Genomic DNA, 254517 nt, shown 5'->3' on the forward strand with positions numbered 1-254517 from the left:
TTTTTATTCTATTGGCAAGGTTCCATCCATCAATACACATTAGACCAGTGATACTCAACCTCAGGCCCGCGGGCCACATCAGGCCCGCGGGACCATTATGACTGGCCCACCAATGAAAATCTAAAAAAAGAAGAAAAAAAAATCTGGAAAATGAAATAAAAATAAATAAATCTGAATGAAGTTATCTTTAATTACATTATTATAAGTAATACTATTAGAGTTGTACTATTACTCGAACGAAAATAAGATGGGGGGAGATGCAATGCAAATGAAAGACATATACTGTGTATCCCTATTCCCTGACATAATTTTATAGCTAAATGGACAGAATTCTATTTTATTTGAATGATGAAACCCAGCTGCCATTAATAGTTGGAAATGGAAATTGCGGAAATTGCGGAAATTGTAATTGCGGAAATTGCTGAAATGGTGGAAATGGAAATTGCGGAAATTGCGGAAATGCGGAAATGGAAATTGCGGAAATGGTAATTGCGGAAATTGCGGAAATGGTGGAAATGGAAATTGAGGAAATTGCAGACAGCTACTCATGGACAATTAGGCAGGCAGGCAGACAGCTACTCAGACAGGCAGACAGACAGCTACTCATGGACAATTGGACAGGCAGGCAGGCAGACAGACAGCTACTCATAGACAGGCAGACAGTAAGACAGCTACTCATTGACAGACAGACAAATAACTACTCATGGACAGACAGACAGACAGGCAGGCAGGCAGGCAGGCAAAGAGCTACTCATGTTATGTTATTATGTTATTATAACAGCTACTCATGTTATGTGCAATAATTTGTGCAGTTATGGAAACAGCTCTTTGTGTTTATGCAAGAAAATGTAACACATTTATTTATTTACATATTGTGTGCATGCACATTGTACTTTGATACATTTTGCGAAAATAAAGCAATTGAAAGAGAGAAGTTATCAAGTATCATTAATGTCGTAATTTTATCTACTGGCCCCTGGCCCCTTGCCATTTTTGTAATGTGGCCCACAGGTAAATCTATTTGAGTATCCCTGCATTAGACACATTGTAGACATAATACACAAAGTACAACAGTGGTGCTAGTTATAACAGCATGGCAGTACGTCAGTCATTCAACATCTACTTGATTCATGGGGACATTTCTTTCATCATTTGGTACGGGAAGAGTAGCATTGACTACAAAGTCCTGAATAAATGATGGGAGGTAAGCGAGAGGGATCCAGAACAACTTTGCGTCCCAGCCTGCTCCGTAACGTGTGCGAGGGTGCTGAGCCGTTAGGGCATGTTCCATACAATTGGTCACTTTGGTGAGATCTGAACTGACCAACAGACCCATGTTGTAGTCCTGAGCTTTCAAGTCTGAGATTCACAGTATATATAAAAGGAGGGGGACACAAAAAGGGACAGACATTCAATGATTGTAAATTGAATATATATATATATATATATATATATATATATATATATATATATATATATATATATATATATATATATATATATATATATATATATATATATAATTGATAGTATGTGATTGTAGAGTATCTGAAGATGCTGATCAGTGTATTGCAAATTACATCCACTCACATTCGTCAAAGTAGCTGGGTCCATAGGAGTCTTTGACTTCCTGAGGGAGGCGGTCCCAAAGTCTCTTCAGGTCTGCTTCAATGAGATCTATACTAGTCACTGAGGTCTTGAAGAATCCCGGCTCAATGATGATCACTTTGATCCCAAAGTATATCATTTCCCTCCTGAACAGAAGGAAGATGCTGCTATATAATATATAAATATAATTTCTGTGACATTTGATTATTTTTATGCGGGAATTATATTGGCAGAAATAAACAGAATTTTTCAGGGTTAATAACCCTACCTGCTGATGGAGGTTTTATGCTTTGCAAGGATACGATTGATTGTACTGTTCACATGATTGGATATGTTGACAGTGCAATCACAAACAGCGATCATTTTACCATTTTTACATCTTTTCATCTACTAATATCTCACTTGCATGCCCAATCTAGAATAATGTATAGTTTAGTCTAGTATAGTCTTTGATAAAAGTGATACCTGAGGCTGTCAGAGAAGCCCTCGATCGCCCATTTGGACACGCAGTAGCCTCCACCACAAAGGGAAAGCCTCCCCAAGACACTGGACACATTTACCACCCTGCCTTGGGCCTTCTTCACCAGTGGGAGAAACTGGAGGGTCACCTGAATGACACCCAGTAGATTAACATCCAAAACCTTTGTGAAGTCCTCTAACTGCATCCACTCTGATGGGCCAATGGGTATGGCCCTCCCAGCATTATTCACCAATCCCCACAGACCTGATAAAGACAAAGAAGAAACAGCTGTCTTGGCTAACAGAAAGTGTTTGGCTATAAAAGTTATAAAACATAATTATGTTTACATTATGTTTTTGCTGTTCCATTTGTCTATCTGTATGAAGAACAAACTTCAGTGAGAAGAACGATATTGTCTTTGGCCTCGCCGAACATATATTAACTTTTGGGTCAAAACATTCAAAGGTCAAGTTCAAAATCAATAATGGATGGGTGTAAGTCCACTCCTTCCTAAACCTTTTCATGAAGCCTGGTAGGAATGATCATTATAGGCTGTCCCAAAGAGATGATCAACCACTTATTCATAATTAATATTTGCCTCTGAGATGTAGTGGAGTAGAAGTGTAAAATATCGAAAACTTTATACTCCAGTAAAGTAAAACCACCACAAACATATACTTAAATAGGCTACAATACTTTAGCAGTTACTTTTCACTACTGATAATAATTCACCTCAGTAACCCGTTTCAGAAAAAATGGGCTGGGAAACATGTAGATCTGCATGAATCACAGTAGGAGGATTGTGGGTTTGTCAAGTAATTCCTTTATCTCTCCTAGTGCTTATCACTGACTGGCACCCTATCTGTCTCTACTCTCTACCCCCTACTGTCCGCCCGGCTCACCTCGATCTCCGACCTCTGTGCTTACAAACTCCACCGCCTTTCTGATGCTTGTACTGTCGGTAACATTGATCAGAACAGTCTTGAGTCTGGAAGATGCTGTAGATGCCAAATCTGAAGCACCTTTTTCTGTGAGACAAGCAGCTATTACATTAAAACCTTTAAAATCCAGTTGTCTGGCCAGTAGATTTCCAAAGCCACTATCGCAGCCTGTAATGAGCACGTGCTTCTCATTGATGGCATTAATCTCGTAGGACTCTCTGATGTGCCGGAAAATGACAAAGGCTATGGTCAAGATAAAACAGGCTGTGGCCCAGATAAAATAGACTGAGGGCAGGTGTGTCAGGATTGCCTGCAAGATAGAAGTAAAACAATGTTGTAAATAAGCAGGGAATTACATGTAATAATTGTGAGAACGTAAATATAAATTACATTTTATTTGACAGGCCTGTTAATGAACATGGTCTTGTCTTTAAAATACAAAGACATACTCATTGAAAGAAATGAAAGCAAATGTGATATCAGTTTTCATATATTTTCAAAATATCAGAAATATAAATGTATCTTACGTCAATAAGAAGATAACTGGTAGACACCTGAGGGTGGAAACTTGTGATTAATTTCTGTATTTATGCCGTATATAAGCCACATGAACACATGCTAGATGTAATTCTACTTACACAGGGGACTGCAACGTCTTCCTCCATTTCGTAGTTACCATAAGTCACTCTGAATGTTTCAAGATTTATTATTATAATGCAATATGAATATATACCCCATAGAATATCTACATAAAGTGCCAGTGTCTGCTTCTCCCGTTCCTCATTAATCCTTGTCCATCTAGCTGACTGCTAATAGAACTGTATGTGCACAGCTAAAGGATTATAATATTGACATAAGCAGCTAGACACAAACACTAGTAAGCATGCGTGGGACCCAGAAGCTTGAGACTAGATTGAAAGTATAGACTTTGACACTGTCCACTTTTATTTACTCATCTACTTTTTTTTCTTTTTTTCCCCCCAGTTATGACAAAACACCACCAGGTGGCATCTGGATACATAGAGAGGTGGAGGGGATTCAAATGTTTTTGTAAATGTATTCCATTGCCCAACCCATTATTTCTTACTTAACCATTAACATTTCCATTAAATGTTCACATTGCTGATTTACAAATATCAGAGATTGAATGTTAACTGGGTTCACACAAATCCATTAATTATTTTAGTTCATCGCTGGAAGAACAGAAGAACTAAACCCATGGACTGAAGTCATGCGGCAGAATGAACGAGATCAAAGCGTGTCGCCAGTCTCTTACTATTCCACTCGGGTGTGGGCCACAAGAACAACTTTACCGCAGCACATCACTACACATTTGTAGTGTTTGGGATTCCTAACATCCCTTTCTGGGCACATCATAATAGCCAACCATTCAGCAAAAATAGATCTAGCGCTGTTGTGCACTTGTTTATATATGCCATTTCTGGATAATAGACTTTGTATAGAGCAAAAGAAACGTATGGGACCAAGTCTAGACACCTGAAGTATAGTGTTTAAGAGGTTAATAAACTAGAATATAAACTAATACCATCAAATATATTTGTGCGAAAGTGGGTGGAGGAACTATATATATATATACACCAACGAGTACAGTACTGTATACTCGACTCGACAGACACTTCAATCACTTATTATAATCATCTTGCTGTCATAATGCATGAAGAGAAGTGAAGAGTGTATGTCTTTTCTCATAAAAGATGTTTATTTTATTATCAAAGGTGAATTAAAGACACTGGTACAAATTCTGGTTCATAAAATTGAAATAACATTCCTATTGTGTTCAAGTGGTAATGCGTTATCATTTTCATCAAGGCTGTTGGTTTAAACCGGACCTGGCAGAGCACCTATAGCACAGATACTTTTGGCCTGAGTGAATCCATGAGGAAAAGTCTGTCCACAATGCATGTCGGCATGTAGGACAACGGCAACCAGACAAACTTGGCATCCCATCCAGGAGAGTAGCGAGTGCGAGGGTGGACTGCAGAAATGGCGTGCTCCATACAGTGGACTACCTTCATCAGGTCCCCATCCGTTAGCTGGGAAAATCTTCCCTCAACCTTATCAAATGCTAGAAGATAAGCATGAGCATCAGCAATACGATATGGTTGTATGATATATGCATTTTTAAGTACATGGAAAAACAACTAGCCAAAAGTGCAATTATATATATTTTTATCCAGTGTATATTTTCTTAACACTTTGTTCCCCGTCTGAGTGAATCATTATTAGTATTGTGAACTCTTGTACTGCATTTACAATAATATAGTATTTTTATTTAACCAGGGTGACAGCCCGAGCCAAACTGACCTGCAGTTTGCTTTTTCTGAAAGGAGCCCATCCCCAGTTTCCTTAGCGTGAGGCAGCTTGATGAACACTCCCTGGACGTGACGCTTATTTCCTTGAATTCATGTTGATTTTTAAGTTGTCGCATTCCTTAGCCAATAATTTGATGATGACTGTGTCATTGGTCAATAGGAGACTCAGCTACTCTCCTACCGGAGACTCCGGCAGTCATCAATTCAAGGCTTCATAGGGTGTGTAATAGAAAATACGTATTTTTTTGGGAGGGTGAACTACTCCTTGGATCCCAGACTTGCTTATTCAGAAAGAATGCCTTGTGTGTTGGAGAATAAATGACAGAAGGAGCGGGCCACTGACAGTATGGGCCTTTAGCAGGGAAGTGGCTCACCCAGGTGTGCACATCAAAGTCATCAATATTGTCCATATTAAACTGCTAGTCAGTTAAACAAATGTAAACTTTAAGCCAATGACTGACACAATGTTCCTCCAGACCTCCATTCGAAGTGGACGACCGAGATTAGAAGGCTGGCCATGCGAGGCTAGCCTTTTCATAGCAGCCATACTGACAAATATTTGTGTACCATCATTTCCTTCACAGGCATTACCAATTGTAATTCCCATAATAGCAGCACTCTGACCTGAATGGAACATGCTCTTAGTAAGTATTTAATTGGTAACACGAAGTAAGAACACAACTATTTGTCAATATGTCTGCCATGGAATGGCCAATATGTTCATGGTCTGCAGCTGGCTACATGCCTTTTTAAGAAGGCAAAGGCTGTGGCTCTTGTTCACGCCTCCGGGCAGGGCACCCATTTTGTTTTGCTGTTTTTAACCACACTACAACAACCTCCTTACCCATCCACTTATGACCCATACACTCTGACTCTCCAATGTTTCTACACGTCATGTATTTGTCATGGTTAATTTTCTCAAGTAGAACATTCACAAAAACTCACCAAGTTGCAAGTAATCCTCTCCATAGTCATCTTTTGTATCCTGGGGTAATTTGTCCCACATCTTCTGTAGGCTATTTTTCATTAGTGGTATGTTTGTCACATTTGTTTTGAAGAAACCAGGTTCAATGCATAGGACTTTGACTCCAAAATGGTACATGTAAATCCTGAAACGAGAGAGAGAAAGAAAAACAAGGTTTCACACACATGAACCCTTCATGGGACAAGATGCTTGAGATAACATTCAGCTACAGCACAAGACAGTTACAGCCACTCTCACCTTAAACTGTCATTGAAGGCTTCCACCCCATACTTGGTCACACAGTAGGGTCCACCAAATGGACTGATTCTCCCAAACACACTGGCAACATTCACCACCCTGCCTTTGGCCTTCTTAATGAGTGGCAGGATGCTCAGTGTTACACTTATGACCCCGTTCAGATTTACTTCTAGCATGCCCTTGTAGTCCTCTATGGTGAGCCAGTCAGAGGGACCAGTTGGAACAGAGATGCCTGCATTGTTCACGACAGCCCACAGCCCTGGAGGAGAAGCATTACAGTCAGTCAAATCAAACCTGTCAGGGACATGCAGAGAGTGTTACAGAAGCAGGGTCTGAAATTCCGTAAGAGGGCACTTTTGGAAGAAAATAGCCTCAGATTTTGTAGATCTGCCATTTTCCGTGCACGACCCCACACTCGTTGGCTACTGGAGATGCGGCGATGATATGGAACACAAAAATGCTGCGTTCAAGATCAGGAGAGTTCTGAAAAAAGCAATTCTCGAATGAAAAGGAGGGGAGGGCATTTGCATTTCTTTCACTATAGTAAATGCTGCATTCATTGTCTGGATGAGAAGTTGTTTTACAGACAGGTAAAAGGGGCGGGGCTGAAGCCCCCTTTGATGTCTGTGTGTGCAAATTTTACTGGGGTTAAGTTTAGAATAGGGTTAGGCATAGTTTTACCGAGGTTAAGGTTAGGAATAAGGTTAGGTTTAACCGTTTAAGCATAATTTATTTAGATTACTTTAGGAATACCAGGCCGGGCTGTTCCACCGGCTGTACGCCCGGGGCAAGTTGGTAAAGGGGCGAGTTGTTTTGTATTCCTGGAAACCTGTATAGTGTTTGGGCTCATGAGCAAACATTTGTCATCAACAAGACATTCCTGAAACAGTGAAACCGCCTGAACCCACCCATCTCTGGTGGTTTACATGTGAAGTAACATGCCAATCATACAGACCATGGCTGCTAGACCGGTTTACAGTATCATGCAAGGTTTATTTTAACAATTAACTAACTGAATCAATAATCCTATCATGTCCACACACACACACACACACACACACACACACACACACACAGGGGGGGGGGGCGTACTTTTACTTACCCTTCTCGCCAACTAAAGTCTTAATATCAGCTGTTGCCTTGCGGACACTTTCGGGTTTGGTGACGTCCAGGTGGATAGTGGTCAGCCTGTCTGAGCAGATCTTCTTCAACTCATCTTCTCCCTTCTCAGTGTAACAGCCCGCAATCACACGGTAACCCAGCTGGTCCAGATGTCTTGCGAGGAGATTACCAAACCCAGAGTCACAACCAGTAATGTAGACATGTCTCTCCGAGATGTTGGCTATTCTTCGTGTCTCTTTGCACCAGCGATACAGGAACCAAAGAGGCACCAGCCCAAGGATATACAGGAACATTTCTAAAGTACACAAGACAGATTGATTAATGGGAAGTTGCAACCCCATAATTGACATTGACCAACAGGGTTTTGAAAAATAAGAATACACATTCTGACACGGTAGAAGTAGAGCAATTTAAAACATAAAACGCAACAAAACAGCCATGTGCATAAGAAACAGTAAATACATGGATGGCACAGGACTAGATAAGCTTATTTGATCTAAAAATCACATTCGTAATTCAAATCCTGACCTAGTATTTCCCCCAGCAAAGATGATACAGACAGACAAGTAAAGCTGCACTAACCTGGACGGTCGAAACTTTAAACTATGTGTCAAAAGCAAAACACCTTAAATTGGAAGTTGCACCGGAGATGGATTACTTCCACTTTCAAAATAAAAGCTTGATTGAAGCGGGACGCGCAGTGTAGTCCACTACCACTACCAGAAGACTACCACTACCAGAAGATTTCTATTTTGGTTCTATATGTACTCGCTCCTCGCGTCACCTACGCGTCACCAGGCTTTCCCCCGCACAGTAAAAGCCTACCTGTCCTGGTGCCTGACTACACTTTTGCTTCTCTACATCACTCTTTCTCTGGACAATTACACTAAAGTTCCAGCAGATGGAGATGACTGCACATTATTGTCCAGTGGACGGAAGTTCAGAGGAGAGGAGGTGAGTAGGACACTTTCAAAACACTGATCTGTTTTGATTGAGGACAGGTGCTGCTGTATTGTATTAGTGATATATTTGGGTAAAAACAAAATGTGTTTTGTTAAAAAGTTAAAGCTCCATATTCCCATTAACTCATTATGATAGTAATCATGTTTGTTCAGATTTACAGCTTCCCGCCTCTCCTGCTCTTTAGCCTATAAACAGAAAATACATTCACAGCAGGTGGGCCGCCAATTTGCGAAATAATAACTCATTTAGGATATAAGCTTCACTTTTATAGTGTTCCAGTTCTGATTTTGTTTCGTTCGTTCAATTTATTTATTACCAATATTATGTTTCATCATTGTCAATACCAATTTCACTTGTTTATCTTGAATCCTGTTAAGGTATAGTTCCACACCAGTGAGCTGAGATGGACCTGTTTACTGAACATAATTGATTGATTGAAATTTGTATTAACAATTTGTAGAATGGGTACAGACAGTTCAACGGAAGCACAGATTAAAAAAAGACTTGCTGGTTACATCAGGGTCCTCCATTTTCAATTCATCCGAACATTTAAAGACATACAGATAGGCATATACACTTCTAGCAGTATGGGTGTTGGCTCCCACCCTGCTCTTGCCCCAGGCCTAGGGCCGATTCATACTCCTATTTTAGAGCCGAATAAAAGTCGTTTCGGCGCTGTAGAGCCTACAATTTGACGTCATTTGAGGTTCGGGGGGGCGGGTACCGTCCTAAAGTCGGCTCTTCGGTGCTACTGAAAATTTCTGACGAGCCGAAATCATTTCGGCACTACAGCGCCGAAATGGGAGTATGTATCGGCCACTAGTAATCAGTGGACTGATTGCCTGCCATATTTAAGCAGCACACTCTAGTCTAAACGGGCAATTTAGGTGTTGTCTGGCTGGGTGTGCGTCCCTCAAGCTGGCCCGTGGGGCTGCAGTTTATAGCCACGCTTGTCATGTCAACGGCGTGTGCTTCAAGTAATTCCTCAACCAAGTTTGCCTGTTGGGCGTCAGCTGTGTTGTGTTGTGCATCAGTGCAGGTATGTCCATTGTGGTGTTCTTTAGTAAGTGGCTGCAGTCTATTATATTGTGGCCAGACAAACTGGTCAAACTTTGACATTATAGCCACTTGTGCTGCCACAGTCATTCCATCTGGAGTGTTTGTCCCTGGGCAGCTGGGCTGCTTTCCTACTACCTGGTTCCTGCCACTCAGAGCATCGAACGATGTGTGCTGCCCTATAGCAAATGTGGAATGTTCCTTTTTGTCTGTTATTTGATCTTTGTATTTTAGTATTACATTAAATGGCAAGCAACTCGGGCCAATTGTCATTTCAGGGCCAGTATAGTGACGCCCTGCTTCTTTGCCTGGATCAAATTCACCAGTATCCACCACTGAACAACCGCCCTTGTTTCAATGGGCCATTTTAAGGATCACGTTTATGTTGTGTTTTAATCTGGAATGTGTGAGTTCTCTAAATTGTATACTTTCCCTTTTCAGGCCTGCGGTGCTGGGGATCCATGTTGGGATCAGGTGATGCCCAGTGGTTGTGGTAATCTCCCCCTCCCCTCTTATGTTTGCTATTGTTTTAATTGTTTTCTGTTTATTTGGCTTCAGCTTGCTGTGACTTTTTGGGTTACCACTACCCTGGGTCAGTCAGCCTGCCTATGTCCCCCTTCCCCCCCAGCACTAGCCATGGGGGTACATTTTATTGCATCACTATCACTAATACTTGGATAAAATCCCCTTGGATGATGAGAAATTCTATAAATGAAATGCACTGCTACTTGAATAAAGTGAGATTTGTATTCGGGTTAACCGGTTTCTGCCTTTATTAATTTAATGTACAACGAATCTGAGTCATGAGTAACTCGGGTTTTAATCAGATCTTTAATGAATAACCCCTAGTTTGACATATCGCATGTTACTTAAAAGCATAATTCAAATTAGAATGTTTTGCCTTATAGGTTTTCAATGGTACCCCAACGTTCAACCCCTGAATTGACCATGATCCAAAATGTATATAATTTCAGTTTTTTGAGTGGTCCCTTACGGAGCTGTGTGGGTGGGTGGGTGGGTGTGTATGAGCATGAAAATGGACAGTTTTTTTCACCACCTGTGCGCAACCTAACACACGCGATGATCTGGCCCGGTCCCCTGGGTGTGTTCCTGGGGGTCAGAGTTGCACCACTCACTTCACACGGGTGTGATTTTTTTTTTTTAGATATATTTTTTGCGGCTTATGCCTTTTATTGTTTTTTTTTTTTTTTTAAGGCACAGACAGAGGCTGAGAGGAAACGGGAGAGAGATGGGGGAAGACATGCAGTAAAGGCCGTGTCAGGCTCGGGAGTCGAACCCGCGGCACACTGTGACTGGATTACCAGTCGGGTGCCCAGACGGTTACGCCACCGCCTGGGCCCACACGGGTGTGATTTAAAAAAAATATATATATATATATATCCCAAGGATCATTAAAAAACCTTGAATGATTGCAATATCTTTTGGGTCAAATCTTTGACTGGCCTATACATGAGTCAGGCAGGTTGGTCTATATATCATAAACTCGCAACAAAACATCCTGTTTTTGAGTGGTGCAACCACTCTCTTACGGAGCTGTGTGGGTGGCTGGCTGGGTGTCTGGGTATGAGCATGAAAACAGCATGGTTGTTTTTCACCACCTGTGTGCAACCGCATGCACATAAACTGTATATATGATTTTGGGTGTGCCAGTAGCCACACGGTAACTTTGTCATTTTTCAACCGTTTCGGATATGGGTGGCACGCCGGTCCCGGCCCCCTGGGCACATTCCTGGGTGACTGGAACTCCCCCACCCCTGGGGAACCCCACATGGTAACTTTGTAATTTCTCTACCGTTTCGGACGCGGCACGGCTAGCCGGAACCGGGCCGGCACCCTGGGTGCGTTCCTGTGGTTCTGGGACCCCCCTCCCCTCGGGAACCCCACTTACTTCACACGTGTGTTTTTAAAAATGTCTAAAGACCCCGCCTTTGCTGTGGTTTTATCAGTTGTGGGCTGACTAATAACCTGCTGTAAAATGGAACAAATTCCTAATCTACAACTTACTTGGCCTAGCGGGCATTGACCCTCCTACTCCTAGCATCCTCTACTGTTGTTAAATCAAAGCCATATTATTGATTATAACTCATTCATTAAGTTTTTGTCTCATTACACATTACATTTGTCATAGGTGTACAGTATCTGCCTATCTTATTAGGGGAAAGGTTTAACTTAAAATATAGTTTAAAGAAATCCCTAGTGTATTGTAATGCATTACATATTTATTTTTAACCATGAAGCTAATTATCAGTTTGGGTTACAGATAACTAGAATTATACAAGTCATTCATTAGGTTAGGAAAGTCATCTTATGACCACAAGGTCATTACCCCATTTTACTATCCATGACACAGACTATAATTTGATAATGAGATGTCTGACTAATCCATTTTTAGGCCTATAGTAGGTAGCCAGTACAATAAAAGTAGGCCATCTACTTGTACTGGCCAATAGCCATGCTATTGGACTTGTAGTCATTATCACTAGTAATTATGATAACATGATAGCATGCCTATACTAGCACAATTACCATGTAAATAATATCATTTAATTTACGCACTGTATGTTGCCAGCCTGCTAATTTAAATACAATTTAGTGAACATTAACTTGGTTCAATGAATGCACCTTGACTTATGAAGGAATGTCAGAATGCTGACAACCCTTATCAGTCTAATGGTGTCAGAGATAATGGGAGAGCAGAGGCATAGATTACTTCAGAATAATTCTCTCTGTTGACTCTCAGAGGTGTCTGTGGACACCCAACGTTAAGGAGATCTGTGACTCCCCAACAAGTGTCCCAGAAAGGTAGGCTACAGATGATAAGTATTTTTTATTGGAATGACAAAATATTTGTATTGCCTGGTTAGTTAGACTTGCAAACAATAATTATCTATAAATGCACCAAGTCTCTGTCTGTATAATCCACGTAATTCGAGAACCGTTCGCACCACTGACTAAAAATTACACATGCGCATTCCACACCTCCACGGGGAGTGCAGTGCCCGGTGTCGAGTCGGTCGGACTCACAGTTGTCGAGAACTGCCACAAAAGGTCCCTGCCCGGGCTCTGGTCAGGGCCCCTGGCCAGGCTCCATATATGGAGCTGTACCCAGTACAATGACAATCTTCAGTGTTAAGTTATGGGTCCATTTCTTTCATTTGTACACTCTCAAATACAAAATGAGGACTTTATTGTGAATGTCTAAATATATATATACAATTTATTTTCTTATCTTTTTGTAAAATGAGATGTGAATGCTTTCACTTAATCACTTAACTAAAGCTCATACAACATGAGGTCATTATCAGTTGTTTGTAACTTTAGATCCCGGCAGAGCGGCTACTTTTTAATCCAAGAGTTAAAATTCCCTGCCACTGTATGGTAGAAAAGAAAAGAAAATAAGGTTGGTTCTATACATTTGACAGTGTTTCAATATTAAAGGAAGAACCATCATGTATTTTGATTATATAAAATACTAAATGTTCACCTTTTTGCCTTGTCACCAAGTGAGAATATCCCAAGCGCAGAACATAAAGGAATCTCGTACATCCGAGATGGATAAAGGAGGTGAGTGAACAATTGTCCATACAGTGACAATGTCCATACAGTACAGCCACAAGCTGTGTAATTAACCCTAGTATGTTTGTTTTTTGTTTTCCAGACAATAAAATTCGGTAAGTTTGTTCTGTAAACTTTTCACTGATATTTTAACTATAAGGCAGTGGCTAATATACAAATTATAATTTATGTATTTGTGATATTCCTTTCCCGTTATCTTCATTAATTTTGCAGAGATGAGAAAAAGAATGAGAATGCGCTCAGCATTGGCTTTTTTCAATTGGTAAATATTTACTTACTTAATATATAAAAAGATTAATGAAGTAATTTCTCAACTTTTTGTTAAGACATATGTATGATAATTTGGCAATAAAACCCCAAAAGAATATTCTATATTTAACAACAATTCCCTCAAGCACAGTAAAATGTTTTCTCTTTTTCACCAGTTCCGCTTTGCCACCTGGAAAGACACTGTAATGATGGTAATGGGAGGCTTCTGTGCACTATTACATGGTGCAGCGACCCCTCTCACGCTCCTGGTCTATGGTCAGATGACAAACACTTTTGTGGCTTATGAGTTTGAGGTCCAAGAACTGTCAGACCCCAATAAAACGTGCATCAACAACACCATCTCCTGGATCAATGGCTCTTCATATGACAACAACACCATCCTCTGTGGGTGAGTTAACTAGCTGCATTGATGTAATGTTTGATTACAGTGACTATTAAGTGCATTCTTATCTGTCCTTCTTGTTCTTTTGGCAGGGTGGATGTTGAGGCTCAGATGACTATGTTTGCATATTACTATGTTGGAATCGGAGTAGGGATGCTGATCGTAAGTTATTTTCAAGTAAGTATGGAATGTGTTGTCAACTTATAGACTCATAGTCGGTGCCACTCAACACTGCAATCAACCAAACTGCGACCATGGTTTCTGATGACAATCATGTTTAGTAAAGATGGTTGAACTTTTATCAATGTAAATGTCTGTGATATAGATTGCCCTTTGGGTGACGGCAGCGGCAAGACAAATTCAGAGAATCCGAAAGACTTACTTCCGGAAAGTAATGCGAATGGAGATTGGCTGGTTTGACTGCAACTCAGTTGGTGAATTAAACACACGGATATCTGAGTGAGTTGTGAATTTATCTTGATATACCGCAAGGGCCGATTCATACTCCTATTTTAGAGCCGAATAAAAGTCGGTTCGGCTCTGTAGAGCCTACAATGTGACGTCATTTGAGGTTTGGGGGGGGGGGTACCGTCCTAAAGTCGACTCTTCGGTGCTACTGAGAATTTCTGACGAGCCGAAATCCTGACGAGCCTGTTTCGGCACTACAGCACCGAAACAGCGGTAAAAAAAGAGTATGAATCGGCCCTTAGTGTGCTGGAGTTGGAGAGCTTTTTATAAGTGTTTAATTTGTCTTTTGAATGTGTATTTACTTTATTAATCTTCAAATGCTTACATTGAATAACAGTGTATAGAGAGTTACAGTCATAGAATGCCATCTACTGTAGTTACTACTGTTACCACTGTCATGTGCCTGTAATGATTTTAACTGCACTGTATTGTTTAATGTCATTTTTGCACATAAAACATTTACACAATTTAATTGACTAAAGGTGGTTGCACACTGGATGCGTTTTTCGGAAAACCGAACTAGAAAAAGGCACTCTGTGTGTGGGGACCTTTACACTGTACACCCGACCACTTGTTTTGTAAAGTAAACTCTGTAAAGTGGATTATTATATTTCATCCCAGTGACATCAACAAGATCAACAATGCCATCGCTGACCAGGTGTCTATCTTCATTGAGAGGATCTCCACGTTCGTCTTTGGTTTCATGGTGGGATTCATTGGGGGGTGGAAGCTGACCTTGGTGGTCATTGCAGTGAGCCCACTCATTGGTCTAGGTGCTGGGCTGATGGCTACGGTGAGTGTCAACTTGTGAACCATCTTGCCTTGTTGTTGTTTGTGACAGCAACTCTTTTGAGTGTTCATTTAACTCTGAGAGTGTACAAATGTAACCAATGTGTAGCCTACATTTGTACATCTGAGTTACAAATGATACCTGATATACTACCTGCAGAGTCATCTTCGTTTACTTTATTAGACTTTTTACCCCGGATAAGTTATCTCAAAATCAAATGGGTAAGATTGGCATGAAACTTGCTGAGTGCATTCATGTGTCCCCATGACATTCCCTCACATTGTAGGGTGAACTGTACTGATTTTGGTGACCTCATCACCCTTTGATCAACATTCCCATTGGGTGTAAGGAGTAACAAGGCTGCTAGCGGAGCTTTAAAACTCTTCGGGTGGTTGCACACTGGACGCGTTTTTCGGAAAACCGGCGGTGAAACGCAGCTAAATATCTGAAAAACACAGCCAGTGAGCAGGGACCTTTAATCTTGTTTTTTGTGAATGTGGGGCGTTGTTTTTTAACACATTTTTCACACACAAAGACTATAGATACCGGTAGTCACAACAATTAGAATAAAAAAATTCCAAAAACAAAAATACTTCTCCGAAGTACCAGCATACAATAAGGTCAGACTAAAGAGGTCCTTTGTCCACCAGTCGACCTTGAGGCTTAATCAGGAGTTGTAGTAGCCGCAGGATAATCTAAGAGATGGATATTGCTCTTGTCTTCATGTCTTTATGTATGTAAATTGTCTTGTTCTTTGTTTTATGTCAAATGTGTGTATATTTGTTCTGCATACTTGGCTGCTGTGTCGCAAGACACATTTCAGTGTGAACTGACAATATAGTACTATATCATATCATATCATATCAGTACTTCTCCAATATCAATTTTCATCATGTGGGGCACATTTTATTTTAATGTTAATGTTACTTATGCCTTAAATTTGTCCTTAAAGGCTGTGTCCAGACTGACGGGAAGGGAGCTGCTGTCCTACGCGAAAGCGGGCGCAGTGGCTGATGAGGTCCTGTCCTCCATTAGAACTGTGGCAGCCTTCGGGGGAGAAGAGAAGGAGGCAGAAAGGCACTGTATATTTCTTCTCAAATTTGGAGGCAGTCTGCCCTAAAAAAGACTAGGCACCCATTTTCTTTTGCCACGTGTCAGACTCCTTTGCTCAAAAGCTCAATTGATTCTCTCATCAAAAATAAATTACTCATTCAAAGGTCGTGCAACAAAGCGTTGAATAATATGAATGAATATGAAGTTTCAATTGTCATTATCAGGTATGACAAAAACCTTGAGGAGGCTCAGAACTGGGGTGTGAAAAAGGGTGCCATCATTGGACTGTTTCAAGGCTATATGTGGTGCATCATCTTCCTTTGTTATGCTTTGGCGTTCTGGTATGGATCTAAAATGGTCATTGACACTAAGGAGCTCTCTCCTGGTACTCTTATTCAGGTACACACGGCTTCTTCAGTGCATCCTCAGTGTTCATTTAGCTCTGTGTACAAATATAACCTAATGGACCTGTATGCATTCATTTGGTTACATAATAAATGATGCGTTACAAATGGATACATTTTACTTTGTATGATCCCATTTGATCAAATCAATGTCTTTTGAAAGTTGCAGGCCCTCAAATGACGAGTAGCTTGTGTTTTTGTCGGCAGGTGTTTTTTGGAGTACTCATGGCAGCTATGAACCTGGGTCAGGCTTCCCCCTGCCTGGAAGCCTTTGCTTCTGGACGAGCTGCTGCAAAGTCAATCTTTGACACCATTGACCGGGTAGAACACTACATTTCTTTTAACATACTGTAGCTCACATGCTAAAGATACCGGTAAGTACCATAAAACATTAAAGCAAATTTGTTTGTATACTTTTACAGGAACCAGAAATCGACTGTCTCTCAGAAGAGGGCCACAAACTGGACAATGTCAATGGTGACATTGAATTCCACAATGTCACTTTCCATTATCCGTCTAGACCAGACGTTAAGGTAACTCATTTTTGTTGATCCATATTTATTTTGTTAACGGTTTTGTAAAAGAGCAAAACGTATGGATGAGCTGCTCTTTCCAGATTTTAGATGACATGAGCATGCAGATCAAAGCAGGACAAACCACCGCTTTTGTTGGACCAAGCGGGTCAGGAAAGAGCACCACCATCCAGCTTTTCCAAAGGTTCTACAACCCAAAGGAGGGAAAGGTGACAGTCAGACCGTGTGAAAAGCTACCCTGAATGCTCCAAACTTTGATGAAACGGCCTATTCAAATTTGTGTCGTTCTGGTCTTCAGGTGACGTTGGATGGTCATGACATCCGCAGTCTGAACATCCAGTGGCTTCGCTCTCTCATTGGCATCGTGGAGCAGGAGCCAGTTCTGTTTTCTACCACCATAGCAGAGAACATCTGCTATGGCCGACCTGGTGTCTCCACAGAGGACATCGTCCAGGCCGCAAAAGAAGCAAATGCCTTTGACTTCATAATGGATCTTCCCCAGGTGCTCACCAAATATTAGCTCATGACAAATGATAGTCTAATTCAGTGGTTCTCAAAGATTTTTTATATTTTCTTTTTTACATTTTAACAACACACATGTATGGGTTTGTGCGTCCCCTGGCACAAACTATTTTCAGATGAGGGTCAAATACATTTACAATGTTGGGGTCCTTGACATTCTCATAAAACCTAGTATAACTGGTGTTGTCTACTCTTAACATATTTTAGAGATTTGATACTTTGGTGGGAGAAGGTGGTGGTCAGATGAGCGGAGGACAGAAGCAGAGGATTGCTATCGCCAGGGCACTGATCCGCAACCCTAAGATCTTGCTCCTGGACATGGCCACCTCTGCTTTGGACAATCAGAGTGAAGCTGTTGTCCAGCAGGCCCTGGATAAGGTGAAGCACCCTCCCCTTCATCTATCTGTATAGTACCTCAGCATCACCTAAAGTGGTCCTAAACCAATGGTTTTCAACCTTTTTCATATCAAGGTTTTCGTTCGATCTTTCTAAATACACTGTTTGGGGATTTAGCAGTGGGGAAGGGGTGTTCCCCCATTAAAGTTGGTATTTTGGTTACACCTCCGTTACCCGTTATATTATGCATAGGTGTGGTTTGGGCGTTACAATAATTAAACCAATCACAGGTCCATGTGCCATTGCCTTTAAGAGATCCCATAGCCGTTGCCCGTTATGCCCAGTTCTATATTGCTTCATAGCCTTACGGTCTATAGCCCATGGAAGAGTGATGTGCTGCTGCCTTGACTTGTGATGCACTCCACTATCGCCTTCCCAAATGTATGTGACCAAAATAGCAATTCAGGGGAAAGCGTGCCAACACGCCCATGACCACACCTCTAGGCGCAAATACTGGCGTCTGCAAAATAGATAGCGGGTGACGCTGGACCAAATACCATTAAGGGACAGAGAAGCTCCTAGCGGCTGAATTGCGGGCTGCGTCGCGGAAAACGACAGCGACATAAATGGAGCCCTTAGCCCTATATCTTGCACCACCCCTTACCCCTTATCCCTAAACTTATTTGCCATTTTTTACTATTTTAAAACATTTTAAAATGGTACAAATAGCCGATCTACAAGCTAACAACGTGTCGCTGTAGATTGGCTAGTTGAACTATTTCTAAATGTTTTAAAATAGTAAAAAATGGCAAATAAGTTTAGGGATATGGGGTGGCGCACGATGGAGCCCTAGCCTCTCAGACCCAAAACTTAGTTTTTAACTTAATTTTGTTGTTATTGTCCACAATTGCATGATGTATTGATGTGGTACCATTATGAGGCCAAACCAAAATAACAGTTATTCTACATTCTCTAACTGTGTTTAGACTTCTTGTAAATTAACTGATGCAAATGTTTAACAATAATTTTGCTCTTGAGGGCGTAAAATAAAACCAAATTGACCAAATGGTTTCATTTTATGCTCTCAAGAGTTAAAGATCTATAAGGGTCTATTTAGTTACCAACTCCATCATTTAGCTGGGGACCACTGCACTGGTAGAAAACCACTGACTAAACACAAACTACTTTGAGCACCTACTCCAATAATACAATACAGGTGTAGTGACACTGTAATGTCTATCTGCAGGCACATATGGGCAGGACGACCATTTCCATTGCCCACAGACTCTCTACGATTAGGAACGCAGATGTCATCATTGGATTTGAGCATGGACAGGCTGTAGAGAGAGGAACACACAGTGAGCTTTTGGAAAGGCAAGGTGTCTACTTTACCTTAGTCACCCTTCAGAGTCAAGGAAGTGATACATCCAAAGCAAACAAAGGTAGGTCTGGTATAAAGAGTACTGTCACATTCTTGGTGGCAGTCATCACATGGGAGAATCAATTTTTATTGATTCTCTTTTATTCAGAGAATGAGGCCATTGAAGAGGAATTTGCCCCAAAAGTGAGGAGTTTCAGTCAAGTGAGCTATAGTTCTGGTATGAGGTAAGTTCATCAGTAGTTTTGAAAGTGTTGGGGTTATGCTCTGCTATTAAAAAAACATCTAATATGAACAATATAATAATTATTTTAATATATAATCATTTATTTTCTGTAGGAGATCGCTTCGTCTGCGATCTCAAAGCCAGTTGAGTGAGAGTGTCCCTGACGCGATATCCGGCAGTTTCAAACTCCATTCAGACTGTGGGATGACAATAGCAAAGGTATACAGCGCCATCTCAATGAATTAGAATATTGTGTAAAAGTTCCTTTTCTTCCATAATATAATTCAAAAAGTGAAACTTTAATATATTCTCAATTCATTGTGCATAAAGTGAAGTATTTCAAACCTTTTTTTTGTTTTAATATTGATGCGTACAGCTCATGAAAATAAAAAAATCATATCTCAACAAATTAGAATATTTTACGAGATCACTAAAAAAAAGATTTTTTTTTAAACGAGAAATGTCGACCATCTGAAAAGCAATGTATGCAGTCAATACTTTGTCTGGGCTATTTTTAACAAATTATTTCATCAATGGGCCCATGGCATGGAGGTGATCAGCCTTTGTCACTATTGAGGTGTTATAAAGCCTAACAGGTTTGCTTTGATAACAGCCGTAAATGCATTTGTATTGTTGAGTCATGTCTCACACCTTCGTCTTGACAATACAACCTAGATTCTCTGTGGGGTTCAGGTCAGGCCAGTTCGCTGGTCAGTTAAGCAGTAATACCATGGTCAGTACACCAGTACACCACTAGTAGTTTTGGCACTGTGGGCAGGCGCCAAATCGAGCTGGAAAGGAAAATTAGCATCTCCATGAAGCTTGTCAACATACTGAAGGAAGAAAATTAACTTTTACACAATATTCTAATTCATTGAGATGGAGCTGTATGTATACATATGATATGATATAGTACTTTATTGACACACTGAAATTTGTCTTGCGACACAGCAGCCAAGTATGCAGAACACGTATACAAACTTTTTTTTTCCACAGTTCTGTTTATTCAAGATTCAGGGTATACAGTAAATCAAATAATGACAGTATATGTGACACACCCACACATATACAAACATTTGACATAACCTAAAGAACAAGACAATTTACATACATAAAAGATATGAAGACAAGAGCAATATCCACCACTTAAATTACCCTGTGGCTACTACAACTCCTGATTAAGCCTCAAGGTCGACTGGTGGACAAAGGACCTCTTTAGTCTAACCTTATTGTATGCTGGTACACCATATCTCCTTCCTGAAGGTAGCAACCTATATGTAATCAAGGATCTCTAAGAGCCTGATCACGTGGTATTTGGGGCCAAAGGCCAACTATGTTGGAACTTTATGGGCAGATTCTCTCTGAGGATGAGGCTATTGCTTCTGACCTTGGTCGCTCCTATATACTTTATTATCCCACTCACTCAAGTTTTTATCTGAACAATTACTCTACTTTTACCCCATTTACACAACACTGCTAAACACACACATTGTTCACACACTCATTCCTCTTTGAGTATAGTATTCCTCTCTGAGACAATCCCTACTACTATCGCCCAGGGGAGATACTGCACTCATGAGCGTCACTACAGTCAGTACTAATGAGTGTCGCGCTTGTCGCAGACATGCGCAGAGCAAATTCAGTCAGAAAAGTCAGTGCCGTTGCCCGTGGCCGTTCATTGGGCTGCCTCAGCATAACGTTCTCATTCACATGATTCACTCATCCAATCACACACTCATTCCATCTTCATACCGGCTATTTAAACTGGACGTTTGCACTGCTCATCCTGTTTGCTTGCTGCTGCACACTGATACTGCTGCGCTGCTGTCACCCATTTTGGACTGAGGCCGATTCTTAAAAACGCCTTCTAAATCCTCACCTAAGTTTTCTTAAAAACATCAATTTTATTTATTTATTTTTGAATACTGTACATACTGTACAGAACCCCAAAAGGGATTCCCGTCCAGAAGTGTTAGAACACTAAAAGAACACCAGAATGGGTTAAAGTTTTGCTGCTCACCCTCCTCTACCCCACGACTCGTTTTGGATCTGCTTTTATGTATGGGGGATTCGGAATCCCTATGGTTGGGACAAAAAATGCAGGCCAGACGTTTTTCCTTGGGCTATAGGGAGTGTGCTTACAACGTTTGACGCAGATCTGTGCAGTTATATGTAAAGACGCGACTCGGCCTGTTATAGTGCCACCATCAGGCTGAGTTGAAAGTTTTCAAGTGGAATTAATTCAGCGTAGTTAATTCAGCATCACTGCAACCTGCACTTTAACCATTATTGCATACTCTGGCTATTCAAAAATAGCCGATATACAAGTTCACAGCCTGGCACAAAGTGATATTCTTTGGGAAATGGTGAAATCTTTCCTTCTGGTGGTCCCTGGAACAAAACATTTTGAGACTAAATATAATTTTGGGGGTCCTTGTACAGCAACATAGGTGTTTTCATTTTCAGAGAACTGTTAGAATCGGCCTCAGGTCTTAATAAATTAATAGTGAAAGCTGTTTTCAACAGGAATGTAAGGCTGATCTAGAGGAAGACGATGTACAGGTGGCCGCAGTGAGCCGGATCCTGAAGTACAATCAGCCAGAGTGGCCCTACATGGTGCTGGGCTCTCTGGGAGCTGGGGTCAACGGCTCTGTCAACCCCATCTATGCCATCCTGTTCAGCCAGATTCTTGGGGTGAGAGACACTGCATTTTGTTGCCTCATTATACTTTATGGTAATTTATCATATCTTTTTAGCTGTGCCAATGCGCAATGACTGGCCGTGAGTGTCCCTATATGTGTCTGTTTGGGGTAAAAACTGCAGCTGTCACAAACTCACCCATTGACCACTGCAGCACACACACACACACACACACACACACACACACACACACATTTGAAATGTTTATTTATGTCCACATAATGAGAAGTACAGGAATACCTTGTACAAAGGACATAAACACTGCCAGTGCAGTTTGACAGTGGGAGAGCAGCCAGTTACAACGTGCATGGACGGCAAAGCATCGTTACATACAGTACAGCTGACATGTCGGACACAGGGCAGCAGACATAAATCATGGATAAAGGAAACAACGCCTCCTCCAAATTGAGCGGCTTCCTATAATGGCTGAAATACCTCTGAGCAATACCTCGCTAACTGCTTGGCTCTCCTTTTGGAAAGGCCGGCCATTTGCAAGCCCCTCACAACCAATTTATGCACATGCCCTAGGCTGCCAAAGATAAAAGTTTAGTAGCCTAGCTGTGAGATGGTCTGCATTAGCTGCTGATAGGTACAGCCGACCTCGAGAATGAACACCTCTATGGTTTTCATTTACAACAATGACATCAGGGGTGTTAGCTGAAATGTTAGAGAACACAGAATCATCATTACACAGGTTAAACATCCTCTGCTTCACAGTAGAATGCTTATAAAGCATGATGGAGGACCTGAAAATGGAAGAGATGTCTTTCGATATCAAATCCACTATTCTGTCATGCCTACATATTATGTAAAGGTCCCTGTAAACATGGCAACCATTTAAGATGTGGGACATGGTTTCAGCTATTTGTTCATGGCCATGATGGATACAGTGAGGAGCATGATTGCCTGGAAACCAGATGGAGAGATTAAGTTTAGAAGGTAGAACCTGTAATCTCGCTTTCAAAGTAAAAACAACAATGCACTCATCAATGGCAACATTTTTGAACACAGAGTGAGAGACAGAATGGTCCGCAGCAGGAAGACATGCAGTCTTTCCTTGTAATCTCAACTCAGTCCAATGTTGTCGCTGTCTTTGACACACACACACACACACACACACACACACACACACACACACACACACACACACACACTGCACCGTTCAGTTCACACGTTTTTTTATTTTTTCAATTGCATTTGGAATGTTTTCTCTGCAGTCCCGTTCCTCTTTATACCTTTATAACTTTTTTGCCCCCCACCTGTATTGTATTTGTGTACTGGTGGGATTCATGCACTATTCGTGCATTATTAATCCCATAATATTGTGTTCATTTAACTCTGACAGTGTACCCACAGACCTGTCGTCCATTTTGTTACATTTCAATGAACACTGAGGCAGAGGGTACGGGTCAAGTTGTACACTCTCTCTGGGTTGACCCATTTTGGGCAGGAACCCCTTTTTGTATTTTAAGCATTGTTATACTTTAGCCATTGAAAAATAGCAGATCTACAAGCTCATAGTGCGGCACCGAGTGCCGCGCTACGAGGTTGTAGGTCTGCTATTTTTGAAAAATCGTGAAAATGTGGAGCAAATCTATCTAATATATATTCTTTCAGAGTGTTTAACTTTGCTTCTGGGGAGGTCCCTGGAACAACATATTTTCAGATGGGGGTCTGCGGCCAATTAAATATATTTTTGGGGGTCCTTGACATGAAAATGTTTGAGATTTTTTTTAATTTCGACGTCGGGTCTAAATGGGTTAAATAAACAGTCAGGGTTTTACGGTCATGTCTACATTGTTATGTGCCACTGCCACATGTAATTTCTTTTTATCATATTTGCAATTGCAGACTTTTGGCATTCGTGACTTGGACGAACAGAGAGAGCAGATTAATGGGATTTGTGTTCTGTTTTGTATTGTCGCTGTGGCTAGTTTCTTCTGCCAGTTCTTACAGGTTGGTATTTTCTTAGTGCCATGTGGTTGAATTTAGGGCTGCAGGTATTGATTACTTTCTTAGCGATTATTCTATCAAGTACTTTTTTGATTGATCAAATCGGTTAGTCTGCATAACTTACTTTGTCAAACAACAGTGGAATACAAATAGCTAATACTGTATAGCCAATCAACATGCTCACAATAAAAAGCTTGAGAATCCTTATCTAAGACACCAATGTGATACAGAGTATAATTAAATTATACTACAAAGAATAGTGACCTGAATGATTGACATTGTTGTGAGGTGAAATAACTCACAGTTGTGTTCCAGGGATATGCGTTTGCTAAATCTGGTGAGCTGCTGACCCGCCGACTCAGGAAGATGGGCTTCCAGGCAATGCTAAAACAGGAAGTGGGCTGGTTTGATGACCCCAATAACAGCCCTGGAGCTCTGACCACCAGACTGGCCACTGACGCCGCCATGGTCCAAGGGGTGAGAGGCTGCAGCTAGACTGGAAAAGCCTTATATTAGCGTTATATTAATCTAACTGTGTACAAGTGTAACCAGATGGACATGTAAGGGTCCATTATTTGATTACAATTGTACACTCTCTGAGTTACAAACGAATACAAAAGGATATTACTGTGTAAAACCTGCAGGTCTGAAAATAATAAGTCTGCATCGTCCTATAGAGATAGCACTGCATTGTTTTGGATGACCGTGTGTATGCTGTTGTACGTTGAAAATGATATTGTCTCTGCAGGCAACGGGATCTCAGATTGGCATGATTGTGAATTCCTTGACGAACATTGGAGCAGCTTTTATCATAGCCTTCTACTTCAGCTGGAAGTTGACTTTGGTGGTGATGTGTTTCCTGCCCCTCATTGGACTGTCTGGGGCCGTTCAAGCCAAAATGCTGACGGGCTTTGCAAATGACGATCAGAAGGCCATGGAGGCAGCAGGTCAGGTATGTTCCCACTGTCAGTGTCAACATCATGCTTCAAGCCACTGCCTTAACACTACACTGCCTTGATCAATCCTGTATGTGCTGGTTTCACCTGGGTCTTTGATTTTTACTGCATCACGCCTCATTTATACAGAGTGGCTCGACAAGAGTCACAGATTTGTGTGACTATAGAGATACTGTGTACCAATTTGACAATCTGTAGGTGAAATGTGTTTTGCTAAAAACCGTCCTCCTGGTGGCGCTAACAGGCTGATCGACTGATGGACATGGGGCAAAACATAGTCTCGGCCTGGTGGAGACAATAAATAAAAAGCATAAAACAAGATACGATGGATATAATATTTTTGTCTGACTATTACTGATATTGACAATGAATGTACTTTTACAACCATGTTGTTTTTAAGAATTGTCAATACATTCTCGAATCAAAAACACTACACCGGGTCACTCTGAGAATGTACTAAATTGACCCAAAAGAGTCCACTTGGTTACATTTGTATACTCTCTTGAGTTAAATTAACAATGAGGACATTACCGTGTACTTACAGAATACCATATGTGCGTGTGCGCTCTTCCACAGGTGTCCAGTGAAGCTCTCACCAACATCAGGACTATTGCAGGCCTGGCTAAGGAGAGAGTGTTTGTGGAAGCGTATGAGAAACAGCTTGAGGCTCCATATAAATCTGCCAAGAAGAAAGCCAACATCTACGGCATCTGTTTTGCCTTTGCTCAATGTGTTATCTCTATGGCGTATGCAGCATCATTTAGATATGGAGGATATCTGGTTAGTGCCGAAGGACTGCATTATATGATGGTTTTCAGGTTTGTTTTTATTACAGGATTCACTGAAAAGACCTCAGTCTGTTGAAGCTGCAATCCATAATACAATCTCTGCTTGGCCAGGGGGTATTGATTGCCCTTATTGCTACAGTACTGACAGGAAATGGGGGAGAGAGATGGGGGGGTGACATGCAGTAAAGGCTGTCTGGATCGGGAGTCGAGCCCGCAGCACACTGCCAGGCTTGGGCTACTGGCCAAGGTGCCTGGACCACTGAGCCACGGCCCAGGCCGCAGATGTTCATTTCTATTCAATAAAATAACTTCCGGATTGCAGCTTTAAGTAGCACTGCGTATTAGTGCTTATCAGTATTCAAGAATCATGTTCAGCTACAGTATGTGGTTAAAAAGCATCCATGTATTTTATTCATTTTTTCAGAGTGATTTCCTCCATTGTTATCAGTGGGACTGCTCTGGGAAAAGCTTCCTCCTTCACCCCAGATTATGCCAAAGCCAGGATCGCTGCCGCCCAGCTCTTCAAACTCCTGGACCGCATTCCTAAAATCAGCTCAAACCACACAGATGGAGAGACATGGGTGAGGAAAAATGAGTAAGATGGAATGTCAAATGTGTATTACTGAGGAACAATGAGTAAGATGAATGTCAAATGCAAATTGCCAGGACCTTAAAATGGAACCAAATGGAACTGAAAGTGTCTTTAACAGTGTAGCTAGCTTCCCCTGTGTGCTCATCTGAACTATCTGAGCAGCGATCTGCTGGTTAAATGCAGAAAAGTAATGTCCTACCTCCCCACCATGTCTTAGGATAACTTCAAAGGAGAGATAGAGTTCAACAACTGTAAATTCACCTACCCTACAAGGCCAGATGTCCAGGTCTTGAATGGGCTGCTGGTGTCGGTGAAGCCTGGTCAGACGTTGGCCTTCGTGGGGAGTAGTGGTTGTGGGAAGAGCACGAGTGTCCAACTGCTGGAGAGGTTTTATGACCCAGATGAGGGAAAAGTGGTACGTTGATGCTCTGTCATTACCATTATAATTCCTGCACACTAAACTCCTGAGTGTTGACATGTATCACTGAAAGTGTAAAAGTTCAACTATAAATTTAAATTTGAATTTGGGTGCTTTTGCCCCTCTCCACTTTTAAAGTTGCATTAATTAAATTAACATTTGTTACTGCGCAGGCCTATATGTCATCGTCATTTGCAGTCAGTATGTCACTGTTGTAATTGTTAGAAATGCATTGCATTTAAATACTGTTAATTCGATTTTTGCTGATTATAAAAGGCTAATCCAAACCAAAGTTGCTAAACTCATACTGTATACTATGTCCTATCATCTTCAGGTGATTGATGGCCGCTCGTCACAAAATGTCAACGTGCCCTTCATTAGGGCACAAATAGGCATTGTGTCCCAAGAGCCAGTGCTGTTTGACTGCAGCATCGCTGAAAATATACAATATGGAGATAACACACAATGCGTTAGCATGGAGGATGTTATCGAGGCAGCTAAGAAAGCATATCTCCATGACTTTGTGATGAGTCTACCAGATGTAAGTAGTCATTCAAGCCTGAATTGCTGGAATGTTGTAAGTCTCAAATACAACTTATTTTGTAACGTAATGTATTATTATGTTTTAAGGAAACACATTTCGATTTAGTTTATTATTTAAATTAATTCATTTCTGAAATTCCCACAATACTTATATATTCTTCAATACTTCTACATGCAGAAATATGACACTCAGGTTGGTGCCCAGGGATCCCAGTTGTCTAGGGGACAGAAGCAACGTATTGCCATCGCTCGAGCAATCGTCAGAAACCCAAAGATTCTGCTGCTGGATGAGGCCACCTCTGCCCTGGACACAGAAAGTGAAAAGGTGGGAGGCACCCCCACTACATTTAACTATATCAAACATTTCTTTACCTACGGTGCAAGCCATGTAGGGCATAATGATCCACAAATCACCATTGTGTTACATATTAACATCCGTGGAAGATGCTCTTGTAGTCCCAGTTCACGATACAGGCTCTGTTCTCTCAACAGACTGTCCAGGTAGCTCTGGATGAGGCTAGAAAAGGACGTACCTGTATTGTCATCGCCCATCGACTGTCTACTATCCAAACTGCTGACATTATAGCTGTGATGTCCCAGGGTGTTGTCATAGAGAAGGGCACACATGATGAACTCATGGCCAAGAAGACTGCCTATTATCAATTGGTCACAACAGGGGCTCCCATAAGCTAAAGCCTGGTTTGTGCTTATTTGCACATTCTATCTCACACCGAAAATAGTAGATCTTCAAGCGCACTACGCGTTGCAGAGACTCTGGCCCGCAACTAACTTTAAATCAGGTGTAAGTCACAGCATGAGGCAAGGACTTTTTATAGAGATTTGAATGAACTGAACTTTTTATAGAGATTTGAATGAACTGCTTTTTTTATGGAATTATTGAGAACAGCATTTTTGCTGAAGTTTGTTCCCATTTTCATGAGCATGATTGCTGATAAGCAGAAAGAAAATTGCCATTTGGCGCTCAGGTGGTGCAGTGGTAAAATCCCTGCCCTGGTTGAGGGTTCCAATCCACCAGGGTGCAACTGGCTTTGTCAGGCGTCTACAGACACAATTGGCCTGTGTTCAGGGGAGGGAAGTTGGGTGGGGAGGGTGATGTTGACCACTGCGATAATTGTCACTGCACGTAATCCTATGGGCTGGGGCAGCACCTGTCAGCAGGGAATGATGGGTGGGAGGAGTAGGACGAAGTCTCTACACTATGTCCTCACTAGTGGCGAAAAATAAAACTTCTGGGAACTCAGATTACGTCCTCACTGGCAGGTGGGAAAAAAAGCCATTTGAGTGGACCGCTATAGAAAGTGCTCTCAAATTAAATTTACTGAAGAAGACATTGTGATAACCATTTTGCTCATTGTGTCTATCTGACATAGGCAGATATTGACATGACACACAGCACACAAATAATAATAATGCATTATTTAAAAATAATATATATATATATATATCTCATGTATTATTATTTGTGTGTGTCATGTCTATACCTGCCTATGACAGATAGATTAACAATGTTATCAGTCCAACAAAGCAAAAATGGTGAGATTCACAATTTTCACCATTACCTTTTTTCCATATCCAAGAAATGGGGGAATAGTTTCTCTGTGTTAAATACCTGGACCCTCCTGGGATTATGTTGACATAAAATGTTATTAAAAACATTTATCTATATTTTTCTTATTCATACACAAGCCTACATAAGCCTAACATACAGACATGCACACACAGAGCCTATGGAAATGAAATGGAATGACGGCGAGCACTTCATCAGCACCCAGGAGAGGTTAGGGTTCCGGATTCTGGTGGCTTGCTCAAAGGCACCTCGGCACTGTCCAAGAGGTGAACTGGCACCTCTATGCCAGCCCACACTCTGTGGACTGTGGTCTGTGCTGGACTTGGCGCCCACCCTCCAGTTCCCAAGACAAGTTGCAATGGACTGCTTTTTATTTATTTTATTATTTTTTGGACATCTTAATGACAAATCTTGTATAGGGGTCTTTAGCAAAACATATTTTCAGATATGGGCTGTCCAGGCACCTTGGCTGGTAGTCCAGCATGACAGCGTGTCGTGGGTTCGAGACTTTGAGTCCCGATCCCGACGAATCTTTTTGCTGTGTGTCTTCCCCGCATCTCTCTCCCCACAAAAAGCCCCACAAACAAATATATCTTTAAAAAAAAGATATGGGCCCACATAGAGCTAGGGCCCACAGCCAAATCCTGCTACCCTAATAGACAGGGGTGCATGAGCACCTGGCCGTTCATTCGTGCTCTATCTCCGACCAAGCCACACTTCCACCACACATCTCTCTATGCAAAATAAAACCTGCACACTCCCACAAAAGACATAGACTACATTGCATTCGCCAAAAATGTCTTCTTTACTGTTTAAATATTACTTTTCGGAAACACGCTATTCTTGCTCAACCTCAACAGCCTACGTCAGAATCGTCATGTTGGCGTCTACTACGCCAACTACGTTCACTTAATGGGGCCAGTCCTTCACAGTGACACACGCGTTAGATCAACCACGCGACCGGGATGGTTTCTACCCCTCAATGTCGTGCCTACTCTACACTGCCATCCCAAGTCCCCTCCCCCTTTCACTGCTCCTGTGTGTGACCTGTGAACTACTCTCTGACTGCACTGTGGCTTGATTTATATGTGCGAGGTTGAAATGTAATGCACATAAATTAATTATAGGTCCAGCAAGCAAATCATGATTGTCTGTTTGTGCTCAATAGGTCACCATCACATTCCGATTTTAGGTGTTGTGTTTTCTATGACATTTATTTGGGCCAGTACTTTCATATCTATCCTTTTTCCGACCAACACAGAACATGCTAACGGTGTTAGCGCGTTAGCATCCATCTTGCTTTTGATTTATATGTGCGAGGTGGAAATGTAATGCACATAAATTAATTATAGGTCCAGCAAGCAAATCATGATTGTCTGTTTGTGCTCAATAGGTCACCATCACATTCCGATTTTAGGTGTTGTGTTTTGTATGACACTTTGGCCAGTAGTTTCATATCTATCCTTTTTCCTTTGACCAACACAGACCATGCTAACGGTGTTAGCGCGTTAGCATCACACAGCTTACAGCGTCAGTGTTGCATGAATACTTTCAACCATGACAATGCCGACTACTTTTGCTACACACACTTCCCAAGGATTATGGAGATGTCTTTATTTTATTTTTAAGGTTGAGAAATGAAATAATTATGGTCGTTTCTAATCTCAGCATTTCACAAGAGAAAGACGTGGATGCCTTTCGCTGCGCTGTTGGCGTTGCCATGTCTCATAGAAACAAGTAAATAGGTCTTTAAAAATAATCCCAAAACAAGCGCATATAACAGGGGTCTGTAACCTATTTTAAATGAAGTGCCATGTTTTTATTTTCTAGATAGTGAGTCAGCCACAAGCTCACATCACAACAATAATCCATGTAATAATCACAATAACAATACTAATAATAATAATCATAATAATCCTGCTACCCTAATAGACAGGGGTACATAAGCACATGGCCGTTTATCCAACAGCTTTCTCCGACCCAACCACACTTTCACCACACATCTCTATATGCAAAATAAATTCGGCACACTCCCAGAATACATATAGGCTACATTTCATTGAAAGAAATGTCTTAATTACTGAATAAATATTACTTTTGTCAACCACGCCATTGTTGCTCAACATCACCAGCCTACGACAGAATCGTCATGTTGGCGTCTACTACGCCAACTACGTTCACTTATTGGGGCCAGTCCTTCACAGTGACACACGCGTTAGATGAACCACGCGACCGGGATGGTTTCTACCCCTCAATGTCGTGCATTTGCTGCGCCCTTCTAATGCTGCGCCACGCCTACTCTATACTGCTCCATGCGACTCGAACAGCGTCAGCAGCAGCAGCTCCGAGCCTCCGTCAGAAAGGCTGCCCACAGCACTGCACAGCCCCACACCCAAATGAATGGAATGAATGAATAAGGCGCTTATATCGCTATTGCTCAGTGGATGGGACATTTACATTAAAAGCAATCGGATGGACGCGTGGATAACGGCATGGTTGTGTGCAATCGGAGGGAAAGCTTCCATAATCCATATAGCTTCCATGCTAGCTGCTTCAGACACAGGGGAGGGGAGGGAGAAATAGTGCGAAATAGCGCTTATGCAACAATTACCCTAAAACACAAACACCTCAACTCGATGTCATTGTGAATAAGAATTTCGAGCGAAATAATAATTTTTGGAAGGACACTTTCACCCAGTATGAAGCTAAATGTGGAAGCCGTGTGTGTCACACCAAAACGGCTGACCTATAGAATCCTGTAACCAGCCTCTCGCACTGCCTGCGAGTTGGCTCCGTCTAAGGCTCCGTCTTATGAGCAAATTTAGAACTTCCGGTCTGACAGCTAGCAGATTTAAGACATCCGGTTGCTTTCAGAATAAAATAAGATTATTTAATTCGTTAATTAAATAATTTTTACATTACATTATTAGTATTATTATTACATTACAGTTATTGTAAAGACACACATTATGTTTCTGTGTAAAAATAAGTAATTAAATAACATAAAAAAGTTATCTAAATGGATAAATGCTATTCACTGGAGTGCATGGACTTTATAAAGTGGACACTGGACAAAAGACGGCTCCGCCAGGCAACTATCTGGACATACCCACGCGTTTGGGAAGATGTCCTCTACCACCCCACAGTCTCCGCTAAGCGGGAGAGGTGTAAAATTCACAGCAGCAGAGCTTCTACTGGGGTCAATGCAAAAAAATGTACCGTTTCCGGACCCAGAATGGACACTGGACAAAGAGGCCTCCGCGAGGCAACTATCTGGACATACCCACGCGTCCGGGGAGATGTCCTCTACCACCCCACAGTCTCCGCTAAGCGGGAGAGGTGTAAAATTCAGAGCAGCAGACCTTCTATTGGGGTCAACACTCAAAAAAGTGCCGTTTCCAGACCCAGAATGGACACTGGACAAAGAGGCCTCCGCGAGGCAACTATCTGGACATACCCACGCGTCCGGGGAGATGTCCTCTACCACCCCACAGTCTCCGCTAAGCGAGAGAGGTGTAAAATTCAGAGCAGCAGAGCTTCTACTGGGGTCAATGCAAAATAAATTACCGTTTCCGGACCCAGACTGGACACTGGACAAAAGACGGCTCCGCGAGGCAACTATCTGGACATACCCACGCGTCCGGGGAGATGTCCTCTACCACCCCACAGTCTCCGCTAAGCGGGAGAGGTGTAAAATTCAGAGCAGCAGACCTTCTATTGGGGTCAACACTCAAAAAAGTGCCGTTTCCAGACCCAGAATGGACACTGGACAAAGAGGCCTCCGCGAGGCAACTATCTGGACATACCCACGCGTCCGGGGAGATGTCCTCTACCACCCCACAGTCTCCGCTAAGCGAGTAAATGGGTGCTTATATTTCTATGTGAAATGTGGTGATGCTGGCATCACAATAGATGCCAGCATCACGCTGCCTCCGTCTAATAAGCACATTTACAACTTCCTGTTTGGAAACCGAAACAGATGCTTCTGACATTTGCCTGTGCGTGCTTAATCGTTGTACTTCTGAACACATTTCCCAAATCTCAGTGATTTATCCACACATCGCTCTGTGTGTGTGTGTGTGTGTGTGTGTGTGTGTCGCGTCGCCCTCCAGCTGCAATTGCGAGTGTGCGTTGTGTGCAGGGCACACTACTGAGTTTAAAACCACAGCTGAAACATGAAGTGGAGTCTGTCAATTCCCGCAATTTCCTTCTTCCCATATTGCGCTGCAACGACACTAGGATTGAGCCCCCCGAAGGGGGGCGAAATTCTAGTATCATTAATTTGGGGATCCCTAATTACATTAAGCTTAAGGTGAGTGAGACTGAGACCACAGGACAGGATACTAGTAGTGGGCACTACATCTGATAATGGGCAGTACCTAACACCAACAGTGGGTGGCAGCAGCAATACACCGACGGGCGTCTGTCTAGTTTGACGAAAAAGAAGAAGAGACCGCGAGCTGTAGTACAGAACATTGTAGGAAGTACAGTAGTGAAGAATCAGTTATATAGGTTGTTGGAAAAGGTTAATCATCAAGATTTTACACTGTCAGGTCTTCTAGGAAAAACAGCAAGGAAAGTCTACCATAATATTATACAAGCACTACCCACTTGGTTTTATTTTATTGGTTTGCTGTGCAATCCCTAGTACTACACTGTCCAGTTGGTGGCGGTAATGCACCTTGAAAGGTATGCTAACCGCCAAAAAAAACCTGAAAGAAGAAGAGACCGCGGTTTTTCGAAAACAAGCTCAAACAACAATCTTCGCGCTCAGCAGCAGGCAGCTCCATATGTCAACTGTACGTATTTGTATGTACTAAATGTAACTAAATGTAACAAATGTTTCGTTAACCGGCGAATCTAAATTGCCTGGAATGCTATGGCTAAACCGACATGTAACGTTAAGATATCGACGTATGCTAACTATTATTAGCACACCCATGACGGTTAACCAAAGGTAGTCAATAAAAATACGTAGTCAGACTGAGAGACTCGCTATTTAAGTATTTAGTGTATACATTTAGATGCTTTCTGCACATGCAGACCGATTTGATTTAACAGAAAAGTCGTATCTGATTGTATTGAACGACGATAAACTCAAAATAGTGCCTTTGTCTCTGTCAAGTCTTTGTTTCATAAACATCCACCGTTGTCATTATGAGCAATTACATGCGTTACTGTTAGAAACAGAGTGTGTTCGAGGGAGGAAGCGCTTGTTGTATATCAGTGAAGGTCGTGCGTGCACCATCTGTTTAGAAATTGCACAAATGCGGGAGGCAGCAGAACGTCCAGTAAGTGAAAACGAGCACCTCCAACTCGACACAGGAAACGATATACTGCATAGAGTTTATTTACAAAAGGTTGGCCTAGATGTGGATTTTTATGAAACAAAGACTCGACAGAGACAAAGATGCATAAAATAGTCAAGCTGTCCATACAGCTGCAATATTGGGGATCTTTGGAGACTACATAGAAGTGTCTATTTGTATGTCTCTAAATGTTTTGATGAATTGAACAATGTGGACCCTGTTGTAAACAAGTGTAATGCTTAATTGGGTCGTCCACTCACAGTTGACAGTCTCTGTATTGAGTTTGTGCTTAAAATGTACTGTAATTCTACAAACTGTTAATAAATATTTCAATCAATCAATCAATCAATCAATCAATCTTCGTTTAATATGACTTGTCAATGTTGCTCTTAGTGTTTTATTGCTAGTGCGGATGTCTAGGATATAGTATTCTTATTGTATGTCTAAATGTCTCTGAATTGAATACACAGGGACAGGGTTATCATTTTAGACCGTGTATGACTGACTCGTACTGGTTGTATTTCTGCGTCAATCAATGGAGGCTATTGCAACCTAATGTAGGTACAGATTAATTGAACAAGGTGGACCCTCTTGTAAACAAGTGTAATGCTTAATTGGGTCGTCCACTCACAGTTAACAGTCTTTGTATTGAGTTTGTGCAATGCACTGTTTAATTACAGGTCGTATCATGGCTTCTATTAAAGATCCAAACACTGGTGAGTGGTTTGGAGGTGCAATGACAGACATCCGTAACAAGCTCCTCACCCGGGGTTCTGAAGACTTGGAGGCGGTCGGGGAGCTGTGTCAGGACACTTCACAGTTCATGCAATCTGCCATTGGTATGAGTAATATTCAGTATACAACTATTATTCATACGTGGTAAATTCCTTTTATTTGAACTTTGAGAGAGCACACTTTAAATTATCTATCACATGCACCTGTCTCCTACATTGATTTCATTATTTTGTGTGTGTTTGCTGTTGTATAGGTAGACAAACCGCTTTTCAACCGGTTACATTTTTTCTTCATCTACGACTTAAAATAAATCTTCCCCCTAATCATGTCTACTATTGCCCTTTTGCAGCAGGATATTAGTCATTAAAGAATCAATAATCATATTCATTCCTCCATGATTTCAGCAGTTGACAATGAATGATACCTGCTTCCATTCTAGTTTGCAGGACACATTGTACCCGTATATATTCAGAATATTTGGTCAACATTAGCCTCTGTTTTTTTATGATATTGTTGTGATGTGATATGTGTCATATTTAGAACAGAAGTCATATTTAAAGCTCTGCTGCTGTGCTGTCTGGGTACGACTGCTGCTCTGAGAGAGTACCTTAGAGCAGTCTGGGTACGACTGCTGCTGAGTCCTAGAGCTCTCTGCTATTCTAAATCCTTTAGACCCGTTATTGACCTTATATCATTACCAACCTTGAAACGTACCATAGTTACGTCACCAAGAATGGCGGTCCCTTATTGGCTGTTGGAGGACACCGACATACATACCCGACATCCATACATACCCAGGCGATCGCAGTACTTGCGTGCGCAAGTAATTAAGAATGTATGATATTCAGCCTCGTTGTACTTACTAATACGTTTCTCCCTCCGCTTTCTTACTCTTTACAGATCAATGTTCAAAGAAATGTAAGGCTGATCAGGCACTGTTTGTGAAGTTACAGACATACGCAAGAGGTGAGCTACTTTGTGCCAAGCAGTAGGCTGACAGGAAATGGGGAGAGAGATGGGGGGTAACATGCAGCAAAGGTCGTCGGGATTACCAGCCTAGGTTCCCAGACGGCTATGCCAGCCGTCAGGCCCACTGCAATGCATTGTATGTGCATTTCAAAATGAGCTTCACCACTCGACAGTTTATTCTTGACGTGTATTGGCAATATTAGTTTTGGTTCCACCACTAAAACTCTTTTGGGTGCTTTATTGTATGAAAACCACAAATTCAAAATATCCTAAATCCCTTTTCTTTTTTTCCATGAGAAAGGGGAATAATGGTATCTAGTCCATACCCGTTCGGGGATATGACATACCCAAAGTATGTGCAGAGTTTCTCTCTCTCTCCCTCTCCCATCACAGCACAGAATGACACACCTTCCAGCCAATCACATCACGCAATATCTGAGGACGCATTCCGTCCACACGTTTTGTCCTTGCATTTTGAGGACGCAATCTCTCAAATTATTAGTTGTGTTGAAGTAACGACACCTTTGCTCAACAAAGATGATAATTTGTTGACTGCAGAATGAATACAAAGGAATCATTGCAATATCTTCTCCCCAGACACGAAAGTAATTGCTAAATCAATAAAGGGGAACGGTAATGACATTTCTGAGATGACATCTGAGATTCAGCACAAAGACGCACGGAAAGAAGACATTAGCCAGAAGATGCAGAGACTGACCGAGGATCATTCTAAGAGGAGAGAGTGTAAGTCGTTTGTTTTAAACTTGGACTTTTGCCATATAATATCAGAATAGACACAATTGATGGCCCTAATTATAATATGATTTACTCTATGTTCTATTGCTGGCGCATAACCTTTGTTTTCTTGTGTCCCCAGTGAGTCTGTCTCAACACAAGGCATACAAAGACAAAATGAGAAATCTCAACAAAGCCAAACAAGTGTTTCAGGATAATCTGGGTTTGGAAATCAGAAAAATACATGGTAAAGATATTTCACATTAAATGACGACTTCACCATTTTTCAACATATGTTTGTATAATTGGTCCTCACTAATGTTCATGATAAAATAGCACAATTCTTTTCTACTCGGTCTGTGTCTCATAGGATGGCTGTGGGCAGTTCAGAAACCTGTCTTCCAGTGACATCATCGATGGGGAATCCAAGCTAATAGAAACTGCAGGCTTTCTATTCCTGAAAAGTTGGAATGCAATAATGGAAGCCATTGTTCTCGTGATAATAAAAATCTAAATGTAAAAAAAAAAGAATATAATAAAAATCCACCTAATGATGTCACTGGAAGACGGGTTTCTGAACTGCCCACAGCACTCCTATGAGACAAAGTAAAAATAATACACACTACAAATTATTGCATACAGCAGGGGGATTGGAAATGATTAGAATTGGGTGACAATTGACAACAAAAGCAGGTTGTGTGTTACCATAAGCGAATTACAGCAAACATTTACAGTGCCCACATTGGTGGTCCCCTGAAGAATATTTAATTTTAAACCTATAAACAGTAATTTACAAGATTAAGAGTTTTAAGTTTTCTTTCTTTTTTTTAAAGGTGGAAAGTTGCAGTTTGTCTTCCGCAATATCAGCCCCTCTGACCCAAAGAGGGTATACACCTTCTTATTGGGGTTCAAAGAAGACGGGACTTATGATGGTAAGTTAAGTCAAGTGTAATAATACTTATGCATGCACATTTTCCATAAATTACATGTTACAATCATAGATTAAAGTTCCATTCGCTTGGACTTGGCCTAAGATTTCAGCAGTGAGATTATTTATTTTGCATTAATAATACATATATGCTATTTCTGAGTCTTGTAACATTTAAAGCAAAGCCAGTGTTCTGGTGAAATTATGACTTGTAAGTGACCTATAGTTCAAATCTAATGAGTATATAATATTCTCTCCCTGCCTCTCTATTTGTTCTTATCCACAGTTGTGTCAAACAATCCACATCTTGAATTTTTGTCTGATCTGGAAAGCCGATTGCAGGAGACGAATAACTTCTCAGCATTCATTGCAAACGTCAGGAAGGAGTTTGTTTCTCTAGCACATTTGGAGGAGTTGAGCTCTCAGAAGGCCTTGTCTTAATATGAATCTGTTATTGCGACTGCAGTTAACAATTCCATTCCCTTTGGGGCGAGGTCGCTTCTCGCCCTCAGGTTTACTGGTATACTATGAAACGCAGAACCCTATTCTCTCCGAAGCCCACAGGTGATTAATTACTTTTTAAACTGTGATTAATCTAAACTAATAAATGAAGAAATATATATCTGTGTGTGTGTGTGTGTGTGTGTGTGTGTGTGTGTGTGTTTTTGTATGCCCCTGTACTGCGCATGCGTGGTTGCCATTTTAGATCACGTCACATGCGAGTAAGTGGTTCTGATCAAGTGTGTTGGGAAGAAGTGATGCTGTTGAGACTGTGTGCACGCGTGTGCGTGTGTCCCCCTTTTTGAAACCAGCTTCTCGCAACTCACCCTACACACTTCCACTAGGTATGAGCATAGAGTTATAAATAATAGAGACGGCACCGGAATACCCCTCCCATCCACTTGCATCGAGTGTTGATTGGAAACGCGCTGATCTACTGAGAGGATGCTTAATCAGCACGACACTCAACACTGAGCAACACTCGATGCAAGTGGATGGGAGGGTACTTCCGGTGTCTGATGTACACTTACACAGTAGATTTGATACATCAAGCAACTGCTTTCAGTAGGTAATTAATTCTTTTTTCATTTTTAACATAATTTTGCATAAATTAGGTGTCTTTGCTGTGTGTTGTTGACCTCTGAATGATCGAGTAATACGGCATAAGTGCAATGCAGAGCATTGTACAAGGAAGATGAAAGCCTTTGAAAAAGCTGTTCTCGCAATTATTTTTTATAATGGACCGTTTATGTATCATGAACTGCTTGAACCATGAAACAATTACCCATGCAGACTCGATACCCTTTTTGACAATAAATCAATTCCATTAAGGTTTTTGTGTATTGCATTATTTGTATGCAATACACAGACTTGATGGCTTCTTGGTGTCCCTGCTGTTCCATCCTCCCGTTCCTTCTTAGTACCTCACCAGTTGTGTAAAGATGCAACAGAATCAACAAACTCAATGTGGGAAATTATAAAGTTACGGTAGTTTAAAAAAACACCATAAACTAAAGCATCAACAGCATTTAGTGATCCCAGGAAAATATCGTTCCCATCAGAAAGTAGGCTATACATTACTTTTCTCTAATTACCTACAGCAGTGGTTCTCAAACCTTTCAGCCCCCCCACCACCAAATGATGATAAAACTAATATAATTCGTTGCTGTCGGGAAGAAACTACCCAACTCCAGACTGCCTAGCAGTCTGCTGTCACCCAGGTGGATGCGTGCACACTTCTCGCCCTCAGTCTTACTGGTGCAGGCTACATACTCAGTTATGTCATGCTGCAACTATAAACTATAGATATTTAAAACAAAATAGAAGAAAGGTGGAAAATAACCCCAGAAGCCTTTTCCCCCCAAACAGTCTACCGGTAGTTTCTTTAGTCTAACCCCTTCCTAGTGACAACATAAATGGATCTGTAAGAATTCTTAAGAAATTAGCATTTATTTTCAAATACAGAAAGTTACAGTACTGCACACTAGGGCTTTCACTTCTAGTGATTTTTACTACTTGACTAGTTGTTTAACTACCTATTATGTAAAAAACGTATTTGTACATATAAAAACGGTGTACATTGGTGACTATAATGTAGCATTCTAGCTGTTCTTGAGGCCTACAAAAACGGGGAAAAATACGCTTTTTTTCTTATCAACTAGTCAACTACTACCAACAAGGTCAACTAGTGGATTTACTAGTTGAGTAGTCGACTAGTTGCTTAAAGTACACTACATAGTTCTCTTTTGTTTTTGGACACAAGATCAAAATTTGTGTCCTCATTACAGTATCAGTGTATGGAAGTCAGGTATGTCACACATCAGATGATTTCACAATGCTTAACATGGGCAGCTCCTCAACATAGGTTGATGGGAAGTGGCCTGTCTGCCCGTTGAGTGTGCCAAACCACCAACCACTGTCATCCTTCCCATAGATCGCCAGAAGATCCCCTGAAAATGGTTTTTGTCATTTTACTAGTTCATTAACCATTAATCATACTATTTGAACTGATGTGCAATGTATTGCACATAATGTCAGTCTTACCTTCTTTCATATTCAATTCATCGTCTTGATTGGATGTGAAATCATATAAAGCTTTACATTTTCCTATGCTGCCCCATTCTGCAACCTTTTGACCTGTTAAATGTTGATATTTGTAGTTTGTGTATATTTATATGATGGAATTAGAATTGTGATGATAAATAATACAACCATATAATAGGGTATTTATCAACCCCTCACCTTGAGCTGTGTCATCTGTTTCAGATTGGGCGACATTATTAACAGTGCTGCTACAATCTATAGCTGCAGTCTCTTGGCTCCGTGTTGTGGTAGTGACATTCTCAATGGGACCAGATGAAGAGTCCACAGACTCCCGTTTCACAACATGTCCCTTGTAAATGATGGAAGCCCGAAGTGATTGACGGGATCTGAATGGCGTTTTTCTTATTTTGACTGGGCGGGTCAGTTGGACAACACTGTGTTCACAATCCTTGGACAGAGGAAATTAGTTATTATGCTGAGCGTTTATGCCTTTGCTTAAAACATGTCAATACTGGGGATAGAAACTTGCCATTATGTACTTGAGACAGTGTGTGTATGCCAGTACCTTGTCTTTCCATTTGGTGATGCTCTCACTGAATCGGTGCGAAGCCTTAGGTCTTCCTTCTAATTCAGTCAGTGATATGGACAACTTGTATTGAGTAGCCTCGAGAAGATCCAACTTCAGAGTGGTCTAGAGGCACCAATATTAAACATATCGTACATTAGCTGACATCTATATTTGGTACATCTGGCTTTTCCTTTATTTTGGAAGTTTGATATAATCCAGCAGAAGTACGGTAAAGTACCTCATCATGCAGCTGTTCAGTTTCCTCAAGGTTTTTTTGGTTTGAAAATGATGGATTTTCAGAGTATGTCTTCATCAGTTTGTCAAGCCCTACACATGATATGAGAATATAAAAACATATTTACAGATGATTAATTAAATGGCATTCCCTGTGTACAGTGATTGCTGCTTAATGTAGCCTAATACAGAGTTATGACAAGGTTAATGAACTCGGAGTCAATAACGGTACCCTCGCAGTCTTTCTTTGACTTTGTGATACTATCTTCCAGTCGCTGGAGTTTGATTTTGATGGCTTCTCGTCTTCTATTTTTCCCCATCAGTGACTTTCTATCCTCTTCCTGATAGAAGGCAGATGGATCACTTTAAGGACAGGCTACAGAATCACATGTAAAACAATGGGAGCTGCAGTTCTCTTTGTTTTCATCATTGATTGGGTATAATGGCAATGATACATCTAATTCATTTGAATTTATTGCACTGTATGTTTATTGTAGAATTTGTGTAGATTTGTGTTCTTACAAAATAATCAGTCATCAAAAACTCTGCTTTGTTCTCCTCAGCCATGATACTGGTCTCCTCTACCAGGGTTTGAATGTCTTTCTCCACATCGACCCTTTGAACGGCCTGCTCGATCTGTCGCTGGCTCTAAAGGTGACGTGACAGAACAAGTGTTACTTGTATCGATGAATGGTGGCATCAATCAGCCCTGCAGCTGCAGGTTAGAAATCAAGAAAGCTCACATGTTTGAGAGTCTGCCCAAAGCTAGACATTTGGAGATTGTATCTGTTCAGAATGTTGAACAGAATTTCGATCCGCTGTTTCTCCAGCTCCTGGATGACCTGAAACAGACAGAGTATCTCAGGAAACACCTTTACAGCCATTTCTAATCCTAAATAAGGCTACCTCACTGAAGATACATAGTCTATTCTAGACTTTATGTATTATTTATTATGGTTGATTGGATAGTTGTATATTTGTTTACCTGGTAGCAGTGTTTCAGTGTATTTTCCCACTTTAGTCTGATTTGATGGCCTTCCATGTTGATATTGAAGTATTCTTCATCAACCCGTGTCTGTGCCTCTGCTGACTTAGTCAGTCTGTTAAGCATCTATAGTGTAGCAGATGTTATTTAGCAAGCATTTGAATAGTTAATGCTACAACTGTGTACAACATACTTTCTCAGAGTGAGTATACTGTTAAATGTGTACTGATGGTCAAATCATACTTGTCAGTACTCTACCTTTTGTTTTTCTTTTTCTGTGCATATGTGCTTGTTGTTCTCAACAAAATTGAATAGAGACTCATGCTCTCTTGTCATTCCAACCAATTTCTTCTTCATCTGTCATGGTAAAGAGAAAACACAAGCAGTATGGTGAAGTACTTTAGCTGCATTTCATTGTTGTGTGTCAGGGTTGACATAATGTTCAGAAGATGCTAAACATTTGGTGACATTGTTGTAGCAATTTATTGGAAGCCATCATTTGATTGTTGTTTGTTGGGTTTCTTTGTCACTTAAAAAAATATTTTTTTGAACAATAGCAAAAGAAAGAAAAACACGTTTCTTTTTACAAGCAAATTTAATTGTTAAATGTATTTAACAGTTTTGGGGATAAGTTTCAAGAAATGCAATCAAGCAAGTGGTCGAGAAAAACTGTAATAATAAGTAAGCTGTTCCTACCTTAAGCTGCTCGCTCCAGTTAGCAGCAACAAGTTTTCCAGTTTTCTCAACAACATTATCAAGCTATGAAAAAATACCCCCGACAGCATCAGTGATTTAGCAGTACAGAAATGGCTGAATGGTATGAAAGACATTGATAAGATAGATGACAGACAGAGGCTAAATGGGATGGACAGACAGACAGACAGACAGACAGACAGAGGCTAAATGGGATGGACACATTGGACAGACATATAGACAGACAGACAGAGGCTAAATGGGATGGATGGATGGACAGACAGACAGACAGACAGACAGACAGACAGACAGACAGAAGCTAAATGGGATAGACAGACAGACAGATGGATGGATAGACAGAGTCAGAGAGAATACATTAGCCTTACATACAGGCCTCTTCCTCTTGTTCTGTTCGTCTATGGTTTGTCGTAGTTCGAGGATTGCTTCTTGCTGAAAGGCATTTCCTAATGTTCTAAAATAAGAACATCACATTTTCATGTCTGCACTGAAGATGGTGGCCTGACAAAAAACGGAATGCACTTTGCTTACCACAATCTAGATTATTTTCTGATACATAGTAGATACCTGGTAACATTTCATTAGTTTGAAAAAGTACGGCACCTGTGGATGTCTGCTGTTGAATACATCTCATTTGACACATGACACCATGCATTGTAGATGGAACTGAGAAGGAAGCAATCGTGAAAAGGGTTATGGAGTTTATGGCTTCATTAATGTGACATCTCAGTAACTAGCAGATCTAACTTCTAGATCTGCTAGTTTTTCCACTTCACTAGTTTGAGTGCTGGGCAAACTTCTAATCTCTCTTTTGGATCTTGAGCTGAAACGTTTGGAAGCCTTCAAGCCACTGTTATAGAGTAGTCATGTGAATTGCTTACTTGTTTGTCATTCCTTTAGAGGCCCTGATGATTTTGCCAGCAACCTTTTGCAGTCCTTTGGCATAAGAATGCTCCAGCTCAGCCCTGAAGTTATATAGCAAAGGTCTCATGAAGGTCAAAGAGTAACTACAATGGTTGAACTCATTGTGGGAGACTAACAAGTTATACTGCATTGTAAAACTCCAAATAAAGTGGTATAATGAATGTGGTGAAAAGCCAAGGCTTCACGTTAATTATAATATTATTCTTAAGCATTGTAAAAAGGTTTCTTATTGTATGCATACTTTGGTGCAGTACCTATAGCAATTATCTAATGTATTCACTGTGGCTATTTGAACAGGATATGTAATTACTGTATTTATATAAATAATTCAAATTTGGCAAACACTTTAAGGTTCTGTTGGAACCTCTTAATAACACTAGCATGACTGAAGTAAAATGTGACAGAAGTAGCATGTGCTTAAATTAATATTTAGAAAATGTTTCAGATGTCAAACATGTCTGAGATATTGGAATGATGATGGATGATGATGGTCATGGAAGGGGAACCTTCTGAAAGCTTCATGGGCAAAAATAATTAACTTCAAAATCTCAGAAAATAGGTCAAAATGACCTCGGTCAAGCTGGACAATAAATATAGCCAGCTTCTGGAGTTAGGGAATCAGTCATCTATTGAGCTTACCTCTGCTGAAAGACTGTCATGAGTTCTTTGAAGAAGGACTCGCCATTTTTTGAGAAGCACTTCACATTTTGGTACAAGAGATTATACTGAAACACAATTCAAAAGCCTTCATGATAATTACAATTTAGGCATTTAGCATCAAATATCAAATACATAAGAATAGTCATCAAGAATCATTACACTATAGAGTGCTATGTCTATACATAAAATATCTAAATCATATAAGTTGAGCCTTTGCATGTGAATTCTGCCACATGCTGCAATAGCTAAGGTAAAACAGAGTAAAAGTTCATAATTAAAATGTCTTGACTGAAACTTTATTTTGCAAAAGAAAATGTAAGAGATTGTTCCTATACCACAGGATTTCAAATAAATTGTATATAGCTGTAGTTTATGAAAGGAAATATAAGTACTTACAGAGCAGGTGCTCATGGGTTCCTTCATTTTAAAACGGCACACAGTAAAATCCAGAGTGTTGATTTAAATTTGTGGGTGTGAAGGTTGATCCGTTAAGGTCGGTTCTCACACTTTCAAAGATACATTAACATCCAGGATTTTGTTGCGTAGCCTATAGCTGTTTATTGACTTTGTACCTGGAACTTTGACCACTCTCCTCCCAAAGTCACTCATGCGGAAATTACCTGGGCTTTGCCAGTGGGGACGGCACAAGGGGAAAATTCCATTGACAGATTAAACACATTGGCTTGTACTGAACCTTCAGTCAATAACAGCTACCATTAAGCTATGACAAAGCTGAATGTATGATCAAGCATTATGTGTGGTAAATTGTGCAGGTATACCAAAACAATTATTTGATATTATGACTGACAATTATGACTGACTGTAGTCATGCTATACTATGAACTAGGTAATTCATAGTGGGTGTATAAAGCTTTACTACTAATACAAATGTATTCCGCTTTGTGTATAGATTAGTTGTGAAAGAGGACAGGTCCTGTTGATGAAATGATTTGTATTTATGAATCATGCTCATTGTTTATTTTCTCAAATAAACGAGTGGTTGTCAAATTGGGAGACTTTTGTACTTTGTAATTTTGAACTATAACAGTGCCCGTTGGGGGATGAACAGGTGTGATCTTGATCAATTGGCTAATAAAGGGTGATGTCAGAACAGCTCCATATTATGGAGATGTAGGGGTGATCTGGATTTGGGCCCTGTCCGGTGCCATGGCAGTCTTTTGTGCTGGTTCTGGATAGTGGAATGTATGTGTCTGGGCAGAGGCCTTTTGTGGTGGTTCTGGATAGTGGAATGTATGTGTCTGGGCAGAGGCCTTTTGTGGTGGTTCTGGATAGTGGAATGTATGTGTCTGGGCAGAGGCCTTTTGTGGTGGTTCTGGATAGTGGAATGTATGTGTCTGGGCAGAGGCCTTTTGTGGTGGTTCTGGACAACTGTGGGTCCGACCGACTCAAGGCCGGGCACTGCACTCCCTGTGGTGGTGTGGACTGCGTATGTCGAATTTGAAGTCGGTGGGGCAAACGGTTCTCGATATATATAGTATCGGTACATTGCAGTACAGATACTTTTGTGAGTACTTCTTCAACCACCGAGTAGAATCAAAGGGTTGCAGCCGCCATAATGCATTGTGATGTCATTCATTTAAATTAACTAATGATAAACTACATTATATTTCAACATCTCTCAAAAGGTTACTTTCAAAGTTACGTAGGCCTGAGCTCATTTGCAACCTTCGATTAAGTTCTTTTTTTAATAATCCAAACACTTCTTGTCTGCCTCCCAGGAGGGCAAAGAACATTTAATGAAATTATTACCAGAAATGTATCAGAATACTTAACAAAATGCTTCAACTGGAAATACAGCATCTAGCCATATCTTTTTCACACACATAATACTGTTGACATCTCATTTACAGTTTATGTTGAATGTTTGTATTTTCCATTACAATGAGCTGTGAGTAAAGTACACACATTACATTTTGTGAGTGAGTGGGAAAAATAAATATTCGATTACATTTTGGCATTTGGGGCCAGGGTGTATAGCATCACACAGTTAAAACCTCAGTTTTAATCTGTACACTCTCGGATTTCAATTAATACTTAGATTTATACTGTGCACAGCACAAACAAACCCAGTTTTTCCAGCATTCTGCCAGCACAAACTAATAAACTATTATGGAGTACCAAATGAGTCTGCAGTGTATGGAATGAACTTAAACAGCTGAATTGTCCAAGGTCATACAGCCATTAACACTGACATGAAAGCAGGTAAGACATCTGACCGTAATCTGCCAACATACCTACAGTATAACAAATAAATAACAGAATGACATCAACACAATATATCACCCCCAGTATGCCAAACTACTGTATGTTTAAATAGCATGCTTACACAATAATAGAGTGGAATGTTTTCATTCATTGGCTAAACAGAAAGTGGGTTGTACCAACAGGAGTGCTTTGATATTTTGTCGAGTGCATTTTGATGCAAATATATAAAGAGAATAAATTTGCGCAAGGAAAAATGAATATTGAATCCAACTCATAGCAAAACTGCATTCACGTAATTCAAGAACTTCCAGTACCAAACAGGCAATGTTGTTCATGTCTTTATCGCACACTCAAATACACACGCGCACACATATTTCTGAATGGTGTATTGGGTCCAGTGTTGAAATATTTGAATGTGTTAGTCAGTGTTCATCTGGACATGGGGTCCCTGTCAGGTAGCCATTGGTCCCATGAGTTTTGTTGGTCCCATTAGTGGCATTGCTGTGGTGCTTCTGATTGGCTGGAGAACTGTCGTCCTCATCGGAGCTGGACTCTATGTCACTGCTGTCATCTTTAGACACCTACAGACATGAAAGGGTGGTTAACCTAGTTAGGCAGTGTGCCAGCTGGACTATAGAGATAGTTCTTCCATCAGTTTATTACTTTCTTGCACTACCTTTTTAAGGTCTACTCTGACACTTCACATGTTCTTTAAGTGGCTTGATTCAATATTTAGATACCGGTATTTGATATTTACATTGATCCGACACGTCCCCTCCTACATAAGCCCCTTCAATTTCAAACTGGGTGTTAAGTTGCGACGGATATTGTCCTAATGCATGAGGGGACATTCATTTTTCAACTACTTTCTTATTTAAAAAAAATCTATTTCTAATTTCTAACTTACGCAGTACGCACACCTTATCAGCTAAGACGGGTGTGTATGTAGCATTCAGACGTATAGACAACTTCGTTCATAGACCTTCTACAAAATAGATAATAAATGCACAAAAAAACAATTTCACCCTCTTTTTTTACTTTAACTGATGTGACAAAGATGATTCTGAAGAAAAACACCTAATTTTGTCTCATTTTCTATTTATGATTGAATGCTATTAACAGTGTTGTCAACATTAAGGAACATGCTGCTGGATTCTGAACTATGGGAAACCATCTGCCAAATATTGTAAAGAAGAGGCCAGCCATTTTCAAACTCTGGGGTTACCAAATATTGGGAAATTTGACATGCAGTAAATTAAAGTGTCACATTAACCTGCATTCATCAAAGTCTTAATGAAACCGTCTATCAAAGCATCTAATCAAATCATTGTCTCTCATGCTTAGAGTTTAGTTTTTGCAAGTTCAAATTTGCATTATGAAGCAGTAAAAGATAGCAATAATTAACATCAAAGTCAGGGGAGCCATTCCAAAAAATTGTGCAATTTTATTTATGGTTGATTACTAGCATTCAGGCCATAAAACATGCAAAAGAGGAACTGACAGGCAAGTGAAATAAATATAACTGATCAAACCAGACATGCAGTGTACAGTTTGAAGGACTACTTACGTGTAAAGGATTCCATTTTCCTGCCTTCAGAGTTGGCCAAATACAAAAACAGAGAATATGGAAAAGGAAAAGTCAGAAATGCCAGAAAGATACAGTAATACATAGTGCAGGTGCTTTCATGGTACTTCCAGCACTTATGAATTAAATAAGAGACATCGCCTGGAGGGATAATATCAAGTAATAAAGGGTTTATGTTTTGTAAAGGAATCCTTCAGTACCTTTCCTCTTGAGATGGCTCGACACGCTGTCTTCACTATGAGGTAGGACCAGAAGGAGTGAAGTAACTGCAGCAGGATCAACAGTAGGTTGAACACCCACCAGGATGGGTAGGGCCCTACGATCTCCCAGCTCTCAAACAACGTTGTGTTTAGAATCCTACAGTGGGACGATAGAGGGAGGCAGGTACATATTGCATTTGTTTAGCAAAACTCAACGCAACTTTTTCCCCCCCAATATTTCAGTTTCAAAGTTGTAAAAGAGAAAAACAATGAAATAAGTTGAGTGGTTAAAATAGAAGATGTAATAACCGTATTGTCATACTGTATATACCTGTACATATAAATAATCCTGTGAGGTAGCCTGTGTCGTTAGGACAGCTTCGAGACAGGTGGTCTGCTTTAAGGTTAATTAATAGCACTAGCCAAAGGGGGATAATGGGATTTTGTTGCATTAGAAATACAAATACAGACAGTGTTAAATCTAAATCCCTAACAATGATCATGGTTAATGGGATTTCATAAATTGGGAGATTATAAAGCTATAATTTGACAAAACATGCAATCAGAATGGCAATGATCCAGGTTAAATTTGTCCGTGGACCAATTATTGCATACTGTCTGTGAATCATCTTGCAGTTAATGATGCCATAGCAACAGCGTTACAATGATGATAACCTTTCTTGCTGCTGTGGTGGAGGGCAGACTACAATGACAGTGCTACGGTATAATAGTGTTGCAGTCATGCAGTGTGAGAACAAAAATACTATACATTTCACTTTATATCCATATAGTAGCCAAAGTCACAGTAGTAGTATACACACATTCCTTATAATAACTATTTAAGTTTGGACTGCTACAACCACAGGTAAAGTCTATTTAAGTTTTCAGTGCCTGTCTGAAATGTTGTCCCCTTTAGCCCTTCCTATAAAATCTACATTTATTTTAATGAATAAAACATTAATTTAAACAATCTGTATATATGTATGGTAGAGCAGGGATACTCAAATAGATTTACCTGTGGGCCACATTACAAAAATGGCAAGGGGCCAGGGGCCAGTAGATAAAATTACGACATTAATGATACTTGATAACTTCTCTCTTTCAATTGCTTTATTTTCGCAAAATGTATCAAAGTACAATGTGCATGCACACAATATGTAAATAAATAAATGTGTTACATTTTCTTGCATAAACACAAAGAGCTGTTTCCATAACTGCACAAATTATTGCACATAACATGAGTAGCTGTTATAATAACATAACATAACATGAGTAGCTCTTTGCCTGCCTGCCTGTCTGTCTGTCCATGAGTAGTTATTTGTCTGTCTGTCAATGAGTAGCTGTCTTACTGTCTGCCTGTCTATGAGTAGCTGTCTGCCTGCCTGTCTATGAGTAGCTGTCTGTCTGTCTGCCTGCCTGCCTGTCCAATTGTCCATGAGTAGCTGTCTGTCTGCCTGTCTGAGTAGCTGTCTGCCTGCCTGCCTAATTGTCCATGAGTAGCTGTCTGTCTGCCTGTCTATGAGTAGCTGTCTGCCTGCCTGCCTAATTGTCCATGAGTAGCTGTCTGTCTGCCTGTCTATGAGTAGCTGTCTGCCTTCCTGCCTGTCCAATTGTCCATGAGTAGCTGTCTGTCTGTCTATGAGTAGCTGTCTGCCTGCCTGCCCAATTGTCTATGAGTAGCTGTCTGTCTGTCTATGAGTAGCTGTCTGCCTTCCTGCCTGTCCAATTGTCCATGAGTAGCTGTCTGTCTGTCTATGAGTAGCTGTCTGCCTTCCTGCCTGTCCAATTGTCCATGAGTAGCTGTCTGCCTGCCTGTCCAATTCTCCATGAGTAGCTGTTTGTCTGCCTGTCTATGAGTAGCTGTCTGACTGCCTGCCTGTCCAATTCTCCATGAGTAGCTGTCTGTCTGTCTGCCTGTCTATGAGTAGCTGTCTGCCTGCCTGCCAGCCAGCAAGTTGGTTAACGGAAAATAAATTGTTATGGCTGAGTAAAATAAAATACAATAAACACAATTTGCCTGAAAATAGATTACCCAGCTATGACCTTTTTCATGAAAGTAAAACTTCACTGAGTAAAATAAAACAATCTACCTGAAAATAGATAGCTATAAGTGAAGAGCAATTTCCGCAATTACCATTTCCGCAATTTCCGCAATTACCATTTCCGCAATTTCCGCAATTTCCATTTCCGCATTTCTGCAATTTCCGCAATTTCCATTTCCACCATTTTCGCAATTACAATTTCCGCAATTTCCATTTCCAACTATTAATGGCAGCTGGGTTTCATCATTCAAATAAAATAGAATTCTGTCCGTTTAGCTATAAAATTATGTCAGGGAATAGGGATACACAGTATATGTCTTTCATTTGCATTGCATCTCCCCCCCCCCCCCCCCCAAGCTTTTATTTTCGTTCGAGTAATAGTACAACTCTAATAGTATTACTTATAATAATGTAATTAAAGATAACTTCATTCAGATTTATTTATTTTTATTTCATTTTCCAGATTTTTTTTTCTTCTTTTTTTTAGATTTTCATTGGTGGGCCAGTCATAATGGTCCCGCGGGCCTGATGTGGCCCGCGGGCCTGAGGTTGAGTATCACTGTGGTAGAGTATAATAATAATACAATTTAACTAGTGTATTGGTTGGAGGTGGACTCCCAATATTGGACTCCCAGATTGGACACAATGGGCTATATCTTGCGCCACCCCTTAACCCTTATCCCTAAACTTAATTGCCATTACTATTTAAAAAAAAACGTTTAAAATAGTTAAAATAGCTGATCTACAAGCTCACAATGTGTAGATGTAGATCAGCTAGTTGAACAATTTTAAAATGATTTTCAAAATAGTAAGAAATGGCAAATAAGATTAGGGATGGCGATAAGGGTGGCGCAAGATGGAGCCCTATCTGTGCCACCATCTCTTTATTGTAGTTTGGACATCGTTACAATTACTCCTCTCCGTCTGGAGAGGGAGACAGCATAAGCTTTAATGACTTTGGCCCATTTTTTTATTTTCAGATATCTTTTGGGGCTTTTTGCCTTTATTGATAGATATACAGTAGCTTGACAAGAAACAGGGAGAAATATGGGGGGGACACGCAGCAAAGGTCGTCGGGATCGGGACTCGATACTGCGACAGTGTCAGGCTAAATTAACAGCCTAGGTGCCCGGACCGCTATGCCGACCCAGGCCTCCCAAAGCCAATTTAGGTTGCCCGTAGCTTATGCATGTGCATAAGAGCCTACTAAGTTAGTGCGTAGCAGCAGTTTCCCGAACGCCTTCGTTGACTACGCAGTACCTTCATTAGCAGCAGCTGGTTCTCAAGAGCACAGCGTTACATGTAACCTAACTGGCTTCGGAAACACTACTTAAGTTGGTTCTCAAGAGCACGACGTTAAGCGTCTTCTTAACCGAGTTCGGGAAATACTACCGGTACTTAACTTAGAAGTAACGTCTTAGAAGCAAACTCGTTTCGTGAAAGCCTTCTTAGCTATATAGCAGGGGTTCCCAAACTTTTTTGGATCAGGTACCCCTTGGGTGCCACATTTTTTTCCAGGTGCGCCCTTAACACCCTTCTTAGCGGTCAGATAAACCCAGATACTGTATATAGCTTTCAATGCATGTGCCACGCCTCCACAAAAAAAGGATCATTCACCATCTAGTGGCTTTTCAAAATGGTAATGCATGAGCAACAACAACAAAAAAACCTGACTTACTCTATAAGAGTAATGCAGATTTTAAAATGGTCAAAGTAATAATGTGTAATGACCAGTAAGACGCGCAAACGCGGGAAGCGAACGCAGCTCGTACATATTTGGGTTTTGGAAGTATAGCTGCTTTGGGGACTCCTTATATGGTTATGGCTGAGTCATGGTGACGTAATCACTCAGCTCCATATATGGGCACAAAAGCGGGACAGACAGACAGACACACACACAGACAGACATGATCTGCTAGGTCTCATAGTAAGTTCTCACTGGTTCGCAATCACTGCGTTCGCAACAAAGGGATCATTTATGGAGGTTCCTTGGATGTTACAACCACCCAAGCTCAAATCAAATTACCGGTAAATAATAAATCAATAAAACAATATATTTCGTTTCATCTGTTCTTCCCTTTATTGCTGAGGATAAAGCTGCCGTATCCATAGTAACTATTACTTAGCAACAAAACATTAATAGAGATCTAGTACTGAGGTCTCACTGGATCTGGCATACACTTTCAGAGAGGGATTACTGAAATCCGCAAGGAAATTTACAAATGTCCTGTACAGAACATATAGTTGTCATAATAACACATGTGCAAATGACAAAGACAACATTTCAACCTAAGAAGCTGACAATCAGATTGATACAACTAGGCTACATCGACAACAATTGAATGAGACTTACCAGACAGGATAAACTCCCAACCTGGAACTTATGAATAGAATTGCAAACATTGCAAACAAGAGGTTGCAGAGTGTCTGGCACTTCGCATAATTGGCCATCTTTGCAGCCTGACAAAAGATAGAATGGACAGAAAGTCACTTGTTTGACAATTCATTCAAAGATGCATTGGCTTGAAATGTTATCCATCTAAACACTGGGGATTCCTTCATGAAATACAAAACAGCAGTTTTAGTTTTTACTCAGTTTGTGTTGGGATTTGTGTTACTTTGAAATGTGTATGGTGTTTGATGATGTGGTTGTGTCTCAGCCTGGGTTCCAGCCTGATTCGCTGTGTTCCGTGAATTTGACAAAACAAATTCACGGAACGCAGCGAATCAGGCTGGAACCCAACCTAGTTGTGCCGTGTCTTTCTTAAACATTTTTTAATACATTTATAAAAATAAATTAATAAAGAAATGAATCACATTATATCGCAACATAAAGAAATTCACCGTGATATAGGTCAGATTGTTCAAACCTTTTCAAGCCGCGACCCCCCCCAAATATTCATATTTGAACTGGAGACCCCCCAAAATGATCATATTTGAACTGAGGACCTCACACTCAACAAGCACTTGGAATTGTATGAGTTGAGGCATTACATTTAATTTGACTTGTTCCACAGATTAAAAATTGTGAAAATAGCCAATCTACGTACAAAGTTGTTTGCAGCCTCTTTCTTATATTATTTGACAATTTGGCCAATGTTTTACCAGTTTCTATAGCATAGTTTGTTGATTACTTTTGATGATCATTGGCACACAACCTTCTCACCCGCCTGCCCACCAGTCCAGTCACACCCACCCACCCACCCAACAATCTTTGCACCTACTCATTCCATCCTCACCTCCATCAGCACATCGGCGGCATCGTGGAGACACAGAACCAGTGTTCCCACCCGCGCCATGTTGTTCACATAGGAAAACGTGATGAGGGATATGGTTGCCAGGTGGTGCAGGAACATGATCAGAAAGTCCTGTAGACACAGTTGCCACAGCAATGTCACACAAACACACACCTTACAGAGAATATTTTCATAAGCTACCTTACGGTAAAGCCCAATTATTAATCTGTTATTTTCAGCGAGCAATATCATTACGTACTGTATATCCATAAGTATGGATTATACCCAGGCCAGTACCTTCAGTGACAGATACGTGTGACAGGTGCAATCATGAATACAAGGTGGAGGACACAAGCACTGCTGTGCTTATGTTATGTTGATAGTGACAATAACAGCATTTGTAGCAATGCATAATAGTAATAAGTAATACTAATACTATACAGTAGTAATAGCTCCCACTACTAGAACACTATCACAAGGAATACGTGAATAATATACTGAACTATAATAGAGGTGCAACAGTTAGGCCTAATCAAACCAACTGATTATATAAAGTAATCGATTTTCAAAAATAGTGGATCTACAAGCTCACAAATCATTACAATGCGACAACTTGTGAGCTTGTAAATCGGCAAATTGACAAAGCATAAAATAGGGCTAAAGAAGTCAATCAGTCTACTCTACGGTAATCATAACCATTTATTTGTGTTTATTAGTTATTAGATAACAAATCAATATATTTGATTATTTTATTTATGCCACAAATGCACTTCTCGATTATTCGATGAAAATAAATAAATGTATACTTTGACAGAATAACGGCTAAACTGCAGTCCTACTGAACTATAATTCAAAGAGAGGAAAATACATCCCTCACGTGATTGCTGCAAAGAAGGTACTCAAAACAGAATCAACTCAATTCAACATGAGCTCAAAACACAAGTCCAGTCTAAAGCCTGATTTAAGCTTTAGTCGTGTTGTGTGATGTACCCTGTGTTAAAAAAATATAGTATTGTTGTTGAGCGACACGTTCAACAATCAACACTTTGTCACTGAAGCATAAATGGGGCTGAGGGCTGAGGAACTCTGTTCAGGCCAGCTTTGGGCCAGCTCTGGCTGAACAAGGATGGGTGACATGGGTGGCGAGGAGCCTTCTTCTGGCACCCTGGATATTAAAATGTCTAACATTAGGACAGCAGCAGCAAGCAGCCAGAGCAGTAGGAGTACAAGGACGAGGTCTACAAAGCCAAAGTGCAGATGAAATAGAGGCATATACAGTAAATTATATTACACTAATTGTATATCTGTTCTTGAAGTAATTGTTTATCCCCCAATAAACACAAGGGCTAATTTGACCTTTGGGATACACAAACAAGTCAGTGTGTCCAAAAATATAGTTACTGCACTTTGGCTTTGTAGGTAAGTGTAACTGTATGCGAAGGAAGAGCAATGCTGTGTAAAACATAAGAAGGAACGGAAGCGAGGCAGCAGTGTGCAGGGAGAACATACTGGAATAGTCAGGGGATGCAGGGGACCTCCTCAGTGTGGTAGATGTGCATGAAAAAACTGAAAAGGAGAAACAAAACACAGACAACATGCCGACAGTCACAAAAAAAAAGAATGACAGGATGAATGCATACGATACAGAGCATGGCATTGAGACAAACAGTGCTTATGGGTGTGAGTGACTTGGCAAGGAGGCATGCAAAAACACACTGAAAACACCATGACCATGGTTTATGAGTATAACCATTCACCGAAGAACCAGCATGGAAGTTAAAATGCGCTGAAGAGTGCTGAATGATTGCATACTCAGTGAAGCTTGAATCCAAGTCCAAACGCTAAGCAGTTTGATCATGGAATCTCTATTATTGGCTATCACAGATACACAGGTACAACACCTGTGTGACATGTCCAATATGCGCCATTTGGGGTAATTTAGAAATTGTTCTATCTGTGTGTTTTTATATGTGTGTGTGTGTGTCTGCAGATGTTGACGCCTTTCCCAAATGGCCCTCGTTGCCAATGACGCCTTTTAATTTTATATATATATATATATATTATTTTTTTGCTCTAATCCGGTGTGTATGTGACGACATGCACATGTGTGCACAATGTGCACAATGGATTTGGAACTGTAATATGTCGGGGCGCGATGCGATCAAAAATCACAATTCACATGTGAACCTCAGATGGATTGGACAAAAACAAGGACTTTGGAGCATTTTTCAGAGAGAAAAGGCAACAAAGATTCTGCTTTGAATGGGTCTCTATGGCATTCTCTATGGCGTGCATGCGCACTCGTCCTTGTGCTGGGGATGACGAAGGCGTTGCATAGCAACCTGGAGAGTACTACAGATTTGTTTTTATCTTTAGCAGGTTGATATGGATATAAAGCTTATAACCGCAATATCGCAGGTTTGCCATCCTACAGGTACAAATTATAACCTGCGATATCGCTGGTTTGGCTCTAAGGGAGTTAAGCAAGAATAGGTCACAAAACTAGGTGACAGTATAGTTGTCTGTCACTCAATTGGTATGGTTCCTCATAATTCTGCATGTGTTAAGAGAGAGATCATTGATTAGGAAGGTGGTAAACCCTGTGCTTGGTGTGATTCGTTATAAGTTTGTAGATAGGAAAAATTCACTACTTTTGCACAACACTGACATACAACAAAGTATAACATAGGGACGTAATTCATCAATAAATAGTAAAAGAGGCAGTATGGAGATACAAGATTTGTGCCGGGCAGCGACGATATGTGCTAATCAAGAGTGGCCTCTGATCTGTTCTCTTGTAATTCTTACCTTCCTCCTGATGTCTGTGAATTGGGAGAAGAGTAGGGACAGGTAGAATGATAGCTCCAGAGTATAGTAATAATGGATGTCCACAGTCAGTGGCTATACAAACACAGAAAGAAACAAAGTTAACCATTAAGCCAAAATTTCTAAAATAGCCGATCTACAAGCTCAGAACTTTGTACAATGATTTTTTTGATTTGATATTTTTTTGTCTACAGTGAAATAAAGTGGATAAAGTGGTATAAAGTATAAGGCAAGACATTTAATGAAGTCATAATATTAAACACCTTGTTGGATAGTGTTAATTTAACATTTGTACACTCTCAGAGTTAAATTAACATGATTTAACATGTGACGATGGTCAATAATACAGAAAGCATTACCTGGTAAGGATAGTTGTACCAACACTCTTTTGTGTTCCATAGCCATGGCATCTACAGAGAAAGCAATAGGAATCAATACAATGGAAATAAGCTCTCGCACTTTTTAGCTTTATCCTTTTGACAGATATTTACAAATATATCTCTGCTGTCGGGAAGAAACCATATGACTCCAAAATGTTAATTGTTCAGGAAATGAAAAACAAAGCAATACTGCCTCATCAAAGTTGGTATTGTGACTTTATATATTGTCAATTACTTGACATGGAAAAGAAAATCTAAAACCTCAAAAATAGAGTTAGGTGGTTTCCTCCTGACGAATGATGCACAATTGTGCATAATTCGAGACTATTATTCCAAAGTATCATCAAAGGTGCGCATGACGTGTTTGAATCTCCTGTACTACTGCTATTAATAAAAAGCCCAGGAGACTTGGCCCTGCAGCAGGGATTGCCAGAGAATGTACTCATTTTACAAAGTGCTTGGTCATGCAACTTGTTTCAGTAAAGACATTTTTTTCCCCACTGTGCTATCTCACCTATTGCTACCTTGATCGTGATTACTTTAATCAATCTCAACCAAAATGCTTTCGTGAGACACTGCAGTCAGTAGACACAGTGCATTACACAACATCAGTGATAGAGAAGCATAAATAAGATGAACCGAATCCAAAGAACGTACAATAAGAATCCAATGTGACTTTCTTTTCCCTTCATTGACCAAACTGACATTAACAACATATTATGTTAGCTGAGACTGAGGCTCAACAGTTGCCTCAATGGTGATACATTTGTTCAGTGACAGTAATATCTTAAATGTTTATATTGTGCTAAGAGCAACCGATCAATTATTTAACATTGCTCCCTGGTTGGAGTATGTGAAAGAGATGTATTATTTATCAGCTTTTATTCCTTGCCCTATCACATCCATCTAAACTATCTAAACCTCCAAGTAATCGCACAAGGTCCCATTCCAAACTTTGACAGTTACATCTAGAGCCTGCTCAATATTGTAATTTTGGGGCTGGTGCACATACCGATAATGGGGAGTAAAATAATCTGATAGATAGGCCTATATGCCATGCTTATAAATAGGAATTCATTCTTAAAATAAATACAAATTGCAGTTGATCTTTCCACAGATGTGGTAATAGTAGCCTAATGATAAGGATTAGAACCTGACCTGCTTGAAAATATTGACTTGCCAATAAATGCTAAACAGAGGAACCAAAAACATACCTTTTTAAGGAAACGTACACCATAGGTAAAGATGTATAAATAGAATGTAAATCTCCACCTGTAAAAAGAATGAAAGGCACAGTGAGTGCAGGTTATTTTTTTATCTCCTTTCATCTTCATATTTTTCACTGCTTTGGGATTCACAGGGGAGTGATGAAGTTACAGTTAGTCACATCTATTATAATAAAGAACAAAGAATGCTGCAATGCATCCTAAATATGTAATGTAATAAGGCCAAACATAATACACAGCTATATAGTGTGTGTGTGTGTGTGTGTGTGTGTGTGTGTGTGTATATATTGAGAAAATGAGTTTGTCTTATAAGATTTTTTATAATGCGTTATAAACATGGAATACATAGCAAGTTATACTTGATTAATACTTGATATTATAAGTCATTATAATAAAGTTTATAATGTGCTATGATTAAGCTTATAAAGTATAATGAGTATTTATCAGTGCCAATAAATATAATTATACATGTTTATGAGAAGATTATAATATCTTATAAGTGTGTTCATAATGCGTTATAAACGTTATAAACGTGGGAAGTGTTACCCCTGAGCTGACAGTTGAGAGATCAGCATTTGCTGAGCAAGAAAATGCATAGAAACCCAGCTCACAACAGAAATCAACTGGAGAGTTGGAAAGGATATTAAATATTGGCTGCTGGGTGTTTGAAACAATATTCCTCGCAATGAGACATTTTCTTCAGTGGTTATTCAGTTGTCACAGCATATCAAATTGACTCAAATGGCTTCTCCCAAAAGTTACTATTGCAATGTGATACAGGTTATTTTCCAAGGCAATTTGTAACACGTCATCCCAGCTTCATGAACCTGGCCACAGAGAGGAAGAACAAAGTAAAGCTAGCATGCTATGACATGGATGCTAACATTCTGTGACATGTGAGAGACAGTGAGAGACAGTCGGTTTTACATTACTTCTGTGCTGCGGTTAGTTCCAGCTTCACTGGCATCTTTATATGGCGCTAGACTAGATAGACAGATTAGGGTAACTCTTAACTGAGAAAAGATATCTACTTAAACAAAGATGTGTAACTTTCTGAAGGGACTTGCTGAGGTAGTCATTTTCATGGATGACTGTTCAAGAGTCTATTGTTACATGTTTAATGTGCATGACAGAAATCTTCAGCACATAAAATATGATGTGAAATTACTGCCGTTATCTACAGTTCTCTCTGTGCTTGATTAATAGGGGGGTTTAAACCAAATACTGGACTGGTCTACCTGGCGTTAAGACTGTTGCATGGCAACTGGATCTTCAAACACCATAAGAGCCTGTTTCTAGTGATGCTGAATGTACAATTATGATGACTCACAACTACTTTCTCTGCATAGAATTTAGACAGTGGCAAAATTTTGACCATATCTGTTATATTATTTTTCTCAATACAATGCTGGTATATATAGGCTGTGGGAAAAGATAATCTATGTAGGTAGTGGTTTGAAGCTAGCTGTTTAATTGTTGCAAATAAGTAGTAGCGAACATAGGTATCTTATCAATTGTACAAAGTGGTGGCAGTGATCATTCTTAAAATATCAATTGTACAAAGTGGTGGGCAGTGATACAGTACTTACAATTATGTGACCGTGTTATGATCTTAATGTAAACTACACTTCTTAAGGTGCTTAAATTCCCCATTCATGGTAGGATTGCTGCATGTTCATCTCATGAAGACTGTAGTAACATGACTGGAGAGCATTTAAATGAGATCCTAGGCTGGTTTTGTTTATGAATGTGTTCTGCACGCATTCTGAATCATGCACCTGCAGGTCCTGCAGGCCATGCTTATGGTCGATTCTGTTCAACTTTGTCACCTATCTAAATGAGCAGACTGTACACAATTTACTCATTGAACTGAAATAATTTAGCTAACAACATAAGTAAGGACTAAGTATGTCTTCAATTCAATTTCACAATTATTTCAAACTTGAGCCTCAATTATGATTAACGAATGATTTTTTTATCACTAAAATAACAGATCTACAAGCTCACAACCGTATAAAGTATGGGCATAAAAGTGTCACAGATAGACGGACAGAAACACATAAACAGAGATCTCCATATATGGACATAAAAGGGACACAGGCAGACGGATACAACAGATGCTCTAATCGGGCAGGCCATGCATTCCCAACTTAAATCAGTACTAACAGAGCTAATGACTGTCTGTTTTCTTGTCTAAGGAATACTTTGAAGAGAAAGAGCAAAAGCTCAAATAAAACAAGACGCTGCAATATCTGCAATGTCTCCTCATTGGCCATTATACTGAATGATTGACTTATCTGTTCTAAAAGCACTACATGGTTTGGGCACCACTTCATATTTCAGACCTCCTCTGCCTCCATGCCACGACCAGGCCGCTAAGATGCTCTGACCATTGATGAATTATTCTGGTCTATTCCACAGTCCTGATTAAAGATTAAGGTGATTGCATCCTTCGCTTTGCAATATAGTATACCCCTTAGCATCAAGTCTTCCCCTTTTATCGGCACTTTTAAATCTCATATTACAAATGTCGTTTTTTTCCACAGCTCAGGAGTCCAAAAAAAATGCTGTTTTTATTTTTGGATACTTCTTTTATGCAGCTCATTTTAGTTAGTCTTATAGTTATATTGATATATTGATTTTCCTTCATCGTACCTTTTCAGAATTTGTTGTTTGTAAGTGCTGTATAAATAAATAGAATTTGAAAAGATTTTAAAAAAAAAACAGTTACAATGTGAGAGGCTTTTCTATTTCAATACTTCGGTTGGCTGCCACTCTTTGTTGACATTATGAAAATAATAGACAGCTGATCAACCATCCTGAAGTCTGTGAAACAAAGGACCCTATCAAAAACAGCAATATATGACAGGCTAATTAGAATAGGATTACTGCTGCAAGGTCTGGGCTGGATCTGGCTGGTGCATTGTAAGCATAGCCAATTCAACTTACAATTTTAAGTTGAATCTATTATGCAGCCACTCATATTGCATGCAGACAACAGCTGTGGTGATAGTTGCAGTAAAATAACAAATTGTATGGGACTTATGAAACACTAACGTCTCTGCAAAAAGTGTTTTGGCTTTGAGGTCTGAAATCTGTAATACAAACCCTGCAGTGGTTTAATCAACCAACAGTGTGCTGCTGAATGTACAGCAGCCTCAGGGGCCTCACAGACTGTGTGGCTTAGTCTCCTACTGCCAGCTTGGCTCTATTGGTGTCAGACATGACTCTGCGCTGACAGTCACACTCCCTTGTTGGCCTCCTCTGTCACACCACTAAATAACCACAATCTTCCTGATGGGATCCAATCTACTGCAGATCAGTCAGGCCTTTTGGCCAGTGGGTCAAAGTTTGGTGGGCTCTCTCTCAGCGACAAATTCTACATACCCTTGGGATATTGAAGTGTGTATTTAATTATTGCTTTGTCGTAGTGCTGGAATTCACATTACTCTCATGAAAATGACATTGTATGTTTGTGGCACTGTGGTGTGGTGTTTTTAGCTCATGCTTCTTACATGCTTTCGCAGAAGCGGGCTAGAGTGCTGGGCTTCTCCTGGTTGCGGCGCTGTCTGAACCAACGCTGGATAGTACGCACATCCCAGTCGAGCTGCTTGGACAGGCCTTCCAGCCTCTTCTCATCTGGGTGCTGGTAGCACAAGATAAAATATATGTTATAGTCATGGTGGTGCTCCTATTAATATAACAACAAAATTGTTGTGAACTTTATAGAAAACAAAGGAGGTCACCTTAGTAATAGCAGTGAAAACTTTCTCTAAGATAGCATTCGGTTGGGCTTTCTGTGGGCCACTGGTTTGGATCTTCAGGCCCATAGCGCAGGGTCTCGCGATAAACCTGTAAGTAAACATGTATGACTTCTTGATTAATATAGACACACCTGCACAATACTGTAAACCATAATAGAAGATGGGGAGAGAGTAATTCAGTCAAGAGTCAGTGATTACAATTACAAATCACAATTTTACATCTATAATCAAATCCCATCTGCTTTAAAAAAAGAAAGAAAAAAAAAAGACAGCTGAATGCTGCTGCTGTGGGTAGTCAAGGGTAGTCAAGAGTTACGCAAACTCTGTTCACTTCATGGGGCCAGTCCAATGGCTCTTCTACATAGACTTAGTTCAATTGAGCATGGGGATAACCGGAAGTTTACGGAATGCATTGGAGTCTATGGGCTCGCGCGAGTACATAACCACGTGACTGGGCTGTTTTCTGCCTGGCCCCCTCAATATCGCAACTCTTCTATTAGATGGCTCTAGAATAGACCACGCTTTTTTTTTTAAGTGGGGTCTGATGTGAGTTGTGACACACTCATAGATAGCTATTTTCTCAATTTTTAAATGTTTATTTTAGTTTGTACTAAATCTAATCCAACAACTAAGTTCTTCTCTTATGGGGGTTCCTGGCAACACGTTTTTATTTTTCAAATGGGGGTCCACTCAGCCTAATACAGTAACAGTATGTTACAATTTGGGGGTCCCTGATATGAAAATGTCTGAGAAACATTTGGCTAGACTGTAAATAAAAGGGATTCATTCATTCAAGTTACTATATTCAGAGTGCATCAAGTATAAAGACACATTTAAAACATGTTGATTTGAGGGGCGCTATAGCCCCTCCTATGTCCAGCTTTGAGGGTTTGTGTACAAAAACATTGAATGCCATTGGCATATTGAATGGACATTTTTTAGTGTTTGTGTAAACACAAACATTGAATACAAAAGTGAGGACGCAAATTGTGATTGGCCAGAATGAGATTATGTATGAAAGAGCGCCCCTCACTTCAGTGGTTTTAGTCTACTATGACGAACTTTTTTAACTACTGATAATAAGTCAATATTAGTATTAAACAATGTTAGGCTACTATCGGCCAAGTATTGGCCATTCATGATGACGAGCATGTGTGAGGGGGGCGTCAATAATAGCCTGTTCTGCTGCCAAAAACTGTTGACCCACATTTGCATGACAGCGAGGCATAGACGCAGACAACCATTAGGACTCTGGTATTATTGGACAAATTGGGGCACAGATAGAGGCAATGTGTATGGTTTATGTACAGTACATCCTATGAATTTGTTTACGGGAGTTTACCAGTAGCCTTATTAGCCTGTAATTACATTTGTATGGCATGACAAATCCGAAAAAAATACAATTGGAAGGTTGAGCAAGTAGCCTATTGCTTGAATCCTGCAACTTGCTTGGTTGCACTCGCAACGTTGTGGGCTACTGTACAACGTTGCGACATGTACACTAAGAATGGCTATGCAATGATATAGGCCTGCAGAAAATAGGATGATCATCCTTGATCATTGTGGGGTGCCATTGTTAACTGACAGACAAATCAACACACAAGCTCAGTGGTCAATGAGAAAATATCCCTGGATTATCAAATCGACCCAACAAAGACTCGCTATGTCTGAAATAGTAAAGTCAGTAACTGAACAGCTAGACCCACCTTTCGAAAACCAGACGTATCATAAAGATGCAGAAGGCTAAAGGACACGCCAGATAAAGATCCTCAGCTTGCGGGAATGTTGCCTCATCTGTGTTTTTTAAATCAGCCCATGTTACATTATGAGGGAGCCAAAATCTCTCATTCCAAAACCACGCCAAAATACCGGCCATCTCTTTGAAGCAGACACTTTGACCGGATAGAATAAGGTATCAATGGCCCAATGCGTTGTAATGTTCTTTCACCGGCGATCTATGCAGGTTTTGGTGATGAAATCTGTGCTATAAGGTGCTATATCGCTGTCCGTCTATTTCCCCTTTGCTAGCCCAGTGTAGGGAAGTAGACTCAATATGCTCCTCCGCAAGTGATTGGTGCACTGAAATGTCACGCATGATGCAGCCACCATAGGTTAAACCCACTGGATCACAGCACAATCAAGGTGAAGATGTTTTGCTCAACCTGTCTTGTTGAGGAGGATTACATTTACAGCAGTATGAGTTTAAAATAATCAGCCAAAAAAACCCCATTAAAGGAAGGAATATATTTGTTCACTTGATTAATAATAATGATCACGATTTATTGGACCCACACAAACAAACTCGCCCTCTCTGCCCACAGCATTTCTATCATTTAAGTCGAGGAAATTAACGAAAAAGACAATGAAATATGAAAGGTAGACACAACTACTATAGGCCAGGGAAACACTTTTGTTTCACATTGGCTCCGAGGAAAAAACCCTTATGACGCGACCACGTATTAGTAAACCACGCCATCTACTGGCCATTTTGCAGTTGCCACGGTGCAAGGCAAACACATTTAAAATTCTTTGCACATTGGCATTGCACACTTTGCACATAGAGCGCGTTTTTTCGTGTATGATACGTATTTAAATGTTTTCAGAACGCAGAACGAAATTGAGAGCGAAATGGAGTCGAGCAGCAGGGTGATTTTTTGGTCCACTCCCAAGAGAAAAAGACAATACGATGCGTATTATTTAAATGTTTTCGTTTTAATTATCTTAAATTCATTTATTTTAGTTAGATTGTTTTTACTTAGTCACTGTGCAATACTTTAAAATAGTTGTCATGTTGCACACATGCCTAAAATTGCCCCTTTTTAATCTTTGCCAAAAATAGCCACTATACACATGTCGCGTGAGCTTGCACATTTTTAGCCGAACGCCACCTGCTGGTGCAAACCTGAATTACCTGACTTCCACCAGCTAGTTACACTGCGCATGTCCAAAGTGCAGAAATGCATTGACGTGACGACGTCCACAATCGCGCCATCTTTGGAAAACAGTACTGTCTGTGAACTGAATGAAACTTGCTTTCATCGTCATTCAAGAACTAGCTTGTTGTGATAACTAATAAGCCATTGGCCAGGTAAGCCATTTGATTAATTTAGACGGTAAATCGATATGTTTTGAGTGTGTGTGTGTGAACGTGGAAGTGGTGTTGCTAAAGAATACATGTTATTAGAACCCGAGAATCCATTGCTAAGTTGCTAACAGAAGGCCGAGGAGGTGTTCGTGGGAACGGTGCTGTTACGCTGAATCCCGGTTTGGCGGTGCTGCTGTGATGTGTGCTTGCTAAATGCGCTAACTCCGCCCCACCGGCTTAACCGGAGCCGCATAACTTTGCACGCCTTGCTGATTTGCTAACGTTAGCTTCAGAGGCTCAGGCTACCACTACGAGTACGAGCGAACTAGCTAACTATTAGCTGTTGGCGGTTCGAAAACATTGCAACCTAGCTCTCGTTATTGTATTACAACAATTGCAATACAACTTTTTAACTGTAACCTCTGCAAGAAGAGTTTATTTATAAATATATTGTTCAAAGTTATTTCTTTGCGATTCCTGTCAGAGTTGACCATAGTTTACTGATAAATCGCACATTTAATGTCCCACCGACCTGGTTCGAGTGTAGTAAGTGCTCACATTTTTGTTTGGTATTTAGTTTGAGGAGGTCAACAATGGGAATCAAGGCTCAACGTCCGCGATGCTTTCTTGACATTGGAATCGGCAACGTGCTTGGTAAGAAACCATTGCTCATCTCCCTGCATGGCTAACTAACTTATTTCAAATTAACTTGACCATGATGTACATATTTTCACAGTGGGCCGAGTTGTGGTGGAGTTGTTTTCAGATGTTTGCCCCAAAACCTGTGAGAACTTCAGGTGCCTCTGCACAGGTAAATTATATCGACTGTGACTGTCTAGTTACAAAAAAAAAACATATTAAAGTATACAACTACTATAACCTGCTTTAATAATACAAAAAGGGCTTGTTCTTTAATGGCATTTACCGTGTCTTCCAGGTGAGAAAGGTATTGGCAAAGGAACACAAAAGCCATTGCATTACAAAGGATGTCTGTTCCATAGAGTTGTGAAGGACTTCATGATTCAAGGAGGAGACTTCAGTGAAGGTAAGCATTAATTTTGACCATTTCACAGACTAGTTACAGAAACAAATGTTGGTTGTTCATGCAACTGACATCAGGAAATGCTACAAAAATGTGTTATTTTTAGATTATGTTTTATACTGTAGTTTCCCTTGTGACAATGGCTGCAATTAACCATTTGTTTTCACATTCATCTGTATATTGTTTTAGAAGTTTCTCTGTGGCTTATTTAGACTAGATCATATTGGTCAAATTAAATTACCAATCTGGTGTGTGTGTGTGTGTCAAATGTACTGTGACTTTTTTAACATTTATTTTCCAAATTGTTAGAACACTGCTTATCATAATGCTTCTCTGTAACAGGCAATGGAAGAGGTGGTGAATCCATCCATGGAGGCTTTTTTGAAGGTAAAAACACTTCTCTCTCTTATGGATGGCATTTATTTTACTCTATTTCATAAAGAAAATATTGTACTTCATGGCCATACGCTTTCCCCCCAGATGAAAGCTTTTCTGTCAAACATAACAAGCCATACTTGATGTCCATGGCAAACAGGGGTAAAGATACCAATGGATCCCAGTTTTTCATGTAAGTGCCATGTTAAGTCTCTTTTTCTTTCATTTTATTAGTTGGTCCCATCATTCTTAAACGTTAAAATGTCATCTTTGTCTTCAATCCTTCATCTCAATGCCAATCCCCAGAACAACGAAACCGGCGCCACATCTAGATGGGTAAGTATTCATCAACATTTATGAATCTGCTATTATGGTTCAACTTCTGTCAATATATTTTGCGTAACTAACATGAATTGTATTTTTGCAGTGTCCATGTCGTTTTTGGCCATGTGATCGCAGGCCAAGAAGTTGTACAGACCATGGAGAGCCAGAAAACCGATGCTAACAGCAGACCATATGCCGAGATGAAGGTTTTGAACTGTGGAGAGCTCATCCCTAAACTGAAAGGTATGCGTGATTGAGTGTTTTTAGCTTTTCGAGTCGAACCAGTTGGTGCTACAGTTGGTGGGACTTGAATACTGCTTTAAATTATTTGCAGCAAAAAAAGATGAGAAGGAAAAAGCATCCTCAAACAGCAGCACCTCTAGTGACTCTGACACCTCTTCTGAATCCTCCGAGTCGGAAGACTCTGGTAAAGACGCCAAGAAACGGAAAAAGAAGGCAAAGACTCAAAAGAAAAAACAAAAAAAGAAACATAAAAAAAGGTATGTATAAAATGTATTATGCTTTCATTATTAGCAGTATGAAAAAAATGTTATTGGTGCTGTTGGTGCATTTTCAACGACAGCCAAAACAAACAAGTAATTAACTGATTTGCCCTGTCGCTAATATAATTGGCATCATGTGCAATGGAACGGAAAGTATGGGAGCAGTCCAGAGTAGCTTTTTTCTTACTAAATTCTGATGATGTTATATCCATTATATCCAGGCGGGAAAAACCATGCCAAGCGCTCCTCGGCTCCGACCATGCACGGCAGGTCTATCTCTAAATCACTTATATTGATCACTCAACAACCTTTTATTGTCTTATGTCGGAAAAGTTTTGTCCCAAATGGGCTTCCTTCTAAGGCAAGCAGCCGATAGACCCCTCCTTCCTGCGCAGACCTATAGCGCGCTAGACTTTATTTGCCTGTTAAATGCATACCAGACCGGTGCCCGGCTGTAGAGCACTGAGTCGGTAGCGATGGAAGTTGGAGATCCATGCCCCAACCGGCTATGCAATGCCCTTTGTACCCATGTCTGACATTGTGATGTCAGAACAGGCCAGCTCCATATATGGAGATCTAGGGTGATCAATTTGCTCATTTGGGCCCCTGGGCATCGGCCCTGTCCAGAGCCTGGGCACAGGCCTTTTGTGGTGTTTTTGGACAACCATGGGTCCGACCGAGTTGAGGCCGGGCACTGCACTAACCCTGTGGTGGTGTGTCGAATTTGAGGTCGTGGGGCTAACGGTTCGACATGGTGCATTTATAGATAGATTATCATCGTCAGATTACGGTAAGAAAACGGCTACTCTGGAATTCTCCTTTAAGGAAGCGAACGGAAGTGGCAGGACAAAGCAAAACGTGATGCACAGGTAGCTGACAATGGTACAATCGGTACATCAGATAATGGGAGGGTATGTTTCCGACTTAGATCGTTCCCGACTTTCATGTCCCCAGTAGGTAGTTACAATAAAGGATAAATAAAGACTATACAGCTCTGAATTTTCTTTCTAGATCTGAGCCTGACAGCGCTGAGGAGAAAGATGAAGAGGTTCTTTTATCTTCAGTGCGACCGGAAGAAATCCCTGCTATCCCAGAGAACCGATTTCTTATGAGGCGAAGTCCCCAAGCAGTTCAGAACGAGAAAGAGGAAACTGGAAAGGACCGTAGAAGAGAGGAAAGGCCCAGAGACAGGTTGGTCTCATTGGCCGCGTTTATATGAAGGGTGATCATTCCGAATAAATACTTCGGGAGTAATGTTTTTTGCTTCGAGTTTCCATGAGAAATGGTCATTCCGAATGAGTGTTTATATGGAGAAGTGCTATAAGACATGATACACGTTAATTCACGTGAAACGCCATCTGTTGGACACATGAAATATAGGCAGTTCATTCATTGTGACTGTCTCAACAATACAAACATTAGAGACGAAAAACGATACTTTGAAATCCCATCATTTCATTCCGCAGTAGCTTTGAGGCTGCTGGTTGGATAGGGGCGGGCATATATTTACCGTCTTTTTTTTCCCACCCGCTGCGGCTCCCCTTCTCCGCTGGGAAGGTGATCATCTCATTTTTATTTGTACTTTATTATCTACAGCACGGCCAGGGCACGCAACACACTGATTATTATTGTATCGGGTCGCTCGTTATTTTTGAGAGGGAGAGAGAGGGAGACCGTTGAACACACACACACACACACAGATCAGGGGTATCATCATCATCTGCTGCTGCTCCCTGTTTTTGGTGTGGATTTCGGATCTGCAAAATGCACGAAATAACGCGCTCTATGTGCAAACTCCTCGGCGCGCCTTGGATATGAGAGCCTTGGAGCATGCTCAGAAAGAACTTACATCCGAAGCAGTGTATACATGAGTCCAATCTTCTTTCAATCGCATTGAACATTGGAATAATCGGCCAGTGACATCGGAATGGTTTTTAGATCGCATCGAGCATTTTCATTCGGATTTAAGTTTTTGTAGGTGTTTATATGACAACGTTTAATAGGATTTTACTTCTATTCGGAATGAAAATGGGATTTAACTGTCCATGTAAACGTAGCCATTGACTTAATCCAGGATGTGCTTTCTTTCCTGTATACTTTGGTGTTCTAATATGTGATAATTTACATGCTGTTTTTTCCTCTGATTGGCAGAATGTTTAACTCTCAGTCGACATACAACAGAAGACTTGTGATGACACGCTCTGGCAGGAAGATTAAAGGCAGGGGACCAAGGGTAGGTACAAGGAGACAACTATATGACAAAAAACTATGATTCAAAAGTATGACTTGGTCCATCTCTTTTCAGCCATTTTAACCCTGGTGTCCCTATTTTGGGCATGTCTGGTGAACATTTTTTAAAATGGCAGATCCGCAGTCTCACTCGATTGTGAGCTTGTAGATGGGATATTTTCAAATAGAAAAATAGGGTTACTTGGTTAATTATACTTTTTTTATAGACTGTGCATCATTTCCAGTAATGGGATTACAGTCTTTTTTTATACACAGGAATGAACATTGACTTTTCTATATTGCCCGTCTCTTCTAGCGGTATCGGACTCCATCTCGCTCGAGGTCAAGGGATCGCTTCCGGCGTAGTGAAACTCCTCCCCACTGGCGACAGGAGATGCAGCGGCAGAGGATGAGAGCAACCAGTGGCGAGCGTTGGATTAAGGGCGACAAGTAATAAACTAATCCTCTTAATTATTTTAGTTTTTCATTTCCTGAAACTCTGCATGTTGCTTTTTGGGTAAAATTGTCATTAAATCGTCGTTAAATAGTCTATAAAACCAATGCATCTCACGTGAATAATGTTGAAAACGCTACACTACGCTGCCATGCAAACATTTGGATGTTGTGTGTGTGTGACGCAGAGAGACAATGATTTAATGAAAATTAAGATTTAGCGTCCTGACTCCTTTCTCGCTCTTTCACCCTGTGTATTTCCTGTGCTTAGATCATGACCAGTGATATGGCTTATAACGAATCTCTGTACTATCTAGGTCAATTGCAATACAAAATGAAAGGCCACAAGTATTTATTGGAATGGTGGTATTATATGTAAACGCATAGATGAATACATGGTTGACATGTGTTTAATTGTTTATGCCTACATAAATACAAAAGCAATAAATTCAGACTTTCTAGCAATACAAAACCACAACAATGCATTGACATACTGTTTGTCACATTGATACAAATTTGACAACTTACAGCCTTTGCACACAACAGCACAAACTTGATGATTTGCTAATTAGCACGCTATTGGAATAATCTCACCAAGTTTTTTTCTTTTTGAGATTCCACTATTGCTTCGGCTGTTTTTATTCACATTCTGATATTCTTCACTTTTTCTTTTGCAGAGGTGACATGGTCGATGCCAAGGAGGAAGCTGCTAAAGCTTTGAAAGGTGACGAAACAAAGCATGAACATGCCACTGAGGGTAAGAAAGACAAGAAGGGCCGCTCTCACCGATCTAGAAGCAAAGAAAAGGACACTTCAAAGAAGAAGGCAGAGGAAAAAGGTGACAAACACAAGGCAAAGAAACATGCCACATCTCAAAGTCGCAGTAAGAGCAGGGAAAAGGGTGGAAGATCAAACAGCAAGGAGAGGGATCATAAACAAAAGGGTAAGGACAGAAGAGGCCGCTCCAGAAGCAAAGGGAAAGAAAAGGAGTCTGAATCCAATCGCAGCAAAGAAAGAAACAAGCATTCAGAATCTGATAAGCATGGGGACATTGCTAAAGGAAAAAATGGAGAACGAGTGCCACAAAGCAAGGAAACCAACACTGTAAAAGACGGACAACGGTCAAAAAGTAGGAGCAGGGACAGGGGAAGACGTGCTTCATCAAGAGACAAACAGGACCATCGGGAGAAAGGGAGAGAGAGGGCAAGGGAGCGTAGTAGGAGTCAGGAACGACGGCGCCATAACGAGAGGGACAATGATAAAAGGGGAGAGACATCCAAGAACAGGGAGCGAAGCTCGGACAGAAATAAGGCCAGAGACTCGCATAGAGGCAGACGCTCCAGAAGCAAGAGTGACCACAGTAATAACCGCTCATCTCATAGAAAAAATAAAGACTCTGAGTCCACCCACCGAAAGAGGTCTAAGAGCAGATGTAGCAGCAGTTCCGAGCATGACGGGGATGAGAAAAGGAAGAGTCGAAAGAGCCCGGATTCCAAGAAGAAACTGGAAGGTAGTCCGCAGAGGAAATCCCCTTCCAAATCCAAAAACGACACCAGAATTGTGACCGTCATCTCCTCAAGAGGGAGTCGTGACACAAAGGGCAAGGACAGAAACCGCAGCAGGAAGACGAGCTCAAGTTCAAGTTCTGATGACTAGGTGTGTGATTCTTAACATGGCTAGACATTTTATCTGAACTTGTTTAATACCCATGGAAGTGAGTTTTTTTTTTTTTTTTAATGCATCTGTAAATTACATGTTGGCTTTATGATATATCCAATTATATGGTTTAAAATTATACAGTTTCTAGAAAGAAATTGATCAAATTGGGGGGGGGGGGGGGGAGAGATTTTGAATGATTAAGTGGAACAGAAAACCTTTTTAAATCTTTTTTCTTTTTTTTTCCTAGCATTTTTTTTTACTGTAATTTTGTAAGTGTTATTTAATGCCATTGGTTTTGGGCTAAGAATGTAGTTAATTGACTGCTTACACTAATACTGCCCTACAAAGCCAAAGTGCAGTAACCATGCAAAGAATCAAACTGTTTCAACTGACCAGCCACATGGTGGGGTATCAGTCTGTAAGTGATATTGCACTAATTGATACGCTAATGGTCTCCACACACCGGGCGTGAATTTGGATTTTTAAGAGCGTTTCGCCGAAATCATGAAGCCTGATTTGACCATTGAGAGAAATTAGGCTATGCCCAAAACTAGTTACTGTACTGGCTTTATAGGGCAGAATAGCCACATGGCATACTTTCACCGGGCAAGTTATTTTACTGTAGCAAGTGATGATGTGGAAGAGTCGGTCTCCTGTTATTTCTTGCATGCTTATCCCTGATTCACTGTGGATTATCTGTATTGATAACTATTATTGTTGTCTTCATTTTTTACTGATTTTGAGATGTCTACGGTGTGCTGTTCAAATGGAAAAATACGTCTCTGAAATGCTGTAGGAAAAAAAATACATAAAATGAATTTGTACAAAACATTGGATTTTTTTTCTTTTTTCCCCACAAATATGGACGAGTGGAAAATAAACTGTCACTCTATTTTAGTTAAACTTGCCTTCCTGTAAACTGTTGACTTTTTGTGTAGAGTACAATACTCTTATATGTTACGGTAAATTACTAGTGTTGAGTGATTGGTTTGTGCAAGTGGTTCCCCAGTATTGATGTTCCATGTCAAAGACAAAATAGAGGTCGGAATGACTGCGTCACACTGGTGTCCTGGTACATTTATGTTTCATGGTACAGTACCCTCTTTGATGTTGACATGTAAGCAAAGGGAGATGTTGGTGCATTTATTTGAAGACACTTTTTGGCACATTTAGGTACACTAGGAAATTCAAGTAATTTATCTTAGAGGCGTAATCGTATTGACACAAATCCACATTGGTGATCATTTATTAATTTTTCACATTTGACCGCTATGGTCACAATTTAGTGTCAAAATGCTAACCCGTTACCACGTGAAACCAAGACGTTTCTTTGCCTCGTGAATATCGGAGGTCTCATGAAGATCTTTGATGTTTTGGGTTGTACCACAGATATATGTTGGCATCTCAACACCAGTAACATCATGAACCAGGTAGCTAGGTCTAACTCCACCAAAGATGGGTCCAAGACCACCTCCAATTCCTTCCCTGGCTGCTTTGCGTAGTGGAAGGACATTTCGCTTGGCCTCTGCTGCAGTTTTGATCACATGTATTGCATATTGTCGGAATTGTTTCTCCTCTTCAACGACAACGTCTGTATTCTTTGCTTCAAACTCCTGTTGCTCTGTTCTCAGTTTCCGGCCCATGGCACATTTTTCAGCCTACAAATGAAAGAATGAAAATGGTTACTTGGAAGCTTGAAAGTTCATACTTGTCTCTGGAGCCCGTTTTCTGGCAGTTAAAGTTAGGTTATGTGATACATTGAGCATTTTCCGGTTGGGATACCAATTTTATCCAAGAGAACTCAGACAGAATACAGATTAAACAATCAAGAAATGAGCAGACAATATTGGAACTTGGAACATTAAAATTTAAGCTGATAAATGGGTGGTCTCCTTATTGGCTGAAATTTTGCAACCACCTGAAAATGTATTTTCTGTTTATTGAAGGTCTGGAGAGATGGGGAAGACTTTGTTACTTAATAAATAAACTAGCAATGATTACTATCAGAAAATAGGGCTTTAACCTTTTAAAAAAGGTTTTGTTTTAACCCCAAAATATCTTTAATTAAAGAAAAATAATGACAATAATGCTACTGGTATTTAAGTGCAATTTTAACCGCCTAAATTTCAATATGATGAAACAACTCAGAGGCTCCAGCATCCTCTTGGCACAGGATATGTTTTGCTAAATTGAATTAAAGTTCATGGTTGAGTTGACAAACTGCATCATTAGTACTATTAGTACGTATTAATTCATTCGAATAAATATAAAAATGGTAATGCATTACTAAGTTTACTAACCCCTTATTAGTTTGTTACTCATGGAAGTATATGCACTGTTTGATATAGTGACAGTCACCCTTCTGGGCATTACCATTTGATTGACGTAGTGGCCTTGCAAAATTCTTTCACCCTCTATCCTTTTTTGAGCCTTCAATTGTTGCTTCTCAAAGAATAGACGATCAGCCTCTTTTCTGGCATGTAGAATGTCCAGTGAATTCTGTTGTTCTGCCAGATTCTTCTTCTCCTTTTCCTGCCTCTGATGTAGATGAAAAGTGCCATGTACACATTTAGTTCACATAAGTGAAAAATGGAAAATCAACTTGTACTTTGGAATATTCATCAAAATGCAATGTGACTAAATTATTTACCATCAGTTCCCTATGTGCAGTAATTGACTTCAACATTGAAGCCTTAGTGTCATCTCCCTCCTTCTGTTTCTGTGCCTGTTTAGCTTCTCGCTCAGCGATGGCCTTAGCGATCAGTTGTTCTTCGTCAACGACCTGCTCCTGTTTTGTGGCTGTTAGTTTGTCGATGATCTTATCCCTGAGCATCTGAGCCTCTCTGAAGGATAAAATCAGCATGTGGTGAAGCTATATTACATAATTGTAAAAAAGAAAGTAAGTTATCCTTGCCGAGCAATGAGGCCCATAGCTCAGGAGCCTATCTCCTGTTTCTGTAGCGTGAGGCAACTTGATGTACAAGTACATGACAGTACAGGACATGACACTAGTATGTCGCAGGGACATCCAATCCAACCCTTTATGCTGAGTTCCAAGCAGGGAGGCATTAGGTCCCATTTTTCAGAGTCTTTGGTATTGTATGACCCGGCCAGGGATCAAACCCCGACCTCCCAGTCTCAGGGTGGACACTCAAATCACAAGGCCACTGAGCTGGTACATCATAGGTACTTGCATAATATTGAATGAATTTGGCTCATATAGCTATTATCCAGGGTGAATCAGAATAAGTGAAACTGTAACAAGGTTCTCTATCTGCATCACCACATTATAGGTAGCTGAGCAATTGTGATTTGGGTTTTCTGTGGATGTCCTGTTGTAGTCATGCTCTAAAAACCTTACGTGAAGCCCTTCACTTGTACTTACCTAAACAACTCTGCCTCTTTGTTTCTCCTTAACTGCATTATTTTTTGTTTTGCAGCAACAAAACATTTCCTTTGCTCATCTTCCATCTCCTGTTTTTGTACGTCTATTGCTTTTATGATATCTTTGCTGGAGAGGTGCTCCTGTAAGTACATCATGTGTATTTTATAATATTAGTACATAGTGTATATTAAAATCTCAAATTTATATAGCGCTTTTCTAAATACCCAATGCTTAAATGCATTAAGATGCATATAACATGTCAACATTTAAACAATAACACTTGCTCAAACCTCACCAAATGAGACTGCATGATGTTTCTCTTCTGCTGTAATTGGCTTTGCTTCTCCATGCTTTGCTCCCATAGATAAAGTTCCCGAAATTGATGGATTTCCTCTCCCTCTTTCTTGTCCTCTAGTTTTTCTCTCTCTCTCACCAGCTCATGTTCCTTCATCCTTAGGATTAAAAGAAAAATAATAAGAATAACCTTTATTTAACCAAGCAAAGTTATTAAGAACAAATTATTATTTACAATCTTGAGGGAGAGGGGAATAAAATAAAATCAACATTCAGGTTAAAAGCAGATAAAACAAAGAAGGAATAATAAAAATAAATAATAAACTCTCCGATGGACAGCCGCCTTCCAGAAGAAACCCAACTCAGCCAGGCTCTTGAAAGGTACCAGGAAGAGGGACCATATTACTCAGGTTCTAGCTGTCCCATGGGTTAAAGGGGCCTTTGCTGTTGCAGTCTAGAGTCTAAGCCTAAGGCACATAGACTGTGTGACAGCCTACCGCAATTTAATTATTTAAATCCAGGCTCAAGACTGTTTTATACACTAGCTTTTGATTCCCCCAATGTTACCGATATTTGATTATTTGTCATTGGTTGTTTTCATTACTTTCTTTTACTGTTTTACTGATTGCTTATTTGCGCTTCTTGAGTCCATATACAGTACTTTGTTCTTTATGAATGCATTTAATTGAACTTGAATATTTTCCATAAATTTCAATCATGAACAATAGACTAGTGGTGGGTTTGCACTTTCTTGGAAGTTTTGTTTAAGTAAGACTTACTGATGTTTCAAATCTTCTGCAACAGCCTGCCTCTCAAGCCTGTTCTGAAGTGTTTTCTGCTGCTCCACTTTCAAAGCTTCGTCCTCTTGGGATTTGATTCTGGCCATGAATTCTTTATCTACATCCTTAGAATTGTTCTGAATTCTTTGCTTCAGTTCGACCTGTGCATCCCTCTCCTTCAAAACTTCAGTCAGCAAGAGTGCACTCTGCAAAAGTAGTACAAGTACATAATGGTTGAATTGCCCCTTAACATTAGACTCCAGTAACATTTTAAAAGGTTGTTCCAGTTATTGTACAAACATGAAATCTTTTGACGCGGTCAGTTTGATAATATTGCTGAGCCTTGGCTTTTGCAATAGCCTCCTTCCTCTTCTGTGCTTGATATTTGGCCTCTTCTATATCAGTTAATTTTCTCTGTTCTTCCTCGATGGCCTCCCGAATCTTCTTTGCCTCAAGTTTCTTTTGTCTTTGACCCTATAACAAATTTATGTTTTATACACAGTGATGGAAGAAGTGCTCAAATTCGGTGTAAAAATGCTTATCACACAGAATGGCTATTCAGAAAAATATACTATATTACTGAATTATAATTATTGATTCATTACTTCACTTAAATATCACAGCAAATGTCATTAATCTGACACACACACGCACGCAAACACACACACACACACACACACACACACGCACGCACGCACGCACGCACGCACGCACGCACACGCGCGCGCGCGTAGTGGAGATGTAGTGGAATGCAAAAGTAACTTTCCACTTCGGCATCAGTCAATCTGTTTTCAGTGCAACACTCACGGTGCTAAGTGCAGTCAAGCCAATAAAGTAAATAACTTACAGAAATGGTGTTGGACCAAAATTTCACCATCTCTTTGGAGCACAGATGCATGGCCTCTCGTTGTTGTGCTGCATCTCTGGTGCTTTCCTTTTGATTATTGTATTGGTTTGAAGTTGAACTACCTCGAATTCGAAGCCATTCGGCTTTGGGCAAAACAGTGACGTGACGAAGATCTGGTAGTTGCATTTCCCCATTGTCTACCTCACCTGAGGACATCACAAATAAACAAAATGTAAAAATACATAGGCCTACAGTTTCAGACGAAATAATCTGTGGCATAAAACAATACAATATCAAGGATGATGATGATGGCAACAAACAGGAGTTAACAAGACTAAATAATAACAAATAGGCCTACCAACACCAAGCACAATTTAAAATTGTTCAGAATTGTGTTGTTGACAGAATTGATTACAAATGACATTGATAACAAATCCATATTATCTTCACTTTCCTCTCACCTTTCATGCTGAAACCTCTCCTTTGACCTCGCTGTAGCAATGCTGCCATAATTATAGGCTGCACTACAGGGTATTTATACAAAATGATCTACAGCATTTGAAAATCTTGATGTATCATGACAGTTGTGGATAGCTTAATGTCCTCAATAGTACACTTCTATTTTAAACAAAGAGGTTTCCTCAAAGTACCCAGTATCAGGGGGGAAATTGCTACTTTGTTAGCGTTTCTAAGCAACGGTTAAACCAATGACAAAGCAGGCTGCTGGTCAACAGCAGACTCTCTTTGCAGATGAGTAACGCTGGGACAGAGGATAACCAGCAGATGGCGTCATTAGTTCTGCTTCATTCATTACCAACCACACATACCATTCATTAATTCATCCCACCTACCAAATCACAGAGGCAGAAGTCTAATTACCTAACTGAGTCTGATCCATAGCTCTAATGCGTTGCATTAACCCATTAGAGCTATGGATCAGAGCGACTAAATGCTAAATACCTAAGCCTGGCATGTCATGTGAGAGTCAATGTCAGGTGATGTAGGCCTGTATACGTGTGTTGAACTTTCACATAATTTGGTGTGAATGGCTCGATCTGAATTAGGCTGCTTTGCGATGGCTACTTCTACTTGTGCAAATAGCAAAATTTGCCATTTACCTCTTTGTTTAACATTGCATTTGCCTAGCAACTGCAAATGCAATGTTAAACAAAGAGGTAAATGGCACATTTTTAAACAAAGAGGTAGGACTCGGGGAGTAGGCACCTCAATGGTAGCACCCGGACCTTATCTGATCATATAGATGACTAACGTTTCGGCCAACAAACTGCCTTCTTCAGGGTAAAAAAATAAAATCATTAGGCCTATTTGCTTTCTTGGGGACGAAATCTGCTACGTATGCAACAGACATCCTAGATAAAAAACTGGATTTGCGAGTTGTAGACTGACTGGTTTATACAGGCCTTTTTACAAAGGATGAAGAGGCGGGTTTACTAAAGGGGCAGTCTTTCCCTGTGTAACTAACCATTCAAAACGTTCACGGGAGCTGTGTCCATCAATAAGACTCCTACCCATTCAACAGAAGTTGTGCAGTGTTGTGCACCAAGCTGAAGCTACTGAGAACGAGAAAATTGCAAAATGGCCCCGATAATCATCAAAAGTATCTTAATTAGCGAAAGTGTGGATCCTTGCTGCAAGAAGATTTTGGAAGAGAATGGAATCCAAGTAACGGAAAAGCAAAATATGAGCAAGGATGACTTGATGGCAGAGATAAAGGTAAAGTTGTATTCGGTCTCTGATGACTGCGTTCACACGTACTTACTTTTCCACTACAGCGTGCGTGACATGCATGCATATGAACAGCAATTACAGTTTTTTTGTCCTTTTTAGTTTTTAGTCGAGACTATAGTAGCATTAGCATCAACAGTTATTCTAAAGGGGGGAAATAGAATAAAAGTGTGAACATATGCACAAATAAGCGACAAAGGCCACCCACGGCCACACCACAAAGCTTACATTATTAGGCTACGGTATACATGTTTTCTACTTTTGTTTGAAGGATGCACTTTAACCTTAGGATATACGTTTACATTTTGCGCTCAGTACCTTTCTTTTTTTTTGGCAACGAAAGAACAAAAATGGATTACTCGGCTAGGACCGCCCTCGTGTACCATTTATCTGATGCAACTGCATCCAAGGCTTGCTGCCACAGCCACACACACCCTTCCTCATCACTTGTAGCCTATGCCTGTCCCGATGCAGTGACCGGTCCTAAATCAGTTGGGCATGTTCGGTTACAAATGCTGTGATTTATTGTAATAAATGCAATAGTGCATAACCAATTAGAAAAGACTAAACTAGACTAGACCAACACCCTTGTCACATGCCACGTTGTCGTTGTGCATAGATTTTTCATACTGTAGCTAATTTACATAACTCTCTAGGAATATGATGGCCTTGTCGTCAGATCTGCAACAAAAGTAACAGCTGAAGTCATCAGTTTTGCTGACAACCTCAAAATCATTGGAAGGGCAGGGACTGGTGTGGACAATGTGGATGTTGATGCTGCCACCAAGAAGGGCATTATTGTCATGAAGTAAGTTTGAAATATAGACTATATACCCGAGGTCTGAAACACTTGTATGTTCTTGATAACTTGCATTATGTTCCTTATTGTCAACTGAATAATGTTTGTTTCCCACAGCACTCCAAGTGGCAACACGATCAGTGCTGCAGAGCTGACATGTACCCTCTTGATGAGCCTCTCAAGGCAAGATTAATAACTGATTTCATGAAATAATTTGCATTTCGCAAGGTATTTTTGTTCTGCAGGGTGAGAGGTAGTATTCCTTGCAGTAGTCCAATGTAGGAAGTAGGCTACAGTATGTGCAATGTAGTCAGTATTCAATGGTGGAAAAAGTACTCAAATGTTTTACTGAAGTAAAAGTATCGATACAAAAATACTTGTGAGCTTGTAGTTCGGCTATTTTCAAATAGCCGATTCATAGACTCTTTTTTTTCCAGGGGCATAAGGCCAAACTGAGAGGGCACTGACATGTCTGATCTTCATGGTCTCTGTTAACTTCCTGCCCTTATCTCTTATCTTGATATTTCAGTACAATCATAAATGAGGGCCTGTTCCCTCATTGTGTTTTCTGAGTAACAAATAAAGGTTGAATTAATTAATACATACATTTTCTGTCCTGGACAATAATTCTGCGCATTGTATGTGCATATCTGAATATAGGGCATACTTTTCCACACTGTACAACATACGTTATACTTTTTCCTCTCCACACATAACATTTTGATATGTTTTCAGACATGTTCCCCAAGCTGCCATGTCAATGAAAGCAGGGAAGTGGGATCGCAAGAAGGTATATATTTTTTGGTTGCAGATACATGATACGGCATGCATGGAAATGTTGGCACATACTGTCTGTAAGCAATTACTGTCGCATGGTCTGCCCCATTGTTCATTCAGTCATCACTAATTAAATGTGATAACTTGAGTCTGCGCCGTTTTCAAGCTTCTGGACCAGGGACAATGTTTTGTTAATTATTTTGCAGTTCATGGGTGCAGAGCTGTATGGAAAAACCCTTGGAATACTTGGACTGGGAAGAATAGGAAAGGAAGTTGCAACTAGAATGCAGTCGTTTGGCATGAAGGTAGGTCATGAGATGACAGTGTTGTACTTGTGTCCTTATATTTCTGTGACATTTAAATTATTTTGTTAAAATTTCTTTATGACAGACTATTGGCTATGATCCAATCACTCCATATGAAGTGTCAGCCACCTGGGGTGTAGAGCAGATGTCGCTCGAACATCTGTGGCCTCAGTGTGACTATATCACTGTCCATACTCCCCTAATGCCCGCCACAGCTGGTAAGTTTTGATAAGACTGTGCTATGTGGGGAAAAACATTATTATTTTTAGGGCCAACTCAAATGCTGGTTCTACATTAAATATCCAATTACAATCTTTTCTCCAAGGTTTACTTAATGATACCACATTTGCCAAGTGCAAGAAAGGAGTGAAGGTTGTGAACTGTGCACGAGGGGGCATCATTGATGAGGCTGCTCTCCTTAGAGCTTTGGAGTCTGGACAGTGTGGAGGAGCAGGCCTCGATGTCTTTGTTGAGGCAAGGATATTCAGTACAATGTTTATAAACGGGTTAAAGATACTGTAATCTTACCACATCTTACTTCATGCATATATCATTTGGCCACAGGAACCACCAAAGGACCGTACACTGGTGGATCACCCCAATGTTATCAGCTGTCCTCACCTGGGAGCCAGCACCACGGAGGCACAGGCTCGTTGTGGACAAGACATTGCCCTACAGATTGTGGACATGGTGAAGGGCAAGAGCCTTGTTGGAGCTGTGAGTTATTTTGCAACAAAGCAGGGTAGAAGTCTTAAAGTAGCTAAAAGTAATAATATATCAATATATTTTCTATATATATATTTTTTTTCAGACAGCCAGCAATGGATTAAAATAATAATAATAATAGCTCAGATTTATATAGCGCTTTTCTAAGTACCCAAAGCGCTTGACACAAAACAGTAAGAACAACTTTAATTCAAGAAACAAAAATAAAAACAAAAAGGCAAGTAAAATGTCAGTGCTAGGTTAAAAACATGAAAGGCTAAGCAAGGGATGGGGGGGCATCTTAACCAGACCTCAGCTGGGGAAGGCTATCTTGAAGAGGTGGGTTTTGAGTGAGGCTTTGAAGGAGAGCAGGGAGGGGGCAACTCTGAGATGATTGGGGAGTTCATTCCAGATGTTGGGGCCAGAGACATAGAAGGCCCTGTCCCCCCAGGTGCGGTACTTGGCCTTGCAGACCCTCAGGGGGTTGGCTTCACTGGACCTGAGGGGGCGGGAGGGGGCGTAGGGTTCGAGAAGATCGGAGAGGTAGGGGGAGCCAGGTTATTGAGAGCTTTGTAGGTGGTGAGCAGGATTTTGTAGTGAATTCTTTGTTTGACTGGGAGCCAGTTTAGGCCAAATAAAGAAAATTTTGTCTCTAGGTAGTAGCTGAGCACAGGTGCTCAACGCCCTGCACATAGAAACACACACACACACACACACACACACACACACACACACACACACACATTAGGAGATGAGGAATAATGCAATTCAATTTCAATTCAAAGGGCTTTATTGGCATGAGAAAACATACGTTTACATTGCCAAAGCAGAAAGAACAATACAGCAATACAATCAAAACAAAAATTATGTACTTTGAAGGTCAGAATCTTCAATAGATCAACTTCTGTGTACCAAGATAACTCGATGCAGGTATAGTGCAGGTATAATGCATTGAATTTGTCTGACCACTTCCTGATTGGCTAGTCATTTGCCGACAGAAAACGTTGGACCAATGACAAAGGTTCTAGGAAAATCTTTGAATGCAGACTGCGGGTACATTTGGTTCCACTGCCAAGTTAAATTCTGTAGGTGTCTTATCTACAGCCAGCGAGCGAACAGGCTTTTATTGTATCAACGCTGTTACGCTGTTGTCCTGCGTGTCCAAAATGAAGCGATTGGAAAAACTGGAAACAATCTCCGGGTACTTCGAACGCATTTTGTTTACACCTCATCTTCACAGAGTGAGCATCCCGATGGCGATAATGTGTGAAAAACTCCTGATAATGGAGCATTGGTCATTGCTTGCAACGTAACCTGAACCAATCAAAATAACCAATAAATAATGGCGTGTAGATCTCTCAACTGTTTGGGGGCCACGAAAGCTCGCTCAAATAGACTATGCAAGCGAATATAGGAGTTGTGACGACGTAGAGATCCAAAATATTCCACTTTATCCCTGAAAGAGTCGACATGTACAGTCAGTGACTGAATGAATTATCTATCGTCTCTGTGAGGTTGAAATGAAGTATGGTAGTACTAGTATGAATGATTATACAGACTAGGCTATATATATCTATACACAATTAATATGAATTAATGCAAATAATTAATAATTTGTCCATTTGCTTTGACATTTACACTTATATTTATTTATTAGACTATTTGTTAACTCAGTCTGAGCAAGTAGGCAAGGCAATTGTATTTATATAGCACCTTTCATACACATTAAAAGTACAAAGTACAGCTCATTTAAAGCCCAGGCAAGACCTAGTTGATAGATAGACATCATTGTGAGTAAGCAATGTTTAATAAATGTTTTTAAATTCAACTTAAAAAACGCTATAGTTGGGAATTTCCTAATTGTCTGGAATATTGATCCAGGTTTGTGGTGCATAGTAGTGAAATGCTGTTTCACCATAATATGGGGGGGGGGGGGGGGGGGGAGAGACACACGACATAAGAAAGGGACAACTTTATTAGAAAAAACAAGTAAAATAAATAAAACCGTGCATGTAACAAGGAAATGCAATTCTGAACAGGTGGGTTTTCAGTGCGGTTTTGAGAGAGGGGAGTGAGTGGGCATCTCGGATGTGTTTGGGGAGAGCATTCCAGAGGGTAGGGGCGGCCACAGAGAAGGCCCTGTCGCCCCAGGTTTTGAGCCTGATCTTTTTGGGGATCAAGAGTAAAGACCATGTTTTGTATAAACTATGGGGTGAACAATTAGTAGGTCAGCCCTGGATTTGCCGCGCTGCACATGGTGGTACTCATGTCAATATCCCAAGGTTGGCAGGTCTGCACTACACTAGTGTCGTTTCCGGTCTGAAGAATCAGGCAGCATTTGAGCAGAACAGTTCGAGGAAGAAAAGGAGTTAACAATCTCATAACGTTTTCTTATTATTTTATAATGACAAATAGGTGTTGGGGGCCATTTTATTTAAAAAAGTTAAATAGAGAATGTTTAAGTGAACAAGAATAATAGTGGTAATTAACTTATCATCTTATACTTCAGCCAGGGCTGTTTTAAGCTTACAAAGATCACCACGTTTTACCATCTGGTTCCCAAAGGCTGTAAAACACACTAAATTTTTAGTGTAAGACTAGCAGTCCATGCAGACACTCTGTCGCACTGACTTCCCTGTGTCTTCCCTGTAGGACGAGCTTCAAAGGCTCAGGGCAATGGGATTGCAATTGACATGTCCCTGCATAACTGAGGTGTTGCTAGCTTAGACCTGAATGGGTGCTTATCCGTTCATCTAAAGAAGTTTGGGGTTTTTAGAGAAACAATTTAAACACTGACTAACTTAACATTACTGATTTAGTGAAAATAGCAAATCTATGGTTCATTTATATAGAAAATACACAACACTAGGTAGGTAGCCTGAAGACGTTTTTTGGTCCACAACAAAACCTTCTTGGAAGAAGTGGCATTCTGTGGTTTCCACTTGCCAGGTTGCCTCAGGGACAGCAATGCACAATACGCTGTCGCCAAGTAGTAGAGAAACTGCACCTGGGCATCTGAATCAAGCTACTATGAAAGATGCTATTTTCTAAAAAATATAATAAATTATTTATTAAGAGACTTTCAATGGCCAGTCTTTGTATACCTTTTCCATTTAATAATGTATCTGAGCTATTTTCTTGTTTTTATGTTTATATTATGTATGTGTGTTGATTAAAAATCAATACACAAAGTACACATACTTTGTAAATAAAATAAATGATACTGTGAAAGAGGTGGTGGCAATTTGAACTTAACATTGCATTCTAGGTGGCACAAAGGAACACTGGAATGTGGGCCGAAATCAGTGGATTAATGTCACAGACATTTAATTTATTTAAACTGTCTTGAAATAATGTGTCTACATTTTATAAATAATAATTTTCTGCATGTGATCTTGTCCCAATACAGGTGAATGCACAGGTTTTGGCAAGCACATTCTCCCAAGAATCACATCAGTGGATTACACTTGGAAAATCCATCGGAGCTGTGCTGCAATCATGCAGTACTTCCAAACATCCGTTCAGCAATGTGCAAATCACCACTCGTGGTAGGAACTTCAATGTCATAAAGTTGTACACTTACACTACTTATTCTGACCAACTGTACGTTAGATCAGAAGATATACATTTAATACAAGACTAGTTTCATTTTTGAACATTGAATGAGGAAATAAAACGAGAATATCCTGTCATTGGTGGATGGCCCTCTAATCTTCAACTCCCTCTGGTGGTTAAAATGTAGGTCTACTAACAATGGAATTTTACATGAACACGTTCTCTACTATAAGAGCCTTTTAACACTTTAACAATACAGCAACTATAATCCCCTAATTTTCTAATTAGTCCATTCCATGGCTGAGCCTTTGAACTTTTGATTCAATTGTATCTAAAATTATAATTAATTTGTAATAACAAATGCATTTTTTTAAGTAGACCAGTTTTAAAATGTATTTAACTGATAGTTACTATGCTACAGAAACATACTTAAATTCATCATTCAGTTGTTTTCTGTTGCCCTTAATCTGATGTTGTTATATCCTAGAACGAGTGGTACATGCAACAAAACATGTACAAAATTTGATAACTCCGTCCCGAGCCAACCGCAGCTCCGAGTGGAGTTTTGCGGTAAAACGCTTATTTTGATCACTCGAAAATGTAGGTATACATTTGTGGACCTGTTGTCTTTCATACAACTGCATAACTCTCCACAGTGTTTTCCCCAAATGGGCAGCCGTAGTTGGCTACTTTGGATGACATGACATCTCATTTTCCAAGACTCCCGGAATTACAAATACTGGACAGTATCTAGTCATAATGAACGACATATAAACAAATTGAGCGATCAAAATAAGCAATTTCCTGCTAAACCCCATTTGGCCTTTGTGCCCTCGGCTAAATTCGTTTTTGACAACACTTAATGCCAAGTTATACCTTGTACCTAAAGTTACGAAATGGTCAAGTGTCAGTATATTGATTTCACCTGGAATTGTTTGTCAACTGTAGATAGCATAAATGTAACTTAATTCTGTTTATTACACTCACCAGGTGATTGCTTGAAGACTTCCACTGGTTTCATGACTTCAGCTGTAATGGTTGGGCTGCTCACTGGCGAATCCAACAGATTCCCAAACCTTGTCAATGCACTGACCTTAGCTAAGGAGTCTGGAATTATGGTACGTTCAGTCCAGTTTAAAGAGTTAGTTATCAAACTAGTAATGACCATGTCCTGAATTAAAAGAATCTCATCAGATACATGTGTTTACTTCTTTTAGGTAAACCAAAGCCATAACAAGTCCGAGGGGACTTCCTATGGTGTGTGTGAGGTGCATGTGTCCACCAATGGCTCCAGCTACAAAGCCAGTGGGTCATTTCAAGGAGGCATGCCCGTTCTGCTGGAGCTGTGTGGCAGTGTGTTCCGGCAGTCTGTCTCGCTCACTGGCAACCTTCTGTTCTTCAAGGCCTCAGCCAGTCCTCAGCTCCTGCAGTCATTGACTGGTAAGAGAATCAGTGTTGTCTTCGCCATTCTGACAAGCCAGAAGGCAAAGACTATAGGTATTTTTTGCCTGTGTGTGTGTGTCTCTGTACAGCTGAGCTCATATTGGACATCGATCAGCATGGATTTTGCGTGCACATTCCCAGTAAACAAAGGAAGACCCAAACCCTATATAACTATTGAACTGTTGGTCGTACAATCAAACCTTTCCCCTGGATTCCTTGGGAAACAACCAGGGGTCACACAGCACCATGCCATGTCTTTTTACCACGAGCGTCGAGCACACACCTGTGCGTGCCCGTGAGACTGTAGTTCCCATATAGATATATATAATAAAGCTAGATGGCTCACCCGCGCTCTGGCCAATGGAGAGCGACGTTGCTACGTGGCGGCCATCTTACCTCGGGGCCGCTACGTAACATTGTGTCTACGGGGCATGTACTTTTAAATAACCACAACTTGCTCAATTTTCAAGCGATTTTCAAACTGTTTGGTTTGTTATAAACGTCAGAGGTCCGCATACATATGCTTTTAGATATGCATACATATGCTTTTATACGACGTTCATATAAAAAAACAATGAAGCAGATAAGCGTCCTGAATCATAGCCACGTTGACGTTTGTAATAAACCAACCCGTTTGTAAATCGAGCTGCCATTGAACATACTGTACTGTAGCCCCGAAGTAAGATGGCTGCCGGGTGAACTACGTCAGAAACTCGGCCTTAAGCCATCTAGAGTCTAGATTCTAGACTCTATATATATCTATGGTAGTTCCTGTCTCATTGCTACATGTATGATACCTAATACCACTGTAGTAGTAGCCTAGCATGCAGATTTGTTGTCGGTAGGCTACTTTGAGCTATAATAGATGCAAGGGAGGGGGGACCGCAATGCTGTCGGCCCAGTGATCTCTCTCTCACACACATTTGCAAATCTGAGGATATTGCATTGATGAGACGTAGCAGCTGCCTGTAATAAAGTCTACTATTCCTCTCTCTCTGTGTTTTTATTGCAAGGTGCAACTGAGAAGTTGATAGATACGATGTCTCTCTCCCCCTCTCTGCATTCTTCCACTGGGGGGTGTGTGTGTGTGTGTGTGTGTGTGTGTGTGTGTGTGTGTGTGTGAACTAATTTGTGCTCTGCCATAGCCATTTTTTCTACCTTTACTTTTTCTCTTTCATGTAAACTGTTAAGTGCACATTATGCTTTGCTAATTAAACATTACATTTTCTTATTTCCCTCTTGGATGAGACGGGAAGTATAATGTTACTAAGACTAGTTAAGATATATTACTATCAGTTATCTTTTGTCATTGTTTTTTGTCTATAGGTTTACTGGCCACAGCAGGAGTGGGGATGGAATCGTTCAGTGCTCCTGCAGCCCAGACTGGAGATTCGTGGTATTGCATGGGGTTGTCTTCTCTCCTTGGAGACCTTGGTGCCTTGAAGCCTTTGGTCAAAGAGGCAGTGCAGCTCACCATTTAAACGACCAGGGCCTCCCCCTGCCTCCCCCTGGCCAGCCGGGGCGCCTGATGGAGGGGAAAGGAACTGGTTGGAATAACGTGTTCCTTCCACGCGCTACGTCCAACCAGGGAAACTCCCCCCTGTCAGGTGTAAAGGAGCAACTTGGACACTCAGGCATGAAGGGAGCATGAGTTAAGTCCGTTGCTCTCCCCAGGTTGGCGGAGGGTGTGTAGAGCCCAGGATCACAGTAGATGATTGGCACAGGGGTGAAAAATGGGTTACAAAATCGTGGGATAAAAAATATTTATAAAAAAAAAAAAAGCGACCAGGGCAACACTTGCAATTACAATACAATGCTGTAATTACATTCAGTATCTGAAAAGCTAACAATTAAAGATTGTTTGTGTAGCCTATTTCAAACAGTCCATCTTGTTCTCACAATTCAAATACTTCGGTTTACTTATGATGTCAACTTGTTTAGAAGCTGATTACATAGAGATTGGAGATCATTTTTGATTAACAATTAATTATAATGTATAGATGTTTACAGTACATGTGCTTTTTGAACTAAACCTCTTAATTAAACAAATTATAACATGTGTTCTGTGTTTATTTTGTTTCAAATGTTTTACTGCATTTATATATAATTAATTTAAATGTTCTGGGTTTTTAGATAAATGTTTTAAGACCACTGCAGTAGCCTATAAATTGTTATGGTGCTGCATTGTATTAAACTGCACAATACTCAACGTTCTTAAGCTTTTTGGTGCTTAAGCCTACAGCCTTGATTGCTTGTAGAATGGGTCCAAACTGCCATGGCAACCAATGGGAGACTGAATATATAGGCCAGGGCAATGGCTTCTCGGGATGCCTCAGTGAAGGCTATACGCACAGTGAAGTATTGTTAGCCTGCGAGCTTCTTTAAAACTATTGGCGATCTATCCATCGATGAGTGCATATCACGAGTCTGGAATGGAGAATGGGTTTAGAATAAGCCTATTATGAAAATAACGCGTCGTTGGGTGATTCCTGTGACCAGTTGCATGGCTATTTGCAGCGACTGGCGACCGAATATGGAGCAGCAGCCGGCGCCTTTCAAACAACAGACAGACAGATACCAAAATAGGACAGGAGAGAACGTCCTGAGAGCTAATTTGAGGTTCATGTTTATAGAAGAGAGTGTTGCACTGGCTCGAAGGGACAGGCCAAATTACATTGTTGAACAACAGCGAGCCATTCATGGAATACGGTAGAGGTAAGCGCTACTACTACTACTACTATCTCTAGTTAAATTACTACATTTAGACCTACTTGAGAATGTATTAGAACAGAGTCGCTAAAGTCTGTACTTAAAATGATAGGAAAATCTAAGGAACATTTAATAAAGTAGTTATTTCAAAAATGCAATGACGCAAGGTTGCTATTGAATTATAAATGCGAATGTGATACTCCAGTCCATTATTATTCCCTTATCAAGCATTACGGTCATAAATAATCCACGCCTTTATTTATTAAACCATTAAGTGTCTCATTTTTAATTGTTTTACAGTTGCCATGTCAGCTATACAGATCCGAAGTTACAGATACGAGTTCTGTGATAATGATCATGCCAGCGAGGTATTGGGTGCGCTGAAGAAATTCTACGATGATGGTGTGTTTACAGACGTTACCCTGCAATGTGCCACGGGACAGGTTTTTCACTGTCACAAGGCAGTTCTGTCAGCTCGGAGCTCCTATTTTAAAGCCATGTTCACAGCTGACATGAAGGAGCGGTCAAATGATATCATCAAAATGACGGGGATTGATTATGATGTTCTCCTTGCCTTGGTGAACTACATTTATACTGCTCAAGTCTGCATCACTGAGAGCAACGTGCAGAGCATGTTGGAAGCTGCTGACCTTCTGCAGTTTATCTCCTTGAAGAAGGGATGTGAGGGATTTCTTGGTCGTTTTCTAGACGTGGACAACTGTTTGGGCATAAATGCCTTTGCTCAGCTGCACGTCTGTTCTGCCCTGGAGAGAGAGTCTCGCAGGGTCATCCTCAGCAGGTTTGAGGAGCTCATTCACCAGGAAGAATTCCTAGAGCTGGACCATGAGAAATTAAAATCAGTTTTGGCTGCTAAGAACCTCAACGTATGGAAAGAAGACCTTCTGATAGATTCTGTAGCCAACTGGGTCACCTATGACTTAGATAATCGTATTTGCCATGTCAAGGACCTGCTGCATTCCATCCATCTGGAGCTAGATGAGATCTACTTCAAGGCTACTCTGCAAAGACAGTGTTTACTGGGTAACGATGGGCTTAAACCTGTAATCACTCAGGCTTTAAAGTCCAGTCGCAAGGAAATGGCTGCAAATGTCAAGAAAATGTCTTCAAGCATGTATATCATTGGAGGATACTATTGGCACCCCCTTTCTGAAGTTCATATATGGGATCCAATAAGCAACACATGGGTACAGGGAAAGGATATGCCTGACCATAGAAGAGAGAGCTACAGTGTAAGTTTACTAGGGGGAAATATCTATGTGACGGGTGGTTACCTGACCAACACCATTGAGTCTCTGGACACAGTTTCAATCTATGACTGTGACTACAACGAATGGACTGAGGGATGTCCCATGATTACAGCTAGATACTACCATTGCTCTGTGGCTTTACTCGGCTGCATTTATGTCATCGGAGGATATACAGGAGGCGTTGCCATTAAGGAGACAGAATTTTATGATCCTTTAAAAAAGAAATGGTTCTCTGTGGCCAAGATGATACAAGGTATACAATAATAATTATTATTATTATTATATAGGCCTATACGTTATTCATTGTGTGTACTGTACACAATAACATGATAAACTGAATCAAAACATGTAATGATTTCTTGTTCTCCAAAGGTGTAGGTAATGCTACTGCTTGTGTATTGGAAGAGAGAATTTATGTAACTGGAGGTCATTATGGATCCAGAGGAAGCTGCACCTATGAAAAGATCCAGGTTTATAGGCCAGACATCAATGAGTGGAGCATCGTTACTAGAAGCCCTCACCCAGGTACAGTACATGTATGAGAACATTTAACATGAAGACTGCAGATGCATACAGTAACATAATCAGTGTTCATTTAACTGTGAGAGTTTGCAAATCTGAGGATATTACTATATGTAGTGAATACTAATTTCCCAATGTGTTTCTCTCTCCCCCCCAGAGTATGGCCTCTGCTCTGTATCTCTCAACAATAACCTGTATTTAGTGGGTGGACAGACTTCCAGCACAGACTGCTATGACTCCAAGAGAAACGAATGGAGGCCGATGTCAAGCATGAAGGAGAGAAGGATGGAGTGTGGGGCTGTCGTAATAAATGGTTGCATTTATGTGACAGGGGGGTACTCCTACTCTAAAGGGACATATCTCGAGAGCATTGAGAAATATGACCCTGACCTGGACACGTGGGAGATTGTAGGAACCCTCCCCAGCCCAGCCAGATCACATGGATGTGTTTGTGTTTACAGTGTTTAGTGTCAATTCTTTAATACAATAACTGTGCCATATTAACACTTTTTTTAGGCCATAGGTTACCCCCACATAGGGACACATAACCAGCTAACCAACTCAGGAGAATCTTGTTGTTTTGCTTTTCCCTCCATAACGTATGCTACAGAAGTGACAGAACATGTATAACCTACCCTTATGTTCATGTTTGATTAGTTTTCATTTCAGTTACTTTACAGAGTTGAGAGTGGTATAATTAATTGGAAATAGAAATAAAATTATGAGGATTTTAAACCCTGGTATACCCAAAGTGCACTGAGACACCAGCAGTCTCTTTATTATCGTTTGTGTAGTCTAAGAAAGACCTAGACTATAGAGCCATATTTCTGCAATGCCATAAAATAAATCATTACAATTGAGAAATGAGTGATTCCTGTCTCAAAGTATTGCAGTAAGCTTGGCTATAGAATACATATTTTTATTTACATTAAATGTAATAGGATCGATAACATCAATACTAAAAACTAATGTTTGACGTTCAGTTTTTCAGTTTACAGTCGACTATGGTTTAGCCACAAATCATCACAAGTCATCTTTTCAGTGCACACACACAATATGGCCTGTCCATGCAGAATCCTGGCCTATCCAGGCATGGCCCACAATGTGGGATTAAAACTGGGGGATTATTTTACTCAGTTTTTTTCTTCATTATTTCTTTTCAATAGTCTACTCTACATTATTCCAATGCTTTGTTTGTCCCGAGAGTAATCTACACCTGCAGCCAATTTTCTCTAGGTATTTAGGTGGTTGAACATGCTTCCAGGGGGATCTAATTAATTTGCCAGTTGTCAAGTGTACCATTTATAGGCCTATGGCATATAAATCAACTGTAATATCAATGCTTGTACACAACCTTTCGGGTCTCATGTGGTGTTCTGTATCCGTTGCCCGGAGGACTATCTTGCTACAGAAATCCTAACCAATTAACCAGATGCTAGCAGGAAATGAAACTGAAATTATGACAAATGACAGCCAAACCCTGGTATCTCAAGGGCGGATATTCTCAGTACAAAAGAATAACAATATAAATACATATTTTATCTTAGATTATTAGTATGTAATACATCCAGACTCTCAAACATTATTTGAAACACCATGTAGCTACAATATGCTGCTCTGGGATAAATGCAGAAGACAAATTATGTGAAAATTCCCAAACCACAACAAAAGGGGACACAATTATAAATGTAGATTGGTAGTTACAAACAAAGGTATGTTTTAGACAAGATTCTGTTATGTGCCATGAACAGGTGTGCCATTAACAGGTGCTTAAACAGAAGATTTTTAGGTTGTGAATTAATAAGGATACAGCATAAACAAGTGAAATGTGAAGTAATGACAAAATAAATGACAGACCAAATTGGAACTGGAAGTGAAAATGGGTAGCCTACTCTCTAAAATTGGCAACCCACCTGAAAATGTATTTCATGTTTTTAATAAGCTCCTTTTAACAAACAAACAAAACTAAAACTTTTTTTAACCAGAAAAGGAGGACCTGAAGACAATGATGCCATTGATTAAAACAAAACGCAGTCAACCATTTAGATTGATTGCATTTATTCAGTTAAAAAAAAGAAAAGGAAATGTGTGTATGTGTGTGTGTGTGTGTCAGTGTGTGTAGGTCTATAAATAAACAAATACATTATATTGTTAATATATTGATAATAACTCATTTATAATGTGGTCCTCTATAAATGCGTTCCCAATCTCGGAACCCATCTGCAAGCAAAACAAAGGAAAACAGCGCCCTGGCTGTGATTCAACAGCATGTCTCGAGAGACTTATGCGTTTCAAATGCGCATGGGAGCTTTTTAAAAGCGACCTGTTTTGGGTTGGTCGGATTGATCCTCAAGTAACTCCGTAGCACGCCGCGCCACGCATTTCCTCGTTCACACAACGTGCAAAACAGTCACGCAGGTAGAAATAGTTGCCGTTGGGTTAGAAATACATTGTCAGAGAGTCGTGATCATCAAAGTAAGTGTGGCCTTTCTTGTAATTGAAAGTATTGGCCTTTTTAGATTTTGTAGAATGTGTTTTTGCCAGGCTAAAATACAAGTAAGCCCTATGTTGCTTACATATTTGGCTAGTGGTCGGAGGCTAATAAAGTTCCATTTTGTTCTGATTCTGAATGTGAACCCTTTTGATTAGGTTAAGTTGCTAGACGCTTGGTAAAGTAATTCGTGATATTTAGGACATGAGCAAAATACGAGAACAACGACGTTATGTGGTCTTGATTGACCACATACACTTGAGTCAGCACTGCAGGACAAGAGCTACTGAGCTAGCAGATTAGCCAACGAGCTAGCATGCCGGTTGCAGCAATGCATGCTGGCTGCGGCGATTATGTAGTTTAATCACGTCACAATGATTCAAGGTTTCTTTTTCTCTAATTCCTGTTTTGATTCATAAACTATTTGCATAACGTGCGTTGTTGGCCTGGCTACAATGATATTATGAGAAACACATGTAGAATACATTTATTCAGTTTACAGAGTAGTAGATGCGGTGTACTAAATCCTCATGCGATTCTTGACGTTACAGAACAATCATGGCAGAAACCCCAAAAGAGATGTCTCCAGTTGAGAAGAATGTGGCTCGACAGATTGAGGTAAATTAATTTCATCATTAATAATGTTAATATGCTGTCAGTGTCAATATCAATACTAATTTTAATAATCATGTCATATATCTCATTCTTCTTATAGTATTACTTTGGTGATCACAACCTTCCAAGAGACAAGTTTCTAAAGGAACAGCTGCAGCTTGATGATGGCTGGGTGCTTTTGGAAACTATGCTTAAATTTAACAGGTCTGTTATATACTTTGACGTCATACCAAACAATGTACTTATGGCCATAGCAATCAGGAAACGGACACACATTCAGCACTTTGCACCAAATTACACTATCATTTGGTGTTTATGTCCTAGTGAATTGACATTAGATATCAAACATTTCAGTTGGGTTTGCCTTCATTTTGAACTTGAATGTTTATAACGATGCAATATAAATGTATGCAATATGTTTTTCTCTCCTCAGGCTTAAGTGTATAACCACAGATCCCAACGTGATTGTGTCAGCTCTTCAAAAGTCAAAGAGTGGACTTCTGGAAGTCAGTGATGACAAGACAAAAGTCAGGAGGGCTGCAGATAAACCCTTACCAGAACTAAATGATGAATACAAAGATGCGGTCAAACACAAATCTGTGTACATTGTAAGTTATTATTTTACGCATGCAGATGTAACTTTATACATCTATAATGTGCTCTTAAATAAAATGCTTTTCTATTTGCTGTTTAGAAAGGTTTTCCATTAGAGACGACCCTTGATGACGTTCTGGAGTGGATGAATGGGAAAGGACCTGTAGAAAACATTCAGATGAGGAAAACCCTGCAACGGCAATTCAAGGTAATTTTTTTTGATAATTGTATTAAGTTTGCAAAAAGCAGATTTCATACAGGGATAACTGAGAAAGCCCTACAGCTTATTTCCACTGGGGTCCTGTATATTCAATTAGCTATGTGCACCCTCCCCTGTTTTCCAGGTGCATTATTGGGGAAAAGTACCATAATTATTTCAATCTGATTTTGACAGGGTTCAGTGTTTGTGTGTTTCGAAACTGAGGAATCATGCAAAACATTTCTAGAACGTTCAGATGTGAAATCATTCAAGGACAACGAGATGATCGTGCTTTCAAGGTAGGTAATCGTGCTTTCAAGATAGGTAATATTGGAGAAGGAAAAGGCGGATTGTGTTCAGAATGTCAAGAAAGCTGCAGCTAACTGTAGACCGAAATTAAATTAACCTCTGTTCCGTGCTCAATAAGAAGTGTCTAGATTAGAATTTGTTCCTGTTTTTCAGAGAGGACTATCATGCAAAGAAAGCAGAGGAGCGAAAACAGCACAAAGCAGAATCAAAGGCAAAAGCTAGACAGTAAGTACAACACAATGTTTACCCCGTGTGCCATAGAAATGCATATTCAATGTATGATGAAGGAACATTGATTGCAAATACCGGTACCTCTTTCTAGGGACAAGGATGAAAAGCAAAAGAATGTAGAAGAGAAGGAAATGGTAAGCTCTCATACTGAACTGCTTAAAAGCTGCCGTGTGTGTATCACAGCCCCTACTGAAAAACAATGGGGCGTATGCTGTTATGTGCTAATAATCAATTTACTTGCAGGGTCTGCTTTTGGATGAACAGACGGGCTCCTTGCTTAAGTTTTCAGGGGAACTTGAGCAAGTTTCAAGAGAGGATTTCCATGCATTGTTCTCTGGGCATGGAAAAATCAAATGGGTTGATTTTGCAAGGGGTGCTAAAGAGGTAATTAATCTGTCCACCATTTACTCACCGCATGACACCACAAAAGCCTCTATAATATAAACTAACTGATATATATCTGTTATGAAGGGCACCTTGCTTTTTGATGGGAATGCAAAGGAGGCTTTTGACAAGGCAAAGGAAGCAAATGGAGGGACTTTGCAAGTAAAAGACCATGATGTTGCATGGGAGGTACTTGAGGGAGATGTAGAGAAGGACATGTTGAAGAAGATAATTGAGACCCAGCAGGAGATGCACAGCAGGAATAAAAGCAAAGGTGAATTATTTCAAACAGCTTTGTTAATTTCATGTATTGGTCAGAATACGTATGCTTTTACTTGAGTGCTCTTGTACTTTTAAACTCAACAGGCGGTAGAGGGAGAGGAGGTGGCCGAGGGAGAGGAGGCAGAAGGGGAAGGGGTGGCAGAGATGATAGATCACAGTACCAAGGCAGGAAGACTAAATTTGACAGTGATGATGAGGATGGTAAGACATTTTTGTCTGCAATCAAGACATCCATCAAGCCATTCATTGTTTCAAAACAAAAACCTGATCACATTTTTGTCTTTCAGCACCACATCCAAGCCCAAAGAAGCGACCACTAGAAGGAAAGGTTGATTCCTCAGCAGCAAAAGTTGTGAAAACCGAAGACTGTTCCCCAGCAGCAAAGGTTGTGAAAACCGAAAATGGATCATAGTCATGAGGTTACAAATGATTTATTTTGAAAAAGCTTTTATTACATAGGCTACATGGAAAATGTAAAGTCCATTCCAGTGGGATTGTCATGCTTTGGAGAACCGAAGAAAGTCCACTTTGATGTCAACCTAGAAAACAATTTGGCATGTCAGTTTTCAGTCCCAGTATATTGTGCCTCTTAAATATGTACCTATGTTTTCCTGAGCTCCTTTTAATTTAGTTTTTTCTGAGATTATGCTTTTTAATTTGTTATTTAACATGGATAATGCTCCTTGGACTTATTAGAGTCATTTAGTTTCTGCACAATCATTTTATTTGTTTTATGAAGATCTGCATGACAATTAAGACTTGTGTGCCATTGCATTCTCACATATTGTTTAGTTGAAAAGCATTAACGTCTAAGTTCTTGTGAATAAACTTTTTTTTTTTTTTTACATTGTGTCAATGGAGTACATTTCATTACTTCAAGATCATATTTAACTGCTTTATGCTTGATTACTGAGACTACTACAAAAGGCAGTGTATCACATTACCGATTTCTTTTTGTGGAACTTGTAAGAAGCTGGCAAATCATACCGGAGTTCTGTCAAGGGGGTAAAAATAACAATCTTGGTGAGATTTGCTCAAGGCTTGAATAATGTTTGAATTTGCTTCACTTACCTGCAATTACTTCCATCTTCACTTCCCAGTCACCAGCCTTCTTTTGTATGTGCTGCAGATGACAATGATTTATTATATAACTGAAATGTACAGAGCTATATTTGACCATACATTAATACAATACTTACATCCCGTGTTGACGTCTTATGAAGTGAATACACTGTTGTTGCCATTGTCAACGCTTTCCTGAGAAACCTCATGTCCATACCTGAAATAATAAAGCGTTAAATCCACTGGAACAACTGTACTACTACAAAAAAATCTAATCTATTGTATAATAACCTTGGTTGTGTTTTGTGCCAAATGGAGGATTCATTATCACAGTATCAAACTTGTTGGCAAAGGCCTCTGCATCCAAGGAACACATGTCACATTGGACCAGGTCTATATTTGGAATATCAAATTCTTCTGCATTCCTTTTGAATATATCGAGAGCTTCATGATCAACGTCGAAGCCGACACACAAGCTGAAACGGCACAAAAGGTTCGTAAATGGTAGCTCATTTGTCTGTTGCGACGGCACCAAACATCTTGTTTATAAATTAACGAATAATAACGACTGATGTGAACTAAGTTGTGGTCACATCATTCACATGACATGATGCTCGTCCTGACTGACAGTCGGGTATATTATTTGTGCATGAGATTGAGATACTCACCCCGCTTCAAGCATCGCCGCACCAATGCTGAGAACTCCACATCCACATCCCAAATCTGCGACCAGTTTTCCCTCGATGTCATCAAATGTATTGTGGATTGTGTACAGCATGCATGCTGTTAACAAATAGAGAAATGTAACGCTACTCTGCAGTTGCACAATCAACACAATATTGATCTTTAACCCTTGAATCTTGAATACCACCCCACCTGCAATATGAGGACTGGTTGGATACTGTTCCAGGAGGATCTTCGGTTCTTCAAATCCATCCACTTGTTGAAGGCAGCTTTCTAATTCTTTCAATTTCATGTTTGTTTATGAATCTATATTGGGCCTATTAAGTTCAGAATTGAAACATGGCACTGTTTTTCACATGGTTGAAAAGGGCGACTTCCGCAGTGCATCAACAAAACAAACCGACACGAAATCGCTACGCATCATATAGGTTCCACGTAACCTCGCCCACCAGGCTTTCCACCACAGGTTCCACGTCTCCAGACCCTTTCACACCTGTTTCACACACATTAAGTATACGAGCGCCATGAACCATGGCTAATTATATCTATTACACCAAACACCAAAAATTGTAATTAAAAAATGTGTGTGTAGAGTATGTGTGTGTGTGTGTGTGTGTGTGTGTGTGTGCGCTTCCAGGAGTTCGCAGACGAGTCGTGGTCCGTCGGTGCCTGTGTTGTATCGCGAGAAAGCCCGAGAACATGGCAACAAGACAACAAAAATAAATTTGTGGACAACAAGCCAGAGTGCATGATGGCGGCGTCGCTGCTACGCCGGGACAAGAAAGCTACTGCCACCCAGTTGAAGGCAGACCTAAATAGGAATGACAATAGCTCTGCTGTCCGACAACTTAATGAACTGCTTGATTCTGTCCTGAATCCAGAGAATCCAGCGGCAGACACCGAGGCTCTTGACTGGTGTAAATGTCTGATCGCAGGAGGCGAATCGTTCGAAGAGTTCTGCAAAACGGTCCGGTCCTATGATAACGCTACTCTGTGTGGCTTGGTCTGGACTGCAAATTTTGTAGCATATCGATGTCGGACCTGTGGCATTTCTCCATGCATGTCACTGTGTGCTGAGTGTTTTAATAATGGAGACCATACGGGCCACGATTTCAATATGTTCAGGAGCCAGGCTGGCGGGGCCTGTGACTGTGGAGATAGTAATGTCATGCGAGAGAGTGGGTAAGTAAGGCTAAGCTAGCTATGCTAACGCTAGCTGCTTGCTAGTGCCCCGTTTGACAGTTCTTGAATGCAAACAAGCTAACTAATGTTAACAAGGTAGCTAACGTCACTAAAGCTACAAAGCTAACAATTATCCCCAAGATAATTCTGACACTAGTTCTGGAGCTAATCAGCTATTAAATATGTGAATTTCCATGATTTCTGCCGGATAGAAAAGCATGACAAGTCAAATATGCAGGTTACCTAACCTAGCTAATAATGGTGGTGCTTACTAAACATAATTACGATAAACATTGCTGACTAAGCACTGCTTACAGTACATTGGCCCATCCCATAATTGAATGGGTAGCTGCTGGACGATTACAAATTGGGTTAGTATGAGTGAGAGATCCTTTCCTGTATCCTGTTGTAAATAAGTGTAATACTTAATCATGGATCGTCCACAAAGTAACAGTTTTTGTATTGACTTGTGCTTTCGTTTGAAATGTGTACCCAGGGCCATTCTGCATACTGTAAAATAAAAAAATCTATCAAAATCCCCTGGCACTTTTGTCAGTAGTCATTGATTGATTTAAAAATGTATTTCACAGTATGCAGAATGGGTACATTTCAAACGAAGTCAATACAAAAACTGTTACTTTGTGTACTATCCATGTGGTTAAGCATTACACTTGTTTACAACAGGGTCTACCATTTTCAATTCATCAGAACAATTAGAGACGTACAAGTATAAACTAGTAATATCATCATATAAAGAAAGTTATATATTTAAAAAAGGTTAGAACAGTATGCATCGAAAGGGGTGGGGGGAGTTCAGACTTAATTTACAGGGGCCAGTTTCGAATTTCAGTCCTCTGTAGGTGCTCGTTGAGAGTAGTTTTGAAGGACTCAAGGGATTCACATGTATTAATAGCTATTGGTAGAGTGTGGACTTCATTGTCATAAGTGAGCCTGCTTGTGAAAAGAACACTGCATAAGCTACAATAATCAAACACACCTGCATGTACATGAACTGTGATATTTTTTCAGGTTTTGCAGACGGCATCGATTAAGAACAGGGGAGAATGTCCCCTCAGTCCCTCGAGACCTCCTCCTGATGTCTGAGATGGTCCTTCCTCGCTTCATCATCTGTATCATACAGTATCTAAGAGATGGATACACTGAACCAGGTAATACTCAACTGGTATCTTCTAGCTGGGAATTTATTTAACTTGGATTTTGTACTATGCCAGGAAAACCAGGATTTTAATTCATTTATTTCCCTTCTTTTTAGCATTACTGTCCTGTAATAGACTAGTAAAGACTTATCCGCTGTTGAGAGAATGCCGTTTAACTGAATGTTATTTATTCAGGGACCCCACAGTCGGGGAATATTTTGAAATTAGAAAAAATAACGTCAAGGGTCCAGGAAAAAAATAAATAGCCTATGCATTGTTTTTGGCTATTGATCTAGTTAATAAAAACATTTTCCAATTTCCATTTTATAGTATATTGTAATGTTCTGCACACCGAGCAGGCAACAGACAACACCAAGAGAGCTAGCTCACTTGGAGGAGCATCTTACGGCAAGGTCTTTTGCAGGGTTGCTGCTATGTATATTTATACATTTATGATATACACGAAATGTGGAATGGAATTATACCGTTCTATAATCTATGCTTTATTTTTGCTACACTGCCTGTCTTTTGGCATTGCACATAGGAGTAAAAGACTAATTATTTTGCTGAATGATTTAATATCTATAGGCCTGGAAATTAGGTTAAATATTCAGAAAAAGTTTAGGAAATGTATTTATTGTATTTTTTTTGTTAATGTTGATTCGGTTTGTTATAAATGTTGAGAAAGGTGCCTATACTGTATTAGAGTTGAAAGGAAAAGGAAAAACTTTTTTTATTATTATTGTCTCCACCAGGCCGAAGGCATGGGGAGAGAGTATGTTATGCACTCACTCACTCCGTCTGAGTCCGACTGTCCGTGTGTGTGCGCTGCCTTCCGTCTGTTACCAGCTAATCTCCGGCACCGTTAACCCAGCCAAATTTTACACACACACTCCCTGGATGCCAACATGAACTCGAGTCTGCCCCAAATCTTCCAGAATTACCTTTTATAGCGCCACCAGGAGGCCGACTTTTGAAAAACACATATTTGGATATTACTCCTTCAGATTCTGTCTAAAAATATTTCATATTCCATCTGAATTTGCTAACATTAAAAGTTTGCAGGATTGGCCCGTTTTTAACAAATCCTCAAATCAGGCGTGCGAGTTATGTGAAATCTTTCACAGACTTTTCTACTAGGCTGAAGAATATATCCCACCCTTTTCAAATTATCCTGTTATAGTGCCACCAACAGGTGGATTTTCATCCAACTGCCATCCAAGGCTTAAGAAGAAATGGCACCCTTTTCACATTGGCCTATTATAGCACCACCAGGAGGCCACAACCTGACCTGTTCCCCGTAAAAACAATGCATGGATTCTTGTCTCTCACGGTAAAGTTGAAAGCTCCCTTGTGACTGACGCATTTATCTTTTAGCATACCTTAATTTAATTTAAAACCAATGCATTGCTATTACTTTGATTATTTCCCCTTTCATGTCGAGGTAAGAACTTCTATCACAGCAGCGCACCGCACGATGTGCACATTGTTGGAGCGATGCGTCTTTGTTCTCCAAATTGTATCTTCTAAACTAAACCATTATACAAAAATTAGGCTATTATGATAATTATGAATCGTTCATTTGATCTCACAAGTGTTTCTCAGCACCAGCCGAGATCCCTGATGTCATCGATATTGTCCAGCAACGGCCCAGGCGGTGGCGTAACCGCCTGGGCACCTGACTGGTAATCCAGTCGCAGTGTGCCGCGGGTTCGACTCTCGAGCCCGACACGGCCTTTACTGCATGTCTTCCCCCATCTCTCTCTCCCGTTTCCTGTCAGCCTACTGTCTGTCCCTTCAAAAAAAGAAAAAAAAGGCGTAAGCCGCAAAAAAAAAATCTTTAAATATTGTCCAGCAACTCTTGGTCATGCAGTGTGTCATGATGATCATGTTTATCTCTTATCTCGCTTTTGCCAGACACCTCTAGTGACCGAGATCTACAGAAGGTCCTACAACAGCTGGAGCCTCAGATCTCCTTCCTAGAGGAGCTTACAAAGATGGGAGGAGCCATGAGAACCATTCTTACAAAGATCCTGACCAATCAGCAAACCTTCAAGGAGTTGAGCATGGGTAAATATCGACATAATTTCAAAAAGAGAAAGTAATTTTGTTAAGCAAAGCTAAATATAAACTTCATATAACACTGACTTGGTTATTACGCTTATGATGGCTTATCCCTTAAAGGAGCATTCAGTGATTTCTGTGATTTTGAAAACCACCCCGGTCCGCCCCGGTAACAAGATGTGCACATGCATGCACGCACTACAGTGTGGGGGACACGCTACAAGCCAACAGCACACACACACTAAGGCCCGCGCCCCTGCTCGATCATGATTGGCGGAAGGCCCCTCTCTATCCTGATTAGATGAAGGCTGGGCCACCTAGCCAAAAACGAAACCTAAGGTTTTTTGACCCCCAGGGGTTAACTTGGGACCGGGGGGAACTCCTTATATGGTCAGCACACTCTATAGTAGGGAGGATTATCACAACAAAACAAAAAAAGAAGTCGGAGTGGTTAAGGTGCATACCACATATTGGCTCCAATTCAGCGAGTTGCGGATTAGATGCCCGCATCTTTTGCTGCGTGCCACTTTACTCTCCTTGTTTCCAGTCTTTCTACTATATTCCAGCAGCCGACAGGCTTCTTTAGCTTCAACCATAGCCACTTGCCCAAATGTGCTGCATATTTGGGCAAGTGGCTATGGTTGCTTTTAGCCCAAGGAATGTATTTTGTGCAAAACTAATGCTTGGAATGGATTCAGAATCATGAAAACCCCCTAGTTTGTCACATGCTACTTAAAGCAAAAGGAAAGTTTGACATTTTTGCCTGCCATTAGGATGTTAATCATGTATTTTATTTTTCTTTCAGGTCAAGAGGAGAATTTGTATGCTAAACAGAACTACGACAAGTATTTGTCAGCACTGAAGAATTCAGGTCTGGTGTCTGTAGAGGAGCGGGCTCAGGCTGCAGATCTCACAGCTGGAACAGAGGGTGGAGCTGGATCATTGGGCTTATTGGGTATGATATCAGTTAAAGAGTCCTGAAACCATAGACATAATATATAATAAGATGCCACTGGATCATACGTCAACGTCGCTGCCATTCAGGGACAACTTGCCATACTGTAACCCCACCTTGAGAGATAGGCATATTTCTTGCGAACAGATTCCGAGCTATGCTACTGAATCTGTCGGCAGGGCATTCAGAACGTGTATAAATTGTTGTTAGTGGGAATGAAAACATAGGCGCCCCACTGGAAGAGGAGGGTTTAAGGCCGAGTAAACGGCAGCATCGTGCTATCCACATTCTTTTAGGCGCTGCCCCCAGAGACAAATTCCAAGGATGCGTTCCCAGATTGGTATATAAGTAACTGAAAAAATATTTTATAAACTTAATTATTGTTACTGCTTTGGTATAAAACACACACACACACCCTTTATCACCAGTAAGACGCCTGAGGGCGAGCGAGGCCAGTGCACGCAAGGTCGCGTGCACTCGCCATATATGGAGCGTGTCTTGAGTCTATAGGGTTTGATGAGGCCAGATCAACATGGAATGTCAGAACAGGTCAGCTCCATATATGGAGATCTATGGGTGGCAGCAGGGGCAGTGTGTATAGGGTTTGATGAGGGCCCAGGTAGGGCCGGGCCAAAATCTCCGGTCCTGTTGAGAACCCTAGTTTACACCCGGGCTGCCGGGTGCGGCTGCACAAATAACTTTGGGGCGGGCCCATCTAGAGTTTAAATGGACAGCTAATGCTAATCAGTCAAAAGGGAGATATCGGGCCTGGGCCATGGCTCAGTGGTCCAGACACCTTGGCTGGTAATCCAGTCTGGCAGTGTGCCGCGGGTTCGACTCCCGATCCCGACGGCCTTTACTGCACGTCTTCCCCCCCCCCATCTCTCTCCCCATTTCCTGTCAGCCTACTGTCTGTCCCTCCATAAAATATATAAAATAAAGGCGAAAGCCACAAAAAAAACATAAAAAAACAAAAGAAAAGGGCGATGGGGTAGGATAATATACACATATATCCATATACTAATATTGATGACATCAGGGATCTCCATATATGGGCTTAATTGTGAAGCATGTCACAATTAATCTCGTGATATGACAGACCTGGGCACCATATATGGGGTTTTCCCCATGTATGGGTATTTTGAGTGATGCACTGATGGGAAATGCACAATTCCATAGTTAACTGCGACCTTCAGTCGTTATAACTACAGTAACCACAACCAAACTGCTTGAAAATTGGTAGAGAATTCAGCAAGTTATTATAGTGGAGAGATCTCCTGCTTCAATAGACATACATGGGTCATGCATGCATTAGGAGGCATGGCTTGCCCCTGCCAATATGGCAGTAGTGTTCATGTGTCACTTGAACAACAGTGGCCAATAACGTATCTAGTCTACAGTACTGTATGTATTAATGGTATATCGATGACCGGAACCCTAGTCTAATTTTATATTGTGTTTTCCAGTTTGTGTTAGAAACACAGGCAGATTAAAAACAAGGCTGGCTAGTAAGCGCTGCAGCTGATACAATATTTGTGTTAGATTTAGTTGTGCCCAGCGCTTTCGATGTGCCAAAGTATAGAACAGGTGTTTCAAACTGCGCGTGCTTATGTCATGTCTGACCAGACTTGGATTCAGTTTAGCTTTTTTTTTTGGTGCTTGAGTTGTCGTGCCCCTCTTGAGCAGACCTGTCGTTGATCCAGGTGACAACGTCTGCGTTAAACGATACACGTCTGAAAGTACCTTTATGCAGTCTGCCATATTTTAACCTGAAAAAGGTGTTCATGCAAGGCAATATTTTGCCATATAGGACTTAATGTCCAATTATTATTCACTTGCATTGAACATGCATTTAACACTTTTAAAGTCTGAAGTTCCAAACAATCAATTCAATTAAGTGGCTGTTAGTTTTTTCCATGCATCATGTAATCTTTTTTTTTAGAATGCCCATGTTATGTTATATGTTAGCTGAATGATGGCTCCATTTCATGCAAAGCTTTATTGGTGTGAACACACACCAATATATCACATCTCTGCAAAAGTCACTATTGAGGAATAAATTCATACAATAAATGCCTAAAACTCATCTATCACAGAATCGTAGAATATACATTTTCATTGATGACAGTAGACTTTGAAACGTAAACGGTATAACAGGTACTCTCTCTCACTGCTAGTGAATGAGGAGGTGAAATACTGTACAGTACCTCTTTGTTAAAGGCATGGAATCTTGCTGAGTCCATTTTCTATATGTAACGGATACATTGTTAACTCCATAATTGTATCAAGCCCGTTATAAATTTAACACCCCAATGCTCTTAATCAATATTGTTGTTGTTGTTGTTTTCTCCCAGGAGCCACTGCACCGAGCAGCCCAGATGAGTCCAGTAAAGAGGTATGTTTTGATATAATCTCAAACAAGGGCTAATCATGATGTTTTTGAGTGGTGCAACCAGGCAATGTCCGTGTACCTGTATGAGCATGAGTATGTGACTTATTTATACCAGTAGGGGGCGCCAGAAACAGAGAGAGGGGTAGTGCTGTGTCTTTTACATTGTATGTTCCATTGTATTTCTATGTCAACCAGTTTATTGTTAGTGTTACGTTTCTGGGATGTCCGCTAGCGCTGGTTCATATGGTGGTAACATTCTCCTTCTTTTTTTTTCCCCCTCAAAGGAGGACCAAGATGGTGGGCAGTCTGTTGGACAGCGAAAGAGGGTGAAGCTGAGTAGCACTACCAAAGGTAACTGAATTCCCATCATTTACTCATATATTGCATGTGAAATGTTATTTAAGGAGGCCTGTCTTAGTTTTCCCTTTTCTGCCCCTAGACCAATCTATTATGGATTCTCTGAAACACAAATGCTTTTTGGAGGAGTTGCTTTTTTGGACAATAAAATATGAGTTTCCTCAGAAGATGGTCACCTTCTTATTAAACATGTTGCCAGATCAAGACTACAAGGTAAATTATTTTCGGACTGAGTTCGGTTATACATGTTTGTAATAGAGCTTTAATTAAAAGTTCTTGTGTATAATTTGTATAGTTTGTATTTCCGGTTCATATTTATTTTGTGTGGCTATGCATAGACTTCATTCTTAGTTGTAGTTAAGAGACTTTGTACCTTTCCCCTCTTAGGTTTTCAGAGTAAAGAGCATCAACAAAAACATTGGTCACATTAAGCCTCTGTTATGTGATGGGAAACTTGACTACTGTCATTCTCTTACAGATCACCTTCACGAAAACATTTGTTCAGCATTATGCATTCATTATGAAAACACTGATGAAAAGCCACGAGTCAGACACCATGTCCAACCGCATTGTGCATATTAGTGTGCAGCTGTTCAGCAACGAAGAGCTGGCACGCCATGTGACGGAGGAGTGCCAACTTCTGGACATCATGGTCACTGTGCTGCTCTATATGATGGAGAGTTGCCTTATCAAAAGTGAACTTCAAGGTGAGTTGTCTGAACAGCCAGTTGGTATACTAAACATGTTGGGCTCAGGTTCCATATTATCAACACGTATAAAGGAAGTCGTCTATTGATGGGGCAGAAGAATAATTACACCCCTAAATTGTCTTACGAGTTATACATTTTAAGCACATGTGCAAGTCAGACATAGTTGGTACAGTCTCACAGCTATAAGGTATTGTGTTCGAATGCCACTGTGGCTTTTCTGTGTGGATTTTGCATGTATTCTCTCTTCACATTGTTTAGTGCTCTGCTCTGGTTTGTTACCACACCAAAATATGTGTGCGTTAGGAACTATGCCAGTGCCCGTCTTGACAAAACTCACTGGCTTTACTGTATGTTGATTGAATACGCACCAGCAGTGGTATTCCTCTACCGAGTTATGACATAGTGGTAAGGTTCAGTGCATTGTATATGGAGAGGAGCAACTGCCACTTTACACACTGCGATCAGAGGCCAGACAAAGCAGCAGCCAACCAGAAGCACGCTATGGTCTGAAATAGGTGTAGCCATACACACGCTAATCCGACTACTGTATAGAAGGTATTGACTATTGATAACGAAGTTATTTAAACTTGTTTACAGACAAGCTGTCAGATAACGCAGCGGTTCTCAACAGTTAATAGAAGGGGTAAAATGTAGAGGACAAATTTCCCCACATGGTAAGATACATTTTGGGGCTTTTCTGACACTTTATTCGATAGGTACGGTGGAGAGAAACGGTAATCATGGAGAGAGTAGGGGAGTGACATGCAGCAAATGGTCCGGCCGGGTAGGAGTTGAACCGGGGTCTCGCTATCAGGCATTGGGCTGTCGGGTCTAACTCTTCCCAACTACTTGCCTGATTTCTAATAAACTGTCAAATTTCAATGTTCATGAGTATCTTTTGAAAATGTGGCCAAATGATCAACTTTATGTATATGTAATAGTATGCTGTTTATGTTTTCTTTACAGATGAAGAGAACAGTCGCCATGTTGTGGTTAACTGTGGTGAAGCCCTGCTGAAGAACAACACTTACTGGCCTTTAGTTAGTGATTTCATCAATATCCTCTCACACCAAAGTGTAGCAAAGAAATTCCTGGAGGACCATTCATTGTTGATGCTTTGGATGAGTTTCGTGTCATTCTTTCAAGGTAAATGTGATGTACTGTAATGGCACTGCAGTTTAATCTCCTTCGTCTGTCATACATTTGTCTCATGGAGGAAGTGAGTTATGGGACATGTGACTCATTCTTACCGAATTGTAATTTGTTCTGTTCACTCACCGTGTGAACTGCACCACACACGGCACTAAAAATAGCCCCGAACCTTACACCATGGTCCGCAGTATCCTTTTACTGATGTTATGTGCAGAGTGTCAGCACATTGTATTGTATGTAACAAATTTACACAACCAAATGCATTTAACTTAATATCCATTTTAATGTGACACTGTCGGATTGTGGCACATGTCTATGTGCAATCTCAATATATATTTTTTGTCATCTCCTGCTGTAGGTATGAACTTGAATAAGCGGGAGTTGAATGAACATGTGGAATTTGAATCTCAGACATACTATGCAGCATTTGCAGCAGAACTGGAGGCCTGTGCACAGCCAATGTGGGGTCTCTTAACACACTGCAAAGTCAAAGTAAGTCTCTGTTGCTGCTCTGAAGTGTTATTCTCAGACACGGTCTGCTGCTTGCTCATTTTACTGATGTTGTTAAAATCTTGTCTGTGTGCAGGAGACACAGGAATACACTAAAACAGTGGTCCGCTACTGCTTGGAGACGCTGCAGATTTGGTTTGATGCCATAGGCTTTATTGATGAGGTGAACCCAAAATTCTACCACACTAATTTCAACACAGCACTGCACAAGCAAGCAGTGTTTGACTGTTTTTCATTACTTGCATGTCTCTTACAGCCTGCTCCAAATCAAGTGACATTTCACCTGCCACTACATCGCTACTATGCCATGTTTCTCAGTAAGGTAAGGCAACAATATTTATCATAAATACGATAATATTACCAGGACCATACCAGCGCTGTGGCATGGTTAGTCCATTGACTACAGAAACAGGCGATGGGCTCCTGCCCTATGGCTATGGGCCTCATGGCCATGACACTTTACAATAATTGTGCATTACATTCCCCCATTCACACACATTCATACACTGATGGCGAAGGACCAATTAGGGGTTCAGCGTCTTGCTCACGGACACTTCGGCACCAACTCGGGCACAACCCGCGTTCGAACTGGGACCTTCAATTTAACAAGCGGCTTGTATCACATATACAGATATTCATGATATTCTATTTTAGGGAGTGGATTGTTTGAATCTGATCTTTTATAGGCAGTGAAGTGCCAAGGGCTAGATCTGGACAGCCTCCTCCCAGACCAAGAGATGCTAATGAAGATCATGGTCCATCCACTCCAGATTCAGGTGTAGTACTATATACTAATCATAATCAATGCATGAATCAACATCACCTCTGCCATATCTACACACATTTTATTTTTAATGGTTGATTCTGGTTCTTGGTCCAAATCTAGGCAAGTCTGTCAGAAATCCACAGCAACATGTGGGTGAGGAACGGTCTGCAGATCAAAGGACAGGCTATGACTTACGTGCAGTCTCACTTCTGCAATTCCATGATCGACCCTGACATCTACCTGCTCCAGGTAAGTACTGCTGAGAGTAACTCGCAGCGCTAAGTGATTTGTCAGTAACACAGCTGAATTGTATACATGTATTTACTTACACATTTGTTTGTCTTGTGTATGTATGTATGTATGTCTTGTCTTCATTTCACAGGTGTGCGCTTCAAGGCTGGATCCTGACTATTTCATCTCATCTGTGTTTGAGAGGTAAAGTCGCTTATTAAACACTTGCTCATCTTCAGTGTCACTGCAAATTTGGACACATGAATCGATTCGAGGCAGTCTTTCCTCAAGCTGTCCATCTCACTTAGGTTTAAAGTGGTTGACCTGTTGACCATGGCATCCCAGCATCAGAATGCTGTGCTGGACACTGAGCAGGAGAGGCCAATGCTGGAAGGAGCACTGACATTCCTTGTCATATTGTCGAGTCTCCGCATTCACTTGGGTAGGATTTGAAATGGCTGATATATTGAATCCAGTAGTTTTAATTGGCTGTTTTCTTCATTACTTAATAGTACATCTCTCTCACTGACAGGCATGGCAGATGATGAGATCCTCAGAGCAGAGATGGTCTCCCAGCTGTGTATGAATGACCGCACTCACAGCTCACTGTTGGACCTCGTATCCTTCACTGCTTGTTTATTGTGTTACAAGTGATTCTACAGGGTGTGCAGTGTGGTGTGGACCACATTAAGCTGCACAGCCTTATGCAACGGTTTACCCTTTTAATTAACATTTTGTCAGGATACAACTGCCTGGCTGGCACCCCAGATCCATGATCTATAACAAACCGTTACAACATGTCCTCTCAATTAAAACGTGGGGTGCCTTGACAACTATACACGTCTTTAGGTCCTTTTTAACGGTGTTGCTAGGCAACAACTTGCTCAGAGCTCCCAGACAGGTTTTGCGCATGCGTTCAGCCTTTCACTTCCTTGTTTACAGGCTGACCAAACTTGCTATATTCTCTCTAAATATATGGCCCGCCATGGTTTGGATCAGAACACACAACAGCATCTCGTTATTGACGCATATTGACGCTTCTAAAGAGATCAGAATATCTATATATCTCTATTGGATTCCTTTTGTTTTACTTAACCACCTTTGTTCAGATTCCTGAGAACCCCAACCCCAAGAGTGGCATAGTTCCAGGGAGCTGCAGTTTTGAAGAGATGCTTTCTGCCGTGGCTGACTTCAAAGCTCCTGTGTTTGAGCCAGGAGGCTCCATGCAGCAGGGCATGTACACACCTAAAGGTAACATTCTGTTGATGATTGGGGCCTGGCAAGCAAACAGCCTTAGTAACTGCCCTGTCATTGGAGAGACGATGAAGAAAGCACATTCATTGTTTTGCCAGCTACCTCCAACTACGCTATCTATTGGTAAATGGTACATTTATATAGCGCCTTTATATGCTTTACATAGATTTACATAGATTGTGCATTTCATTCACCCATTCACGCACACATTCATTCATGACAGAGGAAACCATGCAAGCCCGGGTTTGAACTGGCAACCTTGCGGTTCCCATCCGTCCACTCTACCCCTGAGCCACCCTATTTGGTGCATTTTCAGCAGTCTGCCCAGAGAGGGAACCAACACCACATGCAATCCCATATGCGCACATTAATAGCAGTATAGCTCCCAAATATAAATTGTCAATCTTGAAATATTTGCAGCAATTTTATGCATTAAAACTACTTGTATTAAACAAAAAGACCACTTGATGGCAGCCTTATACCACAAAAATGAACAAATTCAGTCTTTAACAGCATTACTTGGATGTTTTCCATTTCTTCTCCCCCCAACCAGCGGAGGTGTGGGAGAAAGAATTTGACCCCATCATGGTTGTTCTAAGAACAGTGTACCGACGTGATGTCCAGTCAGCGATGGACAGATACTCAGCATTGTAAGTTAACATCATTGTCACAGTTTGAGATGCACACGCAGATTAGACACTCCACCGGACCGGCATGCGAAAACAACGGTCGGACATGTGGTCGAACATGTGCCGTACAGTGTTTTTTTTTCATCTTAAATTTTTTTTAATCATTTATGCATTTTTTTCACCCAGTGTCAATTATCTAATGTAATCCTGGGCCCCCACCTACGTGTTTGAGGTTAGGGTTAGGTTAGCGTTTGAGGTAGGTTGTCGGTCTAATGACAGTCGGAACAATAGTATGTCTAAACTAAAGACTGTACCCCCACAGTTCATCATATAAAAAGTTTTTTTTAAAATCAACTTTTAAATGCCGTTCTTTGGGAGAAATGTTCAATGCACAATGTTTTCTTGTGTTCTGCTCGGTGTTCTAGGGTCAGCCTCTCTGTCCACCTCCACCTGAAAGGACAGGATAAGAAGGGTTAGGTGATAGGGTTTGTTCCAATTAGATGGCTGTCGAGCAAAATCAATAATTCAAGCCAAACTATAATGGAATGTAGGAAATCCCTTCTTGTTGTACTACGGCTCAAGGAATCTCCCAGGGCAAATGTGTCGGAAGAGGTGAAGGAGAGGGTGTCAGGTTAATGTCTTCAAGCTTAACAGAAAGTGATAAATATTGCAAAAGTGGCACTTCACACAAACGCTCTATTTTCCTTGTTTGACATGGTAGTCATTTGGAAGATACCTTTGATAATAAATAAATGTAATGCCATTTCTTGTGCATATGTACACTAATACATGCAGTTGAAGCAATCACTGAGATTTACAATGGCAGTTGTCTTTAGAATACATTACTTCATCAGACCTACCATAGGTGGAATTATTACAGAAAAGGATACTTAATTTTCTGAACACGGGCATGTTTCTCCCTGAAACATATTGAGGTTGCCATCCCCCTCTTTCAGAGTGTGATAACAGACTTATTTTTCTTCATAGTCTGAATATGATGGATTGCCTGTCAGCTTAGCCACGTTTCTATATAACCATGATCCTTTCATTGCTAATAGAGACTTTGCCGTCCATCGGTTGTTTTGTTGCATAGACTGAAAGCATTTGTGCAGTGAATTACTTCAGAGAATGTTGGCTGTCACATCATCAAATCCATGTTTTCGGATGATTTTGCATTGTATCGACCCAGTTACTGCAAAGACGTTAACGCTTAAGATGCACATATTGAGTTCTGCAATGATTCTTTTCATGTGCTTATGTTTTCTTGTCTCGTGGATGATGTTGTCCTCTAGCTTGAAACAGTCCGGCATGCACACCGGAAATCCCTGGCCACCTTACAAAGAGCGGACTCCTCTGCATCCATGTTACAAAGGCCTCGTCAATCTGTTGCACTGCAAGACACTACACATAGTTATCTTCACTCTTCTCTACAAGGTTAGCCCTTTCAACAACTTAACAGGTGTCACAGATTTGTATCTGAATGTACTTTATGACAGAGATAACAGTATATGTGTTTTTCTAGATCTGGATGGATCACCAGAACATGTCAGAACACGTGTTGTGCATGGTGCTGTATCTTATTGAGCTGGGCTTGGACAATCAGGTGCAAGACAACGAGGATGAGGTAAGATGTGGGCACTGGCAACCAGAGGGGAGAGAAAACACTAATTTTAGGCGAGTCTTCCCCTTGTACTGTGGTGTTGAACTATTTTACCTACAGTATATCACCTCTAGGATTGTTTTGTTTGCCACATTCATACATTTTTTATCTCGTGTCTCCAGGAACCTTGCATTGAGGAGCACTGCCATGACAGCTGGTTCCCTGGCACTAACCTCCTGTCCAACCTGCACCATGTCATCAACTTTGTGAGGGTCCGAGTTCCTGAAACAGCCCCTGAAGTGAAGAGAGATCCCCCTCCCAGCACCAGCACTGAACCAGCCTCCCCTTTTGGACAGGTGAGGGAAAACTTTGCAATGGCCTTGCTTTCTGACTGTGCCATGCTGCTTATAAGGGGGGAAAAGGAGCCTTCCAGTATAACACCTGCTATTCTAAGTTATTTACCACTTAAGTCCTCTATACTTAGTAAACTAATACTTAGTTGATCGGGGTTGGCTCTGAACTTGGTCCACTCTTTTTTCCCCTCTACACCATGAAAATAGCCTATCTACAAGCTCACAATGTATCCCAATGTGATGTGTTGTAACCTTGTAGATTAGCTATTTTTGGCTATTTTCAGCAAATCAAACGATTCCGCATTGGACAGCATCAGCTGCAGCAAAGTATGATTTATGGTGTCAATGCGATATCTAAATATCTTTAAATTACCAATTATATAAGTCGTGAGCATTGAACTCTCAATTAGAGAAATGGTTATAATGTCTACTGTTTGAATATATACAGTGCACCACATGGTTGGATGCCAAAAATCAAATGTGCCTTGTCAAAATATGTTGTAAATCTCTGAAGTTAATTTATATATCACAGCAATGACAACGGAAAATTAACGAAAAGATTTGTTGAATAAGTGGTTTATTTTTCAAACTACATGACAAACATTGTATACATTTTAACAACTTTCTCGCTAGCTAGTTCATTAACATCGTGGTTAAACTACACAGATTGAGTATTTCAGATTATATTTTATCAATTGAGCTGTGGACATTTTAAATGAAAGTTGGATAATCAATGGCATTTGTTACCTTAAATGACGATGGACTGAATGTGAGAATCTCTAATGTGGAAATATGATATAATTTCCTATGATCAAAGACACAAGCCTAATATTTAATTCACATTTCATTTAAACATGTCTGTAGCTCTGAACAGACAAGTGCGCCGTTCTTGCAGCACCTCATATTGTTTGCTTGCTACCTTCATGTCCCTCCATCATGTCCCTCCATCCCATGTTTGTTTTTTTATGTTATTTTGCCGCACTTGCTCCACAGAATTCCAGGCGTCTTTCAGGGAATTGGAGAGAGGTAGCTGTTTGCATCCCCACTTGTTGTTCTCTGAACGGATAGGCTGAAGGCCTTATTTTACTTCAGCTGTTACATCTCTCTACTGAACGTGTGTGTGTTTGTGTGCTTTTATTTGTGTGTTTTATTTGTTAAATGAATTGTGTGTGCATGTGACAGGAGACCTGCCGTGGTGTGTTTGGTTTTGTATGTATGATGCCGTACTTCAGTAGGTCCCTCCCTCTGGACTGCTGAAACTAATTACGTGTGTAATGCAGGTTTGGGTAAACGCTTTTTAACCGCATGTCGGTGTGATTGATGTCGTTCTGACTGGGTTGGTATGATGTATGTTTATTTAACAGAGCTGCTCGGGTCCTTTTGTCGGGTCAGGTCACAGCAATCCTTCAGATGGTTCACATGCTCTTGCATCAGGCGATTTAAAACAAATTCTCCTCGAGAGTGCAGTCGGTCTAAAGCTGTTGAGGAAAGGCAGTCTTGAAATGTCAGCTGGAATTTTATAATGGCTGTTTAATTTAACTTTTATGCGCACTCAACATGGCTGACTATGGTAATGTTGCACCGCTCCAATCCATCAGAACCCAGGGCTCTTTCAGTGATGTAATTTGAGGGTTTTGCAAACGGACACACGGCAAGTCTGCTAATGCCAGCTTTTTGGGTCTGATGCCGATCCAGAGGGTCCTCGATTTGATCAAAGTTTCAATTTGAGAACCCATAATAATTGCCGATAACGATGTCATCAAAAAAAGTCACTTACAGGTTCTTTTTCAGATTAGATTTCTGTTGCAGCACTTCGGTAACCTTACATTTATAAAATGTGCTATATAAATAGAGGATTCGATTACGCTGTCAGGATGTAAGCTTGAGGCCTTTTGTGAGGGTATGGTTGGTTGCTTGTGAGTGTCTGTGTATAATTCCTCTGAATGCATTGCACATGTGTATGCCTAGATGTGCTTGCCCATTCATTAGATGCACGTAACATTCTGTTGCAGAACCTGCGGGAGGCTCAGTTGTTCAGCCTGGTTGCAGAACGCCGGAGGAAGTTCCAGGAGATCATCAACCGCAGCAGCACGGAAGCCGCGCAGGCCGTCCGGCCCAAGAGCTCATCAACCCGCTGGGTACCCCCGGGCACGCCACCGCAGCTGGTCACAGAGATCCTAGAGATCCGCGAGAGCATGCTGTCGCTGCTCATTAAGCTCCACCAGAAGCTGTCGGCCAAGCAGAACTCCCTGTCAGCCTCCTGGCTGGAGGACACGGACACGAGCCGACACGCTCACGGAGATGGCATCACGGCCATCGAACGCATCCTCGTCAAGGCGGCTGCTCGCAGCCGCCAGAGCAAGCGCAGCATCCAGGAGATCTGTGGGAAGGTCTGTCCTCCTGTGCCACCAAAGAAGAACAGTCCAGCTGACAAGAAGACCATGGATAAAGAAGAAAGGTAGAACTCAACAGTGTGGCATGCATAAAGCAACAGAACTGTATTGCATTTATACTTTTTGTGAATCCATGACTAGGTGAAACAGAAGTAGCATTAAGCATCTCACTATCTATTTAACACCCTGAGCGGCAAGGACGGAGTTCTCTGCCCTATCAATTAGTAACGCCCAGCGCTCAGGATGGAGATTGATCAAAAGGACGGAGATTATTGATATCAAAACCCATCGCATCACAGGCTGGGAGCGTCTGTTGTGCAACATTCTATGTTATTTTCCAGTGGGACGTCATCACCCCCGTTTTAGCCGACGAGATCGAAAACCTTAAAACGTTAACTCTTGATCTAAATCATTCCGTCCAATTCTAATAAAAGATTATGTCCATCGCGGTCCTGTCGCTAGTCACGTTAGAATTAATCATGCCTCCCGTCGATCGCATCGAGAGTGTTTTGGCTACATCAAGCCGCATCCGGTCTGTCGCTAAATGTGCTCCGCTGCTATAAATCGCTGGGTGCTATGATTTAATGGATTAAACCCTGGGCGTTCGGGGTGTTTAAAATTATGCTCATTAGGTGCATCATAAACATAATACTACTTTACGGCATGGCTCTGCACAAGTTTAGCCCTTTAGAACTTGAAGAGTGTCTGTCTGTGTCTGGAGCTAATCTTGCGAACCGCTGGATCAATCGGCACCACAATTCTTCTGCACACTGCCAATAGGTCACATAAATATCCCAAAGAAATGTATTGTTTTTCACTTGTGTGTAATTCATATTCTTTTGAGCGATGCAGCCGCTCCGATGCACAGCTTTGTGTGTAGGTGTGTTTGAGCACGGAATGTGATGATTTTATTGGCTGATGTATGATGACGTTGTCTTCATATCATCATCATGATGAAAGGCATCGCTCACTTCACACGGGTGTGATTTATATATATATATATATACTTAATTTTAAAACGAAAGTCAACAAAGACAACTGATGCTATAGATGATGTTACATACTGGCCACATGAAGTCCAAGCTCCTCCGTTTGAGCTACACCATGCCCATGTGGAACCCGAGAGCCACATGATTTGATGTGACTTTCATATTGCTCTCAAAAGACAGTTATTCTGCTGCTATTTTTGGTGTGCGACACGACACGCAGCCAGTATAAATCAGACATTATTCTATGACTCCAATTCCCCCCCTATAATAATGATGATGGAATGGCCTATAAGCACTCAATAATGGCCTATTTCTGTGGTTGACCCACAGACAAAGACAAAGGTTGCATCTCCCATCTGCAAGAACTGTAGCAGTTGCCAAGGCAACCATTGGGGCAGTGATGCGGTTGGCAGCAGTGAAAAACCTAAGAGTGGTGCTGCCCATTTCTCAGGCTGGTTGTCTGCGACCCTGAAGCTGTCAGTGAAAATTACTGAGCTGTGGTGCTCCTGTCAGCATTTGTTTATGTCCTCTTATTAGGGTCTCAATTTACAGTCGGCAATGCACCTTCCATGTCTGCACAGGGGGCAATAGCCTGGGTCTGCTGGACACATTATTAAACTAATAATAATCCCACTACACTGTCACTTGGTCACAAAACCCTGTTGAAATCAAACATTCGCAGGCCAAAACATTAGCCGGTCAAGGCACTATGGAGACAAGTCTGTTACATTGGAAGACCACCACATAGTAATTGTAGAGGAAACGTACAGTACCTTACACAACAAGCTTATTTAGTTAACTAGTGACTCTAATGCATTATGCCAAGAGGGAGTCTTGAATGCACTTAGAGAGCCGGAGGATTGTTAATGGCTTATTATGAAGATGGATGCTGGTCTCTGTGGGTAAAACCACCATTGTCACCTTAGAATCTGTTGCTATGGCAATGCGTTAAAACCATTTTGACTTATGATTTGAAAATGTAAATAAAGACTATGGGTCAAATAGAAAATGACATACAAAATGAGTATTTAACCCCTCCCACCCCCAGAGTTCCCGCTTCGAAACAGCCACAACCTTGGTATCTTGTACCATTAACAAAAGTAATACAAAATAATAGGTACATACAAATATACATAATTTCACGGTGAAGCATATATACAGTACAGTACAATACAGTACAATATGCAACAATAGAAGAAAATAATAATATTTAAAGAAAATACACAAGTAGATAAATAGGCTTTTTGATGAGAAACAAAAAAATGATACAACATGCTTGCAGTTATGAAATGTTTTTGTAGCTGTGCAATTTTCTTCCTTTCAGAATAGACTGACTTTTGCTCAAATTTTATAGAAATGTAACTGAACTTGAAACTACTCCTAATATGTTTTCAGACGTCAGAGAGCGAGAGAGAGACAGCAGAAACTGCTCGCTGAATTTGCCTCCAGGCAGAAGAGTTTCATGGAAACTGCTATGGATGTCGGTAAGAGGCTGTCAACATTTTCTCAGTGCCTTCCCTCCATTTGTAACGTGACGGTGTGGCTTAAGCAAAGTGTTCCACACACTACACTACACTTGTAGTCGGGCAGTGAAGTCAGGATTCACAGGATGTGAGACAGCTCAAAATAATATAACCAAATGCACACCTGTGTTTAATTAACTACAATAAAGACGTGTGTTATTTGTTTTGATTGATTTTATTAGACAATATCAAATGCAAAAAAACAGTACATGTCACCTTTAAAGCACATTTATCCAAAAGGATAGCACCGAAAAAAGACCTTGTGGTCTTGTTTCCATTCGGGTCCCAATGCATTCATTCACAATACAATGATGACAGTAAGTGAAGATATCTTTAAAAATATGAAGATTATTTACAGGTGTAAGTACCAAAAAATCTAAATAAATCTAAATACCAAAAATTGTAATGTTAGAAATAATTGTAAAGAGCTCTCTGGATACAGGCCATATTGTAAAAGTAATTTTCTGTGTTTCTATTTAAGTGCAATTGCTATTGGGCTACAGATATCTAATCTTCAGTCGTTCAGTGCACAACATTGTGATTCTCATTTGATATTAACTTTTATTTGGTTTTTATTGACAATTGACTAAATAAAAGCATATGCATTGTATTTGTAGGCTACATTTTGACAGATGTGATGACAGAATCTGTCATCAAAGTTAGAGATAATTTCGTGCACCTGGCAGTTATGATATTTTATGATGGCTCTACTTGGATCCCGTTAACAATTTCACGGCTCTATCCCGGTTCGTGTCATTTAAAAAAAATCTCTGAACAAATCGGGTCCTGGAACAAATTTCACGAAAGGTAGGCTACTAATAATCGCGTCACTCACATGGCTTTAGTTTACCCACACGAACAAGTTAACACAGACAATGAGAACAATGAGCTGCTTAAGCATGTGTACGAGTTTACACATTTCTGAACGGGCTGTGTCTGTCGCCTCGGAGAGGACTTCTCCCAATGATACGTATTCGTGTCGTGAATGTCTGAGTGTCGACTTCATGGGTCCCCCACCCTGCACGGGGACAGACACTGTAGCATTAAAATAAACAGGTGCAGGTGCCCCTGCATTACAGAAGTGGTTGTTTCAAGCTTTTGGCCTTGTGATAACCCATGGTTATGATGACATGCAGTTTGTTTTCACTTAAGTTGCAACCATATGAGCGCTTGTAGGACACTTTGTTGACCCCTCTGGTTGACACAAAACATTTCATGCTGAAATAAAACCATCTCTTTTTTGCCTTTTTCAACTGAGGCAAGGTGACAATGGCCCCCGTTCCCACTGCAATGTCTGGGGGCCTGTTAAGAGAAATTGAGAATGATGCTCTTGGGGGGGTTGTGCTGGGCGCTGGCTGGGAGCACACAGGATCAAAGCACTAATAGTTGGCCGGACTCCCAGGGCCCACCCTGACACGGCATGTTTAGAGAATGAATAATGGTGGCTGTGATCATCAGACGGAGCTCTTGGGCATCGGCTGCATTCATAGAGACCCACATCTGCAGTGCTTCCCGCTAAGCAGTGAGATCTACTGCACTCCCTCCAGCTCACTGCTGTGGCTCTGCATCACCTTCACTGCTGGGTAGACTTTAAACTGGGACAGGAACATGCAGATTTAGGTCAAGTGACGGCAACGATGCCTCATAAATATCTCTGATTTCTTCCCTGCAGATCTTGTATCCTTACTGTATGCTTTTAGGGGGAATGGAACACAATATAAATGCTTTAAAATAAATCCCAGTGTTCTGTCCTGTCGTCGGTGATACCGACTGACTTTAAAAAAATTAATGGGAGTTTATATTTTATTAGTATGAAATATTGCCTTCGGTGCCTTGGCTATTCTTTTTCTTTTTTTTTTGCTGAATGTAAATATTGGATTTGAAAAAGGTGGAATGGTGGGACAGCCCAGAGGCCCCAGACCATTAATTGTTCAAACTAATCTTTCCGACACAACAGCTGCAACAGCACCATGTAGAGTATAAAACTAAAGCGAACATAAGCCTCTATATCCAACGACAACCATGCCGTTGGATGTAGAGGGTTATGTGTTTTTTGCCATTGTTTTTTTTTCTTCTGTCTGATTAATGCTCATTGCTAACTTATTAGAATTGGAGTTGCTCTGTCAGATAATGGATGTTTTGGCTGATTGGTCATTTGTGACTTGTACTTTGGTAGTGTTCTGTGGAATGTTATGAATAGCATGTTATTCACACTTAATGGAGTATTCCACCCACCCACTTATTTTATATCAAAATCAATCATCACATTATTTGCTTAGGAATGCAATATAATCAAAAGAATTTCCATGAATTCAAGACTTCATGATTGTGTAAAGGGGTAAACTATTCCTTAAGGGATATTACAGAGAAGCAAAAGAAGCATACAAGCCATCTACTTCTGGACATGTGATGCATTATGGGTTTATTCACAGACCTATGTATGTTGTAGGAAATGGGGTAGCTGCATAGAGCAGCAGCACCTGTGTCCTTGTATATTACCTTGCTGTGTGGGTGTGCTCACGTGGACGGTCATGCACATGCTTGCACTCACAAGGGGTGGCTATGTGTGCTAGGATGTCCTGAGGCTCTCACGTTGACATCTAATGCAAACACTTTCCATTTCCCGAGGAACACGACAACCTCTCCTGAGATCACATTCCTCCAAAAAGCAATAAATCAATTTTCAACACAAGTTGACATTTCTCCACAATATTTACTGATCGAATTGAACACAGTCCTTAACATTTAAAACTAATTTCACATCCGTAATTAATCTGCAGTGTTTATTTGTTATGCCAATCACAGTTACGTTTGTGGCCAGTATTGATATTTAGCATTTGCACAGTCCACTGATCCTATGCTTTCATTCATCAAAGCACATCAAGTGTTTTCATTTCTCTGTTAATCAGTAGTGCTGCTGCTGACCTGAAACCAGTGCACTTGCACAAATGGCAAGAACTCTGTTAATTTTAATAAACTAAAACCTTTTATTTTCTTTTTAGTGAAGTAAAGATACTTGTCCTTAATTGCATGAAAGCATCCTTGTCAGAACACATTTGGTGGAATTCTTTATTGATTTATGTGTAAACCAGAAAGGAAATTTGTAGCCACAGAGAACCCCCTAAAAAGAACTGCGGTTTGCAGTGCCTGGTGTCCATAAGGATGGTTTGTTAGGCAGGCTTAAACACTAAGCTTAAAGGAAATCTTTCACAGCACATTACCTCCCATTGTTTTTGTTTTTCACACACTGCTGGCTTTGCTCATCCCCACTGATTGTTTTTTCCCCCCATATCTACTAATCTGATCATGGCATAGAAAATCAAATCAGAACATTTCTCATTTTTATTGGCTCTTATATTTTTGTATTTGCGAGAATGATTTGATTTCTTTCTGTGAATGTGCTGAGTTATTGTGATTGTTTTTTTGTTTTTTTTGTGGCAGAATCTCCAGACACTGAAGCGGCCATGGACCTGGGAGGGTCTGACGTGATGGATTCTGAAGTCCTTTATGACTGTGTGATTTGTGGCCAGAGTGGACCCTCCACTGAAGACAGGCCCATTGGACTGGTGGTTCTACTCCAGGCATCTTCAGGTACTGCATCACCCAGCATCCAACACCATTCCTGCACCTAATGAATAGCCTATGCTGTACTGCTGTTGTTTCACCATACTGCTGATTTGTAGTTCAATTTAAACGGCCTGCAAATGAAATTGCACAATGGTGATGGTGTATTTCACCAACATTAGAATGTACTCGATCTACCCTATCGCAAGCCTTTTAAACCAAACCCGTTGTTCATGGAAGCTTAGAATCCCCATATTGGAAACTTCATTTTAATAGGGAGGTTAGCTGTTGTTTTAATTGGCTCATTTATCATCCATGTTGATCCCTGCTCGCTTGTATGTGAGCCTGTCGCTGTTAACCGGTGATTTCCGTGCCATCTTTGTGGACAGAGGAGGATCGTTCACTGTCATGAAAATAAACGATGTGTTTGACTAGTAATTAGTCACGTTTTATAATGCGGTTTTCGCGACACTCTGCCCTGAAGGTCAAAGGAAAGGAACACCTTTTTTCACATTACAACCAGCAGAAAACGTACTGTATGTGGACCCTGCATTTTAATTATTTTGATAGGTTTATTACAGTGTCCTCACAAACTATTTTTTTCCCCTGTTGACAAATTTCACTGCCACAGCTGTCATTGCTGTATGTGTCATTATTTTGCATCAGGCTATGAAAAGGGGAAACCTCTATTTGATCGCTGGCAGTTATTAACACACCATATATTCTTTTGACGCATTCTCCGTCCCTGATCGCCATCCTTGATTGTTTTATGTAAATATTATAGTCAACCATAAATGGTACATTCAGAATATTTCACAACAATACATTTAGATCTGGTTCATTGCTGTGTTTGGCTGTAAGGTCTTTCTGGGTTGTCTTTCAGTGCTGGGCTACCGATGCAGAAGCCAGGAGGCTAAGAAGCTACCGACTAGCGACGAGGAACACGTCTATCCGGCAGACACGTGTGGAGCAGCCCATGATGTCAGGCTTATGATCATGCAGAACCTCTTCAAGGATGTAGGTGGTGGAGGAGTTGTACCATTTTGACCTGAGATCAGATTCTAAAAATGTCTGTTTGAAAATGACAGTTTTCTGAAAATGCTATGTTTCTATGTCAGTCGTTCTTCGATTTTTCAAAAATAGCAGACCTACAAGCTTGTAGATCTGCTATTTTTCAATAGCTAAAGCATAACATAATGCTAACACCAAAAGGGGTTCCCGCCCAAAATGGGTTAACTATAGAATAATCCAATGATTCAGCACCTTTGTTGGCAGACTATCTTATCGTCTACCCTTATCTTGGTGCACTGCTCAACGTCGAACTGTCAGAAACTTTAGCACAAAGGATGCGAGATGGCGTCACCTCCATCTCTTTATCAGGCCATATTGGTTTGGAGAATGTTGCAGTTCGGTCTGGACATTTTGGCTACTACTCTGACCAAACTGTCCTCTCCGCTAGCTGATTTATAACAAAACTAAAACACATAATACTTGCATCATGGACAGAACATTGTACACTAGGGGTGTAACAATGCAGTAACTGCATTGAACAACAGTCAAAGTATATCTATCTATAGCAACGTATCAAATTATTTTGCAATGCAAATCTGAATCGAATAATTTTGCTATGCAAATAATCCATTGTATCGATAGTACTTGTTTAGATGGAAAAAAGAAAAATAGGGGTTTAATTACTTTTCCATTCAACATCACTACACTTCTATCGATAAATGTGTATTCTGTGTTCAAGGTTTGTCTAAATGTGTTCAAATACAATGTCCATGTATTTGCTAGAGAATCACTGTTTACTTATTAATATCCATAATATTATATGTTTCCCTTAAATAACCTGCACTATCCACACAAGTCACACAGATTTAATATATTTTGTTACACCGCCTTTGTCTGTCTGTCCAGTTGACTAGAAAGTTGAAAAGCCATTGAAATGGTTTAATCTGTCAAACTCCAAATTGAGCTTTGCTTTGCCAAACATTATATTGAAGGGTATGAGCGACGCCTTAGTGTACTCTTTCTGATCATATGGTGGTGTTCTTGTCTATTTTTCAGAGCTCTTGTTTGCAGTCTGTGTCCATAGGCTGGGATGGAGGCGTCTATGTTCAGACCTGTGGACATACCCTTCATATAGATTGCCACAAGTCCTACATGGAATCTTTGAGGGTAGGGGAGATACAATGTTGAATGTCTGTAATATCACTGGTTCCCAAACAGTTTGTCGGGATCTATTTGTGGGTTGCGGACACATTTTTTAATTCCTAATTGTATTCCTTAATTAGTATACTATATTATTTCAAAACATTAATTGTCTCCATCAGCCGAAGGCATGGGGAGAAAACAGAGTTTTGCACTCCGTCCGTGACTCCACGTGTGTGTCCGTCTGTATGTGTCCGCCTGTCTGCGTACAGCTAATCTTCGGCACTGTTGGCATCCAGGGAGTGTGTGTGTACAGTTTGGAATAGACCGGAAATCAGAAGAAAAATCTAAGAAATTCCATAAATTAGACAATAGATGTTTAAGAAGTAGTGAAAATAGCTGATTTACAAGCACACAATGTGGTGCATTGCTTGTAGATCTGCTACTTTCACAAGTTGGGTCCCGGACAAAAATCTAATTTCTCTTTTGGATCACAGGCTAAAAGGTTTGGGAACCACTATTCTATCATAGCATGCTGTTTCCTGAGAATGTCATCTATCTATATAAAGTTCCTGCACACCACCACAGACTCTCAAAAGGAGTTCAAAAAGGTGTTCCAATGAATACAATTGCCTGTATTCACGGGAGGGAAGCCGGTGGGGAGGGTGATCTCTGTTGCTGCACTAGAAACTCCTACAGATTGGTCAAGGCACCTTTTTTCAGTGGGGTGTGGATCTAGAAACTTTAGAAAGTACCCACTCCCTGAGACCAACTGTAGGAGTTGGCAGTGATAAGGGATTAGAATACACAGGGAATTGGTATAGCAACTCTGTGAAAGTCGGGAATACACACCCCAGCTGTTGTGCAATGCTCCTGTTATTTAAAAAAAAAAATCCTTCTGGACAATGTTGTATATATATATATTTTTGTCTCATGTGTTGAGTTGAAGCATGCTCTGTTTCTCCAGAATGACCAGGTTCTGCAGGGCTTTTCAGTTGACAAGGGTGAGTTCACCTGCCCACTGTGTCGGCAGTTCGCTAATAGCGTGCTTCCTTGTCGTCCCGGGTGCGCCATCGAGGCTGGTACCTGGCACGTACCTTCCAACAAGAAGACGTGTGTGCTGGTGAAGGAAGTGGAAGACCTTCAGTTACAGCTGGGTCTTTTCCCAGTAAGTATAATTTTACACTGGAGTTAACTCTGGATTTAACACTTGAATCCCAGCATAGCCCTGCAGTGTAGCCCATCTACCACATTATATTTTGCCATAACAAAAGCTCATCTTCCTGGGGTCCGACACAGAAACATTTGTTTGTCCTTGTCCTTGGCCTTGTTCATATCAACATTTGAAGCGAAAATGTGTGCGTTCTCAAAATGCGTTTTCTGTTCAAACACACAGATTTATGTAATACATTTGTTCACAGTATGAACACGTATATTGAATATATATATTTTTTTTCACTGTTTTGTTTATTCAAGATTCAGGGTATACAGTAAATCAATGTTTCCCCATGTGTCCTCAAATTTGGAAACCGAGCCTCTCAGGTACATCTAATTTTTTCTAATTTAATAAAGTGGAGTACATCTCTAATCCAGTGAAGATGGGTTGGGGAAGCAGAGGACTTCCATTTCATCAGAATTAGACGCCTAGCTAAGAGAGTGGTAAAGGACACCAAGTGAGCTTTGTATTTTGACAGGAACAGATCAGGGGGAGAGATTTCGAAAATAGCTGTCATTACATTTGGTTCAAATGGTACCCCAACACTACTCGACATAGTGTCAAAGATCTTAGTCCAATACCTACGTAAAGAAGGGCATGACCAAAACATATGTATATACGTGGCAGGGGCCGAACGACATCTATCACACAGGGGATCAATATCACCATATATTTTGGATAACCTAACTTTAGTGAAATGCACACGATGGATGATTTTGCATTGGATTAGCCCATGCCTCGCACAAATGGAAGAAGAGTGGACAAGACGTAAAATATCTTCCCAATCACCATCTGAGATTTCTTCTCCTAAATCCTCTTCCCATCTGTTCTTAATATTTTCTATTGAAGTAGGCCGCAAAGAGAAAATACAATTGTACATGACCGATATTAGGCCCTTCGTGCTCGACAATGGAGTTAAGAAGGAATCAACCACAGTGGCCTCTGGAAGGTTTGGAAATACAGGGTTAAGGCTACGCACAAAACTGTTGTTGATTTGAAGTGTTGATTTGAAAGGGAATATTTCCCAGACAGCTGTTGAAAGGAGGCAAATACCTTGTCAATATACAGATCACTGAGCTTTGTAATATCAAGTGATGACCATAAAGAGAAGGCATTATCACTCAAAGATTTATTGAATATATTGGCCCCCAGTTGAATACCCCTGCTCTATGCCCACCCACTCTTCCCTGATGCAGAGACAATACTGAAGAAAGAGGATTTCCTTTTAAATAAATTAAAGGGGAGAGAGAAGAAAAGAGGGGGGACCACCTGTGTGCGGAGCCACCGGTTTACACGACGCACGTACAATGCATAGGCCTATGCATTCACCATTCCCTAGTTCAAATATCGCTCATCTCTGGAACTACCGTTAACTTTTTCTTAAAAGTGAAATTTGTGTTCATATTAGTTATGTAATTGCAATTAGGCAAAGTGTTCCATCCTATACAGCTCTATAGATTTGTTCTTTGTCTAGGTTCTACCAGATAACCTGAACTGGCTTGTCTAGTCATAGGGAAAACTTTTGAAGAGAAGAAAACCCATGCACAGAATGGATGTAGACCTAATGTATACAAAATGGGCCCAAATGTGCCCATCCCTATTATTTTGTGGTTCATGGCAAGCCATAGAAAAGTTTGGGCAAAACAGATGCTAAGCCTATGAATGAAATGTATCCTTTTCACCCCTAGACGGAGTCCAACTTGAGTAAGGAGATGGAATTAATCATTAAAGACATCAAGAACGCCACCCAGAAGAAATACATGGACTATGGGAAGAACCCTGGCTCGCCTGACAATGATTTCCTCTTCATATACTCTGTGGCAAGGTGAGAGAGACATAACCTCTTATTCCTAGAGATAAGCAACAATTCAGGGTAGAGATGCTCAGATCGATCGGGCGATCAAGGATATTAATTCCTTGTCGCCGAATGCACAATCTGATCGATAATGCACTGTGGTATGGAGAAGTATAAATCAGGTCTCTGCTGATGAATGATATTTAGCAGTAATAATTTTCGGGTGGCTCTTAAAAGAGCAGTTTTGGGTATTTTTTCCTGGATAAAATGCATTGAACCAAGTACTCTCTCGGTTAAATTAGCATTGATAAATTGGCGCTAGAACGTTCTAGACCTCAGAGGTAGTCAAGGTAATGTTTATATTACCGGTAGATTTGGAAAAAAAGAACAAAGCTTGTAAGTGCTGCAAAGTCTGAACCAATAAGCTTCACTCACTGCACTGTGTGTGAAGTGACAATGTCAGCAGCCAGGCTGCAGATGACTAGCAATGCGCAAATCAGTGTGAGAGGCCCTGCAAATCACCCTTGTGATTAATACTTAATTGGCATGCATTTGCTTATTTTGCTTGTTAAAAGCAAGACATTACAGTAATATGGTGCAAAATAGAAATGTGTGTGTCCAATCCACTTGATTTATAGAGCAAAAACAACTGCATTGAACCAAAGTGCTGTACACTTGGTAAACAAATATAAAATGTACTAAGAGTAAAACGATAAACAATAGACAGCGGGGGGGAAAATAGAGGGTGCGACACATACACATTGCCTAAAGCCAAGGAAACGGCAACTCTCAGTCTGAATCATCGAAAGCCAAGGAGTAGTGACATTTTGCAATGTCAGACCACCCTGTAGTGCACTATGGCCATAAAGAAGAGAGACTGTCTATTCTTCACAACTGTAGCAAGAGCTGCTACAGTTACAGTTTTGTTATTTGTATGCAATTTATTTAATTCACCATGAGCTTTGAATTGGTGATTAAACCATGTACGAGGTGTCCTGACATACAAATCTTCGGACAGATATACATTAAAGATTGTAACGACTACTTTCCTGGAATTTGTTTGTGGGACAGGCACACATGGTGAACTGCAACCTTTATGCACCTGATTTATTCAAATTCACACAGTCTTGCTTCCCTCTGAGGCGCTTAAGAAAATTCTATGTCTAACCCTTGACTCCAAGTTATGTGAGTATGTGGGAGATCTCTGAGTCCTGAGCAGTGATATTGTCACAAATGGCTTATCTGTGGGTGAATGTCTGTGGCTACTGACCTCTATGCCTGCTCTCCTCAGGGAGGTCCTTCCAACTGTGTGTGTGTGTGTGTGTGTGTGTGTGTGTGTGTGTACGCGCACGGCCACACACACACACACACACACACACACACACACACACGGACGGACGGGACCACTGGCCAGTGGACTAAACGCTTGTCTGCTCTTCTCTCTTTTGTTTTAATGCCAGTTCCCTAGCCTGAATTACAATTACTGTTCAGAAAGAGCAGTGTATTCTCCTCAGAGTTTAGTTGTAGTCTTATTTCATTACATTTGTTATAGTTTTAGTCTCATTTTGTTATTTGTTAAAGTTATTTTTATTTTATTTATGTAGGTGCCCCTGAAAAGGAATTGGAACTAGATACAGTGTACTGTACCTGCATCCAATATATAGGGCATTACGTGGCATTTTCTAAAAGTTGCTCGGCGAGCTGTTGAAGGGCCGTCTCGATGGGCTTCATTCATACCTCTAATTATTCTGCTGTTTTGGGACCAGAGGTGTTGTGGGAAAAAATCTTTCTAAGTGGCATTAGCAGCTTTGTCAATTTAGTCTGCAGTAAAATGCTATTGACTCCAATTCTACAGCCTTCACATAAGCTCTTTTTATTAGGTCTGACTGTGTATAGATTTATTCCACACCCTCTGACTGATTTCTTGGGCTCCTTTTGGATTGAGTGCTTTTTCACTGCTTCAATTTCAATTTTCAATTCAAAGGAGCTTTATTGGCCATGAGAAAACATACGTTTGCATTGGCAAAGCAAGTGGCAAAATACAATAAAAACAGTTAAAGTATATACAGTTGGAGGTCATTTTGTTAACTGAGCTATGTCACATTGCATCGTTATATACATATATCTAGGTTATATAGATTTTATGAAGCAAAAACTAACTTTTTTGCAGTCACTTTGGGAGAAATGGCAGCATTTCTTCTCAAGACTACTTACCAGTAGTTAAATCTGAGTTTTTTTTTTGTATAGTATTTAAAATGTGTTTAAACGTAGCATCTCTGTTTACATGTGTAGTACTTGGTACAGATAGTAGTCCTTAGGGTGGTTGTATTCCATTGGATTGGCTAACCTTCTTTTGTCACAACAGTTCACAAATCTTGCTGTTGTGTTTGCACATTGTATTTCTCCCAATTGGTATGGGAGTTTTTTGTCGTTGACCATAGTTTCATCTGTGGACTGGGAAGTATGTGTCTCTGATGTATTGGTATAGTGGGCAGGTGGTTTGAAGGTGTAGCTCTGTTTCATCACATTTTGTGTGCAGTGGGTGCATAGTCTGTCTTCCCTTGGGAGTGCGGTCTCTATTGCAAGGCTGTGTTTGTTCACTGAGTCTGTACTTGGTCAATGCTTTCCTACATTTTGGGTCGTTTACCATGCTCAGGTATTCAGCCAATGTATATTCTCTTTTTAGTGATAGATAGCATTCCATTTTGCTTTGGTTTTGGGTAGTCTCTTTCCAGTATGTTGGGTGGCTTTCTTTTTGTTTTCTTATAATCTGGTTAAGTCCAATGGGCTTTCTGTCTGGTGGTTGTGCTTGCGTTTGTGCATATAGTTTACTTTCTGGACCAGCTGAATAAAGGGCTCCCTGTAGGTTTTCTCTATGATTGAGGGCTATGTTATGAGTTGCTTTTTTTTGGTGGTTATGAAATGTGCTCTCTTTATTTTGATAATGAGTGGGTATCGCTCTAATTCTGCCCTGCAAGCATTGTTTGTTGTTTTCCGTTGGGTGCAGAGGATGCATTTGCTGAGTTCTGTGTCCAAATGTAATGGTTTACTTAAAAAAAAACAATCTTTATCCGTGTGATTGTAAAACATTGGTTGGTTGAGTGGAACCCTTATTTGAATTTTGCTCCATTTGTATATTCCAATCAGCTGGTCATAGCTCTAAGAAATGTCTGCCGTGCACCCTGGTTTTAACTATAGAGTTATATATAATAGAGATTTCTCCTGCCATCCATCCTTCCGGGTTGGAAGAGAGTGCATTCTGGGTTGGAATTGGGCCATGTGTGAAGTGAACGTGCCGGGCCGAAAACATGAATGAGCACCGTGCGATGTGCGTGTCATTGCACGCCATGTAGTCTACACGGCTCGCATCCATGTATGGCCCGCATTCACATATGACTCGCGTTCACGTATGGCCCATTGCCGCTCAAAGCTGCAATACCACTTTCGGCAACCATATCTTTTTTGCTTCAATGCTCCCTCTTGGTGACGTCTATATTATTATATATACTCTAAGGTATTAACACGCCCATTCCTAAACCTCTGCCCTTGCTAGACCTCACCCCTCCCGACCTTTGCACTGCAAAATGCGGTAGTCCCCTCACCCTCCACCCTGTTGAGATGGATCCCCCGAGTGTGTCTGGGGTGCCTGTTGGCTCTCTGAAGTTCAATGAACAGTGCAAATTGACCGAGGAGTGGAAAATTCCTCAGTCACAGGGGTGCTCTTATCAGCAGAAGCCAGATGGAGCTTCACCGTGGCAACATTATCTATGTGAAATTGCTTTTTCTCCCAGGAAACCCAAGGATTTGCCCCCACCTTTCCTGGAACCATACAAGAAATGGCCAGTGGCGGCAGGATAAAAACACAAGAGTCCTGTCTAATTTTAGCAATAGCTATCAGTTTTCACTATCAATGTATTCTGTTGAAGTCTTACGTACTTTATTTTTCACTGTTTCTGGAGTGAAACTTTTGGATACGCATGGAAAATGCACAGTGGGGAATGTGTATGGGAGCATGGTACGTACAGTACAGTTTATGCTAATGGTTCAGCTTGTACAAAGGCAGAGTCTCAGAAAGCTGCCATTTATTTGATACAGAATTGCTGCAGCCAAACAGCCACATTTAACACAATCCGTGCCGGGATTTCTTTCAAAATAACAGCTCGTGGTACTGCGCAGATATGGCCGCTTTTACTGTAAGCCCCCCTTCCGTTCTGGATAAAAACCAGAAATGAAGAGCATAGTATATCCATCTGGTCAAAACTACGGAGAGCTCCCTAGATTAGGAGATACGAGGCATTCTCGGGGAAGTGAACGCCAACGTGCATGCGCGAAGAGCAAGGAGTATGGTGCAGAAAATAAAAAATAATCTGAATATCTTTCTCTCATTTGATACTATCAATGAAAATGCGCTAGGACGTCCTAGCAATCCGTCGGTTGGATTAGTTATGACGTTTCCACACATCCTACGGACCGGTCTAAATGTGTTAATGGTAAATGGCTTGGCTACAGCTTTCATCTTCTCCTATTAAAATTTGTGAAAGTTGCAGTCAGCATACCTAACCAAAAGCTGAATTTGATGACACTGTACTCTTGCCTCAGTGAATTTGTGACGCTAACGGCCTATTAATGACTGAGGCTGTCTCTTCACAGGACCAACCTGGAGTTGGAGCTGTTGCACAGAGGAGGAAACCTATGTTCTGGAGGTGCCAGTGCAGCAGCAAAGCGCTCCTGTCTCAGTAAGTAGTTATTATACCGCCCTGTGTTTCATACATCACTGACAACCTCTCTCATGAATCCTATCAATAATGTACAGGCATACTATCTTACGCTATATGTAGGTCTGCATGACAGATTGTTTGTGTATGTCCTCATCCTTGTATGAAATCCTTAAAGGCTTGATTTTAAAACCTCAATGGCACACATTTTATAGTTACCTTATATTTGATGTATATTTGTGTATGATCGAATAGAGGGACATTAGAAAATAGCTTTACATTTCTGAATCTCATCATAATTGTAAGTAGCCTGCAATGTGCAATGGTCACATGCACCTGGACAATAAAATAAAAAGACTTGCCTTTTCCCACAGAATATCCTTCTAAAATGAAAAAGGAAGTGAAATGTGAATGAAGTAGCAATCTTCTTGGCACCATAACCTTAAACCAGGGATGCCTGATCTTTTGTGCTGTCTATTGTTCATTTCCTTGTGAGATTAACACTCTTTGCTGCAACAGTATGTTACATCTGCTTCAGCACTGCTGATGTTGACTTGCGGGTTGATGCTGGGTCTCATCGGCCTAGGTGTAATGAAGTATCTTGAGTTGAGATTGAAGCTGCTGGTCCATGTAACTGTTGAGCCATTTGTAAAAGGTGTCTATTAGCGGTGGCAGGTGAGCTGTTGGAATGTTGGCAGTCGGGGGAAATGAAGCAGACAAATGGGTCAAGTGATGTTTTAGTTGATTGTGTGGTAACTTCCTAGGGCGTTCGTCCGTAAGTGTGTGTTGGGTGAGGGGGAAGGAGCGTGATCACACAACCTTGAGATGCCACTTTACCAGAAGACGTGGCCAAATTGACATTATGCCTTTCTGTCTGTCAAAGTGTCATGTTGTTGTTCTGATCCGTCTAGATGCACTATGGTCAAAAGTGGAAAGATGTATTGATGTGATCGTATTGCTCTATAGGCATCAAAGGCATTTTAAATACTGGACAAAATCTTCCGATTTAGTCCAAGACAAGTACTGTAAATGTATGGGTAATGTGTAGAATTTGGCTTTGTGGTCAAATGAGCACAACCCATTTTCTCTTTAATTAGTCTGTTTAGTGGTGATAAATTAATTGTATTGGCTGGTGCTGTGAAATGGCCTGTCATCCTTGAGTGCCTAAAAAGCGATTTCACACTGGAGGTATGCCATTTTCTGAGCCACATTAACTGTGTAGCCATGCTGCCGGCTAAATTTACTCAGTTGCAGTACATTAGTGTTAGCTCCACACAGAAGATGGAGAATGGAAGGGATAAACGGCAGACATGCACTAACTACTGGGTGGGGGGGGGGGGGGGGGTCGAAAGCCCATGTCCCACTAGGCACTGCTGTCGTTCTAGTTGATGAGGATGTCATGGACCACAGAGGGGAGCTGTCTGGCAATCCCTTGAATTAGCTTAAATCCACCGCGAAGAGCCTACCCTTCAAATAGCTTGCCTTTAGTTTCTTCTACAACGGCTGTTAAATTAGTCTAGGTGCTGTGTTGCTGCATCCAGCCATAAAGCCAAATATATTCAATAACAGATTTTCAAGAATAGAAATGTGAGGCGTTTCATAAGTAAAGCTTAACCATTTGCTGTGAGCTTGTAATATTGCAAATATATAGAGCTTAAGAGACAGGAAAAACGGAGAGACAATAGGTGAGTGACCTAAAACAAAAGGTCTGTCCGGCCGGGAATGGAACCGGTAATTGCTGTCAGACATTAGACCCCATGTGGGTTGCCTCGGGTATGATGTGTTTTTGTAGGACAACACAGAAAATATCCAAGTACACACGCACACACACACGCACGCACACACCCACGCACACGCACACACATTCCCCAAAAACTGCAATATCATTGAAAGATTCATTGCACATAAAAATAAATATTTCAAGATTTTCTTTTTTTAATCTTGATAATTATGACAATGGAATATTTCACAATGTTGTGAAATGGCACAAGGCCAAATCCCCCCCAAAATATGTTTAATACATAAATGTTAACCTTATGAAAAGTATGTTTGTTTATACACTCAATTCTTTGTTGGGGCTCCTACTGCATCACTGCAGCATGGCATGGAGGTGCTCAGCCCTGTGGCACTGTTCCAGGTGTTATTATGGAAGACCAGGTTGCACTTGCTTTCATAGCAGCCTTCAGCTTGTCTGCATTGCTGTTATTGGTGTCTCTCACCTTCCTCTTTACAATACCCCATGGATTCTCTATAGGATTCAGGTCAGGTGAGTTGGCTGCCCAATTGAGCATGATGTGGTGCCATTCTGTGTTCCCAACTACTCATCTCCCTCATGTAGGACATCAGGCCTGTCCAAGACATGCACTGGAGCAGAACTACTCCTGTCTCTCCATGCTGTGTCCGTCTTCACCTGTGGAGGGCAGTGTTGGTTTAGATATTGGTACTCCACTCTCACATGTCAATATTGCAGAGCTGGTTATATTGAATGTTCTGCTGCATTACAGCGTCATAACTATAAACCAAAATATGCTTAGTGACGTTACTCATTTGTCGTTTTTTATCTGTTGCCGTAAACGCACTATACTGTACTTGTGTGCATGTGTGTCCGCGTGGACGCTTACGAGGTAATGCGAAATGGAATGCAATTAGTGCTGTGTTGTTAAATGGAAGTGATTTATTGGTACATAATTCAAGTGCTTTTCACATTCATTGTGAATAGATTTCCTGTTTTGCATGTTTGAAAGCGTGACTGAGGGCTGCTAGCTTGGATTTAGGTCATAATGAGTAAAAAGTAGGTTAATTTGTTTCTGGACTAATGAGATAAGAGAAGGGCACTTCTCCATTTGGGGATATGCTCGACATTCTGTGTCCCTTTAAAAAAACATCCTATTCCTTCCCCAACGTATACCGTTATATAATCTATAATGGCAGATCTATAAGACTTGTTTTGCGAACTTGTGTACCTGCTATAATCTGTTCGTGCACGGCTCTAGAACCGCAGGCTATAAATTGGGTTTTAGATGGTGACATTGTGTTTGTGCCTTCCCCTCACACTTATTTAAGCAACTTGTACCGTGACACTTCAGTATTTATATAACTGATCCGTATTTGATGGAGGTGTCTGTATGTACAGTAGAGGCTGTGAAGTGTTCCATCAAAAGTAAACATGTACACCAGAGGGTTGCTCTTCATGTTCCATTAGTTCCACACTGAACAGGTGTGACCTGATCTTGGAGCTGCTTGGGGCTATGGAGCACTACGTATCCATCTGGCCTGGCCTGCTTTTTAACCCGGCCAGACTGCTCAGTGAAGGCAGTTCAACTCAGCCACTTTGGCTCGATCAACACTGACGGTTGGATCGGCGTAATGGCCGGCCTTCAGGTGAGCGGAGCGAGTTGTCTTGGCTGCTTTAATATTGATGTGTTTTTGCTTTTGTCTTTCAGATCAGCTGTTCAATGTGCTGGCTATGCACATGCGTCTGTACAGCATTGATTCGGCCTACAACCCTTGGACCAGGCTGACAACCGTCACACAAAGGAGAGAGGAGACGGAGTGAGTGACTTTCCAGCTCAAGTGCCCCCTCCCCTTTAGGAAATCTATTTATAAAGCCCACCTCATGCCTCACACTCTCCCCCCCCAAGCAAGCACGTAATCACAGTGCCACTTTCTCTCTCTCTCCCTCCCCACCCACCCCCTTTCCAGTATATCCTTTCTCCCCCTCTCTATAAACGCCACCATTTCCTCCTTGCACAAACAGCTTTGCAGTCACACAAAGAGCAGCTAAAAACAGAAAAGGGGGGACCGCGCACGGTTGCCATAGACACCAATAATTGCCGCATCTGGCAAATTACCGGGCCCTCCGCAGAGAGCGAAACGACCCCGTCACAATCGGTGCACTGACAATGACTGCACCGCTTCGGCACTGTTGCAGCACAGCATCGCTGCCCCCAGCTGTCCATCCTGCCATCACAGAAACCTAAACCTATTTAATGAAGAGCATAGTTTTAAGCATGTACACATACTGTATGGCTTAACACAGCACAAAATTACTAGGCCAAAACTGATTGTGGTACCATTGTCAGCCTATGCCACATCCTTTATTCTCCCTGATAGCACTGTATAACTTTTACACCCGTTACTATTCCAAGTGTTCACTGCCGTGCATGAGGTATTCTCAGTGGAGCGATTTGGTGTTTAAAAATACCTTGTTGGGGCTTCCGGTGGCAGAGCTGTCATTGACGCCCCCCAGGCGGTCAACCTGCACAGTTAAAATGGGACAGAGAAAGGTGTTTTAGCATAGATGACCTATCTGTCTACACACTCTCCTTCACATTGTTTATATATTTATTTTAAGTAGTGTATTGACTCTGTAATATCGTTCAGAACTTAGTATTTGTTCCGATTTATACCCTGCACCAGCTTCTGTTGTATACTGTGTGCTGCTGGCTTGAGTCAAAAATATCCCCCCCCCCCCCCCCCCCCAACTTCACAGTGGAATTAACTGGTGAGTGCCTTCGAAATGGAAGGTATTATTCTGTAAGTGCAGTTCCTTTCATTTATAATTCCCTGAGGTCCTTTTAGAGTAGAGTGGAGACTCTAACCTTTTGCTGCTTTGTCAATAGAAAAGACGACATTTAAATGGAGATGGCATTCAGCAACGGTATATTAAAGAAGTGGGTCAGAAGACTTTTTGAAATGCCCCCCCCCCAATGGAGACCTTGGCAAAGGCCATGTTGTCTTATAGTGTTCAGTTAGTAATCAGTGAGGACTTTTGCTCTCTACTCTAATGATTTGAACTGTCAATATTTACTGTATTTATAATGGGCCTATTACTGCTTTTCATCATTTGCATGAACATCATACCATCAGAGGAATAAGAGTGCTGGTCTTCAAATGTCTGTACCCATAATTTTTGATTACATGTTTGCATTAATCACAACGGGAACTTACAACGGAAACTTGCATTATTCACAACGGGAAAATTAACTACTCCTGGTGGAACGTTCCGTCAGAAGGAATCCAACTAGCAACTGCTTCTGGCGTAATGTTCCGTCTGATAAGCTTTATTATTGATATCAAACCGGATCGCTGATTTATTTTTTGCTTGGCCTTTCCTTCTTTAGCGATCCTAGACCGGATTGCGCAACCGCGCTGCCGTCCACCTCCAATTATACAGGCTGACTAAAAAGCTGAATAACTCTAAATCTACAGAGCTCTCCATGGTTTGGATAAAACGCACAATATTTGGAGGTCTTTGCTGATTATCCGGTGGTCTAGATGGAAACATTGGCGCTTTCTAGAGCAAGGATGGCTTCATATTAGCTCGCTAGCATTGACGCTATTTATTTAGCATTAAAGATGGACAGGAGGTCAGTCCAGCGTGTGCTACATTGAAAACGGCTCGGCAGGCTGCGGTTGACTCTGCGTCCAGCAGGAGGTAGCATATGGATTAAGATAATGGGTTCCATGATGTAAGGGCGTTTTTGAATGGTGAGGTGTTGGTTTCATGCAATGCGCTGCTGAGCCGACATTTCCTTGGAGTGAGATTGCTTGCCATTGCGATTCCAAAACTCGCTAATATGTACATCGTTTTGTTATCTTTGCAGATGCTTGGATGAAGAAGATGCAGTTGAGGAGAAACCAGAGGTGCCCATGTTGTTTCGAGATGTTCCGTCCCTTCTCATCATCTTCGTCTTGACCATGCCAGAGCCGCTACGAAAAGGTGCCTTTCTAATGTCTCTTCCCACCTGAGAGTGTTTCTCAGTGGCTGCTCTGCAGTGACAGTCCATTATCTGGCCTAATCGTGACTGAATGTACGAAAGGAGACATTTTCAAGTCCCTTTTCTGTGCTCCTGACTGTTGCCTTTTATTCAGCCACATTGATCACGCTGACATGTCCATGGTGATGGACTGCCCCTCCTCCACTACCCTTCATCTTCAGCTGGGCACTTGTCATTAGGATTTCCTCCAACTCTGCCCTTTTGCTGCTAAAGAAAACAACCAACACCCCTTTCAGCCCAACAGCAGCAATCAAGTTTAATGGGTGCAGTGTCACAGCAAGCTGATCGTTTGGTTGATGACTGACGGCAGGGACACATTAGCCACAACATTTCTTTTTTTTGTTGGAGGAGGATTCACTGAAACAGAGTTTTAGTACTTAGCTGTACTCTTTTTAAACATGCACCATATACTTCCTATATATTCTCCCCAGAGGTTGTTACGGATCTGTATCTCTGTTTTTTTGTGCTGTATATTGGGGTCCCAGAGATGGAAATTGTATCAAATGGGGGTCTGTGGCGTAAATAATTTCAAACTGGGAGTGTTTGAAAGTATAAAAGTTGAGAATCACTACTATAGAGGTGATGCCTCCCTTGCCCTTCAGCCTCTGTTGAGGAAAACAGTAGTCGGCCTCTTATTACCTTTGGGGTGGGCTTTGTATCTTTTTCAATTCCAAATTGATTGAGCCAAAGCAAGCATCATTACTGCACTCATTGTGAGAGAGAGAGAATTGATTTTCTTGCTTTTCTCTTTTTTGCACACCAGCATGAGAGATGCGTGTGAATGAACTCCATTACTGAAGCACAGGGCACAGCAATGGAGGTCAAAAAACCAATATGGTTTTTTTTTGTCCTTTTCTTTATATATGGAGAAGGACAGGTGGTACTGGTGGGTGTACCTCTCCTCTAAACAGCCGTGTGTGTTATTACTGTGCTGACACTGATCACAATGACCGCCACAGTGGAGCTGTCAGACACACGCCTCCTGTGTGGAAGGGCAAATAATTGCACTCTTTATTGCTCCTTTCAAATCTAAACTAAGACCTTGTTCAGATTGCATTTTCCCACCTGAAGCATTCTGCTAATTACCCGCCTGCTGTTAGATGAAGCTTTCAAAGCAACAGACCAGAACATGCGTAGCTCTGTAGGAGGAATACAATAGATTATCCTCATTTCAGTGAATGGCTTTTAGCCTCTTTGAATGGAATCTTATTGCACTGACTCAAGTGGGTCATTACATTTCTAAAATTATTATGTTTGCCAAAAATATAGATATGTTCCCCAAGTGTTCCACTTCTCCTTTACGTTTCCACCTGCTGTGTCTTATAACCGTTATCCTTCCCTCTGTTTGCGTAGAACATTTCAACTGTGTGGTGCGGATGCTGTATAACCTGCAGTACGCTCAAGGCCTGGCAGCTCTCTCAGCCAAGTTCAGCCCAGAAGAGAGGCAGGCATGGAGCACATCTGGAACCCTCAAGAAGGTAAGAGTGGCGATCTCATCAATGCGACAGCATTGACTCAAATAATGGTGTTTAGTCCAGCTCGTGAATGCCACATTATGACACTGTGTAAGCCAAGGACTACCTCCACCATGTATTCCATTCTTAATCATGTCATGTGGGACATACTGTTCTTGAAGGGTCTTTACTTACACAAATACAGCTATTACCTGTTTCCCCAGAGCTATTGTTCCCTATACTGAATTCACAACCATGGTAAATCACAGTGTATAACTTAGTATTGAGATGAATGAAGTTCCTGCTTCCTCCTAGGTTCATTTGTGGTTTCCACAGGATGCAATATCGATCTTCATTATCTGGAGAAGTGTGATTGTTGAGTGTAGCATTAATTGGCCATCCGTCTTCAGTCTATTAAATCTGTATTAGTGAGAGGCTGGCTTGAATGTTAATAGACAAATAGCTGAAACCTTCCCCCTAGGGTTTTTTCCATCTGCAATAGAGGCATGGGTGAATATGTCTACTACAATGTCATGAACAATGGTGCACTCACTCACAAGCTGCCACTTTAGACGCATCTGAAATCCTCAGAGGTAACCGCATGCATATATGGATGGATGCCATTGTATTTAAATTGAAGTTGATAAAAAAAAAAGATGCAAAGTCTGAGCAAAGATCAGAGCCCAGAGGAAAGAAATCCATAGACATTAAATTCCCCCTCTATAAATCTATGACGGAGGGCGGCAGGCAAGATAAGGCAGCCGCTGTTTTATATTCTACCTCCTTCAATTTGATAAATGCTGCCAGCTTTTCCTCCATATAAAATATTAGTCAAACCAGTTGAGTTTTTATCAGAACACACGTTCAGTACTGTCACTGCTGCTTATCATCAGGTCAGATATTTTAGTAAGAAAATAACTATTGCATCCTCTCAGCTTATTCTGCATAAGTTATTATATTCCTCTGTGCAGCACATTTCAAGGATTAGGAGAACACAGAGGCAGGCCACTTACATTTGATTGTAGAGGTGACTTTACTATATCAGGATCTTTTTGTGTTTTCTGGACTGTTACCCACCAACACAGTTTTGTATTCTGTAATTTACTCTACTATTCGTAACTTTTTTCCAAACTTTCTGATGTTCTGTCCCAGAATGCTGCCAACGCTGAGAAGTCTTTCGAAGTCCTGCTTGGCCATGTTATCACCGAGCTCTCCAAGGACAGGAGTGTCTACAAGGTGAACGCTGAAGAATCATCCATGGTGAGACAGAAAAATGACAACCGTTTCACATCAACATCGCCTGTCATTTGCTCCCAGCTCTTTCACTTGCAGCATCCTTTTATTATTTTTTTCCCTTATTTTCTCTTGTGTGATGAATTGCACCTTAACCCTGAGAAACAATGGTGCGATATATCTGAAGGAGAGATATACATCACCCCATTATCAGCCAGCTGTTGAGCGGTTATTGATGAAGCGTAAACCGCTGTGCTCCTTTCCCCAGCTAAGCTCCAGTGTGTGGTCTCCACAGTCCATAGAGTTCAGCCTCCAGCAGTTCTGCCTGCCATTCCTCCGCATCGCCTCCCTCCTGCAGCACCACCTCTATGGAGACAACCTGGCTGGCTGTCTGGTACGTCTGCATGTGTTGTCATAACCTCTCAACCAGCCCTATTTCTGTCAACATTTTTGTTTCTTTTTTATCTGTGTTGTTCATGCCCTCACTGTTTTGCCTGATTCACTGCCTTTTTTGTTATTATTTTAATGTTTTTTCTATTTTAATGTTTTGTTTTTTCTTTGCTCTGTAAAGCATTTTGAGCTTAATTTCATGTCATGAAAAGTGCTATATAAATAATAGTATAATTATTATTACTAGAGCGGTGCCTTTTGGGTACTGGCCTACTTGGAACTGCATGCCCCACCCAGTTATGTATTTTGAACTTTCATGAATAACCGTATGAAATATCCACTGTAAAATTGCCTTGTGGTTGGACGTGCATTACAATCGTACCCATTATGGTAGTGAGACATTTTGAAAGTAAAAATTTGATTGTTGAACCTCAATCAAAGAAGTGAAATAAGACCACGGTCAGAGGGAACTCACAGGTGCATTTGTTGGGTGCATGTTTGTAATCTCAGGAGGAAGAGGAGTTCTCATCCCTGGCTGTGTGTCTGGGGCTCCTGGCCCTGGCTCCCCAGCCACCCAACCCCATGCACAGTGCCTCATGTCTGGAGTGGCCAGTCAACGCCTTTGACTTGCTCGCTCATTGGTGTGCCGAGGTCACAGAGCTCAAGGAGTCACAGGTTGAGCAATCACTGGTAAGTAGATGATTGTAAAACAGGGTGAAAGTAGACCAGGACCGAGGTGTACTGGGCCTGGGAATGTTATGGAACTTGTTGATCAATGTTTCACGGCAATTGGTCAAATCAGATTTGAGGCATTTTGTTCAAAACGCACCACTTCTGCAACTTTTGAAGCCAATCTGACGGCTCCGTCTTGATCACGTGACTATAGAGAATAGAGATGTGTACCGATTTGTGGCGTTTGCCCAAAATCTGTAGGAGTAATATAAAAAAATGTGTTTTGCAAAAATCGTCCTCCTGGTGGCACTATATAACCGGGTAATGTGAATGATTTGGGGCTGAGGTTCTGCTTTGGCGTCCAGGGAGTGTACGTGCACAGCAATCATTCTAACTGTGCCGGAGATTAGCTGCTCACAGAAAGTTGGACAGACACACACACAGACGGATGGACCAAGGAGAAAACATAGTTTCGGCCTGGTGGAGACAATAACGTGAAATTAGTCCTTTAAAAAAAATGTTTCCTTGTGTTTCAGTCGCCTCAGTTTCCCCAAAGGGCATGTTGATAGCCTCATGGCAGTTTAGAACAGTTGGTGTGTCCATCATTTTGACAACTTGGAGTGTCTTGCATGACAACGTTTTTGTGAGTGACCACATGCTTCTAAACAGGGGACATTATTTACTAGAGGACAGGATAAAGAGCATTTAGAAGTCATAGAAGTTTTATGATTTATTATAGTGAAACTATCCCCCCCCCCCCCCCCCCCATGCAACATAAAGGTATTTTCAAATGGATGTGTGTTTTCCTTTGCTTCCCCAGACGTTTTTGGTTCCAGGTCCTCAGTGGTCACCCCCTCGTCTCCTCCAGCTACCTGACAATTACAATATCATCTTCCAGTACTATCACAGGAAGTCCTGCACTGCCTGCAAAAAGGTGCCAAAGGACCCTGCTCTCTGTCTAGTTTGTGGCGCCTTTGTTTGCCTCAAAGGGCTGTGCTGCAAGCAGCAGGGCATCTGTGAATGTGTTTTGGTGAGTTTCCCATCTTAACTCATTCACTGACATTTTTGTTGTTTGTTTTAACTCGGTAGTCTCATAATAAAATTCTAAGCTACCCTTAGTTGTGGAAACTATGTCTCTCTCATATTTCACCCCCTCCAGCACTCCCAACACTGTGGCGCAGCCACTGGCATCTTCCTACTGATAAATGCCTCGGTCATAATCATCATCCGTGGCCATCGCTTCTGCCTGTGGGGTTCTGTTTACCTAGATGCCCATGGCGAGGAGGATCGTGATCTACGGTACATGAATTCTATATCTTAAGCACAATGCGTGTTGTATGTTATCAACAAAACCATTACTCACTAGCTTTGTACAATTGATGGTTTTGAAACTCATTGTTTAACCCCTTAAACCCTGTTGTATGTAAAATAGCTGATCTACAAGCTTACAGTGCATTGCATTGCGAAATGTTGTGAGCTTGTAGATTGGATATTTCTGCAGAATGTTTGCCTATTTTCACCTATGTTTGCCTATTGTGATATGCCCAAATAGGGACACTAGTGTTCATGTGATTTAAAAGAAAAGACAGAGCTCTTTAACATATTTCCTTCTTTCCTTCTTTTCTAGCCGTGGCAAGCCTCTGTTCTTATGTGAAGAGAGGTATCGGGTGTTGGAGCAACAGTGGGTTTCTCACACCTTTGATCACATCAATAAGCGCTGGGGACCTCATTATAATGGACTCTAAACTCTCCCAAAGCCCACAAAAAGAATCCACGAATCCAAGTGGGGAAATAAAAAATTCTGGCTTATGTGTTCACCTATATGAAACATTTGGGAATCTAAAAATGTGATATACACAAACATGCAGTGAGGGTGTTGCTGCCACAGCCTTGGTTTATGTCAAGTTTGGTGTACAATCATGCCTAAAGACTAACACGCGTGTGTGTGTGTGTGCGTGCGTGTGTGTTTATTTAAGTGATTTAACTGTGTGGTTTTCAACAGGGAGAAATGGAATCTGAAAAGTTGGAAGTGAAAGCACAACTTTGCCCAGAAAGAGAAGAGGTTTGCAAAAGGCTATTTAAGCCTGTAACACTTGTTTGGCTCTCATAGTTGATTAAAAATCCACCCTCAGTTTAACTTTTTATTTTCTCCAAAATTTATAATGCATATCCCTCATTTATTGGAAATTGCTATGCTGTGCTGGCGTGAGTTTCAAACTCCCGAAGTGAGTGTAGCAGAGTTATTGCAATGTGCACTCTTGTTTGTAGATGTAATGTTAGGCAGGACAAGTCCACTCATCAACACTAGAGTTTTATTGCAGACTAGCAAAGCTCTTTTTATGGGTCTAGTTGCAATCCATCCTCAGGAATTATTTTTCTCTTTTTGCTGTTTAAAATACAAAGTTTTAGATATTTAAATAAATGCTGCTGCTCATTGTTAAACTAAGTGATTTTACCTTTTGTGAAGACATTTTTTTTTCTATGACATTTTGCTTTGAGTTTATAGTTGATGGCTGGGAATGTTGACTCAAGCTCACTTTAATGTCCTGGCATGCAGTCATCTCTTTATTACTCATTATGATCCAGTCCTGCCCTCCATCGAGCCACTTTCAGGTCCGTTTGAATATTTACTTAAAAATCTAAAATGCATTTGTTGTCATGGCTCCCTATATGCCCCTTATCCTCATATAGGCTACATATTCAATTAGTATTTTTTTCTGTTTTATGGGGAAACGGATATCAAAATATTCTCAGATGTAAAAAGAAAGATATGCTGAGTAAATTGCTCATACTCCCAAATACATTAAATTGTTCAAAATCACAATCCTGCCACATCCCAACATTGGACAATATTACCAGGCATCAGTATCCATTACATAAGTGGTGCATGGCATGCTTATGCCATCATTTTTCAAGTGTCTTAGGTCCTTAATCTTTTGATTTATAATCTTATCCCTAGCTAAAAGGACACTTACCCAGCTATGCCTGCAAGATTAATGCTGGTGATGTCTCTGGTTTTGAATTGCTAGTCACCAACATGCTTCAATGAGGTATCTTTGAGGTCGAGAAAGGTTTAAACACTTGAATTAGTTCCTCTTGAATTCATGCATGCTGTTTCCATTTTCTCTTGAGTTTACCTTCACTCTTATTTTGTAGTACTTACTTTGTACATGACCGCAACTGAACAGCCAACGAGTAAAGGGTGTAAATTGTAACTGACAGCTCTAGTGTTCTCCTGTATGAATGAAAAGAGAGAATACAGTACAGTACATTACTGTAGGTGCTGACTCAAACTTTCTGAGTTTGATCAGAAAGTATGACTTGGACATATAATGCAAAATGTAACATATGTGAATAAAATATAAACACACAGATATAATGTTCATTTTCATTTTTCCTGCTGGAGGCTCTTTTTACATTTTAATAATATGCCTTCTCTACTCTAGCCTCATACATGTATTTATGCATTACCATTTAAGGGTGATTTCCTTTCCTCTTGCTGTCATAATCTCCAAGGAGGCCGACTGTCAGCATTACAGGGTTGTTTATTTCAGCTGAGTGAGCATGAATAAATGACAGTTGAGTATTTCAGTTATTTTAAGTTCAGGCTGTACTTGAATCCTCCTTTCAATGACAAAGCCCATACTGGGATTCTTTTTCTCTCACACTGTGGCCACAAGGGGACTCATATGACTAGTAAAAAATGCATTGGGATTGCTTAGAGGGAATGAGAGAGAATGTGACATTAAATATTACTGGTTTATATGAATTAAAAGTCCACAAACAGAATTTCACAATTAACTAAACGGTTTGTTGTAACGTTTACAAAATATAGCCTATACTGTACATTAGCCTAGCCTATGTAAAGTTAAAATGTAGATGTTTATTCAAAATAAGGGACATTTTATTAGTTGTTGAGCAGTACACCTGAGTGTGTGGTGGACCCTATACGATTGACGCTTTAAATGCCAGGCTAGGCTCATAGGTTTTATTTTATTTTTTTCGTATCTATTTTGACATTTGCATTTCAAGACTATAAAATCCATCTATGATCATTGATAGACTGTCTTGATCTATACAGTTGAGACGTGAATTAGCAACTAGATTCATTTTTATCAGTTTAGTTATCTAAAAGGAAAGTGTGTTGTCTTTGCCTGTAGAATAATTTCTGGAAGAGAATGTGCAACATTGTGTGTGGGGGCTAAGTGGGTTAAAGTTTCATAAACAATGGAGGCCTTCGAGGTAATGAGCAGTGGGCGCCACAAAGCCTTTCATGCCTAATTAGTGGAAATTGTGAGGCATGTAGGCACATAGCTCCAGTCCAAACTGAATGTTAAGGCGTGAGGTCGGACAGAAAAAGTCCAATGTTTTGAAATGTTGGTGTTATGGCAACACTTGAACGAGCATCGCTGAACACATGTTCAACTTCGAATTTGAGCAGTTTATTCCGGGCACAGGTAAGCAGGTGGATACTTGATGCTTAGCTTAACGCAATAAACTATACTCGGGCCAAGGCCACATAAAGCGATATTAATGTTGTCTTTATAACCGCTGCAGTGAAGTCAATCTCTTTGCTCATGAGGGTATTGCTTCCTCTTTGTAGAAGGACGCGCAGGTATACCTATATCACATTACTGTTAATTATTAAATTCCTTCACTCGGGAAAGACACAAATCAGTTCGGAATGGATATGTTGCTATGGACGGTAAGGAAGCTGTAATGTTAACAGTAGCCTAACATACATGCCGATGGGGCAGGTTATAGGTTGCTGGTTACGATGAACGAAGGACAACTAGGCTACGGCTCAAGATGTTTGCTTGCATTCATGTATAGGCTGGATGACTTAACTGTTCTTTAATGCTAGTTTTATTTCATTTTTCTTCTATTCTCAGGTAAAAATGGAAACACGGATGCAGCAGAGACTGGCTACAATGGGTAGGAGACTTTACTCATCTAAGCTTGGCATAGGCCTACCTAATTTAAATTTGGCATAGGCCTACGGTAGAGATTATTGTTTGGGCAACCTGATAATGGCTCGGTGTGTGAATAGAGACTGTCCCTCAATTTGAACCAGCTAGGCAAATTGGCAAATTGAACTATAGCCTATGACCTCGTCTGAACTATACAACATCATGTTATAGTTCAGACTCGATGTCATATAGTTTGCTGTCAGTGACAATGTAGAAGTATAGGGCTTGGGACTGTGGGACATTTTATATTATCTCAGTTCTTCTGAGGGTAACGGGTACGGTCGCCCCTTTTCCATCTCGCCCCACTAGCCTACTCTACGTCTCTACTTAGCTGTAAATAACAATATTGTTGGTGATTATATAAAAGGTATTATCATATTAATTTATCATTGTTAAGTTCACTCTCTATATACACACGGGCATAATAGCATGATGATGCCATTACAAAACATGGGCTACATGGAAGAAACGTGTGTAATAAATCGAAATGAACTAGAAGGCCTAAATTAACTTAATTAAGCAGTCACCTTCTCTGTATCATTTTCAGTTATTATTTCTTAATTTTACAGAGTATAGAGGTCGACTACTATACAATCAAATAAATCTGTAGGCCTATACAAGATAATTTCAGATTTCAGAGAGGGAGGAAAATACTAAATGATCTTAACTACATCTTATTAAATTATCTTAACACATTTCGCGGGGCGAGATGGTAAAGGGGTGAGTCGTCTTGTATTCCTTCTGAGACTACATTCAGTATAGGGCAGGCTACTGTATTAAAGGGCAGCCTGAAACATGACTGTCAGAGGACTGTCATATGAACCATTGGCTAGTATGACATGTACAATAGTATTTTAAAAGTCACATGTATAACAGACAATACAACACATACATTACAGTCATACTGTGACCAAAATACATTGATATAAAAAAGCATTGTGTAAGTTAGCTGCATAGGCTACTTCAATTTGACCACTGATTAGTTTATACAGTGGTCCCCATCGGGCCCTGGCCTACTTGGAACAATGCCAGTTGGGGATGCATGCCCCACCCAGTTATTATGTCTGTCCCTTTTATGCCCATATATGGAGTTCTTTGTCAGGCATGCCCAAATATGGAGTCTATGCAGATGTCAGAACAGGCAAGCTCCATAAGGAGATATAGGGGTGATCAGGTCCAGAGGCTTTTGTGCTGGTTCTGGACAACCGGCAATCCGATGTACTCGACACCGGGCACTGCACTCCCTGTGGGGGTGTGGAACTCGTATATCGCATTTGAAGTCGGTGGGGCGAACGGTTCTCGATTTACGTGGATTACAGACGTACGTACACAGCCACATGTGTACGATTGTACGTACGTACGTACACACAGAGACTTGGTGCATTTAGTCGGTAATGATGGAAGTTGGTGATCCATGCCCATTACCCCACCAATGCAATACTCGTACCCATGTCAGAGTACCCGTTCCACCCATCTGTCTGTCAGTCTGTGTCCCTTTTATGCCCATATATGGAGATTTCTGTATCTGTCTCTCTGTGTCCCTTATGGATTTCTGTGTCAGGCATGCCCAAATATGAAGTGTTGTGATGTCGGAACAGGCCAGCTCCATACTGTGTATATGAAGATATGGCTATAGGGGTGATCAGGTCCAGAGCCCGGGCAGAGGCTTTTGTGCTGGTTCTGGACAACGGTGTATTTGACGGACTCGACACCGGGCAGTGCACTGTGGTGGTGTGGAACACACGTGTTGAATTTAAAAGTCGGAAGGGCGAACGGTTCTAGAGTTATGTGGATTACAGACATACGTACAGTATGTACAGAGACTCGGTGCAGATACTGTAGATGGATTTGATCAAAACCCCAAGGCACACTTGAGCTCCCTCTAGTCTACACCCATGCAGTGCAGTACTATATGGTATATCTGAAGTGAATCCTATTTATTTAGAAGCAGTTTACTGATGCACAGGATCTGACATTACTATCCCCCGTAAATAGATAGATAGAGACCTCCAGAAGGATCACCAGTGGATATTGGCTCCCTATAACTCAACACACAGGGTGACCTTGACCAACATGTTTCAGTGTATTATTACAGCTCAATCACAGATACAATAACACAATGTATTCACAATAGGTCTGTTTTACGATTAAAAAGTTTTTCCTGTAGACATGGCAGAATATGGTGAGAAATTAAATGGTAGTGTGGAAACTTGTGTAAATTCTATACAGTACCATTCACGTATCATGTATATTATTATAATTTACTATACAACATGGTATCAGGGGAAATGCTGATATAATTATAAAATGTGTATTCAAAGTTCAGTTTATTATGCATGAATGCACACACTTCTACTAGCTCTGTGTACATTCCTTTTTTTGTGCCCACCAGTTTTCTTTAGTCAGCCAGGGTGAGAACAAGGACGCGATGCTTCAGTTCTGGATGGTGGCTGCTGGAGGTTTACGGCAAAGCCCACTCGTATCCCCTTAGCGCGGGGATTATGGTTGAGAGTATTTCTTAACCAAAGACTGACCCCTGGGCTTAACCGGTGGAGTTACCGTAAGGCTTTCCCTTGAGTGCGTGTGTATAAGAGAGAGTAGTTAGATGGAAGCAGAAAATTAGATTATTAACTTACACTTTTTCCACATTGCCTCTCATGACAAAGAAAGCCTCTGTGTTGCAACTGGACTCATAATGGAAGAGTATTACCATGTCTGCACATAAATGTAAATTGACTATGAAGATTTATTATTTGCTAATTTGCTAAAGGAGCACTTGTATACCGGTAATTATACTTTACTTTACTGTTGGGCTTTTTGGGGCTTTTTGAGTGGTGCAACCACTCCTATAAACAGCTATGTGTGTCCCTGGCTTGCTGGCTGGCTGTGTCCGAGCACCTAAATAGCTTTTGGTTGGTTTTCACCACCAAGTGTCACTGTTGCGCAGCCTAACACACACACACTCACAGTACAGTACAGTGACAGTGCAGTACAGTAGAGGGACCCCCCTGGGGACCCCCACACGGTAACTCTGTCATTTCTCAACCATTTTGGACGTTGGGCGGCTCGCCGGAACTGGGTCGGTACCCTGGGCGCGTTCCTGTGGGTCTGGAACTTCCGGGGACCCCCACGTGGAGTTGCACCACTCACTTCAGAAAGACATAAAGGAAAGAGTAGTGAGGAGTAAGGAGTTGCAAGCAAAACAGATCTCTGGCTAGAATTGATCCGGGGACAATGCAACAATGTGGTCAATGCATGTCCTGGGCCAGTATCGCTGTGGGTCCAGCAAGCACATTTGTAATATATTGTCTTGCAGATGACCGTACATTGACCAGCATTGACTGGCTATCGTCCCTGTAGGACGGAAACCTTGTACTGTATGTCTACAACTGTTAGTTTTCAGGAACAAGTCAACCTGTGATCCAATGGATCCAGTGTAGTTGTTATTAAGATTTAGTTTATTAATTTAATTGTTTAATAATTATAAAACCCACAACTTTAAACCAGGCCTCCCTATTTTTGGGCATAGGTGAACATTTAAAAATATTTTAAACCGTAAACAGAGAAAATACCACATGTGATGTTGCAGATAAGCTATTTTCACTACTATTGCGTGACAGTGTCATATGCAAAATTATAAAATAGGCCATTCATTCATGAAAAAACAAAAGGGTGGATTATTGAGATACATGGTTTTAGCCCTACAGTGATGAGATTGGACAGCAAATAGAACAATGTGCAAATAGAACACATGGTAGACAATAGGTAACCAGAGCATCTCCATCAAACAGCAGCATTGTTCTACTGTTCTAAGCCGAAATTGTACATCTTCTGGTCATTTAAAGAATTTAAGGTTTTCTCTTTCCATGAAGACCGAATTCTGGTATGACATTTCGCTGTTAAATGTGTTAAAACATGTGAAAAGCACCAAGGTACACAGAGGGAAGGATACAGGTGACATCAAAGCTCTCTGGAGATACAAGCCTATAGTTCAGTGCGACTGCTCTTCACATTGTTGGATCCCTTGGGTTCGGAACTCATGGCAACGTAGCATCTAGTGTAGTGTTTTTGCTTCTGGGTGTAACATTGTTTTGTTTTCAGCCATAGCCATTCAGCATTTACGTAGATGACATCCAACAGATTGTGTCACATGTTGCTGTAGTTTTACACTGTTAAATTGTTAAATAATCAAATTCATCAAATGGTTACTCCTAACTTAATAATCCATAATCTTAAATTAATTTGTAGATTAGTGAAGCCTACTGTGGGATAATCATTAAAAAACAATCAACGCTCGGATATTATGGCATAACATATTGACAGCAAATATACCTATTTGAGTGGCATAGCGACAGATGTCAAAGGTTGTCTGGACTCAGTCATGGGTGAAATGTAATAACAGTTGTAAATATATATGCCTTTATTTACAAAGGGGAGATTGGCAGGAGTCCTATGACGAAGTAACTCTCATGCACTTCCTGGTTACCCTGCATGCAACCTGAGATCCTTCATATCAGCGACCATTATGAGTGGATACATCTGCCACCTTAATATTTATAAGTAGATCACGTTGCAGAATGCTTCTGACTGAATAATTAATGGCCTTTAATTAGCATGGTTTGGTCCAGCACATTTAGTTGAGAGGGGTAGATGGAAACATTTTCACAGACAGTGACACGGGATCACGAGTCAGAAACAGGTATGTGTGACTTATGATTCTATGATCTAGATGGTTTAGATTCTAAACCATCACAAATAATGTTCTCAGTATAGCATTTTGGAGCATAAAGTTTATCAGAATAAATCAGTGTAGTGTAAAGAATATGGATGCAGTTGCTAATAGTTGGCATGAAATGTACTGGCAATGACACTATTCACGGTATTTTCTAGTTAACATATAAATAATTTCAATTTAATTTCATCAAGGTCAAAGATTAGGTGGATTGCTGATCATTTTTAGATGGATTAATGGCTGTTTTATAGTGACTGTTGAAATCCCTTTTTATTTTCATTACTGTTTTGGAAAGAAATGATGGATAGGCATATTACTGCAAGTATTAACTGTATCAACAACTTCAGTAAGCTTAATAAACAACGCTATTGTGTTTTTGAGACTTGACACTTAATTCGTTTGTAATGGCAGGAGAAAGTTGATATTGTAAAGTGGGTATCTGATGTTGCTCACTATCACAGATAGACAGCTGCTTGAGCGCAATATGAGCCTACTGTTACAGAAGTCGGTGATGCTACCTTGACAACAGGTGTCTAGCAAGGTACTCAAAGTACTGTTTAGAATGGTATGGATGATATACCACAGAGCTTTAGAAAAACGAATGACGTCGTTGATACATTGTGAGGAAATGGGTCTTAAATCTGGTTGATTATCAAGGTACAGTATGTGATGCACTCTTGTCTCTTATTCACTGGCATTTGGAAGGGGCAATTAATCCCAGAATGCTCATCGACAGATTATTGATATTGATATTATTGATATATTTAGCCTAGGTGGTTCTTTTAAACAAGCGTGCTGTTGAAGAAAGCTATTTGTCCTCATGCTGTTATTTCCTGCCTCGAAGGACACTCTGAAGGACGTCCGCTCTATCTTTGTGCTGCATGTTTGAAAGTCCCAATAGAATAGATTGTGGTTTATCTGTATAGCCTTAAGCCATCACTCAACCTGCTTGCACAACAATTCATAAATCTATCTTCACAGGTGTCTTTGCAGCACCCTTAAGGGTTAAACATCACTCACATTTTCTCATATCAATCTGCTGAGTCTCCCAAACGTGGCTCCCCATCCACAATGACCCCCTCAGGGTCATATACATGTGATACATGGCAAGAACACTCACACTACACTCGAATCGATCATGTTTATTTGGAATAGCTGTCTGTTTTTTTTTAAATGGGAGGCATATTTCCTAATATGTCAATATGATTTCCTAATGTATCATGTTATTCGAGTCGCATTCAGCTGTTGTGACACATCTTGCCTTGCACCGCTGATCTTACATGTGGATGGTTACGCTGACATGATTTCCACCAGACCTAAAGGAGGATTTATGCTATGTGATACGTGGCCATTTTTTTAATCTTTTGAGCGATGAAGTCCTGATTTTGCCAATGGCAGGCATAACTGAATGGGTAGAGAGGCCGTCTGGGAATCAGAATTTTGCCTGATTGACCCTATGCTTGCCCAGTGTATGTGTAGGACGCTGTATTAATTGCATCCACTCTTAATACTGTAGTTAGGATGCATGGATACATTTTCAAGTGTACCCCAAGAACAACTAAAGTGGTGCCTCATTTGTTTTTATTTTGATAATTTCACGAAACATTCTAAGATATAAATAGTTTCTGTGTTTAGTATTGGTGAGGAGGTTCACTGATCATTCAGGACAGTACCCATCCAGTTAATCTGTGTTTAGTATTGGTGAGATGGTTCACTGATCATTCAGGACAGTACCCATCCAGTTAATCTCTGCCAAATCCAATTGATCTTGAAGAGATTGCGCGTCTTAGTGGACTGTGACTGTGGACTGTCCAAGTGTAAACACTCTCTGTATGGCAGTGTATGTAAACGAGGCAATCTTTGTTGTTATTGGTGCTGTTTTATAATGATCACTCAAGACTTTAGTTCTAAGTAAGTAATTTGTGCGAGACCGCCTTATGAATCCGAAGACAATGGCAATGTAAGTAACGTGATTCTTCAGCCATCTGCTTTATTTAGCTTTCAGCTCTGCTGATGTAAACCCATGCGGCTCCTTTGGCAAATAAAGTTATATCACTGTGCTCAATCTATAGGCTTATGGAAATGTACTCTGTCTGAATAATGCTCATGCAGTTGCATGTACAGTAAACAGTCCATACCTTTTAATGACTGCCACTGTGTTAGGCTGTATTCATAGGTGTTGCAAGGCTGAGCTGTGTTTAAAATAAATAGAAAAAAAATCCTTGATTAGGCAGCTATAGTGTTGTGCAAGGATTAGCATTCCGTTATATTAATTAGCAAATCCGCTAATGTAGCATTCTGTTAGTTTCTCTAATTGTTGCACACAGAAATTAACCTGGAAGTTTTCATGCCTGAGGGTTCATTTCAGAGGAAACAACATTTTAGACTATTCACAGAGAGAGTTGGAATTCAGATACTATAAATGTTCATTATCTTTAATACTCACTTGTAATTTTGTCCTATTAAGGCATTTTCATTTTGTTTATTGTCTGTCTGGCAGAAACCATTGTATGTCCAAAACCGTAATACTGTGTTCCAATGGATCTATTGTAGTTATTATTTAGTAAAAAGAAAAAGAAAAGAGAGAAAAAAGGGGGGGGATCCATAGTAAATCAAAGAGAAATATATAAACTAGAGATGCACTCTGTCGAGGTGCCAACTTGCGCCTTGAGTGCAAGCTGAGTGTGCAAGTACTGCTACTAACCAGTAAGACGCCTGAGGTCGCGTGCACGCATCCGCCTCATTGGCGGCAGACTGCTGGGCGAGCGCTGGCGCTTTGATCAACATGGAATTAATTCTGTACTGGCCATCTAAGGAGCATGTCTTGAGTGTACAGGGTTTGATGAGGTCAGATCAACATATGGAATGTCAGAACAGGTCAGCTCCATACAGTATATGGAGATCTAAGGGTGGTAGCGGGTACATTCTCTTGAGTGTACAGGGTTTGATAAGGGCCCAGGTAGGGCCAGGCCTGTTGAGAACTCTAGTTTTCGCTGGCTGCCGGGCGTGGCTGCACTAATTACTTTGGTGGCAGGCCAGTCTAGAATTTGAATGGACAGGTATAAGTCAAAAGGCAGACATCGATATATCCATATATGGAGTTCTAATGGTTTGAGATTTGAGGTCAGATGTAGAGTTACTGGCCAATATTGATGACATCAGGGATCTCCATACTGTATATGGGCTTAACTGCTACAGCAGGTCACATTTACTATGATATCTGGGACTCCACATCTCCAGCCCTGATGATTGTCACATGATGTCATGAGACCTGGGGGCACCATATATGGTGCCCGACCAACACACTGATGGTGCCCAACACTGACGGGAAATGCACGATTCCATAGTTAACTGATGTCTAATGTCTATTACAACTGCTGTTCTAAATCCTTTAGACCTGTTATTGACCTTGTCACGGGGCAACCCGTGCCCTATAGACACTAGAAGACTCCACAATATAAAACTGGTCATGACAAACACACACTGCACAGATGCTTCCATTAATTGACTGTCATCAAGCTCCTTGGAGAGGTGGCCATGTGCAGCATCATATACCCTTATCTGTGTTGCCTAATTCTATTGTAATTGTTTTGTGTGATGTGATGCCTTGGAAAACATTCAGACTCTAAATGTGTAATTGTATAGTTGGTCTAACTCATGGGTCATGGTTTACCTGGTTTGAGTAGATTGGTCCAATTACTAATCATTGTGGGTGGGGTCTCACCTGGTACATAAGGGAGGCTTGTGGAAATGTTTGGGAGGGAATCAGTTTAGCTTGAGACTAACAAAGGAGACAACTCCAGGGGAGAGCTGGCAGGGCCAGGAAGGCATAGCCTGTTTTCAGTTTCTTAAGTTCTTGTTTTGTTGTTTTTCCTTAGTTGAGTTGTCAAGTGTTTTCTTACTTTCTGTTATTTGAAAGTGTATTTTAAGTCTTTATTCGTGAAGTATTATTTTTGCCTGCACAGTCAAATCCAGCCTGGGTCGGTCACTCTGTGTTTTGAGGTAAATAAAATACCAAAAAAGATCTACATTCTTGGCCTGTCGATTCTTGGAGCCTTGGCCGTTCGGGCAACTTCACAGACCTTATACCAACCTTGAAACGTACCTTGGTTATGTCACCATCAACAGCCAATATGGGACCACCATTCTTACATACAAACATACACATATTCATACTGTACATACCCAGCCGATCACCAAACGTACCTTAGTTACGTCATCAAGAATGGTGGTGCCTTATTGGCCGGTGGATCAACACGACATACATACCGGTACATACTTATTGGCCAAATACGTTGCCACACAATGCATATCTACACACATACCGTACAATCATACAATTCCATTTTCATCTATAGGGGGTGCCGCAAATGCGAGAAATGTAACCATTTGTCGCAAAAACATGAATTTTGGGGGTTAAATCCCCTCCGAATTACTTACACATGATCTAAGGTGTGACTTGAAATTGTAATTGGCTGGCAATATTAGTGGGAGGGGCATATGTAAGCCACTGCGGCAACCACACTCTGCAATTTTTTTAAATTGCGAATTTTCTAGTTGTGATTGTTTTAATAGTGAAACTAGCAGAACTACAATCTCCAATGTGTGAGGTTGTCAAATCTGCTTTTTTCACTCCATTTGAGCGACTGTCACTGATGTCATACCCATAATTAGGACATTCATTTGTCAAAAGTGAAATATGGAGTTACAATGTTTCTGCCTGACACCAACATTACATTATAACCAAAACAAGCACTAATGTGGAATTGTTGTTATTCTCTATAGGAGGTCTCTGTATGGACTGTACTCGTACAAATCCAATATGATTGGCCTGGAGACACTGGAAGATCCCTCGATGGACTGGGATATAGTGGAAACTATTGGTAAAGGAACCTATGGGACAGTATACAGAGTGATCAATAAGAAGGATGGAAGCCAAGCAGCTGTCAAAGTGCTAGACCCTGTCAATGTAAGTCAGTTAAAAGTGATGTTGTGCTTTGGACCGAACCTTGAGTTGTATAGGAATACCTCTTCATGGTATAATGCCTCATGTATACATTGTCGCATACTGAAAAAAACAAAACAATAACACATCTACAAGCTCACAATGCATTGTGTGGCTACATGTTCTGAGCTTGTAGATCTGCTATTTTCAGTGCGCAACACCGGAAGGCAACTCTGTATGAATCTTGGTAATGAAAAAAATATTGTTGATCTCTTACTTCTGTGCTCTGTGATCAAACATACTTTTGTATGGTAAAACATTTCGCTCAATCACATTTTTAGGATGTAAAAGAACAAAGAAAAGGTGATAAACACTGGTGACCACTATCCATGCTATTTTTGTTGTGCCTTGTTGAGACCTTCCACACAGCACAGAAGTAACGGATATGGATTCCCATAAAGATGTTATGATATTCAGACTACAAAACGCCTGTGGTCTCCGAGGCTATATTCAGACTAACGTCATGCTTAAACAGTAGCTACTATACAACCAAAGGTTCTACCAAAGTTTAGTATCTCTTTAAAGCACCTTCAGGAATTGTTGTGGATCACTTTCAAGTTTTCTACCTCTTCACCCAAAAAAGTGTTGAGGTACAAACAAACCCAATTGTGTTTTTCTTTATCATTGCATGGCTCCTGTCAGCATTCCAACCATACAAACAGAGTAAGTTGGCCGTACTGTACATTTTTCCTCCCCCAGTCTCAATCCAGTTGTAGTTGTATGAACTGTAATGGTACATGTTGACATCTCCCCATTTCATTTACTTCCTGTCATGTTAAATCTCACCCATCCCGACCAGTAACTTCACTGCAAACTCCTGAGTGTTAATTTAACTCTCAGAAGAGATATCGTCAAGACTTGACTCTTGACTTGACAATATCTCATCTGTGTACACATACATACATTTGTCTACGGATGATACGGCCGCTGTCGAGCCTGGTATAGTGGCACCATATTGTGGTGGTAGTGTAAGACTTGATCTGAAGCTTGTGTGCGATTGTGTCAGTGGACCAATCCCCATCCTGGCAGCTCTACAGCCCATGCTGCTATGAAGATGAAACTGCCTGTCCTCTCATCCCTCTCCCTGATTAGACTGCTCCCACCATCACTCAGAGACATCTGCGAAGAGAAATTCCATCACTGTGACTGTTTCTCTTCCCTCTGAGATTTAACTCTGATAGAGAGGCAGTTCTAGAAGTAGTTTAAGACCCTGCCTTCTTGTTTACGAGTTCATACCCCAAAGTTTAGTATATAGTACGTATTGCTTTGTTTTCTGCTCTGTTTAGAGATGCAACACCATGGGATCAGTAAGGATCAAGTACACAGTTTTGTGCATTTACTGAGATCCTATATTCTCATATTCCATTTAATTCAACCTAATTGGAATTGAAAATACAATAAATATATACAAAACCATTGTAGTGCATACTCACATACAAGGTGCAGGGCCCACATAGAACATGGGACACGCAATAGACATACTGAAGACTACAGATACATTATCACTCGAGTCTGCATACAATTCATACTTTAAGCATTCGGTGACAGCGCGGCATCAGACAGCATGTTGCACTATGTGCAGTAACTGTGTTTAATCTCTCTCAAAGGATGTGGATGAGGAGATAGAGGCAGAATACAACATCCTGAGGTCCCTGTCCAACCATCCTAATGTGGTGAAGTTCTATGGCATGTTCTACAAGACCGACAACCTGTCAGGTGGACAGTTATGGTTGGTGCTGGAGGTGAGCTCATAAACATAACTAAGAAATTATGTCGGTTGTGATTTTTGTGAACCCAATATTCAAAGTTGGCATTGTGGACTCCCCTTTGGCTTAAAGAACAGCCAATGAGGAGAAAGTCACGAAAAAATCGTTACTAGTGCAGCAACCGAAATTAGACCACCATTTTTACCAGCTTGTGGAGCAAAAAATGGCAGAGGGAAGGGTCTCTTTCTGCAGATACAGACACAGCCTCACACTTCTAGTGGATAAGTAGTGATTGAGAAGGGTTATGTTTATATGAGACTGTACATGTTTTAAAAAAAAAACTATTCTACTTATATTGCTTTTAATAGGAATACCCTTAACTAGGGTCCATGTTGTCATCACCGTTGAAGACATATTTAATCATGAGTTCATGCAGGGTAAAACTGATGCTTTATGGTTATAGTTTCAAATGTGAAGGAATAGGAAGGCAGGTGCACATAGACACAATGCAAAGAGTTGAATTTCTGAACACAACCACAATGCAAAGAGTTGAATTTCAGATCATTGCAAACATCTCAACATGAGGGGCTATTAATTGTGTTATAATGTGAAACATTGAAACATTATCAAACATTATACATACTGATGGCTGATAGTTGCTATCAAAATCTATGTTGAAAATGTTGCTTATTCACAAGGTAATAGTATATCACATCAGTGTCTTAATGCCATCGCAAAGCCAAGAGATGCTTCATAGCTTTTGAAGAGGAAGCCGTGACTCTCATTGGTTCTGTGTGTGGGATTGCTCTCCCCATGAATCATAATCTAGAGTGGTGAGTGATGGACGAATCACTGTTCTCTCTCTCCCCCCCACCTCTCTCTGTCTGCCCCCCCCCCCCTCTCTCTCTCAGCTGTGCAACGGCGGCTCCGTCACAGAGCTCATCAAAGGCCTGCTGATGCGAGGCCAGCGTCTGCAGGAGCCTGTTATCTCGTACATCTTATACGGTGCCCTTTTGGTAAGACTGTGCGCTGCAAAGCCGCTATAATGCCAAGGAGGAGGTAGCGTGCATACAGTACATGCACAGCAGGTGCTACGGATTTATTTAGGCAGGGATAGTATGCCAGAAAGTAATGGATATTTGTCCCTCTGAGCAGCTGGATGTGTTCTTTTATATACATGCGGAGGCGGTTGCCCCACTTTGTTTCCAACACACTCAAATGATCCTAATCCTAAATGACTAGAAATATGGTTACCAAAGCATGCTAAAGCATCTCAGTGTTTTTTGCCCTTTCTTCTGGGTTGAAAGGGTCTCCAGCATCTTCACAACAACAGGATTATCCATCGTGATGTGAAAGGAAACAACATCCTTCTTACAACGGCGGGAGGAGTCAAAATGGTTGACTTTGGTAATAGCCTTTGTTCTCTACCCTGGGTCAGTTTAGCCAATTGTGATTTTCAGAAATTGACAGATTCACTACTGTCTTTTTTCTGTGGCTATTACTACATCCATTGACGTTATTTCTTTTGGGAATTGACTATTAATCTAATGGAAATGTCCACATCACATGTAGCATTGTTAGGAAAAAGCATTCAACATGAATACAAGCACATGGATGAGTCATTAAATGTTTTTTTCTTTTTCACCACCACATCATTTTGTTTCATGGAGCATGGCTTTAACCCAAGGCTATTATTGCTCATTTAAATTTCATTATTTGATCCTTTGCATATAAAAGGAAAGCTGTTATGGCAAATGACTTTGAGTCACCCCCAGGCATGTTTATGTCCTCTGTGTCGTGGTGGCGAAATGGACTCCCGCTGATAAAAATCTGTCCCACTTAATTTGAAATGATTATTGCCCATTGTTGTTGTTTGGCAGGTTGCCATGCTAAATTGTATACCACATTTTATAGATTAATTCACAATTCTCCAAATTAAAATTTACATGCATAGCGTGGTAAGTGTACTCACAATGATGAATGATCTGCATAACGGTTAGATTAAACTTACATTTTGTGACTTGAATATCCTTGATTATTTGTACATTTTTTTACATTTTATTTTAGGTGTCTCAGCTCAACTCACAAGTGCGCGTTTGCGGAGGAATACGTCTGTTGGAACCCCATTTTGGATGGCTCCTGAGGTCAGATTGACCTTTTCAGTTGCCACAGTTGTCCTGTTTGTCCTGTTCTTATTCATTGTAAAATTATGATTAAAATAGTGCATAGTCTGTTCCCTCATCTATTACATGCAATTAAAGAAATCTTAAGCTTTTGAGAGCTAGGCATAGAGACAGACATTGAAAGATAGAAGTGAGAAGGAGAAAGGTAGAGAGGGAGGTCTTGAGGAAGAAATGGAGACTGAGTGTTTGTCTTTGTTGCTATTCTTTCTATTTAAAGGTGAATGTTTACTTTGTCACCTGCAAATTCTTACTTTTGGTGATCAACGCCACCCTGTGACGAAGTATAATAGACTGGGTTTAACTCTCCCCTGTGTCATTGTGTATTCCCCTCCATGGGCCCAGCACTGGAGGTCGCCCCAAGGTTAATAGCTGGGAGTCTGGGGGCCCCGGCTCACTGTGTGGCAGAAATGAGGCGAGGTGATTGGGCTGGTAGGAGGGGACCTCGGGGGCAATTAGAATAAACCCAGCTGTAAAATGTAGTGTCACTTCTAATTATTGACTCGAGGACAAGGACACACATACCAACTACTTAGCTAAACCTAATGTTCATGTGTATTCTTGCTTAAAGCCCATGGGTATCGAGGCTAGCTTTCTGCAAAATTATAAATTTGAAAGGATAGATTAAAAAAAATATCTCTTAAGAATCGGCTTTAACAAATATATAAATAATTTCCCATCAAAATATATATTTACTGGTTGGTATTTGACTTACTGTCTCTGATGTGTTCTCTGTTTTCAGGTCATAGCCTGTGAGCAGCAGTATGACTACTCATATGACGCGCGCTGTGATGTCTGGTCACTTGGCATTACAGCCATTGAACTGGCTGACGGAGACCCTCCATTGGCAGAGATGCATCCAGTCAAAGCCCTCTTCAAGATCCCACGGTGAGACACTAGAGGGCGCTCCTAGCACACAACCGGAGCAAGCCCACACATGATGCACTCAGTTTCCCCAAAACACTCTTGATTGTAGAGGAAAGGGGACAAAATTCAGATTGCAATATGCTCTTGTTTAGAGTTAGAGTAGACAGACCAAGATGAGGTAAAGCAGATCTTTGTGGCTTGCCGTATTATCAGAGCTGTTTCTTATTTGGTAGTCTAAATTACAACAGCACATTATATGTTGAATTGATTGTTTTGCTGACTGAGCATCGTTTAGAATCTTTATTACTAACAGAAAATGGAGTAGCCTTGTATTTGGCCTGAACATCAGTGTTTGGTCTGAACACATTAACCTCACTGTGGTCGCAATCCCTGTCTGCTGATCATGTGTAAGGTATTATGTGGTTGACCTTTATGCTAGCAGCACAATGACATCATCTCACTTTGGGTGAAGATGTGCTCTCCCGATTACAATTTGCATTAGTGATTAGCCCCATTCACATTGCAATGAGACGGCAGCAGCCACCCGTCACAATGTTATCTCCTCCTCCGCATCAAGAGGAGGACCACACATGCCATGTGTATTACAAGAATTGTGAGAGCAGTTTATCACAGCAGAATTCAACATGAACAAGTCACAGCAATTACAGCATCAGAGAAGATGCATGAGTCAAATGGAGGCTATCAATGAATTGTTCTCTATCCTCTATTTAGGAGGAGACGTACACATTCTGTCACCTTTTTGTTGAGAAGTTTGGATGTACTGTAGGCTTTTTGGTAGTAGTAAATGCTGGTATCAGTCATGATAAGACGGGACATATGCATTACCCCCTCATCTATGTTAATCCTATTTTGTTAAACACCTTTCCGAGAGTGTGTCACTTTGAGTGGTAGAGGAATGGAAAAGAAAAGTAGAGGAATTCTGTGAATGTGAACAGAATTAGGAACGTAGTAATCTGACGTTTATTGAGTCTTTTCGCAACATCAAAATAGATATTTGGCCGTGGCGTGGAACATAAATTATGTGAATAGGGACCTTAGGATGGGCGTGTCCAATATAAATCACAGTGTGAGCACACTGAACCATGAAATGATTCTGTTAACATGTCATTTGTCTCATATATTTTCCCATCAGTAAAGCAGCAAGGCAGTTAAAATCACAAGACAAAAGGTTGTGGATTTCCTCCGCGCTATGCAAGGACCTTTATTTTACCTTTGTATCTCCAACAATGGTGGCATCTTGATAGTGATGGATTTTCATGGGCACAAAATAAATGTATAGATGACTTCAAGGTTGATGATTGTATAGATCTTTTATTTTATATTTCTCTAAGTTTCCATATATAATAGCATGCTCCATGTGACCTTGTGCCCTTTCAATCTAATATGTCACAAGCCATTAACAGTAGGGTTTGTCCTGATGGAGGAGGATTGTCCTTGGGTATATGTTATATGAAATTCTCATTGGCACTAAAACGCAATAGGTATTCCCATCATTCGGATAGTTTACAGTTGCACATGGTAATGTATTCACAGGTCACAGTAGACTATCAAGCAGTGTACAGTATATTGCGTCTATCATAATTTTTCCCTCTTTGAAATATGTCTACCTGCCAAAGACGGTTGGAACATCCCGACATAGATTTGATTAATCTTCCCTGCGTTCTACTGTGTTGTGGTACACGGCGACGGTGTGTTCATGAACTATTTACAGAGCAGCACACCATACGGTCTTTCCCAGTGGAACTCATCCTTATTCGCATGACTGCAATGCAATGCTGTTTTCCATATATTTTATTTTTCTCCATTTATAAACCCATGGTGAGCCGTCATCTAGGTACCACACTGACTTTAACCACTTGTCTTAAACCCTATGGCCCCTATATTCCGTCCAACGCAGTCCGGCACAGGCGGGAGCAAACTTCTTAAAGCTATTGTAATACCAGTGCATGTCAAATCTTTCCGCCTTGCACCTCCGTTTATTATTTTGTGCAGATTTTCCACTTAGTGTGTTCGTCTTAAAATGAGGTGTGATCTGGTGCTGTCTGATCACACTGTTAGCGCACAGACTTTGTGCTGTGCGCCAAGGCCAACTTTTAGCTGTTCTATAAAACCTGTTAGAGATAGTATCTATCTATAAATTCACGAGTGAGTGTGTCACCAGCGTATCTCAAGAACTGACAAACCGATAAACTTGAGGGACTGAGGCAAAAAATAATATAACAAAGTTAATATTACGTTTTGAGTGAAATACCTAAACATACCAACATAATGGAACGTCAGAACAGGGCAGCTCCATATATGGAGATCCAAGGGTTTGAGGTTTGAGGTCAGATGTAGATTTGCTCAATATGCAGATCTAGGTGATGATCCAGTCTTTATGTATGGCCATCCAGGGTTTGATGATGTCCGTGTTATGATCTTCATATATGGAGATGGCCATATGGTGGTGTGGTGTGTCACGAGTCGTGACCATATATGGAGGCGTGACACGACACATGCCGCGACTGACTGACGGCATATGCAGGTTTCCATAGTAAACTGCAACCTACAGTCGCAATTAGAGTTGCAGTTACTTGTTACTTGTAATTTTCATGAGTCTTCTGTGGAATTGCAGGTTAATAGTGAGTGTAGTGTGATTTGCATGTTGTCATGATTTTGATTAAAGCAGTATTGCTGCTCAACAGGCTCTTTCCAGTCAGTCAGACCGCTCTTTGTGATGAAAGGCGTGATTATAATTGTGTCTGCTATATATATGACAAATATGGAAGGACCATGGATGCCATGAATGGAGCTAATGGACCATGTGAAAGGGTGAAGATGTAAAATCGTTAACTGAAAAATTAATTATGGAAACCCGAGACGTACAGTATATTCAGTATGTGGGAAGGTTAATTGCTTGAGCCAGTGCCCTCTGTACTCCTCTCCACATGAACTCAAACGAAAGTACGTCTTAAAAAAAAGAGAGAAAAAATGCTGTGAAGGTCAAAATGTGTCAAAGACATTCAAGGCTTTGTAGATATCGTTGCAAAATCCAGTGTTAATTTAACTCTTAGAGGCTGAATAAATACAGTTTGGCTTGGTCCAGACTACAATATGACATCATTCAGAGGTTTGGGTGGGCGGTACCCATCCTAATTTTGGCCACCCGATTTGCCACCAAGATGTTGTGACGGGGGCAGCAGTGGCTCAGTGGCCGCTTGGCAACCAGAAGGTTTCCAGTTCGATACCGGGCACCCCCAGAGTTAGAGTCGAAGTGTCCTTGAGCAAGATGCTGATCCCCTAATTGCAGGTTGGTGCTTTGCATGGTTTCCTCTGCCATCGGTGTATGAATGTGTGTGTGAAGTGAATGGGTGAATTTAATACACAATCTATGTAAAGCTCCTTTTGCAGCTATTACTGCACCATACTGTATGGCATGGTGCAGTATGGTGCACCATACTGCACCATTTACAACCCAAACAACAACAACAAACCCGAATATTTGGAAGAGACACAAGACAACTTCCAGGAGGAACACCTCTGAAATCTCTGTCTAGTGACCATTCATAAACACTCTAGGAAGGTATCCTGTAACCTATTGCTAGAAAGAGAAAACCTCTATATACTGTACCTCCGTCACAAATTACTATAAATTGAAATTATTCTTATAGAGCCGAAATAAAATAGTAGTAGCCCTCTCAAACCAATTTATTTCGTCTCTCCAAGTCTAGTATGCAACGCATCAGGCTTTAGAAGTTCCTTCTTTTTTTACTCCGAGGGTCCTATGGTAAATGGTGCATTTATATAGTGCCTTTATCCAAGGCGCTTTACATAGATTGTACATTCCATTCACACACATTCATACACCGATGGCGGCAGAAACCATGCAAGGCACCAACCACCAGGAGCAGTTAGGGGTTCAGTGTCTTGCTCAAGGACACTTTAACACTAACTCTGGGGGGCCCGGGTTCGAACAGGCACTCTACTTAAAAAAGAATGCCATTCTTTTTCTGTAAACTTTGTTCTCTCCATCTTTCAATAGGACTATGTGTTTATCTGCCATTTGAGCATAAAAAATGATTTAGATGTTTCGTATCACTTGTCACTTAAAATGTTGAACCAGACTCTACTAGAGTGTCGTTCAACGCATGGCTTTATTGTGAACCCACATAGGCGCATCTTAATTCCAGTGGTGCATTGCATACATTATACTAAGGAAACGTTTGTGTTTCGGCTGGTCTCAACGACATGCACAAATTCCATTTAGCTCTGGGAATACAGTATAAAGATATTGTACCAGACCACACCTTGTTTGAAGACCAACACACCTACCAGGTGCATATTAAAATATATATATATATATAGATTAACACATGCACTTCTGCTAGCACCACATTGCTCCGGGTGAAAAATAGGGCCCTGAGAGTAAAAAAAGAATAGTGTAACTTAGAGAGTGTATGAAGGAAACCAAATGAAGGCTTATGGGTCCACTTGGTTACATGTACATTCTCAGATTTAAACGAACGCTCAGGATTTTACTGTGCATCCACATATTTAACAGTGCTTGTATCTGCCTGTGTGGAGACCAGAGGCGTGCGTGAGATGATGGAAGTAATTGATGGCATGTCAAAAGCCCACAAAGGCTAATCAAATCACAGGCCAGGTGAATGGCATCCAGACCAGTGTTCTGGTCAGAGACCAGTTCCTAGCGAGAAAGCCCAGAGGATAATATGAAGTCTGCAGAGCAGAACAGTCAAGGGTGGGAGCTGTCGATAAAATCTCAGCTCTTTTCTATCACTGATACTGTTCATCCTTTTGAGAAGTTTGAGTTCAGAATAAACCAAAGCCATGCAGTGTTTCTGTATAGAGTAACATTATTTTCAGGGATGCCTCAATGAGCATTGTAGATGAATACATTTCACAGCCTCGGTTTAGATGATGTTTGATGTACACTTAAGTTATCTGATGTTTTATTTTGATATGCTAGTGAGCACTGCTAGCCTCTGGCAAAATGTTATTCAAACGTCCATTGCATCAACTGCACCAAGACGTTTTATTTTTAGAAGATTACTATTGGCAACATGTCAGTTCTTCGATCAATCATAGAGGGACTCTGGAAATAAGGCTTAATCTGAAGCCATGTGATCAGTATACTTATTTTTGAGTGGTGCAACCACTCCTACAACCAGCAATGTCCGTGTACCTGTTTGTGTACGTGAATGAGTGTACCTGTTTGTGTACGCCAATGAGCACGAGTATGTTACTTATTTATACCAGTAGGGGGCGCCAGAAACAGAGAGAGGGGTAGTGCTGTGTGAGAGAGAGAGAGAGAGAGAGAGAAAGAGGGGGGGGGGGGGGTAATTGCACCACTCAGTTCACACGTGTGTGATTTTCTTTTATGGAGAATGAAACAGTAAGAGCCTATATACATTTTAATGACACATTTTATTAGCCTAAGATTATTTCAGTTATGTTGAGACTTGGGTTGTAAGCATTTGCTTATTTTGTTCGTTCCCCTCTTATTTCCATTCCATCTACTGTAACTACCAAAGCTACGTACATATACTGTAATGTATTGGACACCTGTAGATGGCTGCTTGGTTTGGTGACATTCCAATCATGAGCAAAAGGTCTATGCATCCATCTTTGATGCAGTTATTTCATGCACACGGATCTGTGTGGTCTCCAGTACACTACCACGTGGCCATGTTGTTGGAGAGTTTGTCGACATGATGAATGTAGCACTAGTTTTCCGTGCTCATTCATGTGTGTGCACGGGACCTGCCGGAGCTCAGGCTGTAGTGATGGATGAGCTGAAATTTTGAGCGTGTGGGCCATTTACTGAATAAGTCTTTATTTTGGCCTCCAATACCCCTGCTCTGTTACCCTTGTCTTAAGGCCATAGCTGTATTTTCGTTCGGTTGTCCAAGTAAAGGGGTATTACACCAGTCAAAACTATTTGTGTAGCTTAAAACAGGGGTATCTGGCAAACAGGTTTATACTCAGAATGTTAGGTTAATAGCCTACATTATTCTGTTAGAACCGCCGCAACCCCATTGAGGCTGTTTATTCCATGATAATGTGTGAGATTTTAGTCTTTCATTTTGAAGATCCAGTAAAGAACTATACATTTCTCAGATTTTCATGTTTTGTTGCTTGGTTGTTGAGGCAGGGCTTATGGAAAGTAAAGCATATACAAAAACCTCAATCAATTATTGTTCTTATAATAGAATTATTTTGTTTCAGTTTCAGTTTATTTTTATTTCCAGTGCAAGATCACCCCATGGGCTTTCTGTGCACTTCACAAAAAGGATAGGCCTACAACAGAAAACACAATCGCAAGGAAACACATTAAAACATATTAAAATGTGTGTGGAGTTTGCATGTTCTCCCCGTGTCCCCTAGGGTACCCTCACAAAAACATGCAGTAATCCTGGTCTCTAAACTGCCTCCCCCTGGCCAGCCGGGGCGCCTGATGGAGGGGAAAGGAACTGGTTGGAATAACGTGTTCCTTCTACGTGCTACAGTACGTCCAACCAGGGAAACTCCCCCCTGTCAGGTGTAAAGGAGCAACTTGGACACTCAGGCATGAAGGACGCATGAGTTCAAGTTCGTTGCTCTCCCCAGGTTGGCGGAGGGTGTGTAGAGCCCAGGATCACATTAGATAATTGACACAGGGGTGAAAAATGGCAACACCCATGGTTGAAACAATGTCCATGCATGCGATAGGACACAGTTTCCTTGTCAGTGATGATAGTGATCTGAGTCCTGCCCTCTGTTATGGATGGGGATTATGTGTGACTGGCCAAGTCTTAATATTTGTCTCAGTTTATAGAATACGTGAACTGATTTTTTCTTGGAGCCCCCTTCTTAGATCTGACACAACCTGAAGCCATCCACACATTACTGACACGCGCACGCACGCACGGTCGCATGCACGCATGCACACACGCACGGTCGCACGCACGCACTAATAGTACTAGAACGAAGTGTCCAAGTGCATGTGGGTACCTATCAGTTGATAGATGGTAATTACATAGGCACAGTCAATCAATCAACAACTTTGAAGCTGCATATTATGTGACAGCCCAGAGGAAAAGGTCTACAGAACAATGTTTTGCACCCTGACTGTCTGTGCGCATGTGGGGCGTTATAGCGCCACCAGGAGGCCGGTTTTTGCAAAACACATTTTTTCACATTACTTCTACAGATTTTGACGATCTGTCAGATTTTTCATATTCCGTGAATTTCCGTCTAGATTGGCTAAACTTGGCTTCCAAAGTTTGCAGGAGTGGACTGTTTTGAACCAAATGCTATATATCATGAATGCAGCATAGCGATTGTCATGAAACTTTGCAGTTTGCATGCATATTCCCACTAGGGCTAGGCCACATTCTGTAAATCAGCCTCATGGTGGCGATATAACAAGCTTCATTGAGATTAGGAGGGGTGAGCGGCAGTGAGCGCATCAAGGGAATTAATCCAGAAAGTTTCCCTCTGGTTCATTCTCCTGAGGCAGTCACCACCTCCATTGCTATTGTGCAGATGTGACATATTTTTGTAATTTTTAAAACAACTGAACGTTGATGAACACATGTTTTTAGACTACCGCCAAATAGACATGGCCTCATGCTCCCCCCCTGTGATCTTTGGCGCCCCCCAAGGAGGCCTAGACCTTAGGTTGGGAAACACTGACCGAGATTAGCTGAGAAAAAGAGCACAACTACAAAATGTGCTCCTCGGAGCACAGGTCTCTGCCAGGAATTTGCCAATCAGGATAGAATATAAATAAAAATCACACCTGACCTTATGAGTGGTTGCACCACTCATAAATCTGAAAGACCCGTTTCGTTTAATGACTATAGAGATACTGTGTACCAAATTGTGTGATGTTTGGAACAGATCTGTAGGAGTACTGTCGAGATTTATTTTTCTTCCTTCAGAATATCGGCCTACTTGGGGCACTATAACAGGCCCATGTGAAATAATTGAGGCAGGCGGAGACAGTAACTTCAAGTTAACTCTAGTCATAACAAGAAATTGGTTGTGTGAATTACCAGAATGTTTTTTATATCTTATGAGAAGAATTATGAATTCATATCAAACGTCATATTCATATACTGTAATGCACTGCATAGGCATGAATGTGTCTCTGTCCATGGCTTAGTAGCAGCCTTCAAGTGCTGTTGACACCTCTTCTGATTTCAGCTCAATCCATTTTGATGAACGTTTGACAGTACAAGCGCTGCCTGGACCTAAATTTGAATAAGCCATTTGTGTTTACAATATGAGCCAGCACTCTCACAAATACAGGAATGGAAGAAAGAAAAAACACCCCTGAATTTGCTAAGCACAATGAGGGCACTTGACAGTGTTATCATCAGTAGTGTGCTGGTATATTGACTTTGTAATATATAAGTACTGTAGTATGGTACAACATCAAGGCGAGAGCATGACTTCAGGCTCATATTAGAGGTTGCATTGAAGCAGCCAGTTAGTTGCTTTGATCTGTGCTTCAGAAAGGATTGTCTGCCTGAATACTTATCAAAGACTTACTTGACTAACTTAGCAGAGCGGAAAAAGATGTAAAATAGGTTGTCATTAGACACGTAACCACAACAAGGTTGGTTCTGAATGTTTTCTCATAAAACAACAGTTGTGTGTGTGTGTGTGTGTGTGTGTGTGTGTGTGCAATCTGACAGTTTTTGTCAGTCTCAAGGTTTTGTCAACCATGCCCTGAGGAGGTTGCTTCTTTCATTTCAGTTAATTGATTTCCTAGGTCATTGATGACGTTTGTCACATTGTCTGACTAAACGAAAGTCTTATCCTCCTTCGGGTCTCTGTCAAACCAACAGCTAATGGCACAGAATATTATGGTATCTTGCAGGTTGTGCAGCCTTGTACGAACCTAGTTCCTGACATGATGCACAACAAAGTACTTTAAACTTGCTATAGTCTCATTATAGATGGCCTCCTGTAAATGCTGCTGACAGAGGTATAACTGGCAGCCATAAACTTTTGGCTAGCATGGCAGATGCCTGCTGCCAGACCGGAGGAGCCGTTATCATTTGTCACTTTTTTCTGCAGCTGACACAGAGCTGGACGACTATCAGCTTGTCCCTGGACCATAAGTTGTGTAGAGCCCTCATGGGACATCATGGTATGGTGACACACCCTGCCATTTATCATTTATTAGCTGCTATGATTATGTTGCAAAGTCTTCATTTTACCAAGGGGGCGCTTCTAAGACTTGAATGATGATGTCATGTGAAAACGGTATATATTCTATGGTGAGTTGTAGAGGTTATTGCAGGTGAAATGAAAGTTTTGTTTTGTTTTCTGTGACGTTTCAGAAATCCCTCCCCCACGTTACGCCATCCAGATCAATGGTGCAGGAGCTTCTGCCACTTCATCGGCCAGTAAGTGTCCTTCCTCCGTCCCTGCTCTTTGTCATTGTTCAAGGTGTTAAGCCACATTTATACATCATTGTACAACCATTCCATGTCATGACAAATAATGAGTCTTCACACTAATCCTTCAAAGCATAGTACTTTTTAAACGGGTCTTCTGGATGAGATACAAGTTAATGTATAATGGTGTATTACCAGCGCATCCATAATGGGTGTCCTCTTGTGACAAAGTCAGTTAAACTCTCTCCTGTGAACTTCTCGTATTGTATGTCATGTTATGGTGACTGCTCAAACCACCCAATTTTAGTATAATACAAAATATAAAGAATTCTTGACCAAATGTGGAAACATGCTTGGGGTCTTTTTAACGGTGACTCATATTGTGCCCTCTTAATACGTGAGGAGGCCATATTTTTATTTACTTTTTTCATTTAGTGCAACTGTAGGTCGCAGATTACTATGAAAACCTGCCAAACCTGTCCGTCGATCTGTCAGTCACGCCTCCATATATGGCTGTCAGTCCATCACACCTCGTGACACATCACCATATATGGTCATGACACGTCACGTTCGATGTCTCCCTTTTGACTGATACCTGTCCATTCAAACTCTAGACAGGCCCGCCCCAAAGTTAATAGTGCAGCCGTGCCCGGCAGCTGGCGAAAACTAGAGTTCTCAACAGGGCCGGCCCTACGTGGGCCCTCATCGAACCCTGTACACTTAAGACACTGCCCCCGCTGCCACCCTTAGATCTCCATATATGGAGCTGACCTGTTCTGACATTCCATATGTTTTCCATATATATATATATATAACGAATGAAAATACATCGGTTGGATGCACCTGGGACGTATCATCAGTGAAGTATCCCAAGGTCATCAGGGTTTCGGGTCTCGCAAACATCATACCCCTCACTCGGGTGACCCAGCCGGGGTGATCAAGTCCCGACTTACGTCCCAGTAGCTACCCTCGATCAGACCCACTAGGGAAAGACCAGGCCCACACAATCCGTTGGATCCACTCCGGAACTACTCTGCCGGTACTGGGAGGTACAATTCTGGCATGTGAAGGGACTAGGCTCTGTGGGTTGACTTCTGTCCGGGCCCCTCCTGCTCTCACCAGGAGTACCGCCAGGACCTGTGCGTTGCACCAGACTCCCAGCACCAGACACTTTATTCAGGAGTGGTGGTTTCTTGAGCCGCAATGGTTATGCAGGCTCCACATGGGCAACGGTAGTACTGCAGGCTCCACTTAGGGCTCGAATGGCCCTCCTAAAGGCCTCATCGAAGGTTTTTGGGCTTCCTCCTCAGGGAGGATGCAGGCTGGGGCGCCAACCCATATTGCTCCCGGGGTGCCGTCTACATTCCGGCTGTCACTCGTCTCTCCGATGGTCACCAGACTATACCTTGTTGTCACATAGTCTATTCCTATGAGTCACTATAAATAGTGACTATATATAGTGACTATATATAGTGACTATATATATATATATATATATATATAATTTTCTTTTTTGTAATAAAAATACAAATTAAAATTAAACAATTACCCCTCACACATTAGAAGGACAATATCACTCACTAGAACCTGGGATGCATGTTTTTGATTAATATATCAATTCATAAATTGAATTTGAAGTTACAACGGGGTTGTATAGAAACATTAAATTATCTTTATTGTATGTTTGTGTTAGGGACAAGATGATTTTCCCTTCATTGTCAATGGCGTTTTTAAAACAAACATTGAACTAAAAACAAACATTAAGTAGTATTTAGTATTTAAATATGAATTGTGAGTAAAGCATGTTGTGATGAGCATTTGCATGAGCCCCACATTTTCAGGTGGCAGTGCATATCCCACAAGGAGGGAACAGCTACTGATCCTATCAACCCTGTTGTCTTTTCTTTTCATTGCTTTTCATTTGTGTAAATCTGTCACAGAGCAGAACAAAACCATTCCCTTGAATTATCTGTTCTATCCACGGCCTTGATAAGTTATCATTTTCTCCATCGTGCAAAATATACTGCCTTAATATCTAGAGAGGTTTGTGACGCCTGGCAATGATGAGAGAGAAATGTTACATTTGTGTGTAAAATTATTCGCACGCCTTTTTTCTTTTCTCTCTCCTTCACATCACATCAGCTGTTGATGATGAAAACCAAAGCAAATTGGGATTTTCTTTGCCACGAGAATGACATACAAAACCATGTCTGTTATTGATTGGTCAAAAGAGAGTCCAGTGCATCCTCTGGGGACATTAAAACCTAAGAAAAGCTCTACTGATGCAGCCATTCTTTTCTAGACTTATTTTGCTTTTCGGAGGGTGTTTCGTTTTTGGGCTTGCATCCTCTGTAATGTGGGGTAATGGATTGGATGATATCATATCAAAGTAATCTGCTCAAACAAAGCCCACCAGGGTACAATGTGGGGAGACTGCACAATGTTATCAAGCTTCACAGGCTATTTTGTGAGCAGCCTTTTCAGCCCTCTGCCAGACCCCAGTGTCTGTACGGGCGTGCGTGTGTTTGTGTGCATGTGCGCGGGGTGTTCAGGATAATAAATGCATCACTGGCGCCTGGACTTGTGCGGCCAGAGAGCTGCCTTCTGTGACAAAGTGGCCTGATGTTTAGCATCCTGGCAGCGCTGCCTTTGCTAATGGCAGCAACCTCTGCTTAATGTCCTGACGCTAATGAATTCTCAGAATTAACTTTCAGAGCTCAACAAACTGATAAAAGAAACAGAATTGCAGTGTCTATTAGGTGGTAGGAATTAGACTGCTTTTGTTCACTCCTATCTGGTACATGGCCGCTGCTTTTAATGTTGTAGTAGTGCTTACAAACATGTTCAGACACTTAAGCCCATAGATGAACATACAGATCGATGACACATTCTTAGTGCATTTCAAATTATACGTGCTATTTTAATTCACAGAATACATCATGCATTAGAATTATATGGGTTTTTGAAATCCCAAACCATGCAACATCATCATCTTTTATGTTGATCAGCATCTTCTTATGTTGACTGGTTATGGTTACAGGCTCATTCTCTGGTGTACCTGTCCTACAGTATATGTCAAATCTGTTCAGCAATAAAACGCTAATGTGTTCAGCTGGAGTTCCATTGTGTGCTTTTGATTATCTATTGGCCAAGGTGCCAGAAGCTAAAGCCAAGCTTACATAATAAGCCCTGAGCCAGTATCACAAAGTGACAAGACCTATTGGCAAACACTGCACATAGCTGATAGGGCTTGCTGCTGCAGTGGTGGAGCCAGCCACGCTTGTTTAGAGTCAGGGGGCCATGGTGATGCTGACCATGTGTTACTCGAAACAAAAAACGGCAGAGGAAATGGTTCAGTGACCCAGACTGGCAAGGAGCTCCCTGCTCCCCACTGGATGCGAGAGTTAGTTAGACACAGCTAATCTAGAGCAATCAGCTTTCTAAAATGCTCAGGTGAATGTGCAGTGTTAAATCTGTCCTTTTTGAGAATCGGAAACTTTAAATATCGCGATTTTCCTGTATGATTTACCCATAAGAGATTACATCACACTAGCGTACGTGATTTTACATAATGAACAGCATTCAAATGTAGTAACTGCATGGTGGTTGTTGTTTTGTTTTTAACGAAGGTGTCTCATAAAGGATTTTGAGGCGCGTCCGTCTGTGACTCACCTCCTGGAGCACCCGTTCATCAAACAGGCCCATGGCAAAGATGTGGCTCTCAGACAACAGCTGTCTGCACTCATCCGGGAGCAACAAGAGCTAGGCTGCAAAACCAAAACAAAGTAAGTTTTAAAGAAAATATAACGTCTTTGTTCTTCAATTGCTAAATTGCCCTTATAGAGAATCCAATCTGGTTGCATTTTATTGTGCTACCGTTCCTGCTAGCAGTGGTAGTGGAAGTCTTCTGAATCGAGGTACAGTAAATCTAATTTCTGCCCAGTAGGGGGCAGGGTCTTATCTGGTTAAACTCCAGTAGAAAATGATAAGACTTTACATTACAGTATGTGATTAAAAGTAGGTAGGAGAGTGGGACTAATTCGACCTGAGTGATTGTGCTGACTAACTATAGATTAATAAAAGCCATTTAGGCCAGTGAATCTGAACAGTCTGAAGAGAAGCATTTAGTTCCAGGCACCATGCACTCCCCCACCCATATATGATTAAATCAACGTGAAACACTCACTTCAGAATGTATGTACTTTATTTTTCCAGCCATTCTTCTGCATTCTTTGTGTTGCTAATGAGGTTACCGAGTCAGCAATATTTTATATACTGTGTGTGTGTGTGTGTGTGTGTGTGTGTGTGTGTGTGTGTGTGTGTGTGTGTGTGTGTGTGTGTGAAATAGTAAAAGTTGGAATAGAAATAATAGTATTGTAAATACGCTACTTGAGTAAATGTACTGCAAACATGCACGCGCACATGCACGCGCACACACACACACACACACACACACACACACACACACACACACAGGGGTGGCAGTGGCTCAGGAGCCGCTTTGGAATTTTTCAAACTGACACACTGTATATACCGTACACAAAGCACACATTACATATTAGATTCAATAGTATGGCTTGTGAGAAAGCATCACCTCACTTATTTGCTTTAGAGAGATGCTGACTCGATGTAGTTTATCTTCATTTAAAAAAGCTAGACTTTGCTGTACCTGCCCTTGACTATATGAGATGAGATGTGATGTTGTGTTTCCTGTGTATGGTGGGGGTCTAGTCCAATCCGGAGTTCCTCTCCATGGCAAAAGTGTATAATTGGATTAGGAGCTTGTAAGGCAAGAACTGGGCTCACCCGGTTTAGTCTCTCATGCCACAGATCAGTCCCACAGTGACTTCACATGAGAATAAAGATACAGGCAACTTTAAAGCAGCTGCAGTAGGTAGAATATGGATGTGCAAGCTTAGAGGTCTTGGCTCTTTTTAGGGAAGTTAATCTCTGGAGATGCAAAACGATGATGATTAAGTTTGCAGAGACCAAGTTCAAATACCAAATGTATGTTATACTTGATTTCCTCTTAGTTACATTCACGCTATATTCAGAATAGGAAATGAATAGGGCAAGGAAAGAAAACAACGCCTAAAGGTGAAGCCTTGAAAATGTTATTCATCGCATATGATTGATTATTAATTCTAATAGAATATAAATGCCTTTCTGCAAATGAGAAATGGTTTTCATTGTTATTCCTAAATTGAACATTGACATGCAATGCATTTTGGGGATTGTTCTTTCCAATGTCAAATCGTTATTACAGTTATGCAGAGCACACTGCAATTCATTCTGTATATCCATGGTTTTATGCATGCATATGAACATACACACACACACACACACACACACACACACACACACACACACACACACACACACACACACACACACACACACACACACACTGTATACATAAATGCAAAGTAGCTGTACACAAATAGTCTGTAATTTCAGACTCTCACTCACTCACACGCACACATGCACACACACACTCATGCACTCTCTCTTTCACAATACCAAGGGGATCCCTTGAGATTCTTGCATTTGTTCCATTGAGCCTGCTGACTCTGTGTTGACCTCTGCCCACTGGGTCCCATTGAAGAGTGATAGGTCAAAAAAAAGATGAAGTGCAATCACAGGCCCTGATAATGGGAGAGACCTCCCAAGGGAAGAGCCTTAAAGGGGTGACAAACTAGCCTTGGGGTGAAATGGCTTCACACAGACCCAGGCAGCTTGATTGTTGCATCCCATTGTTGTGCACTTTGAAGCCTTCTCTGACGTGTTCTCATATGCCCGGCTTCATACAGGCACGAGCGGATCAATACTCGTAAAACCCTCATAATAGAGAGCTGTCCTGATGATGATCTGGTGAATCTGGAGTTCCTAGATGAGGTAAGATTTAATGTGTTTATCCCGTGGTCCATCGATCGGTCCCTGGCAGTAGGCAATTGATCCGCAGTCGGTGCGTGTTGCTGTGAGATTTACACCTGTTTCTTGTCCTGCAGGAGATAATAATTAGCCGCCTCCTAAAGAGGTACGACGAGCTGCAGATCTACACCTACGTTGGTGACATCCTCATCGCTCTCAATCCCTTCCAGGGTCTCAGCATATACTCTCCTCAGGTTGGTACTTACTAGGCATGTAACGATATATCGTATATCGATATATATCGATATTAATCCCGACGATATGAATCGATTCATTGAAATAAAAAAATAGATTTTCAATTTTCTTTTTTTTTCTTCTTTTTTTTAGGTAATTTATCTAGTGTGATGTGAAATGTGAGCTTTAGTCATATTCCATCAAATTCAAGGGCTTTTGGAGAGAAATGATAGTCACTTTCAGTAGTAGAGCACTGTAGAGGGGAGCTGTGTGTGTCTGTGACTGTGCCCAGGTGATGATGGTCGTTGATGCTCATCAAGGAAGGCAATTATGTTTCTGCAATGTCAAAAGTAATGCTACTTCTTTTGCAATGTAGTTAAATAAATAATCTCAGGGGGGAAGATAAATTATATAAAATTAAAAAAACAAATTTTTCTTAAATAAATTATCGTGAAAAATCGTATCGTGAACCTCATATCGTGATACGAATCGTATCGTGAGTTGAGTGAATCGTTACATGCCTAGTACTTACTCATCCACACACATTCTGATTATGTTATGTTTCACATACTAGATAATGGGATTTCCTCAACGTTGCTGCAGCCAATGCTGCCCTATTAGTCAATGAGCATCTTATCGATGGTACGATGAAGGCAAACTCTGCATGTGAGGGCCTGAACCTATACATACTGTGTATATTAAACTCTGCATGTGAGGGCCTGAACCTATACATTCTGTGTATATTAAACTCTGCATGTGAGGGCCCGAACCTACAGTATACATACTGTGTATATTAAACTCTGCATGTGAGGGCCCGAACCTATACATACTGTGTATATTAAACTCTGCATGTGAGGGCCCGAACCTATACATACTGTGTATATTAAACTCTGCATGTGAGGGCCCGAACCTATACATACTGTGTATATTAAACTCTGCATGTGAGGGCCCGAAACTATACATACTGTGTATATTAAACTCTGCATGTGAGGGCCCGAACCTATACATACTGTGTATATTAAACTCTGCATGTGAGGGCCCGAAACTATACATACTGTGTATATTAAACTCTGCATGTGAGGGCCCGAACCTATACATACTGTGTATATTAAACTCTGCATGTGAGGGCCCGAACCTATACATACTACTGTGTATATTAAACTCTGGATGTGAGGGCCCGAACCTATACATACTGTGTATATTAAACTCTGCATGTGAGGGCCCGAACCTATACATACCTGTATATTAAACTCTGGATGTGAGGGCCCGAACCTATACATACTGTGTATATTAAACTCTGCATGTGAGGGCCCGAACCTATACATACTGTGTATATTAAACTCTGGATGTGAGGGCCCGAACCTATACATACTGTGTATATTAAACTCTGCATGTGAGGGCCCGAACCTATACATACCTGTATATTATATAACTGGTGTCTGTTCTTAGTTCTCCAAGCTGTACCACGGACTGAAACGAGCTGACAACCCACCACACATCTTTGCCACAGCAGACGCAGCCTACCAGGGCATGGTGACCTTCCTTAAAGACCAGGTACTGTATGAAAAATATATTTTACTGCCCGATTGTTGAAACAAAGCATTTGTTTATGTAAAATGTGTAACTGTTTATGTTTCAGTGCATCATCATTAGTGGAGAGAGCGGTGCAGGGAAAACCGAGAGTGCCCATTTAATTGTTCAACATCTTACCTTCTTAGGAAAGGTATTGTACTTGATAATGTATTACGTGTGTGAAAGATGGTGTACTTGTGTGATAGTTTACTGTGAACGTTAGGTACTTTAAACTCTATTTGTGAAAGGTTGTGTACTTGTGTGAAAGGTAAGGTAGTATATCTTATCTGTGGCATCATATATCATAAATATCCCCAATTTAAAACAATAAATGATTGTTGGGGGGTGCTCATTCATGGGTAATGGACAGTTCAGAAACCTGTCTACCAATGACATAATTAAAGGGGATTCCAAGCTAATAGAAACTTAGCATGCTGCAGTAGAAGCCATTGTTCTTGAATGTTTAAAATAATGTTTTAAATAATTAAAAGTTTTAAATGAAAACCTGCTTACCAATAATGAAACTGGTAGGCGGCTTTCTGAACTGTCCACAGACCACCTTTGAGATAGGCCGAATTGCGGTGCCATATATTATAATGAAATGACCATTAGTGAGGAGGACCAATTATTATGAAGATTTAGGTTTAAAATAGCCAATAGATTGTTAATATGAAATTGTAATAGATATTTCTGCTCTTAGGCAAACAATCGGACACTGCGAGAGAAGATCTTGCAGGTGAACCCACTCGTAGAGGCCTTTGGCAATGCGTGTACAGCCATCAACGACAACTCCAGTCGATTTGGCAAGTACCTAGAGATGAAGTTCACGCCCACCGGGGCTGTCATGGGGGCCAAGATATCCGAGTACCTGCTGGAGAAGTCCAGGGTCATCAAACAGGCTACGTATGTACTGTGCACGCTGAGACTTGTTCCAGGCCACTGGTCGCTATGTCTTCACTGTAACTCAGCCAGTAAGATTACTGACCATGCTCTTTGTTTTTCCCTCAGAGGAGAGAAAAACTTCCACATATTCTATTACATATACGCTGGACTTTACCACCAGGATAAGCTGAAGCATTATCGGTTACCAGCCAAGAAGCCGCCCAGGTGAGTTGGCAGGGAGGTATACTGCACTGTAGGTCTTTGACGTAGATCATATACAAAAGCAGTTAAAGCACAGTTCTATTTTTAGAACTGACACTGATCATCTTAAATCTCTAGGTACATTGAGAGCCAGCAAGGCCAAGTGATGCAAGGCATAGTTTCCAGCAAACTGTACGCGGAGCAGTTTGATGCAATCCAGGACTGCTTCCGCATCATTGGCTTTACTGAAGAGGTGTAGTAAAAAATAATAATTACTAAATATATTGCACCACATGTGATTAATGTGAATAGATTTAGTCGTGAAAACGTCACCTTGTGCTTATTTACATTGGCCCTTTCTCCTCTTTGTTTCCAGGAGGTCAACTCTGTGTACAGGATTCTCTCTGCCATTTTAAATACTGGAAATATTGAATTCAATGCCATCACCTCGCAACACCAAACTGATAAGAGTGAAGTGCCTAACTCGGAGGACCTAGACAATGGTGAGTTACAGTAATACATTGTGGACTGCATTATGATCACGTAGTTACAAAGGAAATGAGATCAACTGTAGTTAAAGGTAGTGTATGTGATATTCTTGGTTTGTTAAAAGGGTAACCCATTTAGGCCTGACTTCGAAATAAAAATATCTATATCTATATCTATAATCTATATATTCAAAGATTTGTGCCGCATTTTCAAGATTTTCAAGATTTTCAAGCTCGTAGCGCGCCACTCGGTGGCGTGCTATGAGCTTGTAGATCTGCTATTTTTCAATAGCTAAAGCAGAACATAATGCTAACACCATTTAACCGCCCAAGGTTAAATCTCTATTCTGATAGTTGCTATAGAGTGTTCAGTCAGTTAGGTGACAAAATGTCAGCCAATCAGGAGAAAGTAGGCAATTTTGTACCCTTATTTCTTTCTTTCTTTTTCTGTCATCACTTACAATTCCATTGATTCTCTATCCTGATTGGATAAAATTTGTATCCCGACCTGAAAAAATGCAATTTATGTTTAATAAAATGCTGGACAAACACCCTATAGCAATCAGTACTAATTTAGTGCTTTTTAACACTTATTTTAACCAAAGAAACTCACTTACCCTATCTTTAACATTAGTTTTAGCAAAAAAAATACAAAATGCTCAACGATTCTGCTTTCATGTGATGTGTTTGTAGTCTATGAACAATTATTCATTTACCACAAGCTTGGTTTTAAATCTCAGTTCATGAAATCAAAATAGCATCTTTGTACGCCACATTTCAGCGGCGTCTCTCCTCAGCATCGGCCCTGAGGAGCTCCAAGAGGCGCTGACCTCTCAGTGTGTGGTGACCAGGGGCGAGACCATCATCCGCACCAACACTGTGGACAAAGCCACCGACGTCCGAGACGCCATGTCCAAGGCCCTCTACGGACGCCTGTTCAGCTGGATTGTCAACCGCATCAACACCCTGCTGCAGCCCGATTTGAATATCTGGTCAGTGCGGGCGAGTCACGAACATGTGCTGGTTTTTTTAGCGATCTCGGTAGAAAGACAAACACGGGAGAATACAAATGGGCTGACCACAAGGAGAGCAAAAGACGTTTCAATAAATTTTTGATACAGAGTTGCGTGCGGAGAAAATAATATTCAGATGATTAAAAAGACTTCTGAGGGACTGTAAAAAAGGAGTGTTCATTGATCCAAAATAATTCCCTCATAAATGTGAGCGTGCACTGTCTGAGAATCGTCTCTCTCAAAGACATACAAGAGCGCTTGTCTCCACACCAATCATCTGCACATTCTTTCTTATTGCCATTAATAACCTGTTAGCTAAAGGTGACCTCCACAGCCGGTGGATAGTGGCTGATTATGACAAATGTCCTTGGACAGTGGTGGACATGAAACACATGTTCCCATTCCTTGCTGTTTTGTAGAATTCTTCGAGTAGTTCTTCCATTAGTTCTAGGTTAGTGTAAACCTTGGATGATACTGTACAGCAAATTAAAACATAACCAGTTTGCACTGAATCTATGAAACCACGTGTCACAAGATTTTCCATCAAGAATAGGCTTAGGCCATTTACATCATTTATTCTGTATTTGGGTTGAACTTGGATTGTCATTAAACTTTTATCACATATTATGGTTGCTGGGGATTTGCTCTCTCGGCTTTGTAGAAGAATGACTTTGTTTGTCCCATTTTTCTCCTTTGAAGTGCCGTGGAAAGCGGCATGAATGTTGGAATCCTGGACATCTTTGGATTTGAAAACTTCAAGAAGAACTCCTTTGAGCAACTGTGCATCAACATTGCTAATGAACAGATCCAGTTTTACTTCAACCAGCACATATTCGCCCTTGAGCAGGTGGGTGCTTTGCAAGGAGGGGTCAGATTCTTCCTGATTTGACAGCTATGGAAATATCCGAATCACAGTCTGTTTAGAATCAGAATTTGTTGGCTATGGATGTTCACATACAAGGAATTTGACTTGGTTCATTGCTCTCAGACGCATAGAAAAGAAATACAGCCGAAAAGAGGGGAAAAAACCTATAAAATATAAGTAAGATGTTTTTTTTAAGTATCAATTAAAAAAGGAATATAAGGCGGTAGACAGAGTATGAGAAGTGTTAACGGTATTAAAAAATGTATATGATTGTGAATATGAACAGTATGACGTTGAATGCCTTTGATACCTTCTTATTGAACAAAAACATGTGTTGTTATGTAAAATAAACATACTGACATTTAGAGTGCTTATACAGTACTACAGTAGTAATAATATACAGTACATCTATCAAGACAGAGTTTTCCTCAGCAGCGAACATTATGTTAATCAAGCTGTATAAGGGATATTGTTAATCGCTTTTCCTAGTAACAAATTACTCTTAATTCATTTAATGAAGTTGCTTACACTGGAGTGGGAGAAGGCTTTATTTTCCTTGATGGCACTGAATGGACATAAATGAAAAACACCATAATCCCTTTTAAGTCAGCATTTGCTTCCCAGCCATCTTCCTAAAAGGAATAATAATAAAGTGCCATATCTTTCTACTCATCATAAGAACTGGCAGTAATAGTCTGCCAAAATAATTTGTGTTGCCTTGATTTGTTTTATTTTGAAGAACATTTCCAGGAACTTCTGTTGTTGCACTTCCTATATTTTGCATTAAGTATACTCTGTGCATGTAAACAGGCCTTGTATTCGGGTGGCGCAGACAGCAGGGATAAAGTTCTTGTACAGTAGGTCTATCTATGGGTTTGAATCATAAACGGTGCTTCCAGCTCTATAACCACATTGGGTTAGGCTGTGTGGGAAGGAAGCTGGACAGGGAGGATATTCTTTGTCGCTGCACCAGATTGGTCCGCCAGCAGGGGTGTTCAACTGGGAGGAATAGGGTGTTCCTTAAAACCCATTTTGGACTGAGGTCGATTAAAAAAGGCTTCTAAATCATAGAAAAAATCTGAAAAACACATTTTCGAGCACCACTGAGCACCACTGAGCACCACTGACACAGTTTCTGTGTCAGTGGTGCTCAACCTTTTTCATGTCAAGGACACCCAGAATTATCTCTATTGGGCCACAGACCCCCATCTCAAAATATGTAGTTCCAGGGACCCTCCAGAAGCAAATATTTTAGTTAAAAATGTTCACTCTGAAATTCAATGATTTTCTATTAAAAAAATAGCAGACCTACAAGTTCATAGCAGGCTTGTAGATCTGCTATTTTTCAATAGCTAAAGTATAACATAATGCTTGAAACACCAAAAGGGCTTCCCGCCCAAAATGGGTTAAGGTGAGGTCAGCAGTGTCAAGAATACACAAGTGTGTGGGGAATTCAGGAATTGCTGTAGGCGGGCACCACTAATAAGACTGGTGTGCGTATGTCATCCTCCTGCACGCATGTTTTTTTATTTTTATTTGTGGAACTTTCTCCTGGTGCAAAGTAGCTGTCATGGCCCTGACACACTTATGTTGCTTAAGGGAAAGGGATTCTTTATGCTGACTTTGGCCCAGCCTGTACATAAAATATATTTGTTAATGACAAATAACGTTTTGATCTGTATTAAATAGACAAAATAATATATTACTCTGGGTTATTTGCAAATTGAAATAAATTGGCTAAATAAATTAGCTCTATTTGTTATTTCAGAGCTATTCTGTATTATGCATTCACTGTAGACTTCAACTACAGATACAGAACTGGCTGCAGCAGTGTTGTGTTGTTGATTAGAAACTATGTTTATTCCAAGCACAAATCAGAAATCATATTTAGCCCAGATTGTTTAATTGGGTCATTTAGTGAAATCATCAACTGTACACTGAAAATCCTGAGTGTTAATATAACTCTGAGTTAAATTAAAGCTCAATGATAAATTATAACCCATGATATTACAGTGTGTAGACTGATATATAGACTTTCTCTGGTTCTACTAGATGGAGTACCAGAGTGAGGGAGTGGATGCCAGTCTGGTGGAATATGAGGACAACAGGCCCATCCTTGACATGTTCCTCCAGAAGCCCATGGGTCTTCTGTCCTTGCTGGATGAGGAGAGCCGCTTCCCTCAAGCCACGGACCAGACCCTTGTGGGTAAGACGCTGCAACTTATATAACTGTATAACTTGTCACGTGTTAAATATAACATACCTTTTCTGCTGTGATTTGTCTGTGAAGATGTTACTGTACTGTTAAAGCATCTTTAGGAGCTTTTTCTTTTCTTTTCGTTTTCTACTACAGATAAATTTGAGGACAATTTGCGCTACAAGTATTTCTGGAGGCCAAAACGTGTGGAGCTTTGCTTTGGAATTCAGCATTATGCAGGAAAGGTATTGTTCATTTTACCCATATAACTAGCATTTGCCCATCTATTGTATGGGTGTTTTTGTATTTTGTGCATTAAGAAATAATTTGCTCCTTGAATGAATTACATGTGGTTTAGACTAGAGGCCTAGTAGTTATTAGCCACACTGGCATTCCTAACAAAAGTGTTGAAAATTCATTAACTCAACACATAACAAAATATTTAAAATGTTTTAGGTAAAATTACATAACTAATACTTGAATCACAGAGTGTTTTTGCTTTGCGCAGGTCTTATACAGTGTGGATGGATTCTTGGAGAAGAACCGAGATACTCTCCCTGCAGACATTGTTGTTGTGTTACGGACTTCAGAGAATAAACTTCTGCAGCAGCTATTTTCCAGCCCACTGACAAAAACAGGTAGGCCACGTACTTTACAGACCTTAATTAAGAGGGGTAGCGAAACAGAATTATTCAGTCTGTCGCGCTTTCTTTAGAACAGTGTTGTATCGTTAAACATTATTTCACTGAATTTATTCAAACTTTCCTATGGGACGAACTACTGCAGACAATACCAGGGCTCCATCTGCATAATTATTTGATTCTGTGCTGGTTCCTAGTGTTGTTCAAGGTTCCATAAAGGTTCAGGTAAGTAGGTTTCTTAAAGACCTTCCTCCTCATATGCATCTTCCTAGCCTGCTTCATTCCAAGCCTCGATGAGCCGTGTGTGGATAAATCTGCAGCCTCCATTATCTCTTGAGAGGCTCAGCGCACCGAAAGAGTCACTGTTTTTATTTTCACTAAGCTGTCCCTCTTGGTTTCCCATTGCTGAATGCTATCTACATCTGCTTGTGGGTGCAGTGGGATATTTTTGTGATAAGGTTTCTAAATACCCAGGGGATGAAGAAGCAGTATTTAGAGAATACAATAGCGTCTCTTCCTACCTCTTTCCCACAGGGTGAATGAAAGTGGTAATATGCTCATCATTAGCCATGCCTGAGGTCCTCATGGTCACTTGACTTAGCTTGAATGCTAATGGCTCTGTTAAAGTGATCAGATTCCAGTTTCCTGCTTTATTTCAGCTAAGCCACATTATGTGATTCTTCTCCTTTTTATGGTCCTGTAAATGCTTGCTTTCAGTTATGTGGCATTAAAGGAGCTCCATTTTACTATAGAGTAGTAAGTTGAGCCTCCATTACAAATCCATGCACCGTCTGTAAACTTAAATGGCACATTGTGAAGATAGGGGGGGGGGGGGGGGGCTTTCTTTCTTGCAATTCATGAGGAATGTCCGTTCAATAAAACAAATTCGGTGAATACTTCACTTTAGTACTCACTACTCAGAAGCACTGAACAGCAACTAAAATGTGCTTTGCTTTTTACTGCTTCAGATGGTCTAAAAGCCACATCTTTCTGCTGTATGTTTTCACCAGCAATGCCATTCTGTCCAGTGCCTACTTGTCTTGGAGTTATTACGATCCATCCTCATAGAAATGGTTACAGTGTTATTTATATTGGAATATTGAAATCTTGCCAGACGTTTCCCCAATGCATAGTTTATTTTTGCGATTTGTTTTCCTCTCTCATTCCTATGCTGTGATGCTGGTTTGTGATGTGTCTCCAGGGCACTTCCAAGTCAAGTTGCGGGTTCCATTTTCTCATTACAGTTCATGAAATTGTAGATCATCTCATTAGATAAAATCTATGAGACACTCAAGCTCCGCTTATCAGTCTGGACAAGCTGGAGCTCCCTTTTAAGTGAGATATAGGCATAGGAAAGAATTATCAATCTATTCTTCAGGGTAAGATGTGGGGGAATTTAATTTGCATTTTACTTCACATTATAGATTCACTGTTATGTGTGAAATTGCTATTATCTGCAGGGATCTGATGACAATCTGTTTCACCAGGGTGGTTTGGTTTCACACTGGGTTATCTCCCTAGTCCTTGGTAAAATAGTGAATAATGTCACCACTAGGTGTCACCCTTATTGATTCACACAGTTTGATACTCTGATGAAAGTGAAGTGGGTTCTTCTGAGATGTCATATCTCATCCACGCATGATTACAATCTGCGTATACTGTATCTATTCTACGTCCGAGCATATACATGGTAACGCCCCGCCTGCCTCTGATTGGCCTACCGACACTGACGGCCTTACCAGAGTTTCCTCCGAGGTGGATAGCTGGATAGTCTGCCGCGAGGTTAGTGGTTACTACGATATAATACAAGAGAATGACAGCTTATAGTTGGCACGCGCGACAGTATATTTTTGTAGAAGAGGTAAACTAATATTGTTTATTCTGTTTAAATTATTTGTACATGTGTAAACTTGAAACATTATTGTACTTTTCCCTTGATCTTTAACTTTTTTAGTATAATAGTATTAGTTTACTATAATTAGATTAATACACGATAATCAACACTAACACTTTAATTTAGAACACACCCAAATGAAATCATACAACGTATGACCGTACGTGTTCATTCAATCAAGGCAAACGGCATAAACAATATTAGTTTGCCTCTTCTACAAAAATAGAAGTTACAAGCTGCCATTCTGTTGCACTTATTATGATTTCCTACCACGGAGTAACCTCGCGTCTCAGAGGACAGTCTGGTGAGACCATGGGAGCGCATGGGGGCCAGAGCCATCTAATAGAAGAGTTGCGGGGGCAGAAAACAGCCTGGTCAAGTGGTTCATGTACTCGCGTGAGCCCATAGACTCCAATGCATTCCGTAAACTTCCGGTTATCCCCATGCTCAATAGAAGTCTATGTAGAAGAGCCGCCATTGGACTGGCCCCATGAAGTGAACGGAGTTTGCGTCTGTCTTACTCTATGGCTCTGATGGGGGCAAGACGGGCAGTGTCGGTAGGCCAATCAGAGGCAGTCGGGGTGTTACCATGTCGTAGAATAGACGTAGAATAGATATACGCTTACGATCTACGTCCGTCTCTAGACATGGTAACGCACCGCCTGCCTCTGATTGGACTACCGACACTGCCCGTCTAATCAGAAGGCTCCAGAATGCAGCCTTGTAACTTATATTTTTGTAGAAGAGGCAAACTAATATTGTTTATGCCGTTTGCTTTGATTGAATAATTAATTGAACACGTACGCCATAATATGATTTGATTTAGTTGTGTAATATTGTGTAATATTATGCAACACAATTTTTTTACATTATTTAGTGGGGGTCCCTGCTTCATCTCTCTCAGCTAGGGGGTCCCTCCCTGGCCTGAAAAAATCAGTAGCTTTCCCTCTGTGGCTACTTTAAAGATTGTCTTGATTGTTGTTTTTGTTTTGATCATATGGATGAGACTACCAGGGTATTTTTAGAACTCAGGCTGAAGCCTGATTGATATTTACATTGCAAGCCTGTGTTCCGCAGAGAAAATAGCAGATCTACAAGCTCTACAATGCGTTGTGCTGCAATGTGTTATTTTCAGTCCTCAGGCTTGAGAGAGAAGGCTGAAGTTGGATGACAAAGGGACACACTGTGTCTTTGGAATAGTAGGAAATGAGGAGGCCCTAAAAAGTAAGGCCTCCCTCAGAAAGAATAGTGAGGCTGCTACTAGCCCTCCAGAATGTGGGTCCTTGAGTCTTGGACATGTGGTGGTGTTTTGTCAGAGGAAATGGGATGCATTTGCATGGACAAATTCCTCCGAGCCACAGCCTTTCCCAGATCAGTGGGATCACAGTGTTTGAATTGGCTGGGCTGGCCCAACAGGCCCTGTGTGTGTGTGTGTGTGTGTGTGTGTGTGTGTGTGTGTGTGTGTGTGTGTGTGTGTGTGTGTGTGTGTGTGTGTGTGTCTCTCTCTCTCTCTCTCCTGGGGGCTGCCTGGCCCTGCTGCTTGCTCTGTACCACACATCTGCAAATATGTATGGCACATCAAGACTGCCAACCCTTTGTCAGTGCAAAATGCAAATGAGTGATGCAACTTTACATATTGTTTGCTTTGTGCATACTTGAAGTTGAACAATTAATGTATTATTATAAAGACATTTTGTCTGCATTCTGCACTAATATGTATAATATAACTAATAATAATATATATTATTTGAAGCAAAACCCACTAATATAAGCATGACCCAAGCCATAGTAATTTGTTCTCATTTGGAATTATTAATTTTCCTTCTTAGATTATGGATGGAAGTAAGCTATTTAATAGAAGTTGGCTGGGGGTATGAAATATTTATGCATTTGAACTAGAGCACTTGAGCAAATAACATGATCTTTAGATTGGACTTAAAAGAGTAATCAGCCATGTATGGATGGGAGGGAATCTAAAACACTTCACTTGCAGTATTCATATTTATTCATATCACAGTTTTTTTTCTCCAACATTGAATTAATTTTAGAATATCCTACTCTCACTTTGCCTAGAATAAAGATGTCTTTATTCTAGCTACCACATTTGTATTGGGCCTAAATCATGAATCCACTTGAAAGTGAATGTATTCTCTTCCTAGATTGACAAGATTTGTAAATTCATTCAACATACAAAACTTCTTCTTAACTGTAGAAATCATTGAACCATGGCTTCAATATACTAGTCCTTACCCGTTCGAATATATGCACACCAGACACCAAATGATGTACAGTGTGGGTAATGTGATTTAATAGATCACATTATTGATGTACTGTATGTATTTCGAGGTATAATCAGTCTGGTCTCAGAGGAACCTTCTCAGAAGGTATTTTGTCTTCATTCGCTGTAATTTTGGTGTACCCAGCCCCCCCAAAAGAGAGGCAGGCAGGCAGACAGACAGACTAGTCGCTGAATGAATGCAGCCACTAGTAGCCAGTAATGCACTACTGCAGTTTTACAGCAAAATATTTCACAATGTGCTCTATAAAATCACAGTAAGAGAGATGAGCAATAAAGAAAGGGTAAAGCCACTAATAGTGCACTAATGCAGGCAGGCAAGGCAGGCAGGCAGGCAGGCTGGCTGGCTGGCTGGCTGGCTGGCATGGCTGGCTTTAGGGCGTCACTCATGTCTGCAGTGCACAGAGCAGAAGCTCTCAATGTTTTAACCATAATAATAAATATACAATAACTAAACATAAATTTCACTTGAATTGTATTGCAATACTTAACAATTTAAAATGGGCTGCAGCCCACCCTAGCCCAATGGTAAGTCCGCCTCTGCCCGTCGGGCAATAGTACAGTAAAGGTGCAATTCTGGGGAAATTGCAAAGTGTGGTTGCTTCGATCGCACAGACGCCTTCAGAAATATAGGCCCCTCCCACTGATTTTGATAACCAATTACAATATCAAGTAATGTGTAAGTTATTTGGAAAAGCATGTTTTTGCAACAAACTTTAAGATTTTGTGCATTTGCGGCACCCCCTATTAATGAAAATGGAATTGCTCTTGGCTGTCTGTTGATTAAACCAGGGGTTATTTTGGGGGGTCCCCAAATTATATTAAAAAAAAAGAAAAGAAATATATATATACTGAATGGCTGGAAAAGAGAAATGAGTTTACATAGTACACTTTCCTTAATGATTATATCTGGCTTCAGTATTTATTCATGATGTATTTTCACTATTATTATGGTTATTGTAGCGGACAATTTGTATTGGGGGTGGGGAGGAGAACCCCTGGATTAAACCACCCTCGACATGTGATTTTGTTCGTGATTGGTGGTATTTTTTGTAAAATAGGCCCCTCCCACTAACTTCGGAAGCCGATTACGGCCGAACGATACGGACTATCACAATTCTGGTTGAAAATCCTTCTAGACGCAAATGGGCATGGGGAGATGCGTCATGACCCAAGGAATCCAGAGAACATTTTAGACTTTACGAGTTACGGTTCAACAGTTATAGGGCAGTTAAAGGTAAAGTAGGCTATTATAGCTCCACCTATTGTTAAATTGAAAAAGGCCTCCCAATCCGTGTGCAAATGCAGAGGCATTGGTGCAGGTGCGAGTTACTAATTCTCGTACCAGTTGCCGTGCAATCCCCTCCCACTCCCACCCGAGAGAAGAAAATTAATCTGCAGCATGACAGGCAATGCTGAAGTGGCACAACAAGCGCTAAATAATATAGATGATAATAATAATAATAATATAGATAAAGGTTCAGTGCTGGTTGATGTGTTTGTAAAGCGTCATTAGTATAGCGCCAAAATCCTGACGCAATCACGCTGTGATGCCTCGACAGGAAGATCAGAAGTCAATGCGACAAGACACACTGTGTGTCTTGTTGCATATGACTTGTCATGTTATGCTAGTGACTAGCATAACATGACAACATCCGGTCGGGGATTTTTGGCTCTTCAAAATAAGAGGTGAAAAATGCTCGTGTGAATTATATTTTTTAAATAAATGCTGGCGGATTAAGTGTTAATTATATGTTAGATTGTGTCTTGGCATCAAAGGGAAAATCACATTTGGCCATTATTGAAAATCATTAAATCACTTAATTTGGGATGTTGTTCACATTATATAAGAAATTGGGGTTTGCTGTGCTAAAATAGCCAGACATTACACATATATTGTACCTATAACCCTGTCTGCTGTCATCGGTTGTGTACAGATGATATATGCAAAGTGATGCAGTGAAGCAGCAGTCTTGTGATGAAGGGAGTGTTGTCTTGTCATTTTGAGCTTCGGGGGCAACTTATTCATGTTCACACTGAACTGTCCAAATCCTGTGAATAACATGTGAATACTGCAAAGGGGTGGAATTCCTCTTTAATCACTAAGTACTGAGTAAAGTGTGTGGTTATGTTGTAAAAAAAAAAGTAGAACACTCCATTTCAAGTGCAGGAAGGCATGTATGTAACTTCAACTTGTACAACAACTTATCTGACCTTCTCGAACTTGACTGCACCAAATCAGTGTTCAACTGTAATGACATGTTTTAAAGGACCACTTCACCACTTTTCAACTTATCTTCCTATAATTGGTCCTAACTAATGTTCATGATAAAATACCACAATTTTTTCCTACTCAGTCTGTGTCTCATAGGAAGGCTGTGGGCAGTTCAGAAACCCGTCCACCAGTGACATCGATGGTAAATCCAAGTTAATAGAAACGGCAGGCTTTATTTTCCTGAAAAGTTGCAATGCAAAAGTTGAAGCCATCGTTCTCACGATAATACAAATCTAAATATATTTAAAAAAAAATCTTGTTTAAAAAAAATCTGCCTAATGATGATGTCACTGGTGGATGGGTGTCCGAACTGCCCAAAGCCCTCCTATGAGACACAGTAGGAAATAATGGTGGTGTTTTATCATGAACATTAGTGAGGACCAATTATATGAAGAGATGTTGAAAAGTGGTGAAGTGGTCCTTTAACTGTAGATATGGAAGTCAGAAGTATGAAATGAAGATGGAATGAAAGTTACATATTGGTTCTGCTGTACGTTTCAAACCCAAGATACCGTTGATGTAGAATATCTTTCTCACTCTCTCTGTCTCTCTCTCTCTCTCTTTTACTCTGACTCTCCCCCTTGATGTTAAGAGATTCTCCTGTGAAGAAGTGACAGCCTTCAGCCAGCGTTATGACACATTTGGCTCTTTGTTCTCTCCCAGTAGAAGGCCTTTCATCCCAGTAGGCACATTCCACAGCCCTTCACCAGGGTTCCCTACAAGACACACAGTCACACACTCACAGTCTCTCTCTCTCACACACACACACACACACACACACACACACACACACACACACTCACACTCACACTCACAAAGACACACACCCACGCGCAAGCGCAAGCATGCGCACACTCACACGCGCTCACACACACACACACACACACACACACACACACACACACACACACACCGTCATACTGAAAGACACTTACCAAGTAATACTTTTGTTCAATTTCTCCCCTAATCGCAGCACTGGAGATTTTTTTGGAGTCAGCAGGGGGATTTTGACGGCCCCATACTTCAATGGCAAGGAGCAGGGCCTTCCTAAATTCACGTGGTAGAACATCCTTTGATAAATGCAACACTGTGTTGTGTCACTAAAAGCCAATTACACCATGCTATTTATGATTGATCTGCTCTGACAGTAGCGGATGGCATTTAAATCAACAGCCCCCAGAGCCATCTCTAGGCATAAACGGCAGTGGTTACAGAGGGTGGGGAGGGCGGCGGGGGGTTATGGGTGCCATAATCTCATTTGCCCGGTTGCTGAGTTGAGATTCTAGACCACATGCATTCGAGAAAGGGAAAAAGAGAGAACGGGAGAGGAGCGGAGATACGCGGTGAGCCTCTGCTCACTCAGCTCGGCGAGGCTGCTGCTCGCGCTTACAACTTTGATTGTCCCCCGTGTCGACAGCTCGATCCATAGCTTCTGAAGTACAAGGGCACACACTGGCACTCATAAAAAACATTGTAGGGAGGTGTCATATCGAACGCGGGATTGCTTTATAATCCCGAGCACATTGACTATTCTTGTCAATAGAGCCCTGATACAACTGCCAGCTTGAGATTTTTTTCTCTCCTATAGGATTCTTGCTGGGCTTAATTTTCAAAGTGAACGCACAGATGCCATGGAATGAACCCCCCCCCCCCCCCCCAACAATGTCTGTCCTGCCAGTCTGTGCCAAGAGCAACATGCGTGAAGCAGAAACAAGCGGCAGGATGCTCCTCGACCGCCTGTTCTCCGAGACGGGGTGACCTGATGGGGAAATATTACCTCTCCTCTTTTTCCCTTAAGCTCCTTTCTTTTGTTTAGAGTAGTAGACCCTATTATAAGCATTTGTTCTTTCTTATTGTTTGACCCCAAAAAAGACCACTGAGGAGTAAAAGCTTTCGCTAATATGCTTTTTATTATACTATAGTGTCATAGAATTGAATCTGACTTTATTCTCCCAGCTCTGTTTGAATAATAATCATCCACATCATTAGACACGTTCTCCGCTGTATCCAGATTAGAAGGTCGTCTCTCAGGCTGGACATCACAGGTGTCTGTGTCTCAGGAGGAAGGAGGGAGGAGGGGGATCTTTGAGGATACTGACTATTAACCCGTACTCTAATCATCTAGTCAGGAGGGGATATGGGATCGCAAGGAGAATGAATTAATACGACCCGCCGAGGAATACATGTAGAAAGGAGCGAGTGTCCGCTTGCGAAGCTTAGGTACAACTGTCACTGGCTCCCTCATCATCGTGCAGCGCCTTCATCTCCCCTTGATGGTGTCATGGAAGTGAGAGGCGTGAAAGCGTAGTGACACTCCATGAGCCCGTTCCACTCACACCCGCTAATTCATCATGACAAATGTGCTCAGATGATCTGGCCCCAGCAGCACTAATGGGGAGAGGAGAGAGTGCACTTCATTTGCACAAGACCCACTCCAATTAATCCATCCAGCTTTACTCTGGGCTAATTGGAGTGAGGCCCTGCCTGTGCACCGCAAAGATACCTGACACAGTTTAAAGGCTCGCCATGCTTAAAGATCAGACTTTTTGTGTTTCTTTGTTTAAGCTATGCCAAAGGGCTGGCATTCAATGTAGTAATAAAAAAAGGAAGAAAATAACTCAGCCAAAACCAAATATGCTCTTTTGTGAGAGAATAAATTCAAATATAGTTGTTTTTAAGATGTTCCTATTTGTCTTTTTTTGTTCTTTTCAATGTTAAAGTTCGTGATTTGGAATATGCATATTTTTCCAATCATCTTACCCACAATTAGTGTACATTCTACAAAACAGAATATTTCTATTTTCAAAAGGTTCAAAAGCCCTGAGTGCCATTTGCAGAATGTATTAAAAAACAACAAAAAACAAAAACATAAATAAGCCAACTGTCAAGCGCTAAAAGCAATATGATGCTTAGCTTAAAATACTGACTGAATCCCTTTGAAGCACTCTACCCATCATATGTTGTGGGTTGTTTTGACTACAGCAGTGTGTGTGCGCATGCTTTTGCGCATGTTTATGTGTATGTGATGAGACAACACATTCCTTTGCCTTGCAGTAAAGCCTTTGGCGAAAGTGGGGTGTCCTTTGTCTAAAGTTAGAAGTGGGCTGACTTTTAATTAATCCGCCGTAAATTGATTTTGATCTCTCCAGAGATGGAGAAATGTATGAGTAATGCTTTTGACGTACAGTACACTGGCTGCCCAATCCTTTGAGGACCAGAGAACTGTCCTAATGTTCCTGCTGTTGTCCAGTTCATTTTCAATGTGCATGTCTAACACTTTGAATCTAGGAAACACATTGCGATCTGTAACCCCATCTTTCCATTTTAGATGTATATCTGTGTGCAGCATCAAATGTTGAACAGTCATTTGCCCGTCAGTTCAGCTTAAGCTTAAAGCAAAACAAAGGTTTTCCTTCGTGCTGTACACTGCTGCCTGGGTAATGCCGCCTCCTGTGTCTATAGACGTATTTTTCTAAAGGTGTGTGTGGCACATCTGTGCAGCTATTGTTTATTCATGCAGTAAACCCTTTGAAATGTGTTAAGATACTTCCCACTCATTATAAAAATCCTGCCACCCATGGATTAGGACTTTGATGTCACCAATCCTGCTTCAAAGGCTTCTTTCACTGCTATTAATCACAGTTTAGCCTCTGAAGATATAGCCAGAGAAAACATTTGGACATCTTGTGCAGAAACTTTGAAATGTTCAGACTGTCTTGCATATGCTACGTTCATATCCTCTCCTTGTGTGTGTGTGTGTGTGTGTGTGTGTGTGTGTGTGTGTGTGTGTGTGTGTGTGTGTGTGTGTGTGTGTGTGTGTGTGTGCATGTGTTTGCACGTGCGGCTGTCTGACTGCTGTGCACACAGCTGCACTCCTGAATCTGTGAATTTGCCTAAGATTGAGGCTCCTTTAAACTTTTATTCTGTGCTGGAATATGTTTCACATGAAGCGCTGTAGTTCACATTGCATACCACAAAAAAAGTAGTGTGTCAACATTACTATTAGACGAGTTATGATAAATTAGCATTAATCCAGAGTTTAAAAAATATATTTTTTACCTTGATTTAGCTTCAGTTGCTAGCAACCGCCAGCATCCATGTTAGAAACAGCCAAAATCTGAAATCCTCCGTTCACATGCGTGCACGTGCACGCGGTCTTTAGTGACTTTATGGCTCATAATGGGATAAAGTGCGATGTCCCCGGAGCTCAATGAAACATTAATTAGAGGTTGAACGAACAATAACAAAGATCAGACTTTTACTTCCGGTCCAAACGACACACAACAAGAGCTCAAGAGATCTGCTCATGTGGTACATTTCTCTGTGTTTTCAAATGGATTTTTATACGACGTGAAAACTTGGAATTCCCCTCTCGCGTACCAGTGGCACGTGTCCCGCGGACCGGCACCGGTCCGCGTACCGGTGGTTGGGGAGCTCTGCTCTAGGGAGTGTGCATACATAAGTTGTATACAGATCGATGCAGTTATAGCTAAAAACAGGAATTGGCCTGTTATAGCGCCACCGTGAGGCTGATTTGGGGGAAAAAATTGTGGCATGTCGTCCTCGGCCTAGTGGAAATGTGCATGTATAATTTCACGGAAATTGCACACTGTGTTTGTGATTTGTGGCATTTTGTTCGAAACGGACCAATCATGTGAGCTTTGGAAGCCAATCTTAGCCAATCAGGATGGAAGATGGGAAATGGTGCAGATCCGTGTTGATCACATGACTATGGAGATAGTGTATACCGAATTGTGTGATGTATGGATAAAATGTGTACGAGTAATCTACAGAAATGTGTTTTGCCTCATGGTGGCGCTATAACAGGCCGTTGAGGAATATTTGGTGCAAAGTTTGGCATGGATCGGGCCAACAGTGGCGGAGATTAGCTGGTAACGGACGGACGAAAGGAAGGACAGACGCACAGACACACGGACAGAGTGCAAAACATACTCTCTCCCCATGCCTTCGGCCTGGTGGAGACAATGACGTTTAGAAGATTTAGAACACTTTCCTGTGGGTCTTTATGTGTGTAATATGTGGTTTTAGATATTTTAGGAGTGAGCCCAGTGTCTCTGATGTCACTTACTTCCTGGACTACATGTTGTCTCAGTAAGACAGCCCTCCCCCTATCCACAACGAGGAGCAGTGTACCAAAGCATTATGCAATACAAATTGCATGAAGGAAGTGAGCCCAGTATCGATGACATCAGAGACTCTGGGCTCACTGCTAAAATCTAAAATATCTAAAACAACATATTACACTCATAAAGACCCCCAGGAAAGTGTCCCTTTAATGCTTTGTAATTCCTTTGTTGTAGTAGCAGATCTAAAAGCTCACAACACGTCGCATGGTGATGCGTTGAGCTTGTATAGATCAGCTATTTTTTAAAGCCACTGCTTTATAATACTTTTGATCATTTCACTGCAGTACTATTTAGCTGACAGTTTTGCTGTTGTGTTTTTTCCCATGCTTTTGACAGGTAACCTGGCAACATCAAGGGCAAGGATCACAGCTGCTTCCAGATCGCTGCCGCCGGTGCTCGGTTCAGGCCGCAGCAAGGTGAGTTGTTGCACCTTTTGCTTTTGCTCATGTCAAATATATATGCTGAATCAGTTGGAATCCCAGGTTAACCACTACTATCAGCCTGGCAATACCTATATTGGAGATGTCGTTATAGGTAATCATTTTCCAGATAAAGTAAATAACAATATTGATTTTCAAAACATTTAATACAGATTTTTTTCTTATTAACTCATATATTATATATCTGCTTTCGGGGAGAAATCACCTAACTCCAAAATGTTAATTTTTCAGGAAATGAAAAGAAAAACGTATATTTAAAAAACAAAGCAATTGTACCTCACCAAAGTTGGTATTGTTTTGATTGATTTGATTTATTTATTAACAGTTTGCCGAATTACAGTACATTTCAAGTAGGCCTACAACTCAATAATACAAAATACTGTTAACTGTGAGTGGACGACACCATAAAGCATTGCACTTGTTGACCTTATATATTCTCAATTGCTGTGCATGAGAGGTTGTGGAATTAGTTGATTTAGCTTAGCAGACAGTGTGAGTTAAGAGACGTAAAGGCTGTTCAATAGCATTGATTTATGGGGATTTAGGTGGTTTCTGCCAGACAGCAACGAGTATATCATTGTATTACATTCTTAATTTTCAGAGTTCTATCAGCTGACAACATGTCGCATGGCAATGTGTTGTGAGCTTGTATTTCAGGTATTCTTACTATTTTCAAAACATTTTTAATCGTTAAAAGGATGTTTGCTGCTCACAGGCACCACACTAGCAACATAGTGAATGCATGTGCTATGAAGCATTGACTCCAGCATTGACTACCCTGCTATCTGCTCTCCTGCCTGTGGTGCTGCAGTCTTGCCATCTGGCATTTGTCTTGACTTTCATCCCCCATGCACACCGTCTGACTCAGTGTGCTGTGTATAGTCTCATGATTTTCTTTCGGATCTTCTTCACCTGTATCTTTTACCTAATTTTAACGGGAAGCATTTTGTAAAATCATAATGACAAGCTAAAAAGGAAATCAAAACAAAATGTTTCACATTATGATTTACAGTGTCAAACCCCTTAACCACATGAACCCAAGCATCGGATTTACAATGTAGGCATTTAGCAGACGCTCTTGATCCAGAGCAATATACAGTAAGCAAGAACAACAACATGGTAATACATCATATACATAAAAACAGTCATCATCATCATCATGAATCATACATAAGCTAAGAACCTAACGGTGGAATGTAAAATAATGAAACTATGCATATATACTATATAGTGCTAGGTCTACATAAAATGCTATCTAAATTCCCTATTCAGGACTGTCTTGAGAGATTAGCCATGTCACAATAGGCCAAAATTCACCATACATTGTTGGCAGATAGAAGATATTTGGTATAGAGGGGAAAGGTGGGGGCCAAGTATAGACCGCTGGAGGACAGCAGTCAACAAAAGATGTAGGCTTCAAGTGGTTAAAGTTACATTTCAGAGTCTTTACTTCCTGTCTATCACCTTGTCTCTTCATTTTGTTTCCATGTTTCTCACCGACATGTGCTGTCCTCAGTCTCCCAAATACCTATTGAAGGTAAGAAACCCACAGAACCCAACAAAAGGTTACTGCTGCTGGTCTCTTAAAGCTGTAATACGTAAGACTTCTACTGCCGAACTAAGACGATAAGCCTGTTTGGCTGGGTAGATATTTCGCTTTGAACTCCATGCAATAACTCTTGTCAACCAGTAGTGGTCCTATCTGAATTTAGGATCTAAATGTCTTAAAGACTCTGTAAAGGAAATTCAATTTGTTTCTACTTTCTAAACACATCCACACATTCACAGTCACTTTGATAGAAGAGCAGGGAGATTGCTTTTGCAGTTGGGTTTTTACGGGGGGGTGCACAGTCGGCAGTCCGGGTTCGGTTCCCGCTGTGGGCGCTGGGAGGCGTGTTCTCTCCTCCGCATCATCAGCGCCCATAGGTGGTGTTGGCGAAAGTGCCTTTCTGTGTGGTAGGTAGTGGTACTCGCACAAAAACATGCAGTAATCCTGGTCTCCCCCTGCATGGTCAGCCGGGGCCTGATGGAGGGGAAAGGAATTGGTTGGAATAACATGTTCCTTCCACGTGCTACGTAGCAGGGAAACTCCCCTCTGTCAGTTGATAAAAAGTGGCCTGCTCAGTCCTCATGCATTGAAGGAAGTATTAGCTCAATTCGGGGCTCTCCCCTGGTTGGTAGAGGGAGAGCGCCCAGGATTACAGCTTAGGCAATTAGCACTGGTTGAAAGAATTGTGGGATAAAATAAAATGTACTACTACCAAAGTAGTAGGACACAAATACTTTACCTATTTTTTCATCCTATGGTAAATCACGGTGTCCTAAAAATAAAGTTACGCAGTGTGGCACAAGTTAAGGCCAGGATGAGAAAGACCAGAAAACCAGTTCCAATTTGCTCCATTTCTCACCAGGGTCCACAAAGCACTTTGTAAAAGGATATTTCTCTTATATAAAGCTGAGGAAAAGTTAGTACCAGTGGTACAGATGGTGAAAGTGTGTCTGTATACACAGACACACTGTGCCCTTGTTAGAAGTTAACACTAAATGTGTCCTCGTACCGCTGTCGCGCTCACAAGTAGCATTCCAACATACTAAACTGTCAAGGCATCCGATTAATCCGTTCAAGTTATCCAGGGGATGTTTCTGTGGCTTTCTTTCTGTGCAAGGATGAAATAAAGTATTAAGATATGCACTTTGCTATGTAGACTTACTATAAAATATTTATTGCTCCATTAATTTTGATGAAGCTATGAACCGAGAGGACCATTAGAATGCAATTATTGTGTCCTCGTTAATACGTTGTCAGAAAGACTATCTGGTTTCTGACGGCCAGCGTCGTTTTTCAGAACGCTCTGCAGTTTTCCCATGCCCTACAGCGCTCCAAGATCTTCTATGTAGATAGTTGCCTTTAAGTGTTTATGGTGCCATGTTACACAGACAGCACGTTTAGCACAGCCATATGTCCTCAACGACACCATTTAGAGGAAGTAGTAATGGTGTAATAACACCTTTATCTCTCTTGAACTCACACAGCATATCAGGTAGGAAATAAAGTTAAATATTTTAGAAGCATTTACAGTGATGTTTCGAGTTATCTAGTGTACTCATTATGCCATAATCTGGCCTCTTTCTGAATGCATGTGTGTGTACACTTGTGTTCAGGTAGATACCATGGAAATGATGCGACACCCAGAGGAGACTACCAACATGAGGAGACAGACCGTGGCCTCCTACTTCCGTGTATGTACTCGCATCATCCGTCCTTGCTTAAGTGTTTTAACTCAGAGTGTGGACCCTTTTGGGTCCATTTGCGTCATTTGTAAATATATCATATTCACTCTTTAAAAAAATTAATGACTGTGTGACATCTTAAGTCTTAACTCTGAATCTTTAGTCTTATATACAACATCTATAGGCCGGTCCTGAGCCATCTGGCGCCCCAAGCAGGGACACTGGGCAGACAGAGTCTGAAGTGGCTGCATCGTCGGCCTGTATACAGTATATAATAAAATATTAGGGACAGTGTCCATCCTATTTATTTTATTGTGTCAATAGTGCCATTGCTAGCGTTGAAGGGCAAGACATCCGCCACAGAATTTAGAATAATATATATAGAAGGTCATATTAAAGAGCCAGACATTATCTGAAACCATATAAAAGCAGCTTAAAGATGGAGTGCTGTGATTTTTGTATTTTTGTGTGTGTTTATGAGGTGACATTACTTCATTAGACCCCTTGGTGTGGTTTTTATGTGCAATGATGTCTTCCCTTTGTATTTAGGGTTTCTTCCTGGAGGCTGAAACCTTGACAGTCAAACGTGCCAATGACAACAGTGATATAGTGACATCACAATATCATCCCTTCCCCTAACTCCTCCCCCTTTATCATACAACAACAGCTGTGGGTGAAGTTGATGGGTGGATCACCACCCATGTCCACCCACCAGGCAAACCAGGCATACTTAATGAACTGGTGTGTCCACATAAAAATTAATTTTTAAAAATACTGTACACTTTTTTGAAAAAGATCTTCCTCATTATATAATAATAATACCTGATGATCATGTTTTAGGGTGGGGAAAATCACGGCACTCCATCTTTAAAATCACAGAGTGCACCATGACCTCTTCAAGCTACATTAAGTAATATTACACATGTTTATCAGCAGAAAAAGAATAAAGAAAAGTTATAAGATCATTTGGATTCTGCTTGAAGGGCACAACACAATTTCTTTTAGACTTTGATATCACTATTATGCACATGGAAATGTTGCTCTGTTTTTGTTGCCATGTCCCTCCTAATTCTCAATTATTGTCCTGCAGTACTCCCTCATGGACCTGCTCTCTAAGATGGTAGTGGGTCAGCCCCACTTTGTGCGCTGCATTAAGCCCAATGACGACAGGCAGGCCCTGCGCTTCTGCAAGGAGAGGGTGATGGTGCAACTGCGCTACACCGGGATCCTAGAGACGGTGAACATCCGACGCCAAGGCTACTCCCATCGCATCGCATTTGAGGAGTTTGTTAACAGGTTATTTTAACTTCATGATTGAGGTATAGAGCCTCTTCTGCTGCGTGGCGTGTTGTTATGCTAAGCACTGACACAAATCCAGACGGAGCGGAACAAGTGGACCACTGCGCTACATCACACAAAAACACGGCTTCCTTAATTAGACAGGAGTAAAACTTGTGTGGAGCAAGTGGCTGGCTAATTGGCAGTCATTAGCGATAGCAGAGAAAGTCTACATCCTACATGCATCTCTGTCTTAACAGAGTGGATTCTCCAGTTGGGAAAACAAGTGTAAAATTCAAACAGGGAGGATCTGTTATTATACATTTTAATGGCATTTCCCTTTGCTATTCATGAGAAGTTTGTTCTTCTCCTCTGCGCCCCAGAATAAAAAAAAGTGAACTGTGGCCCTCTTTTCCCATTGGTATGTCATTATGGCACAGTTAAAAACAGCCTCTCATTAGGGAGGGGGGGGGGGGTCGCTTTATTAAACAGAGTTGCTGTTGTTTTTTAAATAAAATGTGGGGCAGGTTTGATAATATTGTAATAAGTTTGATAATAAGTTGTAAATATTTCTGTTCAAATCAGATATCTTAAATTATTCCAAAATAAGGCATTTAATCCCTGTTTAAAAGAAAAAGTATACTCAGACTAGGTCCTTGGGAAAATGCAACGGAAACCTACGTTTGATCAATTATTCTTTGAAAAGTATTCCAGGCACCTCTAATGGGGGAGGCTTTAAGATGATATAAAATTTAATTAACTTGGGCTTGTGGCCTGTGGAAGGGAAAGAAAAAAGCAGTGAGATGACTGGTTAGTTACAGTGCTCTAGGGAAGCTTTTAAAAGAATGTGGATTTAGTTTAGGTGGACAAGAACTGTAAATGACCACGTGTGTGTGTGTGTGTGTGTGTGTGTGTGTGTGTGTGTGTGTGTGTGTGTGTGTGTGTGTGTGTGTGTGTGTGTGTGTGTGTGTGTGTGTGTGTGTGTGTGTGTGTGTGTGTGTGTGTGTGTGTGTGTGTGTGTGTGTGTGTGTGTGTGTGTGTGTGTGTGTGTGTGTGTGTGTGTGTGTGTGTGTGTGTGTGTGTGTGTGTGTGTGTGTGTGCGCGCAAGCCAAAGAGTGTGGATTAATGCCTCGACTTTTCAGACTGGATTCTAACCTTGCCATTGAATAGTACACATCATCATAATACTGACAGACTGAATGGCTAAACTTCACCTTTAGTGAAAACTGATTTAAATTTGTGCTCTCATATCAAAGGCTCGTCTGATGTTGCCAAGGAGGGCTTTGTATTTACCATCAAAGCAATAACAGGTATCAACAGGAATTAGAATGAAAGGCTGTAGACTGAGGTTGGGGAGGGGAGTTCAAAGAAGTTTCTCTTCTTGTTGTTCTTCTCTTTGACCAACACCAGAACACACAGGACAAACCAGTAGTTTGGGAGCCTTGATGTCCCCTGAACAAACGGTTTGCGTCCCGTTGTCCTATGCTGGTATTTTGTAAACTATGACAAGGGGATCAGTGGAGGTCCCCAGACAATGAAGTATAAACATGTCGTGGCGCTGATGTACACCGATAGGCCCAGCCTGATGGGCATCTTCTGCAGCCATTGAAATAAGAGACCGTCATCAATTCAAAAGAGCTCAGACAATAGGCCTCTGTTTGAAACTCATGTGTCACTCGCTCTCTCTTTTCAAACCAGAGCAGCTAGCTACACAGTACAATCCTCAGTGCTCATTTAACCATATGAACCTCATAGCGTCACTATACTGGGTCCAAACCTTTGCGTGTGGAAAAGGGAGGGGGCCTAGCATAGACTCCTGGGGCCCCACTCAACTAAGTATATAGGGTTTAAGTGGTCTCAGAGAATGTACAAATGTAACTGGGTCCATTCGGTTGTATTTGTACACTCTGAGTTACAACTTACAAGTGTATTAGCCTCGGTACCCATGCTTTTATTTTCGTTCGCACTGATCAGTGAACCAATATTCTCCAGCCCTTGCTCCAAGCGCGCCCGCCCCTCTCTAGACCAGAAAGCACACTGGGCCAGGCTACAAGTGGATAATTCAACACTAATGATTTTACAATCCTGACATGAGGTTTTTGAAATGAGTTGTTTTTAATGTACAGTATATTCTGGAGTCTCTCTCTGACCTCGTGAAGTATTAAAGCTATAGGTAAAATTGTTCCTCCTGCCTCCCTGCCCCCTCTCTTATAGATATTATTACCTTGCCTTCCGGGCGCACCAGATGCCTGAGAGCAGCAAAGAGAATGCTGTTGCCATACTGGAGCGAGCCAAACTAGAAAACTGGGTCTTGGGAAAGACTAAGGTAATGTCATTCATTACCTTCTTACAATTGCTTATTACAACAATTCTATTATTAAGCTGCAACCCATAACTTGTTTTAGTGTATATAAAACATTGTTTTAAATGATCTGTAATATGGTAGAGTGTATGTATACTTGTTAACAAGTGGTGTTGCCTGATGCTCAAAGCTTAATATCTCTGATGCCCAACTGGGTGTTCTGGCTTAGCTCAGCAGTAAGAATTCTGGCCCTTGCGCATGATACCTGGTTTCAAATCACGGGTAGGACATATGGATTGCAGCTTTAAAATGTTACCGTATGAGAATGAGTATTTATTTTACTAGACCGGTGCCCGGCTGTAGAGCACCGACTCGGTAACGATGGAAGTTGGGGATCCATGCCCCACCCGGCTATGCAATACCCGTGGGCCGTTGTACCTGTGTCAGAGTACTCTGTGTCCCTTTTTTGCCCATATACTGTATGGAGATTTTTGTATCTCTGTCCCTTTATTCCTATATGGAGTTCTGTCAGGCCATAGGCCTTTATGAAGGGTCCCTTGATGTCAGAGCAGGCCAGCTCTAGGCAGAGGCCTTTTGTGGCGGTTCTGGACAACTGTGGGTCCGACCGACTCGACACTGGGCACTGCACTCCCTGTGGGGGTGGAACGTGTGTGTTGAATTTGACATTCATTACATTCGTTACATGCATTACAGACAGACAGACAGACGGTGCATTTATAGATAGATTTCATATTTTGTTGCTCTTTGCAAAGAAAATATTCACACAATCACTTCACTAAGATGCAGGTGCGTTGGACAGTGACAAATTAAACAATCATGAACAATCAGGATCTATATTGGAATATAACTGATGCTGCTGAGCAAGAGCAGTGTGCAGGATTTTTATTCATGAATTTTTGTTCATGATTGTTTCATATTATGTAGCCCTAACTTCCTCACAACACAAATAAATACATTTAGGTTTTTCAGATTTAGAAAGTGTTTAGAAAATGTATTTTCACACATATTTTTAAATCAGGGGTTCTCAACATTTTTGGCTGGGGACCCCCGGAAATGCTTTAGCCATGTCTCGCACCCTCCTCCCCGCCCCCTCCCCCCAATTATACTGAAATAATAATAATCGAGAAAATACAATATAAATAAATACTGAAACCAGATATAATCACTAAGGAAAGTTTATGTGTGTAGTACACACATAAACTTTCCTTAGTGATTATATCTGTGTACTATGTAAACAAATAATTTTAAATTTCCAGCCATTCAGTTGCAAAATAAATACGTTTTTTTAAATAATTTGGGGACCCCTTGAGGGGTCGCGACCCCAGGTTGAGAACCCCTGCTCTAAATGAACCTTCAGAGTCTCAATGGGTCCTAACATTGTCTCCACTGTGTGTGTGTGTGTGTCAGGTGTTTCTGAAGTATTACCATGTGGAGCAGCTCAACCTGCTGCTCAGGGAGGTGATTGCGCGCGTGGTGGTGATGCAGGCATACACCAAGGGCTGGCTGGGCGCCAGGCGCTACCGCAAAGGCAAGCAGAAGAGGAAACGCGGAGCCATCATCATCCAATCAGGTATAGCTATTCTGTGTCAACACACGTCTATACTGACTATGAATTAATCCCGTATTTATAAACTTTATTATAATCACTTATATATTATTATATATATAATTATTATTATAATACTTCATAACTTGCTATGTATTCCGTGTTTATAACTCATTCTAAAAAATATTATAAGACAATATAATTTTCTCAAACATTTATAATAAATTATTATAAATGTTAAATTATTATAAAAGGTTTGTGATTATAAAAATAATTGTAATCATCTTTAGGGCCCCAAATCATACCCTATAGAAAGCACTAGTGTCTATTTAAAACAGAGGTGTTTTGACTGGGGGGGGTCATATTTTGACAGCAGCATCTGCCTGTCATAATTTCACCCCCCTCCCCTAAATATTGGACAGTATTAAGATGTTGATATTGATTTTGTAATCATCTTTAGGGCCCAAAATCAAACCCTATAGAAAGCACTAGTGTCTATTTAAAACACAGAGGTTTTTTGACATATTCCACCCCCCTCCGTATCGAAGTATTGGACAATATTAAGGATTAGAGGATTTAGAATAGCATAGAGCTCTAGGACTCAGCAGCAGTCGTACCTGGACAGAGAGCTCTGTAGGACTCTGAGCACCATGTACCAGCAGTGGTGAGTGGCAATGGCCTACTTGCACACAAGTAGGAAGAGACCAGGAAGAGACTCCTGCCGCTCGCGGCATCTTGCCGTCCCTTGTCGCGTATATCTGGATGTACCCTCTCTCTGTCTCTGTCTCTCTCCTCTGCTGATCGAGCTCTGGTCTGATGCCACACAACAGAAACCGATGCCTAATACATGCCCATTATACTTCCATTCAGAACGGATGCGTACTATTGATGTTGCAAACGCACACAGATTTGCTCACACACTCGGCCACGTACTTCATGTCTACCCACTAGGCCCCAGCCAACTTTTGCTACTGAGCTAAGTAGAGGATAGTTTGCCAAAAGAGAATAATACCAAAAGCCACCGGGTACTCTGAGAATGGGTGCAATGTGTACTCTGACAACGAGTACAATGGGTATTGCATAAACAGGCAGGGCATGCATTCCCAACATTGTTCCAGACTAGTAGGCTCATGAATGTTTATAACCATGTGTATTGTTTCACAGAGGTTGCCAGGTTGGTCAGTATTAGCATCTTCTTTCCCCCCCCCCTCTCTCTCTCAATTCAATTTCAATTCAAAGGAGCTTTATTGGCATGAGAAAACATACGTTTACATTGCCAAAGCAAAAGTGGAACAAAACAATCAAGATAAAACAATATCTCTCTCTCTCTCCTCTTCTCTTTGTCTCACTCTATTACTTTCTGCAGCCTGGAGGGGTTATGTTGCTCGACAAAACGTCAAACAAATAAAAAAGGAGAGGCAACAGGCTGCTGTCCGCATACAGTCAGGTAAGTGTAACTACCTGGATTCAATGCATGAGAAGGTAATCTTAGATAGACCAAGCGACCCTTGCTTACATGTAAAGTATACCTGTATACGGTATAGGCCTATAACTATTTCTAACAGCAAATTAATTATTTGTGTTTTGTAGGCCAGTTTTGCAATGTGACAGCTCTGTTTACATAATGGTGTCTGCTGAAGGCATGGGGAAACTATGTTTTGAACCCTGGCCGTCCATCCGTCTGTGAACAGCTAATCTGTTGGCTTGATCGCAGCCCTGGTACACTCAACGCATCAACCTTGTACTGTTTTCTATTGGCTGTAAATGTTACTTCTATGCTTCACTCAATACCAAACAATGCACACACACAACAAACGTTCCTGACCTGGTGAAGACCTGTGGTCAGACAGGTGGCACTTCATTTTAAACGTGGTGAAGACTGGGACAATTTGGTAGTGAATGTTGAAAACCAAGATATTTGACAGGACTCTGTACAGTGTACACCGAGCATGAAACCGTTTGATACAATTTCTTGTCTCTCGAACCCCAAAAAAGAATCCTTTGTGTTTTAACTCTGAGAGTGTGCAAATGGAGCTGACCCATTTGGTTCCATTTATACACACTCAGAATACAGACCCGTGTACATTTAGACCCCTCGTGGAGCCCGGTCACAACAAGACAGTGATCTACGACTCATCCAAAGTGGAGCCCCCCCCCAAGACAAGGGAAATACCAGGCTTCTGGGCTGCAAGCAGAACTACTATGTAATGAGCTGTTGATATTGTATTCTGTTCTCCCCGTGTCCCTTAGGGTAGGTACCCTCACAAAAAACAGTAATCCTGGTCTTTAAACTACCTCCCCCTGACTGATGGAGGGGAAAAGGAACTGGTCGGAATAACGTGTTCCTTCCACACGCTACGTCCGGCCGGGGAAACCCCCCCCTGTCAGGGGAAAAGAAGCAGCTTGGACTCCTCATGCATAGAAGGAAGCATGAGGTTGGTCCGCTGCCCCCCAGGTTGGCGGTGGAAGTGTAGCGCCCAGGATTACATTAGATAATTGACACTAGGTGAAAAAATGGGTGGCAAAATCATGGGATAAAAATAAATAAAAAAAGATTGTCTTCTGAAGCTCTTCATTCAAATGGGAGACCAGTGGAATTGTCATTCAATCCCACACAAAGTTGTGGTGTATTTATTTTCCCTTTTTCATACGTTTTCAAAAGAAAAAAAGGGAATAAAGGCCTGAAAACCTTATGGTTTGCGGAACACCTTTTTGATCTCAATGAGTGGCCCACGAAACAGTAATAATTAATTAATAATGCATCAAGAAAGGCTTTTGAAAGTTTTGGGCAGCATTTGGTCCCCATGTTTCAAGAAGAACAGTGCATACTGAGATCCCTCTCTTCCTTTCATCTCCTTCCCAGTAAAGGCAAGAGAGGGGCTTATCCCTTCTGTTTCCTCACCACTTCCTCTCTCAAATTCCTGGCCTATTACACAGCTCTCGCATACCAGAAACAAGATGCCTTTTTATACTGTCAACCTTTTCATCTGAAATGTAAATTAATTCTTACTCAGTGTGCCTTGACGAAGATCAAAGTGGGCACATTAACCTTCCCGGCCCCCCCCTTCCCTCTGAGGCTCTCACTGGAGGACAAGGGGAGGGTGCCAAGAGGGGGCAGGCGGAGAGGACGGCTGGGGGAGGAGACTTGGCATTGTTTCCCCTGGCTCTCCTGAGGGGCTGCCCTCATCTGGCACATGGAGCATCTCAGTCGCCTGCACACCTTGCGTAAATGTCCGCCATTAAAACCCTTCTAAATGCAGCGGAATGGGTAAACAGGGGGTCGGTGTGAGGAAGCTCCCTCTGTTGCCACCGCCCCCCTCCCCCCTTTCCTAAAAAGAAGTGTGTTTGTGTGTGTGGGCAGTGTAGGGCAGGGAGGGGGAGACCCTGAACCTGACATAAGTGGGGCCTCGGGGCCCCCCCAATGGTACACTCTAGAGTCTTGCACATTCACATTGTGTGTGTTCTCCGCAGCTTATAGCCTTTGAGGTGGGCCGCATTTGCATTCTGAAAATAAACAGATGCCTTTCAAATTTATGAGCCTGGTGGCTTCTCAGATCTCAGCAGGGCCTGGGGTGGGGGTGGGGGCATGCTCACCATCGATCAGATTAAACCGTGCACACTAGAGCCGTGGCTCAACAATGCACTTGAACATTCTTTTGCTGTGCATATCATTTTTACAATAATACACAAAACCTTTGACTATGTCACTTTGTAGGAATAGCTTACCATCCATCAAATCCCATGTGTTGTCCCGTCATTCACATAACTGCCTGTGACCTGTGTACACACATACTGTACATTTAACTTTCTACCAGCAAACACTATATTTTCTATTAAGTGCTCTTGAATTTTGAGTGGTGCAGCCACTCCATTGCCCAGCAATGTGTGTCCCTGGCTGGATCCCTGGCTGGCTGGGTCCGTCCGAGCATGGAAATAGCGTTAGTGTCACTGTTGCGCAGCCTAACACGCACACATGCACGCATGCACATGCTTACAGCACAAGTACAGTACAGCACCACTCAGTTCAGACAGGTCAGAGTTTTTTTAATAATCACTGGCTACCGGTTCCACAGAGGTACTTGTTGGCCCGCTCCTTTTTTCCCCAACTCGGGGAATGTTTCACGTAATGTTCACCCGTTTTCACTGAATGTTCACCTATCGTGATTTATGTGGTTAAACTACAGCATGTCTTGGTTGTGTGCAGTTTACAGGGGCCATCGGGTGCGTCGAGATCATGGACTACGGAGGCACAAATCTCTACCTGAGGTTAGAAGGAAGAGCGCCATGGAGGAGCATCTTTGGTGAGTAAAACCTTTGAGAAAAAATGACCTGTAACTAAGAGATAAATCAACACTAAAGATTATGCTGTGTAATGGTGTCGTTAGTTTTGTAATATTATGGAGAGAACAGGCGCTCATGTTTATCTCGTCCTGCCTGCGTTCGTAACGTGACAGGAGTAGGGACCACCAAAAGAGAGCCCCTCGTTGAGCTGAAGGGCCCACACTGCAGTGCACATACCTGTCACTCATCCTCAGCCTTGCCAAGGCGGGCTTCTCATGCCCTGTAATGTACTGCCGGTTAGACCACAAGAGAAAGCTCCACCCCGCGCACCACCTCTTTCAGTTTTTATAAACGTAATAAATATCTTTCCACAAAGATAGCGCACACTTGTCTGACCGCAAATGGGGGCCGGGCAAGCGCTGCACTGCGCTGGTCTCCAGATGTATACCGTACTGTACGGGGGCCGAGGAGTTTGTGTTTATTCAGCATATGGGGCAGGCCGGTCATTAAAAAAGTATGTGCTAAGCAGGGGAACAGCCGCCAACAGCACGGCAACACACATGGTGTCAGGACAGCGGTGGCGCTCAGCTCAGTCCCCGCACTGCACTTCACATGTGTTCTCTTTTCTGGAAGGAAATCTCGAGCTGATTACATGTTGTTACAGGTTCAAGAGATGAAGCATTTTAGATTCTGTTAAATGCTCAGTAATACTTAACTGAACTCCCTAAACAAAACCCCCCTAAACCAATAATTTAAAGCGCAATGCAGTTGGAAACCTCAACCTAAAGTTGCCTCTTTGGTCAACGTTTCACTCACCAGATTACCAAATCAAAAGATTTCCACATCTGAAAAATGTTGTTCTTGGGTTGGGTGTATACTCCATCTGAGAAAGCGTCTCTTTTGGGAGTCTCACATTTTTTTCCCCCTCTCCATGTTTACAATCATATTCCTTGGTGAGAGAGAAAAACTTCAAACCTCCACTTAACAATTCTGTTTAATCAGTGTTGGACTCTCTCCATATAGATTTATTTTGACATGATCTGGCCCATTTCCTCCTGTAAGAACTATGTTCTCACCTACATGCTGTTATTTTCCCTTTTGATATCTCCTCTCTCTGTGTTTACGTCCAGCAGCTACGGCTGCAGTTGCATCACCAAGTCCACACTGGATGAGATGTTGCTTTTCTCCACTCAAAGTATGACTGCAGTTGGCAGGCAGCATTGTGAGCTTTAAATTACCCCACATCGTCTCATCTAATTAACACTAATGAGTAATGAGTTGTACTTCTCCAAATTGCGTAAAAGTAGACCACACAGAGATGGGCTTTGGGTATGTAAGGCTTTTCGTTCCTTGGCAATAAGGAGGTATACATTGTAGGTTGCACGTGATATGCTATGATATTTCATGATCCGTTTTCTTAAGACAATTTCCTTTCTCCCCAGGTCTATTGGCCCAAAGAGCACACAGTCATATACTGAGGTTAGAGCAAATGTAAGTAACAAAATAACAGTGAAATGTTTTTCCTTATCCCCATGTATGCATAATACTTCACTTCTACAAAGACGCTTTAACATAGATTATTCGGAAGGATTTTCTTTTCTTTTCTTTTTTTTCCTTCTCAAGTCCTTGAGACAAAAGACTTCTCTTGCTCCAAACTCCATCTCAGAGGGGAAGACAGGGTGGTACGGGAATGAGAGAATCAAAAGGCTGGGAATTCACGGCTGAGAATAAATGCTCGCTGTTCCCCGAGGTGATTTGTCTTTGCGCTTCTCTTTCTACAGATGTTAGACCCCTTTTTTAGTAAAGACCTGAGGTTCTTTGGTAGCACTTTGATATCCTGCTCGAATTCAATATGTGAAATAGAAGAGCCACTCCGTGACTTGGAGCACATCACACTCTTTGAAGTCTGATCCAATTTTTGCTGCTCACCATTTGATGTTGAAAGGATGAAATGAGGAAAATGTACAGTTTTTGCCAGTAACTCTGCTGAGCATATGTAAGATTAAAAAAAAGCAAAATCCTTTGGAGGGTGTACTTAGAAATGTTAAGCAGATTAATACTTTCCTATAGCTCTTTTATTCAAAGATAAAAATTAAATATGAGAGGAGTCCTGTATGCTGTATTTTTCCCGTTTTTCAGTCTCACAATTAAGTGGTTTGGTGCTGTTTGCTAGGAGGAAGGGCTAATAAATGGGCATATGCAATTGCATTAGCATGTGATTAACATTGCAAAGCACATTAATGGGTTTGAGTTTTATGAGTGCCGAATCGGAAATTAACAACAACTTCCACATGACTAAATAAAAGAGAAAAACACACAACACTATGGGGCTTGCTTTAATGTGCGTGCATGCATGCATGCGTGCGTGCGTGCGTGTGTGTGTGTGTGTGTGTGTGTGTGTGTGTGGCGAGCGCGCACACGTTTTCTATCTTTTTATCGTCTGTTTTCATTCATCTTCTGGGCGTGTTTGTTCTGTACCTCCTCTTTCAAGGTTGGCCCAGACAGCCGAGACAGACAAGTGAAAGACATCAAGAGAGACACAGACAGAGCGGAAGACAGTGTCGCGGAGCCTTGCAGGGAGACAGCCAGACTGCAGGACGCGCAGTGTAAACAAGGTAAGCCCGTGCACAGAGCTGGCGGGGTGCAGGTAATTACACAAAGAGACAGGAGAAATCCTCCGTTAATGGATAAAGTGCCATTTTTAATACAGGACCCCTTTCAACCTTTCATCCCAGCCAATCCTCTCCTGCCGTTCTTTGTTGTCAACAAAGGGAAAGAGCATTATGGGTGATCATTTCTGCAGCATTTTAATAACCTGGGTCAGCTCATCATAAACGTCTTGTGGCGGTGGTGGGGTGGGGTAGGTTTAGGAGTGCCACAAGCACTTCAAAGCTGTCATTCTCCCACATCGTGAGCCCTTTCACTAAAGATCTCATCAGTGACTCTAATAGACCCGCATAGTAACGGTGACAAGAAAATACACAAACCCTGATTTGTTGAACATATGTTTGGTTTGCTTTCTGCCCAAGGCAATGAATTACATTAATTCCGGCTGCCTGTAAGGCTGAGTGGGTGGCTACACAGGGGGCCTCCGATTATGGCCATCACCCAGCCCACCACTAGGTTGGGATGGGTAATGGGGGGGCCTGGCCCTTCATTAATGTTATTAGAGTCTGAGGTAAAAGACGGAGGTGGAATAGCGTTTAGCAGCGTGGCTGAGAGATTACGGGGATTAGACATGATAATGTAACACAGACAGGGCTCTACAGCGGGCCTGGGATTAGTGTCAGCACGCCACAGCAGGTCTGGGTTAGATAGCGGCTAATTCGGTAATGCTGGATACAGGTGACCCCCGCTCCCAGCCATCACCACCGCAGTGTTTGATGAATTCATAATGGCAGCATGATTATATGGATGGAAAGGCTGAAATGGATGCCAGTCTGTGCATTCTGGCATTTGGTTCAAATGCATGTTTGACATGTTATGATGGAGCTTCTACTGTAATGGAATATGTGTGTTCCATAATTTGTTTCCTATTTCCTTGGTGCTTCTGAACAACCTACAAAGGCAAAGGCTAAAAAGAGAACACAAAAATAAGACTTGTTTCCATTGTGGACCTATGTATTCAATTCATCAACATAGCATAACGACTATACTACTACTACTATACAAAAGAGGAGGAAAATTACATTTATGGTCTCCTGGTAGATATTCTTTCAGGTCATGGAAAGCCAACAGCTTAACCACTAAGCCAAAGGAAATTCCCTGTAGCTCGAGGGAGATATTAGAATTTTAGGCCATCAGGCTGATGATGTGAGCCACTCGGCTACACTCACCCAACCTTTGACCTCCCATGGGTAACCCAATCCAGGTCACGGCACCAATGTAATGCCCAGGATTCGAATCCGGGTCTCCCGCCTGGAAAGCCTACATCCTAACCACTAAGCCAAAGGGAATTCCCTGTAGCTCGGGGGAGATCAGGCTGAGGTTGTGAGCCACTCTACACATATAACACTGTATAATTACAGTTATAAGCAGTCATAAATACTCATAATGTAATCACAATACATCACAAACCATTTTATGTTGTCACTTTCTTATAACTATACAGTGTTATGAGAAGATTATAATACCTTATAACTAAGTATAATGCATCATATACATAGGATGCATAGAAAGTGTTATCCAACTTTTCTTTAGAGTAAAATGACCACAAATGAAAGCAAAACCGTGCACTGGTAAATTAACAATGGAAGTTCTTCCGTCTTTGAAGCTTGTGGCTAAAACATGCGCCCATTTGAATTTTCTATGTGCATTAGTTTAACAACACAATTTAGGAAGCCAAATAAACTGTCATTGCCCTTCCTGAAACAACAGCATTCATTAATGCTTTAGTTGGTTTGTGTGGAGAGAGCGCACAGATTTTCAGGTATTCATCATCGACCACTTTTCCTCCCCCTGTTTCTTTCCTGAGGTCTGCTTGTGGCTCAGATTGCTTTCAGGAAACCTTATTTGAATATGTTGAGGGAGGCCACGGTGGCTCAGGCACCCAGGGCACACTTTGATCCCGGCAGATCTGAGGGCCTTTTCTTTTTTCCATCCCGAGGTTGAACAAGTCATGGAAGCATTGCCCTGCCAGATGTTTGGAGAGCAGGCTCCTTCCTCTGTCTCAGGCTGCCGTCGCCCCTGGTGATCGCTTCCACACTGGGGCTGGAGAGTAGAGTAGAGAGCCTGGAGTGTTTCAGGACACCAGTGGAGAAAAACTGAAAATTAGCCATGGAAATCAGATCCATCCTGTCCCAACAATCCTTCCCACGCACACACACACACATTCATGTAAAAACACCACCTCAGAATCCTGAACTGGTCTTTTTGATGTAACCATGCAAGGCACCAACCTGCACATCAAGAGCAATTAGGGATTCAGACTTCAGTCTTGCTCAAGGACGCTTCGACACTAACTCTGAGGGATCCCCGGATTGAAATGGGTACCTCGCGGTTTTCCCATCCGGCCGTCCTACTCTACCCCTGAGCCACTGCCACCCCACTTCTATTTCATTCTGTGTTTGACACCAGACTAGTGAACTATTCCCTCAGTCTTTAGCCAAACACCTGCAGTGCTGCGAGAAGAGAGCATCAAAGTACTTGTACGTGTCACTCTTTGATGGCTGAAGTGCCCCCCTCAGCTTTTGTCATGTTCTGCTGCTCCAAAAGTTACTCATCTGTCATGTAAACCAAGCACTTAGAGTGCTACCTCTCTCCCGCCTGAATATTAATTCAATATGAATATGTTTCAAAAATGACTCACAGATGTGTTTGCACACACACACACAGAGAGAGAGAGAGAGAGAGAGAGAGAGAGAGAAGCAGATATGATCAGGGTGCCACTTATGCACCTCGGTGTGGTAAACTAAACAGGATGGTGCCGAGGATCAGTCAGAGCTGACATTATGGTTTATGAAAGCTGAGCTTCTTATGCTAACAGGCTTTTTGAAGATTATAGTTGTGGTAAACATACATGTCAATATGTCAAGTGAGAGTGGAGTCACAACACAGACACCCCAAAAACAAGGATCGGGAAAAACAAGTACCCTTTGAGTTAATATGGTGTTATTGGTTATAGTTCTGCACCCTCAGTCCATACCATGGTCCAATCGATGAGAGCTGATATTGCTGTCTTCACTTTATTCGTAACATCTCTGTAAAGTCATTGGAGAGTTAGCATTAGGATCACTTCGCTGATCCATCTCACACTCCTAGTACCCAGTTCGCTCTTCATACAGACAACTCTGAAACCACTTGTCACATGTTCCTCCCCCTAGCCCCTACTGCAAGCTTGCAAAAGCCAGCTGCTGTTCATATACACACACGCTTCCCCTACCACCAGCACCACCTCCTACACCACCGCCACCATCATCACCACCAGCAGCAACATCATTTCAACATACATCTGTCAGACAAACGAACCACCCTCTCCATGTTCTCCATACAGTATTCTCCCTCCCTCTCGCTGTCTCTCAGCCTTTTGATTTATCTGTCTGCCTCCACGTATCTGAGCGCCTCAACCGGATGCCTTCAGTTTTAGGCAAATTACAGGCGCTACGCAACTGCAGCTGCAGAGATTTGGAAGGGATAGGAAAGGGACTCAACTCGACGGAAGGAGTTGCTTCTGTCTGCCTCAACCTACGTAATCCTCTTAATGTCAGTGGGAGTAGTTAACAGGATGTATATCCAAACTACTCATCATCACATTTTTCGGCAGCATAATCTCTTCAAACATAAAATCAAGGTAGAGGATGATAGTGTTAACAAAAGTGCACCGAGTCACTTGATGTAGTTTGGGAAAGTTTCTCATGCGCAAAATGCAATGGTGTCGGTGGTGGTTGTTGTGTTACTGTACACATTCCCTGTTCAGAATCAGATCAGACATTTGATGAAGTCAAATTTCAGAATATTGGGTACTGAAAGTTATTTGATGCGAAAAGGTTTTTTTTACAGAATGGATCCAGTACTATTTACATATTTTAATATAACTATAAAACAAGAATGCCACAGACGAAAAACAGTCTAAGTCCACACTATTTATCCATAAGGTATAAATGATGGATAAGAGGTCAGAATGAAATTTGGACTGTTTTTCGTCTGTGGTACTCATTATTGATGACATAGTCATAATTATCAGCTGCGTTATTATATCTGCAGAATTGTGCTATGAAATGTAAATATCTGTGTCTATCTGTATTTGTGTGTGTGGAAACAACAGGATCTGTCCAGGTGACAGAGTCCAGAGCTACTACTACAAATGAAACCAAAGAACCCTGAGTCCAGAGCTACTACTACAAATGAAACCAAAGAACAATAAACTCTGAGACTGTACAAATGGACTGTTATGGGTCCATTTGGTTGTATTTGTACACTCTCACTGTTTGTATTTGTACACTATCCCATTGGCTGAGAGGTCGGCTACAGGCAAAAAGTGTCTGGTTGCCTATAGACGAGGCAGCCAATCATTCGATAGGTTGTCAATATGGCGGGTGCAGTACTTGGGGGCAGCCAATGAGAAAAATAGGTTGCTACTACAGCAAGTGGGCGTGAAAGCCAAGGCGATAGAAAATAGGCCAGCTGTGATTACACAGCAGCTGGAAAAAAAACCAATTAAATATCTGTCTTACCAGTTCTCGAAGGAGTAATATCACAAATAATCCACAGTATACACCCAGTGCCATTCAAAATTCATTTTGGGGGCTGGTTTTCCTGTAACTAATTAGCCCCTTTTCCTCTTATTTTAATTCACTTATTCTGCTGGCCAACAATGATGCATTATACACATCTGACAAATGATTGACTTCCCCAAAAGTCACTGGAATCTTTTCCCTCTGTATGCAAAAATGTCTTTGGGAATCAGAGTCCCAAATCTGCCATCAGGGGAAATGATTGATTTCGGTGTGAAACATTAGTTGTAAGTAACAACATCCTCTGCCTGCATTAGTGAAAGACAGATGCAGGCACTGCCCCATGGTGCATTATCTGAAGAACCTAGTGATTTTCCTAGTGAGTCTTATAATTCAAAGCACATGAGTTACCATTTAACTATGATGTCCCAAATCAAGACATTGGTAATAAATCACATGGGAGTCCTGAAATGTTCTGGAACTCCTCTCAAAGTTTGACTGCAGATATCTATTTGGGGTCTCTCTGTTTGCAATTGGCTGTGTGTGTGTGTGTGTGTGTGTGTGTGTGTGTGTGTGTGTGTGTGTGTGTGTGTGTGCCTGTGTCTGCGTGTGCTGTATTATATGCTCATACATCTGTCAGACTGTGTGTGTATGCTACGTGAGCAGAGAGGGAGGTTTGTGAGGTAAAGCGAGGGGTCTGGGTTGCACATGCCTCATTTAGACATCAAAGAACCCGGCTGATGATTTTTCCTTATAATCCATGCCTTTTGGTGCCTCTGCGCTCTCCATCTGAATAAACAAAGCTCACTCTGGCCTGGGAGAAGTCAGGTGATCCCAGCACGTGAGTCAGGAAGGAAATCGATACATCTCTAATTTATTCCACCAAAAAAGAATCCCTTTTAGCGGTTCTTTTATGTTGTTTCTCAGCAGCATTCTGATTTTCAGGGGATTTCAAAGTGGTATTTAGAGATGTAATGCGAGTCATGTGCTTCCCTTTGAAAATGAAAGTAACACCTATCTCAAAAAGAATTCCCATCCTTTTTATCTCGAGAAGCAAGCATGTACAATATGTCGGTCTTTCACGAAGAGGAGTAAATACATTCTGCCAGGCTTTCTTTTGATGGGGAGGAATCAATATTGTTTGAATTCCACCGCTTCTGTATTCCCAGTTGACCATTATTCCTTCCCCACCCCAAAACACCAGACGTTACCCTTGATCATTTAGCAGCCCTTGTGTAAGCCACTGTCTGACCCTCTCCAAGATCTGCCTGCCTGGGTCCAAACAGGACTCCCATGCCAGAAGCTGCTTTGGCAGCCTGTGTTGCCTGTAAGATATCTTCAGGAACAGCATTCCTCTGGGGCTGGCCTGGATCAAATGGCAGTGATTTCCCAAACAGAGGCGGAGATGGGAAGCCTGACCCATTCTCTGATCTGCTACATGCTTTAATGGCTGCGGGTCAGGATGGATAAATGGTCATGTTGAAAACCCCTGCGTTGTTTCTCCAGGGCTGCACTAGTAGAGTAGGTTTCTGGAACAACTGCAAGATCCTCTTTTTTTTAAAATTCATGGTGGAAGGTCTGAGACCAACACAGAAAGCATCTCCTCAGATGTCCATCAAGGAGTCTGTGCTGTGTGGTTCACTTGCAGTGAATGCCGTTAGGAGTCAGAATCATGAAAGTTACGTCAAACTTAATATAAATATACAGTTAAAAATAAACGCCATTAACAATAAAGAGACAATATGACGTAATGAAATGAATGGTAAATGGTGTATTTATATAGCGCCTTTATCCAAGGCGCTTTACATAGATCAAACCATGCACAACTAGCACATCAGGAGTAATTTGGGGTTCAGAGTCTTGCTCAAGGACACTTCGACACTAACTCTGGGGGAGCCCGGGCTCGAACTAGCAACCTTGCGGGTACCATCCGGCCACTCTACCCCTGAATCACCGCCGCCCGTGGTGAGTTACATTATGACGTAAAATGTCTCTTCACAATGGCGTTTACAAAACAAACATTGAACTAAAGACAAACATTAAACCTGTGTATAGGAGGGGCTAGCGCCCCTCAACAATTGACAATAGGGATGGGAATCTGTGATATTTTGTCAAAGTAAAATCCTCAGTTAATTTAACTCTGATGAATTGAGTTATTGTGCTAATTCCTTACTTTATTTTCTCTTCGACTGGGGAGTGATAAAAAGACAGAGTGCATGATACCTGATATCAGCCCTAGGACTGATTCAGCTGCAGCTGCATGGTGAATCAGTGCAAGCTGGATTGCCACTGCACGCTTTGAACTGCAGAAGGAACTCAGCATGTCAAATTAGCACCATGATTGTTGAATTTGTTGCATTTCAAAAATACTTATTGTGGGGTCGCTGGCGGTCTCAGCAGCCGAACATCTTGCTGGCGACACGTTGCTGCATGGTTATTACTTCAGTGTCACTCGCCTGGTCTTGCCTGTTCTCAGCGGCTTGCTCTTAAAACTTGCATTTTATCTGCAGTTTTAACCCTTTTCTCAGAAGCTGGAGTTGATGATGTAGAAACCTCACTGGACTGAATTTGGAATAGGTTCTATTGTAGGCATATCAGGGCCCCCCGAATCTCCATATATGTGCATTTTGATGTGGCCCCTGGGGCTACTATTTCTTTTGTTTCTGACATTTGAAAACATATTGAAAATCTGTATGTGCATTTGATAGTTTGTATTGTGTCTGATAATAGTGCATGCTGATCTCAATATGTATGTATATTTGACCTCTGACTCATTGCACCCATTGCCCAGATAACCTGTTGTACCCATTGTCAGAGTACTTAGTGCAGTATCCTTATCATAGTACTTGGAGACCAGACTATGACATCAGCAGTCTGTACTCTGACAAGACTGACATGATATTGAGATTTCCATATATGGGCATATATCGGAGGATCTGGACAACCGCCAATCCAGCCCCTCAAAAAGGGGCTAGCGCATTAAACCCCACATTAAACCTTATACACAGGTTTAATGTTTGTCTTTAGTTCAATGTTTGTTTTGTAAACGCATTGACAATGAAGGGAAAATTTACATCATAATGTGTCCTTTACGTCTTCACACTTCACACGGGTGTGATTTTTTACTTTTACTCTGAGTACATTTCTACGAAGGCTGTAGAGTACTGAGTCCTTTTAGGTTGGCAGTTTTTTGCGTCACGTGGCATCCAAGTCTATAGACCTTTAATGTTTGTTTTATCCAAGGGCAAACCAAAAACAATCAGCATGCCTGACCTGTGACGTCATGTGGCAGCCACACTGGGCGCCCCACAATTCACATGAGTGTGATTTATTTTCTTCCCCACTTCTGCTCTCACACTAGCCGTGTCTGTGGCTTCCCCCTCTGCTGAAACTGTCGTTAAGAGAGGATGATCGGCGGAATCAATTCTTACCCTTTTCTGTATTGTATCAATAAAACACACCTGTGTGAAGTGAGCGCCGAGCGGTGGAACTAGACTGTAGTTACTTGCGCAAGCAGAACGTCTGCTTGCGTACTTTGGGAGCAGCCATAGCTGAGTCGGTTGAGGGGCCATTTGGTAAACAGAAGGTCCCCCCGGGTTGCGCCCCAGTCTATATGTCGAAGTGTCTCTGTCGGATCACTTAGGTCAGTGGTTCCCAAAGTGGGGTCCGGGGACCCCCAGGGGTACCTGAGGGAGTTCCAGGGGGGACCCATCTATTTTGTTCATGTTCATAAAGTGCTAAAGTGTTTAAAGCAGTGGTTCCCAAACTTTTTCATGTCAAGGACGTCCAAATTGACACTACTTATCCCGTGGACCCCCATTTGAAAAGATATGCCAGGGACCCCCATAAGAGAAGAAAGAAGAAGAAAGAAGAAAAGAAGACGTCTACATTTAGACGTCTCCATTTAAACGTCTACATTAAGACGTCAACATTTAGACGTCTACATTTAAACGTCTACATTTAGACGTCTACATTTAGACGTCTGTATACATTTAGACCAGTGGTTCCCAAAGTGGGGTCCGGGGACCCCCAGGGGTACCTGAGGGAGTTCCAGGGGGGACCCATCTATTTTGTTCATGTTCATAAAGTGCTAAAGTGTTTAAAGCAGTGGTTCCCAAACTTTTTCATGTCAAGTACATTTAGACGTCTACATTTAGACGTCTACATTTAGACGTCTACATTTAGACAGTGTCCCCCTGAGTGCCTCCCCAGTGTGCCCCTGAGTGCCTCCCCAGTGTCTCCCCAGTGCCTCCTCAGTGCCTCCCCAATGCCTCCCCAGTGTGCCTCCCAGTGTCTCCCCAGTGTGCCCCTGAGTGCCTCCCCAGTGTCTCCCCAGTGCCTCCTCAGTGCCTGCCCAGTGTCCCCCAGTGTCTCCAATAGCAATACAAGAGCAATAATACAAATTAATCTTAATGTATTAATCTTATTAATTAATGAATCAAATTAATTAATTAATTAATCAAAATTGCGGCCTGTGCCCAGCACCATGCCAAAGCTTTTTCCTGCCGGAAACACTGCTTGTGGTTGTAAATATATTGTTATCCGTGTTGCGAGGATGAGAGGGTACCTGGAAAAATATCTACCCCAAAAGGGGTACTTGGTCCAAAAAAGTTTGGGAACCCCTGACTTAGGTTGATCAGCTGATTTTGACAGGCACTCGCAATGTCAAATGACTGAACGTTATAAATGATAAGCTCTCACTGCGGGCCTATTTATTTTAGTTCAACATCAGGACCAAGGCTATACTTGGGCAATTATATTATAAAAGCCTTTTCTATTGGACAATTGCTCACTCACACCACAGGGGAAGTCCGTCTTTTAGATTACTATCATCTCACTGTCGTCTGTCTGAATGGCATGGGGAATGGATTTGTTCTCGACTATTTAAACTTTCAACCATACGGCGGGTAGCCTCTATATCCTTTTCGTCAGAGGTAAGCTACAGTATGAATGGTTCATTTCATGATGTCGTCATATTGAAATGATTCGTCCCGTCAGCCCGCCGACAGTCCACCTTCTCGGGTCGGTAGTGACTGTCAGTCTGTTGTCTGTCTGCCAGACCGTCATGTGTGTGAACTATAGAATGTATGCATATGGTATAGGCATACAAGCGCAAGCTGCGCGACACATGATCTATTTCGGCTATATGTATATAGGTTCATTTTTTATGTACTGACCAATGTTGGGGACATAGCCTACACATTGTATTTGAGGTTTGTGGATTATTAATTGATTCAGCATGAAGACTAAAGCATTCTAAATAAATATACGCATGCCTTGATCACTGGTACACCACCCTCCGAGCTGACTTGGAAATGAGTGGGTTTTACGACCAACGATTTTACGGTCAAGTTCAAATGATTCCACAGGTAATGTGGGAATGCTCGTAAATGTCCGTACGCTCACGACATGAGCGTAAACGGCGTTGTGAATCTGGCCCATAGTCCCTAATTGCTCCACAATGTGCTGCCCCGGAATAGCTGCACACTGCCCCTGATACTTAGCATGGATTCAATGCAGATGGAAATATACAGTGACGTGACAAATCCTGCACATGAGTTGCATACTACATTGTTATTATACCGGTATTATAACCCAAGACAAACAATGTGTCACGTTTTGGGACAATTCACACCCGTTAATACACACACACACACACACACACACACACACACACACACACACACACACACACACACACACACACATCCCTAAATAGTAGTGAGAAAATAACTGCCATACCAAGGAGTACAGTGCATGTTGTTAACAAAACCTCTTAAGGCACTGAAGCATATACAGTAAGTAAAGCTGATATCACAGAACTGCTAGGAACTTTCTGGGCATTACCAAAGTCTAAATTTAGTAAACCTATGCTGGTTTGGATAACACGAAGAAAGCAGAGGATAGATGGTGCGGTGGCAGGGGCTCTGGTCTTTGATGTATAGAGGATTGAGATGTGATGATGAGGTCTGTTCAAAGTGAGATGGAAAAAGCAAATGCAGCTTTAGTCAAGGTTGGGAAGCCAAGGTAGGAAGATGATGAGGGAATGCCTTGTCTCACTGAAAATGCAGTGCGAAGAAGATGAAACGTTATCTAACATTAAATATAGATGCTTCCTTGTAAAGGTGTCTGGATTTTGAAACATTTTTGTAAGCAATAAATCTTGAAATGCTCTCATAGAAGAGTGTGGAAAATGTCATAATTGTCTTATGTTTGATTAATGAGGTGATCACGTAACTTCACTTGTTATCTCTAAAGACAATAGTGATATTCCACATTCTGTGACGTGATGCATAAATAATAATTCTATTCACTTTGACGATAATTGGGAGAAAACATTGTTGGCCTGGCAAAGTTAATGCCTTTACTAACGCAGCCAGTCAGTGGGTGGCATTGAGGCAGGGTGTGCAGATTGCTTTTCACTCAGTTCTGCTTAAACAAGCATTTGACACTGGGCGGAGAAATGCCACCCCCCTTTTCAGTATAATGTAAATACAATGTGTTGTGGTTTGTAGAACATTGGTCATGGCATCTCTGAGCTATTCCAGACAGTTCAAGGCTACTTTTGTATGATCTGAAACCCAGCATTGATTTTATTTTCTTTGCTCAGGTAGTCAAAATTATGAAAAGCATACAATTCCACATTAGTGCAGTATTAGTATATACATTTATATTTAAAGGGGAGTGCATACTCCCCTTTTCTTATTTTAAGGAGAGAGAAAATCAGAAGAAGACCGATAGGGAGATAATTTAGGCGAGACGCACCTGGAAGTCTTGTGGTTGGTAGGATGTAAATAAGCCAACAAGAGCATGTGTGGTTCCGGAGGTTAATCATCTTAACCACTATGCCACCAACAGACATGTTGTACTTGTATAATTTAGCCGCAGTGTGTTGGCAAATGTTCATATGTAAATATAGACACCTGTCTGCAGGGACACATTTATTTCTAGTTTATTCCATTTTACTGGGAAAGCATATCCACTCAATTGCAATAATCTTACATCAGTCATTTTTTTAAAATGTATACGGTACATGTTTTACCACTTCTCAATTTAACACATTGAGACGAGGATTGCAGTAAAATCCTCTGTTTTATTTGAACTATGAGGATTTCACTGTGTTTGGATGTTGTCATTGTGGTGGTGGTGGTGGTGCTTATTGTTCAGTGGAGCTCAATGCCCCATGGCTCTGGGCTGTGTCTCAGTGGTTCTCCTCTGTTGCAGGTCCAGTGGTGAAGCTACAGCACAGAACCCCTCGCCGGCGGGGCCAGCAGCTCAAGCTGCTCAACAGCCCCGAAGACAGCATCTACTATAACCAGCTAAATGTGAGTTCAAAGTGGCGATAAAAGGCCTTTGTCTTGACTTCGGTTCCAGATGATAATACAATTAAATCTACCTGTGCCAGACCCCTGGAGCCCCGCCCCCACGTTTCTCTGCCTCTTGTCTTGAACATGTGCTTATGTTCTTTATCTGCTGCTTTCATGTCAGGATGTCTGCCTTCACGGTGAATAATTGATGTGGTTTATCAAAGCTGAGCAAGATGCATGCTTCATCAGGCTCACTTGAGCCCTTTGATCAAAAAAAATTATGCTGTGACTTCTGATATTATCAGCATCTGCTCGCATTCAACACAAAATCACTTTGAATTAAAAATTAATGACTCTCTGCTCATCTTTTGACTGTGCGCTCTTGGCCCTATCCTCAGAGAACTCTAGATTACCAGGGGAGCAAGAGGAAGCCGAGGAAACTTGGGTAAATAACTGCTTTCCTACTTACAGCAACTCTAAACAGAGCGGGTCCTTTGTGGAATTGAAGAATCCAGAAATGGAGTTGTTTTCTTATAATGTAAATGGAGTTCTGAAAATACCAGGCTTTTCATGAGCAGTTGCTCTGCGTCGTTAGAGACCGGGTTACATATTAAGGCTTTGTCAGCATGCTAATTTTAATTGTTCATGGTCTGACTTGTATTAGTTCTATAAATGATATTCTGGTTTAGTCGACAAGATTGGAAACAGTCAGAATTCACAATCCCATCAGCAAATATTGTTCTTTTATTCTATTTTGTCCCCCTCCGGGGTTATAGATGATGATGTGCCGTTATTTTCTCAGTTGTAACATACCACTTTTTATTTTTCCCCATCTTCTTTCCCATCTTCCACAGTCAAGTCAAAGTGCTGGACAGCGAGGATGAGTACTACAAATTATTGTCAACTGTGGAGTCAATCCCAGAGGAAGACTACGGGGCTGGGCCCCCTCCCACCTCGTCTAGAGGGCCTCTTGTCAGTCAGAGCTGAACCTTTACAGCCATGTCAGCCGGTAAGACAGCAGCACCGGACAGATAAACAAGACATTCCAAAGAACAGCGGATGTGGTGTGCACAGCATGTAACAATGACACAACACACGAGAGATATGTTCAAGTTATAAAGTGATATATATCATTTTTGTGGTGAATAATAACACTGCGTTGTTTTTAGCAGTTGCTTAAAATCTTATAGCCCTATAATTGGATCTCAATCTGCACTTGAGAAGTAATAGGTTAATTGTATTATTGGCACTTCAGGAGTTGCCTTACAACATCAAACGGGTTCAGATGTTTCATAAACAAGTAACAAATTAATAGCAATGACCAGAACAGCAAAGATAATGTGACCTCATGTGGTGCAGTGGGAGGAGAAGACTAATTCAAAATTATATAGTATAGAGTATTGTGACTAGAAAGAACACGTGGACAACATTTAAATTCCAAGCTTCTATTCACAGCATCAGATTTTCTGTTGTGCCCACGGCGGGTGGGGTGGAGTTCATCATCTCATAGGCAGGGCGCTGAAAACTTTGCGATGTCTACACAACTCTGTCTGATTTATTTTCAAGCATAATGTCTATTGCCTAAGAAAACGTTACTCCCCCTTACAAGTTGCCCTACAGTGGGATCTCTTGTAGTTAGAGAGGATTTGCTGCCTGTATGCCAGAATCACCAAACAGACAGACACAGCGAGCCAGTGCATTTACTCTAAGAACAGGAATCTTCTCTGAAGAAATTAAGTATCGGGTACAGGGCTGGCGAGTTGATTTGTAGTGCCTTCTTTTTTTTTTCTTCTTTCCCCCCCTTTTTTTCTCTCCCTTTTTTTTCCTTTTTTTTTTTACAATTTGCATAATCATTTACTGCATCTCTCTTTGTTGACACCCCAGGGCTCTAGAAGAGATTTTGATCTTAATAGGAAGAGTAGGGTGGTATGAGTGAAGATCTCATCCTCCTTATACTCAGCGGGGAAAACATTAGAGCCCTGCCTGGATAGCCCTGACTGGCATCAGATCGGTTTCAGGTTCACTGGAGTCCCTGTGGGTTTGGTGAAACCCTAGGTGGCCACCTGTGCACAAAGCTCAGTATACTGTAAGGGTCAGGCCCGGTGAATATTCACTCACCACACTCGATCTAAACATGATCAATTGACAGTGTATTATTCATTCTTGTTCTATGCATGAAAAAGCCTTAATAATTGTGTAAGGTGTAAGAGAGACAGGAAATGTTGACACGCGTAATAAAGAAGGCGTGTACTAAACATCGGGTTGCCCTATACTTATTTGTATAGTTATTACAAGTTATTGGTAATGTACTGTAAATTATAAAAATCTTCTTTGAAGTGAACAACAGTTAATCCTACAGCGCAGAACAAATCATGTGAGCATTATAGGCACAATATTCTTTTCCAAAGCTCAACCTAAAAGCACATTCAAAGATTTTAATAAATCAAGAATAAACTCTTATTTGCATGTAGAAGCAGTGTATATTATTTGTCATGCTTTAACTATGTATAAAGAAGAAATCCATTTAAAATTGCAGTATTGCAATAACAGCCTGTCCATTGTCAAAGTTAGTTCAAAAGCGTTTCACCTCCGGTTGTAGCCACAGATCCACCAGTAATTAGAATACTCGTTGCACATTACTCCCTTGGTGGGGATAGTTGGTTCCTCTGAAGCATAGTCTGAAATAGGTCACCCCAGCACCCTGTAGTGTGTCTTAAAAGTACACTGAATCAATTAAGTGTGATCATGCTCCCTTGATTATTTTGGCCATGTTTTACCATGGGGAGGAATTTCAAATAGGCTCACTAGGCTGAATAACAAGGTTGGACTGTGGTGACATATGGTGCCAGAGTGGGTGATTCTTTCCCTGTTTTTCTCTGCCAAATTATGTCCCTGGCTGATTGCCTGCTTTTAGCTTGAGAGGAGGTGAGCAGAGGTGTGTTTTTAAATGCCTTGGTTAGCTGATTATGTGTTGTAACGGCAAATGTTGTGAAATAATTGTCATCTATCCTGTGTTCAGATGATGAACTGAATCCAGGAGTGTGAGTCTGCCTTTGCAGGTCTCAGCAGTGGGACACTGAGGCGCAGAGACTATGTCAAGTCAACATCTGAGGCTCGCCACCTGTGTTTTCTTTAATACCTCTCCCTAAATCTACCTCCGTCTTGTTTTTCCTCATTAAAACTGACTGCATCTGGTACGAGAGAGGGCTCCTTTAATGTGGCCAGCCTTACGGCTGGTGTTATTCTTACCATTTCAGCTATTTGCTGCAAACACCGTGCTTTCATTAAAACCACAGCTATACAAGCCTGAAACCTTCTTATCCAAAGTTGCAAACCACATTCATGATGCTGCACTAGCTGCAGCCTTAACACATAATGAAATGCTTTTATTTTCTACTGAAGTGCGCTTACCTTTTCACCTAATAGTGATGTTTCACTTCAAAGAGAGAACACGATTAGACCAACATTGTCGTGTTTCTATATCCTTTGAGTTCAAAGTGAAAGTTTGAATACCAATGTCGCATGAACAGTCCTTTTCCTTTCAGGCACACTGTTTAATGCAGTTTATGTGCATTTTATATAAATGTGAGTATAGTCTCACACTTACGATTTTCACCACTCTCAAATATTATCATGTATTGCTACATAAGCGTACCAGTTTTTACCTTAATGAAATTATTCGTGTTCAGGACTAAATTTGCTTTAGATAATTTGTTTCAGTAAGTCTGCTTCCTCTGCTATATTATTTAGGACAACCGATGCATTCAGCTGGTATCAACCTGCCATAACATTGTGATACACATTGTGAGTCAGGTAATGGACTGAATGATGCCAAAGGAGACTGACGTGAACAAGTATCAATCAGACGTCAGATGTGTTGAGGGCTCTGAGCAAAAAGAACATTACCCAAAGACTGCATTAATAAAGAAACTGATTGAGCAGGGTAGAGAGAGAGAGAGAGAGAGAGAGAGAGAGAGAGAGAGAGAGAGAGAGAGAGAGAGCGAGAGAGATAAAAGAGCCTGTTGAGTGCATACATCAAAGGGCTCTTAATGACAAGGGATGCCATTAGGGTTACACTGGCTTTTGTTTCTGCTTCCTCACACCTGCAATTTATTGCAGACATTCTATGGACTGTTTGCATTTGCATGAATATAAAATTCATGCAGGATGGGGAATAGAGCTTCCACCCTCTAATGTCGGCAATGACCAAATACTTTGCTCAAAATTGCGGCTTCCTTTTCACTTTCAAAGGAGTGCAGCCACTCACACTTGCTTCTTCATTTTGAAGAGGGATGGAACCAGAGAAAGGCTTACACAGAACAATAGAAACTGTGTAAAAACAAAATGTTATCCTGTATGCCATGAAATTTGTTTACTTCAAACTTTTTTTCCCCTTTTTTCCTTTTGTTTCTGATGCCTCCGGTGCTGGAGCGGGATTTGACAAATCAGAGCGTGAAATTGTGATTAGCCTCTCTCAGTTTGTAGACTGAGCAGGGCCCTCACAGACTTGGCATGGCCAAAGGTGTAACCTGTTTTGTTTTGCCTCGGCACTGCTCTCCCAGATGGTGGGACCAGCTGCCATTGAATAAACGCTGGACGGGCAACAGTGTGAGAATTACCACGGCCTTGTCTTAGTTCGGGATGCATGACAGAAAGCCTGTTGTTTTTAACACTGCCAGGAGGTATACAAACATATCACCTAATGCTTCACCAAATGACCTTTTAATTGAGGTCATTGTCAAATGGGTGTCTGCAAGACTGCGAAGAAAATATAGTATTTTCTGTCGCAATAGTAGGATCATAGCTAGGAACAAAACCTATGGCTTTCCATTCTCAATGTTAGCCTCTTTAACCATTAACTTCCTCTACCACTGAAGAAGTGAGAAGTAAATATGATATTTAATATGAACATTGCTTTCAATAGAGAATTCTAACAGTTTCACAGACCCTACAAGGCTGATAGCCTAGGTGTTTTTCCCTTGATACCTCCATATGAATACTGAATATGATACATCTTTCCTGCAGTGTTCCTGGGAGAGCACTGCAGGCTCTAGCAAATGATTATGAAGGGGAGAGTTTCCTTCTTAAAGGCTGGATTAACACACCCAGGGTGGGCTGAGGGAAGGTAAAATGACCTGTCCCGCCTTTCATGACCCCAGGCCAGACTTGCGCATTGCCAAGGCTTTGCTCTTGAATATGCAGATATCCCCGGCTTCATATAGGCTAGAAGGAAGGGAAAAAGGAGAGAGAGTTGTATCGCATTGCAGGGAAAATTAGTGAGACCAAAGTTGGAGTTTCTCTGTGTTGGGGGCTGCGAACAATGGCAGCTTTCTGTCAGAGAGCAACTTCAAAGGTCTGCTGAATGACTGCTCTGAGTTATACTTTGTTGTAGATCACTGAGGAAATTCACAGATGTTTTCTCATACGAGACACCATTATAGCGGCTCAAGTACCCAGTAGCCTCAAGCGCCTCTCCCCTCTCTCTCCCTCACTCACTCCTCACTCTCAAGCTCACACATGCGCACGCACGCACACACACACACACACACGGTCACACTCACGCACGCACGCGCACACAAACACACACACACACACACACACACACACACACACACACACACACACACACACACACTGTGACACACTCTGTCTCTATCTCTTGTATGAGACAGATGTGGAACCTTTTTTCTCTCCAACTGTCCATCGGATATGGAAAGTTTAAAAAAGGAGTTCATGTTGTGGCATTGCCCCGCAACTCAATCAAATGCGCATCTCTCACTGTCAATTGACTCTGAAGTTTGGAGGCTATATGCAGCAGTGTTGGCTTTGCCTTATGCATTTTGCGTGAATTCTCTCCTAAATCAGAATCTCCTGTAAATTATTCTGAATAAAATGAGAAGCTAAATTCATTAATGGGATGAGATGAGTGAGAAATGAGAAATATTTGGAATACGCTGCAAGGCCTTTAAGGCCTCGACAGAGTCTGTTTTTACTTGCGATGTGGGTGAGATAAACACACAATGCACGCAAGGTTAGTTTCATAGTTATATAATGATGAGAGAATAACAATAATAACTTTGTCAAGGCCTCATAATTGTGAAACAGCAGCGTTTATTTTAAGCTTTAGTTATCAGGCTGTCAACAAAACCACCCTGGGATTTCAAGATCATGCAAATATACACAACTGAAGAAGCTGAGAAAAGGACCCATGACATTACTGGTGGATAAAGATGATCATCTGCAACGGTTGCGTTTATTAGTCGCGTCTGTAAACTGCCAAATTGTCACCAAATGGAAACATAGGAGACGATAAATTATACACAACTATCAGAGCTTGTACACACTCTGTTCTCCGCGTAATTCCGCTGAGTTCTCGTCTGAACACCGCAGCCTCGGATTCCGTTCGGGCCTGATAATCACTAGGGCTGGACTGGGTCAAAAATTCATCCCTGACATCTGGCCCAAAACATATTAAAGCAAGGGGGGGCGGCCCATTCATTGGGTGGCCCACTGGACATTACGTCAAGTGGCCAGTCCAGGCCTGATAATCACTGACGAGTTTGCAAAGCTGTGCTTCGAACGATGATGTCATGTTGTCCTGTTTAACTTTCAATGTGATCTATCCATGCCGATCTTGTTTACGGTTTCCAGCGGTACTTTTCTCAGCTTGCGTCGAGGAATGATGCTTGCGCTGCTTGCGTTGCGTAGAGTTGGGGATCGTTCCCAGACTGACGGACGACGTAAGGGACGGACTGGAAGCGAGACATTTCTCTCACCCTCCGTTGCTTAGTGCTTTCTGTGTCGGTTCAACTCTGTAAAGCACTTAACATCTTGTGCATGTATTTCTCTCTCTCCTCTACAGATTGCCTTCTTCAGCTCTGAATTGGACCACAACCAAAAGGAATTGTTATAACAGCGCACTCAACATGTATTGTATAATTGATTTATTTCTTGTAAATTGTTGTTTTATAATGAGTAAAATTACTGTTTTAATCTCAATTTTGTATTGTATTATCTGAGTAAAGTTATGTTAATTGTAAATCTATGGTCATTAATTAATGTTCCTTTTCTTTTCACTGATTGATAATGATGCTTGGTTATCTTTATGGGCAGAATGTTTAGTTTTTGCTTACAACATATACAATTGTTTTCATTAATGTAATCTGTATCTCAACTACTGATTTGTATAGAAATCTGGAGTTCTGTGATTACTTGTACAGATATTGAAGAAGTTTGCCTCAAGCCACCTGCACATGGATATTAATCTCTAAGAGTGGCTATCTTATAAATCCAAAATATTTGCTATAAATTTTGAAAAATTTGACTGCTACATCTTGTCTTGTGTGGATGTTTTCTTTTAAATATCACATTAGTTTCTGGGGATGATAACAAACTGGTATGTAATGTATTATCAACTATACCTGTTACTGTACATGCAGCTGTATCAGCTTTAATTGGTTATCAATATTTCAACCCTATTGGTGGCCGACTTACTCTTCCAAGTTATAAATGCATCTAAGATGAATGCCAATTTGAATTATCTCTAGGGCCATCCATATCTATAGCAGATGCCAGTTTAATGGTGGAGTTTCCTTTTAGACTTAAAATAATTGTCTGGTTGTTGGAACTAAAATCACAAAAACACGTTTCCAACATTTAGGACACTTTTGCCGGAAAATGTTGGAACGCGAAGTATGAACCAAAAACAACGGTGCAATCCTTGCATCTTTGCACATAGACTTAAATTGTTTGTATGGTAATTTCAGCTGCTAACGATAGTTCTCTATGGTGGGTGCCCCCTATCCATCCAGATCCCTTACAGCAGGGATACTCAAATAGATTTACCTGTGGGCCACATTACAAAAATGGCAAGGGGCCAGGGGCCAGTAGATAAAATTACGACATTAATGATACTTGATAACTTCTCTCTTTCAATTGCTTTATTTTCGCAAAATGTATCAAAGTACAATGTGCATGCACACAATATGTAAATAAATAAATGTGTTACATTTTCTTGCATAAACACAAAGAGCTGTTTCCATAACTGCACAAATTATTGCACATAACATGAGTAGCTGTTATAATAACATAATAACATAACATGAGTAGCTCTTTGCCTGCCTGCCTGCCTGCCTGCCTGCCTGTCTGTCTGTCTGTCCATGAGTAGTTATTTGTCTGTCTGTCAATGAGTAGCTGTCTTACTGTCTGCCTGTTTATGAGTAGCTGTCTGTCTGCCTGCCTGTCTATGAGTAGCTGTCTGTCTGCCTGCCTAATTGTCCATGAGTAGCTGTCTGTCTGCCTGTCTATGAGTAGCTGTCTGCCTGCCTGCCTAATTGTCCATGAGTAGCTGTCTGTCTGCCTGTCTATGAGTAGCTGTCTGCCTTCCTGCCTGTCCAATTGTCCATGAGTAGCTGTCTGTCTGTCTGTCTATGAGTAGCTGTCTGCCTGCCTGCCCAATTGTCTATGAGTAGCTGTCTGTCTGTCTGTCTATGAGTAGCTGTCTGTCTGCCTTCCTGCCTGTCCAATTGTCCATGAGTAGCTGTCTGTCTGTCTATGAGTAGCTGTCTGCCTTCCTGCCTGTCCAATTGTCCATGAGTAGCTGTCTGCCTGCCTGTCCAATTCTCCATGAGTAGCTGTCTGTCTGCCTGTCTATGAGTAGCTGTCTGCCTGCCTGCCTAATTGTCCATGAGTAGCTGTCTGTCTGCCTGTCTATGAGTAGCTGTCTGCCTTCCTGCCTGTCCAATTGTCCATGAGTAGCTGTCTGTCTGTCTATGAGTAGCTGTCTGCCTGCCTGCCCAATTGTCTATGAGTAGCTGTCTGTCTGGCTATGAGTAGCTGTCTGCCTTCCTGCCTGTCCAATTGTCCATGAGTAGCTGTCTGTCTGTCTATGAGTAGCTGTCTGCCTTCCTGCCTGTCCAATTGTCCATGAGTAGCTGTCTGCCTGCCTGTCCAATTCTCCATGAGTAGCTGTCTGTCTGCCTGTCTATGAGTAGCTGTCTGACTGCCTGCCTGTCCAATTCTCCATGAGTAGCTGTCTGTCTGTCTGCCTGTCTATGAGTAGCTGTCTGCCTGCCTGCCAGCCAGCAAGTTGGTTAACAGAAAATAAATTGTTATGGCTGAGTAAAATAAAATACAATAAACACAATTTGCCTGAAAATAGATTACCCATGCAGCTATGACCTTTTTCATGAAAAAAAAAGAGTAGTGATATGGCTGACTGAGTAAAATAAAACAATCTACCTGAAAATAGATAGCTATAAGTGAAGAGCAATTTCCGCAATTACCATTTCCACAATTTCCATTTCCGCAATTTCCGCAATTTCCTCAATTTCCATTTCCGCAATTTCCATTTCCACCATTTCCGCAATTTCTGCAATTACCATTTCCGCAATTTCCGCAATTTCCATTTCCGCATTTCCGCACTTTCCATTTCCACCATTTCCGCAATTTCCGCAATTACAATTTCCGCAATTTCCATTTCCATTTCCAACTATTAATGGCAGCTGGGTTTCATCATTCAAATAAAATAGAATTCTGTCCGTTTAGCTATAAAATTATGTCAGGGAATATAGGGATACACAGTATATGTCTTTCATTTGCATTGCATCTCCCCCCCCCCCCCCCCAAGCTTTTATTTTCGTTCGAGTAATAGTACAACTCTAATAGTATTACTTATAATAATGTAATTAAAGATAACTTCATTCAGATTTATTTATTTTTATTTCATTTTCCAGATTTTTTTTTCTTTTTTTTAGATTTTCATTGGTGGGCCAGTCATAATGGTCCCGCGGGCCTGATGTGGCCCACGGGCCTGAGGTTGAGTATCACTGCCTTACAGCCCCACACAACCAATTAGAATGTAAGCTTTATTTGTGTATCATGTTGTATGTCATTATGATTTTTTTTTATCCTATATGCAGGGAGAGAGAAAAAGCCTGTTACGATTAGTAGAATTGTATATATGGATGTCAGGACCTGTCACATCATGCCCCTCTCACAGCACTGAATGGCAGGGGTGACATCTGACATGTGAATGATAAGTATCATGGTCAGTACACGTCAACAAGTAGTATAATTTAAGTATCATGGTCTGTTTCATGGCCAGCATCATTTCAGCATCACTGTTAGGGTTAATGCCCCCTGCCCAAGAGCACCTCAATGCTCTTGGGCATTCCAGGGTCCTCTAACTTCTCTGCATGCCCCCACATGTAGGGCTCTGTACCACCCCTGTATACTTGAGAAACACTAATATAGACACTCAGAAAGTGCAACCATAAAGTGTGTCCTTTTCACCAGGTATGGCCTATACAGCATAACTGCCTTCTCTTTGCAGCCAAATACATTTGTGTTCCAAGTCCTTAGATGCACTGCTGAGGGGGAACTCCTTTTCACAATAGTGTGGCTAAGGAACTGAATGACAGAACTAACCATTCGCTCCTGAAATTATTTAACTACAACTATATATTTTTCCCCCTGTTTAACTAGTTCATCACCCTCCCCTGCCATTCATTTCCTGCAAACAAGGTTGGTCTATACTGGAGCTGTTTTATGTCAGACACCACTACAGCTGGATCACTCCTGTTGCCTGGTGTTTTGTAGTTTAACATGGCTCCCGTACAGCCCAGCAGGACTCCCCCTTTCCCTCATGACTGTGTAGAGCCGTGGGAGAGGACTGGGAACATTAATCCCTTCAAAGGAACAGATCTAATTCAAAATCTGCCGCTCCGAAGTAGTTGAGAGGACAGTGATTGTTTCTGCAGGGAAGCCAGATAAAGATCACAGCGTTGATATAGAAAACTATAACTTACAGCACTACAGATGAAGTTGACTTGCCTGACAAAAGTTCTGAGGTTATCTAATGACTTGTATGAACTAGGCTGCTACGGCTACTTTGCTGTCATTGTCAAATATTTTTTGCAAAAAGTGTAAAATTGGACACCAAATTAATGTTTAATGCTGCAAAACATGCGTGCTTTGTGGGACTTAAATAGTAGGCTTATGCAGGATGTCAAATGTGCCTGTGCCATGTGGAAGGAAATTTTACCTCCTTTTTAACTGACAATTGTTTTTAAGGAAACACATAGAGACATCAGTACGTATCCCAAGTGCTACATTTGACACATGGATCAATGGAGTCATTCAGATTTTTTTAAATCAGCTATAGGTTGGCTGTATGTATATGTATGAGCTATTTGTCAGATAAAGCCTAATGCTTTATTTTCTTTAACAAAACTGTGTTAAAGAAAATCATTGTGATTACAAATTGACAGCTTTAAAGAAAAGAAAACTGAATCATTTGATAATGTAATTAAGTATTTAAAGCAGTGTGGCAATTCAAAGCAACAACAAAAATTACAAATGTAAAAGTAACGTAAATTCTTCCAAGATGAGAACTTTTTGTCGAGTCACTTGCTTTGGACTGCGTTGCTCTATCAAACAGCTAGGCATGTGCTTGAGAGATCTCTGGAGATAACAATGTGACATTGTCACTATAGGGTTCTGCTACAAATCCTTAATTACAAAAAGAGGATCAGATGACTACAGCATCCAATGCCGGGGTCTCCAGGCGGCATGGGGGTCTTTGATCAAGAAAATCCAATTATTTGTGTATATACATTTCCCACATAGTGATTACTTCATTAATTGTCCCGCCTTTATCTCCTCCCTTCCCATCCCCCCTAATAATCAGCTCTTTTATCCAGACCAACAAACACACCATAGGAGCTTTGTGGATTCAAAGGATTTGCTTTCCCCTCTCAAAGAGCCGCTATTCTTTGATGATTGGGCAGCGGCAAACTTCAAAGTAATAAATCTTATTTCTGACTGGCTGGCGGCCCACCAAAGTCCTTATCAAATTCTAAGAAGTGATCCCTCACTCTTCAGATAGTCCAAGGATATCTCGAGGAGAGGAAGCATTGGGAGTGAAGACTGGCACACGTTTTTTTTTTTAAATTTACTGCGAATAATACATATTTATCTCAGTTTATTTGTATTTTGTTTTCAACACGAGGGAGGAGGACGTTTACAATGGCAGCAGTTGCTGTACTGCGGAATGAAACACTTCAGGCATTTCTTCAGGTTTGTCTCAAAGTTTTTGTTTACCGGTAGTTCAATCTGTCCTTTTTAACTTAAATGCTAATTATATCTGATTTCAGTTTAGGCATTGGGATTTAAAAAAACTACTTTTAAGTGCAGTTTAAGATATTGCGCAATTATTAGGTTAGCCAGCCTATACAACAATCTAACTGTTATAATATCGTTGTAGTCAATTACTCGAATATAACAACTTTGGTGATGTATTGCTTTTATCACTCAGCCTACAACGCAATGGAGAAAGAAATGGTCGGACACGTCTGCTCTGTTTTATATTTAAAAAAATACTAAACCCTAATTGTTAATTTTGTTTTAGGAAAAGTAAAATGAGCTTATATAGTGATGGAAATGTATTTGTTTTGGTTATTCAGGATCGAACACCAAACTCTTCTCCGGAGAATTGCATGAAGCACTCCCCGCTGGCTCTCCTGGCTGCCACTTGTAACCGGATCGGGCATCACCACGGAGCAAACCCCGCTGATTTCCTCCAGGTCCCTTATGACCCGACACTGAGTTCGCCGTCGCGATTATTTCACCCGTGGAGTAACGAGGGGAATCCCCAAACAACTCTCGCCAACAACTCGCCTTTCGGACTATCCTCCAAGCCCCAGCTCTCTGCGCACATCCAGGGCTCGTTCAGCGCGCACCACGAGCTCCCCCTCACCCCTCCAGCGGACCCCTCCTATCCGTATGACTTCTCCCCGGTCAAGATGCTGCCTTGTTCCATGCAGTCTCTGCAGACTACGTGCCCCCCTACGTATGTCCCAGCAGTGACTTATGCAGCCCCAACTCCTATCCAGGCTGCGATGCCAAGTTTCGTTACAGGACCCTCTGGCCTTGTGCATCAGCAGCAGAGACAGTTGTCCCCAAACCCCGGAGAGGATATTCCGTGGTGGAGCCTTCAGCAAGGGAGTCACGTCGTAAACCACCACCACACGTCCCTTGCTCCTCATCGTTTCCAGCTGCAGAGAGGTCTGGTATTGGGACATACCGACTTTGCGCAATATCAGACTCAAATTGCTGCCCTGCTGCACACAAAGTCCCCCCTCGCAACTGCCCGGCGGTGCCGGAGATGCAGGTGTCCCAACTGCCAGTCCTCCACTTCAAATGACGAGCCTGGGAAGAAAAAACAGCACATCTGTCACATACCTGGTTGCGGGAAAGTTTATGGCAAAACGTCTCACCTCAAAGCCCACCTGAGGTGGCACTCTGGAGAACGGCCGTTTGTGTGTAACTGGTTGTTCTGTGGAAAGAGTTTCACCAGATCGGATGAACTCCAAAGACATCTGAGGACTCACACGGGGGAAAAGCGCTTTGTCTGCCCGGACTGCTGTAAGAGGTTCATGAGAAGTGACCACTTGGCCAAACACGTTAAAACTCATCAGAACAAAAAAAGCAAGTGCCACGACAAGACTATTGATCATGTCAAACGGGAAGATACCAGGAATATGTTGTAACACACAGAAGATTAGTAGGCTATAGCTATCCACTAGTGCAATAATACAGTTCTATATTAGTTCAAGTACAAAGTGAGCTACATTTTAAACTAGGATATTTTGTTGGATGATTTATTTTGCCGAAAATAGTTTTTAACATTGTTGGTCTGTGTAGCACATTTCTGTATATAGTCTCATAAGTTAAATTGGGATCATGGAGAAAAAAAAGTTCAGCCCATGAGTTCGAATTCACTGTCTATATCATCAAGGAGGACAAGTTTTCAACTTGTGTTTGATCATTGTCTTCGGTGGAAGATTCAACGTTCTTGTAAATTATATTTAATAGCTTTTGTTGAATGAAAGTGTCAATATTGTTGCTCCATATGGGGTGTTTTTTTAGCATGCTCTTGAAAAGATATGCTATTGTTGAAATGACCCAAATACTGTGTGAGAATAAAGACTATAACATTTAGCACATTTCAGAATAAATTCATTAAATCGTATAGCCAGTTATATGTTTCATGGTACAGAGAGTTTGTTTGTGCTGAGTGAAATCTGGTTTGTCAGACACAATCTCTCATGGGTTTATTCAGTTTTGTCAGTGTTGCATTTTTTTATATTCTCTTTTCTCTCAGACAGTTTTAGAGTGGTAGATGTCAGAAGCGTGTTGTTTTTAAGGGAGTATATCACTCGAAATATTAAATTGGCTCTACCATCAAGTTGACACAAATTCTATTCCAAAATAGGGAGGATTGAATTAATTGTGGTAGTCCACTAGGGTTGCTGTATTGTGTTAAAATAAACTAAAAGCTAAGTGTCCATCTTAACCTAATGAGATGATGTGATTGAGTTGGACTGGGTTGCTTTTGAGATAATCTGTTGGGAGATGTATCCTGATTCTGAATAAATTGGGAGCTGCACTGCTAAAATGTTATCACACCAAATGTTCAAGTCTTCATGGAAGTTCTATATAAGCGGTTCAGAGATTGTACTCCAGGTGTATAGCAAAGAACTAATCGCAAACCACTGTGTTACTCAATATATATTGCAAAATCTCTTCTGCTCGTTCATTTTCACAGTTTACAGATTTTTGTGTTCTGCAAATTCCGGTATATATGCACGACTTCAATGCTGTTTCTTAATATTCCCTATTGGAAGGTGTATAAGAAATCATTGGTGCAATTTGTTTTTACTTGAACCATTCATTACATTCCATAGAACTATACCCTGACTGCATTTCCAATAATGTAATCTGCAGGTGTATATCAGTTAATTATATGGAAATATGTTTTAATTTAAGGCTTGATAATTTCATGTGACATCACATGAAATTGAAGATTTGCGTGGAACAACAGTCTGGTGTGTAACTTACCATCTTGTGAGACAACTGACAGCACTTCCCAGACATTTTAACAAACCAAATAATTGGACTAAGAGCCTAGCTTAGCCTTAGTCTTATTTACAGCAACATGTCTGGGGGAGTATAAATGAAAGTGAATGGAGGGAGGATTGCTCACAGCCTCACTCACACCTGCACTTGTACAGTTGATCAATTAGAAATTCTATTTTAATATCTGAAGGTGCCTTGCTAAAATGATGCTTTGAAGGGTGCTATAGTAAGCCTACTTACTGTAATATTCAGGCTAGTTACACCTAAAGTATAACTCCATAGCACGAAGATGTGAAGATAATTGAGCTATACTTATATTGATACGTAAACAGCATGGCTGGCAAAGACCCTGGTGATATCCTGTCATCAATCATAGTTACTCTATGTCTGAAACCACTGCTGATTTTTTCATTTAGATTTTTAACAGTTAGGTTTCCATCGCAAGAGCACCCCCTATTGTTAATGGCTATGTCGCATTAACAATTCCCTTTTTACCAAGATTGTTACTGAATGCAGATGGATTTTAAATAATTTCTAGATCAATTGCATCTACATGTGGCCTTATTATTTCCATGCAGTATTATGCAAGTCTCAAACAGTATTTCAGACCTTTGGTGAAATGTGTTGTGTTATTATTTTAAAGTTTTAAAGTCCCTGTGACTGACGGCCCATCTCAGTTTATGTCAAATCCAACTGGCGCTCCAAATATGTTGACGTATGCGCCTTTTTAAATGGATTTGATTATTTTAATTATTTTAAAAGTATTTAAAATATTTTACTATTTCAGGTTGACCTGCATAAGTGCTCTGTTGGCGATAAAATATGCTCTATCTTTGTGAAACCATAAGCTTTGTTTGAATGTCCTTGATGGAATGCAGGATGATGAAAGTTGCATCCAGTTCTGTCACATCCCAGGGATGAACAATATGTAATGTATATTCATGACAAATTATGAAAGTATGATGAAGCCTAAAGTATTTGCCATTTGAAGTATCTTTATACTTATTCTCTATTATCGTATTATGAAGAGGAAATAATGATAACAATTATATGTGTGTGTGTGTGTGTGTGTGTGTGTGTGTGTGTGTGTGTGAAATGGTGCATTTACTGTATGTAGTGCCTTTATCCAAAGCGCTTTACAATGTGCATTACTTATATATATATATACACACACACACACACACACACACACACACACACACACACACACACACACACACACACACACACACACACACACACACACACACACACACACACACAGTGATGGCAGTGGAAACCATCCAAGGCACCAAGGGCAACCCCGACGGAGCCCGGGATCGAACTGGGAACCTTTCTTTTCCCAAGTGGCCGCTTTACCCCCTCTGATACTGTTGCCCATGATGCCCCTCTCACAGCACTGTGTGACACGAATGTCATGGTACTGGTCACTGGGCCTCATGCGCCACTAAGTTCCGAACTTTTCCTCTTACATTTATTGTGAATAAGTGAATTCCTAAGAGAACTCGAGTCAGATTCATAAAACGTTCTTAAGTAGGCAGAATTATTCGTAAGCATGTTCTTATGATGATGACTCCAAATCCTCGTAACTTGAAGGGGTGTGCCAGTTCATTCAAATTATCATTGGTAGACGGCGCCCCACATATCCTAATTAGCATCCTAATTACCACCAATCCCATATAAGGCATTGGGAATTCACTTTCCTACCTGTGTTCACCCAGGTGGGTGTGGGTGTGGTCTTGCATGACTCCATGGCCTTGTTTGCAGTCACACCTGTGTGTGATTGCAGTACACAGCAATCACAGGACATCACACACAGAAATAAAGTCAAGAATACCTAAACTAAGGTCTAAATAAGTAAATATGGTGGAACACCAGACTCCAAACATTAAAAATCAATACCTACTGTGGAGGTACTGAAGTGAACAGACATTTTCAATATTTAATGTATTTTATTATTTATCTCACAATAGTCAACTTTCACCACTAGACATCAATGTAAATTAGCTGAAATTAGCATATTATCCATATGTCATGTTCAGAAGTAGTGGATAGTAGTGGATATAAAACATTTTAACACTGGAGGGTGGATATGGAGGGGCTTTAAGGCAGAAGTTGCTTGGTATATGTAATGGTGAGGAAATAGGCCTATGGGTGTTGAGGGTGATATGGTGGGATAGGGGGGCTTGCAGGTAGGAAGCTTACAGGAAAATGGAGGTGGTGGGCCTGTCGTATACTGTATGGGGTGTGGGTGTATGGGGGGGGGGGTGATGGCGGGTGGCTGGGGGTTATGTGGTGGGTATGGTGCATTTGTTTGGGTTGGGTTGTAAACTCTAAACCAGTGGTTCTCAAACATTAGAAAATAACCAATCTACAAGCTCAAAAAGGGCAGTAATGGGACGCATTTGTGAGCTTGTAGATTGGCTATTTTTTCAAAGTATAAAATGGGATTAAAGTGGAAAAATGTTCCATATTTTGCTGTGGACTTCCTGTAACTTCCTCAAGGACCCCTTGAGGTCCTCAGGCCAAACTTTGAGCATCATACAGAGGGCGCTGTTTTTCCTTTATGTTTTCAGATTGCATTTAAGAACAAAAAGGCACCCTAAGAGTGCTCCACAGTGTGCGATTCTGTTCTTACCTACGAACATAATCACAGCTAATAAAACATTGAGGGATCCCAAAACCTTCTTAAAAACGTCCTAGGGTCTAAGAACAAATTTCCTCTTAAAAACTTCTTAAGAACGGTTGGCGCATGCATGGCCCTTTGAGGTTGCCATAACACACAAAAGACACAGGACACAAGTGTGTCTTGCGTGTGTCGTACGTGGAGTACGACACATGCAATCACTCCGACACCATGGACTATAGCCCATGGTCTGGAAGTGATTTTGTCTTTTTTTCAAATTTGAAAAAAAAAAAAAAAATTAAAAAAACGATGGGTTATAGCCCATGTTTTTTGGAATTTTTATCCTCGTTTTTCATCATTTTGGACCATGGGCTATAGCCCATATCGTACGGCATACTATAGCACGCCGTTTTTCATTATTTTTTAAATGAAAAAATGATAAAAACGATGGGTTATAGCCCATGTTTTTTGAATTTTTGAAAAAAACAAATATCCTCGTTTTACATCATTTTGGACCATGGGCGCATATCGTACGGCATACTATAGCACGCCTTTTTTCAAAAAAATGAAAAAATGAAAAACACGATGGGTTATAGCCCATGCTTTTTGAATTTACATGGTTCATTGGTCCATAGCACAAACTTTGGCATGCTACTAGTCCTACATACTTAAACCTACCAACCCCATTATAGCCTACTTAGGTTCATCGTAGGGTGGACATGTTTGCCTGAAGAGGAATCTTTGAAATGTGTCATAGTTTTAGAAATATAGTGCTTTCAAATTTGAGACATTTAACATGGGGCTCAATGGCAGCTTTATAGGCACTCAAAAATCACATTCACCTAGAAACTCCATTCACACTTTTTATTATTCAGCTTACTGTGGAGACACATGCTGGAAGTTTTTACTTTGAAATGTTTTGTAGTTTCTGAGTTATTTAAGTGTTTCAATTTCCGCAATTTCCGCAATTCCACAATTCCGCAATTTCCGCAATTTGCAATTTCCTCAATTTTCAATTTCCGCAATTTTCAATTTCCGCAATTTCCACAATTTTCAATTCATTTAACTTTTAATATCACAATTATTGTAGCTAATCTTTAACTGAATCTGGAAGTATTCCTTTATTAAATGATTCTTCATAGTCTGGAATTATAACTGATCAATTTTCTTTTGTGACTTTCGCCTTTATTTTATATGGAGGGACAGTCAGTGGTGTAAACTTTATTTATATAGCACATTTCATACATAAAATGCAACTCTGTCACATTCTGTCTCTCCCTCAGTCTCCACACTGGCCTCCCATATCCCATTCCAGCACACCCAGTTCCATTTACACACCTGTCAACTACCTAATCAGCCCAGCAGTGAACACTTCTCCAATCAACCTGCTCACTATAAAACTGGACTCAGTACAAACACTCATTGTCAGTTCATAACCTGTGTCACAGATGTCCTGCCTGTTCATGTGTTGACTTTGATGTCATTCTGATTCATGCCTGATTCCTACCTGCATTCCCCTGTGTAAGATATCTCGTAATTCTTTATTAAATACTTTATTATTATACTCTAGTTTGTTGTGACTTTGCTCCTGGGTTCAACTCTGTCTGCATCCTTGACAACTAAAGTACTTCACATATTAAACTTTATTTATATAGCACATGTCATACATAAAATGCAACTCAAAGTACTTCACATGAAAATAAAATAAAAAATAACAAGCAGCGGAATGCCAGAAACAAAAAGTAGGTCAATCTACAATTAGTAAATAAAAATAGCAATACAAAACTAAAACATAAAAAATGGTAAGGAAATTTGTATTGGATAATACATTTTAAATTGATATTATTAGATATTCAACTTTATTGACATTTATAATTAAATTGGTGTCTTTACACTGTAGAATCCATTGTTGTTTGTTTCTGTTGCTTAACTCTGTTGCTTTAACTACATATAAGTGTCTATTTGTTTGTCTCTAAATGTTTTGATGAATTGAACAATGCCCTTTGTTCAATTCATGCCATACTATAGCACGCCGTTTTTCATCATTTTTGAGGATTTGAAGAAAATTCAAAATTTCAAAAAACATGGGTTATAGCCCATCGTTTTTTGAATTTTTGAAAAAAATGTTATCCTCATTTTTCATCATTTTTGAACATGGGCTATAGCCCCTACCGTACGGCATACTATAGCACGCCGTTTTTCATCAATTTTGAGGATTTGAAGAAAATTCAAAATTTCAAAAAACATGGGTTATAGCCCATCGCTTTTTGAATTTTTGAAAAAATGTTATCCTCATTTTTCATCATTTTTGAACATGGACTATAGCCCCTACCGTACGGCATACTATAGCACGCCGTTTTTCATCATTTTTGAGGATTTGAAGAAAATTCAAAATTTCAAAAAACATGGGTTATAGCCCATCGTTTTTTGAATTTTTGAAAAAAATGTTATCCTCATTTTTCATCATTTTTGAACATGGGCTATAGCCCCTACCGTACGGCATACTATAGCACGCCGTTTTTCATCATTTTTGAGGATTTGAAGAAAATTCAAAATTTCCAAAAACATGGGTTATAGCCCATCGTTTTTTGAATTTTTGAAAAAAATGTTATCCTCATTTTTCATCATTTTTGAACATGGGCTATAGCTCCTACCGTACGGCATACTATAGCACGCCGTTTTTCATCATTTTTGAGGATTTGAAGAAAATTCAAAATTTCAAAAAACATGGGTTATAGCCCATCGTTTTTTGATTTTTTGAAAAAAATGTTATCCTCATTTTTCATCATTTTTGAACATGGGCTATAGCCCCTACCGTACGGCATACTATAGCACGCAGTTTTTCATCAATTTTGAGGATTTGAAGAAAATTCAAAATTTCAAAAAACATGGGTTATAGCCCATTGTTTTTTGAATTTTTGAAAAAAATGTTATCCTCATTTTTCATCATTTTTGAACATGGGCTATAGCCCCTACCGTACGGCATACTATAGCACGCCGTTTTTCATCAATTTTGAGGATTTGAAGAAAATTCAAAATTTCAAAAAACATGGGTTATAGCCCATCGTTTTTTGAATTTTTGAAAAAAATGTTATCCTCATTTTTCATCATTTTTGAACATGGGCTATAGCCCCTACCGTACGGCATACTATAGCACGCCGTTTTTCATCATTTTTGAGGATTTGAAGAAAATTCAAAATTTCCAAAAACATGGGTTATAGCCCATCGTTTTTTGAATTTTTGAAAAAAATGTTATCCTCATTTTTCATCATTTTTGAACATGGGCTATAGCTCCTACCGTACGGCATACTATAGCACGCCGTTTTTCATCATTTTTGAGGATTTGAAGAAAATTCAAAATTTCAAAAAACATGGGTTATAGCCCATCGTTTTTTGATTTTTTGAAAAAAATGTTATCCTCATTTTTCATCATTTTTGAACATGGGCTATAGCCCCTACCGTACGGCATACTATAGCACGCAGTTTTTCATCAATTTTGAGGATTTGAAGAAAATTCAAAATTTCAAAAAACATGGGTTATAGCCCATCGTTTTTTGAATTTTTGAAAAAATGTTATCCTCATTTTTCATCATTTTTGAACATGGGCTATAGCCCCTACCGTACGGCATACTATAGCACGCCGTTTTTCATCATTTTTGAGGATTTGAAGAAAATTCAAAATTTCAAAAAACATGGGTTATAGCCCATCGTTTTTTGAATTTTTGAAAAAAATGTTATCCTCATTTTTCATCATTTTTGAACATGGGCTATAGCCCCTACCGTACGGCATACTATAGCACGCCGTTTTTCATCATTTTTGAGGATTTGAAGAAAATTCTAAATTTAAAAAAACATGGGTTATAGCCCATTGTTTTTTTAATTTTTGAAAAAAATGTTATCCTCATTTTTCATCATTTTTGAACATGGGCTATAGCCCCTACCGTACGGCATACTATAGCACGCCGTTTTTCATCATTTTTGAGGATTTGAAGAAAATTCAAAATTTCAAAAAACATGGGTTATAGCCCATCGTTTTTTGAATTTTTGAAAAAAATGTTATCCTCATTTTTCATCATTTTTTAACATGGGCTATAGCCCCTACCGTACGGCATACTATAGCACGCCGTTTTTCATCATTTTTGAGGATTTGAAGAAAATTCAAAATTTCAAAAAACATGGGTTATAGCCCATTGTTTTTTTAATTTTTGAAAAAAATGTTATCCTCATTTTTCATCATTTTTGAACATGGGCTATAGCCCCTACCGTACGGCATACTATAGCACGCCGTTTTTCATCATTTTTGAGGATTTGAAGAAAATTCAAAATTTCAAAAAACATGGGTTATAGCCCATCGTTTTTTGAATTTTTGAAAAAAATGTTATCCTCATTTTTCATCATTTTTTAACATGGGCTATAGCCCCTACCGTACGGCATACTATAGCACGCCGTTTTTCATCATTTTTGAGGATTTGAAGAAAATTCAAAATTTCAAAAAACATGGGTTATAGCCCATTGTTTTTTTAATTTTTGAAAAAAATGTTATCCTCATTTTTCATCATTTTTGAACATGGGCTATAGCCCCTAGCGTACGGCATACTATAGCACGCCGTTTTTCATCATTTTTGAGGATTTGAAGAAAATTCAACATTTCAAAAAACATGGGTTATAGCCCATCGTTTTTTGAATTTTTGAAAAAAATGTTATCCTCATTTTTCATCATTTTTGAACATGGGCTATAGCCCCTACCGTACGGCATACTATAGCACGCCGTTTTTCATCATTTTTGAGGATTTGAAGAAAATTCAAAATTTAAAAAAACATGGGTTATAGCCCATCGTTTTTTGAATTTTTGAAAAAAATGTTATCCTCATTTTTCATCATTTTTGAACATGGGCTATAGCTCCTACCGTACGGCATACTATAGCACGCCGTTTTTCATCATTTTTGAGGATTTGAAGAAAATTCAAAATTTCAAAAAACATGGGTTATAGCCCATTGTTTTTTTAATTTAAAAAAAAAATGTTATCCTCATTTTTCATCATTTTTGAACATGGGCTATAGCCCCTACCGTACGGCATACTATAGCACGCCGTTTTTCATCATTTTTGAGGATTTGAAGAAAATTCAAAATTTCAAAAAACATGGGTTATAGCCCATCGTTTTTTGAATTTTTGAAAAAAATGTTATCCTCATTTTTCATCATTTCTGAACATGGGCTATAGCCCCTACCGTACGGCATACTATAGCACGCCGTTTTTCATCATTTTTGAGGATTTGAAGAAAATTCAAAATTTCAAAAAACATGGGTTATAGCCCATCGTTTTTTGAATTTTTGAAAAAAATGTTATCCTCATTTTTCATCATTTTTGAACATGGGCTATAGCTCCTACCGTACGGCATACTATAGCACGCCATTTTTCATCATTTTTTAGGATTTGAAGAAAATTCAAAATTTCAAAAAACATGGGTTATAGCCCATCGTTTTTTGAATTTTTGAAAAAATGCTATCCTCATTTTTCATCATTTTTTAACATGGGCTATAGCCCCTACCGTACGGCATACTATAGCACGCCGTTTTTCATCATTTTTGAGGATTTGAAGAAAATTCAAAATTTCAAAAAACATGGGTTATAGCCCATCGTTTTTTGAATTTCTGAAAAAATGTTATCCTCATTTTTCATCATTTTTGAACATGGGCTATAGCCCCTACCGTACGGCATACTATAGCACGCCGTTTTTCATCATTTTTGAGGATTTGAAGAAAATTCAAAATTTCAAAAAACATGGGTTATAGCCCATCGTTTTTTGAATTTTTGAAAAAAATGTTATCCTCATTTTTCATCATTTTTGAACATGGGCTATAGCCCCTACCGTACGGCATACTATAGCACGCCGTTTTTCATCATTTTTGAGGATTTGAAGAAAATTCAAAATTTCAAAAAACATGGGTTATAGCCCATCGTTTTTTGAATTTTTGAAAAAAATGTTATCCTCATTTTTCATCATTTTTGAACATGGGCTATAGCTCCTACCGTACGGCATACTATAGCACGCCGTTTTTCATCATTTTTTAGGATTTGAAGAAAATTCAAAATTTCAAAAAACATGGGTTATAGCCCATCGTTTTTTGAATTTTTGAAAAAATGTTATCCTCATTTTTCATCATTTTTGAACATGGGCTATAGCCCCTACCGTACGGCATACTATAGAACGCCGTTTTTCATCATTTTTGAGGATTTGAAGAAAATTCAAAATTTCAAAAAACATGGGTTATAGCCCATCGTTTTTTGAATTTTTGAAAAAATGTTATCCTCATTTTTCATCATTTTTGAACATGGGCTATAGCCCCTACCGTATGGCATACTATAGCACGCCGTTTTTCATCATTTTTGAGGATTTGAAGAAAATTCAAAATTTCAAAAAACATGGGTTATAGCCCATCGTTTTTTGAATTTTTGAAAAAAATGTTATCCTCATTTTTCATCATTTTTTAACATGGGCTATAGCCCCTACCGTACGGCATACTATAGCACGCCGTTTTTCATCATTTTTGAGGATTTGAAGAAAATTCAAAATTTCAAAAAACATGGGTTATAGCCCATTGTTTTTTGAATTTTTGAAAAAAATGTTATCCTCATTTTTCATCATTTTTGAACATGGGCTATAGCCCCTACCGTACGGCATACTATAGCACGCCGTTTTTCATCATTTTTGAGGATTTGAAGAAAATTCAAAATTTCAAAAAACATGGGTTATAGCCCATTGTTTTTTTAATTTTTGAAAAAAATGTTATCCTCATTTTTCATCATTTTTGAACATGGGCTATAGCCCCTACCGTACGGCATACTATAGCACGCCGTTTTTCATCATTTTTGAGGATTTGAAGAAAATTCAAAATTTCAAAAAACATGGGTTATAGCCCATCGTTTTTTGAATTTTTGAAAAAAATGTTATCCTCATTTTTCATCATTTTTGAACATGGGCTATAGCCCCTACCGTACGGCATACTATAGCACGCCGTTTTTCATCATTTTTGAGGATTTGAAGAAAATTCAAAATTTCAAAAAACATGGGTTATAGCCCATTGTTTTTTGAATTTTTGAAAAAAATGTTATCCTCATTTTTCATCATTTTTGAACATGGGCTATAGCCCCTACCGTACGGCATACTCTAGCACGCCGTTTTTCATCATTTTTGAGGATTTGAAGAAAATTCAAAATTTCAAAAAACATGGGTTATAGCCCATTGTTTTTTGAATTTTTGAAAAAAATGTTATCCTCATTTTTCATCATTTTTGAACATGGGCTATAGCCCCTACCGTACGGCATACTATAGCACGCCGTTTTTCATCATTTTTGAGGATTTGAAGAAAATTCAAAATTTCAAAAAACATGGGTTATAGCCCATTGTTTTTTGAATTTTTGAAAAAAATGTTATCCTCATTTTTCATCATTTTTGAACATGGGCTATAGCCCCTACCGTACGGCATACTATAGCACGCCGTTTTTCATCATTTTTGAGGATTTGAAGAAAATTCAAAATTTCAAAAAACATGGGTTATAGCCCATCGTTTTTTGAATTTTTGAAAAAAATGTTATCCTCATTTTTCATCATTTTTGAACATGGGCTATAGCCCCTACCGTACGGCATACTATAGCACGCCGTTTTTCATCATTTTTGAGGATTTGAAGAAAATTCAAAATTTCAAAAAACATGGGTTATAGCCCATTGTTTTTTGAATTTTTGAAAAAAATGTTATCCTCATTTTTCATCATTTTTGAACATGGGCTATAGCCCCTACCGTACGGCATACTCTAGCACGCCGTTTTTCATCATTTTTGAGGATTTGAAGAAAATTCAAAATTTCAAAAAACATGGGTTATAGCCCATTGTTTTTTGAATTTTTGAAAAAAATGTTATCCTCATTTTTCATCATTTTTGAACATGGGCTATAGCCCCTACCGTACGGCATACTATAGCACGCCGTTTTTCATCATTTTTGAGGATTTGAAGAAAATTCAAAATTTCAAAAAACATGGGTTATAGCCCATTGTTTTTTGAATTTTTGAAAAAAATGTTATCCTCATTTTTCATCATTTTTCAACATGGGCTATAGCCCCTACCGTACGGCATACTATAGCACGCCGTTTTTCATCATTTTTGAGGATTTGAAGAAAATTCAAAATTTCAAAAAACATGGGTTATAGCCCATCGTTTTTTGAATTTTTGAAAAAAATGTTATCCTCATTTTTCATCATTTTTGAACATGGGATATAGCCCCTACCGTACGGCATACTATAGCACGCCGTTTTTCATCATTTTTGAGGATTTGAAGAAAATTCAAAATTTCAAAAAACATGGGTTATAGCCCATTGTTTTTTGAATTTTTGAAAAAAATGTTATCCTCATTTTTCATCATTTTTGAACATGGGCTATAGCCCCTACCGTACGGCATACTATAGCACGCCGTTTTTCATCATTTTTGAGGATTTGAAGAAAATTCAAAATTTCAAAAAACATGGGTTATAGCCCATTGTTTTTTGAATTTTTGAAAAAAATGTTATCCTCATTTTTCATCATTTTTGAACATGGGCTATAGCCCCTACCGTACGGCATACTATAGCACGCCGTTTTTCATCATTTTTGAGGATTTGAAGAAAATTCAAAATTTCAAAAAACATGGGTTATAGCCCATCGTTTTTTGAATTTTTGAAAAAAATGTTATCCTCATTTTTCATCATTTTTGAACATGGGCTATAGCCCCTACCGTACGGCATACTATAGCACGCCGTTTTTCATCATTTTTGAGGATTTGAAGAAAATTCAAAATTTCAAAAAACATGGGTTATAGCCCATTGTTTTTTTGAATTTTTGAAAAAAATGTTATCCTCATTTTTCATCATTTTTGAACATGGGCTATAGCCCCTACCGTACGGCATACTCTAGCACGCCGTTTTTCATCATTTTTGAGGATTTGAAGAAAATTCTAAATTTCAAAAAACATGGGTTATAGCCCATTGTTTTTTGAATTTTTGAAAAAAATGTTATCCTCATTTTTCATCATTTTTTAACATGGGCTATAGCCCCTACCGTACGGCATACTATAGCACGCCGTTTTTCATCATTTTTGAGGATTTGAAGAAAATTCAAAATTTCAAAAAACATGGGTTATAGCCCATCGTTTTTTGAATTTTTGAAAAAAATGTTATCCTCATTTTTCATCATTTTTGAACATGGGCTATAGCCCCTACCGTACGGCATACTATAGCACGCCGTTTTTCATCATTTTTGAGGATTTGAAGAAAATTCAAAATTTCAAAAAACATGGGTTATAGCCCATTGTTTTTTGAATTTTTGAAAAAAATGTTATCCTCATTTTTCATCATTTTTGAACATGGGCTATAGCCCCTACCGTACGGCATACTATAGCACGCCGTTTTTCATCATTTTTGAGGATTTGAAGAAAATTCAAAATTTCAAAAAACATGGGTTATAGCCCATCGTTTTTTGAATTTTTGAAAAAAATGTTATCCTCATTTTTCATCATTTTTGAACATGGGCTATAGCTCCTACCGTACGTCATACTATAGCACGCCGTTTTTCATCATTTTTGAGGATTTGAAGAAAATTCAAAATTTCAAAAAACATGGGTTCTAGCCCATCGTTTTTCATCATTTTTGAACATGGGCTATAGCCCCTACCGTACGGCATTTGTAAGTGTAAGGCTTAATTGGGTCGTCCACTCACAGTTAACAGTCTTTGTATTGAGTTTGTGCTTGAAATGTAGGCCTACTGTAATTCTGCAAACTGTTAATAAATATTTCAATCAATCAATCAATCAAAATTGACATTTCAACTATTGATCAGACGCTGTGCATTGACGACACCTAGTGGTCATTCATTTTAATTGCATGCATGCAGAGAAATCACAACATTGTGAGACGCACTGGGTCGTTGCCATGTTTTGCCACGGAAACCAGCGACCTGCCTTGTGTAAGTAAGTAAGTAAATTTTATTTATAAAGCACCTTTCTTAACAATGTTACAAAGTGCTGTACAGTGACACAATAAAATCAATCATAATTAAAACAGGACAGTACAACAAGCAAATAAGAACAACATAATCAAGTCAAATAAAATCAGAAAAATGTTCCCGAAATAAAAACGTTTTCAGTGGACGAAGCCAGGCTTGATACGAGCAGACGTGGCAACGCGATCGAAACACAGGGGCAATCTCCCGTTGGCCGAGAGGTTGGAACTCACGGGCCAATGGGAGCCTGTGTCGTGTAATTTCTCCCTTTACACTGACTATAATTCTATCTATTTGAGACAGAAACGGCTAAGCAATACGGGAGGCTGTAGGCTGTAGTCAAAAGCACCGGACGAATGAAGGCAGGCAGAGAGTGTTCTGAAGTGTAGTGTAGAGTCGATCATTTTATTGCAACCGAGACCAAGACAGAGAGCTTCGCCATTATCCTCGTTTCTCATCAACCAAATGGACCCTTACAGGTCCAACACTGGTTATCGAAGCGTGCACACACACACACACACACACACACACACACACACACACACACACACACACACACACACACACTGTTGAAATGTAAAATTTACATTTCAACGAAAGGACCTGTAAATGACAACACAAAAACTAAGGCACTGGTGTCGTACTTCTGGTTTACCGGAACGGGGTGCAACTCCCTGCAGTGCCCTGCTCAATTTGTTGTATTTACATGGTTCATTGGTCCATTGCTTTGCACACTGACTTTCAGAAGGACAACTTTAAAGCAGCACAGAAATTCCCCATGATTGTGTGCCTCAGTGGACCAACGGATAAGTCAAATGATATCCGTAGTATACCTAGTAGAAGTGTGCCGGTTCGAACCCAGACATACTCAAATCTTTACTGACACTTTGCATTCCACACTAACATCAACTAGCACAGAAAAGCTGTGTTGTAGTAACCAGCAGTTAGCTCAGTGTGATGAGTGGCAGTGCTTCTGATCCACAGGTCCAGCGTTCAAATCCTGGTCAAAACTGTGACACTTTGCTTTACACACTGATTTCCAGAAGGACAACTTTAAAGCAGCCCAGAAATTCACCATGTTTGTGTGCCTCAATGGCCCAGTGGATAAGTCAAATGATATCCGTAGTATACCTAGTAGAAGTGTGCCGGTTCGAACCCGACTCACTCCTAGTAGGCGGTGATGGTTCAAATCACTGACACCTAGAGTTGGAGTGGCCCAGTGGATAAATCAGATGATATCCATAGAATACCTAGTACAAGTATTAGTAGTTGCAATTTTCTTTTTTATTAAAAATTAAAAATTCCGCAATTTCCGCAATTTCCGCAATTTTGAATTTTTTAAAAATTCAAAATTGCGGAAATTGCGGAAATTGCGGAAATCCGCAATTTCCGCCAACCGGGGGTTTGTAAACAGGACATTCAGGGTTCAAGTCCCCTGAAGAACCTTTTCAATGTCCATCTAAATTCTAAAAGGCTTGTTAAATATGAGTTCCCGGTTATACCTTACATGCCAGTGTGGTGCAGGTGTTAAACCGGGGGTTTGTAAACAGGACATTCAGGGTTCAAGTCCCCTGAAGAACATTTTCAATGTCCATCTAAATTCTAAAAGGCTGGTTAAATATGAGTTCCCGGTTATACCTTACATGCCAGTGTGGCGCAGGTGATAAACCGGGGGTTTGTAAACAGGACATTCAGGGTTCAAGTCCCCTGAAGAACATTTTCAATGTCCATCTAAATTCTAAAAGGCTGGTTAAATATGAGTTCCCGGTTATACCTTAGATACCTTACATGCCAGTGTGGCGCAGGTGATAAACCGGGGGTTTGTAAACAGGACATTCAGGGTTCAAGTCCCCTGAAGAACATTTTCAATGTCCATCTAAATTCTAAAAGGCTGGTTAAATATGACTTCCCGGTTATACCTTACATGCCAGTGTGGCGCAGGTGATAAACCGGGGGTTTGTAAACAGGACATTCAGGGTTCAAGTCCCCTGAAGAACCTTTTCAATGTCCATCTAAATTCTAAAAGGCTTGTTAAATATGAGTTCCCAGTTATACCTTACATGCCAGTGTGGTGCAGGTGATAAACCGGGGGTTTGTAAACAGGACATTCAGGGTTCAAGTCCCCTGAAGAACATTTTCAATGTCCATCTAAATTCTAAAAGGCTGGTTAAATATGAGTTCCTGGTTATACCTTACATGCCAGTGTGGCGCAGGTGATAAACCGGGGGTTTGTAAACAGGACATTCAGGGTTCAAGTCCCCTGAAGAACATTTTCAATGTCCATCTAAATTCTAAAAGGCTGGTTAAATATGAGTTCCCGGTTATACCTTACATGCCAGTGTGGCGCAGGTGATAAACCGGGGGTTTGTAAACAGGACATTCAGGGTTCAAGTCTCCTGAAGAACATTTTCAATGTCCATCTAAATTCTAAAAGGCTGGTTAAATATGAGTTCCCGGTTATACCTTACATGCCAGTGTGGCGCAGGTGCAATTTCCGCAATTTTGAATTTTTAAAAAAATTCGAAATTGCGGAAATTGCAAAATTGCGGAAATTCGGATTTCCGCAATTTCCGCAATTTCCGCAATTTTGAATTTTTAAAAAATTCAAAATTCAAAATTGCGGAAATTGCGGAAATTGCGGAAATTGCGGATTTCCGCAATTTCCGCAATTTCCGCAATTTTGAATTTTGAATTTTTTAAAATTAGTTCCCGATCAAAATCCCGATCAAAATTGCGGAAATTGCGGAAATTGCGGAAATTGCAAAACTCATATTTAACCAGCCTTTTAGAATTTAGATGGACATTGAAAATGTTCTTCAGGGGACTTGAACCCTGAATGTCCTGTTTACAAACCCCCGGTTTATCACCTGCGCCACACTGGCATGTAAGGTATAACCGGGAACTCATATTTAACCAGCCTTTTAGAATTTAGATGGACATTGAAAATGTTCTTCAGGAGACTTGAACCCTGAATGTCCTGTTTACAAACCCCCGGTTTATCACCTGCGCCACACTGGCATGTAAGGTATAACCGGGAACTCATATTTAACCAGCCTTTTAGAATTTAGATGGACATTGAAAATGTTCTTCAGGGGACTTGAACCCTGAATGTCCTGTTTACAAACCCCCGGTTTATCACCTGCGCCACACTGGCATGTAAGGTATAACCAGGAACTCATATTTAACCAGCCTTTTAGAATTTAGATGGACATTGAAAATGTTCTTCAGGGGACTTGAACCCTGAATGTCCTGTTTACAAACCCCCGGTTTATCACCTGCACCACACTGGCATGTAAGGTATAACTGGGAACTCATATTTAACAAGCCTTTTAGAATTTAGATGGACATTGAAAAGGTTCTTCAGGGGACTTGAACCCTGAATGTCCTGTTTACAAACCCCCGGTTTATCACCTGCGCCACACTGGCATGTAAGGTATAACCGGGAACTCATATTTAACCAGCCTTTTAGAATTTAGATGGACATTGAAAATGTTCTTCAGGGGACTTGAACCCTGAATGTCCTGTTTACAAACCCCCGGTTTATCACCTGCGCCACACTGGCATGTAAGGTATCTAAGGTATAACCGGGAACTCATATTTAACCAGCCTTTTAGAATTTAGATGGACATTGAAAATGTTCTTCAGGGGACTTGAACCCTGAATGTCCTGTTTACAAACCCCCGGTTTATCACCTGCGCCACACTGGCATGTAAGGTATAACCGGGAACTCATATTTAACCAGCCTTTTAGAATTTAGATGGACATTGAAAATGTTCTTCAGGGGACTTGAACCCTGAATGTCCTGTTTACAAACCCCCGGTTTAACACCTGCACCACACTGGCATGTAAGGTATAACCGGGAACTCATATTTAACAAGCCTTTTAGAATTTAGATGGACATTGAAAAGGTTCTTCAGGAGACTTGAACCCTGAATGTCCTGTTTACAAACCCCCGGTTTATCACCTGCACCACACTGGCATGTAAGGTATAACCGGGAACTCATATTTAACCAGCCTTTTAGAATTTAGATGGACATTGAAAATGTTCTTCAGGGGTCCTCCAGCACCTTGATGTCATGACATGGGAC

The 254517-nt window shown here is 40.8% G+C and overlaps 15 protein-coding genes across 20 annotated transcripts; 9 read left to right on the forward strand and 6 right to left on the reverse strand.

Moving 5' to 3' along the window:
- Positions 1-1108: 1108 nt before the first annotated feature.
- On the reverse strand, positions 1109-3674 carry LOC308330904 (retinol dehydrogenase 7-like; the record flags this gene model as incomplete). Its single annotated transcript, XM_080785976.1, has 5 exons — positions 1109-1359; positions 1591-1754; positions 2074-2332; positions 2971-3319; positions 3648-3674. 5 exons carry the CDS (start codon positions 3672-3674, stop codon positions 1109-1111), a joined length of 1050 nt encoding a protein of 349 aa, XP_080642102.1.
- Positions 3675-4751: 1077 nt separating this feature from the next.
- On the reverse strand, positions 4752-8409 carry LOC308330635 (retinol dehydrogenase 7-like). Of its 2 annotated transcripts, none has more exons than XM_080785586.1 (5): positions 8269-8409; positions 7667-7981; positions 6565-6823; positions 6288-6451; positions 4752-5095 (listed from the first exon to the last, which is right to left on the reverse strand). In XM_080785586.1, the coding sequence occupies exons 2-5, from the start codon at positions 7977-7979 to the stop codon at positions 4872-4874; spliced, it is 960 nt and encodes a 319-aa protein (XP_080641712.1). In that variant the 5' UTR covers positions 7980-7981; positions 8269-8409; the 3' UTR covers positions 4752-4871. The 2 variants fall into 2 exon arrangements, with proteins under 2 accessions (XP_080641712.1, XP_080641713.1); XM_080785587.1 differs by having other exon boundaries at positions 8312-8395.
- A 39-nt stretch (positions 8410-8448) lies between these two features.
- abcb11a (ATP-binding cassette, sub-family B (MDR/TAP), member 11a) lies at positions 8449-28307 on the forward strand (the record flags this gene model as incomplete). The annotated part of the gene is made up of 31 exons (XM_080785978.1): positions 8449-8640; positions 9684-9688; positions 10147-10179; positions 12467-12528; positions 13231-13290; positions 13385-13397; positions 13516-13564; positions 13728-13960; positions 14047-14131; positions 14280-14413; positions 15044-15215; positions 16165-16289; positions 16490-16664; positions 16877-16990; positions 17092-17202; positions 17286-17411; positions 17501-17704; positions 17932-18102; positions 19307-19502; positions 19590-19665; positions 19778-19883; positions 22191-22358; positions 24216-24320; positions 24633-24794; positions 25066-25269; positions 25850-26091; positions 26486-26642; positions 26871-27068; positions 27406-27612; positions 27793-27939; positions 28107-28307. 31 exons carry the CDS (start codon positions 8449-8451, stop codon positions 28305-28307), a joined length of 4233 nt encoding a protein of 1410 aa, XP_080642104.1.
- A 5617-nt stretch (positions 28308-33924) lies between these two features.
- spc25 (SPC25 component of NDC80 kinetochore complex) lies at positions 33925-39175 on the forward strand. Its single transcript, XM_080785538.1, has 7 exons — positions 33925-34001; positions 35192-35350; positions 36147-36212; positions 36813-36959; positions 37093-37197; positions 37784-37882; positions 38165-39175. Exons 2-7 carry the CDS (start codon positions 35200-35202, stop codon positions 38317-38319), a joined length of 723 nt encoding a protein of 240 aa, XP_080641664.1. The 5' UTR covers positions 33925-34001; positions 35192-35199; the 3' UTR covers positions 38320-39175.
- An 871-nt stretch (positions 39176-40046) lies between these two features.
- nostrin (nitric oxide synthase trafficking) lies at positions 40047-44927 on the reverse strand (the record flags this gene model as incomplete). Its single annotated transcript, XM_080785979.1, has 16 exons — positions 40047-40328; positions 40423-40515; positions 40567-40870; positions 40988-41113; positions 41229-41317; positions 41457-41565; positions 41747-41872; positions 41968-42066; positions 42210-42335; positions 42468-42566; positions 42906-42968; positions 43293-43374; positions 43524-43586; positions 43802-43885; positions 44484-44569; positions 44901-44927. 16 exons carry the CDS (start codon positions 44925-44927, stop codon positions 40192-40194), a joined length of 1713 nt encoding a protein of 570 aa, XP_080642105.1. The 3' UTR covers positions 40047-40191.
- Positions 44928-47054: 2127 nt separating this feature from the next.
- Positions 47055-63995, reverse strand: cers6 (ceramide synthase 6). 2 transcript variants are annotated; one of them, XM_080785589.1, is made up of 11 exons: positions 63696-63995; positions 61972-62077; positions 61741-61871; positions 58214-58271; positions 56979-57029; positions 56602-56694; positions 53797-53925; positions 52911-53017; positions 48516-48672; positions 48298-48317; positions 47055-47311 (listed from the first exon to the last, which is right to left on the reverse strand). In XM_080785589.1, exons 1-11 carry the CDS (start codon positions 63863-63865, stop codon positions 47284-47286), a joined length of 1050 nt encoding a protein of 349 aa, XP_080641715.1. In that variant the 5' UTR covers positions 63866-63995; the 3' UTR covers positions 47055-47283. The 2 variants fall into 2 exon arrangements, with proteins under 2 accessions (XP_080641715.1, XP_080641714.1); XM_080785588.1 differs by having other exon boundaries at positions 48298-48321.
- A 942-nt stretch (positions 63996-64937) lies between these two features.
- ppig (peptidylprolyl isomerase G (cyclophilin G)) lies at positions 64938-72488 on the forward strand. The gene is made up of 13 exons (XM_080785875.1): positions 64938-65077; positions 65652-65728; positions 65811-65885; positions 66012-66119; positions 66459-66503; positions 66597-66684; positions 66798-66827; positions 66919-67058; positions 67150-67315; positions 68330-68509; positions 69470-69551; positions 69864-69997; positions 70678-72488. Exons 2-13 carry the CDS (start codon positions 65668-65670, stop codon positions 71654-71656), a joined length of 2088 nt encoding a protein of 695 aa, XP_080642001.1. The 5' UTR covers positions 64938-65077; positions 65652-65667; the 3' UTR covers positions 71657-72488.
- A 118-nt stretch (positions 72489-72606) lies between these two features.
- On the reverse strand, positions 72607-77150 carry cfap210 (cilia and flagella associated protein 210; the record flags this gene model as incomplete). Its single annotated transcript, XM_080785980.1, has 8 exons — positions 72607-73317; positions 74033-74197; positions 74310-74502; positions 75045-75184; positions 75340-75496; positions 76118-76323; positions 76418-76591; positions 76965-77150. The coding sequence occupies 8 exons, from the start codon at positions 77148-77150 to the stop codon at positions 72964-72966; spliced, it is 1575 nt and encodes a 524-aa protein (XP_080642106.1). The 3' UTR covers positions 72607-72963.
- Positions 77151-78484: 1334 nt separating this feature from the next.
- phgdh (phosphoglycerate dehydrogenase) lies at positions 78485-87786 on the forward strand. The gene is made up of 12 exons (XM_080785374.1): positions 78485-78698; positions 79367-79518; positions 79627-79692; positions 80245-80299; positions 80493-80591; positions 80677-80809; positions 80917-81065; positions 81156-81308; positions 84706-84844; positions 85842-85969; positions 86069-86291; positions 87621-87786. The coding sequence occupies exons 1-12, from the start codon at positions 78561-78563 to the stop codon at positions 87773-87775; spliced, it is 1590 nt and encodes a 529-aa protein (XP_080641500.1). The 5' UTR covers positions 78485-78560; the 3' UTR covers positions 87776-87786.
- A 1088-nt stretch (positions 87787-88874) lies between these two features.
- On the forward strand, positions 88875-91687 carry klhl23 (kelch-like family member 23). The gene is made up of 4 exons (XM_080785668.1): positions 88875-89009; positions 89304-90524; positions 90644-90796; positions 90951-91687. The coding sequence occupies exons 1-4, from the start codon at positions 88994-88996 to the stop codon at positions 91259-91261; spliced, it is 1701 nt and encodes a 566-aa protein (XP_080641794.1). The 5' UTR covers positions 88875-88993; the 3' UTR covers positions 91262-91687.
- A 1453-nt stretch (positions 91688-93140) lies between these two features.
- On the forward strand, positions 93141-96741 carry ssb (small RNA binding exonuclease protection factor La). Its single transcript, XM_080785362.1, has 12 exons — positions 93141-93268; positions 93836-93902; positions 94000-94103; positions 94333-94507; positions 94594-94701; positions 94888-94991; positions 95155-95226; positions 95324-95366; positions 95476-95616; positions 95704-95890; positions 95983-96099; positions 96186-96741. Exons 2-12 carry the CDS (start codon positions 93843-93845, stop codon positions 96308-96310), a joined length of 1236 nt encoding a protein of 411 aa, XP_080641488.1. The 5' UTR covers positions 93141-93268; positions 93836-93842; the 3' UTR covers positions 96311-96741.
- On the reverse strand, positions 96314-98202 carry mettl5 (methyltransferase 5, N6-adenosine). Of its 2 annotated transcripts, XM_080785363.1 has the most exons (7): positions 97837-98201; positions 97629-97743; positions 97252-97436; positions 97098-97177; positions 96970-97021; positions 96843-96892; positions 96314-96437 (listed from the first exon to the last, which is right to left on the reverse strand). In XM_080785363.1, exons 1-7 carry the CDS (start codon positions 97934-97936, stop codon positions 96396-96398), a joined length of 624 nt encoding a protein of 207 aa, XP_080641489.1. In that variant the 5' UTR covers positions 97937-98201; the 3' UTR covers positions 96314-96395. The 2 variants fall into 2 exon arrangements, with proteins under 2 accessions (XP_080641489.1, XP_080641490.1); XM_080785364.1 differs by lacking the exon at positions 96843-96892 and having other exon boundaries at positions 97837-98202.
- Positions 98203-98384: 182 nt separating this feature from the next.
- On the forward strand, positions 98385-144204 carry ubr3 (ubiquitin protein ligase E3 component n-recognin 3). Of its 3 annotated transcripts, XM_080785318.1 has the most exons (41): positions 98385-98826; positions 99856-99995; positions 101901-102053; positions 102853-103002; positions 105357-105397; positions 105679-105745; positions 105834-105964; positions 106230-106458; positions 107428-107607; positions 107972-108105; positions 108200-108286; positions 108380-108445; positions 108810-108899; positions 109010-109138; positions 109272-109324; positions 109429-109562; positions 109653-109738; positions 110230-110371; positions 110928-111024; positions 112296-112437; positions 112526-112627; positions 112786-112959; positions 113950-113982; positions 114969-115414; positions 117734-117822; positions 121303-121452; positions 122309-122442; positions 123493-123603; positions 124544-124744; positions 126481-126617; positions 131238-131323; positions 134746-134854; positions 136909-137024; positions 138436-138560; positions 139689-139796; positions 140038-140163; positions 140670-140849; positions 141652-141861; positions 141991-142130; positions 142459-142614; positions 142834-144204. In XM_080785318.1, exons 1-40 carry the CDS (start codon positions 98393-98395, stop codon positions 142574-142576), a joined length of 5580 nt encoding a protein of 1859 aa, XP_080641444.1. In that variant the 5' UTR covers positions 98385-98392; the 3' UTR covers positions 142577-142614; positions 142834-144204. The 3 variants fall into 3 exon arrangements, with proteins under 3 accessions (XP_080641444.1, XP_080641443.1, XP_080641445.1); XM_080785317.1 differs by having other exon boundaries at positions 142459-144204; XM_080785319.1 differs by lacking the exon at positions 113950-113982 and having other exon boundaries at positions 142459-144204.
- Positions 144205-145202: 998 nt separating this feature from the next.
- On the forward strand, positions 145203-230122 carry myo3b (myosin IIIB). The gene is made up of 36 exons (XM_080785089.1): positions 145203-145288; positions 145724-145766; positions 155319-155502; positions 157146-157280; positions 158156-158260; positions 158552-158651; positions 159312-159388; positions 160167-160312; positions 169645-169710; positions 173331-173486; positions 175512-175596; positions 175710-175826; positions 177256-177360; positions 177446-177529; positions 178079-178281; positions 178387-178485; positions 178600-178714; positions 178838-178964; positions 179731-179941; positions 180662-180809; positions 182880-183033; positions 183181-183269; positions 183533-183662; positions 195614-195693; positions 198880-198957; positions 200039-200244; positions 202441-202552; positions 203957-204119; positions 205462-205542; positions 208300-208396; positions 209819-209867; positions 210868-210991; positions 222773-222873; positions 223254-223300; positions 223710-223864; positions 229718-230122. The coding sequence occupies exons 1-35, from the start codon at positions 145249-145251 to the stop codon at positions 223840-223842; spliced, it is 3990 nt and encodes a 1329-aa protein (XP_080641215.1). The 5' UTR covers positions 145203-145248; the 3' UTR covers positions 223843-223864; positions 229718-230122.
- A 4634-nt stretch (positions 230123-234756) lies between these two features.
- sp5a (Sp5 transcription factor a) lies at positions 234757-237043 on the forward strand. The gene is made up of 2 exons (XM_080785676.1): positions 234757-234933; positions 235320-237043. The coding sequence occupies exons 1-2, from the start codon at positions 234883-234885 to the stop codon at positions 236403-236405; spliced, it is 1137 nt and encodes a 378-aa protein (XP_080641802.1). The 5' UTR covers positions 234757-234882; the 3' UTR covers positions 236406-237043.
- Positions 237044-254517: the final 17474 nt, after the last annotated feature.

The sequence above is a fragment of the Protomyctophum bolini genome (assembly GCF_963924005.1).
Source record: "Protomyctophum bolini genome assembly, chromosome: 16".
Lineage (NCBI taxonomy): Eukaryota > Metazoa > Chordata > Actinopteri > Myctophiformes > Myctophidae > Protomyctophum > Protomyctophum bolini.

Coding starts and splice junctions, on each gene's coding strand:
- LOC308330635 (XM_080785586.1), bottom strand. CDS start 7,979: ATGTTCCTGTATATCCTTGGGCTGGTGCCTCTTTGGTTCCTGTATCGC. Junction 6,824..7,666: donor GACTTTAGTTGGCGAGAAGG/GTAAGTAAAAGT, acceptor CTTCTCCTCCAG/GGCTGTGGGCTGTCGTGAAC. Junction 6,452..6,564: donor GCCTTCAATGACAGTTTAAG/GTGAGAGTGGCT, acceptor CTCTCGTTTCAG/GATTTACATGTACCATTTTG.
- spc25 (XM_080785538.1), top strand. CDS start 35,200: ATGGCTTCTATTAAAGATCCAAACACTGGTGAGTGGTTTGGAGGTGCA. Junction 35,351..36,146: donor GTTCATGCAATCTGCCATTG/GTATGAGTAATA, acceptor TACTCTTTACAG/ATCAATGTTCAAAGAAATGT. Junction 37,198..37,783: donor GGAAATCAGAAAAATACATG/GTAAAGATATTT, acceptor TTTTTTTTAAAG/GTGGAAAGTTGCAGTTTGTC.
- cers6 (XM_080785588.1), bottom strand. CDS start 63,865: ATGGCCGGTATTTTGGCGTGGTTTTGGAATGAGAGATTTTGGCTCCCT. Junction 48,322..48,515: donor GAGCCATCTCAAGAGGAAAG/GTACTGAAGGAT, acceptor CCAACTCTGAAG/GCAGGAAAATGGAATCCTTT. Junction 47,312..48,297: donor GAAAATGGAATCCTTTACAC/GTAAGTAGTCCT, acceptor TCATGTCTGTAG/GTGTCTAAAGATGACAGCAG.
- ppig (XM_080785875.1), top strand. CDS start 65,668: ATGGGAATCAAGGCTCAACGTCCGCGATGCTTTCTTGACATTGGAATC. Junction 65,729..65,810: donor TGGAATCGGCAACGTGCTTG/GTAAGAAACCAT, acceptor ATATTTTCACAG/TGGGCCGAGTTGTGGTGGAG. Junction 66,504..66,596: donor CCATGGAGGCTTTTTTGAAG/GTAAAAACACTT, acceptor CTTTCCCCCCAG/ATGAAAGCTTTTCTGTCAAA.
- phgdh (XM_080785374.1), top strand. CDS start 78,561: ATGGCCCCGATAATCATCAAAAGTATCTTAATTAGCGAAAGTGTGGAT. Junction 80,810..80,916: donor CCTAATGCCCGCCACAGCTG/GTAAGTTTTGAT, acceptor CTTTTCTCCAAG/GTTTACTTAATGATACCACA. Junction 81,066..81,155: donor GCCTCGATGTCTTTGTTGAG/GCAAGGATATTC, acceptor ATTTGGCCACAG/GAACCACCAAAGGACCGTAC.
- klhl23 (XM_080785668.1), top strand. Junction 90,525..90,643: donor TGTGGCCAAGATGATACAAG/GTATACAATAAT, acceptor TGTTCTCCAAAG/GTGTAGGTAATGCTACTGCT. Junction 90,797..90,950: donor TACTAGAAGCCCTCACCCAG/GTACAGTACATG, acceptor TCTCCCCCCCAG/AGTATGGCCTCTGCTCTGTA.
- ssb (XM_080785362.1), top strand. CDS start 93,843: ATGGCAGAAACCCCAAAAGAGATGTCTCCAGTTGAGAAGAATGTGGCT. Junction 95,617..95,703: donor TTGCAAGGGGTGCTAAAGAG/GTAATTAATCTG, acceptor TCTGTTATGAAG/GGCACCTTGCTTTTTGATGG. Junction 95,891..95,982: donor CAGCAGGAATAAAAGCAAAG/GTGAATTATTTC, acceptor TAAACTCAACAG/GCGGTAGAGGGAGAGGAGGT.
- mettl5 (XM_080785363.1), bottom strand. CDS start 97,936: ATGAAATTGAAAGAATTAGAAAGCTGCCTTCAACAAGTGGATGGATTT. Junction 97,022..97,097: donor ATAAGACGTCAACACGGGAT/GTAAGTATTGTA, acceptor TGTCATCTGCAG/CACATACAAAAGAAGGCTGG. Junction 96,893..96,969: donor GAAGATGGAAGTAATTGCAG/GTAAGTGAAGCA, acceptor CCCCCTTGACAG/AACTCCGGTATGATTTGCCA.
- ubr3 (XM_080785317.1), top strand. CDS start 98,393: ATGATGGCGGCGTCGCTGCTACGCCGGGACAAGAAAGCTACTGCCACC. Junction 105,965..106,229: donor TGCCAGATCAAGACTACAAG/GTAAATTATTTT, acceptor ATTCTCTTACAG/ATCACCTTCACGAAAACATT. Junction 112,628..112,785: donor TGCAAGACAACGAGGATGAG/GTAAGATGTGGG, acceptor TCGTGTCTCCAG/GAACCTTGCATTGAGGAGCA.
- myo3b (XM_080785089.1), top strand. CDS start 145,249: ATGTTCAACTTCGAATTTGAGCAGTTTATTCCGGGCACAG. Junction 183,034..183,180: donor CACGGACCAGACCCTTGTGG/GTAAGACGCTGC, acceptor TTTCTACTACAG/ATAAATTTGAGGACAATTTG. Junction 205,543..208,299: donor TGCTGTCCGCATACAGTCAG/GTAAGTGTAACT, acceptor GGTTGTGTGCAG/TTTACAGGGGCCATCGGGTG.
- sp5a (XM_080785676.1), top strand. CDS start 234,883: ATGGCAGCAGTTGCTGTACTGCGGAATGAAACACTTCAGGCATTTCTT. Junction 234,934..235,319: donor CACTTCAGGCATTTCTTCAG/GTTTGTCTCAAA, acceptor TTGGTTATTCAG/GATCGAACACCAAACTCTTC.